Source organism: Cydia splendana, chromosome 2 (assembly GCF_910591565.1).
Source record: "Cydia splendana chromosome 2, ilCydSple1.2, whole genome shotgun sequence".
Taxonomy (NCBI): Eukaryota; Metazoa; Arthropoda; class Insecta; order Lepidoptera; family Tortricidae; genus Cydia; species Cydia splendana.
In genome coordinates this window covers 6,293,310-6,581,667 of record NC_085961.1, presented here as the reverse complement: position 1 = coordinate 6,581,667, position 288,358 = coordinate 6,293,310, and the positions used below count along the sequence as shown (strand labels likewise).

At 37.8% G+C, this 288,358-nt stretch overlaps 7 protein-coding genes and 1 non-coding gene across 8 annotated transcripts; 4 read left to right on the top strand and 4 right to left on the bottom strand.

Moving 5' to 3' along the window:
- Positions 1-130,694: 130,694 nt before the first annotated feature.
- Positions 130,695-136,697, bottom strand: LOC134802244 (chitin deacetylase 8-like). Its single transcript, XM_063774835.1, has 6 exons — positions 136,533-136,697; positions 134,472-134,784; positions 132,890-133,157; positions 132,226-132,412; positions 131,692-131,832; positions 130,695-130,803 (listed from the first exon to the last, which is right to left on the bottom strand). The coding sequence occupies exons 1-6, from the start codon at positions 136,695-136,697 to the stop codon at positions 130,729-130,731; spliced, it is 1,149 nt and encodes a 382-aa protein (XP_063630905.1). The 3' UTR covers positions 130,695-130,728.
- Positions 136,698-138,150: 1,453 nt separating this feature from the next.
- Positions 138,151-142,512, top strand: LOC134799115 (chitin deacetylase 8-like). Its single transcript, XM_063771517.1, has 6 exons — positions 138,151-138,328; positions 138,696-139,008; positions 139,919-140,186; positions 140,508-140,694; positions 141,994-142,134; positions 142,415-142,512. Exons 1-6 carry the CDS (start codon positions 138,167-138,169, stop codon positions 142,487-142,489), a joined length of 1,146 nt encoding a protein of 381 aa, XP_063627587.1. The 5' UTR covers positions 138,151-138,166; the 3' UTR covers positions 142,490-142,512.
- An 8,406-nt stretch (positions 142,513-150,918) lies between these two features.
- Positions 150,919-166,002, top strand: LOC134802255 (chitin deacetylase 8-like). The gene is made up of 7 exons (XM_063774844.1): positions 150,919-151,096; positions 151,417-151,729; positions 152,153-152,420; positions 160,216-160,402; positions 160,782-160,922; positions 161,178-161,251; positions 165,989-166,002. Coding segments are annotated over exons 1-7 (1,146 nt in total). The 5' UTR covers positions 150,919-150,934; the 3' UTR covers positions 165,990-166,002.
- Positions 166,003-173,509: 7,507 nt separating this feature from the next.
- LOC134802603 (protein Wnt-1-like) lies at positions 173,510-256,919 on the bottom strand. The gene is made up of 8 exons (XM_063775243.1): positions 256,286-256,919; positions 180,635-180,773; positions 178,645-178,765; positions 177,774-177,931; positions 176,599-176,706; positions 175,201-175,347; positions 174,719-174,846; positions 173,510-174,019 (listed from the first exon to the last, which is right to left on the bottom strand). The coding sequence occupies exons 1-8, from the start codon at positions 256,348-256,350 to the stop codon at positions 173,818-173,820; spliced, it is 1,068 nt and encodes a 355-aa protein (XP_063631313.1). The 5' UTR covers positions 256,351-256,919; the 3' UTR covers positions 173,510-173,817.
- A 14,854-nt stretch (positions 256,920-271,773) lies between these two features.
- Positions 271,774-274,791, bottom strand: LOC134802233 (CDK-activating kinase assembly factor MAT1). Its single transcript, XM_063774826.1, has 5 exons — positions 274,591-274,791; positions 274,176-274,472; positions 273,360-273,598; positions 272,513-272,691; positions 271,774-271,954 (listed from the first exon to the last, which is right to left on the bottom strand). Exons 1-5 carry the CDS (start codon positions 274,712-274,714, stop codon positions 271,855-271,857), a joined length of 939 nt encoding a protein of 312 aa, XP_063630896.1. The 5' UTR covers positions 274,715-274,791; the 3' UTR covers positions 271,774-271,854.
- A 983-nt stretch (positions 274,792-275,774) lies between these two features.
- LOC134802222 (uncharacterized) lies at positions 275,775-277,359 on the top strand. Its single transcript, XM_063774816.1, has 4 exons — positions 275,775-276,187; positions 276,288-276,452; positions 276,731-276,849; positions 277,154-277,359. Exons 1-4 carry the CDS (start codon positions 275,879-275,881, stop codon positions 277,287-277,289), a joined length of 729 nt encoding a protein of 242 aa, XP_063630886.1. The 5' UTR covers positions 275,775-275,878; the 3' UTR covers positions 277,290-277,359.
- Positions 277,353-279,635, bottom strand: LOC134802213 (uncharacterized). Its single transcript, XM_063774806.1, has 6 exons — positions 279,460-279,635; positions 279,016-279,356; positions 278,473-278,662; positions 278,112-278,386; positions 277,704-277,787; positions 277,353-277,615 (listed from the first exon to the last, which is right to left on the bottom strand). Exons 1-6 carry the CDS (start codon positions 279,558-279,560, stop codon positions 277,542-277,544), a joined length of 1,065 nt encoding a protein of 354 aa, XP_063630876.1. The 5' UTR covers positions 279,561-279,635; the 3' UTR covers positions 277,353-277,541.
- A 1,802-nt stretch (positions 279,636-281,437) lies between these two features.
- LOC134806180 (U6 spliceosomal RNA) lies at positions 281,438-281,541 on the top strand. The gene has a single exon (XR_010146476.1). It is a non-coding gene; the product is annotated as a U6 spliceosomal RNA (small nuclear RNA).
- Positions 281,542-288,358: the final 6,817 nt, after the last annotated feature.

Below are 288,358 nucleotides of genomic sequence, written 5' to 3'. Positions count from 1 at the left end.
TCCTAATGTAGCACATTAGTTTCATAATTATTTCAATGATTTCAATCGTTAGAAGCTTACTTAAAAATAAATCATATTTGTTGAATAATTTTACGGTTTAGACTCACTTGTTTTTAGTCCCTCGCGCGACATGTTACAGGAGACCTAGGCTCTCCGAAACATGTCGCGCGAGTGACTAAAAACAAGTAAGTCTAAACCGTATAATTATTCAATGTTAGTATGTCTCACAACAGTTTAAATTCGATTAAATCATATTTGTGTTGTTGAATTCATTTAACTATAAACAACAGTGCCAAATCAGCATTTGACGCTGTGTATTCCACACAAAACCGCACTTATGCTGTGGTTTAACTGTTGTGGGATAAACCGTGGTCATCATGCGACCATTACCAGGTTATAAATACGATTAAATTCACATTAATCAATTTCCAATAATTAATAACTTCGTATTTCAGTTGAACATTAATTTTCTCTGCTGTGTAGGTAAACGTTTGAGCATTTAATCATATCTACTTAAACGCGGTATGCGCGGCTCACTTGCAATCGCAATAGTTAAATCATTAAAAATCCGGTATTCAAGTGATTTATATACCACCGGATACATGAAAAACTTCCGCGGGAAAACTGAAAAACAATTGTATAAACAAAAATTGACGACCGGTCTGGCCTAGTGGATAGTGACCCTGCCTGCGAAGCCGATGGTCCTGGGTTCGAATCCCAGTAAGGGCATTTATCTGTGTGATGAACACTAATATTTGTTCCTGAGTCATGGCTGTTTTCTATGTATATAAGTATGTATTTATCTATATAAGTATGTATATCGTCGCCTAGCACCCATAGTACAAGCTTTGCTTAGCTTGGGGCTAGGTTGATCTGTGTAAGATGTCCCCTAATATTTATTTATTTTATTTATTTTTATTTATTTATTTATAATCGTAATATTTACTGAGAATACAGGCATGCGGGCTGAGTTGCGTGCCGGGTTGAGTAGCTTAAATTTTATACCGTGTGTTCTGCATAGACGCAATTATTTAAACGGATGACCCCTTTAGACTATTTGCCTGATCCAACTCCGAAGACAAGCCGAAGCTAATTTATTTTATTTCATCCCGAGTTATTGAATAATGTGCTAAATTGGCATAAAATAAGCAATCTTGTGGGAATCGGTTCTTCGGAAGCACCGCTTATAATATTGTAATAGCCCCATTGTAATGATTTTAATTTTTTTAAATGCGATTACGTTTTTGCACAATCTTTTGACATTGGAAATGTCTTTTCGTTCGCTCCAGTATACGGTCCGATTTCACGAAAAAGTGCGATCCCCTTATATCTCGGAAAGTTGTGAAGATATGATATTAAAAAATAGGCTCAAAAGACGCATAATCACGAGAGCTGTAAGGTGCAAAAATAATTATTCGAGAAAGTCAAAAACAAAAAAAGTTATGGTCGAAATAGTGAAAATAAAATTCAATTTTTTCCGAATTTTTGATTTTGGTGCTCGATAATTTGGAAACGAAGAATGATATCAAAAATTTGAAAAAAACGGCTATGGACAATTTAGTCAGCTACAATTTGAGCCTAAAACAAAGACGATCGGGTTAAGGGTTTGCCCTGTAGCCTAACCTTAAAATAGTCAAAAAGTCAGAACGACATTTTTCACAGGACATTTATGATTTCATGTTTCGCAGAGTTCGTTATCGGTGTTTGTTATGAATTATCGGGATTATGATGGCAGAATAACACTTGCACTGCGTGGGCTTTCAAAATCGCTGCAGATTTTTCTTGGTCTAACTCTATCTATCCTGTTTGAGACTGGCGTAGATAACGCACTATTCGACAATCTATGCATTCTTGTGGTGGTGGAAATAGAAATAGAGATAGAGGCAGAGGCAGAGGCAGAGGCAGAGGGAGAGGCAGAGGGAGAGGCAGAGGGAGAGGGAGAGGGAGTGGGAGAGGGAGTGGGAGAGGGAGAGGGAGAGGGAGAGGGAGAGGGAGAGGGAGAGGGAGAGGGAGAGGGAGAGGGAGAGGGAGAGGGAGAGGGAGAGGGAGAGGGAGAGGGAGAGGGGAGAGGGAGAGGGAGAGGGAGAGGGAGAGGGAGAGGGAGAGGGAGAGGGAGAGGGAGAGGGAGAGGGAGAGGGAGAGGGGAGAGGGAGAGGGAGAGGGAGAGGGAGAGGGAGAGGGAGAGGGAGAGGGAGAGGGAGAGGGAGAGGGAGAGGGAGAGGGAGAGGGAGAGGGAGAGGGAGAGGGAGAGGGAGAGGGAGAGGGAGAGGGAGAGGGAGAGGGAGAGGGAGAGGGAGAGGGAGAGGGAGAGGGAGAGGGAGAGGGAGAGGGAGAGGGAGAGGGAGAGGGAGAGGGAGAGGGAGAGGGAGAGGGAGAGGGAGAGGGAGAGGGAGAGGGAGAGGGAGAGGGAGAGGGAGAGGGAGAGGGAGAGGGAGAGGGAGAGGGAGAGGGAGAGGGAGAAACACAACATAAAAAGAAAAAGTGCCACGAAATGGTCTCACCTCAGCATGTTGCTGGCGGCTGCTAGCAGATAGCTGATGCTGAACCCTGGCAGTACCTAGTGGAGCTCGGGTTTAATACAACATAAACACACGCTGTTTTGGTCATCGGACTCGTCTCGATGAGCACTTAGGAGAGTAGTACCCAAGATAGAGCTGATGCTGAACCCTGGTTGTACCTAGCGGAACTCAGGTTTGGTGCAACATAGGCACACGCTGTTTTGGACACCCGATTCGTCATGATGAGCACATGGTAGAGCATTTATTTTATTTTTTATTTATTTATTGAGAAACAAACGGTCATATACAAAAATGTGTACAAAAATATGTTATTATATATACAAGACCTACAGTTTCCTTAAATTGTAACTGTGCTATATACTATATAACTACAAATACATTTACACTACGAGTATAAGTTAAAAAACAAAACTAAAAAGATTTGAGAAGTTACACATTATGTCATAAACTTTAGTATAAATTTTAATGTAATCTAAAGGTTTAGAACAGTGGCGAATTGTATTGCTAATCAATGGAACATTTTCTTCAAAGATATTATGCTACTATTAAAAATATCAAAGTCTGTTAGTTTATCACATTCATTAAAAAGTCGGCAAGCACGTCTAATAAACATATTACGAGCATAACATGTTCTGCTAATAGGAATAGAGAACAATTCCTTTCTGCGACACTGACGTATACGGGCACGAGGGACCTTGAGATAAACCATATCAAGTAAGGAAGGGATTTCTAATTTTGAATTTAGTATTTTGTATAGTAGAACAGTATCTGCACAATCACGCCGATTGCTGAGTGACTGCATTTTATGGCGTTGCAAAGAGTTGTCGTAATTAACATAATTATTACCAGTTCTAAAATCAAGCGACTTAATAAATTTCTTTTGGAGCTTTTCAATTCTATCGATATGTATAGAATGAAAAGGCTTCCAAACGACACAAGCAAATTCAAGACGGCTACGGACATAGCTGTTGTAAAGTATTTTATAAGTTAATGCATTTTTAAAAGGTTTTCCGACACGTAAAATAAACCCTAACTGTTTAAAAGACTTTTTTAATATATTTTCTATATGAGGGATGAATGACAATTTAGCATCCATTGTTACACCAAGATCTCTTATTTCAGTTACTCTGTTTAAAACTTCATCACAAAGTGTATAACAATAATCTATATTTTTCTTTTTTCTTGAGAAAGTTATTACACTACATTTATCATTATTCAGGAAAATATTATTATCGAAGCAGTATCGTTCAAGATTTAGTAAATCCAGTTGCAAAAGGTCACAGTCAGAAGGATTTTTGATTATTCTAAATATTTTAGTATCATCAGCATAAAGTAATACGTTCGAAAATTTTACATAGTCTGTGATATCGTTTATGTATAACATAAAAAGTAATGACCCCAAATGAGAGCCCTGTGGTACTCCGGAAGTTATAGGTTTGTATTGTGATGTGTATCCTGATAAAACAACAGCCTGAGTCCTATTTTCCACGTAGGATTTTATCCAACGAAACATTACCCAAGATAGCTGATGCTGAACCCTGGTAGTACCTATTGGAACTCAGGTTTGGTGCAACATAGACAAACGCTGTTATGGTCATCTCTCGTCGCGTCAAACTGCTGTCAAGAAAATTTCATATCTTGCAGCAAATGGGCCGCTGCCGATCTTCGGCTTCGACTTCTCGAGTTGACTACGGATTTGCCGTGTAATAATTTTCTTGTACTTTGAACATTAATATATCCTGCTTATTAATCGAAAAATGAAATATGTACCTATACTTATGCGCCACGGCGACAATTATTCAAACTTGGATACGCGTGTGGAAATTTTGCAATTTGTTTGTTCACATGCCTTATGTCCAGGATACTTGTGTTAGTCTAAGAATAAAATAATTATCATTCAACGTTGTAGTTTTATTTTGTAACTTTTTCCTTATCCAGACTTTCTCGTCGCTCAGCTACAATATTTTTTCGAATTCCGTAGATTCATTTCCAATGTGCTCGATAGTCGTGTGAGGCACGAAATCTGTGAATTTTTATTTTAAGTATCGTTAGAGTTTTCAACTTGGCCAGTGCTGCTAGACTGATTGAATGAGCTAATATAAAATAAATATAATCGCCCAAATATGAAAAAAAAACGAAATTTTCGCGGTTTTTCCAATTTTGACCAAGTTGCGTTCGGCGCTCGGGGTCAGAAACTTGGATTATTCATTGGGCCAACATTATAAACAAGTCTGCAAAAAATCAGAACTACCGATTTGACGCAAAGGAACCCCGTATTTTCAGGAGACAAAGTTACTGGATAACAACCAAAATCAACACAAGAAACTAAACGTTAAAATTAAAACTAAAATAAAACAAATCTTAAACTAAACTTATAAGTAAAAAATGCTCCCCAGGTCACCTTCATGCGTTATGGTGCCCAGAAGGCTGGCAGCGTTACCTTTTTGGATGGCCAGGCTTATCCTCTGGCCGAGGTAGCTGCCAGCCCTCCGGTCACCTGAGGTGTCAATGAGGCGCTGTGATATTTCCTTAAAAAGGCTTTTTGCACTAGGCCCCCACGGTCCCAGAGTCTCTACGCCAAACGGCGCAAATATGTAGCCCTCGCCGAGGACAGCATATTTGCGCCGCTTGTTCCGCTCAGCGGTTGTAGCCGCCGCTCCCGCCTTGACGGAGGTCGCCTGTAGGTGGGACGGCGCGAGCGTGTCAACGCAGGTGGCGTCCCATACAAGCGTCCTCCCCAGCCTCCACGGAATAAGTGTCATTCCGTCGGGCCGCTTGCCGTCGTCGCGTGCGATACCGTTCGGCTCTAGGATAGCCGGCACGCTAACGGAAGCAAGCGCCCTCCGGATGACATCATTCAGGGAGGCGTGGCGAGAGATGCGGCCCGCGCTTCTCTGGCAGGACAAGCCGTGGTGGCCCAGCTCGTCAACAATGGAGCCACAGCGGCAGCGGTGAGGCTCATTGGTTTTGACTCCCAATCGCAAACTGGTAGCGAGTGCGAGGGTCGTTCTCTCTAGGAGGGTGCCTATGTTGGGGGATGGCAATGCATGGAGCCAGAGCCCCGACTCTGGCTCCGATACGGCTAGGAGACGGGCGCGCTCTGCAGGGCTTTGAGCATTATCAATAAGAGCTTTTAGGGTGACTCTGCAGAGGGGCTCATCCCAAAGTTTTTGGGAATGAACGAAGGCTGGGATTGGATTTTCCGGGCAGGCTTGCGTCCAAGCATTTTTGGCCTCGATCTGTATCTGGATGCAGATATTGTCGGCGGGAGGGCAAAAAATTTTATTGGCGAGATCTTGCGTGCTGTGGAAAGAGGACAAAAAAGCTGGGAGGGCAACGCTGACAACTTGCCGGATGCCCAGGCCGCCATGACGGATTGGCAAAGAGGCCTGGGTCCAGGCACGGTTGTCCACGTTGATATTGAGGATTGATGAAAGTGTGAGTTTAAGGACGGAGTCTAGGGGTTCGATAAGATGAGGGTATTTCCAGACGGGGCTGCATCTAAGTATGTATGTGAATTTGGGCACAAAAAGACAAAATTTAATGATTACTAACGCCATGTGTGCGCTGATTTTTAGAAGGCGGTCCGAATAAGCTTTGTGAGTAATTAGATGTTCGCTAATGATAGGTTCTATGGATTCCGGGAAGATAGGGGCACCAAGGAGTCTAAGAGAGGTTTTGTCTATGATTTTGATATTTGGAGCTAAAGTGTTGAAATTGGAAATAATGCTTTGCAGGTCGGTATTGGGGAGAGGATTATTTATAAAAAGTTCACATTTTGTAAAGTTTAATTCTAAGCCTATTGTGTTAAAAGAGTCGGTTAGGCTTCTCAAATCATCTAGAACAGACCTCCAATCACCACCTAGAGTTCCGTCGTCCAGGTACCACGAATTAAATTTTGAATTTAGGTTTGAAATTATGGGGTGGATGGCAAGGCTGAATATAGCTGGTCCAAGTGGGTCGCCTTGCTGACAGCCCACTGCTGATGCCAAGTGATGGGTTTTGAAGAGGAGGTTTGTGGATTGGTGGTAACATTGCCACAGGTATTTGTAGATAAGAGGTGTGGCATCTTGGATTTGTGTCAGTAGGGCGCCTCTATCGACGGAGTTGAAAGCGTTTTTCACGTCCACTTTCAGCAGCACCTCGCACGAGTCGTCATTGACAAAGGCGCGCGCTGCGTGAACAGCAGCCTCGCAGCCGCCTTTGCTGCCGAAACCAAGTTGGAAAGGTTGAAATTTTTTGGTGAGTGATGGAAAAATATGTTTGCAGCAAATTTTAGAACAAATACGCCGAAAGGTAAAGCCTACAGCGATAGGCCTTATGCCACCGTCTTTCTTTTTAAGGGCGCAGAGATTTGCGCCATATAAGATTCCTAAGACCTCGCTGCAGACTTTACCAGACAGCATGAGGTTTATTAGTTGGGTGATACCGCCCAATAGACGCTCGCCAGCGTCACCGGTGGCACCGCATAGCAAATCTTTTAGGTGTTGCGGCGAGAGGCCATCGAGGCCACCGGCGGAGCCGTTTTGGAAAGACATAACTGCGGCCAACACATCTTTCTTATTAGCAATCAGGTGTGGTGCATCGGGCTCCGGGGGTTCAGGCAGGCGGAGGGATGCTGCTGGAAGTGGATGCTTTGACGTTAATGCTGCGACGGTATCAGGGCAGTCTGGAGCAACAACGTCGCTGGAAAAAAGCATTTGAGCGGCTCCCTTAATGTTCCCGTCAATAATTTTTTGCTCGACTACTTTAAATAATTTTGATTCGTCTTTCGGCCCGCGATTTGGTTGAGGGCGAGTAGCTGGATCTGTGGGGTGGATGCAATTCGATTTAATTTTTTGTGTGAGAGATATATTGTCCTTACTGTCGGTGGTGTGCAGAATTTGGAAACAGAAAGAGAAAAGCTGGATCCAACAATCGATAGTATTTTCGTTAACAGTTTTTGAGATTTTTTGGCTCAAAGCGTTTGCCACGGAGATGCGTGCTCCTTTTGGAATTCTTCTGACGATGGCAGTAGCATTTTTTTGTTCGCCAAGCCAGGATAGAAAATTATCTGTTGTCTCTAAGTCAGGTGTGTTAAGGTTTACTACTGGGATATGGGTAGGTCCTGGCCCTGTATTTGCGCATTGTGTCTGAGTCTGGTGGATGCGCGTGATATGGATGTTCAGACCCTTGCTTCCTTTGTATAGGCGGGACTGGGGGCAAAGCGGGCACTGTACGAGAGTTCCAGTGACGCTGTTGTGGGAGACATTTTGGTGGGCGGATGAGGATGGAGTCTGCGACATGGGCTGAGGAGCATTCACTAACTACTGCACACTAAACTAAATGCTATTTCTAAAGTACAGTAAGAAATAAAAATATATAAAAAGGAATATAAAACACCGCCACTCCAATGTATATTTTGTACAAAATTTCCGGAAAAGAGCTCACTACTACAGAGAATGTAGGTAAAGGACCGTGATATGAAAAAACTTGTAAGTAAATAGATGCACTGATTCACCGTATTTTGCATTCGCACTATTTAATGCTAATGTATTGTAATCTTGAATAATTAGAAGCAAATTCATTTGTAAACATTTCAATTTTCACTCATGACACTAAATGTCAAACGTAAAGATATCCGCAGGCGCCTTGCAGGCGCCGCAGGCCCGCGCTGCGGTCTCCGCAGAGACTGTGTCGCGATGCCGCTTGTCTATTGCGAATCGAATCTTGAGAGATATTTGTAAAATTAAAGCATATATGATTATTTTATTAAAATATATGGGAGAGCAATAGCTTAGACATGTTGATCCGTTGCCATGACATTTCTTGTAATAATTATTTTCTATTACTTTTCTATGTCTATCACCGTGAGAGCCATCTACAATTAGATTTCACCGTTCCTATTAAAAAATCACAAGCGCATAGCAAAAACAGTTTCAGAAATTCTTAATCCGGCATTTGAACGAGCCTCCAGGTATCGCTTGTCAGTTACTGGATTATATGAGGTCGTATTAAAAATATACGCTGTATAGTGAATACCTTCACTATTTTACACGTTATAATAGGGAGTATTACTGCAATGTTCTGCCGCCAGAGTGCAGCACTAATTTGCTTAGTAAACTATAGAGTAACTTATACATACTAGGCCTTATACAGTTTTTTGACAAGTTTTCACTATGACATTGATGCACCAAGGCGGTTTGTTTACAGGTGGCCTACCGCGAAACGAGAAAATCGGGATTTCTTTATCTGCCTCTCTATCGATCGAATAAGCAACAGTGATAGAGAGGCAGAAACCGAACTTTCGATTGTCGTGTTTCCGCGGTAGGCCATGTGATTGACCTAGTGACGCATAATGTGTCATTTGTACCCTCCCCAAATATATATATAAATAAACCCCTCTTAATAACTACCCCTATAATTTGGCCTTGTGATCGTCTAGTAAACAGTTAGGAACCCTCGAAGTGGACCGCGGAAACCTAGATTATTTAATGAGTAAAGCTAAATTTTGGACTCTGGTTTTAGTTATAATTACCTACCTAGATTTTAATGAAGGAATATCTAAAAATACTAAAATAATTTATTACGTAGCTAAGAAATAGAATGAAACCTTTTTATTTAATTATAAGAATAGGAAATATTACGAGTTTTATGGCGTAATGTAAGTGTCATTAAAAGAACCAAAACTAAAATGATATTGAATATATTATTTGTATGTCTTTCCCATCACGGAACAATGGTGTTCCGGACCTTTGGGAGGCATGCGCGGAGCCGAAGCCAACACGTAGAGGCCCTTTTGACACTTTAATGAAATGTAAGGGGTACACCGAGCGGATGCTGCCCTTGCCCGTGTCATGGGACGCACGCAAAGGCAGCACCCGCCAGGGTGTAAGGGCTATTGAGAGTTGATGGAATCTAAAATGAACTAGGTTATTGGGTGAAAGCGATGGACTAAGTACTGAGCTATGGGGTAAAAAAACCGGACGCCTGCCTAATAAAACGGTATGCAATTTTATTTCCGGCAGACGGTGACTCGCCCTCACAAGATGGGCCCCCACAAAAAGCGACATCTAGGATGGCCTTGCAACACCGGTGTGAGCGGCTCAGGGGTGTCGAGAGGTGTGCGCCGCTTTCTACCCAGTGGCTGTTAACAGCCACTGTGCCAACTCGCGTCTTATGCATATTTCACTTCCATCCCTGGAGCTTATAGCTCTAACGACTCCACTCTGGCCGGCCGGCTAAGGCAAGCCAGAGGCAGAGAATCCTGTCCCACCCACCCTTCTTGCGGGTAACAGAACTCCCCAGGAGCACTCGGGTACGTGAGGTCGCTAATCCCCAACAGCTCGCCACAAGCTGCCCTGCGTTGACTGATTGCACTGGTAAAACCAGCGGGCGATGGGGTCGTCACATCCCTACGCCATAATATATATTATTATGCAGTATATAATTATATATGATAATTGATAATATAAATATAAAAAATATTTGTTGATATAATCCTGCCACACGTATTAAGCTTTCGGGATAACATAGGAGCAGCACTCCTGAGATAAGCTCATTTACACCCTAGCATTTCAAGGTTAATTAAAATTAACTCTCATCTTCTAAACGATGTGTGATTAAATCACACGTGCTAACTCCATATGTGCGATGCAGGTCAGAAAGCTCGTAGTCCGATTACAAAATCAATCGAAACACCTAGCCTACCATTTTAGCCGGAAGGGCTATGATCAACACTTTGTAACCTAAGCGTACCTAGATGACTATGAAAAGAAGTGTTAAAGTATCCAACCTTAGAAACTTGATTGCAATACCCAGTACTTCATTTCTACTCCAGAAGACCAGAATTGTGATAGATAAGATTAAAATAATACCTTTTTACCCAGATAAATTGAAATATTAGGAGATTTAGACGCTTAAACACGTTACCGCATGACTTAAATACCATATTTGAAGTCCTTAAAAGAGAAATATATAACAACCATAGTAGTTTTCTAAACCAAACTAAAGAAAGCCCTATATTTAGTGTGTGATTCTACCCTATTCCTACACGTAGGCCCTAATCTAGTATATTCAAAGCTTAGTTCGTTCTTACCATCGACCTAATGCTTTGTAATATACACAAGTGTTGTCCCTACGATAAGTTGTAATAGTTCGGCAGGCGAAACCGATAAAGTAACCTACAGGCCGGAGTGATTGTGTCCCCCCATGGCGATTTGCACAAAGGCAGGGTGGCAAGATGGATAACACAGGTCCCTATTGTGTCTATGAATGGTATAAATAAATATATTTAATATACAAGGTCTCCAAATACTGTAGGTTTCAAATGAGCAGAGATTACTCTCAATGGCGCGCACGTGACGCCCTCATTCTAGTCTATCAGTTGGGCATTGGAGGCCAGGAAGGCAGAGATATTTCACTATCTGTGTTGGTAAAAAGACAGTGCCAAGTTAACCCTTATCTTGGTAACAAAACGACTCCTAACCGTTTCCCTTTAACAGCCGCAAGGTGGGAAGCGCTTAGTCGGACAAACTGTCAGTCCAAACAATGATCTGGCTTTAAAAATAGTAAAAAGACTCTTTAGAAAGGTAGGAAAATATCTAAGTTTACTTTTACAAAAAGAACCCCACGCAAAATAAAACAAAATCATGAAATTCCCTTAGGGGAATTTCATGACTTTGCAGTTGGCTGATCATGAGCTTGGCAGTGTTTAGACACTGCCATTCTGAATCCATGCTTTGTAACGGTATCGTGCCCCAAAGCTGAACCCAGAAATACAATGTAGAAAACTTCACGCCAAAGAAACACATAGGTACAGGTAAGCAAAAAATCTCCACAATAGTCTAAATTCTAGTGATGTACCGACTATTGATTTGGCCGACTAGCCAACTAGCCGACTAATCGGCGCTCGAGTGGCCGATTAGTCGGCCGACTAGTCGGCTAGTCGGCCAGATCATTAGTTTCGTATAAGTTTTGGTGAAAAACAATAGTTTTGCTCCTTTGGTTGCGCTATTCATCATATTAGCTTGACTAAAAGGTTTTCTCTACAGGTTCAAAGACCTATCACAAGAATCCTCGTTTCAATTTCTGTCTTTTTGCTATCCTGAGCAGACCGTCAATACAGCTTGTAGGAGTATTTCCAAGGCTATATTTCCCGTAGGTACGTAGTCGCCAGTTAAGAACCTATCCCCTGTGGTCAGCGTCTTTACGAGCAATATGCCCTGTCTGTGTCTAAATTTTGCAATAACATTAATAGTTCCCCATGGCTCCACCATTTAAAAAAAAAAACAAAAACGGAATAATAATAAAATTATTTTACTATCGAACTTGCCCATGAAATTACAGAACATTATGAGAATCAGGTGAGTTCGACCTGTAGAGGAAATCACCAGCCCACCAACATACGATAACGATCAAACGGTCAATTATATGAACAAAAGTTTTCGTTTGCAGCCTGAATAGGTATTTAAGTAAAATAGACATAAAACATAATATGGTAAATATTGACTGTTGATTTATTTATTTCTGTTTTTCTTTCACTAATAAAGTGCCCACTAATCGGCCATTTTTGCCGACTAGTCGCCGACTAATCGCCGACTACAGATGTGGCCGGATAGTCGGCTTTCCCGACTAGTCGGCGACTAGTCGGTACATCCCTACTAAAATCAGCGTTACGACGATATTGTCCCCGTAAAACCAAACACAGACACAAATTCCAAGTTTAAATTTACTAGGATAATTCCAGGTAAACCCAAATACAGAAAAAGTAGCAGAGAAACTCCACCCACCAGCACTTTGTACGCCCTAAGCCAGAGACACTGTTAGTCGAAGATCAGAGAATGAATAAGTCCGCAAGCAACGCCCGCTCAGCCTTATATAATATCCAAATGGCGACAAACGTTTTAATGCTTCAAGAAGAAAAGTCATATATCCCCGTTTGTTTACTATTCGAAAATGCTTATTCCCTGCATATTAATACTCATAATCGTTTAATGTTAGCAAGGTTGAGAGGCTATCAATGCAGTCATAAAATAAAAATAGCGACATGATCCTCTTAGAAGTAAAGATTTAAATCCTTGTTTGTTTACTAAGCTATATGCCCCACTCATTAAAGCTCATAATCTGCCAAAACCAACGGAACCATACCCGAACAATAAGATCATAAAAATAGCGACTAAACCTAGAAGAAAAATATTTCAATTCCTATCTTGTTTACTTAAGTCTTATGTCCTACATAATTAAGGTCCATAATCTAATAACTAAAATAAAATGCTGATGAAGTTATTTTTAAACCATATTTACGCACACACGCACAAATAAAGCAACCAAAAGTACGTTTGAGTTAACATCTTTCCCTTTATGATCCCAAATATTGCGTCGGTACTGAAGTATTTCATGTTTATTTTTATAATAATGTATTAAACATATAATAGAAGTTAATTATTTAATTATTGTAACTTTTTGTCTACCTCACGTTTTTTGAATTTTGCGGTTTAAACCGATACCTAGACGTCACCTCTCAATATACACCTGTCAATGTCAATAAACAAATATGTTATTTATTTACTCAATCAGATTCTTGTTGTTATTTGTCTTTCTATTAAGTTAATTAGCAATTAATTTAATCGTGAATACATGTGATAAAGACTAGACTATGAAATCAAGTGCTTCGAGTTACCATTGTTTAAAATTTCAATCAAAATCGTGAACGTAAACACACGGCAGATAAGGACCTATCAGACGAGCTATCCTTCTCCACTATAAATGTAAGTTTTATATTAATAAATGAGCTTAATATTATGTAATAGACATATGGCCAGCTACACATTGATGATGTCAATGAGGTTTGTTTACTGTATGTGCTAGTGGTGCCACCTACGCAGAGCTCTGCCTAATATTCCCAATTGGCAATTTTCAAAGATTTTGCACGCAAGATCTTAAACTGCCATAACTTGAAATTCTAGAAGTTAAACGAAACTAAGCATGAAAACGTGAACCCTGCTTATCCTCAAGTCGATAATATATGTGAAGGTTAACTTTAAATTAAACAGACATTTAATCTTCACAAGCATTAGTGGGGTAGGCCAGTCAAAGTATTTAGCAGATGGCGCCAGCATAGCTTGCCCTGTCAATCCTAAAATTGAGTAAATTTTTTGTTATTTTTTAATGGAATTTTATGCCCTGGATGCCAGTTCTTTAAGCCAAATCTCATAGAAAAAGGGACAAGCTATGATGGGCATCTATGCAAAATTTTGACAGTTGCCAACCCCATTTATGATGCTTACTCAACTTTTGCCATAAATGTTTACTAATAAAAGGGTTTCAATAAAAACCATAATTTGGCCACGTTGCATATAAACCATAGGCACAAGAAGGAAGCCTGACCCTCCACATTCCGCGCAACTGCGAACAGTATAAATAGGTATTAATGTGAACAGAGCGTTATTAATTGCAAGTAATATACCCGGTGATATTACTAAATACCCGGCCTCCGTGTTTCTCTTTAATATGACTTGAGTCCCCTGTTCGGCTATGAACTGAGTAGGTTGTTGACATTATAAGCAGAGTTGTCAGTGCTTGCTTATATTAGCAATATTTTGCTTTAATTATATTTAATTTCGTAGGAGATATATTATGATTTGAATAAGATGGCGTGATGAGTATCAAATGAAATACATTTATACTCGTAATTTGGCGTTATAGTTAATCTAGTGACGCTGTGTGCCGTAGACCTCGTGAACCCCTATATCTCCACCATTTTGAAAAAAAATCCAAAAACTGATTAGGCCAAAAACCTATTTGTGACGTTCCACGGGTAAAGGTACCTTCTGGCGGTTGGCACTTAGGTACGCTGTTATTAACGACGCTTCAATACAAATGAGGTGTTACGTGACGTACCTAAGCTCCGACCGCCATAAGGTACCTTTTACGTCACATTTAATTAATTAACCTAGTCAGTGTTGCACAAGAATAGAAATGCTTACTTTCTATGCATCTCGCTCGTACTGACATATTAGTGCGAGCGACATGTATAGAAAATAAGGCAGACTAGCGAATATGTCAATGTCAAAGTCGTGTTAGCCGGACAGATATGTTGTGTCTCATTAATGTTTCGAGTGTTATTCCCCAAATGTTTGAAAATTTTGAAATGTTTAACCTACCTAACCTAACTTAATATTAAATTAATTTAAGGGTTTTACTGACATAACGACTTAATTATAAGTCGAAAATAGCAGCTTTCACATTGTTGACTTTTAAATACCTATTTCAATAAAATAAAACTAAATTAAAACTAAAACTAATAAGTACTAAATTAAATAAAATTAAAATTAAAATACGTCTAAGAAATTGGGCCCCTTTGGCATGGTGCCGAGGACGCTGGCAGCATTTCCCCGCTGTATTGCGAAGCTAATACGTTGAGCGAGAAAGCTGCCAGCTCTTCGGTCACCAGTGAAATCGATAAGCCTTTTTGAAAGGTCTTTAAAAAGTTGTAGGGCATTAGGACCCCACGGGCCAAGGGTCTCAACCCCAAATGGCATAAAAATATACTCGGGGCCGAGACCCCTGTACTTATGGAATTTGAGCTTTTCGGCCGCTTTAGCCGCCGCACCTGCTTGGTGACTGGTTCCCGTGAGGTGGGAAGGGGCCAGAGTGTCAACGCAGGTAGCGTCCCACACTAGCACCCTTCCCAAACTCCAAGGAACCAGGGACATACCGTCCGGTCTCTTGCCGTCGTCTCTAGCCATGCCAGTTGGCTCCAGTAGAGCTGGCACGTTGACGGATGCAAGAGACCGCCGGATTATGTCATTCAGTGCGGCGTGTCTTGAAAAGCGGCCAGCACTTTTTTGACAGAATAGCCCGTGGTGTCCTAATTCATCGACTTCACTGCCGCAGGGGCACCTGTGTGGAGCACAGACGCGGACTCCAAGCCGAAGACAGGTCGCGATGCGGAGAGTGTCCGGCGTGAGGAAGGTTCCGGTGTTTGGTGAAGGATAAGCCCGGAGCCAATCACCGGACTCCCTCGACGCCGAAGCCAGTAGTCTGGCCCGTTCGCGGCCTGTACTACGGCTTAGGAGGGAATTCACTGAAATTTGGCACATGATGTCATCCCAGCTCCTTTGACAATTTGGATGGGTTGGGAAATCCTTGTTCGGGCAAGCACTTGACCAAGCTTTCTTAGCTTCGTCCAAGCCCGCAGTCTCATAGTTTGAGGGAAGTCCCCGTAGGATTTTACCTATGAGATTTACCAATAAAATAAGTAATTAAAACAATTATGACTTACGTTGACATGACAAGTCTAAACTTTCCTTAATCTGTAAGATTCGACTATTTCCAACTGCGCTCATTGACTGTTCGTAACTTTGAACTTAGTTTTATTAATTTTAAGCATTAATTAAGGAACAAAGCTTACTTGCCCAACTTCCTTATTACGTTATTAGCTGCCGGTTAAATTTAACTCATAATTTTCCCAGAGTTCTGCGTAAGAATACTTTTACAGCCTAAAGGGGCTTAAAACTCTTTTAGAACAATTGCAGGTTTTATGCGATAAGAGAAGTTTTAAAAAGAACCATAAAAATCATTAAACGTTTTTTATTTAAATAATTAGAGCTAGAAACTCTATGTCTATTGAGATTTTAAAACAGCTTCCTGATATTTACGTACTATTAAGTGACTTAGTATATATTTAGATAAAATATGTCACCAGATGAAAATATTGCCATCGTAATGTAAATTTTATGATAAGGTTTTCTTATTACGCCGTTTTACGTCCTTTCTAAATAATATTGTATTTCAAGAGGACACCTAATTTAATTTATACGACGTCTTATAAATTGGGTCAGAGGTTTGTAATATACTATTTATTGATGCTCACTAGACAAGAAGAATCTTAAACACCATCACCGCTACTTATTGCTAGTACCTATGAGTAAGCCGAAATAGGCATTATAGGTGCTACAGTCCAAAACTATAAATACATAGTACATTACGATACAAGTGCGAAAAGCAGGAATATCGCAACGAGTGGCTATAAATTGAAACACGACCGAAGGGAGTGTGTTAAATCGACACGAGTTGCGAATTACCTTCTCGCACGTGTATTGTACAACGTTTTACAGCACTTATTATGGCCCTTTAAAATTCGTCTTTAATCCCGCCCTAGGGCGGTAAAGTAGCATCATAATTATGTACTGTAAAAAATATTGATAAATGCATGAATAGTAAGAACAATTACCTAAGCGCAATTTTAGGGAACAATAAGATCTGCATCTCAACATTTGCGAATTTAGAATAATGAACGATCAGCATTTTGGGGAGGCCTAAGAAATTTCCACAACTCTCTTAAGGTCTCTGCCCACTACACCGTATCATACCATGACCGTAGTAGGAACGTGTCAGGCAAAAAAATATTCTTTGTATTAAAAAGTATGAGACTATGCCCACTAGCCCGTTCCGTCACCGACCATACCCGTCGCGTGCCATGCACGGACCGTCAAAAATTGTCGGCGAGGATATTTCGCCGGTGCCGAAACGCTCCGTGCACGGCTCGCAACGTTGTCAGAACGGTGCGTGCAGGCGGCGAAACGGTGAGCATGCGGGTTATAACCGCTTATGGTGACCGTTCTAAGCCCGTTATAAACGCGTTGCCATATTTCTGGCTCGCTCTTGTCAGTCTGATAACTATTCGCTCGCTCTTTCTGACGAGTCTTGCTCTCGCGAATAAAACGAGGGTACTAGTACTAAGGGGATGAAACGCGGATGCTACGGGGATTATACGCGGATGCTATGGGGATGATACGCGGTTACTAAAGGCACTAAACCCTTTATGTACGGATATTAAACAATGTAGACACGGTGTAGTGGGCATAGTAGTCCGTATCGCGATACATTCCGTGCCTGATACGTTCACAGCACGGTTATGGTATGATACGGTGTAGTGGGCAGAGACCTTTAACAGTTTTCTACTGTCTATCTGAAGCTCTGGTTGCAGATCATCAAGCTTACTTTAGAGATGTTCATATTATCGTCCATTTTTCAGCAGGTGCCATTGGTTACACGCCACGACCTTCTTACTCCTACGTATCACCTGTTTTTATTCGACTGCGGTAAACCCAAAAGGGTTTTTATCAATTTAGCAGTCTACTCGTATATTTGCCGACCAAAGCGTTGAATTTGATGATGTTACCCATAAAACTCATTTCGCATAATTGTTGTTCTGCTAAAACTAATAACATTTCTGAAAAATTATAAAACAAACCTAACCTAAGCTACCCTATTCTACACAACCTATGGAAAATATTTTCGAAAATACTTTTTGTTTCAGCTGGAGAAAAATTATGCGAAAAGAATTTTATGCGTAACATTAGATTAGGACAATCAATTATTATGCGACGAGATCGGCACTCAGTGTGTAGCAATAGGTAAGCGAAGAATTGGTACAGTATAGCGGTACATTTCACATCCCTAGTCGGAATCATAAATCACACAGAAGCACCGCACAGGCGTTTTACGACATCTCAATTTAATTAATTACACTTTACAAATGGCAATTCCCGTCACTCGTAGGTGCTAAGGTTTGAACGATTTAAAGCATATAGTGTTGGATTGGAAGTGCGTTTAAAATAGTATTTGCAAAGAAAATTGATTGTAATAGAGAGGTAAAGTCTGAAAAAAACGTGCCCCTTAGTTTGACATCCAAACAAGATGGCGCTGTACTGCGCCATATGTTTTGCGATCACTGAATTAGGATTGTTCATTTTTTTTAGACCCCCATTTTTATTTTATTTTCTGAAAATATAGGTTAATTTAAGATACCAATTTGAATGATTTATTAATTCACGGCTCGGTTGAATATTTATAATTTATTGAAAATATGAGATACGACTTCTCGTAAATAACATGTAGTGGCTGATTTGATAAAGCACAAGCAATAACAAACATTAAAAAAATAGTTGTAATTGTCAATTGATTGTAATGTCACCTGTCTACAATGTCAGTGTCACGCGTTTCTATAAATAATATCGTCTGGAAAACTCGTTTATTTTGAATCCCTAAATCAATAATTTCAAAATACCTACGCTATAAATTTGTGAAAGCTGATTCCAGAAATCTGCCTAAGTTATATAATATAACTTAGTTTTATTGGAGTATGTATCCATATAGCATCCAACTCCAACCATAACTTGGCTGAAATCAGGGGAGCAAAAATACAAATGTAAGTTACATCATATATTTTTAACTGATTCGATTCGTAAGATGATTGGATTCATAAAATCGTTATAAGCGTCCATTGCTAAGGTAGCTTAGCACCCAGTGGGTTCTACCGGCTTGTCACCATTGTTTGGATATTGTACTATATTAGGTACATGCCAATTTTGCTAATTATATCCTATAATTTCAGGTCATCATGTGATTCCTATTTAGATACGGCTGTGGGATACGTAATGTACGAAGGAGATTGATTTTGTTAAGGCACTTGGGCCCTGAACAAAGTTGAGCAATTTGTATTGAAACGAACGTCATATTAATCGTCATAATACTTTACGACAGTAAATAATGCCTGGGAACAGAGTAAATAACAAACCATACACTTCTCTTCTGGTTCGTCAACAAGAAGCCATCATTGTCAGCTGCTCGTGCAGAACATGATGAACATACATATATGTATAGTTACTTTTTTTTGGGAAACATATATACATATATTTCCTAAATTAATAAAAAAGTAGGTAAACAAAAACATGTTTTATTATTCACAACTATTAACTTAAGTCTTGTCCACCATGATATTAGCAGCTTGAACTGCAACATGTACCTGGAAATTAGAAATTATATCTTTTTAAAGCAGTTTCAGGCTGGATTTTGAGTATGACTATGTATTCTTGTATAGTGTTTCTTTCTAGTAGGCACCATCTCTGTTTAACGGTTTGCCTTTATATACTCTGGCTACATTACCACAGAAAACACATAGGTCCCCGCGACCCTACCTACAAAGTGAGCTTTTAAATAATTGTAGTAAAATAATATTAATTTTATGCTTACATCGACGTGATCCTCACAGCAATACTGTGTGTAAGTAGGTAGGTATTCCAAGTTCAATTCACGGCACCATGTTTCACGTCGTAGGTCTTCGCGGATTCGAACAATAATTTTTGTGAATCATTCCCACACGTAGGAACAATGTCTTTGATATATTAAGCAACGAAAACTACTGTTTAGGTATCAATTATAAATCAAATCATAACAAACCAGCGCAGCGGTTTAACTGAAAATTTTCATTATGACAATGATAACTTTGACGATTACGTGAGTGGCGGATTTATTTACTATGGTCTGATAACTTTTATTATGCGATGAGTTTACATTCAGCCAACGAGAAAGGTCAAACTAAGGTCATAAGGATATTTGTTGAAATATCTTCAATCCTCAATTATTATATCGCAGCAAATGTCGGAAACTGTTTGAAAACCTCATATCTCGAAATGGTTTTCGAAATAGAACATTAAAAAAAAATTAACAATCCTAATTGTCAAACGTCAACTTTTGACAATCAGAATTACCGCAGAATGTATGGAGCTGTACAGCGCCATCTCGTTTGCCTGTCAAATTCGAAGTATCAAATTGTCTTAGATTTTACGCATTTTACTCAATCATTGTATTTTTGGTATTTGTGTGTTAAACTCAAGCTTATTTTAAGTTCGTAGGTACATTTTACTCTCGAGTACCCGCTACATAATTGTATGAACGTCTTAGTCTTACATAAGTTGTTAAAGCGAATATTACAAAAAATAAAGATCAATCAATGATGACAACAGCAATGTTGGAAATAATATTCTTAGTATTTTAAGACCCAAAACCAACGTAATTTTCCTCCGGCTCCGATATCGTACACTCGCGGCACGCCCGAACTGAAATATAAGCACTTTATAAATTGTATATATTATATTGACAGATGTCTACCACAATGCTTATTAATATGTATTGATATAATTACACTATAGTACGTAAAGGGGCCTAATACTTTCAAAATAATACGCGAATTACCACAAACATATTCCGAATCTGCCTTGAAATCAAATGCCTTGCAAACGACTCCTAAACCCACAGATTAGAGCAAATACTGTATAATTATTCGGTTGTTACCCTATTTATCTAGTGCTGTTTAATCTGTAGATGAGCAAACAAATCTTAGTAATAAACGCTTTCGCATATTCACATTTCGCTGAGCATTCATATACGTGTAGGTGGGTATTCTACGAAGGTATTTAGGTACTATACACAAGTCTAATTTACGTTCTTATGGGGTGTCATCCAAAAAAGGCAGTGAGGATAAGTCCTCACTTTCCTCTGATTATTAACATTATTGAAAATATTTTGAACAACTTGTTGTATATCAACCACAGCTATGCCCCTACGTTTGATTTTATTCGATCTTTGAAGTGAAAACTTCTTTAGCGGCGCTGTGCACTTTTTGTGATGGGGAAAAAATGTTAAACTCGCGAGAGCGTAAGACGTAAGACGTGACGTCACGTGTGACGGTCACGTAACGAACGTTACGTGATTTAAATGCCATCTAGTGAGTTTCCCTCTAACTGGTACTAATATAACTTGAGTACTAATAGTGATGTGCTTAGGGGTTTCAAGTAATGCGACGAAATAACGCTAGATGGCGTTAACCTCAATTATACATAGTGCTGCAGACATTTTGCACTAGATGGCGCTGTTATTAATATTTTGACGTAGGACGTAAGACGCAACTAACTGTACAAAAATCACAAAAACAGTGGGACGAGCCGCTCTGCCGATCAACCTTAAAAGAACTCACGGACTCTGCTCAGAGTTCAGCAGAGCGCGCTCGTCTGCTGGCAGTGGCGGAACCGGAAGCTGGTTACTGGCTTCACGCATTACCATCAGCCAATATTGGCACCCTGCTCGACAAGACGACCCTCACTCTTGCCACCTGCTTACGACTGGGCACCAAAACTAACGAGCCCTACCGCTGCCGCTGTGGCACAATGGTAGACGATCTGGGTCACCACGGCTTGTCTTGCCAGAGGAGCGCCGGCCGTATCTCCCGCCACGCATCCTTGAATGATGTCATCCGTAGGGCGCTTGCTTCCGTCAGCGTGCCGGCCATACTTGAGCCGAACGGTATCGCACGCGACGACGGCAAGCGGCCCGACGGGATGTCACTCATTCCGTGGAAGCTGGGGAGGACGCTTGTGTGGGACGCCACCTGCGTTGACACGCTCGCGCCGTCCCACCTACAGGCGACCTCCGTCAAGGCGGGGGCTGCGGCCACAACAGCAGAACTAAACAAGCGGCGCAAATATGCTGTCCTCGGCGAGGGCTACATATTTGCACCGTTCGGAGTCGAAACTCTGGGTCCGTGGGGGCCCAGTGCGAAGTCTTTATATAAAGAAATTTCCGAGCGCCTTATAGATGCGTCTGGTGACCAGAGGGCTGGCAGCTACTTCGGCCAGAGACTAAGTCTGGCCATCCAACGAGGTAACGCTGCCAGCCTACTGGGCACCATAACTCATGACAGCGACCTAGGGAGCATTTTTTATTTATAAGTTTATTTATAAGTTCATTTATAAGTTCATTTATAAGTCTATTTATATGATTATTTTAAGTTTTATATTCCATGTAGTTTAGTTTTATTATTGTTTAGTTTGTATTTTTTGTCTCAATAAAGTCTCTTTTACTGTACAATGTAACTGTTACAATGTCATCGAGTTTTCACTTCAGCCGGCACTCCCGGAGTGCAACCCGTTGTTTTTTTTTAATTGTTATAAGAGTCAGGAGCTTTTTAATAACAAAACTTCTGTGAGACACAGACATATTAAATATATTAAGAACGGGTCACTCGATCACGTATTTTAAGTCGAAAAACGCCCGATATGTTTCACTCCGTACCGACCTAGGAGGCCTAGGAGATCCGGCCTAGGAGCGCTGCGGCCCGCAGTCTGCGCCGGTCCGTCAGAGTCAGGAACGTTTAAATATTTTTATGAAAGCTGTTTTTCGCTCCTATTTTTACAATAATCAGAAAATCGACAAAAGTCAAACGTAGGGGCATAGCTATGGTTAATATACATCAAATGGTGTTAAATATATTCCATAATATCAATATTCAGAGAGGAAAATGGGGACTACGTTTGTATGGAGAAGCGGCCGTCCTCTTTCCTCTTAAGGGTAAGAAGAAAGGCGTTCGGTATTTTTTTTATAGCAGAAGAACAGCCCGTGTAAATTATATGTATAATTATGTATTATTAAATATTTTGTGTCCATCCTTTGTCACATGAAAATCCGGACACCCACATGACAAGAGTGCAATAACCAGTCTCTTCCTTCACCCTTTCTCACACTAAGTATAGCTAGAAAGGCTAGCTCATAAAAGAATTTACCTACCTCGTCTGACATAAATAATGGATCACTATTAAAATGTTCCTAAACAATATAATAATTGAAATGCCTAGGGGTTAACCCTTTCAACGCTAAAGTTAACTGACGCACGCGGCTGCAGCCCAGTAATAACCGACATCAAGGTCCACGACTTCACGAACACGCGCCGCGCACGGCAGGCGTGAGGCGTGGCGTTCAAAGGGTTAACTCGCTCTCACATCGCAATTACTAAGTTTCTACGACGAAGGGCGTATTTACATGAACTGCTCAGTTAGATACTAAACTCCATCTTCCATCTCATATTGTACCTTAATGTTGAATAGAGAAAGGTTGCTTTTGATTTACGCGGCATTTATACGATATTGATAAATTACTTGCAGTCCATATTATAAATTGTCTTTGAAGTCGTAAGTGTGCCGAATTTCCCATTATTTAGCGGTTAGAAGTTATGAATTTGAGAAACTCCATCAAATGTTAATTTAAGATTATTGAGGCTTATTTTGGAAAGTTCTTGTTATAATGTACTGAAACTTGTATTGCGAAAGTTTAACTGTTGCGATTTCAATGAATACTTATAGTTAGAACTAAATTAACCGCATAAAGTCACTCGGAGATATACATACATTATCAATTATCATTTGTTTTAAAGTCTAGAGGTTAAGGCGACTTAAGTTTAGGTTCATCTTCCACTTTCACTAAGCGTGAGCGAGACGGCTGTGCGTGCCCGGGATGGCAGATATTTTTCTTTTTATAACTGTTATTTTTAGTTAGTTTCAACAAAGTAACGATGAGTTCAATCAAAAATAAAATTAATATGCATGGTTGAAGCAATTTTCATATTTTTAGCTTTTGTGCAAAAAAAAACAATATTTTAATGGTACCTATGCGTTTTAGACGAATGCTATGTTCGTGTTTTTTTTCTATAGAGGGAAAGTTGTTTACTCAGGTTTCGAATCAATGAAGTTACTATAGAAATGCCTCATTACAATTCATATTTATTGGTAACCGATAATGCGGAATTAATTATATTTTCATTTTTATGAAATTTGTTATAATTATACATACTTATTAAAAATTAATATCTTGTTCTAGTTAGTTCTATTACTTTGCCTTGGTAAAAATTAGTTTTGAAATTCTTATTTCATCGAAAAGATTATCTGTAGTTCTATATGCTATCAACATTAACAATAGGGTGGAGCGTTATTTTTTTGTTGTATATTTCTGTATCGTCAATCAATAATTTAGAGTTAATGCCGAGAAAAGTGACATCGCCCCCCCCCCCCCCCCCCCCCCCTGCATAGAAGCTTGAATGCAAAGGTGCTAACCGAATAGTATTGCTGGCTGTACATTGTATTTTTGAGTTTGAAATTTCAACACACTGTTTTAGTGCATTCCCGGAAAGGATCCTATAAACAGAGTTATAAATAATACACAAAGTTGTTGTTGTTCGGGTGTAAACAACCGTGTAGGTAACTTAAAAACAACTCTAAAGACCGAATACTCACTGTTCCCGGATTAGGTACTTGTTCTTAGCTAGTTTATGTTAAGACTTGTGCAAAAGTTCGGGTCCTGTTTTCATGGAGGTAGTTTAATACTCTATACCTACGTGAAATTAATCTCAGGTATTTGTACCTACGAGAGAGAGAGGGAGAGGCAACTCATGTTTACCACTAAAGTTTAAGTATAGTACTTGAAGTGGTCCGTTAAATACGAAATGTATAAATTGTACTTACGCATTTACGCACTTACGCAGCACTCAGGGTTCCGTACCCAAAGGGTAAAACGGGACCCTATTACTAAGACTTCGCTGTCCGTCCGTCCGTCCATCCGTCCGTCCGTCCGTCCGTCCGTCCGTCCGTCCGTCCGTCTGTCACCAGGCTGTATCTCACGAACCGTGATAGCTAGACAGTTGAAATTTTCACAGATGATGTATTTCTGTTGCCGCTATAACAACAAATACTAAAAACAGAATAAAATAAAGATTTAAATGGGGCTCCCATACAACAAACGTGATTTTTGACCAAAGTTAAGCAACGTCGGGAGTGGTCAGTACTTGGATGGGTGACCGTTTTTTTTTGCTTTTTTTTTGTTTTTTTTTTTGTTTTATATGGTACGGAACCCTTCGTGCGCGAGTCCGACTCGCACTTGCCCGATTTTTTTTTTCAAAATATATTATGCGGCTACGCAATAATATATCAGACAACCCTTCCATTTTTTTTATATATATAAAAATTAAATTTTTTTTCTTAATTCCATTCAATACAATTTGTGGAGTGTAGACTGTAGCTTTTCGTGATGGGGGTTCGTTGGGAGAAGCGTAGAATCTCAGCAAACTGGATCGCTGCTGGCCGCTGTTGTCTCGAAGTCCGCTATACCTCCATTTACCGGTATATGTGTTGTGTGAAATGAAAACACATATATTTGATTTATTCACTTGGAGAGTGTTCAGGCTGGTATGAGTGAAGCTCTCTTGATGTCTCTGATATCTCTGAATAAGCCACGAAACGGCTCTGCCTTATATAGTAAAACACAAGGCCGTTTGGTACCTTCTTCAACTAGTGGGTGTATCATGCAGAGTCAGTAATGTATATTTTTGCCAATCTCGTTAATTATAAGCACGTATGAAAGGAGCACGAATCCTAGACTTATAAATAGGTACAATATTAAGCACGTATGAAAGGAGCATGATTTTCTAGACTTATAACTAGATATAAAACATTCCACGCAATTCATTTGACATAATATACGAGCACAAAGTAAAACATGATATACAAAAGTAAAAATAGTAACCTAAACGTAGAGACTAATTAAACACATACATGAACCCTAATAGCTATTTACGACAGTCTCCCCCACGTGTGTCAACACCGTCTTCATGCGCGGAGTAAATGGGGATAAGTCTAGAAACTGGGCGGCGGACGTCACCTGCGCGTGTGCGAACAATGGCCACTCTCACATGACCATCTGGGCCAGGAAATAGCTGGGCGATTACGCCTCTGGGCCACGTTCCTCGTGGCATGGAGCTATCCGCAATGATGACTACGTCACCTTCATGCAGTTTTCTCACGTTTTGGTGAGCACCGGGCCTGGGGAGGAGGCTGGGTCGGTATTCCCGCTGCCAGCGCCTCCAAAATTGGTCGGCTAGCGTTTGCGCTGTTTTCCACGAAGAGAGCGACATAATTGCGTCTGTGAAGACACCCAGTGGCGACATGGCACTTGATCGACCGATAAGAAAGTGATTCGGCGTCAGGGCTTCGATGTCTAAATCTGGATTCACTGGTGTCAGCGGTCTGGAATTGACTATGTGCTCTGATTCTAGTAAAGTATGTAGAACTTCTTCGTGGGGTGCTCTTTCTTTCAACTCGTTGATGACGATCGCGTGGTTGCCGTGATTGTAGAGTGCATGAAAATGCTGTACTAATAACTTGACGAAATCTTCTTTCGCATGTAAAACAGGCATATGCGTGTTTTTATCGATTCTAGCATTTAGTACGATGATTCCGTTTTTGTCAAGTTGTACAGCGATTTTGTATAGCGGAGATTTCTTCAGGAGTGGCCGCCCAGTTTCCAGAAGCTTCATTTCCTCCGGAAATGCAGCATGTTGACTCCGTCGGATTAGCAATATCTCTGCTAAATCTAAATGCCCCTTATTTATCTCTATATCTGTTTTCTTAGCGAACAATGCGGCTTTGAAAACCTCGGCGGCAACCAGAATACTAGCGGTGGCGCGAACTAATCGTACGTTATTAATAATGAACGATCGCCACGCGGGTGCGAGTGAGACGGGTATAGGCGAGTCCCAATCGGTCCCTGTCCACCAAACGAAACGTAACGTATCGCGATCTTGCTCAATTATTTCGATCTGTAAAGACTCTAACAGGTCGGGGCCAGCCAACAGCGCGCTGTTAAACGAACGTCTGTAAGCTGTGGCTGCCGTGTCCCAAACTAATCGCGTTTTCCCGCTTTGCGGCTGAAAAGTTGGGAAGTGCGCCAGAGGCCACGTCCGGGGTGCCTCGGGGGGCGGCGGCGAGTCCATTTTCTCCGCGTAACCTTTGTCGAGCAAGTTGTTCATATGCTTTGCATATTTGGCTTTAAGTTTCGCATCGCGGTCTAGCTTTCGTTCTAGACTGTACAGCCGTTTCAATGCTTGCGCTCGGTTATCGGGGAGTTTCTCGTCATCTGACCGCCAAAGTAAGCCCGAGTGATACCTTTGCTCCCCCGGTATCTTCTCGCAGGTGGCTTCTAACAAATCTAGCGCACGTTGGCCGGGGTCGGCCCGAGGTACCTTCTGCGAAACGCCTAATGATTCTGTCTCAGAATGTCGTTTCGCAAGTTGTAAGGCCTCGTCTTCCGCGGTATTAGGCTTTGCGTGCCCAACAAATTGTACCGCAGGTGCGATGCTGTCCGCAGTTTCGTGTATCGTCAAAGCCATTGCCGCGCCTTCGTCAAATAGCGCGGGGGTTTGGACGGTACCTAACGGTTCCGACACCTCTTCAGGAATGACTTTGAGACACGTCTGCGGCAGCCTAACATTGAGTACTGCAGGTGCCGCCGGGACACTATTACCGTTCGCGGATGCGGCCGCGCTTAATCCGTGTAATAGTTTATTATGTCCGGCTTCGCACTGACTCATGCCACACGCGACATATTTACATTTAAAACGCGCACGGTGACTCGCGCCTAAACATCTATAGCACAATCTAGTACCCTTCACCAAGTCCCATCGCTCAGATATAGTCGCGGCTAGAAATTTCGAACACTCGCTAACTTTGTGTTCTTTGCCGTTCTTACATATGGCGCACGCATCGCGCGAGACCGAGACAGACGATATCTCCCGCTGGGGCTTAGCTCCGGTTGACGCTGGCTTTCTCAAATTACCATCGCGGCGCTTTACTTGAGCTATAGTTGATTTACTAGTACGCGATCTATTTCCCGTATCACGTGTGTATGACTCGCGGAAATCTGACTCCGAATCCGAACTATAGTCGCGAATGGACGCGGGGGCGCGGGGCCCAGCGAGAGCGCGGCTCGACCTGCTGGGCTCGCGCACAGAAGAAACCGCGTTTCGTTCATTTCGCGATCTATCATACGCATCACGGTAGAACGCGGGGTCGCGAGACCTAGAGAGAGCTTGGCTCGATCTTCTGGGTTCGCGCGCAGAGGAAACCGCGCTCACTGCATTCCGTGACCCGTTAGACGTATCACGCGTGTACGTTTCGTGGCAATCTGCCTCCGAATCAGAACTAACGTCGCGAGAGTACGCGGGGGCGCCGGACCCAGCGAGAGCGTTGCTCAATCGACTGGGTTCGCGCACAGCGTTTACCGCGTTTCGCGATCTATTAGACGTATCACGCGTGTACGTTTCGTGGTAATCTGACTCCGAATCCGAACTAACGTCGCGAGAGTACGCGGGGGCGCCGGACCCAGCGAGAGCGTTGCTCGATCGACTGGGTTCGCGCACAGCGTTTACCGCGTTTCGCGATCTATTAGACGTATCACGGTAGAACGCGGGGGGACGAGACCCAGAGAGAGCTTGGCTCGATCTTCTCGGTTCGTGCACAAAGGAAACCGCATTCACTGCATTCCGTGATCGGTTAGACGGCTTATATCGGTTTATGCGCTTGGCCGCAGTACTAATTTCGTTAAGAAACTCGGAAATTGCTACTAACCCGGGTGATTCTACGTTAGACTGCCTGTATTTGGCCCATTCATAGCGCACTATCAGATTCAATTTATCCACGATTTTATTCACGAGCTCAGGCGCGTGCAAGTATTTCTCTTGACGCAAGGATCTAATGGTGGCGACGGCATTCGCTACATGCGCGGCGAATGAGGCTATATTCGAATTGTCTTCGGATAAACGCGGCATGCGTTTAATATTATGAATTTCCGTAAGAACAATCTCCTCAGGGTCGCCGAACTGCCGTTCCAGCGCTTCCATTATCTCGTACGGATCCTGAACCGTGTACATTATTGATTTTACGGCCGTCCGAGCTTCGCCCTTAAGTGCGCGCCTAATCCGACTGACGTTATTGACGGCACTAAACATGGGCGACGTATCTTCGAACTCTGCCCTAAATGATATCCACTCGGTGATATCTCCGCCGAATTCAGGTAATTCCGGCGGTTTATGGTACATTGGCGCGTAGGTACCGTGCGGTACCTCTAAAATGCGCGGGGGCGGTCTGCTAGCCCGGTCGGCGGCTGCACGCGGCGGCGGCTGCGCGGTCTTTTTCGGCGGCGGGAATTTAACGTTTTCTTTCGCGACCTCGTGCTGTAACCTAGCTTGTCGTTCTACCCAACTTCTAGTACGTTCTTCGACGGTCGCGTCACTGCTGCCGACAGACTGCGCCTTCAGTGGCGCAACCTGCGGCCGCAAATTTGCAGTGACGGACCCTTTCTTAGAAGCTTCGACGGTCGCGTCACTGCCGCCGCGAGACTGCGCCTTCAATTGCGCAATCTGCAGCCGTAAATTGGCAGTGTCGGACTCGGTCTTAGCAACGACTAGACGGGCTTTATGAACCTCGAGCTCGGCCATTAGCACGGACAATTCATTGTCGCGTTCCCTAACCGATTTGCGATTCTTTAATTCGCGATTAGACGGCGCCCGCGACGGCGGCGGCGGCGCATCGGCGTCTTTATTCACTAGCGTATTCGACCTACTACGATTTACTACGGTGGCGTCTAACATCTCCGAGTGTACCGACTCGGTTCCACCGGTAGCATTCGGGTTGCCACTGGTGCCATTGCTCCACGTATGAGTCTCGTTGGACGTAGTCTTACCAGACGAGGGGGTAGGGGTATCCATGTTCGGTGCGGGCGCAGGTGGGCCCTTGGTGCGTGGTCGTAGGCTCCTTGCTTCCTTTTCGGACATCTTTCTGGCTGGAACCACTTCACTTAACACACGCGGGGGTCCCTAACTTGACCTGCCTATGCCTATGACTGACCGTTGCCGTGCGCAACGTCAGTGCCCTAAGCGTGGATCCCTCGTGGCACTGAATCTCCCGCAATGGCAAAGTGCAATGCCTAGAACGTTCGAAAGCAGTGTGTGGGCATCAACCATGTGACACATGCAACGAAAGTTGCCAGGACACGTGAGCGGAGATTAATCTACGACGCTGCACGGTCCGTCCGGCAAGCCGGTAAATGGGTTACGGAAAGGTATAGGGTTTGGGTCTAAACCGAAGCGAACTTCTAGGCTCAGCGCGTCCTTTATTCTTTCTTGCCGTCTGAGTCAAGCAACGTTCGCTTAAAACTCAGCGCGTACTTGTTTCTTTCTTGCTGTCTGAGTTAAGCAATGTCGCTTGAAACTCAGCGCGTACGTTTTTCTATCTTGATGTCTGAGTTAAGCTATGTCGCTTGAAACTCAGCGCGTACGTTTTTCTATCTTCATCCGGCTTCAAAAGGACCAAACTGTGGAGTGTAGACTGTAGCTTTTCGTGATGGGGGTTCGTTGGGAGAAGCGTAGAATCTCAGCAAACTGGATCGCTGCTGGCCGCTGTTGTCTCGAAGTCCGCTATACCTCCATTTACCGGTATATGTGTTGTGTGAAATGAAAACACATATATTTGATTTATTCACTTGGAGAGTGTTCAGGCTGGTATGAGTGAAGCTCTCTTGATGTCTCTGATATCTCTGAATAAGCCACGAAACGGCTCTGCCTTATATAGTAAAACACAAGGCCGTTTGGTACCTTCTTCAACTAGTGGGTGTATCATGCAGAGTCAGTAATGTATATTTTTGCCAATCTCGTTAATTATAAGCACGTATGAAAGGAGCACGAATCCTAGACTTATAAATAGGTACAATATTAAGCACGTATGAAAGGAGCATGATTTTCTAGACTTATAACTAGATATAAAACATTCCACGCAATTCATTTGACATAATATACGAGCACAAAGTAAAACATGATATACAAAAGTAAAAATAGTAACCTAAACGTAGAGACTAATTAAACACATACATGAACCCTAATAGCTATTTACGACACAATTCAAATTACATCATAAACCGTATACAACTAACTAAACCTATTAGAAATTAAAACTTATACATAAACATACTCGATCAATCATCAAATTACATACCCTTCCAATCGATTCATGTTCCTGTAGGTATACTAAGTTTACCTGCTAAAGGTGACATGCCGATAGAGATCCTATCAGCATGTCATGTAAGATCCTTCGCGTTTACATTTTTTTTTATTTGCTGCCTTTTTCTACTTACAAAGCCGCTTGCCAGAGGTTATAACGCAAATTTGTAAGCAGCTGGGTGCTAGTTTATCGAAACTTCCAGTCACTGCCCGTTTCTAAAGTCGTCTTAATTTATAACAATATTTAATATGCGTACAGCAAAATACGCTTTGACCTAAAACAATAATCTGAATAAACGCTATTAAATCCTACGCTTAAAATACGAAGCAAAAACAAACTTTTACAATTAATTCCCAAAACACTGTTACCCTTTTAGCAATAATAATGAAAGGTACTACTTCCAGAACCGTTTAATTTTGCTGAAACCCCAGAATACTCATTCAAAATCCAAATAAAAACATTGTTTTGACACAATTTCTAAACTACGTTAAATTGAGTTGAACAGGCATGTTGTGTATAGGAATTTGGTGACAATTTGAGTCTTATTGAGTATCTCAGTCATTTTATATTAGTAACTTTATTTAGAGCTGCTAAATAATATTCTCTGGTAGCGGAGCAAATGAGTCCCCACTTGTTACTTGTTGTTGTTACTTCAAAAGGTCACTATAATATTCACCATGGTGTAAATATATTATTTGGTCACGCGTGTAGACGGGGACCTAGGTACTGTTAAAGGAGAAAACACACACATCATTTAATAAAGGATTTAATACATAAACCACGGAAAACAGGTTTAGCTTCAGGTAAATCACGCTCCGACGCCGTAATGGCGGGCGATGCTGGTCTGACAGTTCGGGCAGCGCCAATAGTAGTGTGACCCAAAGAGAATTAAATCACTACGTTTTAGTGTGACCATCGACACCGACCGTAGGGCTACACTCTAGCCAAACTACATAATCGGTTATCAGTACCTATATTAGTACCTAATAAAACTTGAAATAAGTAAATATTTTTGCGTCAATGGCTAGCTCTATGTCTGTCACTCCCCACCCAAAGTCTTACAAATGACTGTCTTATACCCTCACGTTCTGATAAATGATTTCAGAAGCTCAACCTCTGCGATTTATATATTTTATATATATAGGTATTTCCTTGATATTTCGGTTCGTTAACTCTGAAACAATAGTATAAATCATTCCACTGAAAACGGGTAATATTTTATTGGGGTGTTTGATATTGATTAATCGAGGATTGATGTTCGCGGGACAAATTATTTTATTTTTATTGTGACGATGAATGTAAACAGACCACACCTGACGTCGTGATATGTTATTATTTATAGAAGTTGATAGATTCCCTTAGGTATTGACATTGTACTATAACTACCTACATATTATACCAAACAACGTTTTATAGCAAGTTAGGATAGCTTCCCCGGAGCCGTTTTAACGAACGCACGATCTTTATTAAAGACCCTGTATACGCTTTGGGATTTTTACTTTCTGAAAGCAATTTTGTATAAGTATATAGCGTACCTACTTCAGTCGAAGCAGGAATATGAAATAGCAAGTCGCGCTATACTCACTATCTATATATCATGCGGTTTTCACCTATCAATAGAGTGATTCTTGAGGAAGGTTTAAGTATATAATTTGTTAACCCGTGGGAAGCCGGGGCGGGTCGCTAGTTTATAATACAGCAAATCAAAAATATTATGAATTTTCTAACATCGATCGTCGGTTCGATTCATGGCTTGGTCACATTGTCTTTAGTATAAGTAATATGACATTTGTTTAGATATAATATCAGTGCCTATTTGTAATTTTGATTTAACAAAAATTAAATAATTTTGAAATGCCAGAATATTCATTCCGTCATTGTATTTTACTTCATATCTCGTTTTATGTTCAACAATAAAATTATAAGTAAGTGACGCTAGACAAAAGACTATTGTTCGAAGTCGCTTGAACACGCCATATCAGGAGCATGTAACCCCTCTTTTTATGGTACTCAGGCATCACATAAAATGCTTTTTATGGCTTATGCCGCTATGCCTCCGCATTATGGCTAAGGTTGACTATAGGTCACATAGGGTATAAAATTTTATGGACTCGCACAGTACAAGTGTAAATTAAAGTAGCTTGTGATATGAAGTTCAAAATCTGATAAGTGGCAACTACAGAAATACTGTTCATACTCAAAGAGTAGCTCATAACAATAGAATAAGAACTGATAAAGAAGGGAAGTTATTACAGACTACACGTGTAGCACGTGACCGAAGGTACCTTAGATAAAGTTTAAGAAGTCCAAACATATATTTCAATAAAAGTATGACGGCAGCGCTACAAACAAACTCCTCCTAAATCTTATACCTTTAAACGAGCAATTTTTGTTTATTTATTTATATGTATGTATATATATTTCGGGGATCTCGGAAACGGCTCTAACGATTTCGATGAAATTTGCTATATGGGGGTTTTCGGACGCGAAAAATCGATCTAGCTAGGTCTTATCCCTGGAAAAGCATGCTATGTACCCATCTGGTGGTGGTTTCGTCGACTTCCTTTGATTTCATACCATTGAGTATGGTCTCTGTGGGCGTATTGTCGAAAGCACCTTCAACATCAAGGAACGCACATAGAGCGGTTTGCTTTTCCTCTAGGGTTTTCTGCACCTTATCAACCAGGTCGAGTAGGGCAGTCTCCGTAGATTTACCCTTTTGGTAAGCATGTTGGTTTACACTTAGTGGTCTATCCACCAGGTATTTCGCTCTAATGTGCTGATCAATGATTCTTTCCACCGTTTTGAGTAAGAACGATGTTAGACTGATAGGTCTGAAGGATTTAGGCTGTGAGTAGTCCTTTTTCCCTGCTTTTGGTATAAATCGTACCTTGACCCTAGTCCATTGATCTGGTATAATTCCCCACGCAAAACTTGCTCGGAATATTCTGACCAGATGCGGGAGGAGGAGGTCCTGTCCTTGCTGTAGAAGCGCTGGAAATACTCCGTCTTCTCCCGCCGATTTAAATGGTTTAAATTTTTCCAAAGCCCATTTAATATTGTTTGGTCTAGAGATGTTAGTTGCCAAATTCTAGTCTATATTGCGTGCCCTGTGGATTTGATTATTCCTTTGGGCGCATAACTGTGTGTTACTGGTTGTGTACGAACCGGGGAAGTGGGTGCCTCTGAGCAGGTCTAGAGTTTCCTCTTCCGTGTTCGTAAAAGTGCCATCTGGTCTTTTAAGAAGACCGAGGTAGTTGGTTGGTGTCTTGGAGAGTATTTTGTGAATTCGTGCTCCTTTGTGAGTTTGGGCAATCTCTTCACAGAACCTTCTCCATGACTTCCTTTTTGCCTTCCTGATTTGTTTATTATATTCAGTCAACGCTCTACCATACCTTCCCCACTCATTCGGTGTGGTCGAGTGATTGAATATGCGACGCGTGGACCTGCGGAGGTTTTCTAGCCTTTTGTTCCACCACGTCGTTGAGTTAGTAGTTTTTGACTCTTTCAAAGGACAGCTTTGTTCGTAGGCCCTAAGTATGCCTTCATATATTAAGTTAAATGTTAGGTTGAGAGAGTCTGGTGTTTTAACATATTTAGGTAAATCCTTTAGACGGTTTTCGAGGTCAGCCTTATAGGCTTCCCATAACGTTTCTTTTGGATTTCTACGCGTTAGTGATTCCCTAACTAGAGAGCCTCGAACAGAGTAGCCACTCTGACCATCAATACTATAGAGCATGAATTTTATACCACTAAAGGGTGCCCACAAGGAGGCGTTTTATCCCCACTATTATGGACCCTAGCAGTGGACCAACTTCTTGCAATCATGTCAGCCCAAGACTTTGACACACAAGGATATGCCGACGACCTTGTAGTCATCGTCAAAGGCCCTTGCCTCAACACAATATCCAACCTAATGCAAGGAGCTCTAAACACAATATTCAAATGGTGTAGAGAAAATGACTTGTCCATTAATCCGATCAAGACCGTACTAGTACCATTCACAAGGAAACGGAAGCTCGATAAACTCACAAAACCAAGACTTAATGGACAAATAATACCGTTCTCGGAAGAGGTCAAGTATCTAGGGGTCACCTTCGACCAAAAGTTAACTTGGAACCCTCACCTGAGAAACATTATACAAAAAGCGAAAATGGCCATGTGGTCATGCTGTCGAATGGCAGGAGCAAGATGGGGCTTAAGACCCAAAATTGCTATGTGGTTATACACAGCTGTAGTAAGGCCAATTGTCACCTACGCCTCCGCAGTCTGGTGTAACAAAACCAGCCAAAAGACAGCAATAGACACTCTAAACAGCCTGCAACGCACGGCTTGTTTAACAGTAACAGGCGCCTTCTCCTCGACACCGGGAGCGGCCCTAGATGCACTGCTGGACATCATACCACTCCACTTGCAGGTGCAAAAGGAGGCCAAGCAGTGCGTCTACAGAATATGCACGCTCAGGCATTAACCAATGTAAAGGCCTGGGTTTTTGCAAATAGAACCCTTAGCATGCCCACTGATGACACGCACACCGAATGTCATCTCACCAAACTGTACACAGTAGAAATACCTCCTAGAGACAAATGGATCAACAACCAAATGTACGTCGAAGAGGGAAGCCACGTCTGGTATACAGATGGTTCCAAGAAAGGCAATGATGTAGGATGTGGGATCTATGGTGAGAGACCTAAGCTCAGAGCTAGCGTCAGCATGGGCACACAGGCCTCAATCTTCCAGGCAGAAGTCTTCGCCATTAACAAATGTGCGGAGATCAACCTGGATAGAAACCTAAGACACCAGCATATCTACATCAACTCAGACAGCCAGGCTGCTCTGCTGGCACTAGAATCCCTTGAGTCAAACTCAAAACTAGTCCAGAACTGTAAAACAAACCTATATGCACTAGCTAACTCCAACAAAGTCACACTTAGATGGGTACCAGGGCACTCCGACATTAACGGAAACGAAGAGGCGGACGAACTTGCTAGAAAGGGCGCAGACACACCCCAGAGGGGCTACCGCGAAAACCGAAATTCGCAAATTGCGGGGATCTTACTCTTTTACTCCAATGAAGGCGTAATTAGAGTGACAGAGAAAAATGCCCGCAATTGACGATTTTCGGTATTGGCGGTAGCCCTACTGGTCGGCCCAGAATCGTTCTGTGAAATCACAAAACGGGATGCATATTCTCTGCTCAGCAACTTAGGAAAAAGGAGAGCAATCGATTGGTGGAAGTTCGTTAAAGGACAAGAACACTCGAAAGCTCTGATCAAAGGGTTCAACAGCAAAACAGCTAAGGAGCTTTTAGGACTCAAAAGGCACAAAACCTGCGCGGTGACCAGAATACTGACTGGACACTGTAAGTTGAACAAACATATGTTTCAAATTGGCAAGAAACAAGATGCGACATGCAGATTCTGTCAGGAGTCAGAGGAGACTGCACCTTCTCTGCTCTTGTGGACCACTAATGTCAAAAAGAAGTACCTACCTAGGGCGACACGTAGTGCAACCCTATGAGGTACAGAACATTACGGCCCAAAGAATCTGGAACTTTCTGGATGCAACGGGCATTAGTAATGAACTTTAAAGGGCCGTCACAGTAGATCAATGCTGGTCGATGCGACACTCAAAGGCCCACTACAACACAATAATAATAATCAATAAATAATCCCTGGAAAAACGCGCATTTTAGTATTTTTATTTTCCGAGCAAAGCTCGGTCTCCCAGATATTAATCAATTAAATGCGACACACCCCTGAACTATAAGTAAGTTACTAAGTACCTACCTAGTTAGGTTTTAAATATATATATATATATATATATATATATATATATATATATATATATATATATATATATATTTATATATACAGGGTGAAATCGGGTCGTGTAGCAAGAAAGAAAAATAAGACTTGCCACTTAATTAGGAATAAAACACTGTAGATTAGAGTGCATTAATTCGTATCTTTTTCGCACGTACAAAATAAAAATACAAAATAATTTCTTATTTAGAGTCATGGTCACCCTGTACAGACTTGACAAGACAAACATCTAGTAGAGAAAGTAGTGGTAACTTACGATAATTAATTGATAACACTTATCTTCGGTTTTACATTCAGTATAAAAGCAATAAAAAAGTTTAAAAATAATTTAAAATAATATTACAATCACTGGGACGGAGACTCCACAAGCTTTTAACAAATACGATCACAACTTAAACATACTTCAGGAGCTGCTAAAAGTGTGATCCATTTTGCTGTCGACACAATTCGGCACGTCGCCTTAGGTTATCTTTTAACTCGCTGACGAAGCTCTTCAATAGTGTTGGACTCTTATTCGTACACCAATCTTTTGATTTCGCCCCAGAGAAAAAAAGCCAAGGGCGTCAGGTCGGGACTACGAGGAGGCCATGCCACGGGTCCGCCGCGGCCAATCCAACGTCCCGGGAACTGTTCATCGAGGTAATTGCGTACTCGGTGTTCAAAATGAGCCGGAGCACCATCGTGTTGATAGTGTAAGTTATGCAAGTAATGTTCCGGCACTTCTCGCAGTAAATTAATAAATAAATCCCGAGCAGTGGTAGCACGACGTGCTTGGTAATAAAACATTACCATGTCAGACCGCTCAACATTTGAAAACGGATATGCCGCGGGCATTTTTCTGCTTAATTTTCTTTAGAATTGCCAGAATTAATGAACTCAATGTACAATCCTTGAATGATTTTATTTATTTTAAAGTTTTGACTTTGTCATAACAGTGACGGTTGATATTTATAACTCATCTGATCAGTTGTTTATTAAATAGGTTTTAAAATAACATTAATTGTAAGGTAACCATAATTTGAGTTTTTAACTGGGATACTTAAATTGCTGATTAATTAATGAATAGCTGCACTTAGTTAAAAATTAACTTTATACCTAACATCGCATTAATTTACCGAGTTAAATACAATAGGTTTGGATCACGACCCCGATATCGCCCTGTATATATATATATATACATATATATATATATGTATATATATATATATATATATACATATATATATAAATCATTAGGGGCTTGGGTCTGTACGTAATACCACTGATCCCTAATTGTCATAAGCAATTTTTACAAAATGTTATAAATCTACATAACAAAATGTCGTCATTCGATATGGTTGGCGATAAGGCCGCCTGTTGTTTACCTCTGTCTCCGTGTATTATTTTTGTTTCGATGTACATTTATTCTGAGGTTGTGCAATAAAGAGGATTTGTATTGTATTGTATTGTATTGTATTGTTGATCTGGATTTATTGCTATAATCACAGGTAACTGACGGTTCAGAAATTCCAACTTATCTCATGCTTTGTCATACCCAACCTAATTGGTGATGTAATTCAATGCTTGTTCCCAAAAATCCCATAGCAAAGTCTAACCGAGGGGAAAAGACATTTTGTACCGACAAATTATACGGCGAGTCATAGTACGAGGGCGGCCCGTTTTCAGCCGACGGTTGTCGAATATTTCGCTACTCATCTGAAAAACAAGCGAGCAATGAAACGTAAATTGCCTCTGCCACATATTTTATTTTAGGTTCAATGATTCCGACTTTATGTGTACAACTTATTCAGACATCTCTTATTAGGGTATGCAATAAAATGGAACAGAATTCATTGTTTAGTAAAAATCCTATTAACATTTCAACTGCAAACAGGTTATCCCGTTGAAAATTTTAAAGATTACTCTAGTAATGACTTATGTACAACCACTTAATTTCCCTTAACTTTCTTTTGGTGTTATGGGACTTACCTATATAGCACCCTCTTTCACTTATGTCGGGAAATGACAATATACATATTTCCAAAAACGTGTAGTATGACGAAGATGGATTATAAATTAAGATGGATTTAAATTAAATATGTACTATATTTTAATATTGAATTTCATGATATTACTACATTATGACACAGCTAGAACATGCTATCAAAATTATCTGGCCACCAAATACAAAATGTCTTAAGAACATTGATCATTCCACCTCCGGATCTCAGACTACAGGTCGGCTCCCGGAACCAACAAAGCCACGTCACTCTGCATTAATGTAGGAAAAACATTATTAAAAAGTTCCCAGTAAACAACTGAGTCTTGTAGACTTCTTTAATTAATTTAGTTCAAATTAAGTTATTCTTTAGGCTATACATATTTATGTGCTCGTTACCTGAACCTACAGACCAATTTTGGCGTCACAAATTACAATGTATCTATAGGTAGTTGAAGTTTGTATCTACCTGTTGTAAAGGTAAACTATTTTCACTTGTATTTGGAGAAAAATTATGTAACGCATGAAATCCACGATTGTGTACTTTTAAAAGACGTTTTAATGATTATACCTATTCTGCTACATCATAACAATCAACCATGTTGAGAGAAAGGAGATCGTCGATTTTCTTAGGCGTTTGGGCCCACTCGCAAATTGAACGTATACATGTAATATATATAGGAAATTAATCATTATAATTGCTAGATCATGATGATAAAAACAGAATCACGAAATATAACGGGAATTTTGAGAAATACTGCAATAGAAACTTCAACATGACTAGAAAAACTTTTATATACAAAAGCGTATACTACTCACACTATTCTGTAAAAGTGTTTAGACTTTTTAAAAGAAAATAGACAAAGTCTGACATGTAAATGAAACTGAAATCGTATCAGCGTTCAATAAAAAGTTATATTTTGATCTTATTCGGAAGTTCATTGTTACTTCTACGGAGAGTGAACAGATTCATTTTAAATCTTCTTTCAATGAAGTAAGGCTTATTTAAGGTTGGCGAAACTTGAAAATATTTGACAGATTGTTAAAAATGGTTGCGTTTAGTTAAATAAAAGTAGCATGATATCGTCGTATTCTGAATTCGTTTAAATCTCCAAACTATGTAACTAAATAAAAAGTCAAATTACTATATTTCTTAACTACTTATTTTAGGCATTTTTACAGTCGATTTAGAATTTAAAAGTAGGTATATATTAAATAAATAATGAATGACTCTAATAATATTTTGAATAGTATCGAAACGCACTTATGTCAACTATGACTTATGTCTACCCACCTTGTATTTTAATGCAATGAGATTTTTTAACTCCTTAGTGAAAAAACCTCACGGTTTGTGTGAATTTGAGCGTTATGTGAATGCTAATAAAGATGTTGACGACGGCAAGGCTTTTGTTAATATATAATACATTGATTTACGGAAATGAATAATATAATGTCTTTTAATTATATATTTCTAATTCCCGTTTCATTTTTACCCAATATTATATCTTTTTCAGTAATAAAATGCATATATAATTACTGTAATAGTCTGCTGTACCATATACGTGATGGTTTACTCTGTGCCCAAAATCGACGATCTCCTTTCCTCTGAATCTTTTTCTGCTGACCTCCCTAAACTCAATGAACTACGGCACTAACGAGTGCTAATCCTTTTAGGGTTCCGTACCCAAAGGGTAAAAACTGACCCGATTACTAAGACTCCACTGTCCGTCTGTCCGTCTGTCTGTCTGTCACCAGGCTGTATCTTATGAACCGTGATAGCTAGACAGTTGAAATTTTCACAGATGTTGCCGCTGTAACAACAATGACTAAAAAGTAATAAGTACGGTGCGCGAGTCCAACTCGCACTCCGGTTTTTTTTTTAGTGCTACTGTTAATCTTTTCATTTCTATTTGTATCGTGGAATATTGTTCCTTGTTCCTTCATATATTTCAGGAAATACAGAAATTTAAATAAAATCAGTACAAGTGATCCCCACACTAGGCTCAGCCCGTAATCAAGATTATGTTTAAACTGATTCGCCAAAAGGTCACACACAGCGATCAGAACAACAGCCATTATGCTAAGAACATTCACACTCCTACGCATATTATAGATTGTTTGTCTCCATTAGCCTTATCACTATTCCTTTCATTATTTAACGAATGCGTCAGTGCGGGTATCTATCCTAACATTTTAAAATTAATTAAAGTTCAACCTATATACAAAGGCAAGGGCGAATTATGTCTACCTAAGTCTTATAGACCAATATCACTCGTTCCTATCATCTCAAAAATATTTGAGCGACTACTTAGTAATAGATTAATGCATCATTTTACATCTAACAGATTATTAAATAGCCAGCAATATGCGTACCAGCCTGGTCGCTCGACATCAGATGCCGTGCGGGACGTGGTGGGGAGAGTGTTAGGGCACCTGGAAGACTCGCGACAGGTCGCCGCCATCTTCTGCGACTTGTCGCGCGCCTTCGAGACTATTGACCACTCTCTTCTTCTTAAGAAATTGTTTAAGTACGGTGTCACAGAATCATTTCATAAAACGATTTCTTCCTTCCTAGAAAACAGGAAGCAACGCACCTACGTGCTAAACTCTAAATCCGACCTTGAGTCAACTGGTAACAGCGCCGTCCCTCAAGGATCTGTCGCTGGAAACAATCTATTTTTAATACTCGCAAATGACATAACAACAGCCTGTCCAGACGTAGAATATGTTTTATTTGCAGACGACACTTGCATAATTGTAAATGCCGACAGTTTTGTTAACTTAAAATCTAACCTTAGTAATGTAATAAAACTAGTTGAAAAATGGTTCACTTCTAATGGCATGTCACTTAATCTTGAAAAGACCAATATCATACATTTTCAGCTAAGAAATTCAATAAAAAATAAACTTAATATAGTACTAAATGACACAATAATACCACAAGTTAATACTGCTAAGTACTTGGGATTCATGATCGACTCTGGGCTGACGTGGGCGTCTCATATTTCAATGACTTGTGACAGACTGGCCTCAGCATGTTATGCTCTGTCCCGGTTAGCCGGCAGTTTATCAATCGAGAACCTAAAGATGGCTTACCATGGTTACTTTCACTCGATTTTAGTTCAGGGAGTGGAACTGTGGGCCACTGCTGCTGATAGGGACAGGGCGTTCAAAATGCAAAAACGCGCGATTCGTGTAATTGATGGAAAGCCGGTGGACCATCCGGCACAACAGTTGTTTAAGAAACATAAAATCCTTACCCTACCCTGTGTATACATACTGGCCGCGTGTGTGTACGTTAGGCAAAACATACAGAACTATAACCGTTCTAGTAGTGAGCGACGTCCCCGGCTACTTGCCCCGAGGCGCCGACTCGCCAAATCACGACGGTCACTCAGCGTCATAGGACCAACTATTTACAATTCGTTACCCTCAGATATACTTAACTTCAATAGTGACCAAGTATTTAAAACTAAACTTAAACTGCTGCTTATAGAAAAAGCATTCTACAGCATTGACGAATTTATAAATATTCGATGAGGTCGTTGACTACTGCACCATAATTAAAATTGTATTTATTGAACTCTCAACGCCCAATATAGCCGACGATAGCAGTTGGAGAAGGTAACTGGTCTACTGGCGCCTCGCTCGAAACCGCAGTCGCCCCAGCCTACTAGATGCCCATGTGCGAAGCCCTCGACGAATATCTTCAACCGCCTCGCGTTAAGGAATAAACTACACGATTTAAAAAACTGACTTTTATTTACGCGGTACAAATATAAAAATACTCCTACAACGATTAGGCGGTACAGCTTCGGATCCCTCAGGTCTTCCTTGGTTTTCTTCCTTTGGTTTTCTTCCTTTTGGTTTTTCCTTTTCGGCTGCTCCTGGTGTACTGTACGATCCGAAGCGGTTCCGTCTTACTTTTATACGAAAAATCAAGAAAGAGAGTCACCTACGATAGGGAGATAAAATCATGTCTTAATTCGCGGAATTAATCGGCCTGTGATTGGTCGATTACGTCATACGGTCATTTTAGAATAGAATAGAATAGAATAGAATAGTTTTTTATTCGTAAACACACAGACAACAGACATACATTGAAAAAACATAGTGAAAAATAAAGTGTCACGAAATGGTCCCATCTCAGCATGTTGCTGGCGACTTCCAGCGCTGATCTTCCGATTAGACCATCAAGTGAGAAATAATCACGGAAGGTAACAGACAAAAAAATAAGTAAAGAAACATAAAATAAACCGAACAATTGATTACACACATTTTACACAGCTAATACAAAAAAGAGATGAATTAAGTACACGGATTAACCGATCGAACTTGTACCATCCGGTCGGGTCACATCGGGTGAATTTTCATTATCCCGCTATCGTTCTGCGACTCATATTACATATATCCGATTAATTACTGACTTAAAACTATTACAAATAGTTAACTACGTTCATTAGTTATAAAAACAAACGATAACAAGTTTACTAGTCCTTACGACTTGGCTTACAATAGATAGGAAAGCGGCCGAAATGAATACAATGGATGGTTTATGGCCCTTTGCCGACTCGCAGGCCTTTGTCTACCTGTGACTGCCTTATGATTCTTATCTAACTAGGTGACTAGGCTAACGACCTATAATATTTACAAATATTGTTATGATGTAATTTTAACAGGTTACGAATTAATTAATGAAACGTGTATGTTTCTAAGTGAAAATTACGCTGTATCGGAGCGCTGAGCTCGAATTTGGCCGACCAATGAGAAGCGGTCAGTCTGTCCCTTTCATATTGAGACTTCCTTGTCTTGATCCGCCTTTCTTTGGTTAACCAATGACAGAGCCTACATTATTTTACCAAGTTTATAGTGATTACTTGGGAATTGGGAAATAGGTTTAACTTTGTTTTTTCCTAACTTACTGGGTGACCTAAAACTTATTACGAACCTACGACTTAAATAACGGATATTTTGAATACTTATGACTACTGACAATCTAATCGCGGTTTTCCCTACCTATCAAGTAAATCTTTATTGAGAATACAGTCTTAATCGAATTTGATCTTAATCTAATTTACAATTATCCGCGTCTTGTCGTAGCGTCGCTAACATTTTGTCCCCGCAGTCGAAGACTCCTGGTGCATGGGTTGCGACGCGATGACCGCCAGCTTGCAGCTCGGCCTGCGTAGCGTCCCGTGCCTCGTTCTGACGTCTGCGGAGCGAACCCTCCCGTCGGGTCCATGATAGACGGTCTCGACGACTCCTTTGGGCCACACGCTGCGTGGTCCGTTGGGCTCAGAAATGATGACAACATCTCCCGGCTGGATCTGTCGCCCTCCGTCGTCGGATGATTTGCGTGGTGCCAGCAGTGGAAAGTACTCCTTGGTCCAGCGCCGCCAGAAGTGGTCTGCTAGCGCCTGGGCAGCCCTCCATTGTCGCTTGTCGGTTTCTTCGTAAGCGCCAATCATAGGCAAGTTAGCGTTATGAAGTAGAAGAAAGTGCGCAGGTGTGAGACTTTCTTCGCTCTCTGGGTCGACGTTCACGTGTGTTAACGGCCTTCTGTTAACGATATTCTCGATCTCTGTCAGTAGAGTCTCGAACACTTCGGTTTTCGGTGCTCTAGTGTTGAAGGTATAGAGCATCGCTGTCTTCACGGTGCGTACCATCCGCTCCCAGGCTCCGCCTGCAGATGGATTGCCGGGGGGAATGAATTTCCAATCCATTCGTCGCTGCACGCCGTAGTGTTGCAATTGCGGAAGCCATTGCCTGTAGGCCTCACGTAGCTCGTTCGATGCCGCCTTGAAGCAGGTTGCGTTATCGCTATACATAACGCTCGGCCATCCTCTTCGTGCGGCGAAGCGCCTTAGCGCCAGTAGAGCGCTATCCGTAGACAGGCTATGTACAGTTTCGAGGTGAATAGCCCGAGTTACTAGGCATGTGTACAGACACACCCAGCGTTTCTCTCGTCGTCGTCCTATGGTCACGTACATAGGCCCGAGGTAGTCTTGCGCGGTGTAGGTGAATGGCCTCTGGTAAGCCTGTAGCCGCTCGGGTGGTAGATCGCCAAGGGGCTGCGCTCGCGGTGAAGCTCGACGTAGCTTACACAGCGCGCAGTCTCGCGCTACAGCTTTCACGGTAGGTCGCAGTTGTAATATCCAGTAATCTTGTCGTAGCTGATTTACCACTGCCTCGTTATGAATGTGCGCCATTCGCCTGTGTGCGCGTTGGACCATTAGTCTGGTAAATGAGTCCTTGCCGTCCAATATTACGGGTCGTACCGATGTGTACAACACTGGAGCGTTTCCTAATCTCGTCTTCATTCGCAGCACGCCGTCGTCGCACAGCTCGGGTGCTAGATTGTATATTCGCGATTTCTTGTCCAAATCGCGTCCTACGCTTAGAGTGCGCAGCTCGTCTGGGAAACTTCTTCGTTGGCTATTCTGTAGCCACATATGCTCGGCTCGCTTTATGTGGTTGTTGCGGACTCCTTTTGAAACCCTACACTTACTTACCTTTTTACACGTCTTACCTATGTAAAAATTATATTTTGACGTTGTCATGGCTGTGAGTAATAAACATGTTAATATGGAAAAATAGTGATCTTATTTGAGAAAAATACTAAATATATTACTTGTAAGTAAAAATACTTCAAGGTAATGTATCGTGTTACCGCGCGTCGGTAACATACTGGTCCTATCGAGCCGCACGAGCCAGCGCCGCGCCGCCGTTGACTTCCCTACGTATTGAACCGAACCGAACTGAACCATGTCGGGGCGAGTTACGAGGAGCCGCGCTAAGAACCCAGAACCAGAACCGGAACCGGGTACGTCTGGAAATACGAAGGAACCGATCACGTCAACCCCTGTTCAAGAAAAATCAGAGGTAGTACGATCAAAGGCAAGTACAGTCAGCCAGAATAAATTGGAACGAAACCGAACCATCCGATCTAAAAATAGTAGCTTACTTGTACGAAAAAAGGAGGCTGAACTAGCGGCCGCGAAACGACTAGCAGAACTGAACTTAGAACAAACCATCATTCAGAAAGAACTGGAAGTAACGTTAGCTCGCCTAGACGCTAGTCGAAGCTACCACTCTCGATCAAGCCGAACTAGTCGAAGCCGCGTCCAGGAGTCGCTGATAACAGAACTACACACTACCGAACAAGACAAACCAGCCCGTCACCATGAACCAGCGAACCATGTGGAACCTGAACAGAACGTCGAACCAGCCCTAAGTGAGAGTGAATCGCCAAATGTCTCCGATGATGATGAATGTCTCCATACTGATCCCAAGCTGTCTGACATACAACTTCTTGCTCGAGAGATAGCCAAACTGCGTCGTCCGACTGATCCAAAAGACTTGCCCTACTACAACGGAAACGTCAGCGAATGGCTCTCATTTAAAGCTGCCGTTGCCGATATCAGAGCCTCATCGACCGAAAATGAACTTATCTCCAAACTCCGACGTTGCTTAAAGGGAGAAGCTCGTGTCACTGTCGCCGCGCTTTTAGACACGCATGTCTCTGTCACCGAGATCATGGAAGCCCTAGAACTGAGATTTGGCTTACCGGAACTGATTCTGCAAGAGGAAATACAGGCGCTCAGAGACTTACCTAAGCTCGTCGACAATACAGAGCAGCTCAGCAAGTTTGCCTGCAAGGTTCGGAATTGCGTGTCAACTATCAAAGCCCTTAAAAAGCCTGAACACCTGCACAATATGGAGCTTCTACGGACCCTGAAACAGAAGATGCCCCACCTCAAAACGCGCTGGCTTACTTATGCTTCAGAACATGAGCACGATCACGAACCTGAACTTGTTAAGCTATCAGAATTTTTGAAGAAGGAAGCCCAAACTACTTCAAAGTACTGGATGCACGTGACCACCCGCACCACAATAAAACCGTTACAACAGCACAAGAACCATTACGCTATATCTGAAGATAGCGATTCTGATCTCGAACCCGAACCGTGCTATGCTTCGAATCATCCCAAAGGTCCCCTTGAAATATTGTGCCTATACTGTAATTCGAAGACTCACCTTCTCAAGAATTGTGAAAACTTTCTTCGCCTGTCAATTAACGATCGATGGGATTGGGCGAAAGAGGCCAAGGTGTGCTTTAAGTCCCTACGATCCAGACATCATAGAGAGAGCTGCCTAGCCCGCTCGTGTGGCATAGAGGGATGCCGCATGTCACATAATAGACTGCTTCATTCTCCGGTTCCTCATCAGCCTGAAGTATCAGCTTGCGTACATCCATCAACCTCAAGCCCTCAACTGACCGCGGAGGTAGAAAGCGAGAAACCGCCACAAGAAACGACGGCTTGCAGCAGAACCACCAGATCTCAAGTTTTATTAAAGATCATACCTGTTCAAATCCATGGGCCAGTCAGGTCGAAATTAACGTACGCCTTTCTGGATGGAGGAAGTACACTCACGCTTCTAAAGCAAGACCTCGCGAATGAAATTGGCCTGAAAGGGATCGCCGAACCGTTGAGCCTGTCTGGTGTGAATACCACCTCCGATCATCGTGGATCTGAACGTCTCGACGTAGAAATTACTGGGCCCTCTGACGTGCCACTGAAATTATACGACGTTCGAACAATAGAAAGATTGCCGATTTCGCTACAGACTGTTGCCAATATCGACAAATACGAGCACCTACAGGATTTACCCAAGACTGGTCTATGCTACGAGCATGGAGTCCCAGAGCTCTTGATCGGCCTAGACAATTGGCAAGCGACCATTGCCAAGGAGGTCCGTAAAGGAAAGAGGAACGAACCACTAGCCACGCTGACTCCACTTGGGTGGGTAGTGCACGGATTTTCCCATTCGTATTCTAACGCCGTACACTTTGTAGGACATACTGACGAGGATCTGCATCGATTGATAGAAGACTACTTCAAAATTGACTCTCTAGGAGTCACGAATAAGATGAAGTTGAATCAAGAGGATGGAAGAGCCATCGCAATTCTACAAAACACAGCAAGAAGGGTAGAAGATGGCAAGAGATGGGAAGTAGGTCCCTTGTGGAGAGAGGATAACCCTGTAATGCCCAAGAGCTTTTCCCGCACCTCGAAGAGATTGCAATCTATAGAAAAGAAAATGGACAGAGACTCAATGTACGGCCCAAAGTACAAAAATAACATGGACAATTTACCTAGGCCATGGTATAAGGACAGCCGATTACGTAATTTTTTGCGGAAAAGAGCCAGAGTCGTGAGCGAAGTAAATCGGAATCTCACCCAGCCTATTATGTTTAATGGCAAACATCTATATGTGAAGATACTTACCCTACTGCGTCATCCCGATCTAGCTTACTATGGAAATAATGCGCCGATCGTCAACTCCTTACGCCCGAAAGGCATAATAATTAGAGTTTTCACAGGTGGAGGACAGTAAAGATCGTGTATGGGTCGCCGACGTCTGCACTGCCGGGGGAGTGCTGCGGCACCCCGCTGTGAAGATTGTCCGCCTTCCGACTGGTGCTGAATGCGCTTAGTCGCGCATTCCCGGGGGAATATGTTGCGGACTCCTTTTGAAACCCTACACTTACTTACCTTTTTACACGTCTTACCTATGTAAAAATTATATTTTGACGTTGTCATGGCTGTGAGTAATAAACATGTTAATATGGAAAAATAGTGATCTTATTTGAGAAAAATACTAAATATATTACTTGTAAGTAAAAATACTTCAAGGTAATGTATCGTGTTACCGCGCGTCGGTAACAGTGGTTCACTTGCAGCTGCAGCGTCGTGTTCTTATTTTTCATCTTATCTATGAAAAGTAGAACGTAGGCCGTCGAATTCATTAGCCTATCGTAATTACTGAAGCGTCGTATGTCAGGTAGCACGCTCGACGGATCTGACTTTGACGTAGTAGTAGATAACGTAGTCTCTACTGTGACTCCGCTTTTCCTTTCAGGAAGGTCTTCAGTCGGTCTGCCTATTTCTTGACTCGGCCACTCCACTTCTGGTCGGTGAAGAAATGACGGTCCTTTGTACCATTCGTCGTGAGCGGTGATTTTCCTCGCCGGCTTCCCTCTCGTAGCGTGGTCTGCGGGGTTCACGTCGGTTGGCACGTACATCCACGCCCGCCGGTCCGATTTTTCAGCTATTTCAGCCAAACGGTGTGACACGAACGGCTTGTAGTTTCTTGCGTCGTCCTTGATCCATCCTAGCAATACTCGAGAGTCCGTCCAGTAGATAATTTTCTCGACGTTGTATCGTTGCTCCTTTTTAATCGTCTCGGCCAGTCGAACTCCGATTACTGCGGCTGTGAGCTCTAGTCGTGGTACTGACAATACTTTCAGGGGGCAAACTCTGCTTTTGCCCGCTGCTAGGCTGACTCGTACATCTTCTTTGTTCTCGATACGCCAATACGCCACTGCGCAATAGGCTTCAGTTGACGCGTCGGTAAAAACGTGTAGCGTGTATCTCGTAGCTCCGCCCGGTGACTCATACCTTCTAGGTATGCGTAGCGCCGCTACGTGTTTCAGTGCGTTCTGCCACTGAAAAAAGTCTTCAGCTTCTTTGTCTGGTAGCGGTGCGTCCCACGTAGTGCCTTTTATCCAAACTCGCTGAAATATCATTTTAGCGCTGATGACGTAGTGAGCGATAAGTCCCATGGGGTCGTATATGGACATTATCGCGCTGAGAAGCTCCCTTTTTGTCGGCGGCCGTTCTTGCGTCTTCACAGCCTCGGGAACTCGCAGCATTTTCGTGTTGTAGCCCAGAGTGTCCGTCCTAGGGTCCCACGTCATGCCTAGAACTGTAGGTTGACCTTCGCCCAGATGCGTCGGTCCTTGCGCTGCGTGTAGTGAGTGCTCGACGCTTGCCAGCATTCGCGTACTGTTGCTCGCGTAGCCTCGTAGATGAAAACTGCCCTCCGCGTGCGAGTCTCGCACTTGTTGTGATACTCGTAGCAGCTCATCCTCGGTCTCGTACGATGCCACGTAATCGTCCATATAATGGTTATTGTGGATGTCGTAGACCGCGTCCGGATATTTGTCCTGGTTGTCGAGCGCGTTCCTATTACGCACCGAATGCGCGAGGAAAGGCGATGACACGTTGCCAAAACAAACTCTGTTTAGTTTGTACACCTGGGGCTCCATATCTCTTCTAGTGCCGCGCCACAGGAAGAGTTGGCTCTGTTGATCTTCTTCTCGCATTTGAATTTGCAGGAACATTTCTTGTATGTCCGCGACCACCGCGAAATTCCATTCGCGGAATAGTAGCAAAATTCCTAATAGGCTTCGTAGTAGGTCTGGCCCCGATAAAATATAGTCATTCAGACTATTTCCTTGACTTTTTGCCGCGCAGTCAAAAACGGCTCTTCCTTTGCCTTTATTTAAATTAAATACATTAAAGTGCGGCAAAAACCAGGTTCGGTCGGTCTGCGGCGGCTCCATGATACGTTCCGCGTATCCTTTCTGTAGTAACTTCTGAATTTGGGCTTCGTAGTCTTCAGCGAAGTCCTTGTTGCGCCGCATTTTCATCTCCAAGTTGTGTAGCCTCGACCGCGCCATTACGTAACTCGGTGGTAGCTTCACGTTGTCCGACGCCCACAGTTGACCGACCTCGTACCGGCCCCCTGCAGTCTTGCGTACCGTAGCGTTGAAAATGTCGATGGCTCGCTGATCGCTCGGACTGACCTTTTCTTTATTCGTTACTCCTAACGCTTCGATCGACCAATGCTTCTTAACTTGATCGATTAATTCGTCGTCCTCTGTGCGGCAATGAAGTACGGTTTGCTCGATCGTGCGAATGATGCGCGGCATTCGCCCAAAAAATACCCAACCCAAGGGTGTCTTCATTGCGCAAGGCTCGTCCTCTCCGCCCTGCCTGATCTCGATGGGAGTCTTCAGGTGGCAGAAATCGCCTCCAATCAGCATCTGCGGTACTCCTGTACCCACGTAGCATTCGTCGCCCAAATCTTCTAAGTGTTTGTGCTTCATCAATTCGGCCTTGTTGAGTGATTGCGACCGTATGCCAAGTCCTTCTACGGTCTTCATGACGATCTCGTGCACGGTGCCTCCTCGCAGCGGTCCCACTTGCGCCTTTACAGTTTGCGTGATAGATGTGTGCTTCAGGTTTCTTATCCCACGTAGACAGAGAGGTTCGTCTTCGCCTACTGCTCCGATTTCATCTGCGACATCTTGATCTATCATGGAAAGCGTTGACCCGTCGTCGAGGAAAGCGAATATTTGAGCCGTACCCTTCGGCCCCGTGACTGTTACAGGCAGCACCTTCAGTAGCACGTTGAAGTTTGGGGTTGACGACACGTAGACGCGCGGATCGTTGTCCTCTCGTTCTGTAGGCCGCGACTCCGTTTCGGCCGCTGCCGCAAACGATGACGTCACTCTCGGTGAGGCGACCGCTCGATGCGTCGACTGAGCTACCGCTATTGTAGCCCCACTGCTGTTGTTCGCCTGTGTAGGCTCGGTGTGCAGCAAACGGTGATGCGTGTGCGGGCAGCCTGTCACGCCGCACCCTTTCGCGTTGCATTGCGACTTCAAATGTTTCGCGTCCATACATCTGAAGCATATACGATTGAGTCTTGCCCATTCCCATCTAGCGCCTATACTCTGTGCGGCCAGCTTGCGACAATCTGTAGTAATGTGATTGCCGCCGCAGTACAAACACGTGCTCTTCGCTGTGATTTGTCGAGCCGCATACGTCGCCTTCTGCCCTCCGCTGCATCGATTTGCGGCCGGAGCTGGAGTGGGGATGGGATAGCGCGGCGCGGGCGCGTTCAGTCTAGCGCCAGGCGCGCGCGCGTACGGTGCTGTCATCGGTCCCTACGCGCGCTTCGCTGGTGCGCGCGCGTGACAGAATGACATCTCTAGCTCGCTCTCTTCCATCAGAAAATCAGCCAACTGCAGGATCTCGGGGTCGTCGGTATCGCGATGTCTGTTGGCGTAGTCGCACCATCTGCTTCGTAGATGAGGCGATAATCGATCGGTTACTTCCCGTATCAGCATCGGATTGTCGGCGTAGTGTCTTCTATCTATGTCCATGATAGTAGATACGACGTTCATAATCTTGATCGCAAACGTATTGAGGTCGTTCGCGCTCGGCCCCAACGGTGGCAGTCTTCGTAGGTCCTCGATTGCTTTATCCAAAAGCACCTCGCTTCGGCCAAACTGCTTCTTCAAAATACGTATAACCATGTCTGGACGAGTAGCTGTAGACAGGACATGTGACACGCACATCTTAGCGTCCCCGCGTAACGCCATACGCAGTCTTGCAACGTTCTCGTAGTCGGTGAACTTGTAGCGCTTCGATGTCTCGATGTAGGTATTGTAAAAGCTTCGCCATTCGCTCACATCTCCGTAGAAGTGAGGTAGCTCGAAGATATCTTTAGGTGCCGGACGAGCCGCCATCTGCATCTTCTCGAACAAATGCAGCATAGACTCCGCAACTGTGCCTTCCTGCGTGTGTTGCGTACGCGCCGTGTGCGGCGTACGGGGCTCCTCCGATGGCGATTCCGATCGCCGTTGACGTTCCTCGCGGCGGCGGTGAGCGGCGTCGCATATGTCGCTCGTCCCGCAGAGGCCGTCTAGGAGTCTCGTAGTCCGGTGGTGGCTCGTTGGCTAACCTCTTCTTAACTGGCTCGGTTATAGTCTTGTCATCCTGAGAGTCGTCCATCCACTTCAGGATTCGTTTCTGTTGTGGCTCGACGTCACCCGCATCTGAGACTGCGCCCGTGCTTCCTTCCGCTATAATCTGTGATTTCTGCGCCTCTAGCCTCTTCTTTATTAAGTCGGCTTCGATCCGCAACTCTTTTCGCTGAATTTCTGCTAGACGTTCGCTCGCCTCAAGCTCCACTTGAGATAGCCTTGCCTCGATGACCGTACTAGCGCATGAGTGCACGGACTGAGTAGGGGCAGGTGCATACGGAGTGCTCGACTCCATAGTGCCTCCCTGCTGCGTAGCTGCGACGTCCTTAAGTTTCGTTCTCGCTCGTCGCAGTGGTAACTGTGTGGGCCTCGCAAGTCGTCGTAACCGCTTGCGGAGCTCTCTGCTCCACAGCAGTGTATTTACTTGCGAGGGAGACCCCGGTGGCCTCGTGAAGTCGTCCGCCCTGAGGGAGTGCTGTGGTGCGGCCGCTACGCCAAACGGCTCGGCGCTAGCGGCGCGCGGACGCTCGCTGAGCGCGTCGGACGACGTTACAGGGGTGAGGAGGGGGCGCGCCTCGGCGCCCTCTGACCTCTCGGCGTCCGCGCGGGCAGCCCTCTGAGCCGCCGCCGCGCCCTCCGCTAGGTAACGCCGCCTATCTTCGTCGCTCTGCATCGACGCAGCCTTTCGCGAACGCGTACCGACCATTTTATCGGTCATTTGTGACGTTTCTTCGCAGCAACTGTAGACTTGAGCACGACGTCCCGGTGCGCTGACAGTAGATCCGGTTCGAAGGACCAGAAAATATTGAACTCTCAACGCCCAATATAGCCGACGATAGCAGTTGGAGAAGGTAACTGGTCTACTGGCGCCTCGCTCGAAACCGCAGTCGCCCCAGCCTACTAGATGCCCATGTGCGAAGCCCTCGACGAATATCTTCAACCGCCTCGCGTTAAGGAATAAACTACACGATTTAAAAAACTGACTTTTATTTACGCGGTACAAATATAAAAATACTCCTACAACGATTAGGCGGTACAGCTTCGGATCCCTCAGGTCTTCCTTGGTTTTCTTCCTTTGGTTTTCTTCCTTTTGGTTTTTCCTTTTCGGCTGCTCCTGGTGTACTGTACGATCCGAAGCGGTTCTGTCTTACTTTTATACGAAAAATCAAGAAAGAGAGTCACCTACGATAGGGAGATAAAATCATGTCTTAATTCGCGGAATTAATCGGCCTGTGATTGGTCGATTACGTCATACGGTCATTTTCGGGTGAATTTTCATTATCCCGCTATCGTTCTGCGACTCATATTACATATATCCGATTAATTACTGACTTAAAACTATTACAAATAGTTAACTACGTTCATTAGTTATAAAAACAAACGATAACAAGTTTACTAGTCCTTACGACTTGGCTTACAATAGATAGGAAAGCGGCCGAAATGAATACAATGGATGGTTTATGGCCCTTTGCCGACTCGCAGGCCTTTGTCTACCTGTGGCTGCCTTATGATTCTTATCTAACTAGGTGACTAGGCTAACGACCTATAATATTTACAAATATTGTTATGATGTAATTTTAACAGGTTACGAATTAATTAATGAAACGTGTATGTTTCTAAGTGAAAATTACGCTGTATCGGAGCGCTGAGCTCGAATTTGGCCGACCAATGAGAAGCGGTCAGTCTGTCCCTTTCATATTGAGACTTCCTTGTCTTGATCCGCCTTTCTTTGGTTAACCAATGACAGAGCCTACATTATTTTACCAAGTTTATAGTGATTACTTGGGAATTGGGAAATAGGTTTAACTTTGTTTTTTCCTAACTTACTGGGTGACCTAAAACTTATTACGAACCTACGACTTAAATAACGGATATTTTGAATACTTATGACTACTGACAATCTAATCGCGGTTTTCCCTACCTATCAAGTAAATCTTTATTGAGAATACAGTCTTAATCGAATTTGATCTTAATCTAATTTACAATTATCCGCGTCTTGTCGTAGCGTCGCTAACAGTATTAATGTTAAACGTAATAAGTAAATTAATGTTTTTGTTTAAAAAAATGTTATGTAATAATTAATTTAATTAAAGAACATATTATATGTGTGTACCTACTAACATATATTTTTTGTAAATATGTATAAAATGTGACCTGTAAAATCTGCTTTTACCAATAAAGATCTGTATTCTGTATTCTGTATACTCAAAACAATTAACTCCTAAATTTACTCATCAAATCTGCTTATGAAAGACACTTACTTACACGTTACTACATAAATTATCCAAAAAGCCTTATTAACTTTGCCATTTACATAGGAACTCAATTACGATATGGTTGGTATAAAATCAAAGCACGTCTAAAGGCTTAGAAAGGCCTTACTCCGGCTATTAAGACTCGTAATTTCAGCACCTACTAAATATATTTTGCTTCCAGTTAGAAAGTTCGCATTCACGTCTAAAGAGACGTTTAATCCTTTTAAAGGACAGAGCGGAGGAAGTGACTTAAGCATTCAAATTCAAATGGAAATTATAAGTAAAGATTAATTGCATCTTGACTAATTAAGCCTTACGCACATTATGTTTTAATTAGCTTTCTTATAGGTTCAAATAGGTACCAGTAGCTGATGTATTATTAACGTAGAAACAAAGATACACTTACCTACAAACAATATACTGTTCGTCTTTGGATAAAATATACTCAATAGACCCATAGGGTTCTACACTACAAGTAAAGGTAAATATCTACTCTTACAGGCAGATACTACCTACACGTAGCTTACGAAGTAATGTCAGCAGATCCACAGGACATCATGTTCATGTCTCCATTACTGTCTCAGCTCCGCTTGGCAAAATTAAAATTCTCTTATAATTAAACTTGAGACGGTATTCTTGATAATTAATTCGCCCGGTGCGTTCCCTTTGTACCACTCATATACTTAATGGGTATCTTGGACGTTGATTAAAAATGTTTAGCGTTGTGTTTTCTTAAAATATTTAGTTACAGCCGAGATTATTCTTGCGAGGATTTTGTTTTGCCACAACTAAGGTTTTTGTAAGAAATTAAAGACTCAGGATGGTCTTAACCTAAACAGATTATAGCAGAAAGTATATTTCGTCGCATCCCGTAGTCGTGAACTTAAGGTGACATTGCGAACTGCACAGCAGCTACATTAGGTACAGTTGCGGTACCAGTAATGCAGCTGCAGTTGTCATCCGAACGTCACCTTTAGCTGCAGTTGACATCTGAACGTCATAATTAGCTGAGTGGCAGGCCGAGCAGGCCGCCGGATACTACCATAATCATATTTAAAAACATGCCATTTATGTGGGAGACTCACGATGATCAGTGCAGGTGTTATTTTAAATTTAAACGTGAAACTTCTATGAAATTATAACGTATAAATAACACTGGCACTGCGGGTGCTGTCAAAATCTCTGCAGACTTTTCTTGGTCTAACTCTATTCATATTCATAGCATTTCATGTGTACCCAACGGAGCTAACTGAACTGGTCTACGGGGACAACTAGTTAGGACGATGACCTCTACTATAATATCACAGGCATTTGCGGAACCATAAATAACAAATTATCCAAAACAAAACATTAAATACTACTAATACAATCATATTAAGATTTCTTGATACAATAAGCCCAAAAACCGGAATTCTCTTATCGTAATCTGTCCGTATTGTTACACAGACAGTAGGTATTAGGTATATATAATCTTACGGGATGAAAGGTGACCCACATTGGATCCTTAATCCGTTTAGAGCTGACCTACGAGTATTAAATACCTAGTATTATAAGTATACGAAGTAAAAAAATACTTGAGTACTTATTACCTATATTAGGTACTTATAAAAGTTAAATAGGTTTAAAATTGCGTCTTCTTGCGATTGAAAGTGTTAAACAGGTTTTTAATTATTGAACTGAATGAGTTTATTACCCGTTGTTAATGTTATGTTAAAAACGCTGAAAGCCCAGTTTTGGGAGATCTAATTTTTTTATCTTAATAAACTACATATAGTTCTGTTTTATGTCTTGAATATTAACGCAGTAGTGTAGAGTAGTAAGAACTGCGAAATTATTTAACTTTATTTTTACCAAACAGCATGGTAACAAGTGAGAATTTCTCCGAAGTTGGATACTTACACATAACAAAATACCTTTAATGGAAGATAAGATTCTGGTTGCTATTTTCTATAAGGAATACTTGAAAGTACGAGTCTCAAAAACCACCCAGTCCTTGTTCTAAACACCGTTCGTTCCACTAGTTTGCTATTCAAATTGGCAAGTGAATAAATTAAAAGTTTGCTCTCACCTCGCAACTAATTTCTTTGCACAAGTTAGCGGTGCATGGAATTAGTAAACAACTCCTTAATGAGAGTCTTAAAGTAATAACGTTCATAATTAAGACTCTCAGCTCGTTCATCGCTTGAATTGTTGATTTATAGCCAACTTCTTGAGCTGCTTTCTGGGATTAGTTGAAACTTTCATGACACGTTTAGGTGGAGGTACATTCGAGGACAAATAGGTGTTTACAGTTGTTCTACTGCACCACGCAAAACAACCATTAGTAAAATTGGACAATGAGTTTGAACATGAAAATTGTTTTACGGGAAAATGATAAACAATTTTAAATGAGCTTCCGAATATCACAGGCATGCACGACAGTGGCGCTGCCTGACGCCGATGGACACACGTTTCGTCGTAGCAAAGAGAATTTGAAATAGAGGGATATTCAAAGTAAATTATGTAGTCAGTACATTTACTGCCATCTGTTGACACAAATGATAAACACTTTTAGCCGTCACTTCTAGTCGAGAGTAGGCCAAAGGTATGGCGCCATCCCTCGAAGAGGTGGCACCATATCTTTGGCCTATCGTCGAGTAGATGACGACACTTTTTGACATTTAACAAATTTAACACATATCAGTGAAAAAATAAGGATCAAAATCAAATGGCGTTCTAAAAATGTTAATCATTTGTGTCAAAAGATGGCAGTAAATGTACTGACTACATAATTTACTTTGATAATATCCCTCTAGTCTAATTTCTCTTTGGTCGTAGTCTGGTAAATGATGACAGTAATGTTTAGAAAACGGTTCTTTTACTTAATTGGTATATTGCCTTGCCTAGCTTAGTACCATAAAGTACGTAAATCGCACAATCATGGAATCGCCTACATACATGCTGCATCACAGAAACTTTTACCATAAACTAGAAATAGTAGAAATTTATCGGTTGTTCCGATACTTCAACTTGATTGGGCAGTATTTCGAACAATGGCCGAATGTTACGAACGAGTATTTTATCAGCGTAATACATAAAAAAAAACCGGACAAGTGCGAGTCGGACTCGCGCACGAAGGGTTCCGTACCATAATGCAAAAAACGGCAACAAAAAAAACAACGGTCACCCATCCAAGTACTGACCCCGCCCGACGTTGCTTAACTTCGGTCAAAAATCACGTTTGTTGTAGCCCCACTTAAATCTTTATTTTATTCTGTTTTTAGTATTTGTTGTTATAGCGGCAACAGAAATACATCATCTGTGAAAATTTCAACTGTCTAGCTATCACGGTTCGTGAGATACAGCCTGGTGACAGACGGACGGACAGACGGACGGACAGACGGACGGACGGACGGACAGCGGAGTCTTAGTAATAGGGTCCCGTTTACCCTTTGGGTATGGAACCCTAAAAATGGCACCAAACTATACACGGTGTGGCCTGTAACATGAGCAAATAATTAAAACATAGATTGTACTCCTCAAACGGTGACACTTTTGTTCTACAACTTTTAAAAATTATGAAGTATTTTGACTCCCTATTTTTCATACAAAATAAATATTATTTTCAATGGACGCCATCGCCACGCCATATCATTGTGATTGACGTTGCTTGTCACGCCTTAAACATAACAAAATTCGCAATACATTGCGTCTTAGAATAAACTTTAAAGTGTATTAAAAATCAAACCCCAAGTTATTTTTAAAAGTCGCTGAACAAATGTTGGTCAGTATGAGGAGTACAGCCTACAGTTTAATTTTTTGCTCATGTTACAGGCCACACCCGGTATATCTTTGTTAAATTTAACAAAGATGCACTAAGTATTAGCCCAATTGCTATAAAAGTGCTACCTTCCCTAAACACCTCGATTACAAAATTCCTATTACAAAATTTCTTTCATATATGTAGGTATCCATTGCTTTTCATTGCAATACTTTTTTTTTTAATATGATGAGACAGTTGGACGCATGGTTCAATATTTACTTTTACCAAATATCAGAGCATCAACGTTCCAAAGTACCGTCAAAGCATTTTTACATAAACGAGCGTTCAAAAACGACCTAGCCGTCACGAGGCCTCTTTTCTTCAAGGTGACTAAATAAATTGAAGTTCAATATTCTTTCAACGGCAAATTTCATCAAAAACCACTTAGGATCAGATTACACTTTCCAGCAGAGTAATAACGGAATTACTTTTAATTCAGAATTTACCGTGCAAAGTCTCATTTATAAGAAAGTGGAGTTTTCCGGCCCAACATTGTTTTTCAGAGAGGAACGCCTCCTCCTCCTTAGATTAATAAAATGTAAATCGAGATCGAGAGCAAGTTTGATCCCCGCCAGCATGTACAAGTGTACAGTCGATGGCATTATCTACAGTTTGCGTACAAAAGCGTCTGCTACAGTCTAACCCCCTTATTCATAAAACTTTACGGGCCTGATTTAGTTAAATTATGTTTCATCCCTTTCTTACAAATACATAATTCAAAATGACAGATAAGGACAAACGATTCATAGCTAATTGAGGTTTGTAGCGCGTTTATGAATGAGGGGGTAATTGTTTAACACACAGAGAAATATTTCTTTTATAAGTCTATTAGAGAATGCGAGGCGTCCGACATGTCATTTTCTATGATGGCTGATCGGTGATCACGTAGTACTTTCTATAGAAAACGAAGTGCCGGAAGCTCCGGCCCGGATCCGGCCCGGTCTAGCGTGTCATCCTTTAAAATGAGAACGAAACTCCGTTTGTGTGGAAAGGTGAAATTCGGCCGAGCTTGCTCTTCTTTTTGTACAATTTTTTGCAATTATCTCCAATAAAGCCTTATTAATTATGTTATCTATAATTTAAACGGAACGCAGGAATTTTCAAATTACATAGAAAGTCTCGTCTTTTTAGTCTAAGAAATTTTAATAATTCGTCGTCGTCATGACTTCGACAATATTTCGAAGTCTGGTGCCAAGCTCGCAGGTTATTTAAGCAATTTAGTGACGAACTAATTCCCAAGAGCAGATTTCATTGTATCTCTTAGACGCATACTTTTCATACTAATCCATTTATTATAAATTGACTTATTAATTAAAATAATTACACTTAATTAATTTAATTAATTATAAATTCAGTTAATTAAGTAGTATGAAGTAAAATATGTAGATGTAGACTTTTTAAGCGTGTTTCGTGTAAATGTTTGATATATTAATCAAATAGGTGATATAGAGCGAGCTGCAAAAGTGCATGGCCACTTTACGAATGGGATTCATTAAAACATGAATTGCATTAGGTACAACGCTAGCCCTCTCTGATTTTATTATTTTGGACACCACATGGGACAGAAAATACTTTAATACTGTCAACATCCCTATTTACCATAGCCCTTAATTAATTATCATTATGTAATTAATTAATTAATTATCATTATTTCACGAGTCGTAATTATTTTACATTGTAATTGTTAATTATTCTGTAATTATTTGTCCGCGATGAATCGGAAACGGTGCTGGACTATTAATTCCGATGTAGGTAATATCTGTAACGACCATAATTCTAGCAAATGATCTTATCTTCATATTGAATTGATATTGAATGTTCGGTTCTGAATACGGCCCAAGTAAATGCCTAAGGCGTGTTTCATGCCCTTAACGAGCCTGAACCAACGATAGGGCACGTCGGAGGTGTGAGCACGAACAAAATCGACCTTTACAAGGCATTTCCTAAGCAATAGATGTTAGGCTTTAGACCTTAATGGTGCAAAATTTGGGTCAAATAATAAATATGGAAATTTAGGCTGGCTTCAGATTAATATATAAACTTGTGAGAAATGCTGCTGTAAAATAACTAAAGTGTATTTATTAAATAAGCATTATTTATCTCTCCTTCAATTTTGTACATACGTGCCTCGATTGCACCTTGGTTTGTATACTTAATGTAAAACTAGTTTTTCGAAACGCCGTGGTAAAAACGCGTTTTCACTAGTTAAAACTAGTTTTCCGAAACGCCTTAGTGAAAACTACTTTTAACTGAGATTTTTTCAGCCAAACCTTGTTTTCTACCACTACTACTAAGTGCCTTGGTGAAAACATAAATAAAAGTATAGTTACAAACTATCTCCATGTATTACTAAAACGGTTTTCATGAAAATTTAAGTTGGATCTTTACAGACGACCATCTCCTATGGCCGGAGCTGAAGGTTGGTCCCTCGGGAGGCCGCTTGGCCAAAGTTTAATTAGCTAACTTTAAGGCTCAAACGTCACGGTCCTTCCATCAAAGCTATACGGTGATTATTTACAGAAAATATCAGGGGAATTAATAAAACGGTTAAAATATGTACGCGCGTGTAGCTAATAACCGATGAGTTGAAGCATGTTTACATTTTAATACCGTCAATCATTCTGTAATATGGCGATTGTCCACTTTTAGTGTTTAGCAGTAACACTTTGGTTTACTGCGACATAAACGCGTATTGCTTGTGTCAGTGCAACCTAACGTGTATATATAGGCAGGCATTTAGAGAATATACGTTCTTATACTATCACACTTAAGGTGTTTGACTTCTACTCCCATCACCCGCTCGAAACAACATAACAAAATCTCTCTTGTTATTTGATGGCGACCCAGACCAGCGAACCAACGAACTAATACTCAAGGAAGAAGAAAAAATCTACCAAGACTACAACCCAGATAACCAATCACACTTTCAACGCAAGAATCCACGCAGTCAGAACCAACCACCATTAAGAACCAAGAAAAAAGAAGAACCACCCAACATCAAAAAACGGAAACCAAGTTAAGAAGAGAAATCAAGAAGAGCGAAGATCGAAGAGCGTTGTCCAGGGTTTCCCGGCTCGCAAACCAAGAGGTGTCCAGGGTTATCCCGGCCCACCATAATCATCGGAAGCAGAGCCAGCCAGCTATATGAAGCGTCAAGCGAGTGCCACGTGGAGGTGCCAGCTCGCCAGGCCGCGCCAACAGCTGCCAAGAATGCCGGTCGCGAACTCGCACCGGACCGGATGAAGACGAAGCCGAGGACGGCCAGCCACGCAGCAATAGGATGTAAATCCTACATGTAATTTATTATTTTAATTAATTTTCTCTAAAAGCCAGCATTTTTTTTTTCAATTCAGTAGCAGTCATATTTAAATCATTCATAATTATTAAAGGTTGTCGCTAAACTCAATTTCGTTTCGAGCATAAATAATTTTCATAAGAAGTCATAATATAATATAAAAATTAAAAGTGTCGAATAGTGCCCTCAATTATGTATGTTGCAATTTGCAGCGCGTGCCACACGTTGTGCGCACGTCGACAGAAAACTTAAGTAGGCCGCGAGACTTTGCCGCGAGTTAGAATATTTTAATAAGCGATGAATGAAATTTGATACATCGCATAACGATTAAGTAATAAACAACTCAATTCAATAAAATTATTTAATTGTTTTTGAGTAATGATTAATACTTTAGCTACGTGTCGGACTGATCACCTGATATACAGCGAAAGTTTGATTTATTACATAATTTTTTTTTGAATTTTGGAAGTTAAATAAAAGTGTTTATTTTATAAAAAACCTTACAGTACGGTACAAGTTTGAGAAGTTTTAAGGAGTTTAATAGGCACATTCGTACAATGTGACCTTATAGCTAGAGCACTAGTCCTTCGTACTTGATCATAGTGTGATATACAGTATCCTCCGTGAAAGTTGTAGGAGACTTTTAAGTCTTAATGTATTTGTGTCTCTAGGTACAGGCAGAGCCGTACAGCCTGGCCTGATATGCCGCTATTATTGTGTTTTAGGGTGACCATGCCCTCGGGTAGCCAATCCCGCGTGTAGTTATGAAGTTCGGGTACGCACGGGAGCGTAGCCCATGATGTATTGATTATAGGGTGACCATGCCCTGGGTAACCATTCCCATTAATTATGTTAGGAGCTTAGGACTCCGTCTTAATACGGCATTAGTTATTTTTATTACGAGATTTATAGGGTACCGTAACTATAAACAGCGAGAGTGAATATTTTAAAGTTGAATACCAAATGTTTTTAAATGTTTTAAAGATGAAGAGTAGGTAAATGTTTTTAAAGAACGAGATTTATATTTTATGAGAAAAGGAAGTAAATTAATATTTTAACGTTTGAGAGATGATAACATTTTATGTGAAGATAATATTTTCTTATTAAAAGATAACGATATTTTTTTACAAGGACTACGACATTAATACGACACATAAAGTCAAGCAAAATAAAGATTGTTTGCATTATACCTATATAATTTATTAACATTTTTTTTTATTGATTTCAGAAAAAATTGTAAACAAGTAACATGCGTTTAAATTTTTTCTTCTGCCACCCCGGCGGTGAGAGGAACGTTCGGGGGAGGTGTAATATGGCGATTGTCCACTTTTAGTGTTTAGCAGTAACGCTTTGGTTTACTGCGACATAAACGCGTATTGCTTGTGTCAGCGCAACCTAACGTGTATATATAGGCAGGCATTTAGAGAATATACGTTCTTATACTATCACACTTAAGGTGTTTGACTTCTACTCCCATCACCCGCTCGAAACCACAAACAACAAGTACTATATCTTGTTATTTGAATTCAATTTAAATGTTCTTACTTTAGTGATAGGATTCATTTCATGTTATTATTCGTTCGTAGTGCTACGCCGTATTACGCCGTAGGTATAGGTACTTGTAGTAAATTATTTTTTGTGAGGCTTGCAGGCCATTTCGAATTTAACAAAATCTAATATATAAATATATGGGTAAATAATATATATTGGTGTTGGTACGATCATAATGTATCAGGAGGTTTGAATACTGATACAAAAACATATAAACATCCATGAAAAATAATTCTATTTTAATGTTTTTTCATTTTACACGTTTAACAAAGCCATTTTAATTCAAAAATGTGAAATAGCAGGTTTATTAGAAACGTTTAGAAATTTCACGGGAAGTAGAATCGATTGATTCCTTTCAATGAACTCATCCATGTAGCTCATTATTAATTTATTAAGTCAGATGATACCTTTATCCTCCTAAGTCCTGAGTTCCTTTAAAAATAACAAATTAAAATAGAATTTTTAACTATAGTGGAATAAAAGAAGGTTTCAAATTCAAAACTGCAAAAATCTCTTAGGAGGATAGAGTCGGACCAAGAAAAGTCTGCAGCGGATTTGATAGCCCACACAGTGCCAGTGTTTATTTATACGTCATAATTTCATAGAAGTTTGACGTTTAAAATAACACTTGCACTGCGTGGGCTATCAAATCCGCTGCAGACTTTTCTTAGTCTGACTAGTATACTTTTATAATTGGCCTATTCCAAATGTTACCCTTTCTCAAGTTACTAAAACGCCATTATCTGCTAACAAGACCACTTAACGTAACGAAGACATTTGAAGAAGGTATGACAATTGCTGCTTTTGACAAGCAGCGTTTTTATAACAAAGGTTGGCAGGTATGACTTCGAGAATGCTTTGTCGTAAAATATAAGAAGATTTTTAAAAAGTGTCCACGTAAGAGCCACTTTGCCGATACGGTTAGTATAATTTATTACATATTAGTACAGAATTACCAGTTATTATGAAAATAATTACAATATTTACCATAAACTAATCTTTAAGGAAGACTAAATAAACCTCATTTAACTTATAGACTGTATATTTAGGCATTTAAAAAAGAGTAAACAAATAATACCCTCAAATGGCTTTTTAAGCCAGTTGAGGGTAGATGAAAACATTACAATATTACATGATCAAATAATGTAGTCAAGTCGTTCAGTGACAGATCCAGGTGGATTTGTATTTGGTTGGTTAATCAATAAATGTTATAACTACCCGAAAATCTATCTTAATCTTGTTTACGTTTATTTAAGTACAAAATAAGTAGATAAAGATACAGTAGTATAAGTATAGTATAGTATAGAGTTCGTCAATGAACAGACGTGAGGTTACTTAACTTGAAGTCTACTGTCATACTATAATGCAATAATAAATAAAATTATTATTTTTCAAGCCAGGGAAGCGCTTAGTATGTGTTAACAACCGAACGGTGGTGTAAACGATCTGTAACCATCGACGTTGCGAACTCATCAACCAATCGCGTTGTATTGTAGCGGTGTCACACCGCTGTACTGGCCCCATTCATGCCCCATTCTTATTGCCCGTAAGGCCAGTCCTGATATATATGTCAATGTGTGAAACCGATTTAGTCCAGATTTGGTCCAGATAACTGGAGGATCATTAAATTACAATAAATGAAGTATCATCAGTAACACAGGTATTATGTTACCTGAACCACTTTCTCACAACTCTAACAACACCCCCCGCGCTAACTATTCTTGGATTTCCAAATACAATTCTTCTACAATTTCAGACGTGTTAGACCATAATAAAAAAATAAACTTGTCGGAGCGTGACTTCAGAAGGACGTATTGCAGCATTACAGTTCATAGTTTTAGACACCTGTATACAATCGATATAGCAATGCATGGCTACGTATTACTGGGTTGTAACGAAATTCATAATGTTGCGTAGAGAGTAACGCCATCTATTGGCGTGTTGTTGAACTAAGATGACAGGTAGAAGGCTTTGGAACGTCAAGAGGTTTCTCTTGGGTGAACGTAGGCACGAGTTGGCATTTTTGTCGTTATTTTGGTAGACTGGTCAAGCAGGTAGGTTGACCAACTTGAGTTGAGGCGGGAGCACTGGAGCAGCGAGGCTCCGCCGCTGGTGTTCTTCTTGATCGGACCGCGCTAGAGATCGGACGTACTCGTTAGCCAACCTCGTGCCTAACTCGCCACGTTCCTGAAGGCTTATACCTGAAGGATTATTCTGAAAGCTTATTAGAATCCAACGTTCTTTATCCATTTAGCTAAGTGTTTTATTCCAAGTGTTATTTTGATTTCTTATGTTTCATTAGAAGCTTACTTTTGTGAAATAAAGAAAGGATGTGTTGTTTTGAAAGGATGTGTCCCGCTGAGTTTGTTGCCGGTCCCAGATTGGGCTAAATCTTCTCAGGTCAGAGGTGTAGGGTTGGAGCCGGCGTAGTTTGACTTGAATAAAGATTTAAACGTTTCATGTGATCTTTTATTTTACAACAAATCAGTTTGCATCCGCTTAGCAATTAGTTCTTTTTATCATTTAGTACTGAGATATAGTAGGCGCTAGTATGGTTAACGAGTCCGAATGCTTATTTGATGCACTAGTAGCATACTAATTTAGCTGTGAAGTAATACATTGAGGTACTATGCCCACCGCCGTCGCCCGTGCCTCCGTCAAACTGATTCATCAAATAAAAGGTAATTCATTCAAAAAGTTAAATTAAGTTATTATTGCTTTGCTTTGCCGATTACAGAACAGCTTGAGAAAACGAACAAATTCAAAGCCGTTCTCATTCGTCCTAAGCATATTATTGAATAATAATATGAAAAGGCTACGACGAGCATTTCCCATTTCCTATTCATTCCCCCAATAATAATGTTATCAAGATCGACTGGCTGTGATAGGAAAACATATTATTTTTGACGTAACATATATCATAACATCACATTTACGTATGCAAGATGCGAGATTCGTGTTTTGATGTAATCAATTCGTAGTGATGTTAAAATTAAATTCAAAGAATGTTTTAACCGAGTGGCTCAAGGGCGATTCGTCGATAGATCTTGTGTATGTATTGGCTAAAATAAAGACAAAGTGGCCTTATTTAGGTAGGTTATTACCTCGCAATGGTAATGCTAGCAGTGATACAAATACAATTGTTACTGGGGGAGATGAAGGTTATTTGGCGTGAAAAAAACAATGTGGCTAGCTAGACAGCTCTCTTTAAAGGAGGCAAAACGCAATTTGGCGAACGTTTATTGTTATTGTTAATAACGTCATTTTTGAAGTGTTTGTTATGAGACGTGAAGCGTAAAAAGTAAAGACACATTCGTTGTATGTACCTACCTTTATACATATAAAAATACAAAAAAAAACTCCAATTATACATAGGCGTCACGCCACCTGCTTGAGGACATGAATTTTACTGCTTCTTTTTTATTAGCGTAGGTATACTTTATACATATTTGCTATTACATATTACATTTCCTTGAAAAACCACAAACAAGCTACAAGAAAGTATTTTTATAAATAAAATGATACCTATGTCAAAGTCTCAAAAAACTCACAATAAATACGAAGAAGTATGAATACATTTAGGGACACATGCCGCGTTTGAGTCAATCAATCAAGAATAATTCGTAGTCCATTATGCATGAAAGGATAACATCAGAATGAAAACTGTCATAAACATGTTTCACGTAAAAGCATCGCTAATTTTTATAGCTCTGAGTTTGATTCGGTAAGTGGATAATTTTATTACATGTTTTCACCATTTATCAAGCATGTATGTTGAAGAATATAAGCTGTTGACACATTTGACAAATTTACTGTAGCATAGCAAATTATTATGATGACATTTCCAGTCATTTGGTACAGGTTACTTACTGCCACTTAATATGAAAATCATACAAAAACAAGTCCTTTTCAAAATACACTCCTCAAATCCCACATTTTATAGGCAGATTGCCAACGATGGACGAAAAGAAACAAAGTGTCTCCAAAACGTCCCGTCGTAGGTTGACCTCATCCAACAATTCCCTACGCTTTTGACTACTGTGTCTGTCCAAAGTTTTACGGGTTTCTCGGGTCCGGCCCGAGGCGTCCGACACCTCATTTCCTATGACGAATGATCGATGGTCACGTGATACTTTCTATAGAAAATCGAAGTATCGGACGCCTCGGCCCGGACTCGGACCGTACTAGCGTGAGTCATTACCTAAACAGTATTTTTAAATGTTTGTGCCTTTTACCTCTCATTTACGTCCGTTAAGTAAGTTTTCTTACTTATTCTTCCATATTTTCCCTCAACATAACATCAAACATGTGTATGTGTAAACGATACTCCTTCCACAAGCTTCGCTGTGAACATTAATATCCACGGATTTACATAGCAACTTAATACCACAGAAAGGAGATAAAAAGAGGCGCAATCGGTCCATTTCCTTATTGTGTGATTTCTATATCCATTTGTCATTTCAGTTGTCGGATGGATTCCGCTCACTCACGGATCGATGGATAAATACATTATCCGTTTGCTGGAAAATGGAAAAAGAATGCCAAATTCGGCGTAATATTTAGCCGCTAGAACTACGCCACAAAAAAGGTTTGTACAATCGTTGCGCGTTGCGTGATACGTCTTGCGAACCGGAGGCTAATGAAGACCGTCAGCCTCTCTCCTTAGAGAGAAGGGTGACTATATGAGGATTTGAGGAACACCCAGGGGCACAATTTGACTTAAGAAAATAACAGAAGATAATTTTTCACATAAATAATAGCCATTTTTGAAGTGAAAACTTCTTTAGCGGCGCTGTGCACTTTTTGAGGTGGGGAAAAAATGATAAACTTGAGACAGCGTAAGGCGTAACGCGTAAGGCGTCGCTCCTCTCTTTCTACCGCGCGGCGAAAATGTATGCCTGAGCCTGCTGTTTCATTTAGGAGGCGCAGGGCGCTTGCGTGACTTTATGTGCGACGGACAATGTCATTGTTTTTTGATTAAAATGCCATCTAGTGAGTTTCCCTCAAACTGGTATTAATATAACTGTAGTACCAGTAGTAACCACAGTGATGTGCTTAGGGATTTCAAGTAATGTGACGATACAACGCTAGATGGCGTTAACCTCAATTATACATAGTGCTGCAGACATTTTGCACTATACTATATGGCGCTGTTATTAATATTTTGAGTTACAATGTCGTTGAGTTTTCACTTCTGCCGGCACTCCTGGAGTGCAACCCGTTGTTTTTTTTTTTATTTGGCTTTTTCCGATATTTTATGTCGCAAATCTAAAACTATACTTACTACATACTTCATTGTCTTTTTTTTTATTGTCATATTATTAATTATTATGTTTTCCGTAAGCATTACTGGGAATTTGTTAACAACAAAATATCAATGGACATTAATCTGGTAAGTACCTAACAGTATGAAATAATCTATATAACCTACATGCACAATAATAAACATAAAACACTAAAGGCTCAAATAAATTGAGATCCTGTGTTTCGTCATACTCGTATAAGTCCTCAAACAATGCAGCAATCGCACATTGTCTTTCGCCTTACATACGTATAAAGTAGAAACAGGAAAAAGAGACTTAAACCCTTATGAAAGGATCCAATTACGAAAAGGTATATCTTTACAATATGCTTGGCCAAAATAGTTGGCACCTCTTCTGCTCCTAAATATTAGGTATATCCAAGTTATGTGCTGACAATTGTCTTATATTTTTGATTTATTAAACTGATGCAGCGGCAAAGAATAAGTATATATGTACCTACTCGTGTAAAGTTTACGATGGGTTATTCGAATGCAGCACTGCGGTCGCTGCCGTATCAGTTGTTTTACCTCAAACCGAATGGACCATCAGCTTCGTAGCCACTAGCCAAGTTATTAAAACTATTATAGCAATTTTTGACCCTTTTTTAAGACCACTATAAAAAATTATCAGGAAAAGGGTAGTAATGGAGCGTTGTTACCTATAGAGAGCTTTTAAATGAACCTTAAAAAGCACACTTGTAGGTAACATCGTCAAAGTATATTTATTTTCACTATACGTATATTATTCATTTCCTGTACCGAGCATAACCTTTATGGTTATGGACGATTTTACTCCATAAGAATACAAGCAAAATATTTCACAGTGACATCCCCATTATCTTCGTCCATCCCCATAACCCGACCAGTAGACAGGTTACACAAATCATAATTTAGCTCCCGCTAACGCTCACCTTGATTCATCACAAAAAAACCCGGCCATTTTTCCCCCGTCCATGTCAAAGGACACCGCTCAATCACCTGACTTTTGTGGGGAGGCCACGCAAGAAGCGGTGGCCGATGAGTACAGGAATCCCCTTTTGGAACTATATTCAACTGCCAATTGCTACCCGTCGGGGGTTAGCAGGGGTTTATATTGGCGTGATTATTGACATGTCCGTATTTATTTTCGACAGTTTTTATTGAAACATTAAGCATATAAATATATGTCGGGGCGTGACTCCAGAAGGACGTATTGCAGCATTATAGTTCATTATTTTAGACGCCTGTATACAATTGATTAGCAATGTTTGACTACTAGCAATGTTTGCTGTTTGGAAGTTGTAACGAATTTCATAACGTAGAGAGTAACGCCGTCTATTGGCGTATTGTTGAACTAAGATGACAGGTAGAAGGCTTTGGAACGTCAAGAGGTTTCTCTTGGGTGAAGGTAGGCACGAGTTGGCATTTTTGTCGTTATGTTGGTAGACTGGTCAAGCAGGTTGACCAACTTGACGTTGAGGCGGGAGGACTGGAGCAGCGAGGCTCCGCCGCTGGTGGGGAGTCTTGATCGGACCGCGCTAGAAGTCGGACGTACTCGTTAGCCAACCTCGTGCCTAACTCGCCACGTTCCTGAAGGCTTATACCTGAAGGATTATTCTGATAGCTTATAGAATCCAACGTTCTTTAACCATTTAGCTAAGTGTTTTATTCCAAGTGTTATTTTGATTTCTTACGTGTGATTAGAACCTTACCTTTGTAAAATAAAGAGAAGAAGTGTTGTTTTGAAAAGACGTGTCCCGCCGAGTTTGTTGCCGGTCCCAAATAGGGCTAAATCTTCTCGGGTCAGAGGTGTACGGTTGGAGCCGGCCTAGCTTGACTTGAATAAAGACTTGAACGATTTTATGCGATCCTTTTATTTAAGTGCAATCCAAATACATCCCAATAACGCCTAGATATTTTAGTAGGCACTAGTATGGTTAACGAGTTCGAATGTTTATTTCATGCACTGGTAGCAAAGGTAGCATACTGATTTAGCTGTGAAGTAATACATTGAGGTACTATGCCCACTGCCGTCGCCCGTGCCTCCGTCATCAGAAGTTGGGATCCCGTGTCTCATGTATTGCTTACACAGCCACGCGCTGGGCGTGCGGTGTATTTCCGGTTTGTTTCGGGGACCTACATGCTATAATCTGGACACGTGGTAATGGTAAGCTCACGTGTCTAACCTTCATTGAAAGGTGAGTGCAATTCATTATGTTATTTGGTGAGAATTATTGTGAAATTGTGAATTATGATTGAGGCAGTCTAGCATAACGGTTGTTACGTGACGTCATCTCTGGGATCGTTACGTTTCTTTGTAATTATTTTTTGTAATCCATTTAAATCGAAGCGATCTTGAGTTATTTTGATTTGAAATCCATACTGTTAATTAAAACCAAGTATTAACCATCACGACGTGATATTATTTCATCGCTCACTTGTGAATCTACCCTCAATAATTGATTTTTCATGAAAATACAATTAATTTTTAAAATCCATTTAAATCTAAGTGATCTTAAGTTATTTTGATGTGAAATCCATATTGTTAATTAAAACCAGATATTGGCTGTCGCGACGTGATATTATTTCATCGCTCACTTGTGCATCTACCCTCAAAAAAATTTTTTTTTCATGAAAATACAATGCACCGTTAGAAATTGATCCTGCTGATTTGCCAATGCATAGGATTATGTAATCTTTACGTTTAGTAAATAATAAAATTGCGACAAATTATTGCCCCTAATGCCGCGATAGATCACAAATCGTGTATACTATGGAAACATGAGCTACGCATATGAAAATTGATGTTACAGTGTCCTGCAGCCAGAGCCGAGCGAACTTGCAGACACCATTACGCCCGTGACATAGAAGCAGCTGTGCAGTATCTTCTGTGCTGGAGATTTGGAAATAAAAGGACAGGTTTCGTTCTAATTGTTTATTAGTGATTTTTATTTTGAGTGTAATTGCTAAACAACAGTCTAGCTTAACTAATTAGCTGTCACTTTTCGTGTTATTTTTTTTTTAAGAGTTTTATTAACTTTTGGAACACGTGTTTATACATAGAGTAAAACAAAACACACTCAATAAAGTTTAACTTTTAATTTGAAATAAAAGAATTAAGTCCTGTATCCATTGATAACATGTTTTAGTATCCTCTTCTAGAGCACGCTCGTAATCCTTGAATTTTAATTTACTTACACGATGGAACTGATACCGTGCAAATGATGATTTCAGTATCAGCCAGCTACGATAAACCACATCGTGCATCTCGCCATCTGCTGCAGCAACGCCAACTGCAAGGCGGAAAGCATCAGCCGTCGTGCTTGGGTTGGACTTCACCACCACCACCTTTGTCTTGGACGCGTGCATCATACTTTATTGATCTGGTGAGCAGTTCACATTTCGTTGGGATTATTTTGAGATGTTTTGCTTCTGTTTGGAACTCTTGAGCGAGTTTCTGTGGTTGTTGTTGTGCTCAGGGGCTGACCGGGAGGTTCGGTCGTCCTTGAGGATTGTTCATGTGTGTTGGTCTTTCTTAGGGGCTGTCCATGGATTTCGGTCGCCCTTGAGAAAAGATCCGGAATATCGGTCATCCTCAGGAACTGTCCATGGATTTCGGTCGTTCTTGAGGATTGTCCAGGAAAGTCGGTCGTCCTGGGGTTATCCTCGGAGTTACCTGGTTAAGGCAAGGTGGCTGTCGGTTACCCCAGGATTGTCCAGTAATGTCGGTCGTCTTCCGGGGTTGTCCATGGAGTTCGGTCACCCTTGGAGATTGTCCAGGAATGTCGGTCATCCTCGGGAACTGTCCATGTATTTCGGTCGTTCTTGAGGATTGTCCAGGAAAGTCGGTCGTCCTGGGGTTATCCCCGGAGTTACCTGGTTAAGGCAAGGTGGCTGTCGGTTACCCCAGGATTGTCCAGGAGTATCGGTCGTCCTCAGGAACTGTCCATGGATTTCGGTCGTTCCTGAGGATTGTCCAGGAAAGTCGGTCGTCCTGGGATTGTCCTCGGAATTACCTGGTTAAGGCAAGGTGGCTGTCGGTTACCCCAGGATTGTCCAGTAATGTCGGTCGTCTTCCGGGGTTGTCCATGGAGTTCGGTCACCCCTGGAGGATTGTCCAGGAATATCGGTCAGTAAAGCAAAGAGTTTGAGAGAAAATAGACTTGAAATTGTGTATCATGTTTAAGGTTAATGAACTATCTGTTGTCGGTTATCTTAATGCGAATACTTTTGGTACATTACCGTCATAAAATAAAGCCAATACCTTGTGACATGGTCAACTCTTTATTATTATTCACATGGTCAGGTTGACCGAGCTTTAAAGCAATTACTGTTGCAAATTTATTTTCCTTTTCAGATACGGCTCGCTCACACGGGGACGTGTGAACCGCAGGACGGCCGTGTCGGGGCGTGACTCCAGAAGGACGTATTGCAGCATTATAGTTCATTATTTTAGACGCCTGTATACAATTGATTAGCAATGTTTGACTACTAGCAATGTTTGCTGTTTGGAAGTTGTAACGAATTTCATAACGTAGAGAGTAACGCCGTCTATTGGCGTATTGTTGAACTAAGATGACAGGTAGAAGGCTTTGGAACGTCAAGAGGTTTCTCTTGGGTGAAGGTAGGCACGAGTTGGCATTTTTGTCGTTATGTTGGTAGACTGGTCAAGCAGGTTGACCAACTTGACGTTGAGGCGGGAGGACTGGAGCAGCGAGGCTCCGCCGCTGGTGGGGAGTCTTGATCGGACCGCGCTAGAAGTCGGACGTACTCGTTAGCCAACCTCGTGCCTAACTCGCCACGTTCCTGAAGGCTTATACCTGAAGGATTATTCTGATAGCTTATAGAATCCAACGTTCTTTAACCATTTAGCTAAGTGTTTTATTCCAAGTGTTATTTTGATTTCTTACGTGTGATTAGAACCTTACCTTTGTAAAATAAAGAGAAGAAGTGTTGTTTTGAAAAGACGTGTCCCGCCGAGTTTGTTGCCGGTCCCAAATAGGGCTAAATCTTCTCGGGTCAGAGGTGTACGGTTGGAGCCGGCCTAGCTTGACTTGAATAAAGACTTGAACGATTTTATGCGATCCTTTTATTTGAGTGCAATCCAAATACATCCCAATAACGCCTAGATATTTTAGTAGGCACTAGTATGGTTAACGAGTTCGAATGTTTATTTCATGCACTGGTAGCAAAGGTAGCATACTGATTTAGCTGTGAAGTAATACATTGAGGTACTATGCCCACTGCCGTCGCCCGTGCCTCCGTTATATAAATATTGTATAAAAACTTATAAACTAAAAGTAACTATTCTAAATTAATAAAAATAAAACATCCCTAAACCTAAACTACAATAAAAACCGGTCAAGTGCGAGTCGGACTCGCGTTTCTAGGGTTCCGTACATAAGTCCGACTCACGCTTGACTGCACATTTCTAATAGGTTTTCCTGTCATTTACAGTAAAGAACTATTTTGTGTATTTTTTTTCAAAATTTTAGACCCAGTAGTTTAGGAGATAAAAGGGGGGGAATGGTAATTTTTTGGCTATTTTCTTAAATAACTTCGAACATATGTATTTTAAAATTATGAAAAAAACATGTGCATCTTTGGGTCACTAATTTACATATGTATACCAAATTTCAACTTAATTGGTCCAGTAGTTTCCGAGAAAATAGGCTGTGACAGATGGACAGACAGACAGACGCACGAGTGATCCTATAAGGGTTCCGTTTTTTCCTTTTGAGGTACGGAACCCTAAAAAAAATCACCCCTCGGCAAGGTGCCGTAGACGCTGACAACATTACCTCGCTGAATTGCATTGCTTATGCGCTATGCGAGGAAGCTGCCAGCCCTACGGTCCCCAGTCACATCCACCAGCCTCTTTGATAACACTCCGAAAATTTTCAGGGTACTGGGACCCCACGGGCCGAGTGTTTCCACACCAACAGGGGTAAAACTATATTCCAGGCCGATGCGGCTACAGCCCTTTTTCTTCGCTCAGCCGCATCCGCTGCTGTCCGTATCTATCGTCATGTTTGTGCAATGGCACCGGCGGCCTGCTTTATGATAACATCAAGATGTCACTGTCATGATGATGCGTGATGGTGGTGTAAAAATCATTTTTTAATGTCAGTGATAAACAGCATCGCTGTATTCAATCTGCGTTTAGCGTTATGCGTTATGTTAATTTAGCTATAAGTCTAGATAATAAGAAGTATTGTATATGATAATCGAAAATTTTACCGGTATGCTAACTTGCTAGAGTGAGGTTTTCCTTCGTTTGCGCTAAGATTTTCGGTTCGTATCAATGAATAAACTTTGTGTATGTTTTTTTTGCATATACCTATTTCTATATATGAGTATACCTACTATGGACAAACAAGGGTCTACTTTTACGTCAGTTACAATGATCACTTAGGTTTGTTTTAGTCAATTAAAAATAAACAAAAGACAAAGTGAAAAAGAACATAATTCACATAATGCGCGTTCTTATAGTTATAGAAACAAACGAGAGTGTATATGGCTAGATTGAAATACTTATTTTCTGTACATGTCAAGTATGTTACATGAAAAGAAAATCTGGTAAATAAATTGAATAAAATATCCAGCAAACACTTCCTGGCCCCAAGAAAGATTCGACTGCATCTGCCTGTGACAAATGAAAGCGGTTTTTTAAAGCACAACCAACATTCCACGTTCTTTTGCACCAACATTACTTGCAGCATATAACGCCTTATTATCACACACATAGGGAATATTTTACTTTACATGCGATAAATAATAAAATGGCGTGACGTGGAAAGATGAAGTGGAGAAGCGTAATGTGGGTGTTTAACTTATGTGCCGTAAAATAAAGCTGGCCGATTATGATTTCCATTTACATGTCTTTTGGAGAAAAAAATTGAAGACAGAAGACGTGCGTAAAAATAAACATTTTATATGCGAAACCAATTTCATGTTGTGACATTGTCTTTATAAGGATGGAGTTTTCATTGCATAATAAGTAGAGTCTGGCTACTGAAATATTACCCAAGGTTTTGGCGGGAAATTCAAAAAAATTTGGGCTGGTCACACTGTGTGTAGTAGGAATTATAGTTTTGATACTAGAAAATATTTTTGATTTTCTGTGCACACGTAAGGTACCTAAGGAGTTAAGTTAAATATACGTTGACGTGCACTCAAAGTCAGATCACACAGTTTATACCACTATTTAAAGTATAGTCAACGACAAACACATAAGTTTATGGTCCAATGTTTTGATTTTATTGATATTTTCCAGAACTTCTAGTTTATCCGTTGTTTTACACACTTGTCCTGTTTATGAGATTCAGGTATTAATAAATTCACGTACTTAATCAAAGTTATAGGGAAATGTTAGAACTAGTACTTAAAGTATCAAAATATTAATAGAGCACCAACCTACTAAATTGTTTACGACTTGTAAACATTGCAGTTTTTCGTTATAAAACGCTTCACGTCGACTTCGCACATTGTCGTAATTATTTACGAGCTTAAATACTAGAGAATACATACTAGAGAATATTATGTATGTTCGGAAAAACATCCACGAATTCAAGATTAACAGTGATATCCATAACTATAACACTAGAAACAAACATAAGCTTGCTGTGCCCGCCCACCGCCTCCGTAAGGTTAGTACGTCTTTCGTCGGGAACTGTACACGTTTTTATAACAAAGTCCCCACTGATGTAGTGAATTTACCACTTCACAAATTTAAGTCGCACATTAAGCGCTCCTTGTTAAGTAAGGCGTACTACACTGTAAATGATTTTATAAACGATAGAGATGCCTTTAAGCAGGTAGCTTGATTTCATTAGTATAATAAGAGCTAAATAAATATTGTTTTTTTTTTTTACATTGTGAATTAAATATGCTAGTGTCCAGTAGAATTGACACATGAGACAATGATGTTCTCGCTTGATTAAATTGTTTAATTTAATTTTAGTTTTGGACACTTGGAGACCTTATACATCTCTAAGTATTTATTTATATATTTTATTTTTATTTTTGATTGTACATACCTATATTTTTAATGTTTCTGACACTTAGAGACCTTTACATCTCTAAGTCAACTTAGGCTAGTAACTATGTGAAGCTATACTGTCTTTTTATGTAACATACGAGCACAAAATGCCGTGTCTTACAGCTACATGTTATTACTATTTTAATATTATTATAGGCCGGTAGCTTGAACATGTCATGCTCGCTTAAAAGTCTTTGCTTACGGTGGCGTCGTTGATCGGGTCGCCACTTTCCCGAATGAAGGTTGAGGGAGGCGATGGCTGAGATACGCGTCATACTCGTGAACGGGTGCTGTTTGTGGAGACTGGTCTGTTTAAGCTAACACAAGCTATTATACTTAGTAACTTTATTTTTATTAATTAATTACAGTGAGACGCCTCATTCTGCTCTCGTATGTTTCTTTTCTCTTAATGAATGTATTAATTATACAGGATATTGACTCTTGGAGACCCTATACATATCTAAGGATAACTTGATAAACTATATAATCTTATAGTTCTGACACCTAGAGACATTTACACCTCTAAATATTATAGATTTTTTTTGTGTTTTGTATCTGTATTTTTTATGTAATTAGACATTAAGAGACCATATACATCTCTTAGTAATTGTAATACGTTAGATTGAATTGTTAGTTTTATTTTATAAAATTGTTGATGTTATTATTTTTGCTTGTAATTATGTAAATTCAATGATGACGTGTAAAAGTGCCCTTGTGGCCTATTTGCTTAATAAATGTTGATGTTTGAATAATAGTTTGCGGACCACACTCGGTATAGTCATTATTAATATTATTTAAGTATGATTTAAAATAAACGCCTTATAAACCGAAAACAATTTGAATGAATGACATAAATTGACAACAGACTTTTAACTTTTTTTAAAAGCATAGACAATTGGTGATACAACAAGAAAATATTTGTCAACAAAATTTGGCTAGCCAGACTCTACCTATTGTTTGTTAAAGACTAAACACGATAAAACCCGGCCATGTATGATCTGCAGCGGTATCATGGTCGCGTTTTTATCACCTGTCATGTCATGCGTCACTTTCGCACTTACATACTTGTTAGGAAGTGACAGGTATGGTGACAAATGATAAAGAGCCGGCCATGTTAGCCCTTCTGGTATATTTTTTTATCGAATGGACATATTCAAGCAAAACTAAACACAAATTTGCCTGAAATAAAGTTTTACATTCTGTTAATTTTGCGATATAACGATATTTAAAAAAATATTTTAATATCGTTTCATAGCATTGAAACCTACGGCTCGTCTCATTGGCGGTTATATTAAAATTCTCGCTGTTAGATGTACATTGTCGTTAAATAGCAGTTACATATAAAATGCATTCACAGAAGCTATGAAAGCGTGTAAATAGTTCGCAGTTGCATTTAAACTAACCGTATGAATACGATACGATAATGTGTATTGTACTCGTATCTATGTTTGCGCAATACTAATAAAGTCGTGGGCTGAAAATACATTTGTGCCATATCCATTTTTTAAGAAAATCGTTTTTTAATGATTCCTAAAATAACAAAAAAGATGCTATAATTGACACTAATCGGTTATTTAAAAACACTATTTTTGAGAAATGTTGTGCCATATCCGCAATTTACTATTGTAAAATTACACTCTGTTAACAGAAAATTATCACAAAAGTGTGATATATCCATAACTTTTGTTTGGTACTATAAATAGTAGACACATGTGCCTAAATGATATATGTGACGTCCCACGGTCAAAGGTACCTTATGGCGGGTATGGAGTTATGCATACCCCAGTAATCTGCAATAGATAAGCTATCGATAACACAAAAGATCAACCTTCTGGGTTGCGTAGTTACAGAGATATGATTTTTTGAAAATAATGTTGTGAAATGAGCAACTTTACGATAGAGAAGTTTTAAGTTTAGCCGCCTAAAAAACTATGTTCCTGAAGTAAGTTACATAGTTGACTACAAATAATAATACCTTATATATCTGAGATTTAAAAAATATTGCGACTTGTTCTGTAATGCAAATAGAAACTTTTGATATCGACTGATTTATGTGTATACTAACCAATCTCATGAAAATAAAGTTTTATTTCATTTTCACGATTGATTGCAATGAGCTCTCAAGATTTAAATTTTATCTATTAGAAAACGACACTGACAGACAGTTTAAGCAAAAAACAATACCGATTTAGAGGTGAAAATGTATTTTCTGACTTTTTCATATAAAATCACAAAATTGAATATTTTTACTTTTAATGTGACACACAATCAATTTTTCTGAGCACATATGAACGAAATTCTGTCATTCAAATGAAATAAATCCTAAAACCCCCACTAAATACTATATTTTACCCCTTATGCCACTTTAAACTTACATAACAATAACAGTATTTGCTCCATACATTTACGAAAAGGGACCTTATGGAAATAAATCTAATAATACATCACTACAAAATATCAATCATATTACAGTTTATCTTTTATGAATAGAAAATATTAATTTACATTAAACTGCCCCAAATTTAATTAGTTCTTCGTCATAATAATCTTAAAAAGGACCAATAATTTGTATGTAATGAAAAGGTACCTTGTGATTAAGTTACATGATGAGGCATGATGATGATGATGGAACAGTTAGGATAAACTAATAATATTTTGGGGTTAACCTGGTATAAATCGTCTATTTCTTATCAATAATATATTTCGGTTGCTATTGAAGATAAGCGGCATTGAGGTTCAATGACCTCAGATATTCCATAAGGTAATGCGTCGGGTATTGGCATTTTTCAGCAAACCAATGGCTGATTTACTGCATGCGACCAAACCAAATGAAGATTATTCTAGTTAAGAAAGACTTGACGAGAGTAACTTTGGTATAATAGCAGGCTACTTGGATTTGTGATGTCGGTCTATGTACGGTTATAATATTTGCGAGGCGCCTCAACCAGAACTGAAATTATCAAATTAGTTTTGCAGAATGCTAATACAGTTCTCTACCAAACTTCTTTTCCCGTATTGACTAGTTTTTTTGGGAATTTTCAATCTTTTTTCCATAAGGTACCTTTTCTACTAAACTCTGAGACGACATTACTAGGCTTATAACTAACTTATAACAAAAATAAAAACAGGTAAACAAACGTTACGCATTAAGGTTTCAGATCACACAATAAAAAAAAATTGAGCATTTTTTCACCTCTTTACAAAACATTTCATATCTCCGAAACTAGAAACCCTCATAAGGTACCTTTTCCCGTGGAACGTCACATATACGTTCAATATTTCCTAAATGTAAAACTTATCGAAAAAAAATTTTTTTTGCTTCTTTTCGCTCTCCTGCAAACCAATGTAAGTGGCGTATGGCACAAACGTATTCTCACCCGACGAAGTGTTTTACTAGATAGGTACCTATTGCTACGATTTAATTCTATTATTTTTATACGGTACTTAGGTAGGTACCTATTTATACGTAATTGCGATTATATAAGTAAAGGACTTATATAATAGCTTATACAATACTTAATATAATAGTAGTTGCTATTAAGTAAGTTAAAAAGTTCGACTAAAACCTTGCCATTTATCACACATTAGATTTAGTAGGTAGCGGAATAGTAGCATCTGTCACCTTTTGTAGTCGAATTGCCTCCCAGAATGCAACCAAGACTGTTTTTCGTCTGCAATGAAAGACGCTTATGTTTATCACAGAATTAAAATAATAAAGATCAAAAGGGTCTCTTCAGCTACGTCGGGTGAACGTCAGGGAATAGAATCCTTTACGCCAGCAGTGGCAAACTGGATGAATTATATATGGGCTCTGACCTTTGTGGGCATTCACACGTAGATTACTTGTATAATACCATAGCAGATAAGTCACAAATCAAAACAAGTGAAGTTAAGGTAATAAATCAAAATGGCTTATTATTAAACGGGCAACTAAAATATTAAACAGGAACTTTCACTGGGCATATAATAATATAATTTGGCTGTGCATTAATATTTTAGCACCAATAAATTTAAATTAGCCTCAAATTTAAGCATCATATTATTAAAAAAACTGGCAGCAAAATAAAGCCACCCAAAAAAAGTATAGGGAACTTGAATTGATAGGTTGGCGTCTAAAATAATAAGTTGGCAACTAATATTGTAAAGCGATCATAAAATTTGGTTGTTTATATATTTTGTACAAAAACAGAATACCTAAGATACCTATATACATAAGCTTTAAGTACTCCTTTTTTAAATAATTTACATTTAAACATATGCATACCTAGTACTTTAAATTGACAAATTTCCTAATCCACAAAGCACCACAAATTTATTTACGTATAATACCCTACTATACTTATAGTCGAAATTCCTAATCATGAAACACCTATTGGCCATTATACCATTAGGTCTTTAAATTTTTAATTACTAATGTCAATAGTTACCACTGTGTTCTGCCAGAGTCAAAAGATAGGTGCGACGACGAGCGAAGCGAGGAGGAGCGTGTTAGGTTGACCGTGTAGTGACCAAACAAAATATTTTAAAAGAACTTCATTTTTAAATTAATAGATAGCCGTTTTCTTTTTAAAATGTGCTTCATAAATAGTCTCCAATATAATAATTCAGTTGCCAAATAAATATTTGGTAGGTACATGCCTAAAAATAAACAAAAGCTGTAACGGCATTAAAATATAACTCATATTGATATATTTTAAGCCTCCGTTTTAGTTGCCAAACTATTAATTTTAGTACCCATTTCTATTATTATAACTACCCAAATTCGATTAATTAATTGACCGGTTATACGTGCCAATAAAAATTACCTATCGCGGCTTGGGAGATACTGACAAAGGCTGATACTAATCTGACAACTTGGCACATTTTATGATAGTCAAGCCGTGTAGACCGAGTTAAAATCGTCAGTCGAGGAAAGGTAGTATATTTTTCATATAGCTTGCCACACATCTGTCATCTACATACTCTGTATAAACTTAAACGCAAAATATGCATTGAGATGGCAGCTCTCACCGTACCCAAGATATGTGAAAAATACTGTAGTAACAATGTTAATAAATGTTCGCTCGTACCTGCATCACGAAGTTTCAGTCCTATCGCGTATTAAAATTAATTTTAGCTTCGAAGTACCTAATAAAGAATTAGAATAAAATAAGCATGCGTAATTAATACGAGTATATATTTACCTACATCAGAGATTGAAATGAAAATATCTGAAAAATTATGTTAATAAAAATATAAAGGGAATTTAATTATTTAATTAAGTCTTTCAGTAATCTGTGATTCACGAACCCTCCTACATTCTTCAAAAATACTTGTGCGGTGTATTGGGGCAGCTTCGAAAACGGAATAATTTTGAATATAACAAATTTCTATTAAACTAGAAGCAATCTCTGCTACAACAACAGTAAGCATGATGGTTCGCAGTTACGTAAGTGTTGCCAAACTATGAAGTGCTGGTTTAATAGATAGAGTTAGACCAAGAAAAGTCTGCAGCGATTTTGATAGCCCACGCAGTGCAAGTGTTATTTATACGTCATAATTTGCAAGCCTTTTTGCAATTCACTTTGGGCGCACTACGACGACCGGTCTGGCCTAGTGCGTAGTGACCCTGCCTGTGAAGCCGATGGTCCTGGGTTCGAATGGGGTCCTGGGGTCAGTAAGGGCATTTATTTGTGTGATAACACAGATATTTGTTCCCGAGTCATGGTTGTTTTCTATGTATTTAAGTATCTATAAATATTATATATATCGTTGTCTGAGTCCCCACAACACAAACCTTCTTGAGCTTACTGTGAGACTTGGTCAATCTGTGTAAGAATGTCCTATAATATTTATTTTATTTATGTATTTATTACTACTTATGCAAGAAATAGCTTCTTAGCTTGAGCGTGAAGAACTTATAATGAAAAATTTGCTGATATTGATATATTTCATTTATCATTACAACAGTTTGTTTCTGCATTAAAAAGTACAGTTAATAATAAAAATAATATCCAATAGTAATTATTACATCATACTTGCCAACGTTTACATGTTGTTGTTATGTGTGTTATTTCAACAATTCAAGTTAGGTATTCGAGTTTTGCATGTTGTAAATTCTATTAAAGTTAAATTAAGTTTAAATTGTACCTATTAATGTTAGTTTCTGAGCAACATAACTGTTATTATTCATTAGTGGAAACTATGTGGCTTGTGAATGTGTTATCTGATTTACAATATGTGTTGTTTTTGCCTGTTTGTTTCCCAAATATTAAATAAATAAAAATAAATAAATAAATAATTTCATAGACGTTTGAGTTTTAAAATAACACTTGCACTGCGTGGGCTATCGAAATCGCTGCAGACCGTTCTTGGTCTAACTATACTAGTAGTTCGCCCCGAACTGAGAACTCGCGGTTTCCCAAAAATTATATAGAGCGATTGACTTTGTTGCACCTACTTACTCGTATAGTTCGACATAAAATAGTAGAAAATAATTTTCAATAAATAAAAACGACTTCTATGGGGGCCGGTGAAAGATTATTGTACATAGATGTTGCACTATGTAGAAAAGGAGGTAAAACCACCCACTTTTCTAGTAGGTAGCATTTCGTTTCTGTAAGGGTCGCAGTTTTAGCCTCACGAACCCACTTCTCTGATAGCAGTTCGGTTCTGTGAGGATTGCAGTTCGAACCTAACCAAAACCACTTTTCTAGGAGCATTTCGTTTCTGTAAGGCTCGCAGTTCTAACCTAACCTAACCCCCTTTTTTTTGGTTCTGTGAGGATCGCAGTTCAAACCTAACCTAACCTACTTAACGGCGCGTGCGGTGCGGTGTACGGGGGTTTGAGCGGGAGGGGCTAGTAAGTTTGGCATCATTATACTTTATACCTACATTTTATGGTAGGTAATCATAGTGGTTTATTTAGCTTAGGTATCAGTGGTTTTCCGGGTCAAGGTCCGAGTCCGGGTCCGAGTCCGGGTCCGGGTCCAGTTCCGGATCCAGGACCAGGTCCAGATCGAGGTCCAGGTCTAGGCCTTGGTCCAGGTCCAAGTCCAGGTCCAAGTCCGGGTCCAGGTCCGGGTTCAGGTCCAGATAAGAGCCTGGATCCGGGTCATAAATAATTTTCAAAATCGGTCCAGTAATGACGGAGAAAAAATCACAATCGAATCTCCTCTATAGGACGATACATAGAAAATTTGAATATCGCGCCTTTTTCTACTGACAAACTTGTTTGACCGACTCCTGTAGTATGGAAATTTTAGAGTTCCATTTTATTTAATTTCTACTATTTTATGTCCCACTATTGGCGGCAATGGATCAAAAATCGCGTGGATAATCTGTGGTAAGCCGAAATATTTCTTGTCAAATGTCAAATACCTATATTATGTTTTTTTTATCTTGCTAATTATTTCAAAATGGTAAATTTAAAAACGATATTATAAAAGTGCAAGCCGAGCACTTTCATTTGATACCAAACTCGACCATACTTTCTTGCAAAAAGATGACCAGAATAGCAAGACCCCTCACAAATAGCTTTTTAGCCTTCTTAGCTCTTCTAGCTCAGTAACCCCTTGATCGAGCCTGCTCATAATTTAATGACTAAAATATAATGCCCTCAACTACACGTTTACCCAATTTTATTTAAATTAGAACAAATTTACTTAAGTTCTTGAGTATCAAACTATCCTCTGATAGTTCAGCTTAAAAACATCGAAATGCCGGGACGTGCCCCTAGCCAGCCGCGTGTCCCAAGTCGAATGTAAGAACTTCGTTCGCTTCGCTCGCTCGTTCGATTAGAATGTATTCATCCTTATCTTCGTGTATCAAAGCGTATATTATCTTATCTCTTATCTAGTAGTTTAGTTTGCGCAGCTGCCGCATGGCGCTAGATGTAATGTCAGGCGTAATGTACGGCCAAGATGAGTTTGACCTGATAATGTAACAGCTGTATTGTACGTAGTAAAACTATACATAGTAATTTATTGTAATGTATTCTTGACTAATTGCTATCTTTGTCTTTTGTATTCTTATTACTATCTTTGTATTTTGTATGTATTAATTTTGTTGTTAATTCTCTTGTTATTCATGTTACCTGTCGTGATTGTTTCACCGGATGGTCTTATCGGAAGATCAGCGCTGGAAGTCGCCAGCAACATGCTGAGGTGAGACCATTTCGTGGCACTTTCTCTTTTTTATGTTTCTCTGTTTAGTATAAGTTCTTATTTTGTGTTTGTGCTTACGAATAAAATTATTTCTATTCTATTCTATTCTATTCTATTCTATTCTAGTAAACAAACGTGACGTCAAAGTGACATTCCAACAATACGATTCATAGACAATCTAGACAATGTAATGTCAGATGTTTTTGAGGTGATCCCCGTTCGTTACTGCGATTATTGATGAAAATCTTATTAGAAATTATATTTTTCAGTGGTTATTTGGTTGATTTCAATACTTTGTGAGTTTCTTTAAGTATACAACAACATTTTATTTATTCTGTTTAATTATCACTTTTAGCAGTATTTAGTGCAAAAGTAAACCGTAATGGATTTTCTCGACAGTGATCTTATATAAAACTTATTGAAACAACTTTAAGCTCAAGTCAAAAGGAATTGTATAGGTACGAAATGGACAGAGAGCGACCACGTCACGGAACACACAGAGACAAAAATTTGAAACAGAATATTAATGCCTTAGAACAGGGGTCTCCAAACCCCGGCCCGCGGGCAAAATCCGGCCAGCGACGCGTTCCAATCCGGCCCGCCGACACCCAAAGCGAGTGCCCACTGTCTGGCCCGCGGGAGCCAGGTTCCAGGGGTTCAGCATTCATTGAGAGTGGAACTGTTCCTAACAGCCGCAACCAGATACCCTCCCCCGGCGCAAAAACCGATGGTGGCCTGCGCGAAAGTTTCTGAGGGGCAATATGGCCCTCAGGTAAAAAAGTTTGGAGACCCCTGCCTTAGAACGTTAAGGCCTGTTGTATGTTATGTCATAGTATGGTAGGGCATCTACAAAATATATGTATTTAGTACTTATATCTTGTTTAAAATTCATTATTAACTTTTGACTAGAGAAACACACTTCAATATGGTCAGAATGGTATAGGATAATGGTATGCTTCGTGGCATATACCTAGTTTTAACATCGGCTTGTAGTAGGTACCTGTGTCGATTGTGACCATATTACGATCAAATTTGTGTCGTTTTATTGATTATATGGAGGCTTATTTTTCCCTAGCAAAGCAAAATCATTACTTTAACCAAAAAATATATAGGAAATAAAGTCCACATTTTTTTATCAATTTGCAATTACGGCATCGGACTTAAAGTGAGCCTTCATACCGGCCATAGCAGCTGTTGTTTAGATTTACCCGCCCGGGTGTAATAAATCAATGTTACAAGTTAATTCTGACCCGTTTTCCGGTGTTCGATTACAGCTATGAAAAACCCCTTTTAGTCTCTAGAAGCGTGGGCCAGGCTGCTGCTTATTCTTAATTACGGCTACCCCGCCGGGTAACCTCAGCCCAAATGTGTACGGACATTATTTATAATGCTTACAAAATCTTTATCAATGTTCATTTCATTATTAGAACAAAGCTAACACAGAACACTCGTCTAAAAGAAGATTGTTTAAAGTTTTTTTTTTCAAAGCGTTAATTAAAAGGACGCTCACAAACGTAGGCAATTTCATTTAATATTGCTTTGTGAATTTGTGGTAAATACACTTTAAGGGGCTACCCCATGCCAATGACCTTCGATCTGAATCCCTTAGTTTTCTAATGGTTTTTGTAGCTTATTATATTAACAGCAACGGCTTTAAGCAATATAGTATCCCATATTTACTTCTAAGTTCATTATCTTCGAGATATTTGGCATCAAAGTTAAACAATTTTAGGCTAAAAAACTGGTTTTTTGGCCATAATTTTTGTGTTAATTAGTTTAAAATTAAAACCCTCGATAAGTTTTTCGAGACGTCAAAGACGAACCCAAATATCTAGATTTCGTACATGTAAGATCCTTCACTGCAAACTAGATACAAAAAAAGTGTTTTTTTAGACAATGTTTAAAAAAATCATAAAAAAATAAGTATTTATTTATTTCAAAATCCGGTGGACAAAACCGGAGATAAAAGATTGAAAAACCGATAACCGTTTGTCTTATAATTGTATCTGTAGTGCAAAAAAGGAGATACGATTCAAAACTTGTCGAAAATCGATGAAAACCTCGGGTAGCCCCTTAACAATTCCACATTTAAATTTTCCCTTCTTTTATTTTTGTACTTAAATAGGCTGTTTTGTTTATTAAAGTGGTCAAGTGGTTGTTGTTCGTTGTTTCGTTACGTTATTTGTTTTTTCCCATTATACTGAAATTTGCCCTCGGGAAGTGAAGCACGTTTAACAAAACAAAAATAAATAGGGTCATGTGTTGTACAGTGGCACGGACAGGTACAGTGGATGAAAGGCAAATTATTGGAAACTAATTGTCTTCGTGACTGACTTCGTGAATGACTCTTCGTACGCGAACACAAACCAACCTATCGATTGGCTTGGTTGGTTGGTAAAATATATTTTCACTGTAATTAAAAAAAAAAATACCCATTTAGATTAAACCGTCGTTGTAAAGGTTACATTCAAACGTAATACAAACCTATAAAAACACACGATGACAAACATTGTAATTTACATTTACATTACTACTATACAACACAAAGCACAACAAGTACAAGTACAAGTTTTAACGGTAAGTACATACTTTACTTTAATAGAGTAGGTAGAATACTTAAAAGATTGGCCCTTCGATGCCGGGTCAATAATTTCGGCATCTTGATGTAATGGCGGTATTGGCGGTCTACCTACATTAAATACAAACTGCCGTATCATATCTGTTGAAATTTACGGTATTCCTTTATTTTATAGGTTCATTCTATCTTTCGCTACCTTTCACGCAATACGATAGGTATTGTATTTTTTCAGTTCATATTTAATTACGCTAGTAATTTATGTGCGTGTCCAGTGAATGCCTGAGTAACAATTTATGGTGCACTTTTTACCTGTCACGATACACACAAAAGTGATAAACAACACACAAGTAAATATTCATAATCGTACCTGGATCTCGTATTGACGAGGTACAATTATGAGTATTACTCGACCGTTAGTTTATGAATTGAGATTTGAATGTATTGTAATCAATTACCAGACATAGAAGTTTTTGTGGCAAAAACGAGTGTTTGAGAAACATCGATAAATCTGTTATCATAAGTCATAGGTAGATTAATATTTAAAATATGTAACTTCTACTTGCTGTGGGTAAGTTACCGAGAATTTCAATAATGCAAATCAATCACAAAGCGGTAGATAATTTCTTTATTGCATATACTTAGTACTTAAAAATTAAAACTTAAACCGTAAAAAAAGCGCTCCTAGTACATCAAAACAAGTGTCAATTCAAGATGAATAGCCGAAAGCCATACCTCAGGTCGCCGCGCCAAACCTGCAAAAACCTCATGAATTGAAGTGTTCACCAATTATTACTGAAAAAAGTGTTCCTTCCCCTCAGGAAGAACGGCCCAACGATTCACCTGTTGCCGACTCACTCGAGTTACAACAACAAGAGTTAAATTATTCGGTTGACAATGTTACAAAGAAAAGGAAATACAATGTACCTGTACAAAATTCATTCGACTCTCTATCTGACGAACAGACTGATATCTCCATCCATACTTCGCAATGATACTCTAAACAGAAGCTGTCCAGACATGAGCGTAAATTATAAAGATGAAGTTGAATCATTGAAGAGTAAAATAGAACAGTTACAAGAGAAACTTGAGCTTTCCGACAGTTACAGCACTAAACTTTTAATTGAAAATGAAAATCTTAAGAAACAGCTATCGGAATCCATCCGACAAATACAACAACTAAAAGAGATATGTAAAACTACGCCTAAAATCATGAAACCTGCCAAGACTCAAAATAAAACAGACCGATCAGCGCAAACAAGCATAAGTAGCGAGTACATGGATCCGGAAATTGATCACTCTATCGAAACCTTTATGAAAGTCTCGGAAAATGAAACGCTGGAAAAAAGACCACCCCAAGTTTTAGTAGAAAGCAAAACACCGGTCTCTCAACCTGCAAACAAGGAAAGTAAATCAAAAAAGGTTTATATTTTGGGAGGACATCAGTGTAAAAATCTATCGTCAGCATTGATAAAATCAAGAATGAATTCACAATATGAAAAATACGAAGTGTGCTCATTCCTGAAACCAGGCGCATCATGTGAGGAAATACTGCAAACTCATTCGATCCTGAAAAACGTCTCGAACGGTGACAAATTAGTTCTCTGTGTCGGCGAAACTGACAATAATCCTACTAAGCTATTAATGGACTTAAGTTTCTTTGTTAGAACTCATTGTAATTTGGATATTTATGTAATTGGTATTATGCAAAATGACTACCTAAATGAAAAGGCAGTTAATAACGTGCTAAAACTAATTTGCCAAAATCATAAAAACTGTATGTTTATTAGTATCTCGCAGACATCTGCACTAAATAAACACTACCTGTATAATTTAGCCCGTAAAATTAATGTGGAAATCGACTCATCATACTATAACAAAAAGTTTTTGACATTTAATACAAATACTAAACAAAACCATGCTCAAAAAATAAACGACGATGTACTTGACACAAATATATATAAAAAAGGTACTATACCTTACCTATTCCATCGTATGAAAAAACCATACTGGACTACTTCTCCGTCGTGTTACCGAAATCCAACGGTAACAACAACTCACCAGAACGAAACAATTTTTTTCGGATCACCAAGTAAGGGTAAACTTATTATGTTCCACCAAAATGTTGCCGGATTATTAAGTAAAAAAGATACATTAGAATTAGCTCTCTATGAACTGCACGAGATAAATAGGGAAGTGGAAGTGATTTGTATGAGCGAAACCTTTATAAAATCTGGAGAAGAATCCAACATACAGCTTAAAGGTTATCATTTAGCAGATTTCTACTCGCGGCAAAAACAAAAACGTGGAGGAGTATGTATAATGTGTAAAGACTACCTACATTTCAAACCTATACAATACTTAAAAGAAATGCGAACAGAATACCATTTTGAATGTTGTGGCATAGAAATTCCGAAGTATAACTCCATAATAATTTGCATCTACAGGACTCCAAATTCCACACCTTCAATATTCCTAAATAAACTTGAATTACTACTGGAAAGATTAAGATGTAAAACTAAAAAGAAGATTATAATAACAGGTGACTTCAATATTGATGTTATTAAACAAAATAAGGTAACTTTAGAATATAATAGACTGATTCAAAATTATAACTATAAGTTACATATTGACCAGCCTACAAGGCAGAATGCCTGTATTGATCACATAATAAGTAATGATTTTTATGCTATCGGTGAACTTCACTCGCTCCAAATATCTGACCACAATACGGGTCAATTATTAATAGTACCAGATATCCCAATAATAAATCGTAATTCATTTTGGTATATTACAAAGCGAGACTTTAGCAAAGAAAATATAGCATTTCATAAAAGTAAAGTAAAAATAAGAATTGATTTTATGTTAAATGTCAACTTAATTTGTTGTTTTTATTTTTAAAATATAACATAACGTACCTTAAATAAGTAGTATGTCGGCGGCATATAGTAAAATCGTAATCTTATTCGTATCTTGAAACGCCACCATTTCCTGATCTAAGATTAACCCAGGCATATCACGATCAGCCTTATGAAAGATGCGGCAGATGGATTCATACCGGGTGCATCGTAAAATAATTGATCGAGAAATTCACTATACGTTCCTTTTGAGTAGCATGCGTACTAAAATAACGTAGCGTCCAAAAACGTACTATAGTCTGTCTCTGTCTTAAGCCATTCCAATGGTTATCATTTGCTAAAATTTAGGACACCTTACTTTATTCGATATGCCTAAATGTTGAGGTTTGCACGATATGGCTGGTGGTCGCTAATCAGATCATGAAATGCCGGCGTTTCATGATCTGCCTAGGAATATCACAACTTGAGGTTCGCACGATATGGCTGGTGGTCGCCAATCAGATCATGAAATGCCGGTGTTTCATGATCTGCCTAGGAATACCACAACTTGAGGTTTGCACGATATGGCTGGCGGTCGCTAGGCAGATCATGAAATGGCGGCGTTTCATAATCTACCTAGGAATATCACCCCTTGAGGTTTGCATGAAATGGCTGGTGTTCGCTAGGCAGATCATGAAATGTCGGCGTTTCATGATCTGCCTAGGAATATCACACCCTACTTATTTGATATGCCAAACGTCGCCAGGCAAATCGTCAAACGTTGAGGTTTGAACGATATGGCTGGTTGTCGCTAGTAAGATCATAAAATGACGGCGTTACATTATATTCCTAGAAATATCTCGATATGCTCGATTTCACGATCTGCCGCCGACATATATATGGAATTCTTAGAGGTTTTTAATTAGAATAACACATTTTTAGTTACTTTTTCAAATTCGATCTCGTCGAGATATTAATCTCGATCTCGAAAGTATGACTCTCGAGATCTCGAAACACCCAATCATCTCGAATGCTGCATTTTGGTGCGAGATTGCATTCCCTAGCTAGGACCCTAAATTGCTCGACAATTACGGAGTGTGACTGTACCTAAAAAAATTGTAAACCCATAACCATTCAATAAAATATTTTTGATTTTGATTTCTAATTTGAAATATTAGAATCAAAAAGTTCAAAATAGATTGTATATGTAACTACAAAAATGTGTTCCCTCTCAACGCAAAACCCCTTGTCTTAGGAGGATCTAGATATTTTCACACAAGACGGTTTATCGATAACTTCTTACATCACTAGATTATCGACATTAAATGTCGACTATTGCCCATCACTTTTCTGGCTGTGTACGTATTTAGAAACTTGACTCCGCCCCTAAAATTAGTGCGATAGGGACAACTGCAGCTAAGGCGAAAAATCCCACGTAAAAATGTCAAAAATCGAGGTTTCGTACTCCACTGTTTCCTCCTCCAAAACTTAACCAATCGTAACCAAATTTGGAAATCTAAATTATTATGAAATTATCTATGTCGGACCGTTTTCTTTCTTTTCTTTTCTTTTTAGGGGACATCTTACACAGATCAAACCTAGCCCCAAACTAAGCAAAGCTTGTACTATGGGTACTAGGCGACAATATACATACTTGTATAGATAAATACATACTTATATACATAGAAAACAACCATGACTCAGGAACAAATATTAGTGTTCATCACACAAATAAATGCCCTTACTGGGATTCGAACCCAGGACCATCGGCTTAGCAGACAGGGTCACTATCCACTAGGCCAGACCGGTCGTCGTTTTGCTTTTTTGGCTAATTGATATCAGTTTTGAATAACACGCCTCTCATTGCGGCATAGTCAATTAGGCCATTTTGTCCATTTTTGAAGGGCTCTAGCGCCTTAAAAAACAAAAATATCAAAAAAGGCAAAACGGTCCGACACAGATATTGACAATATCAATCTGTGTTGAAAAAATCATTGCTCTAGCTTCAAAAACCACGGAGGAAAACGGGGAGTACGTTTGTATGGAGGAATGACCACTCCTGTTGGCTCTTAAGAGACGCTTATTCCAATGGCTTAATGAACAGACTTTCTACTCAATAAAAGAATATCTGGACAGCTAAACTGATTTACATTATATTCACCTATAAATCTGTGACATCTCAATTATTTCGTATTATACCAAATAATTAATTTCAATTTTGTTATTTTGTATGTTAATATTATTGTTATGTAAATATTAATTAATTTTAGATATTATCTAAGTGCATGTTTAGTATTAGGCATACAATTTGCATGTCACTGTGTGACAAGGTAGCTTGGCTCACTTAACTTTGAAATGTAACATCCTATGTACACCCTATCTTTCGCAAATAAATAACTTATGACTTATGTAGTATACACATACAGTGCCAAAATAATAGAAAACTCCAATATATCAAAAGAGAAGAAGATATCGAACGTGTTGTGTATTTCACGGTAGCTATCTTCTTATAAAATGTAATAAATATCTAAGTATAATATCGATAACAGACATGTCGATATTTCATTTTGTCAATCACTTTATTTGAAATTAACACACACACTCACTCAGTTGGCTCAGCGACCCAAAATAAGACTTGGCCTCCGACACAAGACAGCGTCACTTTTCTCGGTCGGTCGGTTACTATTTGAAATAAAATATTATATTTTATTATATATAAGGTAGATTATATTACAAACATTAAAATAATATACATAAAATAAACTAACTTATCTATAAAATAAGACTAAATTAAAACTAAAAACGAATACTAAATAAAATAAAATTAAAATACGTCTAAGAAATTGGGCCCCTTTGGCATGGTGCCTAGGACGCTGGCAGCATTTCCCCGCTGTATTGCGAAGCTAATACGTTGAGCGAGAAAGCTGCCAGCTCTTCGGTCACCAGTGAAGTCGATGAGTCTTTAAAAAGTTGTAGGGCATTAGGACCCCACGGGCCAAGGGCCTCAACCCCAAATGGCATAAAAATATACTCGGGGCCTAGACCCCTGTACTTCTGGAATTTGAGCTTTTCGGCCGCTTTAGCCGCCGCACCTGCTTGGTGACTGGTTCCCGTGAGGTGAGAAGGGGCCAGAGTGTCAACGCAGGTAGCGTCCCACACTAGCACCCTTCCCAAACCCCAAGGAACCAGGGACATACCGTCCGGTCTCTTGCCGTCATCTCTAGCTATGCCAGTTGGCTCCAGTAGAGCTGGCACGTTGACGGATGCAAGAGACCGGCGGATTATGTCATTCAGTGCGGCTTGTCTTGAAAAGCGGCCAGCACTTTTTTGACAGGATAGCCCGTGGTGTCCTAATTCATCGACTTCACTGCCGCAGGGGCACCTGTATGGAGCACAGACGCGGACTCCAAGCCGAAGACAGGTCGCGATGCGGAGAGTGTCCGGCGTGAGGAAGGTTCCGGTGTTCGGTGAAGGATAAGCCCGGAGCCAATCACCGGACTCCCTCGACGCCGAAGCCAGTAGTCTGGCCCGTTCGCGGCCTGTACTACGGCTTAGGAGGGAATTCACTGAAATTTGGCACATGGTGTCATCCCAGCTCCTTTGACAAACTGGATGAGTTGGGAAATTCTTGTTCGGGCAAGTACTTGACCAAGCTTTCTTAGCTTCGTCCAAGCCCGCAGTCTCATAGTTTGAGGGAAGTCCCCGTAGGATTTTATGAGATTTGCGGAGCTGTGGACTGAAGACAAAAAAGCTGGCAAGGATACACTAGAATTTTTTCTGATCCCTAGCCCACCATGACGGATGGGTAGGGATGCTTGGGTCCAGGAATCGTCGCTGAGCTGAATGTTGAGAATGGATTCCAAAGTTGACTTAATAAGGTCATCTAAAGGTAAAATAATATTTTCGAATTTCCAAATAGGGCTGCAGCGAATGGCGTATGTCAATTTAGGGACAAAAAGGCAGAATTTAAGAATTGTAATTGCGTAGTGAGGACTTATTTCAAGAAGACGGGTTGAAAAGATTTTGAATTTGGAAATTGAATTTTGTATATAGTTTGGAAAAGACTCTTCGAAAATAGGAGACCCTAGGAGGCAAAGTGACTCGTTGTTAACTGTTTTTATGTTTGGAGTTAGGGTGTTCAATATTGTTGTGATTAGGGATGGAATTTGGAATGTACAGTTCAGTTCGCATTTGCTAAAATTTATTTCAAGGCCGATGTTCCTAAATTCGGTCTTGATTGTGGACAGGTCGGAAGTGACAATATCTACGTCACCTCCTAGGGTTCCATCATCTAGGTACCACACGTTAAATTTAGAATTTAGTTTTTTTTATTATAGGGTTAATTGCCAAAGAGAATATTGCCGGCCCGAGCGGGTCACCCTGCTGACAGCCAACTTCTGAAGGAAGCACGTTTTGGCGATATAATAATTTTGTAGGATCTGCGTAGGATAGAAGGAGATAGTTGTAAATTTCGGGTATGTTAATGTTTTGTTTCTGTCAGCAGGGTGTCTCTGTTTACTGAATTGAAGGCATTTTTAACATCAATTTTGATCAACACCTCGGACGTCGTGTTAGTGAGGTAAGTGCGCAGGGAGTGTACGTCTGCTTCGCACCTCCCTTTTGTGCCAAATCCTAGTTGTATTGGTTCGAAATGAGGTTTTAATTTAGATATTATGTGCCGGACTGCTAATTTGGATGCGAGACGCCGAAGTGTTGTACCAACGGCTATTGGCCTCACCCCTCCGTCTTTCTTGTTTAGAGCGATAAGGTTGGCGCCGAAAAGAATGGGGACTATATCAGGGTTAATGTTATATTTAATTACACAAACGGGTCTACCGCGATATAATTTCATTGTTTTTACCTTTAATTCCGACGTTTCAGCTGAGTTGCACCAGCTGTGGTCACGGAAAGACTGACGTCCCAACAAATGTCAACGGAGATATTAATAAAACACCACTAACTGGTCTTCGGACCAGTGTACGGATACTGTGAGTGTTGCGTGTCGTGCCGTGGACAATAAACATTAAACTTTAACGGGTAGCTGCAATTTCTTTGTCTACCCCGAACATTTTTATAAACTAATTTCGGGTAGTTTAGTGGTGTTTTATTAATATCTCCGTTGACATTTGTTGGGACGTCAGTCTTTCCGTGACCACAGCTGGTGCAACTCAGCTGAAACGTCGGAATTAAAGGTAAAAACAATGAAATTATATCGCGGTAGACCCGTTTGTGTAATTAAATATGTGTACAAAACGCGAGAGTTTAAAGGGTTAATGTTTCCTGTATACATTTTATTGATTAATTTTGTTATGGAATTTAGTAGCTGTTCGCCAACATCGCCTGTTGAATATGAAATGAGGTCTTTCAGATTTCGGGGTGAGATTCCGTCTAGGCCTGGTGGGGATCCATTTTTAAAAGAAATAATGGCCTCAAGGGTTTCTTTACTATTGATTTGAAGACATACCTGGCTAGCCGTTGGCGAGTCGAGAATGACAATAAATGATTACTTACTTACTTATGGGGTTGAAGGAGCTGGAGGGTGTTTAGTCTGTAAGGCCTGAAGGGTGTCTGGGTTGTCTGGCGACAGCGACTCGCTTGAAAAAAGGAGACGGGCTGCACCTTTTAAGTCTCCGTCGCTGATTTTGTTTTCAATATACTTTCGGCGGTTAAATAGTCCCCGGCTCCTTTGTGTGTTTGCTTCGGAGGCCGGAAAAGTTTGATTAGAGCAGTTGTTTTTAATTTTTTGTGTAAGTGAGGTGTTAGTGTCGTCTTCATTAACGTGAAGCGTGCGGTATGAGAACAGGAATAGATTGTGCCAGTCATCGATGCTATTATTTTCTACGCATGAATCAATGAGATTGGAAAGATGGGTTGCAACTGTGATTCTGGCGCCACGCGGGACTCTTTTAACTACTGGGATACTATGTTTTAAGTTACTGAGATGAAGATGGAATGGAACTGTTAAAATATCATATTGAATAACATATAGAAATGTGACAGTTAAACATACAATTTACCTATAAATTAAAATAAGCCTAAGATTAAGTAACTAAAGTAACTAAAAAACTTAACAAACCCTACCCCCACTCTGATTATCCCCCGGACCAAATGTGCCAAAAATACTGGCGGCATTACCTCGCTGAATGGCCAGTGATCAGTGATATCTGTTGGACAAGGAAAGAACCAGAGCGAGGGTCGCCGCCCCTTTCGTCGTCGTCATCACTTAATTTTGCCACAAAAACTTCTATGTCTGTTAATTACGTACGATTCATCTCATTTTATTTCTACAACAAGCAACTAGAACAAACTGTATAGTATGCTTAAATTATAAGTAAGTATGTACAGAATTCCCAACATGTTCTATGTACCAATCAGACTAGGGTCCCAAGGCATCGCCGCGCCGCAATCCCGCAGAAGTTTACAAGGAGACCTGAAACTCTGTTGTTAATTATTCTAATTTTGTTTCTGTTCTGTAGCAGTGTTGCATTAGTTAATTAAAATTTAATATTATTATATAATTAATATTAGTATTAGAAACAATAATGATGCCTGAGGAAACCAGGATAATGTCGGCCCTAAGGATATGTCAGAACAACATGTGATTAGATGAAAATAAATTATATTGTTTAAATAATTGGGTACCTATATTAGTTGTATTACAGTTTCACTTTGCTAAGTTTCAGAAAGGAAATAAAGTGTTCCACCAATCTGGTCTTATGTTACCTCTGAGTCACCGCTTATCATGTTGATATCCAAACGAAGAGCACATGCCAGATTAAGGATGATTCACGCTAGACCGGGCCGGGGCCGGGCCGAGGCGTCCGACATGTCATTTTCTATGACGGCAGATCGGTGATCAGTGATTACGTGATGCTTTCCATTTAACATCAGAAATCCCAGTCAGCTGAAAGAAAAACAATCTTTATAGTTCTTTCAGATTGATTAAATAGAAATTGTGTCTGAAAATAAGTGCGGTCTAGGTTTTCCTTATATTTTTCTGATGCTTTATTTCGTGCAAGGTGTGAAATAATTGATTTTAAATACAGTCAACATTCCTATTCGACAAATTCCCATGTATAGGAACTATCTCGGTGTTTGGGGCTCTCATTACTTAGCGAGCCAACTTCGATACGGCGTGTGGCCACAAACGCTGGGATTAACTTCCTAATAGGCTTCATTGATGAAATAGAGATTATCTTGGTTGGTGCTTGATTCGACGCCTCATAGTATGTAGTTATCATATAAAAACAACGTTTCCTTTTATAATCCAATTACAAGAATGTGCCACCAAAATGATAAAAAATTTGAAGTTAAAAATTAATAATCAGGCGTAAAAACAAACGCCATTATACATATTTAACGGGTGTTTTAATCCAAGATGCTTGTTGTCAATTTATAGTTGTTCCAGAGTAAAGGTTATATTGAACAAATTGACAGAACTTAAACACAGATGTCGTTACTAAGTCACCAGAATTGTTCCACAATTCACCGATTCCCAAATAAAAAGTAGCGCGGAGAATTGCGGTCACTAGATAGGCAATATTACGAATAATTTAGTAGGAGAAACCAGGCTTACTCTATAAGTCTTGGGAATTGATACAAAATGTGATACATCGCTCGCTTGTAAACATACTGGAACTGTTGCCTTGGTTCCCAAGCGTCGATAATAAGCGTCGGTATCAATAAGAGGTGTTGCTATCGAGGTGGACTTGTGGAATCAGCACTGGAAAGAACTATACGAGAAGACAGATGAAGCCATTCGAGTGTTTTACTGTGATTGGATAAAGCCGTTTCGGAGAAATAAAGTAATGCCTATGGAACGAGATTTCCGGACACTGCGGAGGGCAGTTTACGCTTAATTTTTCTGTAGTATTATTTTTTGTAAGTATATTAAATGCATTCATATTTTCAGAAGGAAATATCTTCACACTCACGCTCAATAATTTTGTTGATTGACAATCACAGACTTTTAAGGCCCAGTTGCACCAACCACATTTAACAGACAGATTAACATCAAACAGCAGTGAAGTATGAAATTGCCCATACAAATAAATTTTGCGACCCCTTTAACGGTGACAGACGGTTTGGTGCAACCGACCCTAATTAAACTTAAAGGCAATTTTTAAAATTACATGCAAAAAAATAAGCTGCATATTCTTAAACATTAAACATCTTAAAAAAATAGGCCCTATTTAGCTTTTATAGTACATATTTAGTTACCTATGTGCCTATGATAGCGGCGAGGCAAGTCGAATTTTACCTAATAAGGGCTGTCCGGGGCAAATGCGCCTACCCTAGCAACAATCGTGAAAAAAAAGGAGTTAGAAGCCTTCACACCTTCACAGTACTGAGAGCCTACCGCGAAAAATTGAAATCTAAATTTCGTTATAGGCCTCTCTATTGCTCTTGCTTATTCGAGCGATAGAGAGGCAGATAAAGAAATTTCGATTTTCTTTTTTTGCGGTAGGGCTAGGGCCTCTGTTTACAAGAAGGTTAGTGCTTCTGTGAGAGATGAAGAAGTGTGCAGGAAAATGGTTCAAAATTAAGTGATGTAAGTGTTATATTTATGTAACAACATTTGAACAAAGAGCATTTAAAAAGGTACCTGTCTTGTATTCACTATTAAATTAACAAAATGCATTGTTGTTGAACATTTGATATCGTACGTAATACGAGTGTAATGCAGCTTCAATAAATAAGATACTTACCTTAGGCCATATTCCTATCGCTTCAACACCGATCGCATCACGTGCCGTACCTAACTTAAATGAATTCCAGAAACCTATGCGGCTACCATCAGTTTGTATGTACCTAAGAGCAAAGACATATGTAACTTCGTATAAGATGAATAAAGTCTAAGGAAAAAACGTGCCTCGGAAATCAAGAAAAAGTCATTCTCGAATAGATGGCGCACACACCTTTGGCCTATGCTCGGCTAAATGGCGTGACGACACCGTTTCATATTTAACAATTTTAACACATAGATATCAGTGAATTAACATGGGTAAAAATGATATAAAAATAATAAAATCATTTATCCATATACATATATAATTTTTTTTTGATAATTTTATACGTCTAAATTTTGAGTTTTAGTCGTGTGTCGATAGATGGCAGTATACTTACTGTGACTACAAAATTTACTATGACAGGACCACTCTATACTATCTATTCTCTTTGCTAAGAGTATCCATGCAGGCAATATGCATCTCGCTCATCCTGACATATTAGTGCGAGCGAGATGTATACCTACATAATTATGTCAGTGTTGACACTGTCAGTGACTCATGGTACTAGTGCCATCGCCCACGCTGTTAACTGTACATCGGTGGACCTTATGCATTTTGTAATAAGGTCCTCCGATGTTCTGGAGTGTTGCTGTCTGTACTAGGTATAACAACTATGCGTAACTGAAAACTAAATTTACACTGGTGTAACTAAAGCGACTGATTCTGTTCTGTAAGGCTTGTGAATAGCTTGGTCCTGGTGTCGGTGTCCGGAGATCGAATATTTCAAGCTTCGAAATACCGAACATTCTACAGTATTCTGAGGGCAACATATCTATAACATGTGTGAAATATTCTTAGCTTATAATACAATGGAAACTATGTAATGTATCTTCATTATATTTGTAATAATAATAACATCCTGAACACCGCTCGTAAATACCTACCTACTCCTACTACCTAATTCGTAAGCGAGAGCAAATTATAAGCTCTGTATTACCAACTAAGTATAAGTAGGTCTAAGTAAAGTATACACTGAGAGAAAAATCATCACCAGGAATTAAAAAACAGTTCTGTACTGGGGGAAAAAATTAAGTTTAGTAATAATTATGGAAGTTTCACTATTTCTCTAAAGTTTATTTATTTCTACAAACAGCTCAGTAATCCTAAATCTAATTTCAACAAACAGATAATAGAAATTGCAAGAACTAGTAGAAATTGCAAAAGTCAATTTGTTCCTATTAGTTGACTCTCCTTGTCCCCGGATTAAGTTTTTTTTTGTAATTCTAAGTGTGTTAAATACGGAACCCTAAAACACAAATGGAAGGAACACGAAAATGCGATCTCGTCCAGACAACCTTTGGTTACCAAGTACTTATAGAGATTGTACGAGTATGAGGTACCTGCGTCAAATAAGAGCCACCGTCTAATGGCTCCTCTACACGTTGGCCAAACGCTCCGCCAACGCTTGGCCCATGAGTTGGCCGTGCCTTGGTCGGAACGCTACTACACGATGGCGAATTTCAGTTGTGATCTGACCGGTTTCCAAGATGGACGTGGAAGCATTAGCCGCGGGAGCAATTTATTTATACGCCACGTACCAACATTTTTTAATGTGCACAATAATAAAGTAATTATTCATATTATAAAATAACCTAACTTAAGATGAGAAATAAATAAAGAAAGTAATTAAAAAGAAAAGGCGTAGAAGAAGATGGTGGATATTATCTATCAATCGCAATAGAACTAGGTAAGTCAATTTATACGAGTATTTGTCTTCAAGACGGCTATGCCATTCCACCCTGTTAAATGTTCAATAATTACTATGACGTGTGTTTTATTACATAATTTTTTGCGAAAAAGTGGAACGTCTCGCCTTTTATACACACCTCCAGATACATTTGATACTTATAATGATAATGGAGACTTGATAACACCTGGTATTTGGAGAAAGGATAATAGTACCGGTTTCCTTCCTTTACAAAATCAAGCACGTAGACCACCTAATGAAGCAAATCAAATATAAGACAAAATTTCATGAACTGTTTGTATAATAATAGAGGATAATAAAAATACTAAACTAATAAAAACAGTTTTGTTTTATTTACTTACTCCATCTTCGGTGTTTATAACATTTTTTTGCATTGGTAAACATCTTTTAAAAAGCTTTCCATGACATCGAAAAATGGCCATGATGGCGTATAGATTTCATCAAGTCCAGCCCCAGATTTTATGGACTCTTTTTTCTTTTTTAAATTAGTACGGAATATCGTCAACAAAGATTCCTTTTTCTTTTTTAATTCTTCAGTCGTAATTCCCATGGCATCACCTACATATGTGGTTCCATGCATCTGAAACCTGAAAACAATTTAGATTTTTAATTAGTTGCATATGTCCATGAATACTTTTATTTGGGCCAAATAGTCCAATTGGTTCTTCAAACCATGTATGTATACTAAAACTTTCTCCAGAATGTAACACTTTTCTGAAAACCGCGTCAAAATCGGTTCAGCCAAACGCGAACTAACATATAAACATACTAATACATACAAACATACGGGTCAAGCTGAGAACCTAGTGAAACTCTGCAACATAGACACGACGAAGTGTCGGTTAACCAAGACAGTAAGTGCGTATGTTGCACCAAATCTGAGTTCCACTAGGTACAACCAGGGTTTAGCATCTGCTGTATCTTGGGTACTGCTCTCCCAAGTGCTCATCAAGGCGTGTCGGATAACCAAAACAGAGTGTGTCTATGTTGCACCAAACCTGAGTTCCACTAGGTACAGCCAGGGTTCAACATCAGCTCTATCTTGGGTACTGCTCTCCCAAGTGCTCATCAAGGCGTGTCGGATGACCAAAACAGAGTGTGCCTATGTTGTACCAAACCTGAGTTCCACTAGGTACAGCCAGGGTTCAGCTTCAGCTCTATCTTGGGTATTGCTCTCCCAAGTGCTCACCTAGGCGTGTCAGGTGACCAAAACAGAGTGTGTCTATGTTGTACCAAACCTGAGTTCCACTAGGTATAGCCAGGGTTCAGCATCAGCTCTATCTCGGGGACTGCTTTCCCAAGTGCTCACCTAAGCGTGTCGGATGACCAAAACAGAGTGTGTCTATGTCGTACCAAACCTGAGTTCCACTAGGTACATCTAGGGTTCAGCATCAGCTCTAGCTTGGGTACTGCTCTGCCAAGTGCTCACCTAGGCGTGTCGGGTGACCAAAACAGAGTGTGTCTATGTTGTACCAAACCTGAGTTCCACTAAGTACAGCCAGGGTTCAGCATCAGCTCTATCTTGGGTATTGCTCTCCCAAGTGCTCACCTAGGCGTGTCAGGTGACCAAAACAGAGTGTGTCTATGTTGTACCAAACCTGAGTTCCACTAGGTATAGCCAGGGTTCAGCATCAGCTCTATCTCGGGGACTGCTCTCCCAAGTGCTCACCTAAGCGTGTCGGATGACCAAAACAGAGTGTGTCTATGTCGTACCAAACCTGAGTTCCACTAGGTACATCTAGGGTTCAGCATCAACTCTAGCTTGGGTACTGCTCTGCCAAGTGCTCACCTAGGCGTGTCGGGTGACCAAAACAGAGTGTGTCTATGTTGTACCAAACCTGAGTTCCACTAAGTACAGCCAGGGTTCAGCATCAGCTCTATCTTGGGTACTGCTCTCCCAAGTGCTCACCTTGGCGTGTCGGGTGACCAAAACAGAGTGTGTCTATGTTGTACCAAACCTGAGTTCCACTAGGTACAGCCAGGGTTCAGCATCAGGTCTATCTTGGGTACTGCTCTCTCAAGTGCTCATCAAGGCGTGTCGGATGACTAAAACAGCGTGTGTCTATGTTGTACCAAACCTGAGTTCCACTAGGTACAGCCAGGGTTCAGCATCAGCTCTATCTTGGGTACTGCTCTCCCAAGTTCTCACCTAGGCGTGTCGGATGACCAAAACAGAGTGTGTCTATTGTTGCACCAAACCTGAGTTCCACTAGGTACAGCGAGGGTTCAGCATCAGCTCAGCTCTATGTATACTACAACCTTCTCTAGAATATAACGAACACTTTTATGAAAACCGCATCAAAATCGGTTCAGCCAAACGCGAAATAATCGCGAACAAACAGTATGTATGTACGTCACTTTGTTGCACATAAACAGGTAATACATACAGTCAGCAGCAGAAGTTGCTAAGCGGGCGAGGTGTTCAAAATTACCTTGACACGCTCTTATTCTCGTAACAATAAAGTCGCGGCAAGATCATTTTGAACACCTAGCCAGCTTAGCAACTATTGCTGCTGACTGTACAAACATATAAGTAAAACGATATTCTTACCTTATTTTTATCCTTGTGGTGTTTATGTTTGGGGTTCCATATTACGCTTTCTTCCCTATTATATAACTCTAAAAATTTTATAGTTTCGTGGTGCGGCCACGTATTCGTCATTTTTAATTAAAAAAAACACAAAAAGCATGAACGTCCACCCTCGACCGCGTCCGAGCACGCACTGCCGTTTGGGCCACGTGCAGATGCGTACCGCAATCGCTTGGCCAATCCCTTTGATGTGCGGCCGAAAAACCGACACCGCGGCCAACTCATCGCCATCCCGCGTGCCAAAGGCCAACCGACACCAATACCCCCTCTCAGAGATGGGCAAAAATTAACTTGAATAAGAATAAGAATAAAAACAGAAATTTTATTCTTATTCAAATCGATTTGAATTAGAATAATTCTTGCACTAGTTATTTTAGAATAAAATTAAGGTGAATAAATCATGTGACTTTTATTTTAAATGCGGAATAAAATACAGAATAATTATTCTAGAAGTGGGACTATTCTAAATAAGGTTTTATTCAATTCAATTCAATATCTCAAAATTAAAATGTTATTTAGAATTAAGTTAATTTTTGTAGTACTATCGGTTATATTTTGTAAGTTGATTTTCACTCTTCTATTCAAAAGTCGGATTGAATTGATATTTGTTACTTTAGTTTAGGTACAGAACACTTTGAAGTGTTCCGCTATACACTATCTAGTTCTATCATCCGATCAGGATGCTTAGCCAACATGCCAAACGTTAACGCTCCGTAGAGTTGTGTATAGTCTCTCTCTATCACTCTTACATATTAGTGCGATAGAGAGACAGATAGCGTTTCGTTGTCGTAGCACAAACGATTGGCATGTTGGCTACGCACCCAAGGTGCCTAGCCAAGATGCCAATTTTTTATTTTATTTTAATAACCAAATCATTAGGTAAATTTAGCTGTTCTGGGGGCCTAGCCAACATGCCAATCGCTTGCGCTCCAACAACGAAGCGCTTTCTGTCTCTCTATCGCACTTGTTAGATAAATGAATTTTTTTTTTTAAATATCTCAAAATTAAAAACTCAAAATTTAATAGTCAATATTACTTTCAAGGCAAAACTTGTCAGGAAGTTATTTATTTACTTTGATTCATAATTATGTTAAACTGCTTAATCAATAACTGGATACTATTTAAGTTTAAAGTAAGATAAATAAAATAATAAACTGATGTAATTGAAAATAAAACTGTTTTATTCAAGTAAATATTCCAATTTATTAACATTATCATCAACAACTTATAAACACAATCACTATTAGTTTATAATTCAGTAAAAGATGATTTAATTAATTATTAATTAATTAATCCATCTAATTAATCAAGTAGGTACATAATTATTACAATAATTACCAACATAGTATTTACTTAACTTTCAATATTCCTTTGGCGATGATTAACTCAGTGCTGCAGGGCAAGGCAGAATGCAGAATCAGAATGCAGAATGATCAGTAATGGATGGGTCGGTCCCTTTTATACCAATTTCTACCTGGCAACTGGTTGATCATGCCACTTGTCATTCGATAAGTGACGTCACAGAAGTAGTTTCTCATGATGTACCTCGTCCATTTATCGAATCATGCAGAATAAAACTATTAGAATATATTTTCAATAAACTCCGTTATGCATAATTATTAATCAGTAATATTAATTCAAAATATAATTACTTCAAAGTAGTTTACAAATTTAAGTAGTAAGTTAACAGACTTACTGTTTCTCTTGTCAACGGTGGTTTGGTATCGTACCTACCCACATAAATAGCAAATTCTGTAAAATTCACGTAATGTTGTGTTAAGTGTTTAAATAGTGTAATATATTATCAACATTGAACGTCAAAGAGAAACAGGTCAGGTTTATACGTAATACAATTTGTACATAGAATAACAATATTCTAACACACTAATATGTAAGAGTGATAGAGACAGAAAGCGCTTCGTTGTTGGAGCGCAAGCGATTGGCATGTTGGCTAGGCCCCCAGAACAGCTAAATTTACCTAATGATTTGGTTATTAAAATAAAAACAAAAATTGGCATCTTGGCTAGGCACCTTGGGAGCGTAGCCAACATGCCAAACGTTTGCGCTACGACAACGAAACGCTATCTCTGTCTCTCTATCGCACTAATATGTAAGAGTGATAGAGACAGAAAGCGCTTCGTTGTTGGAGTGCAAGCGAATGGCATGTTGGCTAGGCCCCCAGAACTACTAAATTTACCCAATGATTTGGTTTTTAAATTAAAAACAAAAATTGTCATCTTGGCTAGGCACCTTGGGTTCGTAGCCAACATGCCAATGGTTTGCGCTACGACAACAAAACGCTATCACTGTCTCTCTATCGCACTAATATGTAAGAGTGATAGAGACAGAAAGCGCTTCGTCGGAGCGCAAGCGACTGGCATGTTAGCTAGGCCCCCAGAACAGCTAAATTTACCTAGTGATTTGGTTATTAAGTTAAAAACAAAAATTAGCATCTTGGCTAGGCACCTTTAGTGCGTAGCCAACATGTCAATGGTTTGCGCTACGACAACGAAACGCTATCTCTGGCTGTCTATCGCACTAATATGTAAGAGTGATAGAGGCAGAAAGCGTTTCGTTGTCGGAGCGCAAGCGATTGGCATCTTGGCTAGGCCCCTAGACCAGCTAAATTTAACCTAATGATTTGGTTAGTAAATTAAAAATAATACGGTTACTGAAACTATGCGTCAGTAGATTTGTAAGATTTTTTCTATAAAATGGGTATAAATTAGACAAGAGACTAACTAGTCTAACTACTATTACATCTACCTAACTATACGTAATTAGTACCTATACGGTACCCAGACTACATTTTTATTCGTGGAATATTATTTCGAATAAAAATCATGTTTATATTTATTTGATTAAGAATATGTTATTCTCATTCAATTTTTTCTCATACGAATTATTCCCGACCAAAATTATTTGAATATTTTTGACGGGAATAAAATCGAGATGATTTTATTCCTACAAATTCTTATTCAAATAATGATTTTATTCTTGAATGCCCAACACTGCCCCCTCTACACGTTGTCCCAACATATTGGACCAATAGGTTGGGCCAACGTGTAGAGGAGCCATAACAAGGCGCCACTCTTAAAAAATCATGAACTCTAGAGAAATTCAGAACAATGTCCGAGAAATCCCCGTTGGCTGGATTCTCAAGTATTTTAGTGTCAGATTCCAATCTTCATTTTTTCCTTCATGATAACTAGTTACATTTTCTCGAATATTCGTCAGTCGAAGGAAAATATGATAGAATCCTCACAGGGCTTGTGGTACCTAATTAGATATTTGTGTCTAACTTTCGCAAAATCATATGACTAGCTAGAAATATTATCTGTTCAAAATTTGACCTTCATCCCTCTTAAATAAGGTTGAATTCGTAAATAGTAGCAATATGTTATTCCAGGGTGTGTCGTGCCAGCTCGACGTAATTAAATCTTATCCTACGTCTAGCCGCAGAAACGTGGTAGGTGGCAGACGGGCAAATGTGGCATAGGTTGAAATTCAATCACGTCTTCATGATGACGTATTATTGGTACTTTCTGTTTTCTATCGTGGAAATCTAGATACATTCCTACGTAATCGTAAAATGATTATTATTTAGAAGATAGCGATTTCGAAAAACTGCTACGGAAAGACCGTGAATGGGGGGATTAACTTATATCATATCAGTAAAAACACGCCAACCGAGAGATAAAATTTGTCTTACATCACTCGATATTATACGATTTTAATAGATTGCGTTGTAAGAAGGGTAGGTAGACCGAGGCAAATCAGATAACCGTTCGTCTCTCTAACCGTATGTTGCAGGGTAATCCCAGTCACACGCATTTTTTTAAGGCGATATGATTCGGCTCATAAACGAATCTGAGGGGGTGAGGTGCGCGGCAAACCGTAAAGCCCCGCCCGCGCGTCCCGCGACCCGCTCGCCGAGATCGTGAGCGCGCGTCGCGCACGGTAAACATAGCAGACGGGTCACAGTATAATGATCTTATGATGGCAGTATTTTAACTAGACCGGGAAATGGTCACGTTTTAGAGTTTTTATTGTATATGTATTTATGTATTTTTTGCATTACGTATTTCTGATCATTTCATGTAGAATTATTATTTTTATATAGACATGTGTACTTATTATTGATCAGTAAAGAACGTTTTAATTTCATGGCAGCGTGTTCGAGTTAAAGTACCTAAAGGAAAGTAACAATTTTAAAGGAGACGGTCAATTAAGGGTTCTATTTATAAAGGTTATTAACCTTAATCAATAATTTTACTTTACAGATTCCTTTAACTCAATAACGCTGCCGTGAAATTAAAACGTTGTTACTGATCAGTAGTACTTATTTATAAGCTCTAAAAACAAAAAAAAACAGTTTCAAAGTAAATTTCTGATAACTTTTTGTCAGTGCAAGCCTTATGGTTTCTTCTTGGCAACATTTTACATGAAAATGTTTTTGGTGGGTCTCATTATCACAATTTCCAATACTTTTGTTGCCTAACTTAATAAACTATTGTTTACAATACCTATCGACTTTATACCTATTTTAATGATCACACAATTTTAACGAAACAATGTTTTCAAGAAAATAATTCAATTAAGTGCGAGTCAAACTCGCGCACCGATGGTACCTACATTTTATTAAGTACATTATATATATATTTTTTTAATTAAGTTGTAACTGACTCATCATCATCATCTCAGCCATAAGACGTCCACTGCTGAACATAGGCCTTCCCCTTGGACCTCCATTCCGGTCGGAAGCGACCCGCATCCAGCGTCTTCCGACGGCCTTAACAAGGTCGTCTGTCCATCTTGTGGGTGGACGTCCTACGCTGCGCTTGCTAGTCGTGGTCTCCACTCGAGAACTTTTCGACACCATCGGCCATCTTCTCTGCGCGCAATGTGGCCTGCCCATATATATATATATATATACTAGACGGGCCCGCAGCTCCGCTCGCGTAAATGAAATAAAGAGTTCGTCTTATGTTTAGTTAAATACCGACATTATTATGTATTCAACCCTGCCATGGTTTAAAACTGTGATAGGGATTTCTTATTTGTAGCCGTTATTTGGATAACTCAATTCGCAAATTTGTCAAAAAATGATGTGATTTGATAAAAGGCAAGATTGTATTTTTTCATCTACACGTATTTATTTAAAACTTGTTTCAAGATAAAATTATTATTTGTTCTTATAAGCCTAGTTGCAAAAACGTTAATTAGATTAATTTTCGCCTTAAGACGAATATGGACGACCACCGCCCTTAAATCGCCTTTTCATACAAACATAGGTAGTCTAGTCCTCTCGGTCTTGCGATAGCTCTCGCCAGTCGCCATGGCCGAGGTTGAGCAGGTCTTGAGCAACTACGTCGTTTCAGCGGTACCTAGGACGTCCACTCGGGCGTCTCCCATTTTGTTGTCCCAAGTACCTGCGCTCTCTTGACGGCACGATCCTCTCCCATTCTCTCTAAGTGTCCGAGCCACCACTGAATTTAGCCGCTTTTGTCTCTCAATATTTCGGCACTATATCGGACCACATCCTTATTTCTATGGCAACAAAATTATATTACGATATTTGGCCGACTGCTGACTGTACATTTGCTTATTTTTATCAGGTCGCTCAATAACATCTGAACATGCACTTTAATCTACCTACATAACTTACTATCAACTTTGTATTTTAGGCCCATCTCAGCATTCTTAGCCCGTTCCCCGGACGAATGGCAATGTTTGCCGAAGCCGTGAAAGTCAATCTGAATAATATAACTCAAAAATAAATTTAAAACAACAAAATACAAATTGATAATAATAATATAGTAATTACTTTGATTGATAAGAATGATAAGTCATATATGACATAAATCACTCGTATGGGCTCTATAGACTAAGGTTGAGGTTGGCAGCACTTTTTATTTTACTTCGTGTAAAAAAACTCAGAAATACCTGTATACCAACATGACAAACATAATTTAGTTTACTTTAACTTACGGATTATTTGGTCTAATCTGTAGCACCGCCAAACGAAAGCAACCGAGAGTTGCCGGGAAATGGCCGATGAAGATTGTTATGAAAATTTCTTTTCCTTAATGTAAATTAAATACGCATCGGAAGCGATAGTTTTTATGGTCTAGTTCTATTCCCATATGTAGATAATCGATTTGAACAGGTTTTTCTTATCATACGTGCGTCGTATTCGAGAAACGTGTCAAAAACTTTTTTAGAAATTTGTAAGGCGCCATCTCGCTTCTTCCCTCGTTTTTTTATCCCGTTCTGGTTTTTCAATTTTATATATATATATATATATATATATATATATATATAACATTTTCAAGAAGTCTGGTCGCTTGTGGTGAAAAAAAAATGTATGGAGAACAGAGTGGCCAACTTTCTTAAAAATAGTTTATCTAATACTGATTCTAAAATGGTATCACACATGCTATTTACATTTCTACAAATAAAGATATGGCCTAGATGGTGTTTAAAGTGAAGTATGGTGCTAACTAGTAAAAATGACAAAAGTGCGATTATCTCGAAAACCACGAAACTTTTACTAGACCTATAAGTGCATTTTCTGGACCAGCCTAAGCTGCCCTGTCGATGGTTAGAAGGTTGTCCATTAATTACTGGACATCCTGTATAGAGATGTAACTAACCCAAATCGATAGTCACAGCAAGCGATTAGGATTGGATGGCACGTAGACTGAGGTATCGAATTGTGACGTATAATGAATTTTTAATTTTTTATTTGCGATTTAAATAAAGCTAGAATTATATGGTTTTCGCGCAAGGCATTTAATACACCGACCGAGTAGGTCGCACCCATCGTCAAAATCTAAACTAACTGGGGATCTATTTTAAAGTTTATTTATGTTATTTCTGTGTCAAATTTGTTGTCTGTTAGGTGACGATAAATATATCCATATTTACAGTTGATTATCCACCTTTTCCTTATTTTTATTAAAAGAAAAATGAAAAATTCATATCGATTTACTTAGACGACTACCGTTTCATAAAGGTGGTGTCCGGCTAGCCCTAAAATTAAAAAAAAGACGTAGAACGTAAACGTTCGTAGTGCAATTGTTTTCCTTTGTGATTTCGATGTGCGAGACATTTTACGTTGTATTGCTGTTGTGAGTGACAGATGTCAAATAACGCAAATAAATATGCACACAGTATATGTCGGTGACTTTAGTTCGTCTACGGATCTCCACATTTCTGATTTGATCACTCAGAGAAACTCCGAGCATAGCCCTCTCCATAGCTCGTTGAGCGATTTTGAATTCTCAGATGAGGCCGATAGTGAAAGACCACGTAACTGACTGAATAACACAAAATATTTAAAAAAAATGTCTTATACCCGCCTTATTTTGAACTCCCTGTAATCACACCCCGTATTCCGCACCCTTCACAAATAATCTGATTTAGTAAAGTTTACTAAATGTTTTTTTTTTATATTTTTTTTTATACACCTTTAAAATTATATTGAATGTTACGTAATCGCTTTTTCACGCCGAAAATGAGGCGTGGAGGACTGTGTTCAGCGTTGAATAAAAAGTATAAATAATGGAGATACAGTCCTGCAAGTATATAATGTTGTATTGGAAATATCCTCCTCTTTAATAATATTAACTAGATTTTGCCCTGTGCGCGGGGCCCGAGGGCCCCGCGGTACGCGTGTTGTTTGCTGTTGGTGCTGTTGTTGACGTGTTGTTGTTGCTGTTGTTTGTGCTGTTGTAACTATTAACCTAACCCACTTTTCTGGTAGCAGTCCGTTTCTGTCGGGTTCTCAGTTCTAACCTAACCTAACCCACTTTTCTGGTAGCAGTCCGTTCCTGTGAGGGTCGCAGTTCTAACCTAACCTAACCCACTTTTCTGGTAGCAGTCCGTTTCTGTGAGGGTCGCATTTCTAACCTAACCTAACCCACTTTTCTGGTAGCAGTCCGTTCCTGTGAGGGTCGCAGTTCTAACCTAACGTAACCCACTTTTCTGGTAGCAGTCCGTTTCTGTGAGGGTCGCATTTCTAACCTAAGCTAACACACTTTTCTGGTAGCAGTCTGTTCCTGTGAGGGTCGCAGTTCTAACCTAACCTAACCCACATTGTTGGTAGCAGTCCATTCCTGCTGTTGTTATTGTTGTGTAGTAGTTTGTTTTCCAAAGGGAGAAATAAATAAAGTTGTACTTTTGATAGAAAGAAAAGATCCGCATGCGAGAACTTCATTCCCGCAGCTCGGCCTTCGGCCTCGCGTGCTTGGGAAATCGTAACTTTTCCTATTGGGTCGTGTTTCAGCTCCAACTTCCTCCTCACGTGTGACGCTTCGGGCCTTCGGCCCAACGCGGAGCTCGGCCTTCGGCCTTCGCGAGCCTTGACGCTTCGCCGTCGGGCCTTCGGCCCGCCGGCTCCGCTTATCAAGGAAGTTGACTTTGTAGGACGTTTGGAGGAACTGCATTCACGCAGCTCGGCCTTCGGCCTCGCGTTTTGGGAGTCGGGGTGGAGGCTCCGGGCCTTCGGCCATCCACTGGGGTCGGCCTTTGGCCTCCCTGCCTGAAGCTCGCCCTTCGGGCTCGCTTAACACACTTTTTGTATACGATTTTGCTTTGTTCGTCATTCCCGCAGCTCGGCCTTCGGCCTCGCCCAAAATTACTGGGGGGGGGGAGGATGCTTGGACATTCGAGATAAAGCTCCGGGCCTGACGGCCCTCCGCGGGGTCGGCCTTCGGCCTCCCAGCCTGAAGCTCGCCCTTCGGGCTCGCCTAACCTACTTGTAAATTTGAATTTGGCCCGTGTCCGCCGCCATTTTGGATTTTTCCAAAAAATTTTTTTCACATGGTAATTTTGGGCCCCCAAGCTCGCCGCATGTCAAATCTCAGCGCGCTCGGACCAACTTGAAAAAAATTAAAAAAAAAGTCGGCCTGTTTGAAAATTTTTAAATGCAGTTTGTTTTGTCTTGGGGCCCTCTATGACATTTGGTCGAACACCCCCCACCCATCTCGCACCGTTTAAAAGTTGCCATACAAAATTAAAATGACCATTATTTCCGCCATCTTAGATTTTTTCCAAAAATTTTTATTTTCAGAGGAATCTAGAGGCCTCTATCTTTCGCCATGCCAAATCTCAGCGCGCTCGGACCAACTTGAAAAAAATAAAAAATAAAGTCGGCCATTTTGAAATTTTTTTAATGCAGTTTGTTTTGTCTTGGGGCCCTCTATGACATTTGGTCGAGCACCCCCCACCCATCTCGCACCGTAATATGAATACTTTTTGAGATATTGGGGAAATTAAAGATCTCTACTTTTTCCCCCTTTTTTTGCTTATAACTTTTGATATTTTGTGTGTGCTACTACACGCTTCGAATGCATTTTTCTAGGCATTATGACGAATCTAATGAGGTATCACACGTATTTTTAGGAGTATTATCTCTATTTTTCACCGTGTTCAGTTTCTCGAACAAGACTAATACAACCAAGCGCAAGATGAACTGCCTGTTACATTACATTTGATCGCCAGTGTCCGGGGTGTGGTAGTACCCAAAATAGAGCTGATGCTGAACCCTGGCTGTACCTAAAGGAACTCAGGTTTGTTGCAACATAGGCACACGCTGTTTTGGTCATCCGACTCGTCTTGATGAGCACTTAGGAGAGTAGTACCCAAGATAGCTGATGCTGAACCCTGGTAGTACGTATTGGAACTCAGGTTTGGTGCAACATAGACAAACGCTGTTATGGTCATCTCTCGTCGCGTCAAACTGCTGTCTAGAAAAATACATATCTTGCAGCAAATGGGCCGCTGCCGATCAAGACTCGAGTGACGATAACGGCGATGTGGCTACCACTTCTCGAGTTGACTACGGATTTGCCGTGTAATAATTTTCTTGTACTTTGAACATTAATATATCCTGCTTATTAATCGAAAAATGAAATATGTACCTATACTTATGCGCCACGGCGACAATTATTCAAACTTCGATCCGCGTGTGGAAATTTTGCAATTTGTTTGTTCACATGCGTTATGTCCAGGATACTTGTGTTAGTCTAAGAATAAAATAATTATCATTCAACGTTGTAGTTTTATTTTGTAATTTTTTCCTTATCCAGACTTTCTCGTCGCTCAGCGACAATATTTTTTCGAATTCCGTAGATTCATTTCCAATGTGCTCGATAGTCGTGTGAGGCACGAAATCTGTGAATTTTTGACAAAATATCATTTCGTTAAAAATATATTATACTAGACGGGCCCGCAGCTCCGCTCGCGTAAATGAAATAAAGAGTGTGTCAACCCTGCCAGGGTTCATAACGGTGATAGGGATTTCTTATTTGTAGCCGTTATTTGGATAACTTAATACGCAAAATATCTGAAAAAAATTATGTGATTTGATAAAAGGCAAGATTATACTTTTTCATCTACGTAGTTATTTATTTAAAACTCGTTTCAACATAAAATTATTATTTATTTTTATAAGCCTAATTGCAAAAAACGTTTATTAGATTAATTTCCGCCTTAAGACGAATATGGACGACCACCGCCCATAAATCGCCTTTTGGTACAAACGTACGTAATCCCCATTTCCCTTTCTGAATACCAACATTACTTACTACGGTTATGTGAATCCTGGCCTCCGAGAAAATATCACACCATGTTTCACGGTCTTGCGATAGCTCTTACCAGTCCCCATGGCCGAGGATAAGCAGATCTCGAGCAACTACGTCGTTCCAGCGGTAGATACCTATGACGTCCAATTGGGCGTCTCCCATTTCGTTGTCCCAAGTACGCTCTCGTCACGGCACGATCCTCTCCCATTCTCTCTAAGTGTCCGAGCCAATGTAAGCTTAGCCACTTTTGTCTCTCTGATATCTGAACACATCCTTATTTCTATAGCAACAGAGTTTTTACGATATTTGGCCGACTGCTGACTGTACATTTGCTTATTTTCACCAGGTCGTTTCGCTCAAAAATATCTGAACTTGCACTTAAATTTTATCTACGTACATTATAACTTGCTATCAACTTTGTATTTTTGGCCCATCTCGGCAGCCCGGTCCCCGGTCGAATTTGTTTGCCGAGGCTGTGAAAGTAAATTTGAATAATATAACTCAAAAAGAAATTTAAAACAACAAAATACAAATTTCTATTGATATTGATAAGTCATTATATGGCATCTCACTCGTATGGGCATAAACTAAGGTAAAAGGTAGAGGTTGACAGCACTTTTTATTTTACTTCGAGTAAAAAAGGCCGAAATCACTGCATACCAACATAACAAACATAATTTTGGTTATTTGAAGTTCGAAACGAAACAAACCGAGAGTTGCCGAGAAAATTAAATGGTCGATCGTCATAAAATGAAGATTGTTATGAAAATTTCTTTTCCTGATTGTAAATTAAATACGCATCGTAAGCAATAGTTTTTATGCTCTAGTTGTATTCTCATATTTAGATAATTGAATGAAACAGTTTTTCTTATCATACGTGCGTCGTATTCGAGAAATGTGTCAAAAACTTTTTTAGAAATTTGTAAGGCGCCATCTCGCTTCTTCCCTCGTTTTTTATCCCGTTCTGGTTTTTCAATTGTATATATATATATGATGATAGTAGGTATATAACTAGTTAATTTAATAAAACATTTTGGTAAACCTGCTGTCATGTTCGTTTGTTAACGTATTTGTTAACCATCAGCATCCCCTCTCATCATATTTCTCGGCATTTTTATTTATTTATTTTATTTTATTTATTTAGAAATTAAATCAGGCAACAAGGCCCATATTACAAATACCTTACAGACTAACATAAGTACATATGTATTTTAAAAACTTAAAACTAAACACTATTTAGTCGACAAAACGGCGTGGCTCCGTTGCATCGACTGCTCTTGTGTCGGATTCGGCAGTTTGCCCCGGAACCTCCGAAACACGACACCTTTCGGCCAGTAGTCGGCGCGCTCGATGGTCCCCTGCAGCGGTCGCGGCACGCGCACCACAAAAGAGTTGAAGTGCATGTAGTGGCGCGATCGAAGCTGGAACACCCTCACTATGTAGCCGGTCTTCTGGTGTACATACTCCACCACTTCAGCAGTCGTGGAGGTATAATGCATGCGCGATAGGTACATCGCCTTACTCCAGTTCGTTTTTTTTAGCATTAGAAAGAAGGTAAGCAATCTTGACATGTCTTTTTATTAAAAATCACCATTGAAAAATAAATCACAGCAAATACGTTAGAATTATAAATCATATACGATCTTTTACATTCATTCTTTTTTAAGTAATATAAACTATTTTTTTAAAGCGTTTTTCAATATCTATCTATCTATACATATAATAAAGCTGAAGAGGGTCGAAAGTCTGTACATGGAAGATATTTGAAAAAAAGTTGGCTGGGGATACTTAGAATTGATAACAGAAACCGTTCCAACAGTTTTTAGAATTTTTGTCTGTTTGTCTGTTTATCTGTTTGTCTGTTTATTTGAACGCGCATCACGTGAAAACGGCTGAACGGATTTTGATGAAAACTTTACTAATCTATCGAGAAAATCCCCGGCCAGGTTATAGGCTATTAAAAATCAACCCCTAAAAGGGGGGATAGCCACAACAGTTGATTGACTTAAGTTTGCCCCTGAATCGTATGGCGCTACTTAGGAAGGAGGGGCAAACTTTTTTCAAATATGTGCTAACACTATAGAGTACCCTGGTAAACTAACAGATGGCGCTGAGTTTAATACGATGTGACATAAATAAGCCACCGCGGAAGGATTTTGCCAAATTAACTCTAAGTTTAGAAGACCCCTCTTCTAAAATATCAATCAATCGTACGGATATCAACAAATTTAATTGAAATAATTGTGTTGATTTAATAATACAACAAAATTAAACGACAGTAAATTAATTGCCCCTCATTGCACAGTGCCATCTTTTGGGGAGCTGAGTAAACGTTAAGTAACCAAGAAAACTAAAAATGAGTTTACATAGTTACGTAGTGGTAAAATAAACACACATCAACACGCGTATAATTGCATAAAATTATTTTCTCAAACATGCAATGAAATATTGATGTTATGTTCCTTATAATAGGCTGCGAAGTATGACGTTTCAGGTGCGGCTAGGACAAAAGGTCGTTAATGGAATTTCATACACATCTTGCAGGCCTAGGCCGGCAAAGTCCTCTTTTTTAATTTTCATTTCACAGATATTTGTGACACAACATCGTGGCATTCATCCATTAAAAAAAACTAGAGGCAGTATTTGCTTTATGGTTCGTAATGACACTCTGCCACTACGCCTATAAAAAAAAAAACAAAAAACAATGTTTGCTATAATTTGCAGTTTTACTTGTATAAAATCAACATGAACTTAATAAATAATACATGCAATAATTTTATAATTTTAAATTATAAATTTAACTACACAAATAAAAACATTTAAAATATTTCATCTAAACGTTAGCGGTAAAAAGGTCTACTCAAACACGCGTAGTTATATTTTTTAAATTGTTATGGAGGTAAAGTTGAAAAATATTCATTCTGTTTTATTGGATTTATGGTGCGTTGTTGATTTTTTGACTTTAATATGAGTTCCGACGAAATAATGAAATTAATATTAATTGTAATCGTAGGTGTTGGAATCGGCAGCGTAAGCAGAATTGATTTTAATAACTTGCTGCCTCTGGCGCCAAGTCAAAGACGAAGTATGTATATGGTTGCTTATGGCAATTTTATTATTTGAGAAACTAAGAAAAATGGCTTACAGTTTATTAGAAACAGTTTTGTGGCATATTTTAAATGAATGTAACTACAAACTCGTCAACACTGTGGAAATTATACTTATTTACTCCATGCATAAAGCAACGATGTATGTGAAACATGATATCAACATGAATATGTCTGTCTGTCTATATGTCTTCGGCCGGCAACCCCTTTCGTCCCAGCCTCTGTAGTAATGTACTATTATTTTCTCCGTCATGAATTATACCTAATCGTAATTATATCGCATACATATCAAATCCATATTCATACGTATCGCCTCCTTAAGCACTTAATAATGGCCACGAAGGTGGGTACTTTGAAAAAAAAAACATTGACCTCTCTCATTTGCAGTGCCGGATTAACCCTTTTAAGCAAAATAAGAACTTGCTTAGGACACCATGTCTAGGGGGCACCAAAAATTATTGAAAAATTTACGCGTTCGCTTCGCTTGCGTTTTTAATAACTTTCTAACATATGATAAAGGTGACATTCAATTTTCGTGATATAATGATGTGACTGATTTCCATACTAAAAGAAAATGTACAACTGTCTATCGAATTGCGTTTTTTATATCGAAAAATTGTCGCGCTCGCTTCGCTCGCGTTTTCAATAACTTTCTGAGATATGATAAAGGTGACATTCGGGTGGCGACTGCAGCAGCATTAGGTATTCTGTTGCAACGTTACTGCTGCGGCACTGTAAATTTTCGTCATAAAATGATGTGACTGATTTCCATACTAAAAGTAAAAATGTACAACTGTCTATCAAAATGCGGTTTTTTATATCGATAGATTTTCGCGCTCGCTTCGCTCGCGTTTTCAATAACTTTCTAACATATGATTAAGGTGACATTCAATTTTCGTGATATAATGATGTGACTGATTTCCATACTAAAAGTAAAAATGTAGAACTGTCTATCGAATTGCGTTTTTTTATATCGAAAATATGTCGCGCTCGCTTTTCTCGCGTTTTCGATAACTTTCTAAGATATGATAAAGGTGACATTCGGGTGGCGACTGCTGCAGCTTTAGGCACTCTGTTGCAACGTTACTGCTGCGGCACTGTCAATTTTCGTGATAAAATGATGTGACTGATTTCCGTACTAAAAGTAAAAATGTACAACTGTCTATCAAATTGCGTTTTTATATCGAAAAATTTTCGCGCTCGCTTCGCTCGCGTTTTCAATAACTTTCTAACATATGATAAAGGTGACATTCGGGTGGGGACTGCAGCAGCATTACTCTGTTGCAACGTTACTGCTGCAGCACTGTCAATTTTCGTGATTAAATGATGTGACTGATTTCCATACTAAAAGTAAAAATGTACAACTGTCTATCAAATTGCGTTTTTATATCGAAAAATTTTCGCGCTCGCTTCGCTCGCGTTTTCAATTACATTATAAGATTTTAATAAGGGCGAAATAACTATTGATTTTGGAGTGTAGTTTTATTTAGTGGTACCTAACTGTAAAATATTTTATCTGGACTTCAGTCCTCTAGCATATCCATCTCTGTCAACTTTACTTCAAGTTCCGCCTCCAGGGGAGAGGGAGAGAAATTAGGATTAGAAATTAGCCGCTTACTGACACAGACCGAATTTCACGCGGGCGGAGCCGCGGGCACAGCTAGTTTTTTAATAAAAAGACACGTCAAGATTTTTAATAGTGGAACTATCAGTACCCCTCTTTGACGCCAGATGTCACAAGTGTAGCTACTGACGAAAACAATTTAAAACTAATATTATAAGCAGAAGGGGTTGAAAATAGACTTCCAGTTAATCCGGTTATAATATTAGCTGAAAATTGTTGCGATTTAGAGTTTTCGTTCGCCGCGACATCTATTGTCAACTAGCAGTACTGATAAATTCCGCTTCATGACACTAGATGTCGACTACGAAATAACGCGCGTTTTGGTAAGAAAACTGATGTAGGTACTTATGGAGTTACCAACTTACCACTCTTTCTTTAGCATTAGAGTTTTCGTTCGCCGAGACATCTATTGTCAACTAGCAGTACTGATAAATTCCGCTACGTGGCGCTAGATGTCGACTACCTACGAAATAACGCGCGTTTTGGTAAGAAAACTGATGTAGGTACTTATGGAGTTACCAACTTACCACTCTTTCTTTAGCATTAGAGTTTTCGTTCGCCGAGACATCTATTGTCAACTAGCAGTACTGATAAATTCCGCTACGTGGCGCTAGATGTCGACTACCTACGAAATAACGCGCGTTTTGGTAAGAAAACTGGTGTATGGATTTACCACTCTTTCTTTACTTAAGTAAGTATATTACTCAATGGCACAGCTACCTACGTAATAGCTTTAGGGTTTGTTAGGGCGACCTTGAACTTCGGCTGGAGCAATAGAGGCATGATCAGTAGGGTGAGTAGGCTTATCGGTTAATTTAAAAAAACATGCAAAAAATTTTTAGTAATAATCTTGCACAAAGAAAATGTTTAAAAGACGAGTCTAGCTGTAGACTGTAAAAAGGTCTTGACTTACATATGAATGTAAGTCAAATGTAGGTAATTATTCATAAATGTCTATCATATAATAGTACATTACAATAGAAGTGCGAAAAGTAGGAAATTCGAAACGAGTGGCGATAAATTGAAACACGACGGAAGGGAGTGTTTTAAATCGATACGAGTTGCGAATTACCTTTTCGCACGTGTATTATACAACGTTTTACAGTACATAATGTACATATGGCCCTTTAAATTTTTGACATAGGCAGATAGGCACGTATTGTCCTTAATCCCGCCCTTCTTCATTTCAGGCAACTACCCATAGATAAATACCTTAAAACTAGCATACATACTATAAAAATAATATAAAGTTATATAAAGGTTATATTCGGATGGCGACTGCCGCCGCCAACGTTACACTTGCAGTGTTACCTACCGCTACCGCTGCAGAGCTGAGGCCCTACCGCCAAAAAACGATAATCGTGAGTTTTTTATCGCTCTTGCATATTCGAGTGATAGTGAGGCAGATAACGAAATTACGATTTTCGTTTCAACTATGAAACGAAAATCGTAATTTCAACTATGAAACGAAAATCGTAATTTCGGCATCTGCCTCACTACCTACTAAGGTAGGGCAAGGACGATCTCACTGTCAATTTCCTTGATAAATTGTGTTCCTGTTGTTATAGCGTTGCTGACATTTATCAAAAAGACAGTGCCATCATCACCTCATCATCATCATCTTATTTTATTTATTATCTCCCTCTTTTATAATTTTATTGACTTTTCTCTAGTCTCTAATATATTGTACTCAGTGCTCTATTTGTCTACCTTTCTTCATCAATTCTCATTTACTCAAAGGTTAACTGGAAGAAGTCTCTTAAAGGGATAAGTTCGCCTTTGTACTGCCTATCCTTTGCCATAAATTTGTGTTTTGTTTACAATAAAGAGTTTATACATACATATGTACATCACCGTCAATACTGCAGCAGTCGGCACCCTTTCAAGTCAGGAACGCGACTTACAATCTATCTTAGGTAAAAAAGGTTCGCCACGCAGCATGTAATAAGTACCTAGGTAATTAAATACTCTACGTAAGTGGCTTTCCCAGTGATTATATCCAGCAAAAAATGCGGACCGTGGAAAAGACCGGCGACGCCGAGATTGACCGTGGAATTGTGGCAACCGCCGCTCCTTGGGCTTCGTATCGTTCTCCACACATACAGGGTAGTTTAGTTACTTTACCATTACATTTCGTGACTTCAAATCTAGCTTCACCTCACCTGCTGTAACGACGTTCACCACTTAGCATGTAAGTAATTAAATAGTTCACATAAGAGGCTTTTCCAATGATTATAGCCTAAGCAAATTAGAAAAATCTGCGGAAATAATTCGTGTAGTTTTGAAAATTGGTACAGGTATACCTTGTGGTGTCGTTGGATAGGTCTTTTAAAATGAAAAAGGGTCTTTAAGGACCATTTTTTGATCAACTTAATATTTTCGGAAATAATCGATCTGAAAGAAAAAAAATGTGTTTTCCACTTTAGTTCCCCTAACATTTGAACCATGGGTCCAAAAAATATGAAAAAAATCGTGAAAGTAAAGCTTAGTAAAGACTTTCAAGGAAAAATATAGCCAACCTAATCGGTCTAGCAGTTTTTGAGTTTTTGCAAATAGTCTATTTTGACGGACGGGTAACTACGGAACCCTACACTGAGCATGGCCCGACATGCTCTTGGCCGGTTTTTTTTATATTTTATCAGCAGGTCGCTTAGCTTGCTTATTCTAAACTATTTTTTTTATTTATGATGAACAATTACGAAAAAACGACGTTTTCTTAAACCGTCTATTTTTAATCTATTATTTAACTTTAACAGCCAGTAGCTCCTAAAGTATTGATCGCCGAGTAAAAATAAACAAACCAAATTTGTAGGAAATTTAATGTAAAAACTTTTGTCCCAAGTAATTATAATGTTATTCGTACAGATATTCGAGATATGAGCAAAAATATGAAAAAAGGTACCTTCAACCCCCCCTACACCCTCAGCACACCCCCTACCCTCGAGACTTTTAGTATGTTTATCTGGACACCACAAGGTATGCCTGTACCAATTTTCAAAACTACACGAATTATTTCCGCAGATTGCCCAAATTCGGCTTAATTTGACGTGGCTAATATCCAGCAGTAAATGCGGCACGTGGGATAGACCGGCGACGCCGAGATTGACCGTGAGATTGTAGCAACGGCCGCTCCTTAGGCTTCGCCTTCAAATAATACCTACAGGCTGGGTTTCACGACATGATCAGAAATGTCAAGAAGAAAGATAACTTAAATATTAGATACAGATATTGTAAGGACAAGATAGAACGTCCGTTTGTTGACATCGAGAACCGTCAAACCGTAACATGTTATCATTGATAGGTATTCGTAAAACCTAAAAAATACATCCCGTAGGCTACACAGTAGGTATAACACTTTAAACCCTCGCGTTTTGTATATTGTAAAGTATATCGCGGTAGACCCGTTTGTGTAATTAAATACACAATAGGTATTCCACAATAAAATTGCCTATGTTGCGTTGTCTGGATGCGTATAGGATTCGGCCAGAATCGCCAAAACACCAGAAGCCAAAGAATCTTTAATTAGAGTTGAACCAAGATAAGTCTGCAACGATTTTGATAGCACACGCAGTGCAAGTGTTATTTTAAGCGTCAAACTTCTATGAAATGATGACGTATAAATAACGTGCAATTGATTGCAATTGATTCAAACATTGGTTTGTGCTATCAAAATCTTTGCAGACTTATCTTGTTCTAACTCTAGTGGTTTAACAAATACTTATACAGTGTGGAAAAATAAGTAGAGCCCTGGAGGGAAACTACCTTAAATCCTTAAGTTGGCTCATTGTACAGACATTCCTTTATTTTTTAAAAGAAACAAAACTGTATTCAAAGATTTTTCTTTTTTCTTCAATTTGGCTTGTCTAAAAAAATCTTGAATAGGTACTAAATATTAGATTTTATGGATATTTTGTACGACAGACGACTGTAAGACCTAATATTTCTTGGAGACATGTTATCATTAACATTAACTGTATCGACTAGTAGAATAAAATTGCGAGTGTGTATTTTTTGGAATTTTTAGTCGGTTCGAGTCTCGGGCGAGGCAAGCGAGTTTTAGAAAATCTTTGAATACAGTTTTGTTTTTTCTTAAAAATATTGCGGGCGTAGGGATGTGACGACCCCATCGCCCGCTGGTTTTACCAGTGCAATCAGTCAACGCAGGGCAGCTTGTGGCGAGCTGTTGGGGATTAGCGACCTCACGTACCCGAGTGCTCCTGGAGAGTTCTGTTACCCGCAAGGAGGGTGGGTGGGACAGGATTCTCTGCCTCTGGCTTGCCTTAGCCGGCCGGCCAGAGTGGAGTCGTTAGAGCTATAAGCTCCAGGGGTGGAAGTGAAATATGCATAAGGCGCGAGTTGGCACAGTGGCTGTTAACAGCCACTGGGTAGAAAGCGGCGCACACCTCTCGACACCCCTGAGCCGCTCACACCGGTGTTGCCCTTGAGCCATCCCAGATGTCGCTTTTTGTGGGGGCCCATCTTGTGAGGGCGAGTCACCGTCTGCCGGAAATAAAATTGCATACCGTTTTATTAGGCAGGCGTCCGGTTTTTTACCCCATAGCTCAGTTCTTAGTCCATCGCTTTCACCCAATAACCTAGTACATTTTAGATTCCATCAACTCTCAATAGTCCTTACACCCTGGCGGGTGCTGCCTCTGCGTGCGTCCCATGACACTGGCAAGGGCAGCCTCCGCTCGGTGTACCCCTTACATTTCATTAAAGTGTCAAAAGGGCCTCTACGTGTTGGCTTCGGCTCCGCGCACGCCTCCCAAAGGTCCGGAACACCATTGTTCCGTGATGGGAAAGACATACAAGGAATGTCTCCTTTAAGTACAATGAGCCAACTTAAGGATTTAAGGTAGTTTCCCTCCAGGGCCCGACTTATTTTTCCACACTGTATAGTAGCTTTTAAATGAAACCGTTGTCGCCGCTCTCTCATAGAATGAATTATTAAAAAATAAACATATGTACCTATTACAATATTTTTATTAAATACGAATCTTAATGCTTGTGACAAAAATTCAAATATGACAAAAGTTCATCGCCCTAAACTCAAAGTACCCCAACAATCTCCATTCACGTTTGAAATTGCACGTTTCACAAAAACAGGGAATAATTTAAGGCGTGCGCACACAGCTTATCCTACCCTTGTCACGCGGCTGACGGCCGAGACAAAAACAGTGCTCGTGTGTACTCGGCCTTTTTGTATGCCCACCCTTCTATGTATGGGCACTGAGTATAAGCGCAAATGCTGTTAGAATGGTTATAATTTCTGCACCCTTGATGTTTTTAGTCCTATGTCCAGCTGAGGACATCTTTCAGCTTATAACGTGATAGTTTTTACTTGACTAAATATTTAGATTATAACAGAAATTGTTTCCGTAGGGAGCACAAAAGATAAGAAGCATGCCAAACTAATAAAATCGAGCAATTACTTTGGTAGACTCAATTTTGGAGAATAAACACTTGAACTGTAAATCGATTTTTTGTTTGGACGCACATATTTAATCATAAGACAGCACATTCGCCTATAGTAGTAACCCACCCTTTGCAGATCCCGTTTGTTCGGTCAAGCATTTTCGTTGTTCGCTATTTAGTACACTCCTTTTTTTAACTTTTAGAGCTTTTGTTTCAAAATTGTTTCGTTGTTTGAGATTTTTGCTCTCATGCTTGTTTCGCACATAACTTACAGATGCTTACTTCAAACACTCGGCTCCATTATTGGTTTTATATTTAATGCGTCCGGATTTATTAAGCGTTTCGATTAGCAAAATATGATCTAGAGCGTCCTCACTTTTCACAAAGACCTCATAATATTGTTACATACCTACTATTTTTAACTGACGTCCGACTGGAGTGGAATAATTGTGTGAATTCCATTTATGTATTGAATCGTGACTACTTGACTTTTTAAATCCTTTTGCCATAGTGATATCAATAAAAATGAAAAATGTGTCACGATTTCTTTATGTGATTGTTTCATGCGTATTGCATGTGTATGTACCTACTTATATAATTATAGTTTCTGCTCGTCGACTTTAATTCTTGAATAATACGCTGGACCAGGTACGAGCCAGACCTATGTAGGATCGCAACCCCTATCCCGCAAGCGTTTTCCCAGGTCCCTCACAAAAATCTTCGCCTCGGAACACCAAGGACCAGCCGACTCAACAGCGAGAGGGACAAAATCGTAAATCGGCTTCAAGTTTGAGTACTTGGCATGCTTCTGTCTCGCGGCGTTCTCCGCAGTCCCCCCAGCCGCACGTATCGTCTGTGCAAGATGTGATGCGGCAAAGGTGCTCACACATGTAGCATCCCACAGCAGACTCCGACCTTTAGCCCAAGGAACAAGAGTGAGACCGTCTGGAATTAAGATTTCTTATACCAAACTGCAATTGGGTATTTTTAATGTATGGGCTCCCAACTCAACTATAATATACATTTCGATACAGTTTAGTCAACTATAATGAAATTGACCAATCACATCTCGCCGCGATCAAGAGGACGAAACAAAACCATAGCTCAAATTAATTATTTATTTTAGGTTGTATAGTATAAACTACTATAAAAAATTGGTTCATAAGTCAGAAACGTGCATGTGACACCCTTAATATAGCAACATCCATAGACTACGAAAACCACTTAGTGTTGCTTGTTAGTCTCCAATGTCTCCATAGGCTACGGTGGCCAAAATCGAGAGAACAACTGTCTAAAAATTGAATTTAGCGCGGAGCAAGTACCAGGGCCTCATGAGTTACGAGAAGGTGTCGTTGACATACGCGGCGGCCGGGGCGCGTACCAGTATGAAGATATCGCGCCTGCTCGCTGTACTTTTGGTTTGGTTTGTTTGTATGATTCTACTAGTTTAAAGTATTATTTTTGTTGATTCGTAGAAAAAGTATTGTATACAATAGTGATATAATCAAGCTTTTCAATCTCGTACCTTACTTAGGCAAACGGTACTTGACTGAAAAACTCTCTATTATATCACGATTGTATAAAATACTATTGTGACGGATTGAACGTTCTAATCGCGGCAGCAAAGCGGCTACGAACTTTAAATGTGCATATTTTTTTTTCTATACGCACTATTAAAGATAAGATAAAGATAAAAAATAGTTTATTCAAGTAGGCATATTACAATGCGCTTATGAACGTCAAATAAAGCTATACCGGCTCCAACCGTACACCTCTGCCTCGAGAAGATTTAAATCCCCCCTCAATTGGAGGAGAGTATCCCAATACGGGACCGGCAACAAACTCGGCGGGACACATCTTTTCAAAACATTATTACATCTTATAATTAACATGCATTACGAGTAAATAAGAAAAATACAATTTAAATTACTATACAATTCATGCAACTATACTCAGTAAGTATATAACTTTATATAAATATAAATATTTTCCTCAACACCCCTGAGAAAACCCTTATCAGAGTAAGGTTTAGGCCGGCCAAATCGCCAATAAACTAAGGTGTAGATGCCAGTAATCTAATATGTAAGACATTGCGGTGCGAACAAAACGTAGAAATTATTAGGTCCGCACTTTCGGAGTCCTGTGACTGTCCCCAGTGTTACGCCGAAAAAGGATCTAACGGCAAAAAAGTAGAGACAGACAATAATATTATCTTATCTTTTATCTTCAAAATCTCAGTCTACTCTGCTTCTTAATTCAAAAATATCAGAATGTAGGAAACGAGTTAAAATATGAAATCGAAGCTTTGGCGGCATTAATCAATATTAATCAAAGTAGATTACAATAAAATATTATAAAGAAATTAATACCGACACGTGGGCATTCTAGTAGGGTTATTGCCTTAGTTCACCGTCCAGTGCGTTTCCGTCCACTAGGCGTAGTTGCCACAAAGAATAGGGAATATTAGGCAAAGCTCTGCGTAGGTGGCACCTTTGTGGCACATACAGTAAACAAACCACGTTGACACATGGCCTACCGCGAAACAAGAAAATCGAAATTTCGTTATCTAATCTCTCTATAACTCTTGCATATTCGAGCGATAAAGAGGCAGATAACTAAATTTCGATTTTCGCGTTTACCGGTAGGCCCTTGTTAACAAACCGCCTTGATGCATCAATGTCATATTTTATTGTCTGTGAAAACTTGTCAAAAAACAGTTTAAAGCACAGTATGTATAAGTTAATCTATGAATTTACTGAGTCGGTAGTGCTGCACTCTGGCGGCAGAACATTGCAGTAATATCCCCTATTGTAAGCAAAATATTAGCTAATTATTATATTTAACGCCATCTATTTTACACTCGCAGAACGACGGTACTAATACAACTGTATCCCGGAGTCCGGAGTTCCTGGAGGAAGACGACTAAACCCTTATACTTACAGCCATCCAACGCTATTAGTTCATTGGTTTATTAATAGATGGCAGTGGAGTGTAATGTATACTTTGTCTATATTTTATGCTAAAACTTATATTAATAACATAAATAATTGTTCTTTTTATGTGTTTATCATTTCTGAGCTATAGGTATAAGTAATAGTAATACAGTATTGTTATTAACTAGATAATCAATTTTCCAGGAATTAATTCCCAGCAAGCTGGAAATGGTCTTAATACCTTCATTTGGTCCTACATTAGTGTAATCCGAGTTTGCTCCATTCCAGGAGTTGTGGAAAAAAGGGTCTAGCAGGCTAAGCGAACAAGAAATGCCCCCAACGACGGATTTGGTCATTCGTTCAGGTGGTGTACTGGCAGGTCCTAAGAACACTCTATGCTTAATATCAGTCCTCGATCTTCTTTTGTTTTCGAGTTATTCAGGATAATGTAAAATAATCAGCGTATCATTGAAAGTGTCATATTTTGTAAACTGTCCAAGTTAGATTAACCCAACAAAATTATATTTGACAATAATAAAATAGACTACAAAATGCATATTTTTAACCTGCATCATGACCTTACTTCATTATATATAAAAAACTTATTTTTTACTTTTAGCGGAGAAAGAAATATGCATGAGTAGCCACTAATACCCACTAGGTACATACACATATAAAAATATTCGCATAAATCTTCGTGCGTCATGTAAAAAAAATATATTATCGAACAAGTAGTTTTACTAACATATATAAATAAAGTACCAGTGCAGTGTGAAGAGAGAAGAGAAGAAGTTAGTATGTAGGTATACAGTCAGCAGCAGAAGTTGCTAAGCGGGCCAGGTGTCAAAATGATCTTGACGCTACTTTATTGTTAACAAAATAAGAGCGTGTCAAGATAATTTTGAACACCTCGCCCGCCTAGCAACTTCTGCTGCTGACTGTACAATCTCTTCTAATAAACCTATCTATAATGCATCGACGATGACTTGTCAACATTGATAACATTTGCACATAATATTATCTGCATTTGTTTTTTGCATTTTGCTGTGCTGCTACTACTTTATATTTATACTTACACCAAAAGTCGACACTTACCATAAAAATATCATTGATGTAAATTAACATATTGGTGCATTTGCTATATAAATCACAGGCCTATTCGGATTTCGAGATAATCACAAGATCTTGAGACGATTTAGAGATCAACTAGATCTACATTACATATCGACTAGATGTGACTTGGATATCTAAGTCATAACTTGTCAAAATCGTTCAAGAGGACCTCCAGAATCGCGGTAATTTGACATATCTATCTCACAAATATCTTTAAATTATCCGTATCGTAACTTGTTGAAGTCTAGTAGAAATCTAATTCATTTTCCGAACCGAGCCGTCAGCCTCTTGCTCAGTTTTTATGCATATTTTCTTCCCATCAATATTTTTTAATGTTTTTTCACAAAACTTACACTTAATGTTATTCATTTTCCAACACAAATGCAGATAAAGCATAAAGTGTTCTTAGGACCTGCCAGTACACCACCTGAAATAATGACCAAATCCTTCGTTGGGGCAAAGACATATGTAACTTCGTATAAGACGAATAAAGTCTAAGGAAAAAACGTGCCTCGGAATTCAAGTAAAAGTCATTCTCGAATAGATGGCGCACACACCTTTAGCCTATCCTCGGCTAGATGGCGTGACGACACCGTTTCATATTTAACAATTTTAACACATAGATATCAGTGAATGAACATGGATCAAAATGATATAAAAATAATAAAATAATTTATCCATTATATATACATTTTTTGATAACTTTATACGTTTTCATTTTGAGTTTTAGTCGTGTGTCGATAGATGGTAGTAAATTTACAGTGACTACAAAATGTACAATGACAGGACCCTTCTATACTATCTATTCTTTTTGGTTGGGGGCACTTCTTGTTCGCTTAGCCTGCTAGACCCTTTTGCTCATTTGCAGTTTTTTGCATATAGTTCGAAAACGGTACGTCCGACGGAAAATTTGCTCTGATCATGACAAAAATTGACATCTGAGGATTCGAAAGGTACCTTAATATGAATTCATAGTCAAAGATTGTAAAAAATGACCGCCTCTTTAAATTTCTTTTTTTTTGGTAAAATCGTGTTAAAATCCAAAAAAATATTTCATCTGTGTCTGATCCACAAAAAACTTGCTGGTAGCCTGGTAGTGACATTTTAATTGATGTTGGGTTCCTTCTACATAGAGTGGTTTTGTCAATCCAAGGTAAAATGTATCTCCCATGGCTCCCAAAATTTATCCACACCTCCTGGGATGGAGAAAACTGGGATTATATTCATTTAGGTCAATATTTAAAAAGGGGACCTTAGAATTTAATTTCTCTCTTTAATATCGTTTTTAATATTGATCCTAGCGAAAAAGTTTGAATAACCTTTTCTGTAGGAAATTTTATGTAAATTTTCATGTAATAAAACATTTGTCGCTCAAAAAGTGTTACGTAGCTGTTTAGCGTGCGGAAAGGTGGTTTTCGTGAACTAGTACTTTTCACTTTTCCAATTATTTAAAATTTATACTTGTTCCAATTCATGACTACTTATTGATGAGTATTAATATTAGTTTCCTTTAAACGTCGTTATCAACATAAAAACCTACCGTTAATGTAAGAATACGAAAAATATACATATTTCATATTTTATTACTTACCTCTTCATAATTATTACACGTTTATTTTTTAATATTGAATATTGAAAAACCGTTCTTAATAAGTAGTCTGAATGGAACGGAATAGCTGCCGAAACGCCTGTCAAAGAAGAGGCGTTATTTCTTACTGCAAGCATGTTTTAAGTTTCCAAAGGCAACTTACTTGTTGTTTTCTTATTTTTTCTTAAATGTATTAAAAAACGTCGTTCGTTACACGTGCGGAAATGATTATCAGCGATTGTATTTTTAAAGTAAGTAACTCAGTTCCCATCCCATAAACTAAATTAAATATAAATAAAAAAGAATAAAATAAAATAAAAAGCCATTTATTCCGACTCATATCTAAAGTTTACAGTTTTGATCTAAGGTTAAACCTAACTTCATCTAGCTATTAACATAATGTGCAAATTATTTTGTTTAACAGATGTACATATTTTATGAATTTGAAGGGTTCCGTACATTAAGTACGACTCACGCTACGCTGCACATTTCTAATAGGTTTTCCTGTCATCTATAGGTAAAAAAATTTAGACCCAGTAGTTTCGGAGATAAGGGGGGGAGGGGGTCATTTTTTTGGCAATTTTCTTAAACAACCTCTAACCTATGTATTTTAAAATTATAAAAAAAAATATTTGAAATTCTTAAGATGAGTTCTTTCATTTGATATATAACACGATATAGTTTGAAAAACTAAATTTTTTAACTTTCTCATTTACCCCCCCAAAAGTGCCCCCCATGTTTGAAATTTATGTGTTTACGTTACATGTCCATCTTTGGGTCACTAATTTACATATGTGTACCAAATTTCAACTTAATTGATTCAGTAGTTTCTGAGAAAATAGGCTGTGACAGACGGACAGACAGACGCACGAGTGATCCTATGAGGGTTCCGTTTTTTTCCTTTTGAGGTACGGAACCCTAAAAATGATGCTGATTTATTTTTAATGTTTATTTAAGTTTGAATTTTAGGTGGTTTCTTAAACTTATATATTATGCGTTGTCTTTTCACTCTCGCTTCTTTTCCTTCTTCTTGTTTGGAGATATCTCCCCGGTCCATAAAGCAGGTTCTATTCACCGAGAGGATTTCCCAACCATGGGTACGTGTTTGGACACGTGTTACAGATCTGCATCCAGAATGCACCCTAAAAGCAAGAAAAAACATTTATGAATAAACAAGTTTTTAAAGTGTGTCTGTAGGTATTAATATCTCGAGAAATGCTCGATGTTAGCCCTATTCGGTCTCCAAGATGGTGCATTCTTCACATGATAAATAATTATTACACTTAAAATATTACGTAATAAGAACTCATGCGGTCAGAGTAACTAGATTGAAATGGCTACCCGAGGCATGGCCGGTGCAAAGAGAATAGCTAGTATAGAGGGTCATTGTCATAGTAAATCCCGGTGTCGCCAACGCCATCTACCCGTGTATAGGCTAAAGGTGTGGCGCCATCTATTCGAGAATAACTTTTTCTTGATTTCCGAGGCACGTTGTTTACAGACTTTACTTATCTTCAACATAAATATATCTTTGGTGGGTGGGTATGTGTGGCTTCAGCATTAATCGAAGTCTTGCAACGGTCTACCGAGATCCGCAGTGAACCTCTTTGTCATGTGCAAACCACTTACGTCTCTATACTTTAGTCTTATGGACTGCTTGCAAGCGAAAAGTCTCCCCTACATTATACTTTCCCTTTACAGGTAGCAAACTTTAACAGTAATTTCCCGTGAATCTTGAGAAGGGGTAAGAGTAAGAGGCGTGATTCTGGGATAGGCTCATGCTTGGTACTCAGGCTTTGATATTTTTTTAACAAGATACATTTGTAATGTTATTTGATCACTTATTCGGTATCATATATTATTCACTTATTCATTATCTATTATGGTCTGAGTTGAGAGAGCCACAGTTTCAACCATCAACCACTTCGAATCCACTTGGTTTGTTTGGCTCTTTGCTTCTCTAGTAAGGCTCAAATTTGTTCGTGGTAGGCCCTCACTTTTAGATATGGCTGTGATGTTGTCCTACTCACCCATTCGTTGTGGTCTGAGGTGAGAGGGCCGCAGCTCTGACGCGGGCATGTGGTTGGTGTCCAGGTTCGGCATGGCCGACTCTTGTATTCATTAACTGGTACGGGATCCTTCACCCAGTCGATCACTTCAGCCGAGTTTACCTAGAATTACCGGGAAGATATAATATCGTTGTCTAAATCTAAACTAATAAAATCTGAGGTAGATACAATTATAACAATCTATGGATTACATGGTTTAAGCCATGAGCTTACATGGCTAAGATACAAAATATCGGATTTAATTATTAAAAGTATATTGATTAATACGGTCAGAATTGTTTAGTTAAGTATTAATCAAATAAAGCTAAATGTTTCAATATGTGTTTGATAGGATAACTTAGATAGGTACGTGTTACCCAGAGCATAGGTGATCAAAAGTAGGTATAAGGAAGCATTTCAAAAAAAGGTAAGTATATATTAGTGACTTCCAGATACTATTGAACAGTGAGAAAGTGAAGTAAGTATAATGAAAGCATAATCAATAATAATCTTTACCATAAAAGCATCAGGAAGGTTGTTGACCATGTCTAAGAATCTTGCCAAAGCCCTGTAGATAGCGGGGTAACTTGCGATGTACCACTCGTGGACGTAGAAGCCAAAAGGCGAGCGGTTGCCCGTGTAGTGCCTCTCGAAATTGGTTACTGTGAACTCGAACCAGGCGTCTTCATCAGTCAGGGAAGGCCTGTTAGAGATAATTGTTAAATGACAATGATTGCGGAGATTTTTTCCTAAATAGCATATTGCTATAAAGATTCAGTTATCGGCAAATAATTGCTATTTTACTTTGCAATGCAGCGGGGAAATGCTGCCAGCCAACTTTTTAGTTTTATTTAGTATTTGTTGTTAGTTTTAGTTTCGTTTTTGTTATTTGGATAAATTAAGTTAGTTGTTTCGTTGTTATTAAGTATAAATTACTTAGTGGCGAAAATTGCTATTTAAAATATCAAGTGGGAAAAACTATTTAAGGTGATCGAAGACAATACCATGAATAAAGCTTAATACAAAAATATGCGATAATATATATTTAATGACATTAACGGGTCTATCACTTACCTGACCCGTAATGACACGTTAATGTCATTAAATATGAGTACAAAATGCGATAGGTTAAAGTGTTATATCTGCAATAAATAGTTAAAGATCAGCAAATAATACTTACACACTGAAGCAAGAGTCAACCATCGAGCAAGTGAACCCGTCCAAATCCACCCAACTGACCATAGGCAGAACCCACACTCCAGGAATAGATGCAGTGGGGCATTCGGGAATAACGCAATCCTGGGTAGAGGCGTAGTCGAGGGTGTACGGCCACAGGCCAGGGTTTATCTGGTTGACAGTAGGCATAGAGCAGTCGTACTCGAGTCCGTAGTCGGCAATGACTTGAAAGGAAGCATTGCCAGCCATCTGGAGGAATGGGATGCGGAGACCTGGAAATGTAGAAGAAATATTACTATCAAACGTAATGTCTTGTCACCAACGACAATCCGAGTAGGCTGAAAAGGTGGCAAATACTGCGGCTAGACCAAAGGCACTAGAAGATAAATTCTATCAAAGTCAAGAGAGAGTATTTAATGGAATACCTCTCAAAACCCCCAAAAAGACAGAACATCTGATTATGGCTAAATCAGCCGATTGCAGATAAATAAGACAAAAAAAACGTAATGTCTTGTCCACATGTAAGCATTACGATTATTGAAAACGCTTTAGTTGACTGCTATGAAATTTAAATGAGTTCCACAAGAAACAAGACACAGTTTTAGAAGAAATGCATGTGTAAGACTGGCGCAAGTAAGGGTATATAGGTAGGTAGCCTATGGGCATGTCTCCTACGATGTGTGTCGTAGAATTAATGATGTTAATGCAAAAAAAATTATAAATGCTTACATAAAACTAAAAAAGGAGATTAAAAACTGAAATAAATATCATTTACCACACTTAATCATAATCATTCATTCAATGCATCCATGGTATTTTACAAAGGTGTTTAAGTTTCCTTAGGGCCACTTGTACCATTCACTAACCCGGGGTTAACCGGTTAAACCTGAAGTTACCATGGTTACTAGTAAAATTTGACACTGTTAACCCGGGTTAGTGGGATGGTGCAAGTGGCGCTTAAAGACTGTATTGAATTCTTAATGCCTGCGCAAACCGGCGGAGCGCAGCGGCAGCGCAGATCACCGAGGAGGATTTACGGCGCGCAGGCCGCGCAGCGCACACCGGCGCCGGCGAGGTAAAATCCTCCGCGATACCGCGAGCCCGCCAACCCGGCGCTGGCGGCCGGCGCACCAGGGAGCACTTCGGCGCAGCCCGGGGGATGCCGCGGCATCCCGCGGCGTGTACTCTATCAAAAGGGATTAGTGACTAGTGGGTACGAGTTCTCCCCCGTCGTCCCGGCGCTACCCCGGCGCACTCGGGAGGCCTCGGCGCATACCGGGGGATGCCGCGGCATGCCGGCGCCTACCGCCGCGGTATCCTCTAACGTGCTCCTCGATGCCGCAGAGTAACAATCTTCCGTGATGCTCCGAGGTCGGTCTCAAAGCATTTAAATTTATAAAAAAGGTAATTGAAATAGGGAAGAAAATACATTGATAATTTTAAAGTGATCTGCGCTGCGCTCCGCCGGTTTGCGCAGACCTTTAATAGTGCCGACAAGTTTTACATGACGCAAATAAAAATATGTTACTTATAAACAAATTTCTTTCGTCCATAATTAAGAAGACGATTCAAATTACAATTCTTACCTTTAATAGCATCAATCGGAATATTAGCGAAATGAGACATTTGAAGTCTCTGGTCTCCAAATTCCAACTTCATGTCATCGTAGGTAGCTTCCTTCCAATAAGTGTCAGGGGTTTGGTGGCTTACGGAGTGGAGTGCAATCTCAAGACCTTGGTTATACAACTCATTCACGATGGTGTAGTCGGTATATTCGTGGTTGATGTAGTAGGTAGTGCCGGCGGGACAGCCATTGCTGTTAAGACGGTTGTAAATGAGGTTGCGATAGGTTTCGATGTTGACGACGTTCACGCCATGGTCAAAGGTTAACAGGACAAACTAAAAAATTAATAGAATGAAAGGGCTTAGTAAAACATACATAATTTCAATGTTGATAAATGTATCCACTCATCTTATTCGTAATTTCATTTAGTACGGGAAGTAGTGTCATAAGGTGCAAATTTTGCTATCGGATGAATTCACTTAGCACAGATCAGAGTTGGGCAAAAATTAACTTGAATAAGAATAAGAATAAAAACAGAAATTTTATTCTTATTCAAATCGAGTTGAATTAGAATAATTCTTGCACTAGTTATTTTAGAATAAAATTAAGGTGAATAAATCATATGACTTTTATTTTAAATGCGGAATAAAAAACAGAATAATTATTCTAGAAGTAGGACTATTCTAAATAAGGTTTTATTCAATTAAAATGTTATTTAGAATTAAGTTAATTTTTGTAGTACAAATGGTTATATTTATTTTTGTAAGTTGATTTTCACCCTTCTATTTAAAAGTCGGATTGAATTGATATTTGTTACTTTAGTTTAGGTATAGTACACATTGAAGAGTTCCGCTATACACTATCTAGTTCTATCCTCCGATCAGGATGCTTAGCCAATATGCCAAACGTTAACGCTCCGTGGAGTTGCGTAGGTATAGTCTCTCTCTATTACTCTTACATATCAGTGCGATAGAGAGACAGATAGCGTTTCGTTATCGCAGCGCAAACGATCGGCATGTTGGCTACGCACTCAAGGTGCCTAGTCAAGATGACAATTTTTCTTTTTAATTTAATAACCAAATCATTAGGTAAAATTTAGCTGTTCTGGGGGCCTAGCCAAGATGCCAATCGCTTGTGCTCCGACAACGAAGCACTTCCTGTCTCTATCACTCTTACATATTAGTGCGATAGAAAGACAGAGCTAGCGTTTCGTTCTCGTAGCGCAAACGATTGGCATGTTGGCTACGCACCTAAGGTGCCTAGCCAAGATGACATTTTTTGTTTTTAATTTAATAACCAAATCATTACGCACAATGTAGCTGTTCTGGAGGCCTAGCCAACATGCCAATCGTTTGCGCTACTACAACGAAACGGTATCTGTCTCTCTATCGCACTAATATGTAAGAGTAATAGAGGCAGAAAGCGCTTCGTTGTCGGAGCGCAAACGATTGGCATATTGGCTAGGCCCCCAGAACAGCTAAATTGTACCCAAAGATTTGGTTATTAAATTAAAAACAAAAATTGTCATCTTGGTTAGGCACCTTGGGTGCGTAGCCAACATGCCAATCGTTTGCGCTACGACAATGAAACGCTATCTCTGTCTCTCTATCGCACTAATATGTAAGAGTGATAGAGACGGAAAGCGCTTCGTTGTCGGAGCGCAAGCGATTGGCATGTTGGCTAGGCCCCCAGAACAGCTAAATTTACCTAATGATTTGGTTATTAAATTAAAAACAAGAATTGGCATCTTGGCTAGGCACCTTGGGTGCGTATAAGTCATATTGATAAAGGTATCAAAGCACAGAGATATCTGGTACATCCTTGGTATTGTTGAAAACCAAGTATTGAGTATGAATCAATTGTATGTACACAGGTACATTAGTTTTTTTTACTGAGCCTTTTAAATACACTTTATATTTTTTTTTACTGATTCTTATAACTTCGACAGCTAAATGGCCAAAATGATTGATGATTGAATGATTTCTTAGATCTGGGAGAAAAATGGTTCATTTATTTTTCGGCTTATGGAATGTAAATATTTAAATTTGCAGGCGATTTAGCGAACATTTAACGAGCTACTCACTTGTGGCGTATCCCGCGGTGCAAATCCACCGGGAATGTCAGTGCCAGAACACCTGCAGGCGGGCAGCTGGCAAGCCTCGGGGTCACAAGGCTCCGCCAGAGGCAGCACCTCCTCTTGAGCCCAGCACGCAGCGGCCAACAAAACTAACACCAGCAAACACTTCATCCTGCTTGACTAACTCGATAATCTAATGGTCAAACTTATATACATATAGCGGATAAATTATCAGCGATTGTACCTAACGAAAATAAACATTTTTATCAAACATGTCTATTAATTAAGATATGACTATAGTGATTGATGCTGTGATTTCTTTAGATTGTGCTGATACTTAAGGCCGTAACACACTATCGCACCGCACCAAGGTCATTATGCGACGCACCGATAAGTAAGAGCGAGAAAGCGATATCTCTTTCTCGCTCTTACTTATCGGTGCGTCGCATGACCTTGGTGCGGTGCGATAGTGTGTTACCACTATTACTGATTCCATCTATGGGTAGATAACCACTCACATGATTGATATTTTTCAGTGACCTCTATTATTATGTGAAAATAAGGGTGACAGCTCGCAAGTACAGTTGCATGGATCATGTGAGAGGATAAGGGTTCAATAAACTGCACAGATATTCTGTAATCATACGCCAATTCATTTGAATTTCGCGATTTAACATTAGAATTTCCAATCTTAAAGTAGTTTTATTTTAGTCTTCCGTTTTTCTACGACATCCAAAAAAATAACCAAATAATTAAATTGAACTACCGTTTAACTGTCTAATTAGGTGTCATTTATTGATTAAAAAATACCGAAAGACCGGCCACCACACACTATAGGGTGCAAAGGTGCAATCGAAAAAATTAATCATCATCACTTCACGAGTAGGGGAAATACTCCAAAAAATTTGTTTAGATTTGATTTTACTTTGTCGGATTGATTGATGTATACCTATATCTATGCCAAATTGCAGCTTTCTAGCAGTAACGATCACACAGAAAAAAGTCTCGGACAGACAGACGGACATGGCGAAACTATAAGGGTTCCTAGTTGACTACTGAACCCTAGATATGGAACGAAATTTGCTATATGGTGGTTTTTGGGGGCGAAAATTCGATAGCTAGGTCTTATCTTCGGGAAAACGCGCATTTTTAAGTCTTTATATGTTTTCCGAGCAAAGCTCGGCCTCCCGGATATTGGTTTTAATATTCCGAAACTACTATGCCCAATTTTTTTTTAATGTTTCATGTTTACTCAAACACACCCAATATACCAGTAAAAAAGGCGCGCAATTCAAATTTTCTAAGAGTAGTCAACTGTTTTCACCTAGATTTTTTTTTGTTTACCTTTTTTTTCCAGTAACAAAGTGGGTGTGTCACAGTATATGTACGAAACATTAGGTCACTAGTCCAACTCACCCATTGCCAGTTTATTTTTTACAACAATCGTTATTATCTTTGAAACAGCCACCACACAATACAATATGACTGAATAGAGATATCAGCACAATCGAGCGAAATCACAGCATTAATCGCTGTTCATATCTTAATTTTGATAAACGTACTGTCAATAGGTGCACCTGCTGATAATTTAGCTGCATTATTTAAGTTTGAACACTAGGTCATATAGTTAGTCAAGCAAAATGAAGCGGTTGCTCTTTCTAGCGTTGTTGGCGGCTGCGTGGGCTCAAGAGGAAGTGCTGCCTCTGGCGGAGCCTTGTGACCCCGAGGCTTGCCAGCTGCCCGCCTGCAGGTGTTCTGGCACTGACATTCCCGTTGGATTTGCACCGCGGGATACGCCACAAGTGAGTAGCTCGTTAAATGCTCGCTAAATCGCCTGCAAATTTAAATATTTACATTCCATAAGCCGAAAAATAAATGAACCATTTTTCTCCCAGATCTAAGAAATCATTCAATCATCAATCATTTTGGCCATTTAGCTATCGAAGTTATAAGAATCAGTAAAAAATATTATAAAGTGTATTTAAAAGGCTCAGTAAAAAAAACGAATGTACCTAGTAGTAGTAGTAGTAGGTACATACAATTGATTCATACTCAATACTTGGTTTTCAACAATACCAAGGATGTACCAGGTATCTCTGTGCTTCGATACCTTTATCAATATGACTTATTTTTTACAAAGCCGCTACATCATATAATTTTTTATTTTAGTTTCTCATGTTAACTTTTGATGATGGCGTGAACGTCGTCAACATCGAAACCTATCGCAACCTCCTTTACGGTCGTCGCAACAGCAATGGCTGTCCCGCCGGCACTACCTACTACATCAACCACGAATATACTGACTACACCATCGTGAACGAGCTGTATAACCAAGGTCTTGAGATTGCACTCCACTCCATAAGCCACCAAACCCCTGTTACCTATTGGAATGAAGCTACCTACAATGACATGAAGTTGGAATTTGCAGACCAGAAAGTTCAAATGTCTCATTTCGCTAATATTCCAATTGATACGATTAAAGGTAAGCAGCAGCTTAATTTAAATAATTAAAAAATCTTTTTATATTAAAAAAAAGATATTTAAATTTTGGTTATCATAAATTCGTGATAAGACTTCTCTTTATGTTTAGTCAATAACAAGTTCCAATCATAATTTACTTTTTAGTTTTATTCAAGTGCACTTGTACTTGTCTTCGTTTTTGCAATAGTTAGGTACATACTTAGCATTATTTCCTACAGCAGAAGTCGTATGATTAGGCTTGTGTCGGTCATGAACGAAGAACTGTTAAGAATGAAATCCCATAAAGGACCGAAAGGAACTAAATCTTTTTGCACGCTCTTAATCGGTCTTTAGGTCCTTTAGTTCAGTGGGATTGGTGAGCGCTTGACATGAGTGAAACAGAAAATAGACTGAACGAAATGGTTCACAATGACGCTGGCACGAGTGCGAACGAGATAAAAGAGTGAGAAACAGTCCTAAACCTGAAAAGTATGAAGAATAATCATTGTTATTGTTTTTATTGTGTCAAGCTTTTTAATGTTTAACCGTCATATAGTATCGTACAACTTAAATCGTAATTCAGATGTCAAAAATAAAATAAAAACTACTGCAAGATCGATTCATAATTATTCATTCCAGCTCTCAACGACCGAATTGAACTAAAGGAACTAAAAGACCGAACTAGTTCGTTTGACCGATTGACCGAGAGCGGAGCGCTCTCTGTAGTGACCGAGCAGGCACAAGCCTACGTATGATGTGTAGGTCACATATCATACCTGCCCTATACCTTATAATTAACTTACTCCGTTGTAAGTAACTCAATTAGCACTCTTTGATAAAAGTACATTCAAGATTTATCCACTAATAAGTCGTAATTCTTATATGCGAACCCGACATTATGATTGTACATAATATTGCTTCTTCATTTCCAGGTCTCCGCATCCCATTCCTGCAGATGGCTGGAAACGCTTCCTTTCAAGTCATGGCCGACTACGGACTCGAGTACGACTGCTCCATGCCTACCGTCAACCAGATAAACCCTGGTCTGTGGCCGTACACCCTCGACTACGCTTCTACCCAGGATTGCGTTATTCCCGAATGCCCCACTGCATCTATTCCTGGAGTGTGGGTTCTGCCTATGGTCAGTTGGATCGATTTGGATGGGTTCACTTGCTCGATGGTTGATTCTTGCTACAGTGTGTAAGTATTATACACTGTGCTATGTAGTATTATTTGGTGATCTTTGACTAATTATTGCACATTATAAGTAAAGCTTTTTATCAAGAGTACTCATAATTATGATACCTGATATTAATAATGTTTTTGTTTTGTTTGGAAAACAAAGTTTTTATAAATAAATAGTAAATAATTAGTTGCCGATAAGTTTTTGTGAGATACTGGAAATATTACGGTCAAAAAAACTTCTTCTTAATTAGTTGAAGATGAGTGAATGTTTACAGCAAATTGCTATTCAGTAAAAAATCGGAGAAATTATTGTAATTTAACATTTTTCTCTAACAGGCCTACCCTGACTGATGAAGAAGCCTGGTTCAAGTTCATAGTAGACAATTTCGAGAGGCACTACACGGGCAACCGCTCGCCTTTCGGCTTCTACATCCACGAGTGGTACATCGCAAGTTACCCCGCCGTCTACAGGGCTTTGGAAAGATTCTTAGACATGGTCAACAACCTACCTGATGCTTTTATGGTAAAGATCATTATTAGTCTTGATTTAATTATAATATGTGCACTTGAGCTTCTTACTGTTCAGATTTATATGGATTTATTACATATGAATAAATAACAGTTGTATATTAAATATTGTATTCATTTATTAGCTAACTTGATTGATACCTAAATTACTCCGATTGTATTAACCTATTTAAATCAGGGGCCTATACCACGAAACTTACAATTACAATTTACAAGTGACAAGTTACAACTATGTATTTAGTACAACTGGGCATACCACAAAATTTACAAATGACAAAATTGTAATGGAAAAATTATACAAATATGTAAATTGTCGCGACAAATCTACAATTACGCGTATCACAAAATATTACAATTTTCTGGAAAAATTGACGATTTTGTAATTGACAATTGTACGTAAAAGATTTGTGTTACATCAAATTGTAGAAGAAGGTGTACATATTTGTGGAAATGTAAATACAAGTTGACAATTCTCTCGGCGTGTGTCACGAGCATAATACAATTACTTACCACTGTGCGTCTTTTCGAATTTTGCCACATAGTTTCTCTTCTAAATACTTCCAATCCTTATCCAATATATCTAAACTTTTCAATTGACTAGCTATTTCTTTCCATTTCTTAATTTTATCATCGTGAGTCAATTTACTACTAAACTACCCGAATAATATTTCTTTGTGTTCCAAAATTAAATTTAAAATAGTAATTTTGTCTTGTATAAAAATTTTCAACCAATTTTAATGACAACGTAAAAAGATATGCTATCTTAAGAGCCGAGTCTCTTGTCGGTGGAGTAATCGCCATTCCGTTCTTCTCTCGTAAGGTAATTTTATATTTTTATATACCCTCAACATAAACTAAGTGAGGAATTAAATACATATTTGTCAAATTGTAATAAATACAATTCTACGTATGTCACTATATTATTACATATCTATCAAAAAACTAAATTGTAATAAATACAATTTTACATTTGTCACAATTATGTATGTTATCTTGACATACCCTCTATGTTTTGAGTTACGGGTCCTCAAATGCAAACTATTTGTAAATTGTAGACTTGTACATGAGACATGTGTAAAATTATTGTGATACGTATTTTTGTTTACAATTTAACAATATTGTCGAATTGTACACTTGTAAAGTTTCGTGGTATAGGCCCCGATATTTAGTACTTTATGTAAGCTTAACAAGAGTCATCATAGAGTTAATGTTATACCTACTCGTATCTAACCACTATCTAACTAAAATTTAGTTTAGATTATACAACGATATTATATCTTCCTGGTAATTCTAGGTAAACTCGGCTGAAGTGATCGACTGGGTAAAGGATCCCGTACCAGTTAATGAATACAGGAGCCGGCCCTGCAGGACCTGGCAGCACACCACTTGCCCACGTCAGAGCTGCGGCCCTCTCACCTCAGACCACAACGAATGGGTGAGTAGGACAACATCACAGCCATATCTAAAAGTGAGGGCCTACCACGAACAAATTTGAGCGTTACTAGAGAGGCAAAGAGCCAAACAAACCAAGTGGATTCGAAGTGGTTGGTGGTTGAAACTGTGGCTCTCTCAACTCAGACCATAATAGATAATCAAAATGACAGATAAAGACCAACAATTATTAGCTAATTGAGGCTTGTAGCGCGTTTATAAATGGGTTTAGAATATGGCTGTATTTATTCATAATTTTCATAAATGTTTTTTCTTGCTTTTAGGGTGCATTCTGGATGCAGATATGTAACACGTGTCCAAACACGTACCCATGGTTGGGAAATCCTCTCGGTCAATAGAATGCATTATGGACCTGGGAGATTGGGAGATATCTCCAAACAAGAAGATGGAAAAGAAGCTAGAGTGGGGGACAACGTATTTTAACATATAAGTTTAAAAAACCACCTAAAAGTCAAACTTAATTAAACAAATTAAAAATAAATCAGCATTTTTTTTTTACTTTTCCCATAATCTATACATATAATAAAGCTGAAGACGGTCGAAAGTCTGTACATGGAAGATATTTGAAAAAAAGTTGGCTGGGGATACTTAGAATCGATAACAGAACACGTTCCAAAAGTTTTTAGAATTTTCGTCTGTTTGTCTGTTTATCTGTTTGTCTGTTTATTTTAACGCGCATCACGTGAAAACCTGAACGGATGTTGATGAAAACTTTACTAATCTGTCGAGAAAATCCCCGGCCAGGTTATAGGCTATAAAAATACAACCCCTAAAAGGGGGGGTCGCTACAACACTCGATTGACTTAAGTTTGCCCCTGAATCTTATGGCGCTACTTAGGAAGGAGGGGCAAACTTTTTTCAAATATGTGCTACCACTATTGAGTACCCTGGTAAACTAACAGATGGCGCTGAATTTAATACGTTGTGACATGAATAAGCCACCGAGGAAAGATTTTGCCAAATTAACTCTAAGTTTAGAAGAGGGAGTACGGATATCAACAAAAATAATTGAATAATTATGTTGATTTAATAAATTAATAATACAACAAAATTAAACGACAGTAAATTAATTGCCCCTCATTGCACACTGCACAGTTCCATCTTTGGGGGCACTGAGTAAACATAAAGTAATCAAGAAAACTAAAAATGAGTTTACATAGTTACATAGTGGTAAAATAAACAGACATATCAACACGCGTATAATTGCATAATTATTTAAAATTATTAATATAATATAATATCTCTATCATGAATTATACCTAATCGTAATTATATTGCACCCATATCAAATCCATATTCATACGTATCGCCTCCTGCACTTAATAATGGCCACGATGCACAGTGGATCGAAATGACAAAAAATGGACATACGCATTTTTTTTTAAACCCTATTTTAAGCAACGCTTTGCGGTTGAAAATGATGTAAGGAATAAAAAATGTTATATAAAATTTTACAAAATAAGGCTTACTTAATGCAGAAAAAAATAAAATCTGTTTTTTTTGTATGAAACTGAAAAATAGGTATCTTATTATAAGAAAACCGTTACCGATCCCGCTTTCTAACCTTTAGAATATTATTCTCGTACTTAAAAACAGTATAAAATAGTAAACAGCTTATCTCGGTAGGTGCCCGTTTTTTTTATAGTCCAGTCCAAAGTCAGTACAGAACAAAATTTTGTTAGTGTTTTATTTTTTATTTTCAATAGTTTAACGGTATATTAATGATAATTTAGTGTAAATACGACATATTTTTGTCATTTACCACTATGACAAAGAAAAAAATAATTTTATACGTACGAGAAAATTATGAAAATTTTAAATATAAGCAAACATGAAAGTAAGTGAAAATATGTCGTATTTACACTAAATTATCATTAATATACCGTTAAACTATTGAAAATAAAAAAATAAAACACTAAGAAAAATGTTGTTTTGTACTGACTTTTGACTGGACTATAAAAAAAAACGAGCACCTACCGAGATAAGCTGTTTACTATTTTCTACTGTTTTTAAGTAGGAGCATAATATTCTAAAGGTTAGAAAGCGGGATCGGTAACGGTTTTCTTATAATAAGATAACTACCTATTTTGACTGCAAATAGTCATGAGGATTTGGTTTTCATGCTTAATACATTGGAAAAAGAAAGCAAATTGTGTGGATTGCAGATAAATAGACAAAAAACCTTTGCCATGACAAACAGCGCAAAAATACCTATTATAACAGAATCGAGCCAAATAGAGTATGTGGACCAATATATATATTTAGGAAAAATAATATCATTTACTCAGCTAACATCAAATGAAGTTGACCGAAGGATAAAACTAGCATGGAGCAAGTACTGGTCCTTAAAAACAATATTTAAGTCAAAACTCCCCATACACCTTAAAAGGAAAGCCATGGACTCAATAGTACTCCCAACCTTACTATATGGATGCCAAACTTGGACACTTACCAAAGACATCATACAAAAGATAAATGTTTTCCAGAGAGCAACAGAGAGAAGTATGCTTAATATTAAAAAACGTGACAGAAAAAGAAACTGTGATATTAGAAAAATAACAAAAGTAACAGATGCTGCCGAACTTGCATGTAGGCTAAAATGGAGATGGGCGGGCCATATAGTAAGAACAACCGACAATAGATGGAGTGAGAAGATTTTACATTGGCACCCACTTGAAAACAAGCGAGCAGCTCACCGCCCGAAGCAAAGGTGGGTCGATGATATTGTCAAAGTGGCTGAACATGCTTGGACCCGCAAAGCTAAGGACAGGACAGTCTGTAAGGAGCTGGAGGAGGCCTTTGCCCGACATTGGGCACCTCAATAAAAATAAAACAAGTAAAATTAAATATCTTTTTAATGTAAATATGTATTTAAAAGAGAAATAAAGGCTATATTATTATATTATATTAACTACCTATTTTTCAGTTTCATACAAAAAAAAAGGTTTTATTTTTTTCTGCTTTAAATAAGCCTTATTTTGAAAAAGTTTATATAACATTTTTTATTCCTTACATCATTTTCAACCGAAAAGCATTTTTATAAATAGGGTATAAAAAAATGCGAATGTCCATTTTTTAGTCATTTCGATCCACTGTGCGATGGTGTGTACTTTGAAAAAAAAAACATTGACCTCTGTCATTTGCAGTACCGGATTAACCCTTTTAGGCAAATTAAGCACTTGCTTAGGGCACCACGTCTAGGGGGCACCAAAACCGCAGGCAAAAAAACTTTTTACAAAAAAAATGAAACCGACTTCAAAAAGGATGAAATAAAATATTATACTTTTTTATGTCAATGCGTTACCAACTGATATGTTTGAAGTCGGTGCCAAGCCAAATTTTGAAGCATACCATGACTTTGGTGCGATTCGATAAGGATTTACCTACGTTGGATTGCCTTACACGACGACAATGAACGTACTTTCTGTAGGTACAGTCGACGTTAAAAATATGTTTACACTTTTCGCCTTATTACAAAGGAGTAAGGTGCAAAAGTGTAAACATATCATTGACGTCGACTGGACCTAAGAATACACCTCAGAACACACGATCAAACCTTCTTGGCGCAGTCCGTACCATGTTTGTCGGCACATTAGTGTAAATATAAATGCATTTTTTTGCCGTCGTATTTTTTAAAGAGCATTTCTTACTAATGCTCGAACAGTCTAAAGCACGCAAGTGTGGGATTGGGACTGACTTATTTCCCGTCCCTTATCCAGAGGACTACATTTCAAAATATAAAACAATTCAAGGAATTTACCTTCTTGCCAAAGTTCACCTAAAGCGGTTCAGTTGTTTAGCCATGAAAAGGCGACAAAGAGGCAGACAGAATTCTTTACACATTTATAATAGTTATTAGTACAGTTCTAATGGGATTTATAGCCATAAAGTTGATTATTTTTGACTGGTATTGTTACTACTTGGCTTGGCACCGACTTCAAACATATCAGTTGGTAACGCATTGACATAAAAAAGTATAATATTTTATTTCATCCTTTTTGAAGTCGGTTTCATTTTTTTTGTAAAAAGTTTTTATTTTACCATTTGTAGTTTTGACGCATTGTTAAGAGCGCGACGCATGAATGAAAAACAAGATCATGTTTAACACTAAATTCGTGTACCTATTACTTTAGTAAATATGTAATCAGGAATTTTCTCGAGTCCGTCTGGGAAATTATAATTCCTGTCAAGTAAATCCATCCGCCCGCCCCGCCACAGACCCAATGCCTCAGCCCCCCGATCACTCAACCTCACAGCACATCAACCCCTGATCCAGGAACCCCTCGATCCTGAACCAGCAACCCTTCAACCGCCATTCCCCGACCCCTTAATCCCTGACCCCTTAACTCCTAACCCTAACCCCCGATCAGTAGCCTTACCAGCTTACCACGAGTTTAATTGACATTGATATATTCGCTAGCATGGGTGTAACTTACTTCCTATGCATCTCGCTCGTACTAACCTTAGTGTGAGCGAGATGCATAAAAAGTTACATTTAGATGCATAAGACGTTAGCGAATATGTCAATGTCAAACTCGTGGTAAGGCTACAGTTGCAGTACATCAAATTGGTGGTTTTCGGAAGCAAATGCTCGAGTTACTTTAGAAAACCCCGAAATCACTTAACACGTGCCTTTAAAAATTGAGGAGTTCCCTCAATTCCTCATGGATTCCATCATCAGACCAGAACCAAAAATAATACGGAAACACCTAGGAGGTAACTTCTTCCAAACAAAAAAAGAATTACTTAAATCGGATCACAGGTGCCGGAGTAATCGCTAAACATACTTACATTTAAAAGAACGTACATAGAAAAAAAAAAAATAGCCACAGCCGAATACAGAACCTCCTCCTTCTATGAAATTGAAGTCGGTTAAAAAAGCGCAGGCTGCATCAGCATTGCAGTCGTCGTGGAGTAGGTACCTACATGAAACTTTCATACGTGTACAAGTACCCATCTAATAACGAAGGGCCGTAGGGATCAAGTAAGAGAGTGAGGGTACGTAAGAACATCTTCAACGTAGGCTTTCGATTTGACCTTCGCCAATTCAATTCACTTGGTCAATTCCAAGCTCTGCTTTCTTGCATCTTTTCTGTATGAAAACAACCTCGCTGAGACCCTTAAATGTCGAGCCCTATGCGAAGCCAGGCTGATAGAAAACTGTCCCATCCCTTCTCTGTATGAAATCCTGGATTCGCGCCTGGTTGGGACTAAAAGTAAAAATGTAAATTGCGTTTTATATCGAAAAACTTTTGCTCTCGCTTCGCTCGCGTTTTCAGTAACATTCTAAGATATGATAAAGGTGACATTCGGTTGGCGACTGCAGTAGCATTACTCTGTTGCAACGTTACTGCTGCAGCACTGTCAATTTTCGTGATAAAATGATGTGACTGATTTCCATACTAAAAGTAGAAATGTACAACTGTCTATCAAATTGAGTTTTTATATCGAAAAATTTTCGCGCTCGCTTCGCTCGCTTTCAATAACTTTCTAAGATATGGCGACTGCAGCAGCATTACTCTGTTGCAACGTTACTGCTGCAGCACTGTCAATTTTCGTGATAAAATGATGTGACTGATTTCCATACTAAAAGTAAAAATGTACAACTGTTTCAAATTGCGTTATTATATCGAAAAAATTTCGCGCTCGCTTCGCTCGCGTTTTCAATAACTTTCTAAGGTATGGCGACTGCAGCAGCATTTCTCTGTTGCAACGTTACTGCTGTAGCACTATCAATTTTCGTGATAAAATCATGTGACTTATTTCCATACTAAAAGTAAAAATGTACAACTGTCTATCAAATTGCGTTTTTATATCGACAAATTTTCGCGCTCGCTTCGCTCGCGTTTTCAATAACTTTCTCAGATATGGCGACTGCAGCAGCATTACTCTGTTGCAACGTTACTGCTGCAGCACTGTCAATTTTCGTGATAAAATGATGTGACTAATTTCCATTCTCAGCTGTAGTGCGGCAATGAACGTCACTCAACATACCAAAAAAATTCAATGTAATCTCGATGACCCTAGGAAGGGGGGGCACCATGGTCTAGAAATGCTTAGGGCATCAAAATATCTTAATCCGGCACTGGTCGTTTGCGGAGTCAAACGATTTGAGACTCGCATTTAATACGCATTACCATGCCTTCCAGAAAAAAATCCAATCATTCGCGAAAGTCTCGCAACGCATTGAGGTTACAAGGGGCACGTGGTCTTCCTCAGGAGTCAGAAGAAGACCACGGTGAGTGGCGCTCTGCCTGGCTTCGCTTTCGCTCTCGCGCGTATACCTTACTGTATCGTCCGATATACATCTACTACTCTATCGTTTAAATCACGTGTAAAATTTGAATAAGGCCGAAAAAAACTATTGATTTTGGAGTGTAGTTTTATTTACTGGTACCTACCTAATTGTAAAATATTTTACCTGGATGCAATCCTCTAGCATTTCCATCTGTCAACTTTACTTCAAGTTCCGCCTCCAGGGGAGAGGGAGAGAAATTAGGATTATTAGAAATTAGCCGCTTACTGACACAGACCGAATTCCACGCGGGCAGTATCAAATATGTAGCTAGAGTTAGACCAGGTTGGCAGTGATTTTGATAGCCCAGACTGTGCTGGGTGTAAAGAGCAATGAAAACGGGTACCTTTTAAGAGTATTTGGTTCATAAAATATGTACATCTGTTAAAGAAAATAATTTGGTTATTATGTTTATAGCTAGATGAAGGAAGCCCATTTTCGTTCGTACTTCAGACAAAAATAAAGAAAAAAGACCTTTCGATCTATTAATTTAATGGTAAATGGTACAAAACGGTCACTTATTAATATAACATAATTTTGGTGAAACTATTCATATTTATTAAGTAATATTTAAGATGACTGAAGATTTAAGAAGAGGTCTTTACTCACGAGGAGGTCCCCTCATTTAAATAAAATAAATTAATTGTGGTTAGTTGTAATTTAAGATTAATTAATTTTTCATGTTAGGTTTAACTTTAGATTAAAACTGTAAAGTTTAGATATGAGTCGAAAGAAATAGCTTTTTTATACTTATTTCCTTATTTCATTTATATTTAATTTAACCTGATTGTTGAAAAAGATGAATAGCTTTTTCACCAATCAGGTTGCGTTTACATCAGAGAAGAGCAACTCTAGGGAATCTCCAGTTTATTTCATCTACGGGTAGATAAATGTTTAATGGACTGCACTGAAATTCCGCAATCATACGCCAATTAATTTGAATTTCATCAAACATCATCAACATTTATTCAGCAAATAGGCCACAAGGGCACTTTTACACGTCAACATTGAATTTAAATACAAGCAAAAATAATAACAATACATCAACAATTTAATAAAATACAGCTAACAATTCAATCTAACGTATTACAATTACTAAGAGATGTACCTATATGGTCTCTTAATGTCGAATTACATAAAAAATACAGATACAAAACACAAAAAAAAACTATAATATTTAGAGGTGTAAATGTCTCTAGGTGTCAGAACTATAAGATTTTATAGTTTATCAAATTATCCTTAGAGATGTATAGGGTCTCCAAGAGTCATGTCCTGTATAATTAATACATTCATTAAGAGAAAAGAAACATACGAGAGCAGAATGAGGCGTCTCACTGTAATTAATTAATAAAAATAAAGTTACTAAGTATAATAGCTCGTGTTAGCTTAAACAGGCCAGTCTCCACAACACGTTTCACGATCTTAGTTTTAGTTATTTTTATTTTAGTCTTCGGTTTTTCTACGACGTCCTAAAAATAACTAAATAATTTAATTGAACTACCTAACTATCTAATTAGGTGTCATTTTTTGATTAAAACAAATACCAAAAGACCGGCCGCGGCCACCACACACCATAGGGTGGAATCGAAAAAATAAATCTTCACCACTTCACGAGTAGCGGAGATACTCTAAAAATATTGTTTATATTTTATAGTTTGTCAAAGTACTGTCTCATTTCAAACATAGACAGAGAGAATCATACAATCTTTGTCTTACACTATAGTACTAGCACCGAAAAGGAAAGGATGAGTATAGTTTTCCTGGGTCTTACTGACTGTCAAATTGGTTTGACCAACTATATTTTACCACTTTGTCGAATTTATAGATGTATCCATGCCAAATTGCAGCTTTCTAGCACTAACGATCACAGAGAAAAAACGCCTCGGACAGACAGACGGACATGGCGAAACTATTAATGGTTCCTAGTTCACCACGGAATCCTAAAAAAGTAACGGAATAAATGTAAATTAAAAAATTACAGAATACTGCAAATTATATCACGTACCCGTTAATGTGAAGTTAATCTCTCATGTTTGTTATTGTTTTAATATTCCGAAACTACTATACCAAAAAAAATTTTATGTTTCATGTTTACTCAAACACACCCAATTTGTCAGTAAAAAAGGCGCGAAATTCAAATTTTCTATGGGTAGTCAACTGTTCGCGGCTACATTTTTATTAATTTACTGCCTTTTTCTACTAACAAAGTGGGTGTGCCTGAGTAGGTATATATACGAAAACATTGGGTCACTAGTCCGGCTCACCCATTGCCAGTTTATTTTTTACAACAATCGTCATTACCGCTGAAACAGCCACCACACCAAACAATATGACTGAATAGAGATATTAGCACAATCGAGCGAAATCACAGAATTAATCGCTGTTCATATCTTAATTTTGATAAACGTACTGTCAATAGGTGCACCCGCTGATAATTTAGCTGCATTATATAAGTTTGAACACTAGGTCATATAGTTAGTCAAGCAAAATGAAGCGGTTGCTCTTTCTAGCGTTGTTGGCAGCTGCGTGGGCTCAAGAGGAAGTGCTGCCTCTGGCGGAGCCTTGTGACCCCGAGGCTTGCCAGTTGCCCGCCTGCAAGTGTTCTGGCACTGATATTCCCATTGGATTTGACGCGCGGGATACGCCACAAGTGAGTAGTTCGTTAAATTTAAATGTTTACATTCCATGAGCTGAAAAATAAATGAACCATTTTTCTCTCAGATCTAAAAAAATCATCGTCAATCATATTGGCCATTTAGCTGTCGAAGTTATAATAATCAGTAAAAAATATCATAAAGTGTATATTTAAAAGGGTCATTAAAAAAAACGAATGCACCTACATACTATTGATTCATACTCAATACTTGGTTTTCAACAATACCAAGGATGTACCAGGTATCTCTGTGGTTCGATACCTTTATCAATATGACTTATTTTTTACAAAGCCTCTACATCATATTATTTTTTTAGTTTGTCCTGTTAACCTTTGATGATGGCGTGAACGTCGTCAACATCCAAACCTATCGCAACCTCATTTACGGTCGTCGCAACAGCAATGGCTGTCCCGCCGGCACTACCTACTACATCAACCACGAATATACCGACTACACCATCGTGAACGAACTGTATAACCAAGGTCTTGAGATTGCACTACACTCCGTAAGCCACCAAACCCCTGACACCTATTGGAAGGAAGCTACCTACGATGACATGAAGTTGGAATTTGCAGATCAGAAAATTCAAATGTCTCATTTCGCTAATATTCCAATCGATACGCTTAGAGGTAAGCATTAGCTTAATCCTAAATTTTTTAAATCAAAATATAAGTTATTTAAATCAGTGATCTTAAAGTAGTGATAAGACTTTACAATTAAATTATCAGTGCAGCCTCGAGCACGGCCTCGGCACGGTTCTCTTTATGTTTAGTAAATAACAAGTTCCAATTCATAATTTACTTTTTTAGTTTTATTTAAGTTCAGTTGTACTTGTCTTCGTTTTTGCAATACTTAACATAATTTCCTACAGCAGATTTCGTATGATGGTCATATCATGCCTGTCCTAATATACCTTATAATTAACTTACTCCGTTGTAAGTAACTCAATTAGCACACTTTGATAAAAAGTAAATCCAAGCTCTATCGACTAATAATTCTTATATGCGAACGCGACATTATGATTGTTAATAATATTGCTTCTCCATTTCCAGGTCTCCGCATCCCATTCCTACAGATGAATGGAAATGCTTCCTTTCAAGTCATGGCCGACTACGGACTCGAGTACGACTGCTCCATGCCTACCGTCAACCAGATAAACCCTGGCCTGTGGCCGTACACCCTCGACTACGCCTCTACCCAGGATTGCGTTATTCCCGAATGCCCCACTGCATCTATTCCTGGAGTGTGGGTTCTGCCTATGGTCAGTTGGGTCGATTTGGGCGGGTTCACTTGCTCGATGGTTGATTCTTGCTTCAGTGTGTAAGTATTACTGGGTTACCTTTGACTATTTATTGCATCTTGTTGATATGCGCCAATCTTAGAGCATTTAGTAACTGGAGATGTCATCGCTGTCATTTTATTTACGAAACAGTCTGCCGATTTTTGCGGGGGAGGGGACGTTAAATGTATCTGGGGGCACGGCCGTGCCCCCGCCAAGACGAGACAAAGGGCAAAAGGCAGTGCATATCTTTTCTCGGCACGTTTCGTCGTATTTTCGAACCCTCGTAGTTTCGGCTTGGATGATGCTAGAGGGCTGAAATTTTTAGTATACCATGGCGTTAGTAAACTTATCAAAAACACCAAGTTTTATTAGGCTACCTATTATACTTAAAATTTTATAGATTCTTTAATTTTCACTGTCCGAACCCTATGAAATTCGTGTCATAGAAAATACAGACTACTTCCTGAAGACCTAGAAGGCTGAAATTTGGCATGTAATGATAGGTCTGTATGCTAACACATATGGTGATGAGAAATCTGTACCTTTCGCCCTGCAACCCCTTGAAATGGGGGTACCTAAAATTTGCCGTAAACCTGAAAACATTGGTTCCTGAAGTACTAGAATCGTGAAATTTTGTGTGGGAGCAGTGATCGGAGTGCTAATAAAGAAAACACAATAAAAAAAACCAAAAAGTTTTCGAAGTTCAGATTTGAACCAGCTTCACGTAAACCAGCCAAGTAGCGCCCTCTATATTGGCACTGTTTCTTGTCGTAAACTTTTCAAAACCTTACTTCCTCTACAAAGCGAATTTGAAATAGAGGCGGATTGTCATAGTGAATTTACTGCCATCTTTCGACAGATGTTTAAAACTTTTAGAACGCCATTTAACTTTGATCCTTATTCTTTCACTCATATGTGTTAAATTTGTTAAATATCAAAAAGTGTCACCAAGATGATGATCGCTCGAAAAGAATACCTTGTACAGGAGAACAGCCGGAGACAAGAAAATATTTTTGCTGAACTGAAACGGTTACGCTTAGCTCGCACTTCGCACTCGCTTGGTCAATACAGAATAGTACAAATTTTAATTTTAAAAATAATCAGCCAAGTGCAAGTCGGACTCGCCGCGCTCGAAGGGTTCCGTACCATTACGCAAAAAAAAGGTAAAAAAATACGTTTGTTGTATGGGAGCCCCACTTAAATATTTATTATATTCTGTTTTTAGTACCTATTTGTTGTTATAGCGGCAACAGAAATACATCATCTGTACAAAAAATTGAAAATTTCAACTGTTATCACGGTTCATGAAATACAGCCTGGTGACAGACAGACGGACGGACGGATGGACGGACGGACGGACGGACGGACGGACAGACAGACGGACAGACGAACAGCGGAGTCTTAGTAAGAGGGGTCCCGTTTTTACTCTTTGGGTACGGAACCCTGAAAATGTCTAATGATATCGAAACCGCTACTTCTTTAGGCGCTGATCTAAATACAATGACTCCGTCATTTTGTAAATTTTCCATAAACTGAATAAAAAAACACGAGAACACAAAATTCATCGTGAATCATTTTTTTAAATTTCTAGAAACATACAATTTGTAATACATACAATAGGGAGTATTGCTGCAATTTTCTGCCGCCAGAGTGCAGCACTAGTGCACCTACTAAACCATAAAGTAACTTATACATACTAGGCCTTAAACAGTTTTTTACAAGTTTTCACTATGACATTGATGCATCAAGGCGGTTTGTTGACAGGTTGGCCTACCGTGAAATTTCGTTATATATGCCTCTCTATCGATCGAATAGGCAAGAGTGATAGAGAGGCAGAAACCGAATTTTCAACTGCCGTGTTTCATGGTAGGCCATGTGATTGAGTTAGTGACGCAGAGTTTTGCGTAATATTCCCTATTGTCGTTTCTCATATCGCTAAAGCACGCGGTACGAGCAAGGTACGAGGCATGCCGTGGTACGGGGACGGGCTAAAAAACTGAGACAACTATCACAAAATGATTGTCGTCCTTATCATTGCGTTCATGTATGGAGGTTCTAATACAGTAATTAAAGAGTTTTTTGTAAACTGTGACATGACAATTTCAAAAGTCATCAACACGTCGGGTTGTCAAAACAAACCAAAAAATTTGCAAAACTGGTATTAGATTTTCTTTAAAATGGGTTACGATACTCGAGAGTTGTTAATACACGTGGAACTGCAGCTCAAGGCTTAAGGCTTTATCGGAAACACTTCCCAAATTGACGACATCCACCGGCTTTTCAGTGAGAATAGGCCAATCGCCCCTGGTCAGCCTGAGGGTGAATATCCCAAGCAATAAAATTTGATGGCAAGACTGAAAACGCTGGTGCAGAAAGTCAAAATAGTCATACACTATTTTTTTTTGGAAACATCTCTTAGCTATCGACCTCGGGCAATAACTAATATTAAAATATGAAATAATTTAATCATTGAAAAAAAAAGATAAAGGCCCAATTTTTCATTCAGGTGGGTTGTCCGGAACCCAGTTATTCTTGTTTAATGCCGCATAACTCTAAAACTATACAAGATATCAAATTAGTTTTTAGTTCATTATAATACCATATCAATAAAGAACCCTTTAAAATATTACTTGCTTACTAACTCTTTAATAAACCCCCTTATTATGCGTAAAGAAATTTGTCCGGCAAAATAATCCTTATTACCGCGGACAAATTTCGTCGACGGTTATTGGCTAAGTTTGATTTCGTACGCCCCCCCGCCTCCTGCGCACTTTGAGAGTCAGTTGTGCCGCGGCTCTCACCGCAAGAAGACGTCGACGTGATGCCGAATAGATCCGCTACACACGTGAGTCATGTCATTTCGATGTTACGGGAACAAAAAAAATATCATTCCGGAGTTTGCTATATGTTTTTTGTTTCATATTTGTTATTTTTCAAATATTTACAGATCGTGTATTTTGTACTTGTGAGTTTAAATGTCGCGATAGTTAAAGAATGTGGGATTTAGTTATTTTTTTATAATTTTATTTCACCTCGGTTTATCATTCCACCAATTTCATTCCGGTGATTTCGGTGTAGTAAAATGGCTTTAATACCCACCAGAATGAAAATAACACCGGAATGATATCAAAAGTAGCTTCACTTTTGTGTTTAAGTATTATTTGGGGGCACTGCCATGCCCCCGCCAAGTCCGACAAAATAAGATTCCGGCTGTACCTTGGCGCCAAAAGTTCTGTGTCATCTTCTGTACTAACTGCCATCTGGTAAGTATATTGACTTTTTTGTGTTCGTAATTTAAGTCTGGAACACTGACCAAGGGCTCACCCATAAAAAAATGTTCTGGCGTCAGTGGGACTCTTGTGGTACTGTCTATTTCACAAAGAGGACGACTATTTAGACATGCCTCGACCTGGGTCAACAGAGTCGCTAATTCTTCATAAGTCAGTTTAGTATCCTTATTTACTCTGGCTAAATGTCGTTTGGCAGACTGAACTCCCGCTTCCCACAGGCCTCCGTATGAAGGCATTCTTGAGGGTATGAAGTGCCACGTTGTCCCTTCAGTCGCTAGCAGTTCTGCCACCTCGCTGGCTAAATTGTTTTTCCCAGGTTCGAACATGTATTTCAAGTCTTTAGCAGAACCAATAAAATTGGTACCATTATCGCTCCAAATATCTTTACAATGGCCTCTGCGCGCAACAAATCTTCTAAAAGCAGCTATGAAAGCTTGTGAAGTTAGATCCGATACAGCCTCAAGATGAATAGCTTTCGTAGCCATGCATACGAACAAACAAATGTACCCCTTGGTCGCATGATGTCCTCGGCCTTTAGATGTTCTCATTAAAATAGGTCCAGCATAGTCAACGCCAACTATTTAAAAAGGGACGATTTTGGTTAACTCTGACTGTTGGCAGCTGGCCCATGAACTGATTCTTAACTTTAGCTTTGTCTACAACACAGGTCTTGCAATTGTAAATGCATTTTCGAATGGATGACTTTAAGCCGATAACCCAATATTTGGTTTTCACGTAAGTCATCATTAACTGGTTCCAACCATGAAGTGTTCTAGTGTGGGCCTCATTAACAATTAATTTTGTAATATGTTGGTTGCGTGGAATAATAATTGGATGCTTTGTCTCTTCAGACATTGAGGCATTTTGAAGACGTCCTCCCACTCTTAGCAAACCTTTCTCGTCTAAGAATGGTGCAAGTGTGATTAGGGTACTTCTTTTCTTAACTCTTCCATCTTTCTTCAAATCGATTATATCTTTTCCATATACTAAATATTGATAGAACCTTATACATTGTTCTTCCACTTTTTCCATTTCTTTAACTGTTATGTGTTTATTCTCTTCTAGTTCTCTTTTTCTTTCGGTCAACATTCTTCTACAATAAGCTAGCACTCTCTTCATTCGTGACATTGTTGAAAATCTCTCCCATATAGGCTTTTCATCTACAAGTACATGACATGTCGTTTTTGATTCTAATTCTGTTTGTGCAATTTCTCTTTTTTCATATTCAACTTGATCTCTCTTAAGCCATTCTGGCCCACTCCACCACAGATCTTGTGTAGCTAATTCTTGAGCTTTGACTCCTCTTGTCGCGATGTCCGCAGGATTGTCAGCAGATTGCACATGTCTCCAACGATCATTATCTATCAATCGTGTAATATCTGCTGTCCTATTTGCTACAAATGTTTTCCAGCGACTAGGTTGAGATTGCAGCCAAGCTAGTACGACCATTGAGTCCGTCCAAACAAATATTTTATTTTTATGAATCTTCAGAATTTCTGCGACATCACTGATCAATTCTGCTAATAAGGCTGCACAGAAAGCTCTAATTTTGGAACAGAAAGTTGCTTCAATGGTGCGACTTTAGTTCTAGACGCGATCATAGAGACGTGTACTACACTACCTCTAACAACCTTCAAGTACGTCACGGCTGCATAAGCTTGAGTGGATGCATCTGAAAATCCGTGCAGCTCAATGTGATCATCTTCTCGTGTCATGTTTAACCAACGCTGAACCTTGACGTTTTGTAAATGTATCAGTTGTTCCCTATAGCAAATCCACTCGTCTGTCAAGTCCGATGGTAACTCATCATCCCAACCCAGATGACTCAACCATAACTTCTGAATTAAAACTTTAGCAGTTTTTATTACAGGTGCTAGCCACCCAAAAGGGTCGAACAGACGAGCAACATCAGAAAGTACAGACCTCTTTGTTATAGGACTTCTCATCTCAGGTAAGTTTACTGTAATTTCAAACGTATCGTCTTGTCTATTCCAGGTGAAACCAAGAATCTTTATTATTTTGTCCATTTTGATTTCTAGCGTGTCTCTTGTACTATTGTCTTCTTTCAAATATTCTAAAACTTCGTCGGAATTACTAGACCATTTTTGCATTTGAAATCCTCCTCTTCTCATTATTTCTTTGATTTCTTGGCACATTTTCTTCGTTTCTTCTATGTTTTCATTTCCTACCATTAAATCATCCATGTAAAACGACTTCTTTATTACTGGCGCAGTTTCAGGAAATTCGTGAGCTTCATCGTCGTACTGTATAGATTGCCATCCGATTTGAAGTCAGTCACTAAATTGAATTTGTTTAAAAATTGTCTCAAAACTTATTTGTTGAAGAAGGGCTTCTATTCTGTGGATGAGTTTTTGTCAGCTCAGAGTACAACATAGTATTATTAAGTAGTATTTTTTTTTTCTTTCTGACATTATAGTTATTAATTAATTTAGACCAATTGACATATACTTTATTATTATTATTAATTATATTTTATAATAAGCCAATTATTGTTCAATTTGTTATTATGTTAGATAATTTGTAATACTTTAATTTCTACTTGTTATTTATAAAATTGTAATTGTGATATAAGGTAAAATTCAAACGCAATGTATATTGTTTTATGAATAAATGACTATGACTATGACTATGTACTTTCTACTGTATTGCTTATTTCTATAGGCTTTGTATTGCGGTAACTCAAATGGAAATTCTAAAATTGTACCTATTAAATTTGTGGGACAATTTTTTCGTTTTTAAATTGAAAGAGCTTGTTATCTCGAGTAGAAGTACCATAAATTGTGCCCATAATTTAGTAAAAGTGGCACTTTTTAAAGAAATACTCGATATGCTAGATAGAACATGGGCATTCGAAATAAATTTTCGGTTAATTATTGAACTTGGCTGATTTAGGCAGTTCTTAGCATTTTTCTCATTTTAGTGTATAGATATCATTCCTGTGTTTATTTTTTTCATTCCGTTGGGAAAAATGTCATTCAGGTGGAGTGTTATATCATTCCTTTGCATACTTATCATTCACGTGCGAGTCATTTTTTTCATTCCGGTGGAAAAATGTCATTCAGGTGGAGTGTTATATCATTCCTGTGTATACTTATCATTCACGTGCGAGTAAATTTTTTTAATCTCCGATAATTCTCAAAAGGCTTAAGATATCAAGTGCTCTGTAAGAGGCTTATCAAAGAACAGTCTGAGGTGTCGATTGACATTAAAAGAAACATCGAAGAAACGTATATAAAGAATTACACCGGAATGACACAAAAAACTAGTACTGTTGAAATTGACCCCTGAAAGGGCCATGCACGGGACCGTGCCAGTGCAAGTTGAGGAAAGGTTTCTCGAGCACTTTAGACAGGTACCAAACCAACGTCAAGTACCTACTCGTATTATGTGGAGATGTATTATTTTATTAAAATGTGGGGTTTGTATTGAAGTTTAATTTAGTTGGTAATAAAGTCGAATTTAAACTGTTGTGAGACATTTACTAACATTGAATAATTTTACGGTTTAGACTCATTTGTTTTAAGTCACTCGGCCGACATGTTTCGCGATGTGTAGTAGTAGTCAACTGTATAATTTATATAGGCCCTACATAGAGGGCGCTAGCAATACGTAACTTTTATAAAAACTTGAATGTTAAAATCTTTTAAAATTATTCCCGTTTATATGACCCTGTCCGTAGGTTCTATAAACGAATATGTCATTTCTAACTGGTATATCACCTCTTACAAAAATGAATGAAATCCCACCAAAAACATTGCATGTAAAGTGTTGCCAAGACTAGGCGCATAAAGCTTTTACACTAAAAAGTTATCAGATCCCGTAGTAGGTACCAAGACTTTTACTCTCTAAGTCCTAACTTTATAAGCTCTAAATGTATAAAGCCAACATCTTGGTCAAACAGTACGGCTTGGCCGTTTCGTTGCAGTCACATAAACACTGCCTGGGTGGACTTTTTGCACAAAGTAGTAACACAGGTCTTACAAATTCTGAAAGTGTTCATAAATATGGCAGCAACGAAACGGCCAAGCCGTACTATTTGACCAAGATGTTGGCTTTATACATTTAGAGCTTATAAAGTTAGGACTTAGAGAGTAAAAGTCTTGGTACCTACTACGGCATTTGATAACTTTTTAGTGTAAAAGCTTTATGCGCCTAGTCTTGGCAACACTTTACATGCAATGTTTTTGGTGGGATTGCTATTTCTACATGATTTGTACGTAACGTACAAATAGCCATGTCATACAAAAGTTTGCACAATTGTGCAAGTTTTTCGGCAGAGGGGTAAGCTCTTAAAGACGACTCCAGTTATTAAATGCTCTAAGGCGCCAATAACTATAAATAAAGCTTTTTATCAAATCGTCTACCTGATATTATAAAATCATGGTAAAAAAATAAACCTTAAATTGTACCACATTCTAATATTTAGCATGTAATTAGTTGCCGATGAGTGAGTTGATTTATATAGCAAATTGCTTTTCAATAATCATGAAAAATTATTGTGATTAAAAAAAATCTGTAACAGGCCTACCCTGACTGACGAAGACGCCTGGTTCGAGTTCATAGTAACCAATTTCGAGAGGCACTACATGGGCAACCGCTCGCCTTTCGGCTTCTACATCCACGAGTGGTACATCGCAAGTTACCCCGCCGTCTACAGGGCTTTGGAAAGATTCTTAGACATGGTCAACAACCTACCTGATGCTTTTATGGTAAAGATCATTCATTATTAATAATAAAACTTCCGTGAGAGTCGCAAAACGTAAGTGACTCGTTTTTAGGGTTCCGTACCACAAAAGGAAAAAAAACTGAACCCTTTTAGGGTTCCATACCTCAAAAGGAAAAAGCGGAACCCTTATAGGATCACTCGTGTGTCTGGCTGTCCGTCTGTCACAGCCAATTTTCTCCGTAATCTCAACAGTAAGAAGCTTGAGCTATGTATTTACTCATAAAATTTCAATCAGATATTTAGTACTTCATGTAAGCTTAACAAGAGTCATCATAGACTTAATGTTATACCTACTCGTATCTAACTAAGTTTTGATAAGTTTAGATTTAGACAACGATATTATATCTTCCTGGTAACTCTAGGTAAACTCGGCTGAAATGATCGACTGGGTAAAGGATCCCGTACCAGTTAATGAATACAGGAGCCGGCCCTGCAGGACCTGGGAGTCCACCACATGCCTGCATCAGAGCTGCGGCCCTCTCACCTCAGACCACAACGAATGGGTGAGTAGCTTGCTTTCCATGTGAATGCACCATGACGGAGACCGATTTGGGATAATACCGAGCGCAGTTTTTGGGATATTAATACCTAAATACCTAATATGTACTTAATTGGATTATAAATGTTGACTTTGATTATTGATTATAAATTGTCTTTGATTATAAATGTTCCTATTTATAAATGTTATAATAAACTGTTAGAAACTTAACTTAACTTGACTTAACTTAACTTGTTATAAATTGTCTTCTTGTTTCCAGGGTGCATACTGGATGCAGGTCTGTGCCGAATGTCCAAACACATACCCATGGTTGGGAAACCCTCTGGGTCAATAGTGAACTTAAAAGTTCTCTCGAAACAAGAAGAGGAAAAGAAGCGAGAATGGGGAACAGCGTAAAAAATTAAAGTTTAAGAAAGTAGGTAGTTTCTCAAGTCAAACTTTACATCGAACTTATCAAAGTTATCAGGAAAATTAATGTAAAAGTATTTATTGAAATAAATTAGCACTGAAAAATTAAACGACAATCCTTTTTTAACTTTTACCCAGATTAAAATTATCGATCTGATCATTAAATTATCCAGGTTATTAGATTCGCTCAAGTCAAGAGAAATGGAAACGAAAACTATAATTTTATCTCTAACATCTTTTCAAAAGAATAATCCACCAGGAAAGCATGAAACTTGGTTGGTATACATATAGCTTGTGTAAGTAAGAAAACATGGAAATGGAAGCAACTTATCAACTGGATGTTGTTTATCCATTGGCAGTTTTGTTCCATTTCTATTTAGTTTCCTACATAAATAACTAGTAGTTCGCCCCGAACTGAGAACTCGCAGTTAACCAAAAATTATTATAGAGCGATTGACTTTGTTGCACCTACTTAGGTATCGTATAGTGCGACATAAAATAGTAGAAAATAAATGAGAGCACCACTTTTGTACTTAACTGTCACATTTTTGACGTAAAATGCTTACACATGGCAACAATTTAGTATGGACATTTTTGAGTTCCATTTTATTCAATTTCTACTATTTCATGTCGCACTATAGGCGGCAATAAGGCGGCAATGGATCAAAAATCGCCTGGATTTATTGCAAGGTCTGTGGAGCCCTTGACTGATATATTTAAGCAAATAGTAGTATGTATAATATATAGGACAAAGAGAGCCCTCTCGTGGAACTTTTTTGCATCCATTTTGAAGTGCCATCTGTAATTCTTAACCAGAAATATCAACGTCAATATCAGGGGGGGAGAGGCATAAATAGCGTCTAAGTATGTTGCGAACGTAAAAAAATTTGAAGAAAGGCTTCAGGATATTTATTAATACACGAAAACAGATTAGATACTTTTAAATTGAATGTTGATGTAAATAAATTTCCTATCAATGCCTATCATACACGGCGGTAATAACACAATTGACCACGAAACACAATTACACGCAGCAGGTTGTGAATCTACCCGCCATAATCTTTCTAATTTTTTGGTAATAAAGTTCTCAGCAACTGTGATGGCTTTGTTTCTTTTAACATTGTAAAACTGAAAGTATTTTTATTTATCTGAATTATGTCGTAGTACAGACAATAAATGGGATGCTATAATATTTTGAGTTTTATTTGACAAAGTTGTTTTTTTGTGACAATCGCCTCCATGGCAACGATGGCCATAAATAATCTGTTCTAACAGATGTTTTTTTGTTTGATCTATGCCTTAGATACAAGACTGTTAAAGACGTTCTGACGAAATAAAGTGAAGCCATATTAAAAAAAAGTTTCGCGTTAAGTAATATAGATGTCGCTATTTTTTCGAATAAAGTGCTTTATATACGACTATCCCTCCCCTAGATTTAAGTCATCATAGAAATCATAGAGATTAAAATAAACTGTATCAGTGCTTGATCAGTGCTAAGCCGAAATATTTCCTGTCAAATGTCAAATTATGTTTATATTATTTTATTTTTATCTTGCTAATTATTTCAAAAAGGTAAATTTAAAAACGATATTATAAAAGTGCAAACCGAGCACTTTCATTTGATACTAAATTCGACCATATTTTTTGCAAATAAAATGACCAGAATAGCTTGGCCCCTCACAAACAGCCTTCTAAGCTCTTCTACCTCAATAATCCCTTAATCGAGCCTGCTCATAATTTAATGACTAAAATATAATGCCCTCAACTACACGTTTACCCAATTTCATTTAAATTAGAACAAATTTACTTAAGTTCTTGAGTATCAAACTATCTTCTGACAGTTCAGCTTAAAAACATCGAAATGCCGGGACGTGCCGCTAGCCAGCCGCGTGATCCAAGTCGAATGTAAGAACTTCGCTTCGCTTCGCTCGCTCGTTCGATAAGATACCTATGCATGCCAAGTCCTTTCTTCCGGTTGGGACTGTACATTAAGCTTACGAGCAGGTCTATAGTAGGTATTTTGTTTGTGAAATATGTATATTTATTAAAGCAAATACGATTAAAGCTAATATTAATTATTATTGTTGTTGAAAATTCTGACTTAGAAATTAATATCTACTATATCTTTAAAGAAATTCCGATAAATTATCGAAAAGTAGAAGCAAAACCAAATGTCCGATAAGTACCGTGATTTCTGTGCAGTGAACATAATTTAGATATACACCGTAAGATAACGACTAAAGATAACAATCTAAATTACTTCTAGGAAAGAAAGCTGTCAAAAGAATTAAAGAACAACAAGATTTATTACGTTACTTGTTATTTATAAAGTGACATAGTCGCAATTGAGATGCAACGAGTGTGCAAAGTTATTAGTAGGAATCCAGGCGGCTTAGCACGGTCGCGTTTTTATCCCTTGTCACCATGCCTGTCACGTTCTAACAAGTATGTAAGTGCGAAAGGGACGCGCATAGTGATAGTCGATTAAAATGGAACCGTGCTGAGCCCGCAGTACGGATATGATGGTCGTTCTTGTATACGCGACAGCGTGATAAAACGGTGTCCGTCACTTTCTATCCCACGGTGTTAAAAAGTGACAGTTATTTTATCACGTGGATAAAGATGGATAAAGCCATCTATAATACGCTGGCAGATATGGATTTAGAGACAACACTTAAAATAAAAAACCGGGCAAGTGCGAGTCGGACTCGCGCACGAAGGGCTCCGTACCATTATACAAAAAAAAATACAAAAAAAAACGGTCACCCATCCAAGTACTGACCACGCCCGACGTTCCTTAACTTCGGTCAAAAATCACGTTTGTTGTATGGGAGCCCCACTTAAATCTTTATTTTATTCTGTTTTTAGTATTTGTTGTTATAGCGGGAACAGAAATATATCATCTGTGACAATTTCAACTGTCTAGCTATCACGATTCCTGAGATACAGCCTGGTGACAGACGGACGGACGGACGGTCCCGTTTTACCCTTTGGGTACGGAACCCTAAAAAGACTAATTAAAAACCCATTTCATGCAATCTTTGTCCATATGTCCAAACTATACCTACCGGTATGAAATTACTTGACTGGTGCACTTTACGAAATTCCAACGGTGCCATCGTACTTAAGTAAGAAGTTAAGAACTTCTTTTGGATCCATCCAAATATTGTACAAGTTTTTTCGGATTTTGACGGATTCTTTCGTCGATAGTTGACATTTCTTACGGAATGCGATGGTAGGTACAATCAAAAGCACCATCGTGTAGTTTTTACGTGTTTCCGTTCCAAATTATTACACAAGCAATTGACAAACCACTTGAAAATAGTTATTTACGATAGAAGTGCGGAAAGTAGGAATATCGCAATGAGTAGTGTTAAATTAAAACAGGAGCGAAGGGAGTGTTGTGAATCGATACGAGTTACGAATTAGGTACCTATTCGCACGTGTATCGTGCAACGTTCTACAGTACATATGGCCATTTAAATTATCGACAAAGGCACGGAAAGTGCTTATTCTCGCACTAGTGCGGGAAAGTAGGACCATATTAGTAGGAATTGAATGTAATTCATTTTTCTGTTGACCTGTTTTTCATTTTATTTTATTTTAAATTTGACGATCATTATGAGATATCCGTGCTTAGCTTAGCCATTTTGAAATTGTTTTTTATTTTATATTATTTGACATTGTTAATAATTTAGTTAATTAATCGATTGCTTATAATGGTTTTTAAATTGTGTATTGCTTGACATTTGTATAATTATAATCAATTGTTATTTTCCTACTTGACGATCATAATATAAATTCGTATAGATTACTGTAAAATAATTTATATTGAAATTTCAAATTATCAAAGACATATGTAACTTCGTATAAGACGAATAAAGTCTAAGGAAAAAACGTGCCTCGGAATTCAAGTAAAAGTCATTCTCGAATAGATGCCGCACACACCTTTAGCCTATCCTCGGCTAGATGGCGTGACGACACCGTTTCATATTTAACAATTTTAACACATAGATATCAGTGAATGAACATGGATCAAAATGATATAAAAATAATAAAATCATTAAATATTGTTATTGTTATTGTTATTTATCCATATATATACATTTTTTGATAACTTTATACGTTTTCATTTTGAGTTTTAGTCGTGTGTCGATAGATGGCAGTAAATTTACAGTGACTACAAAATTTACAATGACAGGACCCCTCTATACTATCTATTCTCTTTGATATTATGAAATAAATAAATCTAAATCTAAATCTATGTACTGTAATAGTACATTACGATAGAAGTGCGAAAAATAGGAAATACGAATTACCTATTCGCACAACGTTTTACAGTACATGTGGCCCTTTAAATATTCGACATAGTTGCGTGATGAGCTTGTTATCGCACTAGTGCGGTAATTATATAAGCACCATATGTACTGTATAATAGCTAATTACGATAGGAAATTCGAAACGAGTGGCGATAAATTAAAACGCGACCGAAGGGAATGTTTTAAATCGACACGAGTTGCGAATTACAACGTTTTACAGTACATATGGCCCTTTAAACTTTTGACATCGCACGAAACGTGCTATTTTACGCACTAGTGCGGGAAAATAGGACCAGATGTACTGTAAACATATTTACTTGAAAGATAAGTATTTGTGAAGTAGGTACCTGCTTTGTGTTATCGCCGCCCCACCCGTAATTATCGTTAATAGGTAATTAATTAATAATCAGTTTATCAAATTAACCGGAAGAGATTTAATGTAGATCCTGGGTCACGTGTTGCCACCAGTTAATATTTCATTCAGATACCTTACTTAACATGAAGTGGTCGGTAACGGAAGACACCTGTGTTTTACTTTATCCTGCACTAAAACAATTTTTCACTTCTCATGCTCAAAAAGTGCACCTTTATGTCGTGCGTAGACGACATAAAATCGCATTTTATGCTCTAGAGCATAAAGTAAAATCGTCTATTACGACCCTTATTGACTTAGCAATAAAGTCCAAATTCTGCCATACAAACTGCCAGCCCTGCCGGCGCGCCCCCGACCAGCGCTCTCCCGATCGGCGTGCCCCGCGCCTCCGACCAGCCCAAGAACAATTTTCTTTAGTCTTGAATAAATACGTTAAAATAATCTAAAATATTTGATTTTTTGTATATTTTCCTCGCAATCGAAGTGAAAAGCAGAGTGTACAACAAAGGCATAAATGTCCATTTTTACCCTCGTCTACTATTTTGGTCTTCGCTTCGCTCAGACCAAAAAATTGCCTCGGGTAAAAATGGGTCACTTTATGCCCTTGTTGTACAATCTACTATTATACCTAGCAATTCATACTCGTATATGTACAATATCATAATATAGAGTATAGTATCATAGTAGGAGTAGGGTAGGTATGTGAGCCACCTAAGGGCGCACCAGAGAGAGGGCCAGCTACACTCTAATAACGCGAGTTAAAAACTGCCTACTCCAGAGCACATAGTCGCTGTGGCCGAAATCGGCCAGGAGAGTATCATCAATATCATAATGATTTTTGTTAGATAACATAACGACCATGATTATGTCCGACTTACTTTTCTTTTTCCAAAAATACCTACTGTTAAGATTAAGTCGTCCTTAAATGAGTAAAGAACTATAACTAAAATAAGACATTAGAAAACTTTTCTAATACATTTATTGTACGCCATTTACATCAAATAGTAACTATTCGCCTACCAATTGTGGGTATAATGTATACAAATGGTTACATCGAGTCTTTGCATTCATTGTTCTTTACCTCTAAACATTAAAGTAAAATTATACATCTATGCCCTTTTTTTTTTTTTTTTTTTTTTTTTTTTTTTTTTTTATTTGGGGCATCAACAGCAATACAAAAAGTAAAAATACATGGCACAGTGAGCAAAATACAAAGCCAATAACAGATGTCCACAATAATACAGTTAATATGCAATAACTAAGTGGAAACTATACAAAAATGTTAAGAAAAGAGAAGGGAGGAAAAATACATTTCACAAAGTAGGTGCATGGGCTTGCGTAACGTGTGTGTGTGTTTACGTGCATGTGTTAGTGTTTGTGTGTGTGTGTATTTGTCTGTGATAGAGTGTATGGTGTGAGACGACTACGATGAATGTATGCATTATAATTTACTTATCTATCTAGTTATATTTTGTCAATTGTCGCTAATTTTGGATTTCAGTAGCAGTGACCGAACACGATTCTTTAAAGTTGTTTTTGTGCAGTCGAACAAGTCGATACTACTAAATTGTTTATTATATAGTTTTAGAATACGATTGATGGGCGAATTTTGAGCATAGTTGGTATGAACTTTGGGTAGACTAAACAGACAACGCTCAGAATTCCTAGTTCTAATTGATGGCACTGAGAATTTGATCTCCGACAGCAAAGGAGAATTGTCAATTCGCCCCGAGAGTATGTCGTACAATACAGTAATATCTAGTAAAACCCTTCTATCCTGGAGACTAAGTAAGCGGTGACGAATACACCTGGACTCGTAGTCGGTATCCCATTGTCTGATACGGAAGCCCAGGTGGCGCAAGAAGGAGCGCTGGATTTTCTCTATTTTTTCCTTATGAATAATATACTGGGGAGACCAAACGCAGCTAGCGTATTCAAGGACGCTTCGGACATACGCATAGTATACTATTTTAATGCATCCGACATCCTCGAATTCACCACAGACGCGAAACACGAAACCCAGATTTTTATAAGCACGGTTCACAATATCGTCGATATGTTGAACGTATGTTAATTTTGAATCAAGGGTCACCCCAAGATCCCTCACTGAGTATACTCGTTCTACAGCTTCACCTCCGATACCATACTGAAACTTAATTGGACAAGGACTACGGGTAAAGGAGATTTGGGCGCATTTTGTTATGTTTACAGTTATACGGTTGTTAATGTAATACTGAGATAAACGGTCCAGATCACTCTGTAGCTGTTGACAGTCGCTGAAACTACTGACATCCGTGAAGATTTTTTTGTCGTCAGCATACATAAGAAACTTTGAAAATCTAAATACTGAGTAAATATCAAAGAGATATGCGTTGTAAAGCAACGGACCGAGGTGCGACCCCTGGGGGACACCAGAAGGGACATTCACAAAGTTTGACCTGCATCCACCGAGGACTACCGCTTGCCGCCTGTTCGACACGTATGACGTAACCCATCTAAAGACATCACCACGGAGACCCAACCAGTGTAGCTTGCGAAGCAGGATGACGTGATCCACTCTGTCAAATGCTTTTTCGAAATCTGTGTAGATCACGTCAACCTGCTTTCTTTTATCCATATTTTTAACCACGAAGTTCGTAAAATCTATTAGATTCGAAATTGTAGAACGATTTCTGAGAAATCCATGTTGCTGAGGGGGAATACCTTTGTTAATTACATTGTAAATATTATTTAATATAATTTTCTCAAACGTTTTAGCGAACTGATTTAAAATTGATATAGGGCGATAATTTATTATTTTAGATTTGGGTCCTTTCTTGTGAATTGGGACAATTAAGGCCTCTTTCCATTTTTCCGGAAATAAACCCTCAGATAGAGACTTTTTAAATAATATAGCAAGTGGATGACTCAGGCTCGATGCACAGTGTTTAATAAAAAAGGGGGGGATCCCATCGCTGCCAGCGCCGCCATTGGGATTTAATTTAGATAGTAAATTTTCTATTTCTACGGGTGAAATATTTACTGCCGAGACAATCTGCTCGCTGTTACAATAGGGTGGCGCAAGATGCATCTCAGGGTAAACTGTGAGAGGCAAGCTAAATACGGAGTGAAAAAAATTATTAAAACCTTCACAAATCTCAGCATTATCATCTAAAGTTTGACCTTGGTATTCAAATGACTTAGGGTATGCGGAACCGCCCCGGCGAGCTTTTACAAAAGACCAGAGCTGCTTTGGATTACTTTTTATCCCATCTTGGACCGAGAGGAGATAACGTTTCCAGCACATTTCTTGCAGCTGTTTTTGACGTTTGCGTAATATTGAAAAACTATCATAATCAAGAGGATTTCTATATTTTTTCCATTTAGAGTGCATGTTATTCTTTTCTTTAATAACCTTAATTAAGCAGGTGCTGTACCAAATGGGATACTTACGTTTATTAGAGCGGGAATCAAGTGGTACGTGCTTAGCAATTACCTCGTTAAGCACATTATAAAACTTAGACAGCCCATGATCCATTGAGTCTGAGGAAAGGTAAGAGTGCCAATCAATGTCATTAAGGCTATTATTTATGTGAGTATAATTACCTTTGCGAAATTTAAATTTTGGTACCGGAGTGTCTTTTAAAGGGCCGCAAAAGATGTCACTTATAGTTATTTCAAGAGGAGGATGGTATTTATCTGCGGTGACTAGAGGAAAATCAGAAATTAAAACCTCACATGAGAAATTGGCAAAGACTAGATCTAAAGTATTATTACTACAGTTTAGTGTGAAATTATGTTGTTCTAAGTTTGCAAAAAGAAAGCTTTCGACCAGTAAGGATGCGGCATTTTGGACTCCTACAGCTCCTCGTCTTTCAAACACTGGCAGTGCTTCGCTACTCCATTTAATATGAGGCAAATTAAAATCTCCTGCTACAAATAAATACGCGTTGGGTGCTTCAGAGAACACCTTTTCGAGCATAGAGTTTATGTTCGTAATATTATTTGCCAGTGAGGGGCCCGGTGGCGCGTAGATTGAACACAGGTGTAGATTTCGGCAATACTGTAACGAGGAGTCATTAATGTGAGAGCGCAACGAAATAGCTGGAATAGTAACCCATAAACATTCCGTGCCAGTGCGCAACCACTCGGGACGCGCACGGGCCCCCAGGGATCGAAGCACCAAAATCATTACGCCGCCACCGTCGGCTTTACCGCTCAACACTCTGTCCCTGCCCAATCTAAAAACATCGTATCGCTGATCACACAGTTCCGTGTCTAGAACGCCGTCACATAGCCAACTCTCTGTAATAATAATTACGTCGTAATTATGACATAACACATTTCGATAAAACTGAAGCGTTTTGGTACGTAACCCACGTGTATTCTGATAAAATACCTTTAAATTCTTTAGAGGAGACGTGGTAATGGCGCACTTGGAAAGTACTGATACGAAGTATACAAATTATATTTAAATTGGTTGATAACCAGTGATGTTAGCGACATGGTAAAGCGAAGTACTCTCGTGACGTCATGAAAGGGCGACTTCAGATTAACATTTATAAGTGTATTGTGTGACTTTGTGTAAAGGTGTACTATGTGTATGTGTAGTAGTGTGAGTGTTACGTTTACCCTTAATTGTAATAAGTAACAATTATTTCTTAAAACAAGACATGCAAAATTTTGAAATGAGAATAAAATTGACGTCAGTAACAGTAAGTTAAACAATTTTGCGAAAGTCCGAGGCTGAACGAATGTGAAGAAATGGAGCCTGGTCAGCCTTACGGACGTATATATTACAATTCTTGACCCAGACATATTTATAATTCTTTGAAGAACAGTAATCTTTACAGTCTTTAAATAACTTCTTATTGGCAGGAGTCAGATGGTCGTGAACGAAAATCTTTTGCGATTCTCCGCTGAAGCCAATGTCCGCCGTTGTAACACCACGAGATCTGCGTAATCCGGATAAAATATTATCTTTGAGCGCGCGCTGCCTCAGCTTGACAATAATATTTTTTGGTCGGCCTTGTAGGGGGCGCGCAGGCTGAACCCTGTGGGCAAATTCGATATCACCCGGCCCGAGAGTAACGCCGGCATGCTTTGCTATATTGATGGCGACAGTACTGGGAGAATCGTTTGTCAGCTCGGGCACTCCCGAGATTTCCAAATTACTCATGCGGAGCCACTGCTGGTGCGCCCCAAACTCGTTCTCGAGCTGAGCGACACGCTCCTGTGCAACAGTAAGCTTGTCTTCTAAGTCCTGAATTTTATTCGTCTTTTCCTCCAATAAAATTATTTTTTGGTCAAGTTCATTTTTTACGGCAGCTAATTGTGCAGATATCTCGGTTTTAATTATTTCCCTAAGTTGGACTTCTAAGTTTCGATGCGTTGTCGTAATTAAATCCGTAAGCCGTAATTCCAAGTCACCGATAGAACTACAGGTGGCCTGCGGTGGCTCTGCCGAGCCCGCGCGGGAGGGAGGGGTCGCGGTGCGCAAGAGGGGGCTGGCTGCGGCGTCGCTCAAGTCATTACCGGCCGGCGGCGCCTGCAACGAAGCAGTCGGTGTCCCTCTGGATAAGATCGCAGCACTCGTTGGTGTTGTCACTGTTGGCGCAGTTTTAGAGCTCCTTTCCCCCATTACGCAAGCCGAGCAGTTCTTCACTTTTTTGTTGTTTTTAGACAGCCTCTTAAAATCATCTTGTGTTATTTTTAAACAATAATAGTGAAAGCTACGGGTGCACGAAGTGCATACCATTATATCGCCGGCCGCGATGAATTTGCCACAATCGTCGCACTTAGCTGTCATAGCGATAAGCAACAATGTATGCAGTTAGTAATAATCACCTCCAGTTAGACACGGCGCACGATGAGAGTCGATGGTGCCCGAGCGCACTGCACCGGAGCGCGGTGCACAGCAGCGTCGATACGGGAGGGACAGAGATGAATTATTTCGACCGACTCTTTCCCTCGGGGCAGGCGGGTTAAAGAGGGTAACGCACTTTTTCTATGGGCACTCGCGGGATTTTAATAATTATTTATATGTTATTAAGTAGCAGAATGACTTGCGCTAACTATTTAAATATTTAATTTAACCGATAACACGTCCACTAGCATTGAGTTCGCAGGAGAAAGAAAGCTCATTTTCATTTCAGTTTCATTGCAGACTTACTACTAACGACAGATAATCGCCTTTTAATTTGGAGTCATCAAACTTTCCATATTTGAATCAGGCATGTAACTGCTAAATAATATTATTTTCCTCACTTTTAAATTAATTAACTTTTATTTTATAATGCTCAACGGCAAACAAACGTTTCATGACATTAAAATATGGTATGTATGAAATTAAATAAATACCTGAGTATTGCTTAGCATAAGTTTGCTACTTATGAAATCATTAATGTGAAACAAAGCCTAGTTTTTATATAAATTTGAAAATATGCCTTATAGTTTCCAATACTAAATTAAATTTTCAGGTCGGATTTACTAGTAATATAATATCACGTATCATATATAGTATGAGAGACAAACATACTTAAGACTATAAAGTATCTATTTACAAATTATGAAGTGAACAACATCAATGGATATTAAAATGAATTCGTAGAGAAACATGATAATTTATAGCTTATATTTACTGTAAAGACTGGTACAATAAAGCTTAATAAAGGTGTAATAAATTATTACCACTAACTTACGCTCAATTACCTACGTTATATGTACACAATAGTTACGAATACTCTAGAAAGCGAAACAAAGTTACGCTACTAGAATAGGATTCGATGGCTCGAAAAATTATTTCGATCATTTGAGGTAGAAAATAAAATTAATCATTACATTTTCCTAAAAGTACGATGACGCTTAAAATTATTATTTACAATTTGATAAAATTAAAATGGTTATCAATATTATTGAAGTACTACTGGCTGGTCCTAAGTTACTACTATATTATATAATAAAACATTATTTACAACTTTATACACCAATAACTCTAAAGTAAATTAAATTAAAAGTAATACTGTAAATAATTTTAAAGCTTAAGTTAAAAAATAAACAAATTTTATTCGCTTAAAATAAATCAGTCCATTCACAAAAGGTAAGTATATACCACTTTATTTAAGTATCTATACAAACAATGAAATATTTACCAGGTATCATATTTGGCTCTATATTATTGATTGTACGATACTCATAATGGCAAAATGTGGAAGATAAAATAGTCAGTCATACACATACACCTATTAGAATTTGGATTGGACAGTTAAATTGAAAATTTTAGTTCACTGTTTTCCGATAAAACTCTTTCATTTACTATGATACTGTTTTCAATTTTCAAGATTTGTTTATTTAAAAAGTTTAGGAATTAATAGCTAAATATTAAAGACACTCAGTTTATCAACCGTTCAGACTGGTAAATGCTTTTTATCATTACAATAAATAAAATACATTGAAAACAAAGTCAGCTTTCATTACCTACTTGAACCACCATTTGTGTTCACATGTAAACATTTCATATCACGAGAACCTACGTAAGTTTGTGACCGTGCAATTTAAAGCCTCAATAACCTGGTCGGATAATAAACCATTCTGAATATATTTTCCGGCAATACTTCTTCAATTGCAACTTATAAGATTACATTGAAATCAAATGCAAGGTCACATTTTCTCCCTATGTAGTCAGAGTTCGAACAAAAAAACACACTGGATATCGATGAGAAGGATGTAACGTTTGCTCACATGTTGCCTGTTGGAGCCTAGGTAGTGGCTCAATTTTCTTGTAGGACTGTAGTTGTAAACAAAGGCGAAAACCACCCGAGTTAATTGCAGACATGATGATCGCGCTTGTAGCGGCAGAGCTCGCAGTGCACTCGGCAGCACCAGACGAAGCGGCAGCGGCACTTCTCCTCGTGGTCGCGGACGCGCGTCTGGTAGCCGCGCCCGCAGCACAGCAGGCGGCACCCGTCCAGCCCGGCCGACGTGCGGTTGCACGAGCGCCCGCGCGTGCCGAGGATGCCGAGCCTGAAATATACAGAACAAGTGTGTTCAGATTATTTCTGGACACGCTGAGATACGACGGCTCACCATTCTCACATGAAAAAAAGTAAGCATTTTATCAGTATTTTCTAAATATTTACGAATCATTCATGTATCCTTTCGTTCAATATCCTTTTTCACTTACATACGTTGGTAAAAACGCTGAAGAGCGCTGGTACCCTGGAAGTAAGAGAGTGCGACTTTTAATTCCGGCTCGTACCAATGAGTATCAAGTGATATTTACCAGTCGCTTTTCGGCGAAGGAAAATATCGTGAGGAAAGCGGATTAATCCCAATAAGGCCTAGTTTCCCCTTTGGGTTGAAAGCTCTGGTGGCCGTCACTTTCGTAAAAACTGGTACCTACGCCAATTCTCTGAATTTCTCAGCAGACCCCGGGCTCCCATGAGCCGTGGCAAAATTCCGGAACAATGCGAGGAGAAAAATGATGACGTACGTAGAAAGGCAATAGAGGCTGTTTTAAGTTCACAGAGAGAGGGCAATCTTTGATAAAAAAACGATAAGTATCGAAAGAAAGAGTCGAGATGATAAATCATCTCATATAACACAAAAGTCAGTTTAAAAACATGAAGAGAGACCAACTACTAGTCAATCAAAAGAAGGATAGCTCTAAAAAAAGCTTGCAAAAACAAGGGAAGAGTGTCGATCGACAACTTAGAAACTCACTCATCATTAGGTTCGCAGTAGTCCGGAGAGTCTTCTAAATAAACCAGGTCGGTCTTATTAGGTTTCTTCATGTCAGCGTGAAGGGGTCGCAGTTTCCTTATGTTCTTTCCTCTTTTTCTTTCAACCACCTGGAAATCATTGAATCCATTATTTAAAGGCGGTTAGGCCTTTCCATTTTACGAATACCCAAGAGACAGGAGGAGAAAAGTAAATGAGCAATCCGTGGGAAAACCAAGGTAACAAGGCCTAACACATAATTAAAATAAAAAAAGTTTAGAAAAGAACTTGGCTGACCTAGAAACAGGTCTTGTGTTATATACAGAAGATGAGAAGGCCAAAAGATAATATAAAAAAAGTTTGTGTCGTGATTCATTAAAAAAATATTATTTAATTGCCAGTCATCAAACGGTTTAAAAGATTAATATTTAAAAAAAAAAGAGTTTAACAGTGAAACCACACAAACAAACAAATGCAGTAAGTACCTTAACATGTGACGCCCCTTCGTATCGAGTGGTGAGCGCGTCGCCGACGGCGCGAAGCTGCGGCAGGCGACGCCAGCAAACTCGCACCGAGCACGACCCGGACATACCGTGGCACTTGCACACACGCTGCATGCGCCCGCGGACCGCCTAGTAACAGTACATTTCAGTTAAATGTCAAGTCTAAATGGGTCAAAAACAAAACTGTGTTCGCGTCTTTTCTGTAGACATACACAAGAGTTAAGGGCTATAAAGGTAAATTTTCTTATTTAACCCTTATCCACATGAAAAGGTACTCCTTTTATTTAGAGAAGTACGATAAAATCATTACCTAGATGCCCACAAGCTGTTAACTATTGCCCACAGGAGAGAAAACTAGTGTGTTCGCGCGAACTGTACATTTTTCTCTCCTGTGGGCAATAGTTAGTAATTCGCCAGTAAATGGCCACCCTAAACTAAAAATGAATTCTATTCACCTATAAACAGAATTCATTTTAGTATAAGGTTTCAATAACTGGCCAGCCTTCAATAACTAGTCACCTTATACTAAAATAAATTCTGTTTATATATAGGTGAATAGAATTCATTTTAAGTTTAGGATGGCCAGTTACTAACAGATGGCCAGAAGAAACAAACAAATATACATCTCCTGAATTCTTATGAAAAACCGGTCAAGTTCGTTTAAATTTTCAATTATCTCATGCAATATAAACACAAAAGATTTTTGACCTGAAGTACCTATACAAAATATATTTATGTACAGCGCCGTATATCGGCTAAATAATTAGCGAACTAATGTACGAGTATGTCGGTTTTTCAAGGATAGGTAATTCTTTATCATGTGAATCGATTTCAATAAATAGAAGCAGGTACAACTACACTTTCAAATGAATATTTACTTGACCTAGTAAATAACTAGACTTTGAAATTTTGCGTCTAGAGGTTCTTAGCTTTGTTCATAACTAATCCAAATTCCAAATCGATAGCGTATGTAGTTTTCGAGCTATTTTGCGATGTGACATACAGACAGATGGACAGATTCGCACCATAATGATTCCTTTACCTTTTTGGTACAGAACTCTAAAAAGACAAGCTACTTATTCTTTATAATCTTGATCTGCTATAAAGTACTTTACTTCACGGTATTATCTTATAACTTTTAAACGAGCAATTCTTGTATGTATATTTATTTATTTATATACATATATCGGGGATCTCGAAAACTGCTGTAACGATTTTGATGAAATTTGTTGTATGGGGTTTTTGGGGGCGAAAAATCGATCTAGCGGGTCGATAGATCGATCTAGGTGTTATCTCTGGGAAAACGCGCTTTTTTGAGTTTTCATATGTTTTCCGAGCAAAGTTCGGTCTCCCAGATATTTTAAATTAATGATTAAGTACCCGTCTTCCTGCTTCATTGTTATGCAGGTTCATCAGCCCCTCATCTGTGTTCTTGTCTTCTTTGGAGTCCACGAAGTCCCGGCTGTAGATCTCGCCATACCTGATGTCCTGAAAATGAGAATGGACAAAAATTTAAATAATACTTTTGCAAAAAAACACGGAATATTAGGTATACCTTTAAACGAGCGATTCTTGTACATATATATGTATATATATTAATTTATATATTTCGGGGATCTCGGAAACGGCTCTAACGATTTCGATGAAATTTGGTATATGGGGGTTTTCGAAAAATCTATGTCTATCTAGGTCTTAGCTCTGAGAAAACGCGCATTTTTGAGTTTTTATGTTTTCCGAGCAAAGCTCGGTCTCCCAGATATTAGGTAAGTATAAATCGCGATAAAGGCTAGTAGTCAACATTTACATAATTATAATAGCAAGGTATAATAATATATTTAATCAATGAAATCAATATTGCGTATTTGATTCAGTTAGATAGTAATCTGATAATATTTAAGTGATTAGGTTTTTCCTTGAATTAAATGCAATTCGGGCGTAGATTAGATAAAAGGAAAATAACATTGCCGAGAATAGCTATTAATTTGATTTATACGCGAGATTATCAATTGTCGTTTATTTCATATAACTAACAAAAAACAAAAAAGAACAGACTTCACTACATAGTTTTAAATTTCATCATTTTATAGGTTTCATCAGCAAGTCTACTTCACGGTACTTTTCGATAGTAAATTCACTTTTGGCAGTTTATAATGAAATCGGCCAAATAGTCTCCTAGCAGTCCGTAAACATACTTACATAAAAATAAAAACAAGATTCAGATGAATTGAGAACCTCCTCCTCCTTTTTGAAGTCGGTTAAAAAGGAAGAACATATCGTAGAAATCCGTAGACTACATAGTATCGTAATAACATCCGGAAAATTTGGCTAGGCATCTATGTATCACTAACAGTACACGCTAAACTCATCTAAGTACAACACATCGAGAGAGGTAGTAGCCTTAATAATTTAGACGTGTGAGTTTCTAATCGAATATCGCTGGTTCCAATACTCGCTCGTATGCACCAATTAGCTCGTGGGACGGCGTGCGCATGATTTGCTGAACACTGCTTCACAAGATTTTGTAAGCAACAGTACCTAACGTTCTCAACGCCTACCTCAGAGCATCCTCCCCACTGCCAGTGCCTTGGTGTACGCTTCCGCACCCTGGAGTCGCAAGAGCACTCGTTGAGCTCGCCTCGCGAGCAAGCGCGCGCCACGGCGTGCGCGAGCGCCGCTGAAGACAGCGCGTGCACGAACGCCGCTTCACGCGATTCTGGAATCAAGTTACGAATGTTAGGTTAGCACGGTTCATTTAAAAAATATCACTGTTTCTACGAAACCTCAATGGTTTTTGCTGAACATAGAAGGTAATCATATCAGCAGCTATGAAGTTCCTCTATCATTGGCTTTCTTTCGATCCGTACTGAACCCGATATCCTGACCAGACCTATGTAAATCAGAAAAATTGTGACGAGGCAGATCGGGTACGTTATTATGTTCAGGTGTCGGTTATAAAATAAGATACTTTCTAATTAAAATTGTTATTTTTATATATTCTACTATTCGTTTTGGTGAGCTGTTCTCGTCTACCTTCTATGCAATTTTTTGAAAACAACGATTTTGTGTTTTGTATGTAACATCGAAACTGTAATGTAAACGCCCTCTTAAATAACTAGCCAGAGTACACTGATCCAGTAATATAAACACATGTCTTTTAAAATCGGCGTGATGCGATCGACAGGTGAAAATAAACAGCATGTCTTGACTTGTGATTCCTTGAAGTGCCATTAACAATTTGAAATGCAAGTCTACAGAACAAGGTAAACTTGTTATTAGTTAAAAAAACCTGTTCTCGCCTTTGTCGGTATAAAATGTTACTTCCTATTTATGCCAATTGTAATCGTGATGAAAAAGAGGCCTGGAAGGTAGACAAGTTTGGATGGTAGAAATGAGTCATCTCTTGAACAGACTTGGGCGCATACTTACTGTACTTGAGCACCCCTCCAAAGATGTCTGTGGAGTTCTGCACAGTGCTGCAGTTCCACCGGCTGTGTCGGAACTGGTGCTGACACTCCTCGACGCCCTGCAGAGCGCCCGTTTGCAGCACCTGGAACACGAAAGTTGTCATGTTTACCTTCGTGTTTTATTTTTGTTTCTTCTCTTAAAGTTAGATTTAGATTACTGTTGCAATGTTACAGCTGCAGCGTAAACGTCAATATTTAATAAAATGCGTGACGAATTAAACGCTCTATCCGCGACGGGATTGACAGTGACATCGCCCTTCTCAACACAGCAACAGTACGTTACGGCTACCAGCAGATTGTCACTGACAAGCGTGTGCGTAATTAACTTTCTATGCATCTAGCTCGTAGTTACTCGCATATTAGTGCGAGCGAGATGTATAGAAAGTAAGTTACGCAGACCAGACGTTAGCGATTATGTCAGTTTGACACTGCTAGGGCAGTCGTGGTAAGGCTACTTGACTGTGGTCACAGACCGAATGTAACCTTTACTTGCTGGGTTCGGGAATGTGGTGTCTGTGAATCTGTCACTCTTTATGGGCAAGGACATAAGATAGATTTAACTAACTTTAAATAAAAGAAGATCGTCTATTGGTACTTTTTTCTCATTTATGGTGTAATAATATGGTAATGAAGTAGGTACCTAGCCAGCAGTACTTTTGAAAGTCGCACTGATTCCTCACGGCCAAGTTAGGCTAGGGTCCAAAAATACCTAAAATAAATAGTTACACTCCAATGGCAGTTTAACCAAACAAGATATTGTAATATAACCAAATTACTTTTCCTCGTAAGTTTATGAGCCGTATTCAATAAAACAATTCCACCGAGAAATTCTAGAAACGAACTTTGCTTGTTCAATAAAGATGTTACCTATTTTATGCCCGTGAGCATCCTATAACGTTAATACGCTATAAACGGAATTATCGTATCATTAACGTTAATTGCCTCCATAATATTGTGGAGTGGAATACACTTCACGATTCTCCGGTTTATGGAGTAATCGATGAAGTTCACGATGGGCACGAGACATTCATTACATATATTATGTGTAGGTATTATGTACATGTTTCATAAAAGGCTGAACCTCCTAAGGCCCAGCCATATACAATTGCAAACAAACCTATTGTAGGTTCAAATTTCAAGTAGGAAAATTTTATTTATTTTATAGTAACTAAAATAACACATAATCTAAACATAAAACTAATTAAAAACTAAACTTAAACATAAATATAAACTAAATAATAATGACAAACAAAAATAAATTAAACTAATAACTAAACATACTAAACTAAAACTACCTAAAAAGTAAAAACCTAGGAAATAGAGTGAATAGAAATGCCGCCAGCATCCTTGGTACAATGCCTCAAGGGCCTATTTTAGATTTAAGCTAGTTATTAATTTAGTTTAGTAGTACCACTGTATATATATTGTATTTGGAATACACTTGTAATGTTTTAGGAAATAGAGTTGATTTTGCGTTGTTCAAAAACTAAACGAAACAAAGCAAAAGCAACTCTGTTCCAATCGAATATGATTTAGATTTCATTGAACTGAATACTACTATTAGGTAAGACATTGGCCCTTAGGAGGTTAATTTTAAGGAATAGCGCATTTATACTCGTACAAAGAGCAGTGAAGGCGTATGCAGACGATTCCGCTTTGATTTCATTATGATAAAAAAAAAATTATAGGACATTCTTACACAGATTGACTAAGTCCCACAGTAAGCTCAAGAAGGGTTGTGTTGTGGGTACTCAGACAACGATATATATATAATATATAAATACATAGAAAAGAACCATGACTCAGGAACAAATATCTGTGTCATCACACAAATAAATGCCCTTACTGGGATTCGAACCCAGGACCATCGGCTTCACAGGCAGGGTCACTACCCACTAGGCCAGACCGGTCGTCAAAAACTCAAATATGTATTGTGGTGTTATGTTTCTTACCTGGACCATCTTATCGGACAGTAAGCAGAGTTGTTTCTGCCGCTCGCCCAAATAGTCTAGCCTCTGACAGTTCTCTTTGTGCAACGTGACCGTCTCCAGAGACGTGTTTCCTTGGACGATGCTGGGCGCAGCTAAATTCCTGTAACAACAAAACGAATAGATATTAATTTTATGGGAACTATTTTTCATGAACTCCTATACAAGGCTAGATTTACATAATAGGGATAATGAAAGAAATATATTCAGCTGTTAAGGAATCAAGTGACGTCACGTTGAACGTTTCAATCTCGAACGCAACGTAAAATTTCAACGTTGTGTCTCAGCGCTTAACACTGTTCCACCTTCAATCTTAATTTCAATATTGGTGACAAAAGAGCTGTCAATGCCAACTATGTAAGTATGTACCTACTGTATTGTGGCTGTGTTAAATATATTGACTCAAACTACACACACCTATATTACCTTACAAACTTTTCCTTTGTCACACAGAAAAACGCGACTATTGTTACTATGGTAGAGGCTTATTGGTTGTAACTCCAAGCTACATGACCTTTGATTGCACTCTGTAATAATGTATAAGTATAACCAAAAAATAAAAATGAAATTAAAAGGGGAAATAACTATACTGGGTCGAGCAGATCTTGTCAGTACAAAAAGGCGGCAAATTTGAAAAATGTAGGCGCGAAAGGATATCATCCCATAGAAAATTTGAATTTCGCGCCTTTTTCTACTGACAAGATTTGCTTGACCATCTATATTTCTCATTTTTGCAGCACGTCTTAGCACGTCTTGCCACGACTCACGCGAGTTCAGATAAGTCGCATTGGATGTATTATGTACCTACATAACTACAATATGGGCACACGTTTCGCAGTGAAAAATAATATTACATACTTATTTATACCATAGTAGGTAGGTACACACTCGTACTAAATACGGGGAAAATTTGGTTGTAATTAATAAATAATAATTAGTACAATAGTGCACAAAGAAAAAGTTTTAATACATATATCCGAATTTTTCGCGTATTAGTACGAGTCTGATGTGTGAACTAAGGTAATCAATCATATTTAAGTTCTTTTTATTAGGTATACTTGAATGAATAAACATTTAAGTAGGTATATGAAAAGTAGGTAATCATGTATACATTTTTTTAATGAAAATATTGGCATCAAATATGTAAACATAATATAAAGAGATGGTTCCATTTTAAATCATAAACCAATAATTAGGCCTACTTTTTCTAAACAAAGTGTTGAGTGTTAAGTAATGGCCCATATTAAAATCGGGCGGAAGTTAAGAAACGGCGGCAAAAGGAAATGGATTGATGTAGCCAACACTATTAGTCAGTGTTGCCAACTGAATGGAGGCGAAACACGCGACGGTCTTAATGGTATAATGCAACCAGAGATTTATTTTTTGCATCGCCAAAATCGTTAAAATAATTTTATAATTAAAATGTTGAAAACGAAAAGAATAGAGTTAGACCAAGAAAAGTCGGCAACGATTTTGATAGCATACGCAGTGCAAGTGTAATTTATACGTAATTTTTTCATAGAAGTTTGTCGTTTAAAATAAACTTGCACTGCATGTGCTATCAAAATCGTTCCAGACTAATCTTGGTCTAACTCTATTAACATTTGTTCAGTTACCCATTGTAATAGTCTATTAAACTGCATCACTATCACAACCCTAAACAAACATAATATAACTTAATAAATTTTAATTACATTATTTAAGCATTAACTAATTGTCAAGCAATGGCCCCTAGCCTATTTATTCTCAATAAATCATCATACGTCATCAAGCCACTCCAGCCTCCACCCCATCACAACATGGATGACATAAGCAGGATTCCCTTCCCCATTCAAACAAGTTGAATGCGCTTGCTGCACGTGCAACACTCAAGGTCCTACCCCACATCCTCTCATGCTTGCAATTAAAACGAAAAACAGAGCAGAAACACAATATAAAACAACCACAAGCGCGAGCGGGACGACATGTCTCATTTACCCAAGCACTTTTTATTTCCACTCGGAGGTCGTCGGCCAATCAACGGTCTCAGCCGAGCCCGCTTCGCATTGGCCGGTTTGAATAGAGAACATTTTTTCAAAAATGGAACAAAAGGGGGTAGGTAATAGCGAGTTTTGTTTCCTTCGAGTGCTATTTGAGTGGCAGCTCTCAGGCCGCGCGGACGACTCGCTAATAACCTTACTCCTTAGTAGATTCATTGTTTTGAGCGCTCTCAGGTTAAGCCTGCTTTTCTGTTATGTTTAACGTTGTTATTTATTACTCGTTCCCTTGTTTTTGAGAGGAAAATACAGGGCAGATTAGCGTTGTTTACTTCGCTGTAGCAATCATCCTACCCTTGCAAAGTCTCACTAGGAATTGAGTGAAGGGTTTGTTTAAAAGCAGGACATGCTCAGTTGTTAAGCAACAATATGCTTTATAACAACGAAGGTAAGTTTGATTTTAGGTTACTTGATATACGTAGCATCATCAACAATAATGCAGGTTTGTTTATGACCAATTATAAAACCTTTGCTATTTAAAACAAATAGCTTTTTGTTGGTCCCTGGATATATAGCTACAATAAATTAACTATTTATATAGTAGCAGCAGTAAATATATGTAGAAACAACAATTAAAGGCCCACATATAACCTATAACATGTGCCAATTACATCTAACGCAAACTGCAAACTGTATATTCAATTTACCTGAAGTGGTATGTGTAGAATTGATTACTTAACTGTCTCTGCTCGTAATCGACTCGGCTTTGAGCTTTGAACTTCGTGGAAAAGCTCTTTAGCGGTAGAACAAATGGCTTTGAGATCTTAGAGTTTCTAAGAACGTCCACAGAAATAGAGGGCATAATATAATGTAACCTTAAATGTTGTGTTGTTTATGCTGCACAGTTTTATACGATGAAGTGCGCCTAAATTGTTTTGTATAGATAACTACTGTGAAGGTTTTAAGACGCCCTGCATATATCTAAACAATACAGTAGTAAGATGCATACCCAATAACTACTTTGGCAATTTGGCTATTTTCATAAAAATGCATGAAAATGTTTTATAACAGTCCTGAAATCAAATTCATAAAAATACAAGGAAAAAACAAGTATAAACGCAATTTTACGTTTTAAATTATTTTAAACTCAGCAAAATATTAAGGAGGTGGACAAATAGTAATTTCAGCAAAGTCGGGTTGAATAGTGGTATATTCCTCCGTGTCCTAGTCCATGCTAATGGGGCATGGGAGATTGAACATAGGGAAAAATAAATAAATAAATAAAATAAAAAAGCCTCTTTATTTCCTTAATTTTACATACATGCATCATTCCATAATCATAGTTTGTATAATAATATTAAGTAATATGAATAAACATGTCACACTAAAATACATAATTCATTTCATTTCTTTTTTCATTAAATTATTATTATGAATAAGTTCATGTGATTACATATATATTTAATTAATTTATTTATTTTTGTTTTAAGGACCTCTTAACGAGTAAAGGCCTCCTCCAAATTTTTCCATGCCTCTCGGTCGTTTGCCTTTTTCGTCCAGTCTTTGCCTGCTACTTTGTAAATCTCGTCGCTCCATCGTTGTTTTGGTCTCCCTTGACCTCTGTTATTGATAGGTCCTGCCCAGGTTGTTATTTTCCTAGTCCATTTTGTACTGTTCATTCGTATTATATGGCCAGCCCACTTCCATTTGAGCCTTTTACAATGAGCTAAAGCATCTATCACGTTTGTCTTTCGTCTTATTTCTGCATTTCTTATCCTATCTTTTAGTTTTAGGTTGAGTGTACTCCGTTCCATTGCCCTTTGGCATACTTGTATTTTATTTTTTGTGTCATTGTCAAAAATCCATGTTTGGCAGCCGTAGGTAAGACATGGAAGCAAACAGGTATCTAGGACTTTTTTCTTGAGTTTCATTGGTAAGTTTGATTTTAATATATCTTTGTTGCTCCAGTATTTGTTCCACGTTATGTTTATACGTCGGTTTATCTCTTCTTGGCGTCTGCATTTATCAAAGGATACTTGTTGGCCTAAATATATATATTTATTCACGTATTCTAGACATGTGTTGCTCACTTTGATGGGCCGTTCAAAGGAGTTGGTCATGATCTTAGTTTTGGTAGAGTTTAATTCTAGTCCAATTTCTCGGCTTACTTTGTAGAGTTCATTGATCATTTCCTCTAATTGAGTACTTGATTCTGAAAAGAGTACAATATCGTCTGCAAAACGAAGGTTATTTAAGAATTCTCCGTTGATATTGATACCTGATAGGGAAAAATATTGTCCTATATTGTTCTTATTTTACTTACATAGGGCCAATAGGTATGCGACGCCGCGAAGGTGCATGGTGACCAAAGAATATAATACTCACTAGGAGGTGGTGACACACGTCGCGTCCCACACTAAACATTTTCCCCTCTACCATTTTCTTTCAACCGAATAACCACTGTCTGTCTACAGACTGAAAACCGTCACCCGCATAATCACGTAGAATAATTCTGGCTCGGATTTCTTTAAATAGTTAGAAAGAAAGCGTTTTAGGTGTGAAGTTAGGCACGTATGAAAAACTCACGTAAAAAAGTTTATGACTCATGGTACCAGTTGTAATTTTTAGTTCTTTAGGTGACCGGTAGAGGCACTAGAGGCACTGTATAATTACTCCATACATTTTCCTTAACTTTCTCACTATCGACTGTCATTTACAGAACTCATGATAGAGTTTTAGTACTACCTACGTATTAATGACGTGTTATAATATTGTCAGTAGATACAAAACAAGATGTCACAGTTTTGGGTAATTAGCCTAAATACTGTTATCATGAGTGTCAACAGGAATGCAAACTGTTGACATTGGCGTCCGGTGTCGAAACTGCCGCGGAGCCGCGCACCTCTGCGATCTCCGTAGAATCCATGGAAAACCAAAACGCGTAAGATTGACCGCGCCATAAGTTAAATTGAAAATCATTCAATTGTTAGCGTATTCTCGTGCATTAAATGCTAAGTTTATCGCAAATAAACGATTCTTATTCTTAAGTTTAAACTTGTTTTCCAATGTTAGTTACTATTGTTATACGTGGTGGGGCAGAGTGGATTTCATAATTTAGAGAAAAATAATGTTAAATTATATGAATATTAGTATCAATGCTTCGCGCAATTTTCATACACTCGTATTTTTATCGTACCACTACGGTAGTACAATACGGTACGGTAGCAAAAGTTTATAAGATCAATTATCCTATGTTTTAAGTAGATCACTGCTGAATTGAATACTTCATGTATTATGAATACACATTACACATTACACATTATACACATTACAGTCCCTTTTTCAAACAAGCAACAATCATAGATACATGTAATAAATCGAACAAAATGTTTTAAATGAGTCACGATTCCCAAAACTTATCCAAACCCATTTTCAAACCCGCAACAACCACTTTCAAACACTAAACGACATAAGTGACCGCTGCGTCTTAGTCAGATACCCCGTTTATTCAAGAAATATAGAGTCTAGAGTAGTCAGACCTATAGTTGCATTCGAAACACCGTCAAATATTAGCTTCATTATGTGAGTCACAGGTGCCCCTCGAGGCAGTTTATGGCAAATAAACTTTTATTATTTACGGGCGATTGAAGAGTAGAGAGTAGGTAACGTCGGATGCCCGAATAGACTTCACGGTGTTTTTTTCCGTAAACATGACTATGTAATTTTCGTTTGCGATATTAAGTAAATAAAAATATGCATTGAGAACTTTTCGATAGATAAAGCCAAGTGCAATTATAATTAATTATTCAAGTTGGCTTATTTTGAAAGAAAAATAACCTAAGTACTATAGCCAGCAATAAGCGTTTCGACAGATAGAGCCAAGTGCAATTATAATTAATTATGCAAGTTCACTTATTTTGAAAGAAAAGTGCTCATAGCCAGTAATAAGGCGGCTATAAGCCTTAGCGGCCTTGACTATAGATTTAGATTTCTTTATTTAATAATTATTACATTGCAATATAAATTATTCTATACGAATTTAACATATAGCCGGCGAACTACGCAAATATAAAATTCTAAAAGTGAAATAGGTAAATGTTTTAAAGCTTACAAAACTAACAAAAATAAATCATTAAAGATAAATCAATAACCAAATTTTTTCCGAGGAAGCAGTGATAACAGGCGGTCTAGCATAAGTTGCGTTCTCGCGCGCGAGTCCATGCTAGAAGTCGCGCTTGAGGGTGGTAATTGTTCCACCTGTCCAATGTCAGTGCGTCTAACTATCTCATTGAGCAAAATGTGAGACGCAATACACATTGGACAAAGTTATTGGACAGATGGAATACCATCCTGATGTATGGAGTCGCGCGCGAGAACGCAACTCATGCTAGCAGGTCTTGTAGGTACCTATGAAGTTTAGGAGCGCCTACGCCTGTAGGTAACGAATTTGTTATTCGTGTCCGAGTGTCATTATATTCTTTCCCATTGGTATTTATACTGTCGATGAAAAATGCTGTAATAAAAGCTATCGTCTGATTACAATTTTGCGAGCACATTTTACTGCCTACCGATGCTATTAAACGTGAAAGTGAAAACTGTCGTTACGTACTAAATCTTTATTAACGCCGTTCGATATTGTCTTTTATGAAACAATAAAGTACGGCGAACATTTCACTCGCCATTTTATCCTTCAATAAACTGTTTATTGACGCAAATCTTTATTGACAGCTTAACTGGTCGCTCACTATAATGACATAGTAAAATCGTCGTTTTGAGTTATGTATATACCTATATTTGTCATATTAAGACATTAATCATAGTAAATATTGTAAAATACAGCATGATTGTAAACTCATCGTGTTGTCTAATCTTCAATATGTGAAAAAGTACAACCAGGTAGGTTGACAAGCTTCACATATTATTTGCGAGAACAACAGCAACCAAATAATCCAACTTTAATAAAATATCGATTTTATTTAAAACTATTTACCAAGAAACTAAAACACGGGCAAATTGTGCGTCTGTGGTAAAAACTAACACCAACTAACACCTATCATAATAACAAAACTTCCGCGAGACACCAGACATATTAAAAATATATTAGCAAGTTTCGACTGAGTAACCCGTTTTAATATATTTAACCTTTTAACCGCCGCGGTCTGATAAATAAGACAAAGATTCGTGTAACTTCATCCCGCAGGCGACACGAGCACGCTCGATGAAAAATTATATGGTGGATAAAAGGTAAATAATTATAACACCTATCGTCGGCAGAAGCCTAATGTTGACTTGCTAAATATTTCGGCATTATTCTCTTCAAACTAATAATCGTATATTAACAGTACATATTATATAAGTGTAATAACTAATAACATTAGAGTGTATTTATCGCACACAGAATTCTCAGTTTCACTGCATGTGTCGCTTTATTTATCGCACCACAGTAAACAGCTAGTTCTGACGAGCTTGCGGCCTCACTTATGAGGTTAACTACCATCGTTGTCGTGACTACTCGTATAATGTTAAGGCTGTTAATTAAAAATATATTGTATACAGTCAGTAATTAAGAGCCTAAAATTTAAGAACTCTGATATCCTAATACAAAAATAGTGATGTATTTAATAATATTTTATATATTTTTAAGACAAATAATCCACACAAGCTTAAGAGCCCATCAACGTGCACACTAGCGCCACTGCTAAATAATCGTGATTATTTAAATTTAACGACAGATATTTAAATACTAAAACCGGTCAAGTGCGAGTCGGACTCGCGTTTCAAGGGTTCCGTACATAAGTCCGACTCACGCTTGACTGCACATTTCTAATAGGTTTTCCTCCTGTCTGTGTATTTTTTTCAAAAATTAAGGCCCAGTAATTTCAGAGATAAAGGGGGGGAATGGTCGGAGAGACAGACAGACGCCCGAGTGATCCTATAAGGGTTCCGTTTTTTCCTTTTGAGGTACGGAACCCTAAAAAGGAGGCCGCTACGTACTGTATTGTGTATTTAAGTACCTTTTGAATACATCAAACTAGTTTTTATGTTGCTGGATTCGTCAATCTATGCGTCCAAAGTTAAAACAGCCGTTTTTGTTTTGAGTTCCTAGATCGACGAATCCAGCAATATAAAAACTCTACAGTACGTAGCGGCCTCCTTTTTTTAAATACCTGTCGTTAATTTTAAATAATCACGATTATTTAGCAGTGGCGCTAGTGTGCACGTTGATGGGCTCTTAAAGGATAACTCACGCTAGACCGGGCCGTGCCCGGGCCGAGGCGTCTGACATGTCATTTTCTATGACGGCTGATCGGTGATCTCGTGGTGCTTTCCATATAAAACGAAGCTCCGGAAGCTCCGGACGGCCACGGTCCGGTCTAACGTGAGTCATCCTTAATTCAGTAGGTATGTACGGCAAACTTTACTACGCCTGTATTGTAACTAAACACTTTTTAGGGTTCCGTACCTAAAGGGTAAAACGGGACCCTATTACTAAGACTCCGCTGTCCGTCCGTCTGTCACCAGGCTGTATCTCACGAACCGTGATAGCTAGACAGTTGAAATTTTCACAGATGATGTATTTCTGTTGCCGCTATAACAACAAATACTAAAAACAGCATAAAATAAAGATTTAAGTGGGGCTCCCATACAACAAACGTGATTTTTGACCGAAGTTAAGCAACGTCGGGCGGGGTCAGTACTTGGATGGGTGACCGTTTTTTTTGCCGTTTTTTTGCATTATGGTACGGAACCCTTCGTGCGCGAGTCCGACTCGCACTTGCCCGGTTTTTTTTAAATATCTATTTTCTTTATTCAATTAGGGTCTTAGGTTAGGGTTTTACAATGTGAGTATAAAAGTAAAATATAGAAACACTTACAAAACGATAAAAAATACATATAAACACATTATAAAAAACCTAACCTAGGGTGCCGCCAGCAGCGGGGCAAGGCCCAAGCTACCGGTGGTCAGGGCTGCAGAGAGAGGAACCGGCGGACTATCCGCGCCGTGTCCAAGATCACCGCCTTCTGCATCTGACCCTTGATCCAACCACCTAGCGAGAGTCTCTCAAGATGTTGGTCGAGACTCTTCGCTATTAGACCGTTCACTGAAACGACTATCGGGACAATGATCGTCGAATCAACATCCAATACATTACATTCAATATCTATTTATTATTAGTTTGATTCATCAACTTCGTGTCAGTTGGTTTCTGTATATGTAAGTAGTTTATTTGCTGTAGTTAACACGTAGTTTACAACATGTACCTAAATATACAAGGTAATTATCCCGTTGTCATTAAGGAAACGAACTGTGAATCCATTCTACACAACCCGTGATTATTATTAATGATAAACTATGATCAATAACCAAAATAACCAGTTTTCTTACGGAAACGTCAATTTCATAGACAACTTATCTTCGAAATGTTATGATTAAGAGATATTTTGAGCATGTAATTATATGTGTCGGTTTTGAAGAGAAAGCTACACGAGTACAAAATTTAAATAAATAATCAACGCGGATTTTAATTACTACTTTTACGACTATTTTAATGCATTTCCGCGATAAATATTAACTAAGATTGACTTACTGGTTTTTTGTCACACTTATTGTGAACTTGAAACATGTCTTCGTTATGCATTTTCTCTTTCATACAGACACAAATTTTAGTGCAGTAGATAAACGATTTTAATTGAAACACTTGAATAAATGCATTAATGCTCCCAAAGTTCTAATACGAGCTCGTCAAGCATGTATCTTGATAAATCCCTACAAGTTAGCCACAAAGACCATAGACTTATATCGACCGGGATATGGACCATGATTATCTTTTGTAGTGTTTCCATACCCCGGACCATATCCCGGTCGATATAAGTCTAGTGAAAATAACCGTGAATCATTCAAAACGGTTATCACAAAGACCATGTTTATATTCATGTTTAGTAGGAAAATTATCCACTAAAATAAAAGAGCAACCTCAAAAGCCTCATTTTCCTTACAAGACATTTCTCTCATAGGATTTAGGTATTAAAGCGGCTACTAATGGACTCGTCCGTCCAATTTTGTTCCAACCATCTGCATCTTGGGGATTAACTTAACTTGCTCTTTGTTTGCGCTTTGATATTTCTATTTTAATAGCTCCTGTTTGTTTTAGCGACCCTTCGAGAAAGAAATATACTCTAAGGAAGTAGTTATACCACAATTAGGGCTTGCAATTCGAATATTCGAATATTCGAATTTGTCGAATATTCGGCCTGTTTTGATATTCGAATATTCGGCCGCTCAGGTTTCGAATATTCGAATATTTTTTATTACTATAAAAAATCTATTTAATCCGCTGCAGTTACAGTTTCTGTGCGTTTTCCGGGTATTTACAGTGAATGAGTAATGGTAGGTACCCAAATACGAAGGAAATAATATTTCTACTGTATTCCTCTCGATAGACTTCGTGAATACAGTGAAACCTAACTCAATTTGAAAGAAAACGAAATCAAAAAGTATGTTATTTTTACGGTGCATAAGTTTTAAGTTAAAGGGTCATTCTGTTTATTAAGACTAAACCTTGCCCGCACTTATCGCAATTCTCAAATTTGATCATACCAAACCTGCCCAAGTGCCCAACTAGGTAATCTAACTATGCACCTTTAGCTGACAAATAATCCAGTAGTCAACTAACTTTTTCCCTTAAATATTCCAATATTATATAATTAAGCCGACCATTAATTAAGGCCTCTGAGTGACTACAAGTTAATTTAAATCAGAAAATAATTACCTACTAAAAAAAAATTCTTACATACCTAGGTTTGGTTTAGATGATTAAAGTTATATTATTTCACTCAACGGCGCATTTATAATAAAAGTTTTATCTAGAAATATTGAATACGTCTTATTTTGGCGTTTTACTTGTTTTTATAAATGTGGGCATCTCATAGTAGGATGATAAAATCTAGTCAATTAAGTGGATTTCTGCAAAATATCATTAGTTTTAGCAATATGTGAAATAAGCTTTTGAATAAAACGATAATAAACCGATTTCTCGTTCTTTTTCTTATTTTTTATAATATTCGAATAATTATTCGAATATTCGAATATGTCGTCAGAAAAAGTCGAATATTCGAATACCTGAAAGTTTCGAATATTTGCAAGCCCTAACCACAATCAGAGTACTTATACTTTACTATCATAAAATACAAACATAAAGTTCAATACCTACCAATTTTTGCTCGAATTTCTAGTTTAATAGTACACAGATTGGTTTTATACTCTTACTCAATCACATAGCAAAGCGCATTATGTTGAAGTGTAACTAAATATCTTTCATTTGAATACCTATTAAATAGCTTAAGATTTCCTAATGTTTAGTTATAGGTAGGTCACTTGAAGATAAAGTCAATAAGTTTTCATAAGCTTACATATAACGTGGTAAAGGCACTCGTTATACTAGTTTTGTACCAACCAACTGGTATGATAAAGCCGCATAACGCACTATGAGTTAATCACGGAAATTCATTACAACAGGTACACAACTATACATTTATTGCATTGTACTTATATACAATGTTTTGTAAGAATTTTATATGAGTTAAGAAACATATTTGTCTAAGGAAAGAGATATACGGAAGACGTGTTTTGAGTAGACTAGAGGGCCCTTTACGCGACTCTCAAGTTGGTGGCTATAATTCGCTCACCCCTCGCATCATATCGCGCGGATTGTAAAATGAAATGGATCGTAAAACAACCCCAGCCGTAACTTTACCCGGAGGACTTAATATGTCCGAGCTTTAGATTTCTTTTGCAGACAGATTTTGTACCTATTTTTATAATTAGCTAGAACGTGTTGAAACTATCGAGAGCTTGAGATTATTATGTGATTTTATTCGAAAATACGATTAACTGAAAATATCTATTTAGACAGAAAGTCGTCCATCAATAACTACATATCTTTTTGTTTCATATAACAAATTCGCTTTTTACTAGTTTTTTTAATATTTTTCAATTATATAATAACCGTCAAACTTAGATAACTTTTTTGGCAATTGAAACTTAAATGATCAATAATTTTGTAACAATCGATCCGTTCTACATTTTTACAATAAAACAAAGGTACCAATCTGTAGTACCTACGATTATTTTTGATAATTTTCAGTGACAATATAATTTAACAAAAAAAATCTTTTCACTTAACAGCAATCGCAGAACACAGTAAAGCTGGTACCTACATAAAACTTTCATCTCTCAGACCAATATTTCGTGTTACCTACCAGACGAAGGTGTAATTTGTGGCCCCCTCATTGAACCGTAGAAATGCAGCAAAAAACCCACCTCTACCGGCGTGTCCAATTTGAGCTAGTGAAAAATGGACCTGTATTATCCTTACTAAATTATTGTAGGACTACCTACCCCTACTATGGACATTTCATAGGTGATCTAGAAAGGGAAATTGATTCATATTTAACTATGGTTCAAGTGAATTAAATTTCTCGAATAGAAAACCAAAGCGACAGCTTTCAATAATTAATTAGGTACAATACCCCCCGTCTACCTATGGAAAACCTTAGTCAATCAATACTTATCTAAATTAATTAACGTTTAGGTACCTACAAACATATACCTACCTGCAAATTAGAGATTATATTCGAATTTAAACTGTCGTGTGAGTCGTGAGATATAAACATGAAACTAATGTTTAGTTTAAACTCACGTGTTTTTAGTCACTAGCGCGTCATGTTTCAGAGAGCGTATTGCTATACACATTATATCCCTAAAACGTGAAGCAAAGCCTCTATCTACATTAACTAATTTAAAAAAAGTTAAACAACCGACATCGTGAACCAAGGTATACCTATATGTACAACAAATACAAATATGTACTCTTTATTGCGCAACCTCAAAATAGAATTACAAGGAAACACACATAATACATAAAGACAGAGGTAAACAACAGGCGTCCTTATCGCTAAAGAGCAATCTCTTCCAGAAAAGCTTTAGGTATATATACGTGCGTATGATTTCTTAAAATTTAATTTAAAGAGATCTTTATTAGAAAATTCACGACCTCTAACTCAAAAACCAGTCATAAGTTAATTACATTCTATAAACCGGGGGCAACAATATATTTTAAATCGTCAATAACTGGCCCTTGAAACCCGTGGTAAGGGCCGGGGGCAGACATCGTAACTTTACGATTTCAACTTTACTGCACCGTGCACCGTGTGGGGAAAAATAAATTGGAAAGTGACGCCCTCTGATAGTGTAAGACGCATTTTATGACTGCCTAAGTCCTCGTGTAAAAAATTGAGCTCCTTTATACGTACGTACAGTTTGATACTCCACACGTATATTACAATACATACATAGGATTCAATATGCAGTATTCGCAACAGGCGGGAGTCATGTTGATAACGTCATAACACTCATAACGCTGAAGTAGATGGTCTGCACCGTTGTCTCCCGGCAGTTTTGGAGTCCCAATACCATGTCTAACAAGTTACCTAAATTTGTAGCGGTTACTGTCGCTAAACTATGCCTTCGACCGTAGGCCGGAGCCCCACTGCTGAGCACGCTATGTACTATGTACACGACCCACGTTCCTATAAAAAATTTCGTGGGCTTGCCCACGGTTTGTATTAAAACGTGGGCCGTGGATGTAGCGTGCGCAGCAGTGTGGCTCCGGCCTAAGACAAGAATATTTTTGACGCGTAGTCTAAGGGCCTGCCGCGAACACAGAAGTTCGCAAATTGCGGGCATCATCCTCTTTAGGTACTCCAATTTAAGGCGTAGTTAGAGTGACAGAGAACTTCGGTGTTCGCGGTAGGCCCTCTGGTCCGCTACTTTTGATGCTGACTGTACTACGAACATCCTATGCTGGACATCTATTATTGCGATCCTCCGTAAATGTAACTATATTCCAAATAAGATATTCAAATAAAACACTGAATAGAGTGTTCTAACTAGAAGTTTTATAGTTAGTTCTTCTTCTTAGTCGGTACACTCTTGCCAGAGTGGTCGTGGTCATCATTGTGATTCTCGATGAGTGATGATCTTGCTAATACGGCGCCATTCGTCGCGGACTGCAGCTTTCCGGGTACATTCGTAAACCGAGCACTTAGTTGCGGCCTTGATCTGGTCTGTCCATCTCATTGGTGATCTACCACGTGGCCTGGTGCCTTCGACCTTTCCCTGCACTACGAGACTAGACTATGGAGTCATTACCACGACGAGAAACATGGCCGAAGAAAGTCAGAATGCGTGACTCCACTGTGGTTGATAGGCGCTGTCTGATGCCGAGTTCTTTTAATATGGAGTAATTTGTATGAAACTCTGTCCACGATACTCCTAGCATCCGTCTCCAGCACCACATCTCCAAAGCGTCAACTCTTTTCGTATTCTTATAGTTAGTATCTAATGTTAATATAGAGTTGGCTGGTACATACTGGCCAATGTTTAAATAACATGTCAGAAACAATTACTTGCAGTTCCTAAACATTTGAAAGTGGGATTGATTCTCACGTCCCATTAATAAAATAATTTGGCCAAGCCCGAGATAGCTCGAGGCATTTAGTGTTCCGTTCGCATCGTTATATTTTACAGAGGTTGTTTGCCTGTTTTTAGGATTCCGTATTCAACTACCCTATAGGAACCCTTGTAGTTTTTACTACATATTTAATATATCATTAATTCTGAGACAAATTTGTTTGTGGTGGCTGAAAAAACTTTCAACAACATATGTAAATATAGAATTCGGAATATTACTAAAACCATTATCAATCAAAGTTCTCTACGTCTAGTCGTATACGTGTTATTTATCATTTGAGTAAAACCAATCTTATTAAAATAATTTGTTAGGTTACTATTCTTGTTTAAGTTGGGAAAGTATCCTATGAAACTCAGTGACACATTCATCCTCGATGTAATCATTCGCAAGTATATACGAAAAGCGAGCCATTGTATTCGACAACAACCTAGGAGATAATTTATAGGAATTATAGGAGTCGTGCAGTCAAAACAGCAAGGGCAACGTTACATCCAAGCGCTCAGACTCTATAGGTCCTTAGTATTTTACGGTTCATTATTATAGCTCGGTATTCAATACTCCTTCAATTTGAATTTAGAACTTTTTTTTATTTATTTGATTTTGTTTCTAGTTCCATGCCATATATATAGACTATAATATTATTTAGACCTGCTAAAAAATGTAGAGTTCGTCTAAGCTAACAAAGTGAGAGAGTGTAAGAGTGAGATAAACGTCATATATTCATAGAAAATTGACATTAATGATGACACAGTCACACTTTGTCATTGCAAATTCAGAGTTAGCTTGGTCCGACTCTATCAATAATTGGACGTAGTTTAGGGAAAAGGATATAATCCACGATAATCTGTTAAATAAAATTCAAAAACAAAAGCCATTCATTTAAATGACATAGTTTATGGATGAATTCTTTTCGCTAACTACGTTCAATTGATACTGAATTCGGTCCGAGTTTATACTAGTGGCTCTGAGCTGTAGACCTCGCAAGCTGAGCTTAAAACTGAGTAAATGTATGGCTTCGTTGTTTAGAAGAATTTAGAGAATCTAATTTGACAATTAAAACCTTAACTATCGAACCTGCTTACAAAATTCGGGAATTGGTTTAGAAATGTGACCAGTAGAGTAGAACAGATGGACATACGAAACAATTTTTGGCTAACAGGCCAATTCAAACGTACACTGATATCAGAATGACGTCTAACTGATGTCATTTAGTTATCGTGCATTTCGCTGGTTCTTGTCCGTACATGTATTGGCGCAAGCGAGACGCACGATGACTACTAAATAACATGATAAAAATATCATTCCGATGTCAGTGTACGGTCGGTGCCCCAACTTAAGTATCCACGTCGCCATACTAATTGTATAGTAAAGTGGATAGAGTTAGACCAAGAAAAGTCTGCAGAGCACACGCAGTGCCAATGTTATTTGTGCCAGTGTCAAAATCTCTGCAGACTTTTCTTGGTCTAACTCTACTTATGTTAGGGAACCAACATTACCTTTTAATTAGCCTGTAAACTGCAACTGAGAAGCTTCGTGCGCGTTTGGTTTGCCAGTCTTTTCAGTCTTTGTTCCTCCTCGAGTCGCAATAGAAGGAGTTTCATGCTTTTAATTTTAGTCGAGTAAGAATTTAAATATCTAACTAATCTAAATTCTAAAGAGAATAGATTGTATAGGGGACGTGCATGAACTATAGGGGGCAGCACAGGAGCCGTCAGATCTTTGGCGCGAAGCGTAGATGTGTAGTTTATGATTCCGATGTAGCCCACAAGATGGCAGAACCTACTATGCACAAGAAAACGTACCTACGAGAACGGTTGATGGTAGCACTTGCTTTGGCAATGTACATGTGCACATATGTTTCCGATTCAGGCCACAAGATGGCAGGCCCTCCAACGCGCACGGTCCCTATAGGGGGCGTGCGTGAACTATAGGGGGCGGCATAGGAGCCGTCAGATTTTTGGCGTGAGGCGTAAATGTGACGTTTATGCTTCCGATGTAGCCCACAAGATGACAGAACCTATACTATGCATAAGGAAACGTACCTACAAGAACGGTAGATGGTAGAACTTGCTTTGGCAATGTACATGTTTCTGATTCAGACCACAAGATGGCAGACCCTCCAACGCGCACGGTCCCTTTAGTAGAGGGTTATTGTCGTACTAAATTTTGTAGTCACTGTAAATCAGTGCTGTAAATTTACTGCCATCTTTCGATACAGGATTAAAATGAAAATGAATAAAAAATATCAATAAATGTATATATGTATGGATAAATGATTTTTTTTATTTTTAGAACGCCATATGATTTTGACCCATGTTCTTTTACTGATATGAGTAAAAATTGTTAAATATAAAATGGTGTCGCCATCTAGACGAGCATAGAGGCCAAAGGTATGGCGCCGTATATTCAAGAATCAAATTTTCTTTAAAGCGGAAAAAGCCATCATCTCTTGCAAAAATTAAACGAATACGCTTAGCCCGCGCTTTTCAAAATAAAATAATAAAATAAAAAACAACAATTGATACGAAATTTAAGTATAAAAAAATACAAAAAGTTGTGTAGCAGCATACAATTACTGGGGATGGAACCAGGGACCTCCCGATGCAAACAAAAAAAGCGAACGTTTGCAAAATGCGCCATGATAGTTCTTACTAAAGCTGACGAAATTTGGCTACTCATTCTCAAGTAAAAATGAAATATCTAAATACCAGCGATACAAATTTTCTGAATTTTTGGACATTTAATCTATAAACATATATCAAAAAGAAAAAACTCTTATGATATCGATACGATTATTTGTTTAAGCGCTAGGTATCACGACTCCGCCATTTATAAAATTTTCTAAAAACCGGATTGACAAAAAATTTTTATTCAGTCATAGAATCTGGTCACAAAATTTCATGAGAATCGGTTAAGAATTGCGACCTGTAGAGGAGAACATCCGGAAATACAAAACTAAATATCTAAATACCGCCTAAACCAGCGATAATTTTTTTCTGCATTTTTTGCTATTAACTCTGTAAACATGTCTCAAAAAGAAAAAAAACTCTTATGATATCGATACGACTATTTGTTTAGGCGACAGGTAACACGACTCCGCCATTTTAAAAAAATTCCAAAAACCGGATTGACAAAAAAATTATATTTAGTCATAGAATCTGGTCACAAAATTTCATGAGAATCGGTTAAGAATTGCGACCTGTAGAGGAGAACATCCGGAAATACAAAACTAAATATCTAAATACCGCCTAAACCAGCGATAATTTTTTTCTTCATTTTTTGCTATTAACTCCGTAAACATGTCTCAAAAAGAAAAAACTCTTATGATATCGATACGACTATTTGTTTAGGCGACAGGTATCACGTCTCCGCCATTTTTAAAAATTTCCAAAAACCGGATTGACAAAAAAAAATTATTTTGTCATAGAATCTGGTCACAAAATTTTATGAGAATCAGTTAAGAATTGCGACCTGTAGAGGAGAACATCCGGACATACGAAAGCAAATTGCTCGAGTCAAAACGTAGACCTTCGCTACGCTTCGGTCAATAATTAGAGTTAGACCAAGAAAATTATGCAACGATTTTGATAGCACACGCAGTGCAAGCGTTATTTTAAACATCAAACTTCTATGAAATTATGACGTATAAATAACACTTGCACCGTGGGCCATCAAAATCGAATCGAATTTTTATAATGTACTTCTAATGCAATATAAACCACATTAATAGGTTATAAGTGTTATTACTCTACTTAAGCTGACAAAAAAATATAAGTTATGAGTCAGTTATTAATATTTTCTGCACGTCTTGAATTTTGTCCTAGGAAACGTGTTTTTCAAAGAATTTAAAAAAGAAAATCTTTTCCATTACTGTATTTAAAAGAAAAAATATTTTAGAACTGGGATTCATGAGTACCAAATCTTATCTGTCATGTTTGTCTCTGCGTTGGCTGTAAGGTTGACGAAATATAAAGTTAGCCGATCTCTCAAACAAGTTTGAACAAGATCGGCTTACTTTATATTTCGTCAACTTTACCTTTGTTTCCAAAAACTGTGAATTATAACTGTCATATACTATAAACGTCTTCCAAAATTATTTTCTCGTAACAGGACGGAATCTGGTTCCTCACCGATCCGTTCAAAAATATACATAAGTACTGTATACAATTAACATATAATTATCAGGGATATTGCGAATATTCGCATCCGCATCCGCGGAACATCCGCATTATTTTCAACATCCGCATCTGCATCCGCATCCGCATAAAATCGATGCGGAGCTCATGTGGATGCGGATGTCGACCAAGTCGGTAACAGGAACGTCTTAGCGGCGGCGTAAGTGCTAGGTAATTTCGTCATTATATATAACGAAATCGTCTAAAACCCGAAAAGTCGGCCAAGTTACTGTTTATTAAATAAAACGCACCTATATTCTTGATCAAATACTAAACGTTTCATTTTTTTTAATAAAAATTACTAAAAATGTAATATTTGACGTTTTTTAAGCACCAAATCTTGACATCCGCATCCGCATCCGCGGATGTGAGGCTTTAAATATCCGCATCCGCGGATGTCAAAAAATCTGCATCCGCACCATCCCTGATAATTATATACAATTAATACATAAAAAAATGGTACTTAATGAAAAGGAATATTGTGTATATTGTTTCGACGAATCAGATACTCTCAATAAAATCTATAGATGAGGCCACAGCTGTTAATAAATATTAAATTACTTTATTATCTCTATACGCCTTACTAACTCTATGTGCTCTATTGTGCAAAAAAAACACAACGACAATGAAGAACGGAATTCTTAATTTGAATTTTTTCAGATAAACTGCAATCATCATCATATATATAAAATCGAAAAACCAGAACGGGATAAAAGACGAGGGAAGAAGAGAGATGGCGCCTTACAAATCTCTAAAAAAGTTTTTGACACGTTTCACGAATAAGACGCTATGATAAGAAAAAACTGTTCTAATCTATTATCTACATATGAGAATAGAACTAGAGCATAATAACTATCGCTTTTGATGCGTATTTAATTTACAATAAGCAAAATAAATTTTCATAACATTCTTCATTTTACGACTATCGGCTATTTTCGGAAACTCTCGGTTGGTTTCGTTTCGAACTTCAAATAACCAAAATTATGTTTGTTATGTTGGTATGCAGTGATTTCGGCTTTTTTTACTCGAAGTAAAATAAAAAGTGCTGTCAATGTCAACCTTGGTATATGTATGCCCCCATACGAGTGACTTCTGTCATATTAATGACATCATATTTGTATTAATATATTACTAATAATTTGCATTTCGTTGTTTTAAATTTCTTTTCGAGTTATATTATTCAGATTGACTTTTACGGCTTCGGCAACCATTGCCATTCGTCCGGGGAACGGGCTGCCGAGAAAGCCCAAAAAATAAAAAGTTGATACGTTAATATGAAGTCCATCAGTTCAAGGGATGACTTTAGAGATATAATCAATTCGGGAACTGTTTTCTCGCGTAATACGATACGACTCGACCAGGTAAGATTTTTCTTCTTGCTGAAAGTCACCATCAGATATATCGGAGCGGATGAGGTATTCACAAATATCTGAACCATGTAAATTATGTATAATGTAATTAAAGTGCATGTTCAGATATTTTTGAGCGACCTTGGTGGCTACGATATATATCTAATGGCGACTACACATTCATAAAGCAAATGTACAGTCAGTATGAAATAGATAGTGACGGCTAAAGTAGCCAAATATATCGTAATATAACTTTGTTGCCATAGAAATAAGGATGTGTTCCGATATATTTGGCGATATATTTGGGTATTGGAGAGACCAAAGCGGCTGAGCTTCCGTGGCTCGGACACAGAGAGAATGGGAGAGGATCGTGCCGTGAAGAGAGCGTACTTGGGACAACGAAATGAGAGACACCCGATTGGACGTCCTAGGTACCGCAGAAATGACGTCGTTGCTCAAGACCTGCTCAACCTCGGCCATAGCGACTGGCGAGAGCTATTGCAAGACCGAGAAACATGGCGTGATCTGGTGTCAGAGGCCAGGACTCTTTTTGGGTCGTTGCGTCACCGTAGTAAGTATTATTAATATCCGGAAAGGTAAATGGGGACTACCTACGTTTGCATGAAAAGGCGATTTATGGGCGATGGTCGTCCACATTCATCTTAAGGCGGAAATTAATCTAATGAACGTTTTTGACGACTGGACTGATATGAGCTTATAAAAATAAATAATAATTTAAAAAAATACAATCTTGCCTTTTTTCAAATGACATTATTTATTGAGAAATATGCGAACTAAGTTATCCAAATAACGGTTACAAATAAGAAGTCCCTTTCAAAGAGTTATGAAGCTTGGCAGGGTTGAATACATAATATTTAATGTCGATATTTAACTAAACATAAGACAAACTCTTTATTTCATTTACGCGAGCGGAGCAGCGGGCCCGCCTAGTAATAAATATGATTCTTATTGAGCACATTGAGATTCGAACGAAGCCCGTTCGAAATTTAAACTCTCATACTTATAGTAGGCTATTCAGAAAAAAATTAATATCCCACAAAAATAAGCAAGCAGAATTAAACTTTGTGTCAAAGACATAAGTTATAAATTTAAATGCCATTAACTAAGGATCTTTCTCGCTAAAACTACTTCGAATCCTAGTATGAAATGACCAGTGTAAGCATCAGTTACCCTAAGCAACCAAAGATCAGGCTGCAGTTGAAAAACTAATAAAGATAAAGTTAAGCTGATAATTTTCCTGCCGTCTGGCAGCATGCGTCTAGCATGGGCTTGTTTAAGTTGGGTATTGACTGGTCAGCTGCCTGTTAGCTATAGTTTTCGCGAAAATCGCCAGGACAGAGGTGAAAATTTTTGTATGAAAACTTGCAACTTTAAATGATTTTTTTATCGAAAAACTATTGCACTCTAAAATGAAGTCAAAATCAGTCCATCGACTCAATTTTTTGCAAGCTTTCTAATGGTACCCCACACGAGCCTTACAAATAAAAAAAAATCAGCCTACCCCTCTCAACCCCCTAAATTTCCCCCTTAAATAAGAAATAAGCAGTTTTGACTTATTTACAATATGAGTGGTGGTAATTGCTATAACTGTTCCAAATTTTAGGTATCTACGTCAAACGGTCTCTGACAAAAACGCATTTAACTGATTTGCAAGACCGAAGTAATCCCATAAGTGTTCCGTGAACAAAGTTTTGTACGGAACACTAAAAATTCTGTTTCATTTCTAGGCACACAAGAAAATTTAATTACATATATCTTTGCCACATTGTCTAGATAGCAATCAAGTTTACAGATGGTATACCTACGTCGTGTCAACTTCTATCAGACTTAAATAACCAACATGGAACCAAAGTCCCATCATTTGAATCCCGCGGGCCACCTGCCTTTCAACGGCCCCAAATATTAGTGTAAAAAACCAAATACCATCTAATGACGTGGGGAGATTGATGACAATTGTGGATGGTCACGCTCTCAAGTGGCTACGGATTTATGTAATTTATATTTCACAAAAAATATCTAAATGTACGTATAAAAATAAATGCACTATAATACAGATCGGCATAAATGTCATTGTCAGACCTACTTTCGGTCATTACAGAGGATTTCATTTTAATTATTCCATCCCTACTCTGTCAGTAGTAATTTAATTACTTAAAAGTAATGCCTTTCTTCTAAAGTATCAGATAACTACTGGAGGTGTTTAATAAACTGGCTTATTAAACTTACTTATACATAGGTATACACTGAAAGACCAGTATTCAAAGCTCTTATAAAAATAGTTGACTAAGAAGTTCTTACGTCTATCACTGAAATCTAATCTACTCTCTAAAGTAATTCTGTCGCTGACTGTACGTCTCCATGTCGCCCTATTGTAGCGCCTGACATTTGTGTAACCGCCATGTTGTTGTAAATAGGCAGACCTCCTGACTACTTACATTTCTTGATTGATCGACTTTTTTAAATATTTTAAAGTTACGTTCATAACTAAGTAAAAGAGTTTTGGACCAGTTCGAGTATATTCGGATTGGAATTAACATATAGAGACGAATTTAAATTATAAATATTATTCATAGGGAAGAATGAATTCGAGTAAAACACCTTTGAAGTAACCGCTTAAAATCATAGAGGCTAAGGCCAGGTTATATTAAGGTTGATGGAATATTTTAATTGCTATAAAAGTGATTTATTTTTTTATTTTTCGATTGCTTTTGTTACAATTGCAACAATAACAGAGATTTAGAGATCATTACTCGTATAATCCATAATTAATATTTACATTGCAGAGTTTTTCATTACTAACCCATATTTTTATTACTACTACTAAGCTAAGACCAGTCCACTCAACGAAAATGGCAAAGGAATTTCCAATGGCTTCATTTGAAATTGCGTAGGCGAATTGTAATTTTAATGCTACATTCAATAGCCAGCATTACGTGTTTTACCAAGTTTTACAACCAAATTAAAGCGAGCTCGTTTTAAAGCCCCCATAAAAGTAATAGCGACTTATTAAAGCCTTAGTTTTTATTGCGCCATCGATGGCATCCTGTAACGTCATTATCTATACTTAGTTAAGCCTTGTCTTTAGTAATAAGCAACGAGAATAGATAGTATAGAGGGTTATTGTGATAGTAAATTTTGTACTCACAGTAAATGTACCTACTGCCATCTATCGACACACGATTAAAACTAAAAATTAAAATGTATAAAAATATGAAATATGTATATAATATATGGATAAATGTTATTTTATTTTTATTCATTAATTTTTCAGAACGACATATATGACTTTGCCCCATGTTCTTTCACTGATATGTGTTAAAATTGATAAACGGTGTCGCCAACGCCATCTACCTACCCAAGTATAGGCCAAAGATGTGGCGCCGTCTAAATTTCCGAGACACGTTTTTTCTTTAGACTTTACTTATCTTACACGGAGTTACATATATCTTTGGTATAAATAAGATAGAGCAGATGTAAGCTTCTGATTTCTGGTTTGTCCCATACTAATTTTTTGTCCTTTGTCCCATACGAACAGAAAATTTCAAATATGTAAAATTATTTTGCTTTTAAGTCATTGTACAATGAAGGATACGCGACTTAATAGCCATTAAAAACTTAGGTATTTTAAGTAAGGTAAATAGAATAAAAAAACTCCACCTAAACAACCACGTACGCGAGACCACCCTTCTGACTGAAGCGACCAATACGAAAACGTCCCCGCCATGCGACCACGTTTCATAATTATGAAAAACAAATTCTTATAAGTGACAAGGACAATTTTTTTTAAGGTCACTAGCGTTGGCATGTGTGTATGTCACCTTAGATATGAATATTTTACATGGATGTTGTGATGCGTCAGTATTCCGGCATCTTAAATTCCATCCTTCACTAAGCCATTACAAATAAACAAAAAATCTTAAATAAAATATTTCAAATTAACCAAAACTCAAATACTCTGTCGAGATTATGACGTAACTGAAAACGTTTAAGCCAATAAAAAGTAAAGTAATAAAAGACGAACTATTTAATCGAGCATACAATCAAATCGAGTTGAATGGTTGCTAAACAAATTATGAAATCCGATACTATAGAGCGATCCATCATATTTCTGACAGACGAGAAGTTCTGGCTACCTTTTGTGTGAGTTTTGTTTGTTTAAGTACCGTTCAATCGGTATTTTAAAAGTCTGATGATTTTAATAAAGCCTTTAATAATTTAATTGGTTAAAGTGTTTTATACTGTTGTATTTAAGTTGAATACCTACCATCTTTTTATAAACCAATCAAACATCAAAATACTTAATTAAACTGGCCATATTATTATTGAATGTACTTATCTGCGTTTTAATAGACTAGTATTTGTGAATTATGGATCAATGTATTATAAAAATAAAATAAAAAGCCTTTTATTTCTTGAACATTTTAAACATTGTTTACATCCTACCTATTTTATTAATGTTTTAAATAGTTATTCAAGAACCCCGTGTTCACAGGTGAAGGCCTCCTCCTATCAATGTATTAAAAACACTAAAATGATTAAAGTGATATAATATTAAATCAAGTCTAAAAAATACCAAAATACTACAAGTAGATGATTACGTATTTAAGCTGTAATGAATTATTTCCCTACTACCAAATTTTGTTACATCGACGGAACTCTAAATAGGCAAGATACTTGAACAATGAATTTATTGGGAACAGCAAAAGAAACTTGTAATTTTCGCGGACGTCCCGTCATAAATATCAATTTGAGAGTGAGCAGGACGGCAAAATTACAGGTTTAGTGTTGCCACTAAAGTGATTTAGTGCTTTTTGGCGGGGCTAGGGCGACTCTCCATGGCACCTGGTGAAAATGAAAGCGTTAATATAAGGCTAGGTAATCTTAAGTCAAGGGCCAGCTTTAAGAACATGGTTACAATTTAGAAGTAGATAACCAGAGGTTTAGTGATTGAATTTAAGCACGTTGTTAACACGTCAATGTAATGAATGAATGAAAATTTTTATCTCAGGCAAAGAGAATAGATAGTATAGAGGTCATTGTCAATTTTGTAGTCACGGTACATTTACTGCCATCTATCGACACACGATTAAAACTTAAAATAAAATTGAAAATGTATAAAATAATCAAAATATGTTTACGGATAAATGATTCTTAATTTTTATTGTTCCATACTGACTCATGTTCTTTCACTGATATGTGTTAAAATTGTTAAATACCAAACGGTGTCGTTAACGCCATCTAGCCGAGAATAGGCCAAAGGTAATGGCGCCATCTATTCGAGAATGACTTTTCCTTGGCCGTCCGAGGCACGTTTTTTTCTTAGACTTTATTTATCTTATACGGAGTTATATATATCTCTGTCTCAGGCAACTAGTAGTGGCCCATACATAAATACCTAAAATCTAGCATTAATAAAAATATGTTTTAAGACTAAACACTACAAATCACATTATGGTTGCGATGCATTACGCAACCCCGCAGTGTCTGGGAGCCGGCCACGGAACCGCCGAAACTTGACACCCTTCGGCCAAAACTCCACCTTGGTAATATTACTCGTACATACCTGCCATATTATTTACGTATGTATTGCCGAATTCTCCGTTGGTATTATTGAATAGTTATCATTAACTTATTACCTAAAAGCGCTGGCACTGTTGGACAAAAGCTTCCCTCAAGGATATAAACAACAAACGGCCTAGCCCGCTGCCCATCCCCTAACAACTAGCCCTCATCAAAAGTTCGCTGTGCGATTTGACCAGAGAAAATACTAACCTAAGTGTGAGGCTTTGGTCCTCGGACAAACTTTGTGCAAGTAGTTTCATGAACAGTTGATTTTTTAGTACTTATAAGCAGTGTGAACGCAGCACTACACGCATATTAACAGAGGTATATCATTACATTATGCCATAGTCGCCGGTGAGGTTTATGCTTACGCCTCGGGATAAGTCGATGACGGCGGGTTAACTGGCTTATTGATTGCAATGTGTGAGGTGTAAACACTGCGTTTATCACTTCATATTAAAGATATAGTTAAGTATATACACACACTTTAAACTAAGAAAAACAACCCTCTTCCTACTCCGGCCTATAAGTCAAATGCCTCTAGGAAAGAACTAGTATGAAACATTCTCTTCTCTCCTCTTCTTCTTACTTAGCCCGTCTCGATCGTACAGATGTAGGCCTCCTTCAATTTTTGTCATTATATATTTTGCGCTCTTTGTACCTACAGTTTGTACCCATTTCGATCCATCTGTTCTTTTGATATCGTCATACCAAAGCATTTTTATAGTACCTATGAAACATTACGAGTAACATTGTCTTTTATAAATGGCGACGATAGAAAGTGCAATTCGAGTGCAAGTATTGAAATGAGGCCTATTCGACTCGTCAAAATAAAAAATCCTATCTTCGGTTCGCTGTCGTGTCGTGTTCAATTTTGTATGCCTACATAAATTATGATAACATATTTTCGTAGCACTTTTTCTTCTTTAGCAATCTTAATACACATACTTAAATAGTTTCCACTTTTAAAATTCTATAGTTCTAGTCAGAAGGTAGTATTCTTAATTGATAATGTTACCCTTGTTAAAGATTTGTCGCCTCGTAACCCAAATCTGATGGACTACTTATTTCAAATAAGTATGATGAAATTTAAAAAAGAACGTATTTTCAGTTCTGTGGCTACACTTATAAGGAGGTAATTATTTATTTGGAAAGCAATCTTTTTTTGGGCACTTGATATTTTCACTAAATGTTAAAGTTATGTTGCAAAACTCTCAAATAAATCAAAATGTATCGGAACTGGGGCGCTCAAATGCGGTTAAGACAAAACCGGATTTAGCCAATTAGCTGATGCCAAAAATGCACTAATTAACGTCTGCCTTTTACACAATTTGTCAATTAAAGGTTAATTACCTGAATTTGGGGTGAGATAAGAGATCTCAACGTAAAAGTGTCTAATTAAAGTTGAAAAATATTTATTGTAATTTTAATTTTTCTTATTATGATTGAAATACTTGTTATAGCTTCCGGTTTCCGCACTTAGCTCGTAAATATCGAGATATTGTGTGATGGCTATGTCATGTCATGTGATAGTTTACAGGTCTCCTCAATTAATATAACGAAAAAGCCTATTTCCTGTAACTATGTATATCCATTACTAATCTTTTGCAAGCTTTCACAAACCAATCCACAATTACAAACCATAGAATACATAGATGAATTACGTATGTGCTTTACCATCTCTTAACTCTCCTTAATTGACTATAACTAACTTTTCACCCAAGGGATTTCAAAATCGTGCTCGAACAAAACCTGTCCCTAAATGCAGCAAATAAATAGCTCTCTTAGCCAAAGGTATCAATTTGCTTCAAGTTGACGCGTATCGAAGTAATTTGCGTAACCTTTGCTTTTATTTAACTCCGTCTCTGCTGGCGTGCTTCCACGAACGTGAGAACTGTATGCAATCTGCTCGGTTACTTACAAGACATCTACCAGATTCGCTGCAGGCAAGCTAGTGTAATGAGACCCCCAATTATGTATAGTTGTATTAATCTGAGGGTCAAAATTGTGCTGGGGGTTACTAAGACACGTTGAAATGTTTTTTGAATAGATGCGCCTTAGATGTAGACACAGAGCCTTTGCAGATAAAAATCGAGGAAAAAGTAATTTTAGCATAAAATTTTATTTTTATAACACTTTTTAACCAGCAGTAGTAATATACATATATAGACCTAATCTTTGCGTTATATTTATTCTTGAGAGTTCTAATTTATCTAATATTAAAGAAATTAAAATCAATTAGGTATCTTATTACTATCAAAGTATTTTGAAATGTGATCTTTACTCCTCTTCATTTACCACAATAAGCATCAAGCCATACATCAGAAGCCAAGCGTACTGTACATGCCGTAAAGTAATCTCCGTCACCAGGTTTCCAAACAAGCTTCGCAATGGGGCGCGATTTATCGCCGTATCATATAATGCTAGTCACGGATAGGAATTACAAAATACTTAATAATAGGTAGTACATAATAGTATTCTCTGTCATGATAACTTCATTGTTTAATAAATAAAAGAAAAAGAAAAGAATGGAAGCAGTGGACGTCTTCAGCTTGTTTGAATAATTACCCAAAATGGCTGATAAGATTTGTCACTTTTCTTTGTAGTCATCGAAAATAACAAACCTATTTTTCACCTTGCATAGGCTGGGTGTCAACCGCAGGAAGGCTATAGAAAAGTACATAAAACGAGAACTATTTATGTAGGCACTAGGCATGTCAGATAATTATATGAACCGATTAATGGTCGCTTCATCGATCAAGTCTTTAAAAATAAAAATTACAAAAACGAGTGCCACTTGCATTGTTTCATACGTGCAATCCTGCATCTGAATACCAGTGCAGTAAGTAGTAGGACTAGTAGGTAACAGACGGACGGACGCCGCAACTGACTTTTTATATACAATTAGCCTCATTATAGTGATTATCTTCAGCAGACACTTTGTAATTCCTTCTACCCGTATAGCTAAATATGAACATACACAATGGCACTAACCGTCCCGTTATGGTGGCATTGTACAATGCATACATAAACATACATACACCACCGCGACAGCGAGAGGGGATGATATCAAAATACAGCACAGCTGGTAATGTGGAGTTAAAAGATAATTTGAAATAGAGAGTTACTATCATGGTAAATTATGTAACTATTTACAGTCAGTGAAAGAATAAGGATCGAAGTCAAATGGCGTTCTAACAGTTTTAGTCTTCTGTCTAAAGATGGCAGTAAATTTACATTGGGTTCATAATTTACTTTGACAATCCGCCTCTATACACTCTATTCTCTTTGTTACGTATGTCAAAAAAAATGTTATGAACTATAATCGCAATGCGCGGCATGGTCGCGTGCTCGTTTTTAAATAACACTAAGGCCCACTTGCACCATTCCACTAACCCGGTGTTAAGCGGTTAAACTATTAACTTAGTGTCAAATTGTATGGCTAACCATGGCAACTCCTGGTTTAACCGGTTAACCCCGGGTTAGAAGAATGGTGCAAGTGGGCCTAATAGGTTAGATTACGATTACGAAGACGGCGACGCGTTAACGACGAAATGCGTATTATGACGTATGACAATATATCTAAAACGCAACTCTTATTGTCGCTTTAATAACCTCTATCCAAGACCCGGTAATAAATTTAATGTGACGCGAATGTGGAGCGTGCAATATCGTACCTCCAGTAAGACATTGTACTAGAATACAAAAAGTGCCTATCCCAGCATTATGCCGTTGAAACGAATCAATTTCAAATCTCTCTTTCCCAGCCCGTGAATCTAACCGCACAAATTTTCGGACAAAAACTACAGGTCGTTATGTAAACTACTTTGACAAAACCGCATTATTAACTGCTAATCGCCACCTAGCGGCAACAATAGCCGCCCTTAAAAGTTATGTTATACCTCACTTTGTCGGCTCCCGCGGGTTTTGTTCGAGTTTTTTGTCTACATCATTGGTAGAAGTTGACCAGTGGGGTGAGATTTTGAGAACTTGATAGTTGAAATTCGGTAAGCACTAGCGTTCAATGATGCGATAAATAACTAAGTAGCTACTTAATTTTTGTGCTTCATTAAAACGTAGGTATAGGTATTTATTTTACAAACGAATCTATACAAGTTTGAGTTTACTTATTTTTACAACTATATTGAAGATTGAAGGTTGTCTGAAGTAAGGTAAACATTCAATCGTTCTATCCTTTGACATCCAAATTCTAATATTTAATTGACGCCCCGTGGTTGTCAACACTGCGACTTTAACTTTAATCTACCCACTCATTAAGTAGGATAAAAATATTATGCGTGAATATCTAAGTATATTTCCACGAAAAAAACATTATGTATCTATTTTAATGACGGAGTAAAAATAATTGGAACATGATTCCAAGTATCAAGATTGTGGGACGTGGCGGCATTTCGCGTCACAATGAAGGGTTTTTTGTCCGGCCCACTGTGTCAAGTGAGAGCATAATGCCCGGCGGTGCTCCTCGGCAGGTAATGGTGGAACTGGAAAATCAAGTAAACTCATCTCAGCCTTGTATTTTTAATTAGAACAGTACCCTCTTAGGCTTTGCTTAAAATAAAACTTACTTAAAACCTAAAGATTAAAATTTAGTTCGGGAACTTAAACTTTAGTTTTTCTTTAGGATATGCACATCGCGATGTTTTTGTTTGCCGTGAAGCTAACTGTACTTATCAAATGGTGTTACTTACACAAATAAAAAAACAGTGACTAGAATTCGAACCTACAAACACTTGACTTTGCAGTCCATATCGCGTTTAACTTGTTTAAGAATGACATTTCCCTTCCATACAATTTCCCTTCAATAAAATACCTCCTCATTGATACCTCACTGTGCTCACATCAAACCTGACTAGAAAGTATATTGATTGTACAAACTTAGCCCTACTTATGACAGCCATAAACGTCTAATGTAGACCCATTCTTAGGGTCAAATAACTTACAAGAAAGCGAAAAAAGAGGTGCGAATGGAGACCACCATAAGGTCACTTAGCACGCTTGTGCAGTAATGTGCACCAATTGACACATGCTTTTATCAAAACGGGATTCTTTTTAAATTTCCTTTACTTGGCGGGTCTTTGGAATGTTTCGAATTATGGCAGGTACGTGAGAAAGCTACTGGTTATTGTATTGGATAAAACGTTTTATTTTATTTGTTGACTTATTTGATCAGCACGGCGGGTTTAGTGCATTAGCTATTTATATACATAATACATACTAAATAAATATCTTCTACAGGTACATTAAACATCATTTCATGATTTTATTAGTGCCTAAAGAATTCTTGGTACAAAGCATTTTTTCAAAGATGTTTTCTTTCTTCAGTTGTATTGTATAATTATAAAAAATATAAAACCAAAACTTTCGTAAGTAAACTAATTCGGTGTTCAAGAAAAGTGAGAAAAAGTGAGTAAAAAGAGGTGAGCTACAGATGAAGAGCAGATGTAGAGATAGTAGAGAGAGCTACAGATGTAGAGATGCAGAGCTACACATTCCGCATAATTATTTTCCATCGTATTTTCTCGGAAACATTGGTATTTTGTCACGCTACTTCAGTCAACTTCCGTACTTTTTGTATCGATTCTGACTGAAGTAAGAAGACACGTTCGTAAATGTTCGTGAAAATACGATGGAGAATAATTATATTAATTATACACTAGCACTATACAAGAATATAAATAGTCCTAAAATTGATGAACCATTCCACGTGCGCAAGTAGACGACGTTAGTAAAGAAGGTATTTATTAGCAAATGTGTCACAATACCTCACACCGTGATACACTGAGACAATGGGCTAGTCCCGTTACCGGGCATACGATCTGCGATCGCGATCGGTTTCGACACCAGATAGTGTTTATGATACCAAACGATGTTTCTAGACTAGACTGTTATGAAAGATACATTTTTTTTGACGTGAAGGCAAACGGAAAGTTTGTGATTTTAGTAAGCCTATGTGCGCCAAAAGTATTTGCCACTCTCGAATACTTTTTCAAATAGAGATATATATCTACATTGCGGGTTCAAAAGTATTTGTAACAATCTAAAAGTCGGTTGCACCAATCCATCTGTCACCATTAAAGATGACTCACGTTAGACAGGGCCGTGTCCGGGCCGGAGCGTCAGGCGCTTACTTTTCTATGACATGACATTGACAGGTGCTCACGTGATGTTTTCCATAGAAAACGATGCGCCGGAAGCTCCGGCCCGGACTCGGCCTGGTCTAACGTTTTTATTGTATGGGAAATGTCATAGATCTCCGTTGCGTGCTGTTGATCAGTCTATTAACTGTGATTGGTGCAACTGGCCGATGCAACGACACATTAATACATATATCAGTATTGGTTACGATATTAGATAATGACGACGATTGTAGATAACTTTTGACACGTAGTCTGATCCACTACTTGTGAAACTGTACATAGACAAAAATTATGTCCACATAGACAAAGTACTTTGTGTAAATGGACATGATTGTAGAATCCGTCTAAGATAAGTCTACAGCCACAAACCGTGGCCGTAGCTACAATAAACGTCATGAAAATTAGACGTTAACGTGGAAACGCCACGTTTCCATATTGTGGTCGCTGCAGGCTTAATGATGGTATTCCATCTATCCAATATATTGCTCCAATGTATATGCGTCTCACATTTTGCCTAATGAGAGTGAGACGTAATGCACATTGGATAAAGAAATTGGACAGGTGGAATACCACCCCAACAAAGAAGTACTTTGAACTTAGATTGTTAGTTTTCTCGGTACCTTATTTATGAGGCGATTGGCTCGTGTTTAAGGCTGACTGCGACATTTAATGTTTAATGAAACAAAATCATTAACATTAAATTGATTAGGCACTAAAAGATATTTACTATCATTTAATTTTTTCCTTTGGGTAGGTACATAAAATATAACGCATTCTCTGACGCAATCTGTGAATGCAAGAGGTTTGCCCGTCGCGAAGTCATTAGTACTACCTTTGGTTAATCCGTCGAAGATCTCATTCTCACCTCACCTTTGGCTAATTGAACCCTGCTTGAATTCTGCTAACCCTACTTTCATTAGTCATGGAATGTCTGCCGCTGTAATGTCTTGATATTTAGCAATGTCCATTCTAGTATTCATTATCCTACTTCTTTTTTTAATTAATGTCTTGATTTAAAAATCGAAAAGCTTTATCATTTCTTTCATTTTAACCGACTTCGAAATTGCAAAAGAAGGTTCTTAATTCAGTTGTGTTTTCTTACCAGTGTTTGTTACCTCAGAACTCCATTATTTATCAACTGATTTGGAATATTATTTATTTGATTGAAAGAATTTACCTATACTTACACATTGGTCCCATTTTTATCAAAATCTAGCTCTGACGATGGGATCCATGAGGAAACGTGGGATCTCCTCAAATCTTACAGATAAACTGTCATCCGTCCGCTACTCTATTCTCGTGTTTCGATTATGATCTCTCAAGCATTTCTCTACCTATTCAATACATTTAATGATGACACAAAACAGTTTCTAACATAAACAACCACCACATGATTTCTACTCCGACGCGATGCATAAATTGAACGTAAAGACGCCATTTTCCAGTATTTGCATACATTATGAGTACTTAAACTGAAAGTGGACAATGAATTCGCACCTCACGCAATATTTTAAGTAATTATGTATGAGGAAATTTGTTTTTTATATGTATACCCGGTCAAGCTAATAGAATTGTTAATTTGCTTACATTCATTTTGGTTAACGGTCTTTGGTAGTTCCCGCTATGCATTCTACATTTAAATCACATTGTTTTAGATGAAGTATCGGCTTCTGCCGTACTAAAATCTATTAGAGTAAGACGAATAAAACTGCCTTAGATCAGATAAAACAAAGTGCACTTTTGCATTTCAGCTGCAACTGCACGAACAACTGTTCAACGGCCGAACCGGCATTTTCTTTATCGTTTTCGTATCATTTCAACACAAATCGCCAGGATGGTACCTTTTTTGTGTTCTCTGCCAAATGATGAATCGGTGGAGACGATAAAAAATATCGTATGATCTCTAATTTTGAGATATTTTTATATCGAAGAAAAAACACTCGTATGATTAACAAAGGGTTAAATAACCCCTATCAAATGTCTTATTACACAACGAAACATACTATTCAAGGATGCTAACAATAATCTTTTACCCTAACCAACCCTTTATTGAGCAGTTGGCAACAATTACTTTCATCAAATATTACAATACGAACCAATACCTATTCAAAAACTTCAGTTTTTTCAATTACGAATTCAGCTTTAACTCTTTGCATTAGAGCTTAATTTTCGTAATCCTCAACGATAAGCTATTCAGGTGTCATATCAATATCATAACAGTTTCGTATGATATCAGTGTAGATGGCCCATCAAACTAGCCCGACGTACCTGGCTCGAGGGTCATAGTCCCTTTAATACTGAGGTCGGAGGACGATGATGGTAATGCACAATTTCACGGGCCACCCTAGCCATGTGGGCTGTGTTAAAAGGGAAAGCGAGTCACACAAAACAACATCCTGCTTAGGGTTTGCAATCCGGATCCGAAATGTATGAAATTATCCGGATCCGGATCCGGATCCGCGGATATTCCCATACATTTCGGATCCGTCGTGCAAACCCTACCTGCTTTTTTCTTGTTTAGCCCAGTGCTCTAATTCGCAGCTTGTTTTGGTTTTTAGGAGCATTTACTGGATTTGGTCAGACCAGTACATTATTTTTGGTTTTTCTCTTCTATTTTTCGGCAATGATCTTCTAGAAATCACCATGTTAAAGTACATTTATGCTTTTCTCATTATGAGTTCTTTAAGAACCAAGATGTCAGTTTAAACCTGCGTAAAGATCGCGAATTGCAGCATTCGCCAAGAATGGTGGTTTTCATTTCAATGGCCGTCCTAAATCTTTTAACGAGCTACTCCTCTAAAATCGCCCTGTGGTGCTCGGTTGCCTTTATTTTCCCACGATAACATGCATAACACCAACTAATACTCATAATGGCAGGGATTACTCCTGTAATTTGACTGTGCTCTGACTCTCTGACATATGCACCATGAAAGCCGCCCGCTAGCTCACCCATAAGTATGTGTTCTGAACAGATTTAATGAAACTGCAGCCAATCATAGAGCTCCTCACTTGTTGTAATTTGTGTTACGTAGTTATCTTCAACACTTCCCGAATATTCCTGTGACTAAACTCCTGTAACTTGTGCCGCGGTCTGACATATGCAGCGTCACGAGCCGCCCGCTACCTCTCCCATAAGTATGTGTTCCGAATGGCCCTAACAAAACTGCAGCAACTCTAGCGTTCTTACTTGTAAAATTATGTGTTACGGACTCTGTACCTACGAATATATGACTACTTTGACGGCAATATTTTACAGGCTCTACGTTATCTTCGGTATTTGGTAATGGCTTCAAATTGAACAACCTCCGTACAGTAATATTCTAGAAATTTTTGTTTCCACGTAGCTGTAACAGTGTGAAACATGCATTTTTATACTATATATTTTTTATAATTATTTAAAATATATAAAATCGTTCCTCGTTTATAAGTAACTAAACGTCTCATCCTAATTTTAATGTAGGTATGTATTTACTTTATTTAATACAATACATATTTAAAGAAAATTACTCTAGTCTAAACAAGGCCTGAGTTACCCACGGACGAATTTCCTTGTAGATAAAATTATGTATAGGTAATCTTCAATAAACTTATTGAAAGCTCTTCTAATTCACTTGGCCCCAGCCTTACTCGTACTTCATTAGAAAACCTGTAATCACCAAGTCATCAGCAGAGAGCAATCATTCCAACAGAAATCTATTAGTTCTACTGTACAATCCCTCAGTTCATCACTGTCAATTTCAGTCCTTATCCCTTTAGACATAAGGGGAACAGCAGGTGGGCTTGTAAGATTCGTTGTACGATGCTAGATTGCTGGCAGACTGTTGCATTTCCGTGACTAATAATGTTGGCGTGTGAAGGAAATTTGAATGAATAATAATTACAGAGTGTAGGATGCCTGCTTAGATACGCTGATCGACATTTATAAATCATTTAAAAAATAATAAAGAATATAATTTAGAAAATATCAAGATGACGCACTCTTCAAAGATACCTAGTTATTTCGATGTAATATGTAATCTATTTTGAAAACATTTTATTATCATTGGCATATATTTTATAGCGGCTATCTGTGACTGTCCCTAAACGCCATGAACGTATCAATTTAACTAAACTCTACTTTAAAAACAGTGACAACCATTTTAAAATAACAAAAAGGACAAAAAGTGTTATCAGCACTATTAATGACTTAGACAAAGATAGGAATAATATATTACAGGTTGATAAAATGTGCTCAAAGACAGGCCTATATTTTGTCACCTTCAGTTCCAATATTGGTCCGAACTTTAACAATAAAACTCATTATAAACCTTATGCGACACAGTTTAATGTTGCTTTTTAAACGGATGTTTATGTCGGAAATGTCTGTCGAACATTTGTCGTAAACATCAAACATTTCGAGTACAATTTGATGTGTTTGTAAAAGGTGTAGACGTTTTTAACAAACTACCATTTTAAGAAGACCTCGACTCACATATAATTTGAGCCGCAACATAGTTCACCATACTATGGTTCTTTTACTATTGTGTACTCTGTCATACGGACGGCTAATGTGTAAACAGATAAAAGGGTAATTTTAAAGGTGGGAATAAATCATAAGGATCTGGAATAGTCCATCTATTCCATCTGGTAAGGCTTTTACTTTTAAAGTAAACGTCATTCATCAATTTCGCTTTCTTTTTTGGAATGTGTACCTATTAACTATTAACCATCTGACCCTTTCAAGCTTGCGACATGAACGTTACGTATGATTACCATACGTAAGTACATTCATACTTGTTGCTAAAGCCAAAAATTCTAAAATAATGAACGAGAAACCAAAGGAGTATTTAATGATCACGAGACATTTTTGATTACTGCTTTTGTGTTTGTATATTTAACTAGTAGTTCGCCCCGAACTGAGAACTCGCAGTTAACCAAAAATTATTATAGAGCGATTGACTTTGTTGCACCTACTTAGGTATCGTATAGTGCGACATAAAATAGTAGAAAATAAATGAGAGCACCACTTTCTACGTAACTGTCACATTTTTGACGTAAAATGCTTACACATGGCAACAATTCAGTATGGACATTTTTGAGTTCCATTTTATTCAATTTCTACTATTTCATGTCGCACTATAGGCGGCAATAAGGCGGCAATGGATCAAAAATCGCCTGGATATATTGCAAGGTCTGTGGAGCCCTTGACTGATAAATTTAAGCAAAGAGTAGTATGTATAATATATAGGACAAAGAGAGCCCTCTCGTGGAACTTTTTTGCATCCATTTTGAATTGCCATCTGTAATTCTTAACCAGAAATATCAACGTCAATATCAGGGGGGGAGAGGCATAAATAGCGTCTAAGTATGTTGCGAACGTAAAAAACTTTGAAGAAAGGCTTCAGGATATTTATTAATACACGAAAACAGATTAGATACTTTTAAATTGACTGTTGATGTAAATAAATTACCTATCATACACGGCTGGAATAACACACAATTGACCACGAAACACAATTACACGCAGCAGGTTGTGAATCTACCCGCCATAATCTTTCTAATTTTTTGGTAATAAAGTTCTCAGCAACTGTGATGGCGTATGAAAACTTTGTTTCTTTTAACATTGTAAAACTGAAAGTATTTTTATTTATCTGAATTATGTCGTAGTACAGACAATAAATGGGGTGCTATAATATTTTGAGTTTTATTTGACAAAGTTGTTTTTTTGTGACAATCGCCTCCATGGCAACGATGGCCATAAATAATCTGTTCTAACAGATGTTTTTTTGTTTTATCCATGCCTTAGATACAAGACTTTGTTAAGACGTTTTGACGAAATAAAGTGAAGCCATATTTAAAAAAAAGTTTAGCTTTAAGTAATATAGATGTCGCAATTTTTTCGAATAAAGTGCTTTATATACGACTGTCCCTCCCCTAGATTTAAGTCATCATAGAAATCATAGAGATTAAAATAAACTGTATCTGTGCTAAGCCGAAATATTTCCTGTCAAATGTCAAATACCTATATTATGTTTATATTATTTTATTTTTATCTTGCTAATTATTTCAAAAAGGTAAATTTAAAAACGATATTATAAAATTGCAAACCGAGTACTTTCATTTGATACTAAATTCGACCATGTTTTTTGCAAATAAAATTACCAGAATAGCGAGAGAATAGCTAGGCCCCTCACAAACAGCTTTTTGGCCTTCTAAGCTCTTCTACCTCAATAATCCCTTAATCGAGCCTGCTCATAATTTAATGACTAAAATATAATGCCCTCAACTACACGTTTACCCAATTTCATTTAAATTAGAACAAATTTACTTACGTTCTTGAGTATCAAACTATCTTCTGACAGTTCAGCTTAAAAAACATCGAAATGCCGGGACGTGCCGCTAGCCAGCCGCGTGATCCAAGTCGAATGTAAGAACTTCGCTTCGCTTCGCTTCGCTTCGCTTCGCTCGCTCGTTCGATAACATTTATATAGTTCGTTTTTTTAACATTAGAAATAAGGTAAACAATCTTGATGTGTCTTTTTATTGAAAAACACGTTTTAAAAATAAGACACGGCAAATACGTAACAATTATGAATCTAATACGATCATTTATATTTTTCTGCTTTCATAAGTAATAGTTACTGATTTTTAAACAGCGTTTTACAATTAAAGGATCGCTTACCTTCTTTCTAATGCTTAAAACGAACTATATTAAGGTAAACGTACTGGTGCTCGACGCGGGCCCAGTACATGTCATCTTGAAACTTAAGTCATTGTCAATAGAGGTGACAGCAAGGTGTCATCTATTAGGCATTAGCATGTCGAGCACTAGTACATTTACCTTACCTACTTATATAGGTAGGTACTATAAATGTTATTAAATACGTAATTATTCTTTTCTCTCTTCGTCCTCGCGTTATCCCGGCATTTAGCCACGGCTCATGGGAGCCTGGGGTCCGCTTGACAACTAATCCCATGATTTGACGAAGGCACTAGTTTTTACGAAAGCGACTGCCATCTGACCTTCCAACCCAGAGGAGAAACTAGGCCTTATTGGGATTAGCCCGGTTTCCTCACGATGTTTTCCTTCACCGAAAAGCAACTGGTAAATATCAAATGATACGTAATTATTCTTTTCGTTTCATGAATTTCTAAGCGACCGATTTCTTAGTATTTTTTTCTAAGTTAATTGGTAATTTTAATTTTTCGAAAATAATCGCTACAAATAAAATAATAACAGCTACAGAATTCTCTCCTCTCTCTAAAATACTACCTATACTTTTTACTTCTATAACTTCAATGGGCTTTCGATTTATCCTTTTCTGTTCCTTCAACGCACTTTTGTAACAAACAAACCACCGACCTTTCACTCCAAACGAAAGCTAACAAAACTGCCTAATGCGTTTTCGACAAGCTAACCGGCCATCTTGACACCACTTTGACGGACACAAACAAACAAAACCCAAAAAAACGATCGGCATTGCAATAAGAATCGGCGCGTGCGCTGCGCGCGACTATCGACATCTGCATGTACGGTTAGCCAATGAATGTCGTAGTAGACTTCATATACGATATAATATATGATAGAGTTAGACCAAGAAAAGTCTGCAACAGATTTGATATGATGTGCAAGTGTTATTTTAAACGTCAAACTTCTATGAAATTATGACGTACAAATAACACTTCAACTGCGTATGCTATCAAAATCGTTGCAGTCTTTTCTTGGTCTAACTCTATTCGAAAGCATTTTTCCATTGTGCATCAAAACTTAGCCCTCAATTCAGAATAACAAGAATATAAATTACATAATTATATCTATTACAAGAAGTAAGAAGGGTATAAGCGATTCCATATAATGTTTTTGATACTTGAATATTAATATTTATATCATGACGCCATTAACGTTCAATCCGGCTGTAAGCTAGTTAATCTAGTGGACCCGGTAAACGCACCTGAAGTATTTTTGTGGTATGCAACCAAATAGTCAAAATCTAAATTTCTAATCTGCTATTATTTCGGAGATATGTACTCGTAAGGTTTTAATATTTGTACCAACTAAAACTTTTATTATAAATACTTACACCAAGATGCGTGACGCAGCGTACTTATGTCGTTGACAGCTATTTGCATGCCCACGCGCACCAGCGCGATCAAACGTTTGGCGAACACTCTTGTCTGTTTTATTTAGTTTTTTGTCAAACATTGGCCAAACACTTTATAGCGCAACTGGTTACATTAATTAATTTCATATTTTAACAAAAATTAAAAAAAAAGAATAAGTACTTTTTATTGCCATCATCGTAAGTTAACGTCAATTTGCAGACAAACTCGGCAGACAGCGCATCCGATGCATGAGCATGAGTAAACAATGATTCAGAGTAAACCATTTACAGAGTGTCTTAAATTCCAAGTCAGCTACTGAAATATATATTTTTTTTTTAACTTACTTGCATACTTACATTCATACAACTTTCAAATGAAGTCACGTATGCTTACCACGTTTGAAATATAGGGCTAATTTTGGATAGACACCTACATTATTTATATCAATATAATATCATCAAAATTCGGGAGTGACTAATGTAATTTCCCAACCCCAGAAAATAAAGATTTATTCTAATATATGAAAAATGAGACAACAACCAACTGATTTAAGAGAAGGTCTTCTCCATATGTGCAATTGTTTTTAGACATCTTGTATATGTGGTTATTATATTTACCGAAACATACATGTATGCACAACCGCACAGTTAATGCGTGCTATGCTATTAATAGTCAGAATTGCACGTCCGTCGCATACGCAAACTTTAAAAAGGCTTATGTTATTTCTGGCGGCTCGCGGTGATAAGATGCTTTTGAAAGCAGATTCAGCAGAAGCTCGTTAAAGGTAGGAAACTGTTTGTCCGTCTGTTGCTTTGATGTAGCATGGCGATAATAATTACTCTAAGTTACTCGGGACATTGGCAAGTTGGTGAGAAGTCCCTTTGAAGAATTACTTAGAAATTTTAACACCTTAGCTGATGAATATTATTTTCAATCATGTAAATAAGGTGTGAGTAAACATTTATGTTTATAAACACAATTATGTGCAATGTTTTATTCTTTTGTTTTCAAGTATTAAATTTTCACTTAGAGCATAATTATACTTAGTACAAAGAAGAAAGCTGAGAAACAAGAAACTGCTTGCCAAACGTTTCTAGGACATTAAGCCGCACAAACACTTAAACACTTACACTTTTTTGGGAATTTCAGTTCGGTTGTTGGAACGAGATAAATTGCGGTCTGTTATCATGATATTAAAGAATAGTTATTTACGATACAATTGCGGAAAAGAGAAAATTCGAAACGAGTGGCGATAAATTAATACACGACCGAAGGGAGTGTTTAAATCGACACGAGTTGTATCGCACAACGTTTTACAGTATACATACGGCCCTTTACACTTTTGACATACGCACGAAAAGTGCTATTTTACGCACTAGTGCGGGAAAATAGGACCATATGTACTGTAATAACTATTTCTTATACTTACTTGCTTTACGTGCTGTAACGGTTATTCAGTGAACATTTCCGTTCACTGCGGTTATTATGTTGCAACTTGCAACTGCGCGGTCGAATGTAAAAAGCATTCCAGATTCCCTTTCTTCAAGACTTACCGCCAGCAGTCATGGTTGACTGAACTTAATTTTTACCAATTCGCCATTCATACCACTCAACAATAGAAAAACTATGAAAAAATACAAACCGGCTAGCAATTGTTGGCAAAAGCGCTTTCTATATAAAAGGGATAACGCAATCCGACAAATCACTTCCAAAAACTCGTATTTCATCAGTTTGTTAACTAACATTAGCAACCCTGCTAGGTTGGAATATGGTTTAATTTTGAAAGTATAGTAAGAAGAGAGATGGGCTTGCGTAAATTCTTTGTCGAATTCTATGAGTGCATTGTCAGGATTACCTCTCATTCATACAAGTAGGTAGTGAACAACACGAATAATGTTGTTTGAAGTAGACTGCGATTCTGCTTTCGTGATAATCTTAGTATCAAATATTTTCAAGTTTGCGAGTAATAATGTTACCTACTTACTCATAGTTATTAGGTGTTACAGTAAATACTGAGTTCATCCCTTTTGTCACACTAAGTATCTGTTATTTTCTTGTTTAGTTTAAGAAAACCCAGTTTTTTTGTCTGTTTTACCTTCTTATACGTATACGATTATGTGAGTGTCTATAAATAATTATTTATTCTGTTCTCTTTCAACTAGTTAAAATAACGTGTAATGAACCCATTAGGATCTACACGTTTCATTGAAATGCACATGATACGCACATATAGAATATTTCATAAATAAATAAATAAAATAAAATAAAAATCATTTATTTCGGACCACAGAAATCCATAACAGGTTAGTCGAACCTGTACATGCAGGAACTTAAAAGTAAAACTATGTTCGATACAATTACTTATTACAATATTTTATGGGAAAAACACAGATTCTTCTCGATTGATCATCACTGAGCCGAGGCAAGCTTAATTTGCCGTTCAAGTGTTAGGGAAAGTACCTACGTTGGTATGGAGAAACGGTCGTCCACTTTCCTCATAAACTATATCTACAAGACATACCTAAGCCTATTGAACAACACAAAAGCGAATCCATATTCATTTCTATCGCACGTTTCTATTCTAAAGGACTCTGTGACAACAAAATGGCCTCCATAAAATTATTGAAAGATTAACCTCATTTGTGCACTACCTATACGGTCTGGCTAAATCAGCTGAGACCTATATCTAAACGACCACCGGGACGTGAGAAACGGCCCTAGTGTTATCTAAGAATAGACGGGAAGCAGGTACAGTTCACTTCAATTTATAACCCGGACAATTTTAATCGGAGACCTACACCTTAGATAATAGAGTCGTATTTACATTGCCCCTATAATGGTGATTAGGTTGTCATTATTATTTTTGCGCCGGTGTCAATCAAATCTAAATTAGTCAGCTAATATAACTTAGACTACATACATAGCAATGCAGACATAGTAGGTAGTTATTAGGTATCATGGTTTTGGCGACACTAAACATTATTGTATAGTATATGTTTATTGTATAGTATTAATTAAGAGGAATTTTAAATGATGATTTTTGATTTTTTTTTGTCCAGTATTTTAGGAATGACATATTATGCAACTGTTTACAACCAATTATGAGCCTTGTAGCTTGAAATAAATAAATTTTATTTTATTTTTTTATTACAGGGTGTCCCATAAATGACACGACACAGTGACAATGAAGGTAGACCAGCCCAAGAGGCACTGAACCAGTCGACGACATGGCAACTTTGTGTGCATGTTAAGCCCGAGGAAACGGCCGTGTTTTTGCCAAAGTGAATCAAACTAGTTTGTCACTATACCCAAATATTATGGGCAATTTACGCAATCTATCAAATGGTATCTACGCGATCAAAGTATTTGAAATACCGATTCACTATAGGTACAATGCAACAAAACGATAAATGTTAAATTAAAATGAGATACGAGTAAATTATGTAAATACTATTTCTTAGGTTTATAATTCATTTTCAATATCAAAACTCAATACATTTCACAAACATAACGAAAAATCGCTCCAATGTAGCAGTAACAATTTTTTAAACCTAATTTTTTCGTTCTTTAATTATACTTAAATAGTACGTATTCTCATGCGTCGTAAGAATAGGGACACAAAACAAAAACAGCAAAAACTTCAAATCTCACCCTACATCAACCTCCGCGCGCGAACAACCCGTCTCGCTCGCGCAGTGGGCGTGGCTTTGTAAAGTATTTAATCATATTATGTGTATTATTATTATAATTATGGCCTGGCCCGTTGATGATCAAGGGTTCAAGCTTGTTTGAGATTGAGGAAGGTATGGCTTAAAATGTTGTTGAGATTGTAATTATAATGGAGTATTAAAGAAGTAGGAAGTAGTTAACTAGAAGAAAATAGCTTGCTATTTAATAGCAAGCTTAATTTTCAAGGACTTACTTTATGTACATTTCAAAATGAAAGTACCTGTAGAAAACAAATCTAACTTTTATGAAAAAATAAGCTCTACAAATTATGCATTTAGTACATAAAATTATCGATAGTAAAGTACTTGCTTACAATGATGTCCCTAGGTTGAATTTTGCGGGACTGTGTCTGATGTCATGACACTAAGGTCAGGTATGTAGATTTAAATTTATATATGTTCCTCAGTGTTGCCAGGGCTCTGGAGTCCTAAGTTACGTTTCGTTTCCCTAAAAGTCACGTTTTTGCTGCTTAAGTCACATTTTTATATTATTGTTGTATGGGTAGGTATAGCTGGTCAAGCAAATCTTGTCAGTAGAAAAAGGTGCGAAATTCTAATTTTCTATGAGACGATATCCCTTCGCGCCTACATTTTTAAAATTTGCCGCCTTTTTCTACTGACAAGATCTACTTGACCAACTTTTAAATCGATTTTGTTAGAAGAAATTCAGAAAATAATATATTTTCACAAAAAATCTATCATATAAGGTTAATATGATTTTTCTTATTGAAAGCACACACATTTTCATACTTAATGCTATTTGTGATCGATTTCATGAATTTTAAGGCGTATCCAGACTAGTAAATTTTTCGCCAATCTGATTAAATTGCCCGATCGAATCAGGACGTGCGGACGGAAACGCCAATTTGGCTCGCCGAATTAAACCGCCGATTATGACCGATATTACCGATAAAATGGAGTGCGGACGGAAAAAAATCCGGGAAAAAAATCAAGAAATAATAAAAGGAACTTACAGGAGTGCCCAGACAGAGGTTATCAAATCGACCGATTGAAAAACTGCCCCAAAATGAAAATACTGGCGTCACAAATTGGTATTCTTGTGTCCGCACCACATTTTATCGGTCATTATCGGCGGTTGAATTCGGCGATCCAAATTGGCGTTTGCTCCGCACGTCCTGATTCGATCGGGCAATTTAATCTTATTGGCGAAAAATTGACTAGTCTGGATACGCCTTTATTAGCTGGTGTGATGAAAATGAAATAACCGATCGCAGGTTTTTTTTCCAGTCACCCAGACAAAGTAATATTGAATTGAACCTATGGTTGACGATATATTCCAAACATTTACGTTGATACGAAATCTTACTAAGAAACAATTATTAATCAAAGTTTACTTACCTATCTATCGAATCGTAAACAAATTCGGAAAAAACACTGTTTTTCACAGGTAAATAAATAAAAGCGCGAAGCGTGAAATCACCGGACCTAGTCACATGAGTCACAGTCAATCAGTGCGAAAGAATAGTTTTAAAAGTTTCCACTGTTTCCATTGTTCACCGCTCGCGCGACTGCAAGACCGTGCAAGTGCAACTAGTGCAAGCAACGGTTCATTTATTGGCGTCTGTACTCAACTTGCGGCATTTATTATTCATTAAACTTAATCAAAAGAAAATACAAAACCGAACAAGTGCGTGTCGGACTCGCCCACCGAGGGTTCCGTACTTTTTAGTATTTGTTGTTATAGCGGCAACAGAAATACATCATCTGTGAAAATTTCAACTGTCTAGCTATCACGGTTCGTGAGATACAGCGTGGTGACAGACGGACGGACGGACGGACAGCGGAGTCTTAGTAATAGGGTCCCGTTTTACCCTTTGGGTACGGAACACTAAAAAAGTACCTATATGCGTAAATAATTTACCCCCGGATAAAAATGACACAGTAATGGTTTTTGAGCGCTCAATTATCTCAATATAACTGATGCAGTGCAATGAGTAGTATAGATAGGTACAGACTAAAAGAAATGAATCATTACACTAAAAAAATAACTACTAGGTATACTATCAAACTAAATAACACCGTCATTCCAAGGTAACAAGTCTCATTTTGCCACGACTATTATAATAAACATGATGGTGGATGTAACGTCAAAGTGTCAGTGCAAGTGTCAACTTCATAGACCTATATAATAGGTTTCATATTTCAGTGGTCAACTTGGGTTCGTTCACTGCGTTCCTAAATAATACGAATTGCATAACTAAACTTGTCCAAAATTCGACTAGCTTAAAAAGTCACAAAAATTGCCTCATGATCGAAAGTCACGCACATGTCACACGAGAAGGCGAAAAGTCACGAAAAATGTGACTTTTGTGACCATCTGGCAACACTGATGTTCCTCCCCTCCTATTGTGCCGTCACTGTAATTATGAACCTAGTACAGTAAGTGCCCCAACTTACCGCTTGTTTTTTAAGACATTTTGTAAAAGACATGAAAGTAAGAAAAACATTCTTAAAAATTCTTTGTCAACGTATATTTGGGCCACCCTGTACCTAAATCCCACCTAGCCATTCTAGCTGTATATAAAAGTGGATAATTACTTTAGGGCACCGACTGTACCTATACTCGTAAAATATTATATAGAAACAAATTAATAACAAGGCACCTAAATACATTATATTCATCAGTTGTAAAATAATATTTATATTATCCACGTATTAATAAACCTTTAGTCAATGATCAGTTAAAGATAACTCGTTAATTGAATTCTTTAATTAAACCTCTAGCGGGGGCGGCAACAATGAGTGTTTAAGCATGTACTGACTGCATCACAGCGGGATTGGGGTGAGAATAAGCAATTACAAAACTTATTCCATCGTACATTTCAGAAGTAAAGATAGCTACATAACACATAACGTTTTTGAATGCGTTCCATGTTTTTAAATTTTTTCTCTTCCAAATCGTCATTCTGCGTTGCCTTCTAAATCGGTCATCTCACAAGGTCCTCATTCATATCCCACATATCCCAGATTCGTATATTATACCTATCTTAGGTACGTGTTTTCCGAAAAAATGAAAATGAAAAAATGAAAAATATCTTTATTATCTATTACAGACATTATGATACATATGTGCTGGGGCCTCTCTTTAGGCTTACAGGGCCTGTGTTGAGACGTCCAGCTTTTCCACAATTGAAAAATTGTCTTCTTGCAAATATAGTTCTAGTCTTATTATTCACAACAACATCTTTCCTTCTTCTATTTTCTATACTAGAATCATATGGCAAGGACCTATGTACTTTTAAAACTGTGGAAGTTATATATAATTGCCTAACAGTTAGGAGGTTGGATATGGTGTACAGTCTTTCAGTGGAGAATATTCGTTTTTTAAAATACATCACTTTAATCAAGCCACGTTGTGACCGTTCAACCTGAAGATATTTGGTTTTTGCTGCCCCTCCCCAAACCGGTATGCAATATCTCAACACTGTTTGAACCAAAGATATATAAACATCTTTCAAAAGATCTCTACTGGAGTTCTTCGATTCAGAGTTCGTTCTTGGCACAACCTCTCTTAATGTTTTGAAAATCCAAGTCAGTTTTCGTAGTCGTCCAGAAACACGTTCGAGGTGTGGATACCAGGAGAGGCGCTGGTCTAGAAATATACCTAGATATTTTGTGGTTGTTACCTTTTTGATAATAGGACAGGTACAGTTTCCTATGCTAGGGGTATTGCAATTAACAGCTGTGGATTTTGATGGTAAAGTCTTCATTTGGCTGAGAATCATTGTAGATACCAAAACATATATAATTGGTTTTATCAGGATTAAGGGTATGTTATTGTTAAGGTATTTTCCTATTTGCTGTGATCCCTCCTCAGCGTTAGCCCTTACATCATCCCATGTTTTACCGGTAAAAGTAACAGCTGTGTCATCGGCATAAGAGTAAATTTTAGCATTTTTAATTGCATATTACACAAATCATTTATATAAAATAGAAAAAGCGTCGGACCGAGTACGCTACCTTGAGGTAACTTCTTTGGCTTCACTTATATAGTTTTCTAATTTAGTTTTCTGACTTCTATTTTTGAGGTAGTCTTCGAATAGTACCAGTGGGGTTCCTCTTACTCCAACTTTTTCCAATTTATGTAAAAGGATGGGAAGAGAGACAGTATCGAAGGCCTTTTTTAAATCAAAGAAGACCGTCATGCACTTTTCACGCCTGTCTATTTGTTCAACTATTTGCGAGCAGAGGCTAGTTACAGCATCCTCAGTTGAAATCCCTTGCCTGAAGCCAAATTGTGAAGAAGATATTATATTGAACTTATTTAAGTAGTTAAGAAGCTTAGTATTGATAAGTTTTTCCATGATTTTTGAGATTGTCGGGAGCACTGAGATTGGCCTATAATTACCAACGTTGTATCTCGCCCCATCCTTATATAACGGTGTGATAATTGCCTGTTTGAGGGGGACCGGAAACGATCCCAGGTTAAAGCATGTATTAACAAAGTGTGTTATTACAGGCACTATTTCGGACATTGCCATTTTTAAGAACACGGTAGGAATGTTGTCCCAGCCCGGGGCGCTATTCGTCTTTAAACTCTTGAGTATATTAATTACTTCACAATCATCTGTTTGCGTAAGTACAAAGGAATTACTTTGGCCAGGTATATTTCGTAGGTAATTGTTAAGTTCATTCGCCGTTGGTTGTATACACTGAGCCAATTGATTACCAATATTAACAAAGTAATCGTTAATGAAATCCGCAGAATCTAACGGAGAAGATTTCAGATTAGACAGTGATATATTTGCCCTGTTTGTTTTATTAGTATAAAATTCAATACTTACCAAAATTTTGAACTTAAATAAGGAACTTCGTTCCAAAATTTTTGATAATCAGCATCGTCACGATCAAAGAGTGCCGACAGCGACTACGTCAGTAATTTCTTCTCCAGATTATGGTTACCAGTTGCAGGTGTCCTAAGTTTTACGGATATTTAGCCAAGCATCCCCAAGTCTTCCTATCCCTGACACTTACTCCACATTAACCAACATATTATCCGAATTATCCGAAATAGCAGGATTTTCAATCTTTCATTTTATACCCATTTCCATAGCCCTTTTATCGTGGCTTGCTGACGCTCCTGGCAGGAATGCGAGATGCGCCTCCAATGTCGAAAATGCCCGGCCGAGGTTCGCTCACTTTCCATTATAAACATGAGGTCCCTCTAAACTTGGCGTGCTGGGCTTACATGCCAACAATTGGCTTTTGTTGTGAGGTGTGAGTGGTGAGTGTCGACTTTAAGCAGCGAGCGAATGAACTAAGTACAAATAAATAGGGAATTCGCCAGTAACGGCCGCTTTTAGTAACTGGAAAAAATGTGGTGGTAATAATAACTGGTGGTAATTTAGTAATAGTTTAGGGCGGCCAGTTGCTAAAAGTGGCCAGTTACTGGCGAATTACCCTATTAGTGGACAAATTTTCGCGTATTTTCGATTTTTGACAAAGTTGCGTTCGACGCTCGAGTTCATTGGGCCAACATCATTAAACAAGTCAGCAAAAAATCAGAACTACCGGATTTGACGCAAATGGGGGGTTCATTCCCGTTACAAAAGGCGACAAAGTACTGGATTAGATATAATAAATGGTTAATATTCTCCAGTCTGCCTTGCCTACAACCTAACATTGTGTCACGTTCAAAACGTCCAAGGTTTAAAAAAATAGTTTACGCGATATGGTCTCGTTTTAGTTGTTTCGTTAATGTTGATTTTCCATCAACTAAATTTCATGTAAACCTACACTAAATATGCAGAATCACAAATATGCTCTTTGCCTAAAGAGCTATTTCACTTAGAATAGTTTCATTGAAACCTAAATTGCACAAACTTCAACAAATTAAACTTTAGCGAATATCTGAATTAATACATACCTACCTATCTATGTAGTTAATTTTCGACCTCTAAATAATATTAGTATTAGATCGAGACATTCTAATACCTTTAAACGAGCAATTCTTGTTTATTTATATATTTATATGTATGTATTATATGTTTCGAGGATCTCGGAAACGGCTCTAACGATTTCGATGTAATTTGCTATATGTGGGTTTTCGGGGGCGATAAATCGATCTAGCTAGGTCTTTTATCTCTGGGAAAAAGCGCATTTATTAGTTTTTTAGGGTTCCGTACCCAAAGGGTAAAACGGGACCCTATTACTAAGACTCTGCTGTCCGTCCGTCCGTCCGTCTGTCTGTCACCAGGCTGTATCTCACGAACCGTGATAACTAGACAGTTGAAATTTTCACAGATGATGTATTTCTGTTGCCGCTATAACAACAAATACTAAAAACAGAATAAAATAAAGAATTTAAGTGGCGCTCCCATACAACAAACGTGATTTTTGACCGAAGTTAAGCAACATCGGGCGGGGTCAGTACTTGGATGGGTGACCGTCTTTTTTTGCCTTTTTTGCATTATGGTACGGAACCCTTCGTGCGCGAGCCCGACTCGCACTTGCCCGGTTATATATGTTTTCCGAGCAAAGCTCGGTCTCCCAGATATTAGATCCATATATGACACGAGACATACATTTTTACGAGTATAAGGGTGTTGGGGGAGTTGATAGTTAGATTATAAAAATGCGATAAATTAAGATTATACTTTGATAAAGTTGAAGACAAAGCGTAGGTACCCCATGTACAGACAATTTCTGGGGCATCCAAAGTTGATTATATATTAAAATAAAATTAGTACCTAGAATAAAAACATTCCTAAAATTGTTTAATTGAAGGGATGTTTACAAAAACAACATAACTGCTTAGAAGGGTTGACACTTTTTTAAGAACATTGTTAACGTTTCAGGTGTCAACCAGTGTAGTCAGTTATTGTTTTTGTAAACATCCCTTCAAGTGAAAAAAATAAATCAAGGGTGTATTGATTTTTCCTTTAGATTCATACGTAATAAATATTAAAAAGGGGACATGATTTCAGCCGTTTCTTATTTTTTGTTACATAGGGAGGGGTCAAAACTGGCAAATATCGCTGTCACTTTGCTCCTTCTGCTCTACCGACTTCCAAGTGGAGAACTTGTACAAATAAAAGAGTTAGAAGGGACGATAAAAGTTGTAGACGGTCTTGCCATATAGACGGTCTTCACCACATTGACCTAAAATGCTTAGTTATAAATAAATAAATATTATATGATAATTTAAACACAGATCAACCAAACTCAGTAAGCTCAGTAAGGCTTGTGTTGTGGTCCACTATCTTTTATGTATTGGGTGATAGGGGTGTAATCAGCGACGTAGAATATGACAGTAATTTAGTTTTAATAAGTATACTATAACCAAAAAGAATAGATAGTATAGAGGGGTCCTGTCATTGTAAATTTTGTAGTCACTGTAAATTTACTGCCATCTATCGACACACGACTAAAACTCAAAATGAAAACGTATAAAGTTATCAAAAAATGTATATAAAATATATGGATAAATGATTTTATTATTTTTATATCATTTTGATCCCTGTTCATTCACTGATATCTATGTGTTAAAATTGTTAAATATGAAACGGTGTCGTCACGCCATCTAGCCGAGGATAGGCTAAAGGTGTGTGCGCCATCTATTCGAGAATGACTTTTGCTTGAATTCCGAGGCACGTTTTTTCCGTAGACTTTATTCGTCTTATACGAAGTTACATATGTCTTTGCTATAACTGTTTTACTACATAGCTAAAACCTCACTAATAGGCTATGAAACAGAACATTCTTGTCAATAGATCTTAATTATTAAACTCCCAGTCTGATCTTTGTTAATCGCGGCGAGTTAAAATTAAACAGCCGGGTCTGAACCGACCACACTAAATGAAGGGTAAAAACTATTTCCCATCTATTTATATTGCTAAATTACACGCCGCCGTTGACTTAATATAAAGTCAGTACATTAAGTGCCCCACACGCCATGACTTCATATTAAGTTGAGGCTTTGGTCAGGTTTGTTTACATGCAATTTATTGCTTGGCGTGGATGACACTATTGACACTTCATGCAGAGAAAAGGGTAACAAAGTTTATGCTAAACAATGCAAGTAAACGATTTTCTGTAGATTAATCTTTTTTATATTCTATTATTCTCCTTAAATAAACTTACATATCAATGATTTTGCGTTTGAATCTTAAGGACCAACTTCGAATGTATCGTATGTAAAATCGCAGTTTATGACAGATATTTGCTAGGTCCTACAAACATTGTTTTACATTTCGTATCACACTGGTGCAGATTCGCACGCGGTTCCGTTGTGTGACTCTCTGACACACCGGAGACAGGACTATACACGTATATATGTCTCGTTCGTACACTGGAGCGACAGCGGCGGGATCCGGATCCAATGTGACGACGGCCTCACTCGAAATCGGCAATATTTTCGCAAGCAGGGCAGTCGGTGTGGACCCGGCCGGTGGTGGCGAGTTATTTAGACCATAATTAAACCTCTTAGCGGCTTAGCCTCGTTGCTCTTTTAATCGCGCTCAAATTGAAACGTTTTGTTCCGAGATTTCAATTACTAAGAGCTTAGTCGATATTTTGATTTATTTTCAGTATTCGGGCGATAAACGACATCTGCCAAACGAGTAAAGCACTGATTGAGTTGAGCCTAGGTGACCTACTCAAACAATTACTCAAATATTTTTTTGACTAATAACAAATTGACTCAGAATTTAAATATCACTAATAATACTGCACCGATCTTTATCAACCGTTAATCATAAAATTTTAGGCCACACATAGGTACAGTCGACCAATGAGTGTAATAAAGAATTCTGTGCAGGGCATGGGCTTGTTACTTTTCCCTAGATGTTCCCAATTAAAAGTCACCTTTGTATTTGCAACCAAAATTACACCACATAGAAGAGATTCAACTGGTCATACACAACTACAAACTAAACTCAAAACTACCAGTTGCATTTCCATCTGACCCTGCTAACGCATCAAAAGATACATCCATGTGCAGTATCCCGAATAGGCGACAATCTCATTCGACAACTGAAGGCCTACCGCGAATACCGAAGTTCGCAAATTGCGGGCATCTTTCTCTTTTACTCCAATTGCGTAATTAGAGTGACAGAGAGAAATGCCCGCAATTTGCGAACTTCGGTGCTCGCGGTAGGCCCTCTGATGTCTACGGATCGGCATTCGCGCTAAGTGCCTATGTTGGCGGCTGTCGCGGCGAGATAACACCAGACGTGCACTATTCTTAAAACTAGGGTTGCCGGTCACATTTTCAGTTTTTGTATCTGTCATTTATTACAATTACAACCTTAAGTGTGGTCGAAATATTTTACAGATCGCTCCAACCTGTCAATCTATAGAATTGAGTCAATTTTTTTTTTGTTTTGCATTTTTTTGTCATTTAAGCCAAATCTTATAGAACATAACTAGAGACAGGTAAAACCTATGCTGGCACCATCTATACAAACCTTTAACCATTCATTCCACGACTTTTCTCTTTCCGCACAGACTCTATCAGGCAAATTAGAACGTACATTGACATTAAGAATTATATTAGAATCATGTTAATGTATTTAGGTGTCGTGCGTCTTTCCCGCGCCACTGGATAAGTACGAGCGAAAAGCACGATAACTAAATAACACAATTCAAATATTATTCTGATGTCAGTGTACTTACGTTCGAATTGGCCTGTATGTAGCTTGCGCAAGTGCATGCCTACGGTTGGTGTTGTCGGAATGGTCACAGCAGTAAAGCCGCCATTACCGCCGTCGTAGTACAATTAATGAAGTTCAATAGAAATTGCGAATAAAATAAACAAATCTGGCTGACCTTACCTAAAATTTTATAATTTATTTCTTAAGTCGAGACAGCCCTAGTTGAATCAGCGGCTGAGCTACGCGCGCCTTATTAAATATAGCTTTGTGCATCGGAACTCATATCAATTTTAAACATACTGACTCTTAAACGTTAAGAAACCAATGTTACAAGAAAATTTCAACTTTAAGGGAAAATTTTACATTATTTTATTCGCTAGAAAACAGTAGCTAAACCTGAGACTATAAAATAGGTAAACTAGAAATATAATAGCACTCCTAACTGGTATGTAAGCTTAGCGATTAACACATCATATCACAGTATAAACTAGAGTCAAAGTTTAATGGCTAAATCTTGCATTGAAACTACTCGTGTATGGAAATTAGATGACTTTTTCACGTAGTTATACCACAGATAGAGACGTGTGCGCAGTGCGCACTAAAGTCTGAATGCAAGCCGACGCTATACCTATGTGGACTAGTCATCATCACTAATTACCAGACATCGTAAATTTTATAGCATTTTTGGTGCAGCGGAGTGGTGTTAACGGAATTGGTATAGTTAATTTATTTTATTTTTTATTTTATTTTACTTTATTAGGTACACTAAACAGACATCGTACAATATCATGGGTAATACATTTGCACATTATGGCTTAAATCTAGCACGAGATCCAAAACAAGTGTACACAGCATGTTTTACAATTGAGCGGAAATATTACAAACTAATTAACACCATATTATAGCTACAGTGAAAAATATTATATAAATTCCAACTGAAATGGTTAATATTAACGTAATTAATCATTAGGGTTGAAATTGTTTATATACCAATTCCGTTAACACCACTCCGCCGCACCGAAAATGCTTTAAAATTTACGATGTCTGCTAATTACAAAATATAATGTATAAAGGTAAATAAGAATATTCTATGAGAATAAATGTTGAAATTTGAAATGTAGATATTACGTCAATTTAAGGGTTATTTGAACAAAAAAATGTGTGAAGTCCAAAAAAGGTATTACACAAAAAGTCAATGTAAATAATTGCAGTGTTCAATACCTTACCTGTTAACATCTATAACTGTCATATAAAATGCGAAATATATAACCCACCCACGATCGCGCCATGTAAAGGTATACGTATAAATTACAATCTTTGTTAATTTCTTAGGTTTTAGAGACAATAGGGCATTAAAGACATTCATTTTTACGTGATATCTCTGACATCTTCCAAAAACTACATATACACGTTTCCCCCATACGTTTTCCCCATTATATTGTGCCGTGTAAACAGCGCGTTTTAAACGTTTTTATACGATGTGGTGTGGTCGGTCCTTTAACACACAAACACACATTTTACTGCAACGGTGGTATATAAAAAGGACTTTATTAACGAGGTTGAGAGTAAGCAGTGTGCACACCGCTCGATAACCAGTTAGACATAAGGCTCAAGTTTTAAGAGTATCGGCTCTTAACGACAGACCACTTACGGCTAAATGCACATATTTGTTATACTAGAGGAGACGACACGTACAGTGGGCTTCTTGATAGTTTCATAAAACGGGTCATAATTTTCTCAACAGGTGACGAAAATTATGCAAAATATTTATTTACATACCTTTTACTATAAATTTTCATTAGCTACGCCGCTCCTTAGCATTTTTTTTTTTCAAGATTTAAGACAAGGAAAACGACGTATTGCCAAGGTCTTTTATATTTTAATTTTGTAAAAAAACATTTTAAATTCCTATGAACTGATGGAGGAGTTGGATATTAACGATTTGCTAAAAACGATGTTTAGTGCAGGTAGTTAAAGAACAGAGGGCCTTCCGCTATAATAGAAATTTCGTTATCTGCCTCTGCACTCTTTCATATTCGAGCGATAGAGAGGCAGATAAAGTTAGACCAAAAAAAGTCTGCAGCGATTTTGATAGCCCACGAAGTGCAAGTGTTATTTATACGTCATAATTTCATAGAAGTTTGACGTTTAAAATAACACTTGCACTGCGTGGGCTATCAAAATCGCTGCAGACTTTTCTGGGTCTAAGTCTAGCGAAATTTCGATTCAGTATCAGCCATACTGTTATCAATCTCCACTATGTCATAACGGTGCACAGTTGGAAGCAAATGTCGACCAGTAGGCGAGACGAGCTTACGCGATTACGCCCAGACCACACCGTGTGCCGACAGGTTTATTTACATTATTTCACTATAAACAAGGATATTTTTGTGTCAATATGCTTTTTGTTAGTTCATTAATTTTATTTTTTCTGCCGTCATCGACAACTTTCATTTTGTCTAAGCATGTTTATTAAAGCTTTTACGATTTTCGCACATCATTTAACTGGACTGAACTTTATTTCGAATAAATAAATAAAATTTACTTCTTCGTTTCGATCGTGTCATAATAACCTCATTTAGGAACCCTTAGGAATGGGGTATTTATAAATAACTAAATAAGTCCTAAGAATCATGTCTCTCTTCTTCCTCGCCTTATCCCGGCATTTTGCCACGGCTCATGCGAGCCTGGGGTCCGCTTGACAACTAATCCCATGATTTGACGTAGGCACTAGTTTTTACGAAAGCGACTGCCATCTGACCTTCCAACCCAGAGGCCAGAGGATAACTAGGCCTTATTGGGATTAGTCCGGTTTCCTCACGATGTTTTCCTTCACCGAATCAAAAATCCTAAGAATCATGTCTATTATCTATACAACAACTACAACAACTAGTACAACGTTGTATGTACTTCATTGCATTTCAATGTTACCTATTAACTATTCCTTAATGTAATAACCAGCTCATTTTAATGCAATTATAAAATTCCTTAACATAAACAAAACACTAGCTTGTGAAGATCGCCGACTCCCCGTCCATCTTCATTTTAATGTTCGCGCGCGCACACAACCATAACGTTTTCATAACCACCCATAAAACCTGTAATGTTTTCATAATTACGCATAATCTTGCCGAGACGTTAAAATCAAAAATATTTAACATCTTAATAGAGCTGCAATCCAGACGGGCACAACCTTTTCTGTTAGTCATAGTCTTAGAGTGGTCTTTCGATTAACCGATTAAGGTAACATTCAATTTGCTTCCTAATGATAGAGTTTGCTTGGAAAGTTGCAAGTGAGCGGTGCAAGTGAGGTAGGTAACCTACGTGTCGGGTGTATTATAAAATGTATGATATGCGTTTAATAATGAGGTGATGTTTATTAATTCATTACACAAAAAAAATATCGTCAATAGTTGTGATTGAAATAAATCATATCGTTTAATTGGTAAGTACAAAAGTACATATGTAACAATTAACTTATATTCAATGGATACCTCACTAACCGATTACGTATTTGTTCCAAAATAGTTTCGAACTAATCTGCCTAATTTTGAATACGATTATGATTCCGCAATAATTTTCTTCCTTGCGCCACCCGCAGCCTCCGATAGGTGGGAGTTAAATTGAGTATTAAAATTCACAAGAGGTCCTCTTAATAGAGGATGTACAATAAATTGTTCTCCGATCGTATCGGTTTAATAACTTCTTTGGTAGCTTGAAAAACGATACAAAAACTTGATGGGCTCACTTAATGTGCGCTTGGATCTTTGATAGTGAATGTTTTCGTTAATGTGTTTAGGATTTGTGAAATAAATCACGTGATAACGATCGTTGAGGTCCTTTAAGTTGTAAATCTCACATAAAAATAAAATAATTTGTGTGAAATAGTACACCTACAATGTATATTTTTCATAGACGTGACCCGTAATCAACAAGCCAATTACGATGCCAATCACCAATTACGGGCCAATTTGCTTACAACAAGGCCTCCAACCTACTTTAAACTACTTGGCGATGGAAACCAATCGGCATTTTTAATGTAATTCCAAAATTTATAATCAAAACACATAAATCCTCTAAACTTATTGCCGAACATAAAAAAAGATATCAACCCAAAACTGTTGACAACCACTGACATCATTTAAAATTAATGACGGTCGTACATTACACGGCTACCAGAGTCAGAGGTGGTCTACCCTTTTACACGTTTTCGTTACAGGAGAAAAAAGAATTCTTAAGTATAGGTTCTTCGTAAACCGCGGGTTCGACAAAATTAGGTAAGTATTTATCTTTTCCTTAAAATAATTGTTTCAGCGGCTAAATTAAATGTTAAATAATACATAATTTAGCCGCAGAATGCAATGCAATAGCAATATCATATACAAATTATACATCTATACCTATAGGTAACTATACTATAACTAGTTAAACCTTTGAAAGACAAGTTGTTGTAGACTTTTAGTACTGTCTTGACACACAAACCGCTAATTTATCTATACATACCTACATCAACATTAAGCCTACAAAGCAATTAAATACTAAGTACCCTTTGACATCAACCGTTCTAGCGATGTTTCTGCATGTCTTACAATTTTTTTAAACGAAAATAATAAACATAAAGTTTTCAAAAACAGACTGCCATAGATGCATCCAGTCGTCCAGCGGACTATTCAATTTTAAACGTTTCAACCGTGTGAAATATGCGCGCAATCTAACTGTGGAATTAAGGGCTGTATCCTTAATCCCTCGTAATGATATATTATATCACCAGTGGTCGGGTCGGTTAAAAGGGTGATATTATTTTTACAACCTGGACATGGCCCTGCTTTTCTTTTTAGGCAAATAAATTAGGTTTCCTATTTTGCCGGTTGAATATAGGTACATCGTAAATATATTAGGTACCTACCTAAATATTATTTTTGCACCCAATTTTCTGCTGTTTTAAAAATAATATGTTCTTTATTTCATTTGAAAATGCTTATTACTTATATGTATCCAACTATCCATAATGTGTTTGTGTATACGAAACCTATTTTATAGGTGCTTTCAACAATGCTTAAACTTTATTGATCAGTGCGTCTTAGTAGATTTTTAAGACTCATTGATTTAACAAAATAATAACATGCGGTTTTGCACCTAGGCGGGCATCACCCTGCTGTGCTTAGCAAAACCGCCATATACATATTTGCATTTAATTACTCGTTTAAATATGTATCTTATTGTATATGTATAAGGTATACTATTGGATAAGTTTTGAAATGGACATACGAGCTCTACTGAGCATTATGACTGCGGTTGCCGGTTGGGCCGCGATCACGCATCTCGCCTACATCCCGATCTGCACGCGCACTCATGATACGTCTCAGTTGGAGTGTATTCCCGGCCACTTACCGAGCCTAAGGCTAAGGCGAGCTCATGTATTACCTTTGTCGTCTAGTCTAATACTACAAAAGTAAAGCTAGGGGTAGTTTGCCCGCGACCATCTAGCGCCATTCTAAAATCGCTTTTCTGTGTTTCTTAAATCACGCTTGAAGAACTAAACGCCCCTCAAGCGTGTTCTAGGAAAGCTTCTCATTTGCGTAATTAATAGGGATTTTAAGTCATATGATATGAGGTACTACCGATTAACTTGAAAACTTGGTTCGCTCGTGGTCTCGTAGGCAAAGGGAGTGAACGGCCATCAGCGGTGGTCTCATTGTTTAACATGGCCTTTACCTATACAGAACCAATCACTTCTTGCGGTTAAGGTGAAACATTGTTTTATTTCACGTAGCCTTCGGTAGATGCGATTTAGTTTTAGTACGAAGAGTTATCGAATATATTCGTAAAAAAAAATCAAGTACCGTCAAATCATCCTATGGTCCGCTAGATCAGTACGTATTTATGTGTAAAATAATACCAATGTTCTTTTTGGTTTGTATGAGTTTTTTTATTTTATTTATGAGCATATTTTATTTTATAGTTACATTGACATTTAAATAATGGTCGCACCTAAACGGAGATATTGGGGTTAATTTTGGTCCCTTGTTGGGAGCTTTTGGACTACCTATTGGGTGGTTTTACGATTCCAGCCTTGGTCACTTTTTCTTAGTATAGCGACAGCCGTTCGAAAAAAATTTTTTTTAAATAGTTTTTGAAAAGATTGTGCATCAAAAAGTAACTACGTAGGTAGCATAAGAACCAGTTGTCTTTATTATATTTTTAAAATATCAGAAATTAGCTTAGTTTTGTAATTATACGTTCCACAATTTATCATATTAAAATTTGACTAAGTTGGAAAGTCCGTCTATTATGTTCAAGGCAAGTCCGTCATATGCCGGACTTTAGTTAAATCAGAGATTACCAACGGTTTGTGCGACTTTAATATTATAACGATTTGATAAGGTATCAAAAAATCCTCCTGACTTTGCGCATGATGTTACTTAATTAAATTTTGATCTCAGTAAATTAAAAGAAACGATTAAAATTCATTTTAAAATTACTATTGATCTTTTATTTCGGAAATCAAAAAAATTATTATGTTTAATTATTTTCCAAAAAAGGTTTACCACCCCATTTTGGTAGTATATGGACTTGCCTTTGTTTTAGAAAAATGGTGTTTATTTCGAATCTGAACCGTATATTAACAAGTTTAAAATACACTTTTCATTGTCTTGATCCGTTCTTTTTAGGAATTTGACTACGAACATATACACACCCATAGATTGGCTGATATCATAACTAGACGGACTTCCCTTAAACTGCACGGGAAGTCCGTCTACTCGCCGAATTTTAAAAAATGCCATTGTTTTTGCTTAATTTGTGCTTGAAATGATCTGTCACTAAGGCTAAACTATTAATTATTAAATTCTTCATCGTATGCGATTACAAGCAGTAACATAGGTGAATAATTAACGGAACTAGATCACTCCAAAGTAAAAAATAAATAAAGTATGTGACCTTATAAATATGTACCTAAAGCAAAAATGACTATAGACTTATATCGACCGGGATATGAACCGTGATTATCTTTTGTAAACCCGCTATCATCAGTTACCCGTGCACAAGATGCATGTAACTGCGTCAAAATATCGGGAGCTCGAAAACAATACAAAAGGTTCATATCCCGATCGATATAAGTCTATCGTAGTGAAACTAACCGTGTATCATTCAAAACTGCAAAAATGACTAGCTAAAGCAAAGATCAGCTATTATTTTAGGTAAAACAAATTTCTTGTAAGTATCGTTTTAACATTTTATTGAGAGTATAAATAAACTTACTTTGCGGTTTGACCGCAACAAATGGGGATGTTACTCATAACCGCATCCCATCATGGTTTATTTAAAAAGCACCATGAAAACATATACAGGGCTCCTATTATAAACTTGCGGTTTCTAAATATCCATTCGTTTTAACTATACTATACCACTTCAGTAATTAAATATACAACCCATACGACTTATTTAGGTACCTACCTATTATTAAAGCATTTTTTATTATCTTAATACAAACTCAAACCTTATTTTAAACTGTGTCGCAGAAAAAATACTGATTCATGTAGGTAACTGGGCTGGCCAAGTGGGCTTTTACAAAGTTGTAGTCAAATTGTCTCCAAAATTAGTTTTGGTCGCCTCCGAACCGTTGCTTTTATGAGTTTCCGATAGCCATTGGAATCACAATTTGCAATTGAGGAGTATGTTGCTGAAACATTATCGGGCCGTTGACGATAATGGACCAGTCATGGGGTCATGTCGGATGTTTTTGAGGCTCTCATTTGCATATGTCATATCAGGTTCATTTTATTTTGTACTTAACAGTTAAAGCCTGCAATCAGTAAATAGTAGTACTTAGAAATAGAACAGGAGGTCCAAATAATAAAGTCGAAGTTACCCACGCTATAAAAGTATCAACGCTTACGTAATAAGTAATCTTCAAGCTTTTCCCAGTTGGTGGTTGGTGCAACGAAAAGACGAAACACGAAATGTCTTCAAACTCTGTCCAAATTATCTCCTTATAATGTTTATCTGAGCCTTAACCTGCTGCTAATAGCACCTACTGATTAGTGGGAGCCTTGGATCCTATACCCATGAGTAGGTACATAAAATACAGGAAAAACGTTCACGTTTGTCTATTTAATAAAGAAAACGCTGTATTGCCTGCAAAACTTGCATATCTATACTAAATAAATGAGTTGAGCTCCAATGATTGTCCTTTTCAGGCTTACATATTTTAAGACAGTAGTAATTTCCCACAAAAATAGGAGCCAGTGACAGTTTTATAAAGAGCCAATCATTGAGTAGTTTAACCTACTTATAATCTCGTCATTAGAAGAATACCTATGTTCATACGAGGAACGGCGGAGCAACCAGACACCACTACAATTCCCATTCCCACGTCTTTCTCGGAAACTGTGACTCTCATCGCACCCACATACCTACTGCCAACCTGGAACATTGACCTGCTTAACTTAAAAGGAAATAAGTGTCTTTTAACGTAAAGAATGTAGGTCCTTTTAGGAACTGAGTAAAACATCGCTAATCAATATACGTTTCATGGAAATATAAGGCCTTTTAAAAGTAAGCTGATTAAATGATCCAGATTCCTTGTATTTTTATTCCTGACAAGTGTTTGTCGGAAAGTCTTTCGGAGTATGCGATCTGGATTTACAAGGAAATCAAGTACGATTTAAGTAGTTTTTTCCTTCAACTAGGTTAAAAGTCAAAAGCATTCCACCCCACTGGACCCAGTCCTAAATTAGGTTGCATGATCAAAGAGCGTAACCATTTATTTCTAAAATCGACATTGTATTTCATTTAAATTTATGTAAAAGAGAAGCAAGCGTGAAAACAGTGGGGGTCGAAAGCGCATACAATTTCATGGCCCAATGGCGATAACGTTTATGAAATTAACGTGTTATTGTATTTTAGAGCGGTAGCTAAATGAAACCAATTTTTGTGACATACTAAAAAATATAGGTAAATATAGGTAGGCTAATGGGTTCCGACATCTACAAAAGTTGACTCTTCTATTCAAGAAAGTTAAGGATACTGTATCCTGTATTGGCCAAAACCAAACCCTTTATAACTTAACAAAAAGGTTGAAGCAAACCGGACAAAACCTTACCTGAATACGGTAAGTTATTAATCCTACTGTTTACAAGTACAATATTTATGTAATCAAATATCTCGCTCCTAACCTCCTAATTAACTTTATAACTAAAACATCAACTCCCAAACCTACAGCTAGACAAACTCAAAGTTAAGGCTAATATTTTCAGTCAAACGTCTTGTCGACTTCCCTTTTCAACAAATAAAAGGATTTACTTTTCAAAGTTCAGGAAAACACTGATTTCTGAAAACTTTATTACAGTTATGTTTAACTGAACTGGCTTTGTTTGCGTCACGTTAATTAAACTCTCATTTAATTATTTAACATTCTTGCGGTTTCTGGTTTACATAGCAATTAATTAATTCACTCATAAACTTTGCTTAGGTTACTTTTCTATTGTCTATTGTTTGAACATTTGCTCTGAAGCTATTAATAGCTACTTACTAGGTTAGTTATGAGTGAATTGCAAAAAAATTGTACATAGTTAAGCACCTGTAATTAGTCTAAAGTTAATTGATTCCATTGTGTTACCACAGTTAAGCCATTTCTATTTAAGTTAGACGCATGAAAGTGTGTTAGCGTATGCTATAGACTTATATGTGTACGAATTAAGTATAATAAATACAATATAATACAATATACATAGTTAATTTTCGTAACACAAATGAATCAATTAAGTTAAGACTAATCACAGCTTCTTAACTGCGCTTAATTACGTACAATGTTTTTGCAATTAACTCTTATAAAGTTATAATACAATAGGATGCCTATATATTTTTTTAATAATACAAATAGGATGCCTATCAAATTATTCTGTGATGAAAATAATTTAGCTATTGTGATACATGTAACTTAAAATGTTATTAATTTCTTAAAGTGGCAGCAGATTGTTAAATTGTTATATTAGTCACACCACTACATCTACATGTTTTTAGCGATAAGTCCGCCTGTTGTCTGTCCAACCGACTGTCCTTCCACTTTTAGACTGTAAACTGTTACTGATACATCTTCAGAAAGTGTTATTAACTGTTTTTCTCACAATAGGTGACGTAAATATAAATTCGTTTTAAATTGTTGTGCTCTATAAAATATAAGACATTACTTATCTTAATAAAACATATTTTTCCAGATTATTCTGACATGCACTTAAAACCCGTCCACTCTCACACAACTCGTGTCAATTTTCTAAAACCCCTCCGAAGCGTCCCTAATGTCGCATCAAACAAAACTCAAACAATATCCTATTTACATAGAACCCTAGTACCACATACGCCCTTGTAGCACCAAGGCATGGTAGGACACATGCTCTCGAACAGATTGCGTCCAATTCAATTTTCTAACACAATATTTCACACAAAACACGCGGATAAAATCATTTATAAAGGCGTCACAAAACATTTACATTTTGTTTATATCAGGGTTGGCAGTCGACTTTTTACAAGCTTTTTTTAACCTGCAATGCTTCCTTAAGGTAAAAAAATTATGCAGTTGCAATGTTTCCGGCGCTTACTTTTCTATGACATGACAGGCGATCACGTGATGCTTTCCATAGAAAACGATGCGCCGGAACCTCCGGCCCGGACACGGGCCGGACTAACGTAAGTCATCCTTTAAGCAGAAATTTTGTATGCCTGCGTAAATAACATCAGTCTGTGACAGTGCCATGTAATAGTATTTCAATCAAGCTGGTCTGATGATTTAGGCCGAAAGTGTAATTTGAATTTAAATGCCTAAAAGACTTTGCAATATTAGTTAATAACAAACCTTGTCTAATCTAGACATAAATTCAGTAATATTGTACAACATGTAGGACACTATGTTTTTAATTGCCAAAGCTATCCTTCCATCTTGCTATCCTTGCTAAGATAATATTAAACTAAGTATACTCTACGCAAACGTAATTAAAATAATATGAGTACAGCGTGTTCACAACTCTAATCTTGTTTACCCAGTTACGTGGCAGAATACTAAAATAACAATGTCCATTGTGGCAGCCCTGCCGATGCCGCCTAGGGCGAGTGCATATCGTTTGGCTAATTTGGTGATGTTATACAAGTCGCCTCACTCTTTAGCCTGCCTATTACGATATTGGACTGTCACAGTGATGGGCAAATTAATTATCGACATCGATGGTATAAAAAAAATCTTGTTGCATTTTTTTGATGTTAACTCAGAACAAATTCTTTTCAAGTTTTATAACTTAAATAATGCTAATGCTAAGATACCGATATCCTACGGACGATATTTAGTTTAAGCTTAATTAATGTGATATAATATTATTTTAAACTAAATCAATTCAATTAATATTACATTTAATGATGACTCGTGAATGCAGCAAAGTGCAAACCGTCATTTCAAATAATTATATTTATGATTTAATTATGCATCAAATGGACTTTCTTACATTTAAGTATTAAACATTTTTTTCTGATATTGAAACTAGGAACACTTTGAACCTACGAAACCGCTTTAAATTTAGAAAACCAATAAAGAGTCTGCTCAGTATCTTTCACGTAGATTATCAATAGGGAGAGATTTCGATCCCAACGTAAACAGTTCTGGGGAAAGAAATAAACTAGGACGGAAAAAGTACACAAGAGAAATGTACATCATACTTTCACCATAGGTACCCTATAAATAACTTACGATATAAATACAGCTTTGATTGGGTTTAGTTTTATTTGCAAACTTGTATTTCTATAGAAATAAGTACTTTTGAGTAAGCGAATCGCGAAAAGCGAATACGGTAGGTACGTTATCTACGGTAAACATTAAAATCTAATTAAATCTAATTCAATCTAATTTTGAAATTCGGAATGATATTATTTATAGTTCATATTTTTATAATTGATAAAATATTACCATCCGAAGTTCCTATAGGTTATGTAAATCGTATAACAATATCCAGATATAATATGAATCTCTATTTTCTTATCTTTAGAAAAACCCTGCCACGTATAATGTCCGTAAAGAGCAGTAGTAATAGTGATTATCATAATGCCGAGATGTGGAAGTTTCTAGACTGTCGACATCGACGGCCCATCACTAACCCCATATGAATATTTAATTTCACCCCTTTCGGTGTGTTTATTTATTGGCCGTATATTTCATGGCCGGGGGGCATTTGCATGTTACGCTGCGCCGTGTGATAGCGTGGGGCAGTGACGCTGACGAACCGAGTTACAGTTTAGACTACACTTGGATCTACATACAACAGATTGAATTCAAGGTTCCAGATGAAGACAATATTGTACATTTGGAAAGTGAAAAAATAGACAAACGCGGTTTTTCAGACAGGATTCGCAAATTCCTTGTTCTAAGCGTTGTAATTTAGTAGTACGCACCTAATACTCTCCTCAAAGTAATAAGAAAACTATAATATTTTGTCTTGGTGAACAATACTTCAATTATTTTCAATAAATAAGATACATACGTCATGTGATCAAAAAGTAAAGGAAAGTGATGAGTAGAAGTGGTCAGTGATGGCTCCCCTGCCTGTCAAAAGCAGTCAATAATTTAAATTAATTTTTATTCCTGTAAAATTTATTGAACATCTGTTAAATAAATGGCAACCATTTCAAATTTATTTATCTTGTTCTGTGAAATGCATAATTAAATGCACTGAGGCTCACGTAAAAATAATTTTATTATTATAATTTTTCTATCACAAGCAAACAATACAACTTTTTGTATGAACTCTAAATTAATGAAGCTTCAACTAGACCCGACCCGATCAGCAATTTAATAGGTACGTATTATAAATATTACCCATCTCTCTCAAGCTAGCCACGCATACTTAAGAAACAAGAAGGACCACCATACCTCAATAATGCTTAAATCTTGCGGAACTACTAAAGCATTAGTAAAGTAGTAAATACTTAGCCCCCTTGACATCATATGAATGCATTATTTACTTGGGGTGATGTTGGCTCAAACATTGGCCAAGCACTCGAATACTAAAATGAACGCTCTGTCAGTTTGTTGGGACTATTTAGTTTTGTGACCATATACTCCACAATAGGAGTATTGGCGCCGCTTTAAGATGGATATGTTTTATGTCACATGTCAAAAATACAGTAGCATGTTTATTTTATTCGTTTCATTCTGTAACAGTCTTTAATAAAAACAAAACACGATTGATTTATTGACATGCGGTGCTTTATTTTCTCTGTATAACAATTTTAGCAACGAAAACTAGTACCGAACTATTACTACTACTATTAAAACTAGTAGATATATGTGACGTCGAATGGATAAAGGTACCTCTTGGCGGTTGGCGCTTACGACGCGTAGTAGCGTATTCGTATTGGAGCGTCATGAAACTCATGAATAACACCGTAAGCGCCAGTAGCCGCCATAAGGTACCTTTTCTCGTAGAACGTCACATATGTATGTTACTTGGATAATGTTTAGTTCATGTAAAATTTCACGTTGTAATTATCCGCAGAGATGTTTATCAAGCCCGTAGATATAATAAGCAATGTAGTTTACGATACACGTCCCTTCCCTTGGCTTGGATATTCGCAGTCATTTGCATTAGGAATATGCCCAGAAGACCACCGATTAGCCTAGATGACAGTATTGCTGCCAGCGAAACTGCACTATCGAGAAATCGAAATTCTTTATTCTAGTTTTAATTTTTAATGACATTTAAAAGACGTGTTACGTAGTGTAGTAGCAAAACATATTCCTATAAATATTTTTGTCCACGTAATTATTAGCCATCTTGTAGGCACATTAGGTACGTCGTCACAATCAGTGGTGGGGCATCAAAATATTTGTAAGGAAGCTGGAGCTAATTTCGCTTTTCTTTACGATCCCTAGAAACAGAACTCAACTCAAAGTTAGACAAGCCGGTGGAAACCGAGTTCTATGTACGCTCCGCCACTGATAAGTACGCTTTAGTTAGGGAATAGCAGACATGCGGTACCTAGTGATAATCCCAAAGTAAAAAAGATGTAAGTACCTATAAGTTTCTTATATAATTACCGCATTTTTCCTTTACAAAATGCGCCAGTATACAACTTCTAAGTAAAGTGATAACTCGACGGTCCGTTTAGACTCAATGGCGCGTTATGGCCATATGCGAACATTTGTCTTTGAACGTAATATACGGCTGTTTACTATTTATAGATTTTGCCTTTATGTCGGAATGTAGTGCGTGTTAAATTAGCGTGAGGTTTTCGTTGAGGTTCATGAGGAGAGTCAAAGAGTTGTCTTACATTTCGTGGATATAAATTAATAAGTAATGATAAGATAAAACTCCATTAAAAAATAATCCTTTTTGGATCTAAATATTTCATTACTTACTTGTCTATTTAATAGAAGGTATACATAAATAGGTAGTTGATATCTATATTTATTAACGACATCAATTGACATTATTTAAAAAGCTCTGACACAATTAAGAAAGCGCCATCCAGCAAGTTAAAATCAATCTAAAATCAGTTTTAACAGATAGAAATAAAAAACAATTAAAATCTTTTGGAATACGCTGCAATGCTACACACAGATACACATAATAAACTTATGTGGGTATAAAACATCCTTTTACGTCAGAGGTTAAAATACCCAAAATGTAATTGTACTAAACTGAACAAAATATTAAGATACCTTGTTATCTAAGCAAAACACCGCCCTGACATTTAACATAAAATTGGCCACACGGTTTTCTGGGTGCAAAAGTGCCCATCATGCTTACAGCCTTGCCATGTTGGGATGGACAAGACGTTAAATTAAAAGGTGGTTAAATTAAATACTTATCAATTTTACAATATTTATATTATTTACTTATAATTTTACATTTGGACTCCGAAAAGCTTCGGAGAAAGTCTAGCAGAACCAAAAGTTGGTACATGCAACACTGCGCTCTATTTCCAATAGGCTAAGATCCAATTTGAAACTGCACATAACGGTAAGATTTGAGCATAAAAGTAAACTGAACTGAAGCGAACAATGACAATGGCCTGTCTCGTAACCTCCCAAACTAACAACCTCTTACAGAATTCACTTTATGAAATTGGTTGTAAATTTGTATGAAACGCTTCTGCGACCGTTTCGCTTTCCACCGTTGGCTTTGCGAAGGTTTCTAGATTAACATACCAAGTAAACTAAATTAACTTCGTACATGCATACTATATAATTATAATGATAATTAAATTCCACAGGTCTAGAATGACCGTTACGCTTAAAGATAATTTTGTTGGAAGTGTTCAAAAGGAAAGTCATCACGTTTAAATGAACATTTCATGAGTGCGACAGAGGCAGACTACAAATAAAAACACGTGACCACTTTTAAGCCTCATAGCTCTAAGATCTTAGATGAAAATGGAAATAAATTAATTTGTTTAATTAATACATATTAAGTAGATACTTTATCAGATCGTGATAACAAACCATCGAAACAAAACTGTACTCCCTTTAAGATATTTAAGCTCTCATTACCAAACTTCAAATCTTAGTTACAAAACGAAACATTTCGATAACGAAATCCATTCCAATTAAAAGCCTGTGTTCTTATTAACTAAGATCAAAATAAAGTTAAATTCAATTTCAACAGTAGGATAAGAAAGTTAAGTGAAGGGTAAATAATAAAAACTGCCTAACCTAGTTTCACAAAACGTTTAGTTTGAAATAAAATTATAATTGTAGCTGTCTTTATAATACAAACGGAGACCAAAACGAAACAGAACAAGATATTTAAGTAGGTAGTCTGAGAAGAGTAAATGATGACTCACGTTAGACCGGGCCGTGTCCGGGCCGGAGCTTCCGGCGCTTACTTTTCTATGACATGACAGGTGATAACGTAATGCTTTCCATAGAAAACGATGCCCCGGAAGCTCCGGCCCAGACACGGCCCGGTCTAACGTGAGTCATCCTTAAGATATCACTAAAGTGACATCTACGACAAACTAGAGTACATCTTGTCATAAAAGAATTAAGTTTACGGTGAAACTTCCATACTTTGACATTGAAAAGTCCGTGCAGAGTTAGTTTGGTTTGACTTTATTGAGGGAACCACTATATGGATTAGCAGTGCTTTTTATTTACTTGTCTTTAGTAAGGCCAATTCTATCGATGGTTATCTACTGGCTATTCAATTTGGCTGTTTAATTTATTCGCCACGGACAATGAAAGGTGTTAAATATAATTAGCATCCGAGTGAGCGATCACTTCCTCTGTGAATTAGGCTGTTGTGTTGTGAGCTAAGAACCGGTTGGTGTCACACCACATGCGATTGTGTTGCGGTTTTACGGTGCAACGCATTTTACAGGTATTTTATGTAATTATCTAAAACAGGGGTCTCCAAACCCCGGCCCGTCGGCCAAATCCGGCCCGCGACGCGTTCCAATCCTGCCCGCCGACACCCAAAGCGAGTGCCCACTGTCCGGCCCGCGGAAGCCAGGCTCCAGTGGTTCAGCATTAATTGAGAGTAGAACTGTTTCTAACAGCAGCAACCAGACACCGGGCGCAAAAACCGACGGGGGCCCTCGCGAACGTTTCTGAGGTGAAATATGGCCCTCAGGTAAGGAGTTTGGAGACCCCTGATCTAAAACGTTAAAAAATCGTTGAAAGCCTTCTTCAACCTACAGCAAGTTCATCCATCATACTATTTTTTTTACTTACTACTTTAAGCAACATATGTGTTTTAAAATCAATCTACAGTTGGAATCGTCCTGTACTACCTACTTCTAAGCAACGCTAAAATCATTTTAAACTGCCATTAGTCATAAATGTGCCTGCCGACACTCACTTGATAAATGAATTCAATTAGCTGAAACCACTGAAAACAGAACTCCTAGAACTAATTCACTCTGTATAAATACCACACATTTATAAGATAGGGGCGTCGATTCGAATTTAACATTTTGTTATGACTTTAATCTTGTTTTGATAAGACCTTGATGATCCTCACTGGGCATCTGACGCACACCAATAAGTGCTAGCGAGATCTAATGATACGACTTTCGCTGCATACCCCACACCCACAGCGTTAGCTATCGCCATAGAGAAAAAAATACATATAGTGCTCACTACTTACTTCAGTTTTAGTACCAAAACGACTATTATTTTCGTAGTCGACATCTAGCATCTAGTAGCGGAATTATCAATACTGCTACTTGACAATAGATGTTCCGACGATCGAAAAGTCTAATGCTCAACAATTTCCAGCTAATATTATAACCGGATTAACCGGAACTCTATTTTTAACTCCTTCTGCTTTTAATATTAGTTGTAAATTGTTGTTCATTACAATTTTCGTGAGTCGCGACAATAGAGAATTCAAGTATCAAGAAGCGGTACTGATAATTCCGCTACTCGATGCTAGACGTCGACTGCGAAAATAATAGTCGTTTTGGTATGAAAACTGTCAGCACTCTATTCTTACTATATTTCTTTATGCTATCGCCAAGGTCGTATCAAATGAAGACCAAACCGTAACAAATGGTTAAACCAGAATCAGCCACATTACCTAGCCAGCATTCATCAATCTATTTACTTATTTGTGTATTTTGGACCAAATCTACGATGTAGATTTAGTACATGGATTTGATATGAGTAAATGAATTTGAAGGTTTGAAGATTAGATTAATGTTAGCTTCCTAGATAATCCTATTCGTACCTATTCCGAATTTAGATTACTAAAATTCACGTTATTAATAACTGTTAGTAATTTTGGTATATAAATGTGCAAGATAGTTATTTTACCAGCAAAGCAGTACCTAAGTACCTAGTTACTTACCTATGTTAAAAATGACTAAAACATTTTTTACCACCACATTATGCAAAATAATAAAAGTTTCCATTAGCAATTTCGCATTAATTCTAAATAGTTAATGATGCGGCCAAGAAAGGAGATGTACAATTAAGTATGCAGGTAATGTCGCATAAAATCCCATACTTACTTGATCATTCGTAGAAGTATCAACACAGTAAACGACTTAGAAACAGTTTACGAAAAAGAGTGGTAATATTTTTTAATGATAACTCTCGATCTTATAATACGCACTTATGATAGTTATTTGCTATTCAGTGTCTTAGAATTCTTTAGAACCCTCTTTTATCTCCCTCCCCACTTAAGGCAATCACAGATCAAATTCAAAGTTTCACGGGCACACACTTACAGATTAATTATCTGAATATTGTCATTAGACGTGGGTACATTATTTCGTCAGGTGACAAGCAAAACTCACCAAATACCACCACAAGTTCATATATAGCCATAGTGAACCATATTAGTACTTAAATAAGGTTAACTTTTGTTTTTTGTTTATGTATTTCAGCACCATTTCGTACGCTGCCACATGGCTGTCACAGGGACAATAGTTTGAGGTCCGTAGCGACTATCATATTGATTGACCGTGTATGTGCAGATAGAGTTAGACCAAGAAAAGTCTGCAGCGATATTGATAGCCCACGCAGTGCAAGTGTTATTTTAAACGCCAAACGTCTATGAAACTATGACGTATAAATAACACTTGTACTGTGTGGGCTATCAAAATCGCTGCAGTCTTTTCATATTCTAACTCTAATAAGTAATATAGGTATAGGTATGTATTTTCTATCTGTACTTTCTACGATTCTATGGTCTTCCGATCATAAACGTTACGTCGAAAACGAAAACATTTCCATACTGTTCATAAAATGTCTACTGTGAAGAAGGTGAAGGGACAAAACGTCGAGATAATTGCAATATGGTTTCGGATGCGTGGGAGTGCCGTAAGTACACGGCTCGAGAACTATGCAACATTTTTTATTGCACATTGTGTATTGTTTTTGTAGAAATGCAATTTAAATTGCATCCTTTTTGTTTAATGGCTAATTATCTATAAGTAGACCTTTTTGGTTCTAATAGACGTAGACTTTGTATCTTTTATGTTTTATCTTTTGTAAGATAGTTGCCGGTAACTTTAACAGCATACCTACAAGTCCTACAACATCTGACTTAGTTATAACTAGGAATAACAAGTAAGTAAAATACGCCCGATTTTTTTACTGCGTAAGATTATGTGTATTTTTATGTATGGTTGCCTATTTACTACCTTCTTTACAATATTTGGGGTAACCTACATGTTGTCAATGTAATGTCAGTATTCAATGTGTTGTTATAGTTAGGCATATAATTGTACGTTCTTGTTTACTAAAGGGTTAACAAAGCAAAAGTTATTTTGTGCCCGTAACTTCTAGGCTGAGTTATAAATAAGTTTGACTGCCCGCGTACTGGCCGCTAAGAGCGCAATGGACCAAAAACTTTACTGAAATAAAAAAAAATATCGAGAATAATTTATTGATAGTCTCGCTTTATAAAACTTAACAAGCGTCTCTTGCAACATTCCACTAATCCGCGGTTAAGCAGTTAAACCGTTAACCCAGTGTCATATTGTACTGGTAACCATGGTAACTCCAGGTTTAACCGGTTTACCCCGGGTTAGTGGAATGGTGCAAATAGGCCTAAGCTACTTAAAACGCCTAGGAAACGCTTACCTTAAATATATTATTACCGAAGTAAGGTAAATATTTATTACTCTTATATTGGAGAAATTAATTTCTAATTTTAATAATTTATTTGAGTTTTCAATAAAAAGTGATAAATTGATAATGTAGCTATTCTTATGTACGACAGATAAAAGAGTTTTAGGCTCATCACGTGCGGCTGAAATTAAGAAACAGAGTCTTTATGGCCACGGTATAAATTCATAGGGGAGGTTAGGAGGAGGGGAGGTGGGACATTGAAAAACTAGATGCAACAGACAATTTATTTTGAATTTATTCCGTAACCATAGAAATTCAGATTCTTATTTTTAGACAGTGTGGAGCGCGCCTTATTACTTAACTTTTTGTAAAAGAAAATGTCAGCCAGTCACCGAGCCAAATTAGGTACTGAATTATTTGCTTCTTATAATTTTGATCAATCAAATTCCGCCCTAGGTAGGCCCTTTGATTCAAATGACGTAGGTTGTTAAGCATTAAACAGATGCAACCGTATTTGGAAATATAAAATATGACACTAATTTGAATTATACTATATAAGAGAATCGCACAAGAGTACGAGGCGAGCGCGCGCGACAAACGACAAACTTGTGACAAAATTAAATTGGTACATATAATATTTTCAGTTCTTGAATACGCTCTCTGATTTTATAACTTGTTGGTTAAACCTAATTTATCTGCCAGTTGGCGTCAAAATTCCAACCAAACCCGTACCGATCGGATCTATATCGAATTTGCATCGAAATTGGTTCAGCCTTAGAGATAATCTGGATTAAACAGCGCGCAGTAGTCTACGCAGGCCAGATAGAAAACTTACTTTTGCACACATGTACAGTCAGAAAAACTATCAGATTACCATATTAGCTAATAGCTTTTCTGATTGTACTATAGCTTTTTTGTTGTTGTTGCTTGTCTGATAAGGTAAAGGCACCTAGGACAGGCCTAAGGCCTTTTTTCATCCTATTAAGCATAAAATTTACATCATTTAGACCACTATCAAAACATAATTAATCAAAAGGTAGCCTTAAAATGTAACTGGATGATTCTTACGCGAAAAGAACGCTTAGTTTTATAGATAACTGAATTATCCGTATTTATTCCAGATTCGCACTTATCCCACCGTACCTTACTTGAGAACAATGCCGGTTAGTAGAGTTACCTATTAAGTGTTTAAAATAACTAGGTACCGTAAAATGGGGTGAGTAGGGAGAAAACTGACATTCAAACCTCGATAACATTTTATTTTTACATATGTAAACTGAATGGTATATATAATAAATGTTCCGGACGTTTGTATTTTAATTTTTTTATGATTTTGGGTAGTCCCATTTCATAACTTTACCGATAAACACAAAATCCCTCCTCACCCCGTAGTACATCGTAGTTGGGGTGAGATGGGATTTCATACAAAGGTGATTTTGGAACATTGTTGGATAGATTTTTTTTCTTATGAATATCACTATAGCTCCATTTGTAATACGAATACCTTATTTAGGTAGCAGTAGCCTTTAAAAACCATCTCACCCCCCTGGCATCCCTTCTCTCCCCGTTCATAACCCAACTCTCCACGCAATCCCTACTCACCACATTTTACGGTAGTTTACCAAATTTAAAGCAAGTGTAAACATTTATAGCATTTTCAGTAAATATATATATTAAAAATAAAGCATTCCTGTGTATGTATAACCCTTCCTAATTGAAACACTGTAATCCCTTGTGACAAATAGCCGGAAGACTTAGAACTGACCAAAAGTATCCGGTTCCAGGGAAAAACTTCGCAATTTAGGTAGATTGAAAAGTCTGTGATTTGTTTGTTCTTGTACTGTAGCTACCTAATTTATTAAAACAATTTGGGTCTAAAGTAAGGTGGGTTAAGACTAACATAGTTTATTTTGCTCGGGGCAAGACAAACAGTATGATGATTCCATAAAAGTGATAGTCTTACCCCGGTGATAGTCCACCCCACCTTACCTTATGTATTAAAAAAATTGGGACTACTCGTAAGTCTCGTAACATTTAAAATCTGATCAGCTAGTTAGTATAATACAATAAGGTTTATATGTATAGAACTATAGAGTCCGTCTAAGCTACCTTTGCACTGAATTGAACAGAATAACTAATAAATTAAATGTGGAAGTGGGAGCGTGATTATATATAGGTATAATCATCATAAAATCATCATAATTTTTATAGAAATTTGACATTGTCACACTTTGTCACTGCAAAAGCAATGCAGAGTTAGCTTGGTCTGACTCTAACACAAAATCCAGTTGTAATAAATAGATTTTATTTATTTTTTCTGTTTTGTTTCCATGTAGGTATTATTAGTAGTTAGTTGTGTTAAGTAATTTTTCAATATTTTTACTACTGTTATTTTACTTATTTTATTAGGTTTGGAAATTGAATAAAATATATCATACAGAATAATATTTAAAAAACCAAAATTTTCAATTTACTAAAGGCGTAACATATGTATTTATTTCGGTTTTCATAATTTCCTTATTAATTTCACCTTATTGCTATCCTATAAAAAAAATATTATAAATACCTACTACACGGTTTAATAACTAATATATCTATATGTTTTAACGCCATTAGTTTTTCGACTAACGTAGGATAAGATAAGTATTCTTTTCTATAACTATAAACTAAGTTTATTTGCCACAAACGCAAATAATAATAAAATCTCTACATTCTATAAAAAAAAGAACGGAAACACCTATTTCAAATCGTGAGCCTCTTTAGCTGATAAGCAGTAAAATAAAGCGATTTATACAGTTTACAGCCCAGAGACCGGCAATAAGAGTTTTTTACCTTTTTTAGTCTAAGGCTACTTACCACCAGTTCGCCTGAGCCTGTGCTAATAATAGTTGAAAGCTCAGCACTTTCCAAAATAGCTCCATTGTGACAAACTACAATCCTCCTCAACAGTCAAACACTCACAAATCACCGCAAATGAACAAAACACTAACGAAAATTCAAAACATAACTGCAACAACACAACATAAAGCACAAAAACGATAACATAACAATGTAATCACTAAAACATTTCCAATCCTTTTAAAAAATAAAATAAAACTTTTAAAAACTTTCCGAAAAGTTCAAAACACTTTAAAATATAAAAGTAAACTTTCTTCTAAATCAGCCGCGATTAGAAAACAAAACCAGAAACAAGGAGCGTTTGGTTTTCAAATTTCGAATTCGGAAATATTTTGGATAGTTGGCCGGTACGTGCGCGCCCGCGATCCGCGCGCATGGGAACACAAAACCAGACTGGCTTGCTCCAAGCGCTCGTAAGTATTCCATAGGATTCGCGTAAGGGGAAGGGTCGTATTGGAGGGCGAATGCATTGCTGCAAGCCCTTACCACGACAAACCACCGTGAAATGTCGTTGCAATCACGACTATAATGTCAAGGAATTATTTATATCCCCTCCTACACAATGGTAGGAGATAAAAAATAAATTTTATTTATGAACTCATCAATTGTAAGATTTGCGAGCTTGCGTCTGGTAAGGTAAATGCGCTAATATATGACGCGCTTGTTTACTGAATTGACTTTCTTGATCGAACGAATGGCCGTAAATGTGGTCGTTGGTGGTTACGTTGATTTAGTTTATTGCCAGTAAATATGATGTTTATGTTAAGTCTACTCAGTATGATAGCCTAGATAAGTCAACAAAATGTAGAATACGGAAGCTTAAAAACTACTGATACTTGAGATGCGGTTTGAGTTTAAAATACCTCCTCAAATACTCACATTACTTTTTATACAAATAATACCTATACTTAGCAATAGCAGAAAAAATATTTATTGTTATTATACAAAAATATCAAAATTTTATTCCAAATAATAATAATTAACCTAATTAGGTTTTTTATAATGTGTTTATATATTTTTTATTGTTTTGTAAGTGTTTTATATTTTACTTTTATATTCATATTATAAATAACCTAGCCAAGATATTAAATGAATTAATTGAAAGGAAATTAACCTAATTTTAAAAAACGTTCACTAACCCGTAACCCACGTCCATCCTATAGTTAAAAAAATTAATTAAAAAAACAATAAAGGGCTTGAAACCGCGGCAACAATGGGCATACCTGCGCCATTTTGTTCTGTGTTTACGATGCAGTAAAACTGTAATTGCAACGGATCAAACGCCCCGACGAGCTTCGAGAAAAAAACGAGATGCCTTTAAAATTGAACCTTAAGTGCCGGTAATAAGGAAATGGTAACGGGCGTCTAATTTAAAGGTGCCGTTTTAGTGCAGTTATTTGCAAGTTTGAAACCAACTGTTGCGAATGTGCAGAATGGGTTGAATGTGATAGCTTCCTGTGCGCAGGGTTTACTTAAATAAAAAGAGATATTTTTTTTGATGATCGTAATGTAAACAATTTTCGTGGAAAGTATTTATCGAGCTACATTTTCTTAAATTTTTTTCTACGCCTGGTTCAAAAGTTAGAGGAGCGAGGCCACAGAAAAAGTAGAAGAGTCTTCGTAGTCTTTTCTTCTCTTTAGAAATTAATTCTTAGTATTTCTAATAGTAATGTGTCAATGTGTGTGTGCCAATGGAATCTATTGTATTCAAAATTTCTAACCAACCAACAAAGTTTTCACTTGATACCACAGTCAAGTAAATTAATCAGGTCAGACGTATCGAATTAATCAAGAGGCTGATTCTGTTTTAACTATTTGAAGTAGTTTTCATCTCGTTTTTATACGACTATGAGTTGTGATATCTGGCATCTCACGCACAGCGATATGCGCGAGAGAAATGACAAGACGACTCCTGAAATCCTTATTTCTTTTAGCCAACACCAACCAGCTTGAGCCGCTTACTATGATTGGTGCTCACGACCAAGGTCGTATCGAAGAAGATGAAAACTAAATCTAAATTTTAAAACAGAACCGGCATCTATGATTATTTTAAAGTTCAACAGACTGGCAAATAGCGGAATAGTGCCAATGCCAATTGGCGCGATCATCTCCAATCTAAAGAAAACTACGTTTAAATTGTTTTGCACCATTATTTCATTAGATGATTGTCGACTTGCGTCATCTGATTGCGCTTTTGTTTGGTACTTACTGAAAAATTGGATTAAAGCACTTACTGTAAAGCTTTTCTTATAGGTACTCGTCGTACTACGGGTATTTAGATAAGGTACCTACTTATTGTTTATTTTCTCTCGCTTACCGCTTGATAGATAATGGAAGGAAAATTGAGTAAAAACGAGAAAATAATGTTAATTTTTATGCAATATAGGTATAATAACCCCTTAGTAAATCACTAAGAGTTGAGCAAATGAGCTCTTTCAGGTAGTTAAATTTTTACAACAATATATGAAAAAAGAAATTAAAATCCGTCTGTTTGTTTAAGGAAACTTATTATTATACTTATTTACATTATAGTTATTTTATTAACTTAAATTCTACGTTACTACAATCTACATAAGTATAAAGACAAATCAATAATTCTGTTCGAGTATATCAATGGTTTTAAATGGACACACTGTACTGTACATGACTATCAAAATTATATTTTATAAAGGTTTAAAAAAATGAAATGAAATGATCGACACCTCAGTAATTAATCATTTCAATACTATAAATAATTCGAGGGGATACGTAAATAACGCACTAATGCAATTAATACATACACAGATAATACAAAATTATTTATCTGTGTATGTATACTATCTATAGTATATACCAAATCTTTCAAAACATTATTACCTGATTGAAGTCCACGATAACCCTTCAGCGCGATTGGCACTGTTATTGCAAGTGAATTTATCGCACATAAGTTTGCAACAACAGTTGAACGTATGGAGAGGACAGAACGACAATATTGTCCCCATCGACGTCGGATACAAATGAGTAATCTATAAATGACATAAAGAGTTTATTAGGTTTGAGAATGTATAGACGGGGCAGAAGAATATCTGAACTCGGCATAATCATAACTCATAACCGCTCTGGATTTCCAATGACTGTTACCTGTTATGCGTGTTGAAGCAGATTTGCGTTGATATTTATGATTTTCTTAGATTACATACATACTTTCTAATATATTTTTTTAAATAAATTGATTTTGTCAATGTTATTTTCACTCCAAATAAGTCGCAAAATAAATTTAATATTCAATGTAAATTTATATTATTTGTATATTTTTAAGAAATAATTAATTGAAACGATTCAAACAAACATATTACTAAGACTCCACTGTCCGTCTGTCCGTCCGTCTGTTTGTCACTAGGCTGTATCTCGTGAACCGTGATAGCTAGATAGTTGAAATTCACAGTTGATGTATTTTTGCTGCCGCTATAACAACAAATACTAAAAACAAAATAAAATAAATATTTAAGTGGGGCTCCCATACAACAAACGTGATTTTTTTGCCACTTTTCGCAGGTTTATTAATACACAGTTTCTAATGGCATGTATTCCTAACTCTAGGATAGCGTCACAATATTGCAATGTCACCGAATCCACATAGGTTTATTTTAAGTTTAATCGAATATCAGGATTCCAGTTCATAAAAGCCGGAAGCCTGTTAAACATTTTTTGTAAGAAAGATACTCATTAGTTAATATAACAAATTTTCATAACCGGGTCCAAATTGAAATAAAATTTAAAAGCCAAATCAGCTGTAATTTATTTTCAGCTCTACCCTTCCCTTGGTCTACGCACGAAGTTAATACGATCCAGTTATTAGGAGAATAATAACTCGGCATATTCCGTACTCAGCCCGTTCCGGCGATATCATCTATGCTATTTTTATTTTATTCATAGAGCGCCATCTTTATTTCTTTGTTTACTCCTAAAGATCGTGTCAGTCTTCATATACATGTTGGATAAAATGTAGGTATGTATTATGTTATTTTTGTTTACTACACGTGATAAAAACCATGATAAGTTTGTCGCTCTCGCCTCCAGTAGCGGATTCAAGGAGAATGCTCAAGCACAATCATCTGAGTCCTTCCATTAAAAAATTTAGGGTCCCTACCTGAACCTCATTGGGTTCAAGCCCCTCCCAAATCAAAATCGTGTACATTCCTGCCTACCTGCAATAATATGTTACTCTTCAAAGGCCGCAAAAATATGTGACACGCTCTTATGGCTCAACAAATAAGATCGTATCAGATATTGTCTAACATATTATTGCAGGTGACTATACTGCCACTAGGTACCTCTGACGTGCACTGAAATTTCAGAAACAGCACAATCCCATTCAAAACATTCCAGCATTCCTCCGTAACAGCCAAAATCCCGCGAATCTTTTTATTACGGCTGTAAATTTTCGGCGCTAATAGGCATACATAAACAAATTAATATACAGTTAAAACGTACAATATATTCCGGTCAGTTTACACTGGGTTTTATAAAGACGGATGGTCTGGCCGCCGGTGGCGAGTGATTTGAAAACACTCCGATGATTGAGCGCTGATACAAACCAGTATTTTGATAAATAAATAAAGTGTAAGGGACGGGCTTCGAAAAAGTTATCGATAAACAAACTTACAGAAGTTTATAACATTGTTGTCTTTACTCGGAATGATGTTGAACTGTCTACTGTTTTTAAGGGCCTTTGAGATTGGTAAGTATGCTCACTGTATTATTATTTCTGCCTGATGAAGTATTTTTTGTATGATCAGGATAAATTTCAATTAAAACCAGCCATCCAAAAGGTTACCTACTTGTAAAGTGATTGAAAATTAAGTTGGTGATGACACTGGTAAAGATAAACCAATAAACCCAGAATGATAAACGCTTTTATATACTTAGGTATCCTAGCTTCTTCAAACAAACCTAGGCGAGGTGGAGGGCAAAAAAATGCGTATACACATAGAACATAGATAGGTAAGTAAAAGGATAATATTTGTTTCATTCAATCATAGACAGGTATAGGAGGTTTTTACAGAAACTTACAAAAATGCGTTTAGTACTACCACCAGTACGTCTACCATCAGTTTTGACATTGACATATACGCTCACGTCTACGTAACTTACTTTCTATGCATCTCGCTCGTACTAACATATTAGTGCAAACGAGATGTACGTAGACGCGAGCGTATCTGTCAATGTCAAAACTGGTGATAGCCGTACAGGGCTATAACCGCGAAAATCGAAGTTCGTCAAATGCGGGCATTTTTCTCTGTCACTCTAATTACGTCTTAATGAGAGTAAAAGAGAAAGATCCCCGCAATTGACGAATTTCGGTTTTGGCGGTAGCCCCTCAGTTTTGACATTGACCTAACGCTATCGGTATGCGAATACGAGCGAGATGCACAGAAAGTAAGTTACTTACGCGAGCGTATCTGTCAATGTCAAAACTGGTGGTAGTGCTTCTGGTGGTAGACGTACAGCATACTTTTTATCGAGACGATAGCACCCCTACCCTAGGAATAGGCACGTTGTTAAACGCCGCGTTTAGGTGGGCGCTGTTTTAGTTACGCCAGCCTGTGCTGACGCACTGAGCTTGTGATCAGTTTAAAAAGTATAAAGCTAATGGACCTGTTTCCGATTACTACACTATTTTTTGACAGTTACCGGTTCTAGCAGCTAACTGCTAAAACGTTCATTTTGATATCTGTCATTTATACCTCTCGCGTTGAATGATAGTCCCTATGACAGTTCCTTTTATGTCTCTTTTGGTTGGGCTTAATTAAAAAAAATAAGACATATTTTTACAGTAATTTATTATTTAAGTAAATGTTATATTTATTAATAAATTAATGTGCTCATATTAACTCACATTTATAGACGGGTCTATCGGGTCTAATTTATTTTATTACCTTTACCTACACAACTCACAAATCTCTGTTTTGACATTTTATAAATAAATCATATAAATAACCTAAACAAGCCTAATTTCTCCATTCTCATTTTAGCGCCTTCCCGATTGTATCCTATTAGATTAGAGCCTTGAGTCCGATTTAGGTACCTACGTAAAAATAATAATAAATAAATCTGAAAGCAGTTTTTACTTACCTTTTACTGTTTTGTGTAACGGCGTCCTAGCCTAGTCTCGGTAGAGTCGGCCCAAGCTAAGTCTGCATGGCATTTTCAATGACAAAGTGTGGTGTTGACATCATTAATATTAGACTTCTATGAAAATGTGACGTTTATAATGACACTTCCTCACGTTATTCTTTTCAAGTCGGTGCAAAGTTATCTTAGACGCACTAGTGACCCTGCCTATAAGTACCATTAATATTGCGAAAATTTTAGCATGTTATTATGATACGCAACCGCAGAATTTAGCATGAATATGCCTTGCCAATGAACTCGTTCTAAAATTGCCAATCAAAATTTCACCTTTCATCGCGCGCGCTTCGAACAATAACCGTTACAGCCGCCATGTTGCACCGGTGACGTTTAGCCGCCATCTTGGATCCAGTTGCGCCATTATTAAAACAAAGGACTCAATACAATAGCTGCGAATTTGATATGCAGGTTATTTGGCGAACCAACGATACGCGTTTGTTCCGATACCTATAAGTAGTTTATGGGCATTTTTTGTTAAAATAACGGAATTGTCAACTCGCCCACTAGATAATATTTATGTTAATAAAATTAAGGATGATAATTTTGTAATTCGACTCGTTAAAAAAGTAAGCAAAATTTATTTAAGTATCAGTGTGTGGGGGTGTGGTAGTATGTATATTTGCTCGTAGAACGGATTTGCCGCAAAAAGGTTTTTAAGTGGAAATATCGGAAAGCATATCGTGGGGAATTCCTCTACAAGGTAAACTGTCTCTTAGCCAAGTCTGCGGGACACCTATGGACGAGACATCGCCCGGCCATTGTGAAGATCCTTAAGGGATAGGAACATTTGATCGGTAGTTGCCGTGTTTCGTTTTAGCCGATACAAACTTCTCTCCTTTTCCAGTTCAGAACCGTCTGCGCATGCTAATTCCAAAAAGGGTGAATTAAAATTGGTCCCATTTGTAGGTAAAGCTAAGCTGAAACTTCCCTGCAACAATATGGCGACGGACATTACCTACCTGTTATCTGCGGACGCGACGCGGGAATCACAATATTATCCGAGCGCAGCGATACCGGCCACCCGGACTTACAGTGGGTGGAAATGGTAGCCAACGTTTTGCTGTCTTAATATTTCTGACCATTATTGGTCTAAAATAGCTTGTTGAATAAAGTATCTGAAAGAAGACATGTTCAAAACAATTGACGGTGTCACTCTAATCGAGGTCTGTCTGCTTTGCTTTTTGACTTAACCTTTTGGACGCCAATGACCGATATATACGCACCGCAGGTTCAACGCCAAAGACTGATTAATCGGTCACAGACCACAGAGCAACATAGACCTACGTGCATAGGCATAAAGTTCAATTTCAGTTTTGACACTTCGGTGACGTGGCGTCCGCGTGACAGCTTTTGTGTTTGACACGGTGTCGAAAAGGTTAAAAGCCCAGAGGGCATCGCTAAGATACCAATTGTTTGCGCCTAGCGAACGAAACAGTAATGTCTCTCTATCTTCTTATTTGTCGTCACACTCTTGTCAGAGTGGTCTCTCTATCACTCTTCCACATAAGTTTGACACAGAGACATTAGCGTTTCGTTGGCTACGGCGCAAACGACTGGAGTCTTGGCTGAGCCCCCAGGACTGGTTGGTTATCTGCTACCTATTAACACAACAAGCAATTTGTTGGGGCTCTTTCTCAGTAAATCTTGGCGCCCGCCTGCCAGCCCGAATCACTAGATTAAATTTATTCTGTATCAATACCGGAAAATTATTTCTTTAACCCTTCAGCTGGCATATATCTATATCATTTTGATATAGGTAATAGGTAATGGAATTTTAATATTTTTGTCAATTCATTAAATTTCAATTTTGCATTCTCGCTGCGCTAAAAGGTTAATTGCGACAATTTTATTAAGGTGTCCCTCTGGCCTATCTGAGGTACAACCCACTCCGCCCGCCCCGCGATTTTGATTATTACAGCTGCAAAAATAGTATATACCACAATTCCTATTTACCATAAAATTCCGTCCAGCATCCTTACCTCTTGGTCGGATACAGCATGGTACGAGTATCTGTGCGGTTAGAGCGCGGTAATAAGAAGTCAATATTAGCGCGCTAGTTGGGCGGATTTGTACACGTTAACCAACTATGGAGACCGCCCATTGTTGTTTCCACAAAATAAATAGAACGGCAAATAAAAGTATGCGGTTCTCATGATATTTAGCGCCTGTTTTCGGTGGGTGGAAATGTTTTGTTTTGGTAATTCAGGGCAAATGGACTTTTATAGAGAATTAGGTTATGCGTAAATTATCACTAGAAATCGTTTTTTTCGGCCGATTTAAATTAGCCCTTAGATCTTGAGATGCTTAAGTTAGATGATATGCTGATATGGCAGGTAAGGTTAACAGTGTTAACACTACGCTGGATACCACGCCAGACACAATAGAAATAACAATGGGAAGCCTACAGGCGTCTAATACTGTCCACCAAGGCCCAAGGTGTTAATAATGACATTATAACACTAATTCTGCCAGTGCCGGTCGCTATTCGTTACAAGTCGTCGTTTTTATGAGTACTTAACCCATTCATGGCCACGAACCGCCGAGCGTACACAATACGCCCGGCCACCATACAAACCGTTTTTAGCTAAAACGTATGACTCAGCTTATGGGTCTCGAGCCTGGCGCGAACGGTAAATAAATCGCCGCTTATGAAGCCGGCCAGTTGGACTGCATTATGCAACATTTTTACTAACCACCGATTTTCTGTGCCTATCAAAAAAGAAACTAATTATTGCAGTTTGTAGGAGTGAATATTTTTACTTTCTACAAGCTTTTAATGTCTGACCAAGCTAAGTTGGCAGCAATTTTTATAGCTCAGCCTGTGCAAGTGTTAAGTTAAACGTCATAATTTCATATAAGTTTGACATTTAAATTACACTTAGGTACTCAGCCTGTGCTATCAAAATCGCTGCCAACTTAGCTTGGTCTGATTCTATTTAACTTGCCGTGTTTTTTGTTGTTGTTTTTTGGGGCAAATCTTGGAAGTTAAATTAGACCCGTTTCCCGATATCCCGATCCAGTTCATAGCACAGTCGGTCAGGTTAGGCGGGTTCAAATTCCGGTAATCCATAGCCATGGTCACAAAATACGAAATCACTAAACAGCACAGGAGGAGTATAAAGTCGCCAACGAATAAATCGTGACTAAATAATATTTTCCATGTTACTCCAAAATACATCTCTAATGGAGGATGGGATGAATCACATCTTGAACTCTTGTGACAAATACCACATGAAAGATAATACCGCCGCCGCCGCTCGGATGCATTCCTTGTTTATTGTCCAAGTGTGTCCGATAAGCTTACACCTGGTCGGTCATGTATCTTTGTTTTCGTAAACGCCATTATATTAGTAACAATAGACAACTTAAAATGTATTATAGTACTTACTTTCTAATCTGCCGTAGAAACCACGATGTTTGAAAAAACTTGTAAATATTTGTCACAAACTATTTGTAATACAATACATATTAGTTAGTGGTGACTGTTTCAACCGCCTTGTTCTATATTGAAACGAAAAAAAATTAACCTTAACATCATTGTTAGTAGGTAATTGCCTAAGATACAATACAACGATCACCAAATATTATGACATAAAAGTACAGTGGGAGAAAATCCTCGTTGCCTTACCCCTCATACAAAACAAAATATTATTATACTACGGCTTGGTTCCTACAAATTGTTGCTTACCATCATCCAAACAGTAATCAGTTGTAAAATGGTACAATATCAAACAGCTTCAACATGAAATAAGCTTTAAAACCAGCCAATAAAGTTTATTTTAGCCTGCTACGGAAACATTAGTAGTTTTTACAAGTAGCGCCAGGCCACGGTGACCCATACCTTGAGCCATGTCAATAACTTCTGAAATATATATATTTTTTGTATTTTTTAAATATAGATCTTTCTGTTTTCTTGCATTGCATTATGTATCTAAAATTTCAGTATATTTACTATATTGCACTGATAGTAAATCAAACTTGAATATTCGAGACCCTGTTTTCATTTAAAAAAACGTGTTTATAATTTTTTATCCTAATATGCCTTATAGAAATGGTTGTTAGCTTATATGATACTTACGTTATTACATCAAATTACGTTTCGTTTAAGTTTAATTCAGAATTTATTCAGGGCTCACATGTGAGTCACTGGCCCTGCGGAACTGTTTGAGCATGACCCATACGCTGAGTCGCTGGCCCTGAATGGGTTAAGACGAAACAGGAGCTGAGTTTTAAATATTTTAGGTAAATATACCCGTCTCGCTAACGGAAGCGGCACCTAAAAGTAGTGCGATAAGGACAAGGCGAAAAATCCTGCGTAAAAATTTCAAAAATCGAGGTTTCGTACTCCTCTGTTTCCCCCTCCAAAACTGAACCAATCGTAACCAAATTTGGAAATGTAAATGATTATGAAATTATCTGTGTCGGACCGTTTTGCTTTTTTGGCTAATTGATATCAGTTTTGAATGCCACGCCTCTCATTGCGGCATAGTCAATTAGGCCATTTTGGCAATTTTTGAAGGGCTCTAGCGCCTTAAAAAACAAAAATATCAAAAAAAGCAAAACGGTCCGACACAGATATTGACAATATTAATATGTGTTGAAAAAATCATTACTCTAGCTTCAAAAACCACGGAGGAAAACGAGGAGTACGTTTGTATGGAGAAATGACCACTCCCGTTGGCTCTTAAAATTTTATAAATAAACAATTACTAAAGTAACCAAATTTCAAATAAATTTAGCCGTTTTTGCGTAGCAAACTTACTTACAATCCATTTCCAACACCTAGTTAAGTACACATGTCGGCATTAAACTTGTACGAGTACAATTTTTTAATGTATTTTGAAAGATTTAAGACGCATAACCAACCAGCCTAATTTTCGCATAATAAACCAACCCGCCTAATTTTCTTACTTTATCATTATAGACATTTTAAAACCTTCTACTTCTTAAAAGTTGTACGAGTACGATTAAAGTTTTAGATAAATATATCCAAGAGGTTTAACTTTTGTATCGTCCACAGAAGACGCCAGTTTTCTCGAAAGTTTTCGAACCAAAAAAACGAATAGTCTAAATGTGTGCGTATGTTTATGGTATTCAAGGTAAAATCCGGCGGTTTATGCGACCCACTGTCAAAGCATACCGGTCTCAGTGCTAACAAGATAGAGACCTAGATTCTCCAAAACATGGTAACGCGTATAGACAACATGAGTGAAATCATTAAGTTAAAATAAGCAAAAGCGGTCTCCATACAGCCAAGCTCACGGCAGCGCCCTCGGCACCCCGATAGCAGGGCGGGTTTACACAGGGCCAATTAGACTGGCCCCGCGGCGCCGAGCGTACATGCTAATTGTATCGAACATATGAGACAGAGGAAAATACCCGTCGGGTAATGGAGGTAAGAAAATAAACTTAGTACTGAATTGCCGAGGAGTTTAAACGAGGGGAGTGGAGTCTGGTCTAACCTGTATGTGTATGTGTGATGTCTGTCTGTGATGATTTGGTAAATTATACCTGTAGGATTTATAAATTATTTTCTTCATTTATTATTTTGCTAACTTTTGTACATGATGTATGGGCGTGAGTGCACGAAGAATATTAGGATACGTAGTACGTAGTTATTGCTGTTTATGTAAAGGTAGGTATAATAGAACATAGAACCCTCCGTTGCGCGTGGTTCGACGCGGACTTGGGCGGTTATTTTTCTTTCGATCAAGAAAAGGCAAGATTTTACATTTAACTTGTGGCACCGAGTCAGTTGGGGGCACATCCTGTTCGTTTAGATCTTTTAAATATTTAGTAGTTTCGATATTTTAGTATAGTTATCGCCAGTTAACTATACTCCACAGAGCTGCGCCGATAACTGGCGGGAGATTGCGCTGGATCGGGACAACTGGCGTTTACTCGTGTCGGAGGCCAAGACTCATCATTTTGGGTCGCTGCGCCATTAAGTAGTAGTAGTAGTAGATATTTTAGTATTGTTATTCAGATATCGGTTAATAAAGGTAGGTACCTATTAGCAGCAAACGGCGTTACGAAATTATTGATGTTGAAATATTTACTGGTAAGCTTTGTTGCGGGAAAATATGCTATTCTAGTTTGTTGTTATGTAAAAATGGAATCTTAGTTGGAATGGAAATCTTAGTTTTTATTTAATTTCCAGAGTAATTACAGTTAGCCAGCTAGATGGCGCTGTTCCAAGTAGTAACAATTCTAAATCGCGCTATCAAGATTACTCTTTTCATTTTTACTTTTTATCGTACGCGCTGTTTCTAACAGGATTTTGAGATGAGATTTATCTTGAGATAATCAATGAACCCTGAGTCATTTAGTTTATGTTTAAATTTTCGAATGGATACTAACAAATATTTTGATAATATAAAGTAGTAGTACCTACCTACACGTCGCACGCTAAATAGTGCTCGTGTTGAGGATCCTTAAAAACGGATTGAAACATGACGAGCGGTTATAATTACATAGTTCGATACGTGAGAACACTTTAATTAAAAGTGCACTGATAGAATCAGTCTATCACGGATTACAAACAGGAATAGGAAGTAAGTCACGGCTAAGTAAACCGGTATTAACTACTCGTATCTAATCCTCTAATAATTTAATCTATCCCTTCGGGATTGAGCAATACGCTTTCCTGTCCATTCAACAGAAATCACAAAAAGCGATAATGCATATACGATATATTTGTCCGCCTGTCCATGTCAACCTATCAACTACTTTATGTACTACCCTCCAATAAGCTAAATATCAAAAAGTTACCTTAAACGTTTAGAAATAAAGTTCTGTTTTGAAGAGTAACTAGTGGGGTGATAGGATGAAATACGTATTGATATAGTGACATACCTACGAGCAAGGAGCAAATATTGGTCAAGCGATAAGGTGTAAAAGCGCCGCGTCATAAATACACAAACTAATTCCCTGAGGACCTTAAAAGAAAGCACTAAAGTTTAGTTTCCTTTGGCATTGAATGCAGGTTCATTGCATTTAAGTACTACAAACATGGATGTTGACGTTGGAGTTATGTGCCGACAAAAGCCGGCTTAGGTAAAGCACGTGTCTTGGTTTCTATAACTTAATATTAACCAAATAAAAGTGTAGTGGTCAAAATTAACAGGTTGGTAGCACGGTAACGTTATGTCAACGGTAACGGCGAAGGTAGAAATAAACCGGCCAAGTGCAAGTCGGACTCGCGCACTAAGGGTTCCGTACCATTACGCAAAAAATGGCAAAAAAATCATGTTTGTTGTATGGGAGCCCCCCTTAAATATTTATTTTATTCTGTTTTTAGTATTTGTTGTTATAGCGGCAACAGAAATAAATCTGTGACAATTTCAACTGTCTGTCACGGTTCATGAGATACAGCCTAATGACAGACAGACAGACAGACGGACAGACAGATGGACAGTCTTAGTAATAGGGTCCCGTTTTTACCCTTCGGGTACGGAACCTTAAAGTGTTGTGAATCTTGTTTCTCAACATGCGTTTCATAGAATTACCTACCTATGATAATTTAAGACCAGACCTTATTTGACTATTTAGCGGCTCTGTGTGCTGTAGACCTCGCGAGGATAGCTTTAAACTCAATAAATATACCTATGGCTCCGCCATTTTGAAAAAAATCCAAAAACTGAATCGACAAAAACAATATTTAATCATCGAACCTACTCACTTCATGAGAATCGGTTGAGAATTGCAACCTGTAGTGAACATCCGGACACACCAAAACATTTTTGCTCAAGCTGAAACGTAGACCTTCGCTAACGCTCGGTCAGTAACCCTTTAAGCATCAAGCAATAAAATATATGCCCTACGAAAATTAATTTCAACGCGTCTTGTTCTTCATAGTAGGGATGGCATTGGTAGGGGCGGCGAGTTCGGTCATAATAAAATCAACATTCAAATGCACTCAATGTATTACCAAACAACAATAATAACAACAACAACACACAGTAATTATTAATTAAATAGCTTAACTAAGTATTTACACTTCAATAAGCCAGTTTTGGGTACACTTACTGTTGGCGCAACATAAGTACTCGTACGAAGACCGGTTGACGACACATGACGTCACACACATACGTCACGGCTCCCCGTTCCGCGTACCTACATTAGACTGCACCTTACAGCCGAAGCAGCTACACATATTTTATATAGATTCCCAAAAACGTAAACGTTATACCTGTATCTAGTTATTAAGTTAATAAAAGAAGAAGATAGTACTATCCTGAAGTTTCTTTATTACCACAAGAGCTTAAATTGAGGAGTACATCCGAACACTTTCAATAATATTGAAAATATTGAGATAACTTGCAAAACTATTAACCCTTTGAACGCTACGCCTATTGTTTGCGGCGGCGGCGCGCAATCGTGAACCTTTGTTAGAGGCACGAAGGTTGATACTGGACTGTAGCTGCGCGCGTCAGTTGACGCCTTTGGCGGTAAAATGGTTTAGAATCTGAATTTTCTTATTACTCTTATTAGGATCGTAAGACTGATTTTTTTACAACTGTTTAATCTCAAATAATTTCAACTTTTAAGTTCCCTGTAATAAGATGAACGAGGACTTGGACGCGTAATATTTACTTAAGATGAGGTAGGCCGTGGAAAAATAGTTTTTATCAAACTTTTTTTATTAAAACTTTTCGTAATCGAAATTAAAGAAGAAATCGAATAATATAAGCCATTATAATTAATGAATTATTTAGAGAGAATAAGTCTTCTCCAAAATAATAGACGAGTCCAACGGAATATTTTAATTAATCAATGCCAAGGACTTTCCGCCATATTGTTAAAACGTGAAATAAATACTAAACAATGAAATAGACTTTGAATTATGTACCCGTTTTGGATATGTTTCTGCAGGTGAAAACAGCTCAACAGCTTCAATTCAAAAGAATCGCCCTAACGAAAGGGGCGACAATTACAACATGACATAGGTCATATTACGCGCCTCGACAAAATGTCTTAGGGCCAGTTGCACCAACCACACTTAACAGACTGATCAACATCACTCAACAGACTACTATGAAAATTCCCATACAATAAAATCTAGCGAACGCTTTAAAGGTGAGAGACGGTTTGGTGCAACCGACCCTTAAACTGGAAATCCAGCTTGAGTTAAAGTTACTTTCAATAATTAACGTTCACAGAGTAGAGCTATGATTAATTTCTAGTTAGACAGTAAAAATTCTGTACAAAATACTGTTTACCTCCCTACTCTATGGTCCTACTCACTTCAAGCAAATGTTTTCTTTTTCTTTCAGTTTGTCCTCAGTTGGAATGCAGCCTAAGCTAAGCTAAAATAGCTAGTCGAGTATGATGACAGTTTCGGTGGGGTCTCCGGGTCAGCTGGCATGGTAGAGGCCAGCCAGGGCGTCCTGAAGGGCACGCAAACACGGCAGAGTCGATGAGTAACCGCCGGCTTTCTCTGCTTCGTTCTCTGCTCTGTAATACATAAAAAAAAAGCATTTTTATTTGTGGTTGCAATAGGTTTAGAGCTGTACACCAGTATACTCCTCATCAACACCAGTGACGCCCAGGAATTATATTACTTGTGTAAAAAGTTTTGAGTTCACAATTTTCTAAATATTTATATGTTCATATATGCATGTGTATTATCTTCACATAGTGCCCATAACACTTAAATAGAATGAGACATAGTAGTGTAAAGTTAAAGTGAGAAAATAAAAGCCAAAATGAAAGTGCAGTGTATATTTTACTTAAACCTTTTCAAGCCCCATTTTCCAACCCAACCCCTTTATTCTCATACAGGCTCAATCAAAAATTTCAAAAAATGTATCATCCTAGAAAAAAAAAATTTCAACAGTAATTTACATTTATTAATACTGACATTACAATAAGACTAACAGATTCATCTAAATATTTTGGCTTCTTACAACTTTTAGCAGTCAAACTCTATCAGAAAGCTAGGCTAAAACATGGTTAATAAAACTTATTATTAAATCATAGCAAAGAAAAACTTAAATACTCTCAACTACATACCTAACATGTTGCAAGTATCCCCCAGTAACAATCTCCTGAATGGTCGGCGCATCAGGCCCACATCGGTCTGGTATGATTGGAGCCTCATACTGGTACAGAGGGCCCTCATCAAAGGTTGGTAATGGTTGCTGGCCGCTGGCTCCTCTTGTGAACTTCACTCCAGAGGAGAAGTGAGCTACCTAAAAATTTGTAGGACTTATTACAAGCTCAAAACAATAAAGCTTTTAGGAGCCTAATGTAAGAAACATGATATCAATACTTCCTAACAAGTTTAAACTCATGCTGAGTTGCCATCAACAAATTAATTTCAGCCAATTCTACCAAATGCAATTCTGATATGACAAAACGAAGATTCAAAATATGACGGATGGGCTTTTTATAGGGCAGCTAAAGATTAAGGGTTCCCATACACTTAAGGCTTGGCCACATACAGAGCGCGACGCAGCGCCGCGTCCACGCCGCGCGACCGCGGCACATGCTAACAGGTTACCGACGTCAAACAGACTGCGTCCCGCCGGTATCACGCCCCGCTTCTGTCGCGCCCCGCGCCGCGCGGCCCATTGCGTCCGCGCGGCGCGTGCGCAGCGCTGCGCCGAGCGAACGCGGCGGCCCGCCGCGTCGCGCAAGGTCACGTCAGTAGGATCGGACGTAGGCAGCGAGCGGTGCGCCGCGTTCCCGCGCGGCCGCGCCGCGTTCACGCGCGCCTTGAGGGCGTGTTGAGAGCGTGAGGCCGGCGCGATCGGCGCGCGCCCTGTTTGACCAGGCTTCGCGTCGGCATCACGCGGCGCGGACGCGGCGCTGCGTCGCGCTCTGTGTGTGGCCAAGCCTTTATGAACCAAATCCCCACCTTTGGCACAATAGGCACCACCTCAGCCTCCTGCTTATTGGCAATGGCATTTTGAGCAAATGTGTTCAAGATGTCTTTGGCATCACCGTCAGCAAACATCAACTCGTCAATCAAGGCCTCCTTCTCCCGAATCTTTGCCTTTTTAGCCTCTTGTTCGAGACGGAGTATCTCTGATCTCTTGAGTTCCTCCATTTGTTTCTCTATTTCTAGGATTTCTTCAAGCTCTAATTCTTCCCGACCTGAAATAAGTTGATACCTTTGGGTTCAATTGGCGTAAAGGACATTTTGGCGAAAATTAGTTATATACCATATATATACATACATATACATACATACATATACATTAACAATAGGGTATTTTCCTACTAGTCAAATCAGTTACTTTTTGAGAACTGTCAAAACAATTTGCTAATTTTTTATATGAAACATTACATTGTGATGTCACGGTCAACTCACCAACTTTTTATATTTCTATCCGATTTATTAAATAGAACTTGTGTTTAAAAATAACTGCTATCTGTGTTTTTCTAATAATTATCTGGTGCTTTATTTCATGCATGGTGTAAAATTATTTATTTTAAATACAGTATAATACCCTATTGTATTATGATCATGATAATTGAAAATTAATTTACATAAATAAATTATAGCTCCTCTCCACTACACTGTTAAATTTTGACTGCAAAATGCATCACTGGCTCGAATTAGCTATTAATTGTTTGTCTTTATCTGTCATTTTAACTTATGTGTTTGTAAGAAAGGAATAAAACATGATTTAACTAAATCAGGCCCATAAAATTTTATGAATAATTTTACCAATTTTTGCTTTGTTCTTATTAATAAGTTCTTTGTTTTCCTTCTTATACTGCTCAATCCTTTTATTAGTACCTACTACATCTATATTATTCATTAAATTAAATATAATAGTTTCTATTTCTTCCAAGTAATCATTGTATTCTCTTAGAGTAGCAAAATCTTCCTCTTTTTTATTATAATCTTTCAATACTCTTTTTCTAATGTCTATTTCTTTTTCAACCATGGCATCTTCAAATAATTGGACACGGAAGTTGCTCCGTCGTAGTGGCACGTTGCAATCGGGGCAGGACCCGGATCCTTAAAATAATATAAAAGAAATATAAACACGTTAATTTTTAAGACTATCCAGAGATACATTTTTGCACCACAAGTATATTTAAGATTGCTATTTATGAGTAAAATATAGATAAATTACCTTTCAAAAATAGTAGATCTACACAACTTTCGCATAAAGCATGGCCACAAACGTTTACCATCAATTTTAGCGATGGATTTCTATACTTAGTGGTTTTACAACGTGGACAAGCTTGGTCGTCCATGATGATGATTTCGTAAAGTTTATTATTAAATTATATCACTTCTTTAAGTATAAAGTCGTACTCAACAATCAAACGAAATTGCAAATCGGCGGCCCGAGAAAACAAAGCGATTTTTGACAGTTCTGACTTTGACAGATGCCATGGGGCGGCACTTTCATGTAGTGATGTGACCGATAGAAATACAAACGATGGACACAATCTAAAACCAAAATTATCAAACGAGGCACCCCTAAATAAAAACCCCTAAATGTTTCAAGCTTTTTTGTTTTTAAACCCAGAATCTTCAGATACTTGAATGATAGTCCGACAGGCCAAACGTAATATCCTGTTTTGAACCATTTTTGTACTAAAATTACAGATTGGTTGAACAAATTGTCCCTATTGACCAAGCAACAGGTCTCCGTTTAAGCTTAGGCAACAATGCTTTCGTATGTCCGGATGTTTTCCTCTACAGTTAATTCTTTGCGTTACGCCGTTTCGATTACTGAATAGATTTCTTTTAACGATTTCGAGAACTGGCGCAGATTAGTACTTATTATTATTTAGTAATTCAAATTATAATCGATCGATAAAAGCTCAACACTAAAACTTTTTTAAATATATACTGCCAATTTGTGCACTGGAAATTAATGACGAACAGCCACAGGATTGTAAAAATCACATTTATACATTTTAATATAAATAATCAAATGTTTGGCTTTAATTGATTTTAATAAAAGAGTATAATATTTATGTGTATCAAAACAAAAACAATAATTCCTTTGGACTGAGTTCCGTGAACGTATTTTTTATAGAGATGTAGATTGTAGATGTCCGTCATTTTCACAGATCTAAGCCCCCATTCGCACGACAGCTTTTTCAACGCGCGTTAAAAAAGCGCTTGAATCTGTCCGCACTCTAATTTCGACTTAACGTCCAAGGCTTAAAGTCGAAAATCCAACAACGCTTGATAAAAAGCGCCACCGCTGTCGTGTGAATAAATACACACGTATCCATTTGTGTCATTCAAACGCTTTTTTAACGCGCGTTGAAAAAGCTGTCGTGCGAATGGGGGCTAAAAGTTAAGTAATTTTTGTGTAAATACGTTAACTTTTATATTTTCATGTTTTCCTTCTTTAATACGCCTAAAAAAGTGCATTTTGTATTTAAAAACGAATTAAAAATATGAATCTAGCTCTAAGGCAAGTCCTCACGAGGCAAACCTTTAGAATATGCGACAGACTTAGCTATAAATGTTTACCAAAACAACTCCCTATAACCTCAACAAGCCCTGTTATACAATTTCGAAACTATTGCGATAACAATGTAGAAACGAGGAAATTGCCGCAGCTGATGGATTTCCCTCCAGTAGTGTGGCCTTCTTTTATCAAATTCATCAAAAACTGGATGTTTGCGAATCTGATTATTAGACCGTATTTTGAACCAGAGTTCAGCCTTGCAGAGTTTATAGAAGCCTCTAAACATGCAGTACAGGTACGTGCCATGCTGTTTCTGTGTATCGTTATGTATAGTTGAAGTCTTACTTATTGAATGTTTTATGAGAATTTTATCATTTCCCTAACCAAGTAGTCAGGTTGTTTCAGAGGCACTCCAAAAGAGTGATTTCAAATCCTTGGAGGGCTTAGTGGACAAGGAGGCCATTGCAGCCTTAAAGACTGCTATCTCTCAGTTGTCCGTCACACAACGGCAGCTGTTGTCTATTGACAAGGAAGACATCTTCTATGCTTTTCCGTATCAGGTATGTATATGTACCTACTTTACAATTAACTCTAAGGATGAGATAGCTGACTAGTACTGATGCATACCTACTGCAAAAATTTTACATGAGTGATATAATTTTTGGCTCACTCTTATACAATTGATCAAGTGCATGAATGTGCAAAAGCATTATAACAAGTCCAAATGTATCTTTTTAATGCAAGAAGTTGCCTGATATCATGCATTGTCAATTTCAAAGCTAAAATAGTAATTAGGAATTCGTGCAGTGTGTATTAAAGAAGAGATTTGTTGTTTTAGGTTGGAGTTATGTTTGATGAGTCAGACAAGCGCTGGGTAGAAATCACAATGTGCTATCATGTGCTTCGGGGTCTCAAACAAATGCAGGAGAGTGGGGACTTGCCGCCAGTTTCATTAGGGTAAGTATATTAGTAATTATTGTCATTAAAGTTTTCTGTGCACCAACGTGACAAATTACTGTACAGTAAAAAAACCTTTGCTCCTACCTACTTTGGCCCTAGATATGTTAGGTAGGCTTAAATTTTTACTAAACAGAAGTGCTGGGCACATATTACTATGTATGTTACTTTCATTGCCAATAATTCAAATCTCAGGGTATTCTTGTGCAAATTATGAAAGCAAGTCAATTTAAAGTAAAGATTTTTCATTCATAATTTTTAACTATTTGATGATTTATAATTTTTAACAATGTATTACTTTCAGTGTCCAGCCAGAATACCAAGACAAAATCTTCATCCTAAACTATAGATTCATCAGAGAATTCACGAAAGGCGTAGAAGATAGCTGGTGGGTTAACATAGTGAACCACTTCCAGCCCCAATCTTTGATGCGAAAATAGTGTTACTTTACCCAATGTTATCCCCAACTAAGTCATGTAAAAAAATGGAATTAAATGCAGTCAAAGTTTATTACATCAGTTTATTTCAATCATTTTTAATGTCTTAAATTTGTTTCTCCCATTACTATGCATTTTCCTTATTTTATACAAAGACTCAAACTCCACAAGCAGTTCTTAAGAATATTCTTATGTTGAAGTAATTTTTGATTGTTGCTGCATATATCTATCGGAAACCAAAACTATTTTTTTTTTTCATAAAAGTGTACAATGTTCTTCATAAATATTGCAAAGTGCTTGAAGCTCATTGATTAATTCTGCATTATCACCTGTAACGAAAACATACTTTATGATAAAAATAACTACATTTGTTTTGGATAGACTATGTTTTTAATTTATATACTAAAGATAAGTTACCTGAAGCAGGGTCATATAATGACCTTTTTACAACTCCACATTGAAGTTTAATAGGTCTTTGTTTTTTCGTAGAAGTCTCAACATCTGAAATAAAAAACGGTAAACCATATGATAAGTAATACCACTATTAGTATATTTGTAGTAACAACACTTCAATTAAGATAATAACCCCTCCTCCCTAACCTACCCATTAACATTTTGAACGCCAATGATCCAACTGACGCGCGCGTCTACAGCCCCAATATCAACCTTCGTTAATTTCGACAAGGTCTACAATGACACTCTGCACATGATAGGCGTGGTGTTCAAAGGGTTATGCAATTAGGTGTACAGTTAGCTGCAGAGACATGATAACCCTCTGTGTACAGGGGGCTGATATCTGCCTATGCAACTTGTCTTCTGACTTACCTTCATGAACTTTATCCAACAAGGCACTGACATCCAAACCATCTGCCAGTCTCTCACACAATGCATTAACATACTGGCTACCTTGTGGCACTATTTTCTCTGTGTCGCCTGGTTTCAATTCATATGTAATATTATCTAAGCTTTGGGAGCATTCTATCTGTAAAACTTCATATGCTGAATGCGCTGATTGAGTTGAGTAGGCAACAAGGGAGTTCTTATGTATGGTATATTCTTCAACATCTGATATGGCAGTGAAGATTTCAGGGTTCACATTCCTGAAAGAAATCAAAGTTCAGATGTCACCAGTCTATTTGCCAATTGTGAAGCACTTAGAATTTAAAAAAATGCTTATGTAATTTACCTATTTAAACTAAGCCTGCACATATCCATGATCATGATGCTTAACTCCGGCTTACATTTGTTGACCTCTCGGAGCACAAAGTTCTCTGTCACACAGTGGCCCAACTGGATGTCTTCAGGGGGACAATCCACACCAAGCATGCATTTTGTGTTGCAAAGTTCACAACCATGGCCGGCATAGAATACAAAGCCTGGAATATAAGGCCAGAGTAACAATTGACACTTTCAGTGCCAAGAACACGATAGTCAGGTTCATTTTGTATTGGAATTGGGGCTCTTGGCACTGAAAGTATTAAGTAAATTGATATAATAATTAAATAGTTGGGCAATGACCTGAAGGCCTGTAGTTGAAAATATAAAACAAGAAGTCAGAAGAGATCTGTTATGCTGCAAAAATGAGCCATAAAAGTAGGTGGATATATTAACATATTCACTACCAGCATGCACTACAAACAGAACCCGCCTAGCAGGGTCCCAGGCAGTGAATTAGTTCATAAACAAATGTATAAAAAACATGTTTGTCACCCAACAACCAAATACTTACAGTAACTATTCTCTGGTATCAAATCAAATAGTTCCGCCAGAATTCCTTTTAAATCTTCACTGACAGTATTTTTAATAGTGACTACAATAAAACCCATATCTTTAAAATGAGTAGCTAGCGAGCCACAATCTATGGATGGAGTGATTAACTTGGATAAATGCTGATATTTGTCATTGGCTATTAGAACAGCAACTTTAGCTTCAGGTTTGTAGTAAGTTTTGATGACTTTTCTGTTGAGTGCCGTCGTGAGTAGTTGTCTGTACTTTTGCAGGGAACAGCCATATCTGTCTAAAGCTTTCAATATAACCTCACCAGGTGCAGCTGTTTGCGTAAAACTTACCCTAAAAAAGATGTTAAATGCCTCCATGAGTTGATAAGATGTGTAAATTGCTCACAAATTATAATTTTCCTTATACACAGATCGTAAATTTGAAATCAACTTACTTTACGTTAGCTAAAGTAGCTATTACTTCACACTGCTCTAGTGTTAGTGATCCGATTACTTTTGCATATTCCTTGTACGGAATTTGCTGTAATAACGACATAGTTTCATAAATTGAATGCACTGAAATCAAAACAAAGCTCAATTTATCAACATGAGTAACATGACATTAGTGACACTTGATCTGACAGTGACGTAGTGTGCATTATGCGTTTTGACACCGCTTTGCGGTGTATATGGAGCATTAGCTCTAGTTGCATTATTTGAGCATAAGTCGCAATTTACGCATCTTGTTAATAACTATTGTATTATTTTTATACTTAAGCATAAAATATATTGCGCATGTAGCAGACTGCTTTGCTCCAGTGAGTTTACATCAAGGCCTATTGACTTCCTTGAAACGATGTGACCCTTCAAAATTGTGCATGTGTTGTCCGTTCCCAGACGAGATTGCCAGTAATTAACATCAAAATATTTTACTACAGCAACATTGCTAGAACTGGCTTTGTCTATAGATGCGATTTCTAGGAACAAATCAAATTATTTTGATTTGTATTTTATGAAGTAGTCATATGTAAATTATTATTTATTTTTTGATATATGTATATTATTATCTATTATATTTCAGTTTTTCTTTGTCTATGTTCATAAAATCTACGAAGGGTAGACGTGCCTCTACCCTCCTTGATAAAATAAAAAAAAATCTTTGTCAATTGGCCTCTTTGATAGGCCTTGATTTGGGTCTGGCCCATAGACCTATATAATAGGGACAAGACATATTGTTCTATACGTACAATTGCTTATAGAAATAGCACCCATTTTGACGGCACACACATAAATATATATCTATCTCGTTTTTACTCAGCACTGTAACCCATAGCAAAAAAAGGTGACAGTATTTCAGTACGGACATAAAGTGTTCCATGAAAATACGTAAATACCTAATGCGGCCGAAAATCCGCCATGTTTAGTCACGCAAATGTCATTGTCTGTCAGTTCAGCAGGTACTTGTCCTGTCAAAAAGTCGTGGTGAAAATTAAAATTATTAATTAAACAACTGTACCGATATTCGAAACCTAAGAATAATATTGAGAATGGCAACATTGTGTTGTCGGTCGTATTGTCCTTTTCTAGCATATACGTCCCTCTCTCTCTCTCACATTCCCACCACAGAGCAGTTGGTTTTGACAGGTGTTTGACAGTTACCGCCAAAACAAATTTCCAAGACATTGGCTTGCTGTTTTTCCATCTGGAAGGTCGTGAAGCTAAACTGCTGGTGAGTTTTTGAATTTGTACCCCAGTTTAGCTGACTATATTGAAAAACAGTTTCTAACGGCTTTTGCCGTTCGAAATAAATATTTAAATTTAGTTGTCCGTTAAACTATCTAGCAAATAAAAACGATCCGGAATAGTGATGTGCAAGTGTTTTCAAAGGCTGCCTGCGCGCACCGTGGCTATGCCAATGAAAATACTAAAACACATGTTAGAAAACACATCGAGCTGGTAAAGCGTGCATGTGTCACCATTATAATTTAATTTCATACCTACATTAAGTCTCTTCAGAGTCTTGTTAGTTTAAACCTTTGTGTGTGTGTATAATAACGGTTGAAATTATAATACTTAAATGGTGATCTGTGGAGGCATACCCTTCAGTTTTCAAGTGATTTGTGTTTTCGAATATGAAAGGATCGGATAGTTAATACGTGTTACGTAGAACCTACGTATGAATAGAAGCTTATAGACGTGTAGGTTTTATCTGTCCAAGTATCTATCAGCAATTTGTCTTTTTATCCCGTTCCGGGTTAATATAATATTTATTGCAAAATTTATTTTTTGGTAATAAACTTGCTGATAAATATGTGTACCCGCTTAGGAGTCGACGAAGCCCCGCTTCGCGGGGCTTCTATTTCCGCTCTGAGGGACACAAGGTAACGAACAAACCTACATCGCAAACATTGCATTTATTTTTGTGGAAAGTGAGTACTTCGGCAGTACATAAACTTAAATCTGACTAGACATAGAGAGAGATTAGCATGGCTCTGCGCAAGAATGACATGCGAAATCGTGAAGTATTTCACTCTTTATCTACCAACTTATATCTCTCATGGTTAAAATGTAGGTAGGTACCTACTTAAATAAATAACTTAGCAGGTACTTACAGCCTAAAAAGGTTAAGGAAAGAACTCTTGCATGTAGTTGCTATATGTGCTTGTGTTATTTTGGATTTGAATAATTTGATTATTAATTCTATACGTAACTACTGTACATACAAGAGGGTCAATTCTTAAGCCTACCTACCTACCTACATAAATAGTACACTTGTAAACGTTTCAAATAAAATCGGAAGCCTGTGATTTGGAAAGGCATTAACGATACGGGAATCTTTAGATTGATTCATTGACGAAGACGCATGGTTTGGTTCATATTGTCAAATTATATTAGTTAACTGTAGAGTTAAAGTTTAGTTTTGGCAAATCTGCGCGTCACCGTGAATGACACTCTCTAAAAGTGCCTGTTAAAGCCTGCTTAAAGCCTTTCACCTTGTCGAGCAAGGAACCCGCAACTAAGGGAATATTACCCACAGGGTATTTGATTTGAATGATATTCTTAAACCTACGTCTGTTATGGTTCCACCTGCGTGAGGTGTGCCTAAGAGAATCTTTTATTCGTTCACAAACTAACGTCATGTTATTTGTGATAAAACCAATATATTATGTACCTATCTAAGCCTGCGCAAGGCTGCCATGTTTCCACCTGCGTAAGGTGTGCCAAAGAATCTTTGATTCGTTCACAAACTGACGTCAAGTTATTGATGATGATATTATAACCTATGTAAGCCTGCGCAAGGCATGTCGGACATATTCACAGAAATATAAATGATATGGTTATAACACAAGCGAGCGAGTAGGCCACAATCAGAAAAATATTACAAAGATGAATCTGTAAATATCTCCTCTTAGAGAAAGTAAAAAGGGTTTAAAATAATGTTTTGGGTAAAAATCAGTCGAAATAGGCAAGGCTTCGTTATTAGAGTTTTCATTTCTGTTTACCAATCTATTCTAAGGATCCCGAACACCCTGTTGGCTAAACCCAAAATTGGGCTAATTAACTGTGGTAAAAGTGAAAACTACTTACTATTTATAATAACATTTCTAAAATCACAAAAGGTAAAAAATAACCTAAGATTCCAGGCCTATCTCGACTCATTTTTATTTTAAAGATGATAAAATCTTTGTAACCTAATATATAAATAAAATTGTGGTCTGGAGACGCTAAGCCTCATAACTTGGGCGGCATAGATAATACTAAGAAATTTAGTCGCTGAATTTCGACTATAAGCCCAGGCAGAATATTGATAATTAGAATAAGGAGTGGTCAATCCTCCAAGGTCCAGATAATCTGTGGACTCTAATTAAATCAGGCTCGGTAAGCTCACGACACGGCAGAGCTTACGATTCCATTCTGAAATAAGCTATGTTTACAATATATATTACTCATAGTGTGAAACAAACAGCCTGCTCAAGGTGTACAAAAGGTCCGTTTAACGGCCCTATGAATATCTAAAAACCTTTGAAGTCTAGGCCTGCTAAGGCAGACTAGAAATAAATACATATGATCCCAATGTAAGAGCAGCTCACAGTTGCATAAATTATATTTGCCTCGAGAGCACTAGTCTCTCAGTTAACATGTTTACGAGTACCTACCTATGTACACGATATGACCAAGGTTACCTACCTATTTAATTATTATATCCCTGACTGCCATGGTATGGGAAATTATTATGTGCTGGCGGTGCTGCACAAGCATGTTTGAAATAAAATATACAAAACTGGCCTAACGGGCGTTTATGAATTATGTATTTTACACCCTTATGTCTGTATTGTGACCCTGGAAGTTTTAAACCACCTGTATCGTAAGTGCTCCCATGCACGGATTAAGTTTATTATAAACTACCCATGCCCTAACCTCAAGGGCAAGTGCTTCTATGCACGGACCAGATACTGTTACCACTTAATTCACTTATCATGACTTGTCATAGTTTGATACTACACGTTTAACAAATTTAAGAACGTGGAATGTACCCACTACAAAAGGTTTTTAAAAACAGTGACTGAATGGTTTGCACGAAAGGTTCTAGCACAACTTCTGGGCGGTCACGCCTAGGGTATGACCCTCTAGTTCTCAATTTATACAAAATTATAGCATTGTGATACTGTTCGCTTGCACAATAAAATAGAGAAACAGGAGCACGCCTTGCGAAAAGGCGAAGCTATTTTGAAACGCCAAACTTTCAAAAATGGATTGAAATATATAAATATGTCTTTGGTGTGGAACATGTACACCCAAACAAATGCAGTCATTTATTATATGTTGGCAAAACTCTGCCAAAGTGTTAGTCTGTCTGAACAGCGTTACCTGAAGGCATCAATGCACATGAATCTCTTGGAACATGGTGGATTAATTAATTTACACCCCGCCTGTGTCTTGCTCTTACCAAATCCACAAGTTAAGGACCTCAACCTATCTAGGTACCCTTCTTGCCCGAGACCTGAAAAGATGTTCACTATAATCTCATGCAGTCAAGTGTCGGAAAACTAGGTCCACACGCTTAGCGCTACTGTGAATATATATCTAAAAAGTCTGTAGACTGCCTTCCAGGAGGCGGGATGCTAATAGACTAGCCTATATAGTAGGCCAGAGATATATTCAAAAGCACACTGATCCAAATCCAGTAATATTATATGTATTTCAAAATATAAAATAATTGACAATTCGGCGTATATTTGATATCAAAAAGTTACAATAATTATCCTTAGTTCATAAGGAGGATAAGTATACATAAATATCAAATAGATTCGACAAAGTGTTGACTCTAGCATTGGATGAAATAGGTCCCTCTTAAAGGGCCTCTGCGCTGTTGGCTTTGGGCCCACGGGTGCCCGGCAAAAGGTCGAGGACCCCATGGTCCGCACAGTTATTGCAAATAATGTATGATCACTAAATAAACACACAAATTTGCATTTTGGTTAAAAACACATATGCGATGAGCTAAGGTTTCGAATTAAGTACCTTATTCTTAATAATTTACATACTGGAAAGAGGAAACTGAATATTCAGAATTAAGCAATGCTATGAATGGTTTACATAAATTAAACCACTTTAGCGTTCAGAACCAATCAAGCTTATGCCTACTAGTAGGCACCAGATAAGGTAAACTACTCTTACTGCATATATAGAAATCAATAAGTACAATTTAGGTCACTTGATGATAGCTAAACATGAATATAAGCAGAATGAGCCTGCACCTTTACAAATATAATTGACAAGGTTCTGTGGCATTTCTATATTAACCATTTGAACGCCAAGAGCACCAAAAAGCGTCATAACTAGGCGTGCCCACATGAGTGTTATGTTATGGCTTAAGCTCTCAAAGTAACCTTCACAATTTTAAGTAAGGTTTGTTTAGGTACATTAGCTCGCGTTCGCGTTAGTAAAGCGTACAAAGGATTAAATGCATTTTATAGCTATAACCAAGTATATAGCTCACACTGACTCACAGTCATTAAAGGAATTCAGTAATTCCCTATGACATTTTAGTAAGTAGGTACCCAATATTAACTTTGTGGGTAGTGATAGTGAATTATAATGAATATTTAAAATATTCGTCTACTTAATCCCGAGGGATTCTGGAAATAAGAAAGGTCTTGTCCTTGTTATATTCCTGCAACTGCTTACTTTACTAGATAATTATTATCAAATTTGTTAATAATTGGGAGTTATAAAATAATAAAAACTACTCGAGTACTTTATGATTTTATTCTTTTCATACTTGAATTACATCACTCCTTATCACAGATGTTGTATGCATGCTCCTTGAAGAGTAGACTGACTTATCTCATCTTCTTTTACCTAGTTTTCACATACATATAATTAAGTATAGCACCATTGTGGTGACTCATTTTTTTCTCTTTGAACATTTATAAGTACATTAAGTACGTATATGAAATGTAAAGTTAGTAACATAATATAATGGTATATCAAATTGTATGCTTTACATAATACCTCTCTCCTCACAGGTGTTAAAATAAAGGGTGTACTACATAATTAATTAAACACTCGTAATATAATAATATTACATATACATAATAAGTACATGTATAATCACATTGGCTTGGCGTCTTCCCACCACCAGGCGATAACAAACACGTCTCAATATTATTCTTAGGTTTCGAATATCGGTACAGTTGTTTAATGACAGCGTTTTACACAAAAATAAAACGCTAATTAAATAACTTACCATATTCGAAACCTAAAGTTTTAATCCTGCCTGGTGTAAATATGTATAATTTTGAGACAATGACTTGGAAATTTGTTTTGGCGGTAACTGTCAAACACCTGTCAAAACCAACTGCTCTGTGGTGGGAATGTGAGAGAGAGAGAGGGACGTATATGCTAGAAAAGGACAATACGACCGACAACACAATGTTGCCATTCTCAATATTATTCTTAGGTTTCGAATATGGTAAGTTATTTAATTAGCGTTTTATTTTTGTGTAAAACGCTGTCATTATCTTTCAATATTTTGCTTGTGATTGAAAATAATTGAAGCCAAATGTGAATAATTACGTCGCGAATATGCCAGTGTGTAGTGTATTAGGGTGCGGCATAAGAAAACCACCAAATCAGCCATCTTTAACCATACACAGGTACGCTATAATTTACATGAAAAATATTGGTTATTGTTAATGTTCCTGGGAAATTTAAGGATGTTTCACATTATAAATAGCAAGGTTCTTCTGTGCAGTTATAGATCATGAAGTGATTGGATTTATTTAACTATATTTTTACGCTTAAATAATGTAAACATTTCAGCTAGGGTTGTACTTTATTTATCGACTTTGATATCGATATATTATGATTGCCTATTTATATTTTCTTATTTTATCATGCTACCCCGCTTCAAACCAACTAAATTATCTTAATTTAATAATTAAATCATTTTTATAGCTTACCAAGAAATGAACATAAAAAGAAAGAGCTGGAGATGGAGACCCTGACCGACTCTCGGGAGCACTCGGGTCCGTGGGGTCGTTACTCCACAAGCTGCCCTGCGGGCTTTTTTATATCATTATTATAGTTTTTTTATATAATTCGACATTAAGAGACCATATACATATCGTTGTAATTTATAAAATGGTTAATGTATTGTTTTTATTTTGACGTATAAAAATGCCCTTGTGGCCTATTTGCTGAATAAATGTTGAAGAAGTTGAAGAGCGGAAGTCATTCCTTATTTTTGTAATAAAAAAATGTTCTGAAGGTGTTTTGTTTTTTTTCACCCGTCGCTTAATAAGCTTGAATTTTGTATCGCTCTCACTTATAGATACGGCGCACCAAGGTCGAGGTGCAGTGCGGTAGTGTGTTACAGACTTCAGGGTTAGCAACACAACAAAATTGATTGTAATAGAGAGGTAAAGTCCAAGAAAAACACGTACACTTATTCTGACATCCAAAACAGATGGCGCTGTACTGCGCCATGTGTTTTGCGGTCACTAAGTTGTCAAACGTCAACTTTTGAAAATCAGTGTTACCGCAAAAATCGCAATATGTATTGAGTAGTACAGCGTCATCTCGTTTACCTGTCAAATTTGAAGCACGAAATTGTCCTAGACTCCACACATCTTACTAAATCAAAGTATCTTTTCACATAACAATATACTAATAAAGAATTTTTATTTATTTACTTACTTCCTATTAAAACATAAACTCCACAAATAATACATACTTAGTATTTTAAATAAAATGAGCCGAGAACGTTAAAAAGGTATCGATGTATCGATAAAACCTAGTAACAGTAAAAATCTTCTGGGCAGCACTAAAACCGCCATGTTTAGTTCTAAGATGACGTCACAGTGGCACGCATTATTCGTTGACGTTTCACTTCCACAGGTTTCATATTTCAGTGGTCTGGCCGGTAAGAACATAGACAAGATAAAAGTCTGTAATGTCAATGCTGTCATTTAAGTCATTTAATGCAAAAATATAAATTTTCATATAAAACGATTTATTCACTTGAAATATATTTATTTACCTATTAATTTTGAAAATAAAATCTATTCATATGTACGAGCAACATATCTAAATGCGTCTTCGCACAGACTTAGTTAAATTTAAACCGTTGTCTCTCTTCCTTCCTTGCTGTATGTATCCGGCAATGGCGACTTTATCAACAATTCTTATCCGGATTATGGAAAGCCCTAATGTGTGTGTGGAAACCGTTGTAGTAAATCAGAAACAGCGATAATTTCAAGGTAAGATATATATTAATCTTTAAATAAAAATGAGCGTGCTAATTACCAAATTCAAATATAATAATTTAATCTTACTATCCCCGTAAGTCCCGCGGACGCGTCCGAAATTATAATCAAAATTCAACATAGATGTAAAACCCCACAGTGTTTAAGCTGGTAACCCTAGGAATTAGCGACGTTAGTAATTAGGAAGATAGATTATATTGTTTAATTTTTTGACTATTTTGTTTTAGAAAGTGAATCAGCAGATGGCTTGAGCGTGAGATAATAATATAATCCTGGGCCGTCATATGATTTCTTGGAAAAAGCTCAGAAGGGCACGTATCTGCCGCATATCCAAACTAGTTTCCCGGTGACCAAGAACGCTGCGCGGAGCTGTGAAGCAGAAAATGTCCGATAACCGGATAGATGTAATAACAACTTGTAACCATTTGCCATATCAGTGTATGTATTCATATGTATTATTAAAATATTTATATCTTAATAATACGTAACTTTTTGTTACCTTTTATATTTCACGAATTTCTGAATATAGTACCTAATCATTATCTTTTAACGTATTTTTTTACTTATTTGTGAAATGCTAATT

What these genes read in the sequence shown, in the direction of transcription:
- LOC134802233 (XM_063774826.1), bottom strand. Translation starts at nt 274,714, where the DNA reads ATGGACGACCAAGCTTGTCCACGTTGTAAAACCACTAAGTATAGAAAT. An exon ending in TGGTGCCTATTGTGCCAAAG is followed by an intron (nt 272,692 to 273,359) that starts GTGGGGATTTGG and finishes ACAAATTTTTAG; the next exon opens with GTAGCTCACTTCTCCTCTGG. An exon ending in GGATACTTGCAACATGTTAG is followed by an intron (nt 271,955 to 272,512) that starts GTATGTAGTTGA and finishes TATGTATTACAG; the next exon opens with AGCAGAGAACGAAGCAGAGA.
- LOC134802255 (XM_063774844.1), top strand. Translation starts at nt 150,935, where the DNA reads ATGAAGCGGTTGCTCTTTCTAGCGTTGTTGGCAGCTGCGTGGGCTCAA. An exon ending in ACCTACCTGATGCTTTTATG is followed by an intron (nt 160,403 to 160,781) that starts GTAAAGATCATT and finishes TGGTAACTCTAG; the next exon opens with GTAAACTCGGCTGAAATGAT. An exon ending in CCTCAGACCACAACGAATGG is followed by an intron (nt 160,923 to 161,177) that starts GTGAGTAGCTTG and finishes TCTTGTTTCCAG; the next exon opens with GGTGCATACTGGATGCAGGT.
- LOC134802244 (XM_063774835.1), bottom strand. Translation starts at nt 136,697, where the DNA reads ATGAAGTGTTTGCTGGTGTTAGTTTTGTTGGCCGCTGCGTGCTGGGCT. An exon ending in GTTGACTCTTGCTTCAGTGT is followed by an intron (nt 132,413 to 132,889) that starts GTAAGTATTATT and finishes TATCTCTAACAG; the next exon opens with GCCTTCCCTGACTGATGAAG. An exon ending in CCTCAGACCACAACGAATGG is followed by an intron (nt 130,804 to 131,691) that starts GTGAGTAGGACA and finishes TCTTGCTTTTAG; the next exon opens with GGTGCATTCTGGATGCAGAT.
- LOC134802603 (XM_063775243.1), bottom strand. Translation starts at nt 256,350, where the DNA reads ATGGAGCTATTTTGGAAAGTGCTGAGCTTTCAACTATTATTAGCACAG. An exon ending in CAGGCTCAGGCGAACTGGTG is followed by an intron (nt 180,774 to 256,285) that starts GTAAGTAGCCTT and finishes TTGTTGTTACAG; the next exon opens with GAATTTAGCTGCGCCCAGCA. An exon ending in ACAATGAAGCAGGAAGACGG is followed by an intron (nt 175,348 to 176,598) that starts GTACTTAATCAT and finishes TACTGTTACTAG; the next exon opens with GCGGTCCGCGGGCGCATGCA.
- LOC134802222 (XM_063774816.1), top strand. Translation starts at nt 275,879, where the DNA reads ATGAATCTAGCTCTAAGGCAAGTCCTCACGAGGCAAACCTTTAGAATA. An exon ending in CCTCTAAACATGCAGTACAG is followed by an intron (nt 276,188 to 276,287) that starts GTACGTGCCATG and finishes CCAAGTAGTCAG; the next exon opens with GTTGTTTCAGAGGCACTCCA. An exon ending in TCTATGCTTTTCCGTATCAG is followed by an intron (nt 276,453 to 276,730) that starts GTATGTATATGT and finishes TTGTTGTTTTAG; the next exon opens with GTTGGAGTTATGTTTGATGA.
- LOC134799115 (XM_063771517.1), top strand. Translation starts at nt 138,167, where the DNA reads ATGAAGCGGTTGCTCTTTCTAGCGTTGTTGGCGGCTGCGTGGGCTCAA. An exon ending in TCCAATTGATACGATTAAAG is followed by an intron (nt 139,009 to 139,918) that starts GTAAGCAGCAGC and finishes CTTCATTTCCAG; the next exon opens with GTCTCCGCATCCCATTCCTG. An exon ending in GTTGATTCTTGCTACAGTGT is followed by an intron (nt 140,187 to 140,507) that starts GTAAGTATTATA and finishes TTTCTCTAACAG; the next exon opens with GCCTACCCTGACTGATGAAG.
- LOC134802213 (XM_063774806.1), bottom strand. Translation starts at nt 279,560, where the DNA reads ATGTCGTTATTACAGCAAATTCCGTACAAGGAATATGCAAAAGTAATC. An exon ending in TGCAGGCTTAGTTTAAATAG is followed by an intron (nt 278,387 to 278,472) that starts GTAAATTACATA and finishes GATTTCTTTCAG; the next exon opens with GAATGTGAACCCTGAAATCT. An exon ending in GTTGGATAAAGTTCATGAAG is followed by an intron (nt 277,788 to 278,111) that starts GTAAGTCAGAAG and finishes TTTTTATTTCAG; the next exon opens with ATGTTGAGACTTCTACGAAA.